At 43.3% G+C, this 288358-nt stretch overlaps 1 protein-coding gene across 2 annotated transcripts; it reads left to right on the plus strand.

Annotated features, from left to right (window-relative positions):
* The first annotated feature begins 15835 nt into the window (after positions 1-15835).
* Positions 15836-200716, plus strand: LOC119646407 (protein O-mannosyl-transferase TMTC2). Of its 2 annotated transcripts, XM_038046852.1 has the most exons (11): positions 15836-18025; positions 147638-147724; positions 168095-168647; positions 169065-169884; positions 169945-170271; positions 176512-176626; positions 178565-178650; positions 178809-179194; positions 189800-189884; positions 190225-190382; positions 199972-200716. In XM_038046852.1, the coding sequence occupies exons 1-11, from the start codon at positions 18003-18005 to the stop codon at positions 200146-200148; spliced, it is 2817 nt and encodes a 938-aa protein (XP_037902780.1). In that variant the 5' UTR covers positions 15836-18002; the 3' UTR covers positions 200149-200716. The 2 variants fall into 2 exon arrangements, with proteins under 2 accessions (XP_037902780.1, XP_037902779.1); XM_038046851.1 differs by having other exon boundaries at positions 169065-170271.
* Positions 200717-288358: the final 87642 nt, after the last annotated feature.

A 288358-nucleotide genomic window follows, 5' to 3' on the forward strand; every position in this document is an offset into this window, starting at 1 on the left:
AGAAGAATAAAGCACAAGTGGCACGAAACTTTCATCTGGTCCTCCTTCCCTGCATATATCATGGAAAATTATGTTGGTTAAAGATAAAATCATTCCCAACATATGTCAATATACTCGTTGGGCAAAAGTTCCTCATAAGACTTTATATGTCACATATACGTCTGAAGCTGTGGGAGAGCTGAATGCTCAAGGAACAATTTCTGACAGCTGGTGGTGTGCAAGACTAAGTAGTTTCCAACTAAACATCGTTACGCCATATGCGCACATTTCCCACAAAATGACATTAGTACTTGTATGTACATATAGAGAAGCTTAGGATGTTCCCTGGTGTACCTAGGATTGCGAAAAGTGTGTTACGAACGGGAAGAAGTTCGGAGAACTCTTGCTGAAGTGGATGGAATGAGCTACATGACAATAATGACTGGAAATATACTGGGAATCATTTTTTACGTTCCGTTGAACTTATATTTAGAGTTTTGAATAGCAGGATAACAGGATAAGTTGGGACGTCGGTTGTCAACTGCTGTCTGTGTCATGATGCATTTGGAAGGAGGTGGTTGAGAGTTGGGTTAGAACAAAAGCTGGAGGACTTATTGTAGTAGCATGACTCGCCACAAAGTATACATTTCTCAGGAGAGTCTTGATTTAGAAGTAAGAAAGTAATGTATCACATTAGTAACTACATATGGATATAAATAACAGTGACAAGAATATCTTTAGCTCTGGTAGAAGCTATTCTCCTTTGGTATTTTGACATATGTTCTTCATGGGAATCATGATTCTGGGGTAGGTGACCTGTACTATTACTATTACTGGATGGGATTGCAGTTATTAATTATAGATAAACACCCAGCTCACCATCAGTCGAGCCTGTTCCATTCGTCCCCGTGACGATTTCTGTGTGGCTCATTCATGATGGCAACCTCCATCTCAGACTCTCAGATGGTCTGCTCAAGTAAATTCAAAGTGAACCTGCAACCACTGGGGTTTATTTAAATAAATCCCGTCTTTTCATTGCAGTTAACGTCCTCCTGAATTCTTTTTCATTTACTACCTCCGTCATTCCATCCCTCCTTTTTTTCACAGTAGGCATCTCGGGTTCCTATTTTATTCCTTGGTAATATGGCGTTCACACCTTTTGGATTGATCGGACCGATCGATGCCGTTAACGCATACCTTCGTGAATTGTCCAAACATGAGACACATGAAGCACGGTTTAATGAAATCTGCCTTTCGAATCTGGCCCGTACTGTAGCATTCTCCCCAAGAGAGTTCTTAACTTGGTTACGAATGCCGTTAGTTTTACCCAAGCTGGATTTTTTCATACTGACATTTCCGCCTAATCCTTTTACGTCGGCGTCAGCTTTGATATTTTTCAGGATCTGCCTATGACAGATTGCCATTGCAAGAGATAACATTCGCACCTTTGTTTTCTTCTTCGCGTTTTTGTGAAAGACCTTAAGTTACAAATGCATAACTGTAAGACAAACAAATGAACATTCACATCTGTTTGTCATAAAAATAGGATAAGAAATGCATAACTGTAAGACAAACAAATGAACATTCACATCTGTTTGTCATAAAATAGGATAAGAAATGCATAGTGATAAGAAGTATCGACTCCTACCACTTATGAGTCATGTGTATGTAAATGTAAGGATCAAAGTACGAGCCTGATCTTCTATAAAATGTGTTACAAGATGGTCAGCTCGGCAGTTGTATTTGACGTATCGGAAGATACGAGAATAATAATAACGAAAAGAAAGAAATAAAATTGGCGCAGTCGGTAGGATTGCTACCCAAAAGTGAATTTATTAAAATAATTTTCACAAGTTTTAATAACAAAGTTTTAATAAAGTGAGTGTACATCAAATAAAAAAAAAAAACTTTTTATTAAATAAAAGGGCAGTGGTTCGTCCTTAAATGACTGAGTAAAGTGAACGTATATCACTTTAACTGCAACTCAGTAGCTTATACGTAATAAGTGGACATTTTACAGTTATATTAAAATTCGACACAAATACAACTCAGGACACAGATTTTCCTTAAAGTTATTTCGTGAAACTTGAAAATTTTGTGAAACAGTAGACTACTGTTTGTCAAATAGTCACCCCGTTCTACTTGAAGTAGAAATTCGAAACAGTAAACCACTGTTTATTAAATGGTTATAGTGAAAAACAGGAAATAAATGTGGACATCTGAGATCATCCAGAGGAGCAGATTAAATTTCAACACAGAGGAATACACCAACAGCACAAAAAAAGCAGGAATCAAACGAAGAAAGCGAACACAGAAACGAAATGGCTACAAATTCAAACACCACCGTGGATCTATCATCAATAAGATCAGCAATTCGAGGATTAATTGATCAACTCCCGACGGTCACTACAAGTAAGGAATATTATGAGTTTAGAGACAAGGGCGATCAAATAAGCTATTTGGCACAATTTCTTCCAACTGTGGAACAAACTCCAGTTTTAATAACAATGTTACATAAAATTAATATTTTGCGAATTCGCTACGATTCATCGTTAAGATGGGACGTAATTAAACAAAAAGCGGAAGAAGAACTAGACAATGGCAAATCGTATGATACCATGTTAGATGATATTAAATTAATAAATGTTAGAAAGACATCTGAATACTTCGATATCCTTAGAGATAAATTAAATGAAATCAAACTTATGATAGACATCAGAGAAACAACTAGGCAAGACGAAACAAAAAAACACTATGAAGCGAAAGTAATTAAAATAGCAATCCAAAAACAGGATAGCAGTATCATTGGAGTATTAAAATCAATCAAACCTAAAACCTTAGAGGATTTGATACATGAAATGAAAGAAGAGAATTATTGGGATAATGATGAAGACACGAGACAGAACTATACCGCTGAACGTAGAAACAATTTTTATAATAGACACAAGAATGAAAATTTTAGGCAAAACAATTTTAGGAATCAATACCGAAGTTCAAATTATACTCAACAACACCAGAATCATGAAAATAGACAAAATCATACACAACAAAACCATAACTGGGGTAATAATTCAGGAATATCTAGACAAAATTTTTCACAACAAAATCGGACTTGGGGACAAAATTCAAGACAGAACAGGCAAAATTCTACACAAACCAGACAGAATTGGGGACAAAACAGACAAAACTCTACACCAACTGTACAAAATTGGGGGCAAAATAGAAATTGGGGAAATCATAATACATTTCAAAACCCTTACAATCAGAGCAATAATAGCGTTCAAACCAGAAGGGAACACACTCCCATGGATACTAACATGATCAGTGAGCAAAATTTTCGGCTAAACAGCCTCAAGATTAGATTACCTTACATAGAGCTGTATCACCCATTGAGGAACATAAAAGCCATGATAGACACAGGTTCTACAATATCATTCACTAATACTAAAATAACAGACCCAAGAGGATACATTAAAGTTGACAAAAGGATAGTTAATACAATGAACGGTGGGACCGTTTTAGACACAATTATAAGTAGGGACGCATTCAAAGAATTCAATTCAAAGGAAAAATTTTCATTTTTCGTACATAATTTTTCGGATACATTTGATATATTATTGGGTTCAGACATATTAGAGAAACTTAAAACAAATATTAATTATGAAACACAAGAAATCACCTTCAATGGTAGACTTCATAAATTAATAATACCTGGTAGGGAATTATCCGAACCGTCACAATTAGAAATAGAGGAAATATGTAATTTAGTTGAGGAAAAAGTTGACAGATTTAGATTAGACCACTTGAATAAGGAAGAAAAAGACAGCTTAGGGAAAATATTAGGTAAATATAACGACCTAATGTTTAATGAGGAAACTGACAATTTGAGCTTCACTCATCATATTAAACACCATATTCGTACTAAAACAAATGAACCAATATATACACGGGTATATCGCACTACAGGAAAACATAAAGAGGTAATAGACAAAACAATTGAAGAATATCTAGAATCAGGCATAATTAGGCATTCCGAATCACCATACAATGCACCAGTTTGGGCTGTACCCAAGAAAATGGATGCAAGTGGTAAGGAAAAATGGCGAGTAGTAATAGACTACCGCAAGATTAATAATGAAACAATAGAGGATAAATATCCTATACCTAATATCGAGGATATATTGGATAAATTGGGAAGATGTCAATATTTCACGACATTGGATTTGGCGAAAGGGTTTCACCAAATCGAAATAGAAGAGAAGGATATAGAGAAAACTGCTTTCTCTACTTCTAGCGGTCACTATGAATTCTTAAGGATGCCATTTGGGTTGAAAAATGCACCTGCAACTTTTCAGCGATTAATGAATAACGTATTAAAAGAATATGTTGGTAAATTATGTTTCGTTTATCTCGACGATATAATTATATTCAGCACATCATTGGAAGAACACTTAGTTGCACTTAACAAAATATTCGAAACTCTGAGAAAAGCCAATTTGAAATTATCACTTGACAAATGTGAATTTATGAAGAGAGAAACGGAGTACCTAGGGCATATTATTACAACAGACGGCATTAAACCAAATCCGAAAAAGATTGAAGCAATTCAACAGTACCCTCTACCAAAAACTGAAAGGGAAATAAAATCGTTTTTAGGCTTAGTAGGCTATTATAGGAAGTTCATCCAGGATTTTGCAAAAATCGCAAAACCAATGACCAAATACTTGAAAAAGGGAAATAAAATAAATATTACAGATATCGAGTTTATCAGTGCATATAACAAATTTAAAACTTTATTGGTAAATGATCCGATTCTAAAATATCCAGACTTTTCAAAAGAATTCACATTAACTACTGATGCTAGTAATTACGCCATAGGAGCAGTTTTATCTCAACAAGGTCATCCAATTTGCTTTGCCAGCCGAACTCTAAATCAGCATGAAACCAACTATAGTGTAATTGAGAAAGAATTCTTGGCGATTGTATGGGCAACAAAATATTTCCGGCCATATTTATACGGAAGAAGATTCACAATAAAAAGTGATCATCGTCCGCTTCAATGGATCAATAGTCTAGACGAATCAAATAGTAAATTTGTCCGATGGAAAGTTAGACTATCCGAATTTGACTATAAAGTAGAATATCTTAAAGGGAAGGAAAATCATGTCGCAGATGCTTTATCTAGAATTAAAGAAACTAATATGCATGTAGAACAACAGGAACAACAAGATGAAAATGAAAGTTTAGCCACTCAACATAGTGCCGAGGAAGACAATAGAAACTACATAGAAATCTTAGAAAAATCTATTAATATATATGGGACACAATGGATTATAAAAAGGGGAAGAATAGGAACTCACATATTTGAAAAACTATTTAATACCAAAAAACGACATACGTGGGTAGTGAAAGATAAATTAACTGAAGAAAAAAGTAAAGAGATACTCAAGAAGATTCATAGTGAAAGTATCATAGGAGTGAAAATTGATAATATAGACGACTGGAGTATGTTTCAGAATACGTATTTAACATTTATTAATCAAGATCTGAAAGTAAAATTATTAAAATGCAATACTTTATTAGAAGATGTAAGATCAAGAGCCGAGATGCAGGAAAAAATTTTAAAAGAGCACTTGAAGAATAATCACCGCGGAATCAGTTGTGTTTACCAAACGATGAAAAGAAAGTTTTACATACCGAATTTAGAACATCTGATCACTGAAACTATAAACCAATGCGAAACTTGTAAACTGGCTAAGTATGAACGAAATCCAGTTAAACTGCCATTTAAAGAAACAGAAACATGTAATGGACCGAGAGAAATTTTTAGTATGGACATTTGGATGCCTACTACTGGTGTTAACTATGTATCATGTATTGACAGATTCAGCAAATACGCTACTCTTATTAAAATTAAAGACAGATCATGGTTATCAGCGAAGGAAGCGATGTTCCAAGTAATAAATATAATGGGGAAACCAAAAAAGCTCATTGTTGACCAAGACGCATGTCTTACAGCCGAATGCTTTAAGAATTTTTTAACTAAAGAAAAAGTAAAAGTGCATATCGTTAGTTCAAAGACAGGTTTAGCAGACATAGAACGATTTCATGGGACAATGAACGAACATATTCGAATTTTGAGAATAAAAGAAGACAAAGAGAATATCGATGAAGTTGTTGAAGCACTCAAACATTATAATCATACCCTTCATAGTACTACAGGACAAAGACCAATTGACTTACACCTACAAGACGAAAAAGAAACAAAGAATAAAGTGAACAAAAGTAAATGGGTAGAGTACAGAAATAACAAGGAAAATAGAAAAGACGTCGAAATTGACGAAAGGTATGTTAAAGATAAAAATAAAAAGCTTGGTAGAAAATATCGTAGAGTTGGTAACACTTCGAGGGAAAATGATAGGAGAATTTTAGTTCAAAATAAAAAAGAAAAACGAATATACAATAAAGGAAAATTTAGGAAAAAGACTAAAGTATAAATATTTCACTATTGCAGTATTCATAATAATTGCCTTATTAAACCAAGTAGATGTCAAAGATGACTGTATTTTAAGTATATTGAAAAATGTGAATGGAACGTGCAGTTTCGTAGAAAGCTCTAACAGACTTATAGAATCAATCAATGAAAACATGATAATAACCCAAAATTTACAAGCTACGAAAATTTATCATAACTGTAACAATAGATACAAAGAAAACATTTTAGGAAGTAAAGTAATCAAATTTTTTAATTGTACTGTAGAGATTAGTGATTTTAAGTTTGAAGGAATTCCTCATTATAAAAATTTCATGATTCACATTCAAAATAATAATATGACGACTGAAATCCAATTTGTAGAGATAGATTCGAAAAAACAAATAGTCGAACATATTAATGAAATTAAGGAAATTAAGTTACAAAACCAAATTAACTCACGACTCAATTTTTCCACAATTACGATTATAATTACAATATGCATAATAACCTTCTGCTACATGTATGTAAAATGTCAAAAGAATAAAACGAAAATTATAGTTAAGACCGGGCCTAGCGTTGAATATCAGCCCACAGCTTTTAAAAGAACTCCTACCCCAGATTCATTTAAACGAGTTGTTTTTCCACCTATGGATAATCCTATTAAAAATTCGACTTTCTAAATTTTTCGGGGACGAAAAAACTTAAGGAGGGGGGAGTTACAAATGCATAACTGTGAGAAAAACAAATGAACATTCACATCTGTTTGTCATAAAAATAGGATAAGAAATGCATAACTGTAAGACAAACAAATGAACATTCACATCTGTTTGTCATAAAATAGGATAAGAAATGCATAGTGATAAGAAGTATCGACTCCTACCACTTATGAGTCATGTGTATGTAAATGTAAGGATCAAAGTACGAGCCTGATCTTCTATAAAATGTGTTGCAAGATGGTCAGCTCGGCAGTTGTATTTGACGTATCGGAAGATACGAGAATAATAATAACGAAAAGAAAGAAATAAAATTCTTAGTCTATCCACCATTTTTATTTTTCATAGATTTGGCTTCTGGCATTCTTTTGTTTGGTAGCAGTTCGATGTCGCTACGGTTAGATATCATTTGCGTTGCCTGTGACATCGTTGGGACGGCAGGTTTCGGTTTTTGCTTGGTCCTCGTTTTTGACGGCCATAGTGGCTCTCATCATGTTTTTGATAGTTAGCTGTGCATGTTCTTCATAAACATGTACAGCTCAACTACTTTTACTTCAAACTGTATAAAGGGTAGTTCCTTTGTGTGACCTGTTCTCTGTGAGCCTTGATCGGATTACTTGTATTTTATGTAAAACAAAACCTTATTAAAATCGGTTTGCTGTTTATTTGGTTGACAGTTGAAGTGATTCACACCAAATTTGGTGGAAAGGTGGGAACTGAGTGAGTGTTCAACTCACGCATACAGTGAGTTACACCCTTTTACGTCGAATTTAAGGTTGGTTCCCATATATGCAAAAGGACTAACATGCTGACAACATTAACTCGAGAAGTTCAAGCCCAAATTTAGCGGGACCGGCTGGTCGAGAAACGGCTGATGGGCAGAAGAGATCATTTTTTATTGATATTTCGGTCATGTTAGCAGTGAGTGGCATTTCTCTTTCTTGTGCAACAAACTGAGAAGAAGGATTTTGGACTGCAGTGGATCGAAATCACGAGATTTTATTGCGAGGTTATGATTGCGGGGGCATTTTCTTTTTTGTTTTTATTTTGTATATATCTCATTTTTCCTTTAGATAACTTTACGAAGAGGTGGAAGATTGGAGGGACTCGTTGATCATTGTCTGGACGGATCGAACTTGCGAAATTGCTGTAAAAGCAGATTTTATTTCAGATCGCTAAAGAGCAGTTATGTCATCATCCTTTGTGAAGTTGAGCCTCTCGGATTTCTAGGCGTGTCACAATAAAAAGGACAACGTGAGTTTTTCGCAACGGATTTACATCAACGGGAGGATTGCTTTTCGTTTTCCGCAATTTTCCTATTTCAATCAAGAAAAATCGGAGACAGAAGAAACAACGATTGAGGCTCTGATTCGTCGTGCATTCCCCCCTCGATCGTGGTACTCGGATACGGAGATTCACGGCTCGACACGTTTTTTTTTTCAGATTTACCTCGTATTCTGCTTTATCTCGTTAGGCCGTCGCGATTTCCTTTATTCCTTTGTTTTTTAAATCCAGTGCGGACTCATGCATTGGTAAAGACACGTTGATTTTGTAAAAATGACACGTGAGGCATCAAAGCGCTCTCTCCACCGCTCTTACCATCTATTTACGGATATCTCCCTTTCAGCGTTCTTCGTCTGCGATAAGAGAGATTGGCTTCGCCTTGTATATGTTCGCAATCTCATCTGCCAAGATGTCAACCGGCATTATCCACGAGATGATGAATACTGCAGCATCTTAGACAGTCCTGAAGGCTGAGCATATCCTCAGGTCTGTCTTCCTCTAGACTGCTCTCAGATTGTTAGCGATAACCGACATCGGCGCCGCCTGCCACCAAACTGGGGTCGAATAGAGCATAATAGAGGTAACCACCCTCGCTGTAAGTAACCTAAACGTTCGGCATCATCCATGCCAGGGCCATAATTGCAGTGGATGATTTGTCGCAAACATACTGAGCTTCCTATCTATCACCACTCCCAAGTATTTGATTGTTGGCTTGGAAGTGATGATATCAGTCCCGATTCTAATACACGCGGAATTTCTCTTCCGGCGCGATGAGGACCACTTCCGTTTTTCCCAACGTAAATATCAGACCGGAGCTCTCTAGCTAACTGTTAACATCACTGATTACCTTGCCAGCAACTTCAAGATTGTTTGCGACAATAATCAGTGCTATGTTGTCAGCGGAACCCACCACCGTGGCTTCCTCTGGAAGAAGAAGATTAAGTCCATCGTTCTACATGATGTTCCACAGCACTGGCCCCAATACGGAGCTCTGCGGGACACCCGCAGAAACAACGTACCCCCGGGGCCCGTCATCGGTGCCATACCAGAGCTTCGATGGAGGTGTTCGTGGACATTGAAGGGGTGTTTGACTGTGCGCCCTTCCAAAAACTCTGTGATGCCACCAGAGAGCATGGTGTTAACGAAACTCTAATAAATGCTAACGCAGGGATTGCTATTTGCTGAAGTGGGTGTTGATCGCTACCTAACAATGGAAGCGAAGAAAGGCTGCCCTTATGGAGATATGTTATCGCCACTTCTGTGGAGTGTGCCGATCAACTCATTACCATGCGAACTGCAAAATCTGCTAATACACGTTCAAGCTTATGCAACAAGAAGCTTCTTTGGAACAAACATGTAGAGGTAGATGAAACAAGCTTTCATAGCTTATGGGGTGTGCAGGCCGACCTTTACCTAGACATAGGGACTTAGGCCTCGAGTAATAATGTGCCGATGTTCGCTTATGCATCCATAGTATGGTGAGTTAAGGTGAAACAAAAGAATTTTCACTCTAAACTAGCCACACTGCAAAAACTGTGTGCCTGGATTTCGCCGGTGCCATGAGCACGACATCCAGCGCATTTCTAAATGCATTACTCAATTTACAACCCTTGGATTTGTTTATTCAGAGCACTGCTATGGGGAAACTATGGACAGAGCATTGGAAGAGTCATTGGGAGAACTGAATCTAGTTTTCACAACGCCCTCCGATTCTTAGATTCTTAGATCCCCATACATATGTTTGGTAGAAGGTATGATATTGTCTTGAAACTAAGAGAAAGCTGGGGGGAACCAGAAGAACGCGTATCACGATATACTGACGTCTTGTACACCGATAGCTCAAAAACAGAAAATTGCTCTGGAGGAGGGGGCTTTTCCCTTGAGACAATAGACAACGGTCTTCCAGGCTAAAGTGTATATGATCCTAAGGGCGGTAACCTGGATGATCGACGAGCGGTTGAAGGGCAGGCGCATCGCAGTCTTTAGCGATAGCCAAGCTGCATTGATAACATTGAGTAGCACTTTGATCACTTCAAAAATTGCTCAGGAATATAGAAATCGATTGAACTCTGTTTCTAGATTCAATAAGGTGGAATTACTCTGGGTACCTGTTCATTGTGGTGTAGCGGGAAATGGAATCTCTGATGCCTTAGCAAAAGAGGCTTCAACTTCCCTCATGTTCGAGCCGAAACCAGCAATTGGGGTGTCAGTAGAATTGGCGGATGCTGCTATCAAAAATTGGCAACAAACTTTCCATAATGACAAGTCGCAGAGACACCAAACTTTTCCTGTCAGAACCAAAGAAATGTACTGCAAAGTCAAAAAGCAGGAAAACCTGTAGAAGTATTGTGGGCATTCTGACAGGTCATAATTCACTAGCTGGGCATATGTTAAAAATAAGAATTCTCCAAGACGATACATGTTGATCCTGTAATGAAGAAGCGGAATCCACTGACGTTAACGATTCGGGGATTCTATTCTATCGCAGATCTCCAGCAGCTTGTCTCTGGAGACTGCGGAATGGCCATGACATTCAGAGGTGACTGAAATGTGTTGATGCCCTCTTCTTCCCGTGGAAATAACCGCTGCTCCACCAGTCAAATCTGTGATCCATACGTCCGTATGGCGGCTTCTATGCGTTTCACTTATAAACGCAGTTTCCATCTCATATCCGTACGAGGTCTGTTCAACTAAATCCTGAGCAACCCTGCAATGGTTCAGGTTTATTTGAATAAACCTCATTTTCTCATTGCAGCGAGCGCCTTCCTAAATTTTGGTCATTTACCACTTGCGGCAATAATCCGGTTATCCCGTCCCTTTTTTACTTCGCACAATAGGCATTTGGGGTCCCTATTGCACTCCCTGGCAATATATGGCCTTGCTCCCAACACCTTTTGCATCGATTGGGTCGATCAATGCCGCTAGTTCATGTCTCCACCAAGTGCCTAAACCTGAGGCATTTAAAGCATCTCTTAAGTGACGTTTGTTCTCTTTTTGTCGGCAGTAACTTCTGCACTGCCTCGTCCGGTACTCGTATTGTGGCTGCTTGACTACTGTCTTAGGCTTTTCATAAACGCTCAAGATACTCCTCCGCAAGTTGTTCCAACTTGAATTGCTCCTTCAAAGCAGTACAAATTTCTCCTTTCGATGTCACTTCATCGAGATCCATTGGTAGATCTCATGCTCTTGGGCGCGCACTGCGGCATTTTCCACAAGTGAGTTTTTAACTTCAGTGCGAAAGTCATAAGTTTTGTCCACATTGCATTTTTCCAGCTCGAATATGGGTTCTAGCCCTTATTGGAGATGACAATCGCCTCTGGTCAAATTCGCAATTTTGCTTTTTCTTTCGCCTTTTTGTTGGTAACTTTATTCCATCCATTGTTGTCGTTTGACTTGGACAAGTTTCATCCTTTTATAGGCTCCTTCACTATTGGCGATCTCAGAGTTGACGAGCTTCTTTTGGATAGGTCACTTTGGTCCTAGAGTACCTCCTGCTATCGCACCACTTGAACATATGCATTGGGCATTACCACAGTTTCTGTCGTTCAACGATCTGCCTTCAGTTCATCTTTGTTTTGTCTTGTTATCGGTGTTCTCGGTAAGGTGGTACTACGCTAGAACACCTCCTTCTCCAAATCCTAATCACTTGTGTCATTATATGCCACGGTGGTCAAGTTGTCCACTGAGGCACTGCGGTCGGAGGATATCGACGTCCGGGAGCCCATTTTTTCGCTCCCTAATAACGACGGTGCTGGGATTCTGAGGCCCTACAAGGTAATTCGTCTGTCTGTCTGTCAGACGCACCTTTCTCAGAGACGGATGTAGCGATTGAGACCAAATTTAGTGGAAATTTGAGAACTGTAAACGCTCACGCATACAGTGAGTTACATAATTCTACGGATTTAAGGGGAGTTGCCATACATGCAGAAGGAGAGTGTAATTTTTTTTCCATCAAATATAGTCATATGGGGTATCAAATGAAAGGTCACCAGTAGTGTTTCTCGAAGCTGGTCTTAGTGTTGAAATTTGCTGGCTAGGTGTGCAATGCGGGGGGTATAAAATAATCATTTCTTTCAGGGACCCATTCTCAGAAACTACCCACCGAATCTGGAAAAAAATCGCTATATGGTGCCTAGGCTCCGAAATATTCTTCATACCGATATTTTTTAAAAAAAGATTATAATAGGATATAACTATCATTTCTAGAAATTGGCTGCAAACTCCTTCTTCAGTTCGCTTCTTTGCAAATTCAAGGCTTTGAATGTCGATATCACCTGAATGTGGACATTCTCACATAATATATGTCACTTTTCATCACTTTTTAGATATTCTGGGTCGGCTTCCACCTAGTAGCTTGCGTAGTGAACTGGGATGATCATTTTGACGACACTCAACATTTACGTTCGTTACAAGAAAAATCTGGCACGTGCCGAGCACCAAGCTATTGAAGAAGAAACAGGTTTGAGAGAAAATAGACGGTAACAAATGTATAGTCTTAAGTGGGATAAGCGAGACCTTACTAGGGACACGATCAGTTTCCTCCATATCTCTACTTTTATTTGATTTAGCTTTGCAACGAACGGTGCCTACGAGACATGCTCCTCACTCAAGTTATGTAGGCTTTGAGAGACTGTATGACCCCATACCGCCTTAATAAGAGCTGAGGCAGAAAAGGGGAGAAGATTGAAATTCGATCAGTTGTGAATCTACCTTGGGGTGACCACGTCCATTTTATTTCTAGCAAACCTAGCCGCCGCCCCCCCCCCCCCAAATTTAAAGAGAAAACTCCAGTTACTTATTAGCATTAGGAAGAGAAAGAAGCAATAACCTTAACCTATGTCTAAAACCACTTAAAGAAGAGAACTTTAATGGATCAAGTCTAGGAATCGGGGAATGGAAGTAGACTTCGAACTCCGCGAAGGGCACTTTGAAAAGGTCATCGTTACGTGTATTATAAGACGGAGGACGGCAGGTGATGTCATTAGCGGCGGAGCAGTCAGACCTGATGAAAGTTTAAAAATGTTCATAAATCCAGATAGGATCTACGTTGGTGAAAGTCCACACGAGAGAAATTCTTCTTAAAGGAGAAGGAACGGTTGAATTTACGTTCTACATTTCCAAGGGCAAGGCAGTCACAGTTACGGCAAGGTGACCAGATCAGGGAGCAGTACTCGAGGGTATTCCCCACGAGGGAATTGATGGGAGCTAAGGAGGGTTGGATGTAGTCAAGATCAGAGAGGGAGCGAAGTATAAAGCCTGACAATTTTGCTGCTCAATTGGTGACTTCGAGACAATAAGTGTGGAAGCAGAGCTTATTGTCAAAAGTGGATCCGAGGTCTTGAGTGTAATTTAGGTATAATAAGAAATGTCCCTTAGGAGAGTAGTAGAAGGAAATGGGTGAGGATTTAAGCGACACTTTCTGACATTTAACCATTAACCATTAGCAAAGAACCAAAGTGTTTAAGTTAGATTGAAGGGAAACACAGTCCATAGACGACGATATAGCGGTGATTGGAATAGAGCAAATAGAGACAAGTAAGGAGGAGGGCAGGTCGTTCATGAAAAATAAAAATAATAAAGGACCCACAATAGATACCTGCGGGACGCCAGAGGAGCGGCAAAGAGTGGGTGTGCGGCCATCAAAAGGGACGAGGCGGGATCGATTGGAAAGGTAATAGTAAAGCAACTAACATATGTGGTATGAGAACGCTTAGAGACGAGAGTTTTGACAGAAGTATCTTGTGATTTATAGTGTCGGGGGCTTTAGCAAAGTCGGTGTTAGCGACAAAATTGGCAAAGTCGAGCAAGTTAGAGGCAGTGGATCTACGCTTATCAAAGCCGTGCTACCCTTTCACTATGTGGTGGCCAAAGTGGGCGGACAATCAGTCGCTGACGTATCTTTCCAAGATTTTGGAACAGGAGGAGAGGAGGGAAATGAAACGGTTATTTTTCTTGGAGCCTACGATCGCTACTTTTGTGAATAGGGATGATGAGAACCTCCTTTCATAGGTGGCTTCATATTTATTGCAAAATACAATGCAGTTGAACTCTTTTTCACAGTAATCGAAACAGGATTGTGTGGAAGGACATCGCTAACACTAAAAGGCTAATTTTCAAATCGTTAGAGTCCTTTTTCTTCAGGTAGGTTCCATAATGAGGGCATTCTGCATTCTATTAAAATTTGAAGTCCTACATGTCCTATTTCAATCGTAATGGTGGAATATAGCTTTTATCGAACTCTATTGTTTGTTGTCGTCAATGAGGCCCCTATAATTTTTTGTAAGCCCTAAAGAAACTATTTAGGCTAAAATCCTTTTCGGATGGATTTTCCTAATCAGAACCCTAAAAATTCCGAGACATATTGTGACGTCTACTGCAACAAAAGACACTTATTCAACGCACAAACACAACATTATTGGGAAGTTTTCTTTTATTGAGTTATCGCAATGACAATTGCTGGTAGGATTTGGTAGTAACTTTAACAAGCACAACACTCAAAATGTTAACAGGATTAACCTGATTCCTTATCCTTTCAATAATAAAAATTGAGTCAATAAAAAAATCAAGCAAAGTAAACAGCCCCTTCAGAAGGTCAGACAGAACTATTTGAGTCGTTTCTGAAATACCCTTACATTGGCACAAGTCGCATTTGTTTCAACGAAGGATAATAACAGACTCGTGGTCAAAGCGCAAACTCCTTCCTGCTTGTCACTTCAAGGAGCATGCCCGTGACTAGTACAAAACAGGTCAGTATCTCTGAATAATGTTTTCAATAAGATATTTCGTCCTAGAATGTTCGCCGCATTCACGGCAAGAGGGTACATGCTCCTTCGTTACTGAGAACAAACCGACGTTACTCTAATTCCCAAAAGAGTTTCGACAAATTTGGGAGGATATAAACGAATGCGGGGATGAGTATTCCTGAATGGAAGAGCTAACTTTTGTGCTAGTGAAAAGGCGAGACGTTTTTCATCGTATACGTCGCAGTGGAATGGATTGCAAAGAGAGACCGAACTTGTTGAGAATCGGATGGTACCATTGAGATGTTTCTCTTAGTTCGAAAGTAGTGGGTGTAGGGGTGGCAAACGATGACAATCTTCTAGGAATAGCAGGATCAAAAGTAGGAATTCTCTTTGGAAGGTTATCGTTTTCGAAACTCTAGCTCTGAAAGTCGCGATATGCTCCCCTTTCTAGTGAGGGGTTGCAATTTCGCCACACACAAAAGGATGACTTCTATAATCCGCGACGAATAGCGAACGGACGATATATACGAAAACGAAAGGATATACATCGTTTCATGGTCGGTATCGCCGTATCGGATTCGGAGCGACACATCCCGTTTCAGAGTCGTTTTTACGTATAAAACTGCGCGTCCTTACACTACCCGACTCAGTCTTCGTGATTTCAACGTAGCGCTTCGACGTTGAGGAAGGCTTTCGCGAAAAATACAAATAAAATCGAAAAATAAAAATAAAGAAAGGATGAAAACCAAACATTTCTCCTTTCAAGTTTCAATTTAACTTGGTTAGTGTTGAAGCATTGGAAATAAGCGATTAGGAGACGATGATTTCGGGGTTTAAATTAAAGTGAGTTATTAAAGAAGCTCCCGGGGTTTGATAAGAATTCGTCAAGTGGTGGTTTCAGAGCGGATAGTACCGGGTAATGGGACATCTGTTACACATGCAAATAATGATAACGCCATTGTGAAGTTAAGATAGTAGTCAAAAAGACGAAGTATCATCAAAGGTGGCAGTGGTTTAACGTCGACCTACTTACAGCTTGCCAGCTTGGCTGAAAAACCAAGGTACAAGGGCAAACAGTTTGGAATTCAATACCTGCGGTACCACTAGAACCATTCCTTCCGTCATCAACGTCATCAGTATCATCGTTACTGCTGTCATCTGAGATGTTCATTTCCTGTATAACGTAAGCGTTTATGTTACACCCTTACGAAACTCATATTAGACCCGTGAATGTAGGACGAAATCCTCAGGGAGTTGAACCAGTTTCAGGACATGTAATAGCAAAATAATATGTATTATGTGAAAAGGACGAGACAAAATGAAAACTGGTCCCTGAATGGGAGCTATGAAAAAAGTCCGAGGATAGAAAGAGAGCGAAAGGGTCGGAAGGGGCGAGAACAAGGAGCAACAGGAGCAGAGTAAGAGAAAAGGATCTAAATGAACATTTAATATCTGCAAATTTTCACTGGGGGTAGTGGCGTGTAGTTTCTGGGGAATTTGTTGCTTGCTGTGCGGCTCATTCCCGTGTGCGACGTATCCTTTTTCGTATCAGAGACCTACATATCGACCGTACAACTCCCCCGAAGATTCGAACGTTAAGTGTAACGCGTTCGATTTAATCTAAACGTTCGACAATCTCTAGCAAGTTGGTCTCGTTCCCTCCTTTTCAAAAGTTTAAGTCTGCGAATATCGTCACCCAGACGATTTGAAGGAAACCTAACTCTGGATTGGCTTGCAGCAGTTCGTGTTAAATGCTTCGGGTAACTGAAGACGGCGGCAACGGTAGCGGTGACAAACGATTACTTGGGAAATCTTTGCGAATCCACGGGAATCCAGATGAAGTCAAGGGAGGAATCCTTGAAAATCGTGAAAGGAATCAAGTCTTAATGCTTTTATCGATAAATCAGAACACATACCGGGAGTGAACACGATGAACATGAGCTCGCTTTAAATCATAAGGAAGTCGTAACAGCAGGAACCTATAAAAGCAACACGACAGCATGAATTGAATGGCAGTGTTTCTGGTGAATAAGCTACTATGAAAATTTGGTTTTCCTTTCAAGAGGCTCACTGGCACTGGAAGGAGGCGACAGCATTTTGTACCAGTATGTTTTGAAGTTTTCATATGGATGAGGCGTATGAGCGTATAGAAAGGGCCTAGCGGCAGGATTCGGTACATTTGTAATCAAATTGAGTGTGGCAAAGATAACTGAAGCTCGTCCTGGAAAGGGAACTTCTTTGCTTTCTGAATGTCTCGCTAGATAATAGCTATTGCCTATTGCTTCCTGACACCTCCGTTACGAACGAAAAAGGACCAGAAATTATTCTTTTTTCACACCTTTGGCAGACAGGGAAGGAGTCGACTATCATTGGCACTTGTATGATTCCGATTCCGCTTCCAGACCATTAAGCATTGGCTCTGACGCAATTTTGTGATTGGTTTTCGTGAAAAGTGTCGGACATTTAAAGAAAGAAGAAAAAAAGAAAAATTAATTTTAGGATGTGAGTCGGGACGTCAATTCATCACCCAAATGGTTTAAATCGTAAAATTATACTTCACATTCGAGAATCAAATCAGGAAGAAGAATTCGTATTAAATGTAGAGGAAAAAGTAACAAATAAAAGTCAGATTGTTCAGAAGTTCTAAGTGGTGTTGAAAATAAGTGGAAATTACGGGGATCAGTGTGTGAAAAGCATAATAAAAGGCAGATAAGCGGGAGGTATCAGTGAGTGGAAATTCTGAGAGCAACCGGCAATTTGTGTAATGTTCGACGAAAGACTAAAGCAAGGATACATCAGCATCTAGCCATGGCGAACCGCAACAAGTCAAGGTTAGTTAGTGACCATTTGTCATTTGATTCAATTATTTTAATGGACCTCGATTGATGAAGATATTTTGGTAGGACGAAGTTTTTGTTAAATTAGATTGGTCAGGAAACTTTCCTGAGAGAATCTTTGAGGAAATACTGCAGAGGCGTAGGCTTCTGTGCGTATTTATGAACGTGATCGAATAAAATCTGTTGGTTAACACGTGAACGCCTACACCAAGCTCAAATTCATCGAATTTTGAAGATTCTTCATTTACACTTTCTAGTGCGACATCTCTTGGCGAAGCTTTGACTACTTAATCTCGCTTTTATAGGTAATTTTGTTTCCTTGATATGCGGCGTGGGTTGGCTTTGATTTTTTTAAAAATAAGCTGGGGGTCAACATATTTTCCCGGAGGAAATACTATTCAAAGCTTGGGCTTTTTGCGGTATACATCGAATTCCTTGGTTGAATTACAATATTGGCTTGTTTTTGTGAAATGCAAACCCAGATCAACAAAGAATGAATTCATAAAAGAATCTCTGTCTGTGCCGAGTATGATTTATATTAATATTCCTATCGTGTTGGCGTTTCCTCCAACTTTTCCCTGGTGTGGTATTTAATCCACAAATTTGTTTGCAAGAGAGTTTCTACGTCTTTTGGATACCACTTTCTGGTCGGCTATTTTTCGTGAATAAAAATATAACTCCGACTTGTGCTTTCTATGAGAAAATTGGGAGTTTGGAGTCGTGTGGACCGACTACCCGTGCGAAAGACAATTTCAATTGGATCCTTTTGGAAGCGAATCACGTGGATCTAGAAATTCAGTAAAAAGTCTTTTTACATCAAGAAATTCACCGAAATTGAATTTGGAGTTGAGTGAAAGTGGTTGGGAACAGGACTTTCAAGGAAATATGTTGAGCTGTTTCTGGAGAAAATAAGTCAGTTGAACTTTTTGGAGCAAAAGGAGCTCGTGTAAACTTAGCTGTAATAGGAGTTGGAAAATTGTCTGTAGAAATCGAAGCTATAGAAGCGTGTAGAGCTACAAGAATGTTTGATTGTTTTTTATGAGATAAACTTTGGAGTATCTCTGGCAGTTAACCTGCAGTAAACCTTTTAGGGTCAGTAAAGTTAAAGAGCGTAAAGTTTGCCTAGTGACAACTCCAGTTCCTGCAAAAAGGATTTCAAATATGTCAACTGTAAATCACACTGGTTTTTCCTGCGGTGTGGGCTATTTCAGTGTAGTGATTATCCTTGGAAGTATTTTCCATTTTGACAATGTATTTCAGTAAAGTTGGTAGAGGGGAATGCAATGTATTTTACATTATAGAAATTGTCTACTTTAAAAGGTGTCCTTACATTAGGAAAAGAAGTTCAAAGGACTACTAAATTAATCAATGCTTAAGGGCAAGATGCTCTCAGCAGCAACTAAAAATGATTCTATCCAGGAGGTCCTTATTTTTATGGCGGTGAGGATCTCCAACTTTTATTGGTCAAAATGAATCATCGAAATCCTTTGCAATCCAGTGGAAGATAGTAGTCTTTAGCCCAATATATACCAATCTCTAGTTGTGGCTGATACTTTCCTGCTAAGGGTCGTAATTTAGTAATTAGAAGTAACTTCAAAAACTATATATGTATAGCACGCTCCCAAAATTATCTGGTCTGCAATGAAAATAAGGGGATACCTTGGCCTTTATGTTAGCCATAACACGTCAGCCACATCTGCAGTTTCATTTGTACGCCCATCGATTTTCGCAAGTCTCATCAAGTTCACACCCGTTTTCAACTCCAGGTATATACATAAATTTGGGGGCCTGCCAATTTAGTGCTGTTGGTTACCTAGAATCGGCTGATTAACACCTATACATTTCCATCTTAGAGCGCTGGAAACAGCCCCCCCCCCCCACACCTCAAATGAAGTGTAAAACCGAGGATGCGTTTTACACTTTATTTGGGGGTTGCGATTCTGAACAGGTTCTCTTTTTATGATGCTTAATGCCCTCCCGTTTCCTCCTGCTCTCAATACGTATTCCCAGCAATGCCTCATATACCGGACCTTGACAGTTATCCTTTTTTCGGTTTATTTGGAAATGATCAAAAATTTTTATATGATAGAAAATGACTCGCTATAGAAATACATAACAAACCTGCTGAGTAACTGTGAACTCGAAAGGTCCATCCCATTTAAGGACAGCGATGAACAGTGCACATTTTTTACTTAGTTTTATTTAGAAGTGTAATTTATGGTCATGCATTACAGCGACCACCAAATTCGTCCGGTATAAATTACCCTGCGCAAATAGTAATACAACTGACGATCGGCCGAATTATTACATGTTTGTTCGTGGTCATACCAGATGTCCACCAAGGGGGGCTACCAATTATTGGTATACCAAAGGCATATTCAGCTTTAATATTCATATATATCTTCTCTAGCTATTTCCTTTCACACGAAAACAAGGTTATCGTACTCTTGATGGAGAAAACAAGATTATTCGACTCCTACAAAGGGGTCATTGGTAAAACATTGAATGCTCGGAAGTGACGATCGGTATTCAAATGTTTTGCGGATTATGCTGATATCAGTGCCTTTATCTTATCTTTAATCCATTGCTGTCTGAAACTTGCTTCATTCGGTTCAATATGCGTTATGGTCAGTTGGAGTTGGAGTCTAACTTCACCACAGATTGTATCATGGAACCGATGATGGAGCGATGATATAAAGAAAATTGCAGAAATCATGAAGGTGCCGAAGTTTATGGCAAGGTGAATAGCGGAACCAATTTGAATACATAGAAAGTTGCTGAAATCAGAAACTCCATTTAAACTGATATGCACTATACAACAAAAGGCTTTCCTCATTCCAATATTGCAGTCAAATATTGAAGAAAACTTGAAAAGATTCAGCTGGATTGCAGCCAGCCAGTCCTTAGAAGGTATATCTAAACTTTATCTTGGGAGCCCGGGTTAGTATATACCCTGGTAAAATTTCGATCTTCTCCTGTTCAAACTGGTCGAAACCCAAACCACCGTTTATGCTGAAAATGCGCTTGCTTTTGGTGGATGTTCTAACTTTATAAGAAAGAGAGCGTTCCATCATCTGACCTCGCTTAACACTAAAGTGACTAGGCCGTACCACTAAATTCTGATTTTAACCGAAGAGTGACGATTTTTGGGCGGGGTTTTCTTGGAGTGTGCGCATAGTCTAAAGCATAATTTGTCTGCGTTCGCCAATAGCTGGAAAGGAAAACTACTCCTTACGTCAGATACTTCACTACTGTAAGGAATTCGACTAGGCTGTTATGTTACAAATTTATGAAAGACGAGCTTCCATCAAAATATTAACACTAAAAGTAGGGAAGGAGTTACCCCAGGTTCATAACTGATAGTGGTAATGTGACAAGAAACGGAAAAGGGGCAATTGTCCTTTTCAGTCAGCATGGTGGGTCCTGGAGTGATTTAGACGCAACTCATGAAGGTCTTTTTATCGCATGAAATTCGTGAAATGCAGAATCTTCAGATGACTTATATGTCAAATACAAAGAAAATTATGTCAGAACTTTTGGACAATGAGGAATGATTTCTAGTCCCTAGTATACGATATCCCGCTGAGTCAAAGTGGAACAATAATGGAAGGAGGCGTCTGTCAAAACGGGCAGCGGGTGTTCGGGAGTCAGTCACACAAGACAAAGTTCCCCGAATTTCTTTAAGACGGCAAAAGCAGGAAGCGATCGTTACCCTTTTCTAAACCAAGTCGATACACACCTCTAACCAATTATTCCTATATAACCAGACAACCATCGTGTGGTTAGCAATAGTCAGTGGATCCTCAGCGCACTTGTTGCTCCAGGGATCACTGAATCTAAGAATGCAATGAAACAAACTATGATATTTATTCCCTTTCCGTAGGAGTATATGGGATAATATTCAACAATATCGTTCAGAGATATAGTACACTTCAATTACAACAAAGGAAGAAAATCCAAGAGTAATGAAGACATTACGTTTCTGGAAGAAGTTAAGGTTTTGCGTAAAACAAAACCTTATTAAAATCCTCTGTCTGCCTTTTTTCCCGCAGGTGGAAATCTTCCAAAGACATTGGTGCACATGTTCAAGCGTGTGGGATTTTTACCCACTAAAACCACCTCCTAACTCCTGTTCTCGTCGCTGCGGGCGGACATGGCTTTAGCCTATCCCTTTACCCATCGACTGAATCCGCCCTGCCATGTCGTTCACTTCATTCCAGATCTTCTGGCATGCAGGCATTTTTCCGGTGCTGCTATTACTCCCAATGTCTCCTTTCCTCAGCGAATCTAGGACAATGGAAGAAAAATATGTTCCGGGTCCTCTGGAATACCGTCGCAGCTGGTACAGTTGTGCGAGCTATCCAGTTTAAACCTGTAGAGGTATTGACGGTATCCGCCATGCCCCGTGAGACCATAGTTTATTTCACCATACCTTCTTTAGGTCCACATCTTGTTGCTGAGAATCAATCTGTGGGTCCATTGACCTTTTTTTGCCTGTTCCCACCCTTGCTGCCACCTGCTTAACGATTCTTCCCTTTCGGCGTTTTTCATTTATCGATCAGAGGAAGAATCGGGTCGATCATTGATACCTACCATCTCATTGGCCAAAATGTCAATCGGCATCATTCCGGCTACTGCATAGACCGCTTCGTTCTATAACCACAGCACACTCTTTGGGCAGTCTTTCTATAAACTTCACTCATCGTTTGAGCATTGCAATTGACCAAATTGGCACTGCGTAAAGCAGTATAGAGCTCACCACTCTAGCTATAAGCAGTCTATGAGTGCACCGCGGGCCCCCAACATTAGGCATCATACCTTGGCCCAAGGTATCTAATTGCTGGCTTTGAAGTGATGATATGCTTCCCCATTTTGACACGGGCAGTGGTTCCCTTGCGCCGCTTCGTGATAAGCACTCCCTCTGTTTTATCCTCCGCTTGTGCAAGACCAGCAGCTTTCGGCCAATTCCTTATGACAGTGATTGCTTGGGATGAATATAATTCCACATTCGCCAGATCTTTTGCAACAACAATCACCGCTGTTTCTTCGGTTCTGGATGTCGTTTTTTGGCTTATTTTATAATGAAAACAGACAAAATGTTATTTTTTAATGCCGAATAGTGAGTTTTTATTCCATATATCGGTATTTCGAGGATCAGTTGTCTTCCTTCTTAGTGAGTTTTATAATCACCGCTAGCAGCTGGGACGTTCAGAGCATGACGTTCTAAAAGAGGGGTCACAGAACAGAGCCCCGTGGAACACCCGCGGAGACAATGTGTTCTGTTAAGTAGCTTTCGACTAGCGCAGTTAAGTATCTAGGTACACAAACTCTCGCCAATGACCTCCTTATATAATTCCAACTGGCAGAGTTGGGTGCATTTTGCACGTCAAGTGTAATCACAGCACAATACTTGCTAGTGCCACCCCTTCTGTGCATTGCATTTTCAGCTAAGTCAGTGACCAGTTTGATGGCGTCGACCGTTGATCTGGTCGTTTGGAAGCCGAATTGTCGGTCTAATAAGCTTCCCAGACTTTCTACAGACGAGAGCAAGTTGTTATAGATTATTCGCTCCAACATTTTCCCCATAGTGTTCAATAGACATATAGGCATGTAGGAAGATGGTTCCCCACGAGACTTATCAGGTTTAGGCAACAACACCTTTGTTTTTTTCATGTATCGGGAAAGATCCCATCCGCCAAGCATGCTTCAAATAACTCTACGAATATGTCTGGCCTCGACCTTGCCTAGTCAATCCTACTCATTGCTCTCTGAGCCGCTTGTCTGTTCCGATGCCACGCTGACCGAAGATTTGACAATTCACTATTCTGTCAACAATTGGGCCTTCTACTGGGGAAAGTATAACGTCTCGCCATCGATGAGTCGCATGCCTTCGCGATACACTCCGCGATATGGAGGGCTCTTTCCGATGGTGTATCTTGCATAGTGTCCTGGTCCAACCAAGCATCTATGAATGTTTGCTCATCAATTGCTTTCGCAGACCAACCTGACGTTCTCCTCATTTTTTCTGTTTGCCTATCTGTCTGTCTGTCACACGCATTTTTCTCAGAGACGGTTGTAACAATTGACACCAAACTTGGTGAAAGGGTTTGAAAAGGACGCATGTGTCAGTCAATTACCTTCGGGATTGTAGAGATGTTAGGTTAAGGAAGGCCATACGATCAGGATATGTCAAGTGGAGAATGCTCTTTTTAAATGTTAAAAATCGAGTCAATCTTGCACAGTTTTAGTTGATTGGCAATCGCAATTATGGTAAGGGGACCATACTACAGAACCATATTCAAGAATATTACGAACAAAGGATTTAGGACTGAGGAACAGATATCCATGAATTTATAGGAGTAATGAAGGATAAAGGCAGACATTTTGGAACTATGGCTGAGCACATCGACATAATGAAAATTAAATCGGGATTTGTTTTTCGCACTCAGGTCCTTGTGAGAGGCAATCATGGTTAAGGGCTGACATTCAAGATAATAAACGTGAATAGTATAAAGAGTGACATTTCTTCACATTAAGTGGCATAAAATGTCAAGGTTTGACTGAAGGCTGCACTGATCAGTAGATGAACCGACGGCAGAAAACAATTTCAAATTGCCTGCATAAAAAAGGCTAGTATAAGTGAATGAAGAAGGAAGATTATTCACGAAAAATGAAAATAGAAATGGATCGAGGATGGACCCCCGATCAGGGGAGAGAAGGAGACGAGATGCAACTATTTAAAAAGGCACGATTTACTCTACCATCTAAGTAATATCTTAACCAGTAGAGGATACCTGCTGCAAATCCATACGATCAGAGTTTGGTGAGAAGCAAGGAGTGGTCAATGGAATCGAAAGCTTTGGATAAGTCAGTATAGATTGTATGTATATCGTTTCTTGTGTTCAGAGACTTCGCGACAAACTTGGTGAATTCCAACCAACTGGTCACAGTCAAGCGACAATGTTGAAATCCATGCTGACTGAAATGAGACGAAAGGGAGCCGTTCACGGACCTTTCAAAAATTTTGGAGAACGTGGAAAGGATGGATATAGGTCGGTAATTTCCGTTCTATGTTTTTGAATTGAAAAATGAGATTATTAGACCGAAAGCGGTGGAAAGAAGGTATGGTACTCGGGACGCCGAGGTTCAATATGGAATTTAACGCCATCGTTTCTTGATGTATCCGTAGGCCTAATTATAAAAGTGGGTTTCAGTGCTTAATGTCTTCAATGAAACTGTTACTTGCCACTTTTTTGTGATCATACATTGGCATTCTGTCCCTGATGCATTGCAGGTGATTGGTTATAATAAAGGCCTATAGATTCCATGGTGAGACCAAAAATTGCTTGTAGCAGCACTAATCAGATATTAGATATTTCCCAGTTGTAAGTAAAGTAGCGAAAAAGATTTCCTGAACGTCTCAAATACAACATTTACGGCGGTGTTGCACGCCCTATCGCCCTTTATAGTTCTAAGTGTTCGCCGACTATAAAAACAATGATATGCGACTGGCGATAATGAAGATGACAATATCGCTTTTGACCAATGGCGTAAAATAATCAGATCCAAAATAGGGACATCTGCGATGGACATTGAGTTGCACAGATCATGGATAGGCGTCTTCAGTGCAGATGACCGGGAAAAATGGCGGAAACGAAGAGCCGAACCCGTTCCCGAACGAGATAAATGCTGAAGGAGAAGAAGAAAAGTCTAATTATTACGACTAGTTACATGACACACAGCAAACGAAACATACTGACGAGAACTCATTTACCAAAATTTGTCCGAACATCAAACTGGACGAGCACAGGGCCGCCTGAAACCACGTTGACTTGATACGCTAGATGGTGATTTGAGAGCTTCTCCATATCTTCCAAATCAGGCATATGATCGAGCAAAGTGGCGCAACTAGCTCAGATGGGCCGATGTCGCTTTTGAACGGGACAAAACCTGAAGAAGAAGAGGAAGAAGTAAGATATTAGGCGATGACGACTTTACGGTTTCTTACCAGGGCAGAGGCGAATCGTGAGACGCTGCCTCACCTCTGCCCTGGGAGCAGCGTGACAAGCAGCTCGCAGACTTTAAGAGCTCACTTTATATAACATGACAACGACTTATATTGAGCGCAAATTCGCCAATTTTCTCATTGAACGTGAGCTCCCTGTACAGACTGAATGCTGCTGAGCAGTTAGCCGACACCCTGCCCCAATATAAGGCTGATGTAACAGCGTTGCAAGAGATGCAATGTTCAGGGACCGGTTTGCTGGAGAAGGGCCAATATGCCATATATTATAGTGGTCATCCAGTAACCATGTGCTCGGAGTAGGTTTCTTAATCAGCCAAAAAATGAAACTTGCTATTATAAGAGAAAGGCTATGCGCTCTGCGTTTGCGAGGCAAGTTTGGAAATATAAGCCTCATAAACATTCACTCCCCTACAGAAGAGACTGCAGAGTCGGAGGAGGATACCTTCTACGGGGCAGTTGAGCGGACCGTCGAATCCTGTTCCAACTATGATGTCATTGATGAATGTCAGAACATATACGGAGCCAATATAGACTCGGACCACTATTTCGTTGCCACAGTGCTCCGAGCTCGAATTACGACACCACCTACAATCCCCTCTGACAATCAGGTGAGAGTGAATACCGAAGACATTCACAACCCTCAGCAACATCTATAAAGGCGAAATGGATGCCGCAATAATTGCAGTTTACAGAGACCCTGGAGATGAACCATCAACAAATGATCTTCACAAAAAACCTGAAGAACATTATCATTGATACCGCCAAGTATCTAGGTTCCAACCGAAAGGAAAGTCGAAACGGCTGGTTTGAGGATGAATGAACGCTAGTTACGGAACGTAAGATTGCTGCGTACCGAGTAATGTTACATTTTCCAAGAATACAAGCACGCGCAGAGACTTATCATGAACTCCGTCGAACGGAGAAGAGATTTCACAGACGAAGGAGGAAGCCTGGGAAAACCAACAGGTCTGCGATCTCGAAAAGTACAGGAAGCAACCGCACCAGCCGCGGAAATTTTACCAACAAGTCAACAGGATGAAGCCTTATACACTTCGATGCTCATCCAGCCGAAACAAAGAGAGAAATCTGATTTCTGACAGAATGGGCATATTAGAGCGATGGGTTGAGTACTTTGATGAACTACTGAACAAACAGAACATCGGAGAGTTGGGGGTCCCGCCAACTGAAGACGAAAGACAAATACTGTCACTACCAAGTACAGGAGAAATAGTCTACGCAATTCATCGGATTAAAAACCATAAGTCGCCAGGAGCCGATGGAATCACAGCCGAATTGGTTAAATATAGAGGTGACCAATTACACCAAGTGGTTCACCAACTGATGCTCAAATTGTGGGACAGCGAATCAATGGCTGACGATTGGCAACGAGGCATTATCTGTCTCATACATAAGAAGGGGAATATCACGCAGTGCAGCAATTACAGAAGTATCACGTTCCTCAGTACCACCTATAGGATATTCTCCGCTATCTTGCTCGGTCGGATTGCCCCATACGCCCAGAACATCATTGGCCCATACCGAAGAGGCTTCATTCCAGGCAAATCAGTAATAGATCAGATTTTCTCTGTCCGGCAAGCAATGGAAAAACTGCCGGAATATGGACACTAGTTGCACCATCTTTTCATCGACTTTAAAGCCGTCTATGACAGCATAGCCAGGGTAAAACTTACACGAAATTAATAAGACTGACTAGGCTTACCTTACCAATGTGCGAGGTCAGATAAAAGCAGCAGGATCACTCTCAAGACCATTCAACATTAAGAACGGTCCACGACAAGGCGATGCCCTATCATGCGTCCTCTTTAACCTGGTCCTCGAGAAAGTGATCCGTGATGCTGATGTAAATGCAAGAGATACGATCCTCTTCAAGTCCACCCAACTACTGGCCTATGCTGACGATATCGACATCATGGGAAGAACCACCCGAGTTGTACATACTGCCTTCATCCAGATCGATCAGGCGGCGCGAAATCTTGAGGCAAGACAAAATATATGGTGGCAACGTCAACACCGAAAACCGACCAACAAATAACGTTAAACTGCACTGGTCAAACGCGAAGGTTATTTCAACTTGCAAAGACTGTTCCGCTCGAAACCTGTCACCATAGGGACAAAGCTTTTCCTGTACAAGACAATGATCTTGCCAGTCCTCATGTGTTCTTCGGAGACTTCTTAGCAAAAAGAATTGTGAACTTTTAGCCGCGTTCAAGCGAAGAATCCTCCGAAGGATTTTTGGTCTCCTACATGTGGATGAACGATTCCGTAGCTTACATAACGACGAAATCTATGGGCGATACCATTGATAAAATCGGGCTCAATAGGTTACGGTGGGCGGGTCACTTAATCCGTATGGATGAGGATGATCCAACCCGGAAAGGCTATAAGGGCGATATCTATGGTAGAAAAAGAGGACGATGCAAACCCTGCCTGAGATGGAGCGATGGCGTAGGTCGGGACGCCAGACAGCGTTTAGGGATATCGAATTGGTGGACCTCGGCGCAAAACCGGGATGTCTGGGATTCCTTATTAAGTCAGGCCTAGACCGGATACCAGTTGTTGCGCCGTTGATGATGATGGTGATGAAATTTGTCCTTAATTTCGGAGCTAAGCACTGCTGGGGATATTGATTTAAGGAGCAAATTTTTTTTTCTTAAATCGGAAAACATCAGCCATTTTACTACGAAATTTTCCTGAATTTGTTATTTTCCTTTGGAATACTTTTGTTTTTAATTCTTTCTGAAGATTGGATATAAAGCAAATTTGTGCACACCCACACAAATAAGTGAAGAATGCTTCCAAACAAAACCACAGGATAATTCTCTAATTATTTTGGAAGGAATCTTCGGAAATGCTACTCAACTTTTATCAGAAGCTTCGATTGAATTATCGCCTCTCAAACCAGCAGTCAATTGATTTTATTTGGCGTTTGATGGAAATTCAATGAAACCAATACCACGAGGTGCTTATTTTTCCACGTAATTCTCTTCATTGGCACCGGATGGGCTATTTATAAACGAGCAGAGAATGGGGTACATTTCTTAGCTATAAGAAAATCGATACCTTAACACAAATAACAGGTACCATGAGATGAGAAGAACAGACGAGGATATACGGATACGGTACGTTTCCATGAATTTTAGGAAATGATAAAATTTGTCGCAGTTTTATAATATGTAGCTCCAGATTATTAATCCTTCTTACAGGATATTAGGACACAAATGTTCCTCCGTGGTGTGATCTAATCAAACGAATTCTACGGCTTAGGTTGTCAAGGTAACATATCATCTACGATTTTGGCGTTTATTATATCCTGCAGTGTTGAGTAGCTTCCTAGCAAAGGAAGGAATTCCCTTGAACCTAATTATATATGACTTAACATTGACGTGTGGGCGAAGCAGATTACCATGCTGTTTGCCATACTTTTCCTTTGAAATTTAACTAGTACTTGTATGCGAACAGAAGCATTAATAAAATAACAAGTTCTTTATTGGAACATAGCTAATTTGCTACAATTCAAGGATAAACAAGGATTATGGCTGTCGGATCCTGCAGAATGGTACAGCCAAGGGATGTATGCATGTAGCAAGGACGTTATTTATTATACACAAGTAGCAATTCAAATTGGATGATTACTATTCAAATTGGATTATTACTTATGGAGGATCAACTGTAATAATAACAATATTTTTAGACCTTTCTATGTTGCGAGGGGGTGAATGTTACTTATTTGATATCTTAAAAACCGAACTGGAATAGAAGATGCGATTGGAAGTAATCAGCGATTCTTCCGTTACCATTTCCTAAGATGTGACCTATCAACTGCCACTTCGTTACTCTAATTTACACATCTATCGGTACCTGATATGCAAGCCGGCTCTGCTCATTGTTCCAGATGTTTTCAACTTAGAGATTTTCTGGTTCGACCGATAGTTGGATATTCTGTTACAATCCAAACACCGTAAAGGCATTGTAGCATTGCATGACTCAGTTACACGCTAACACAATGGTCAATACCAGCCATTTCCTTCGCTGCTCTCTCTTCGAAAATCTCGACAGAGCAGTCAACTATCCTAGCCTACTACCAGGCAAAGTGCAGGTGACAGACAGGCAGACGGACAGACAGACATTGAACTGATTTCAATATGGTTTTGTTTTGCAAACAAAATACACAGAAGAGGCTACACAGGAAGATTGTCAAGAGAATTGAGAGCATTGAGAGCAAGGATAATGCAGCTCAGTAGAGGAATGCATTGTGGTGGTTCCACGCGAAATAAGGGAGGTGCAAATTTCACACGCCGGTAACGTGATGAAATCCATGTCTTCACAAATTTCCTCTTCCGAAAATAGGACCCAGGAAGTGCAAGACATGTGAGGAAGGCTTCATATGAAGAGAAAATGGAACGAACGCAAGGGTTGAAGATGATCAAAGTGACCATGCCGCATAAGTACCGCCAACCCCAAGGAGCTCATCTGGAATTAAAAAAATAACTGTCAATTTACCGTACAGATTGGTCAACTTCTGCCTACAGCCGAACTGAATTATCTCCTCGACACGGGATAAATTGCCTCCATGCTCGCCAGGCTGATGAGGTGGGATCATTCTCTGGGACTTCAGTGATTCACACTTCATCCTTCTTCTTTTTTAAGGCAGGCCCAGACCGCATATAGGTTGCTGCGCCGTTGATGATGGTGATGACGATAATTGTAGATATTAGCTTTGCGACTGCAGGGAGCCCGCAAACGCCCTCTCAATTACGACACCCAAGACAAGCGTTCTTATTCGGAATCGTAAAGAGGATCTCCTTCTTCCACTCAAAGCTGGTCCTCAGAATTTACGAATGAGTGGAAGACATATCTCTGCTCACTCAGCAGCTCAGGAGCTGTTATGAATAGTTCAGCAAGTCCAGCAGCCTCGCTTTGTTGCCTGCGAATTGATGGCGGACTTAATTCCCCCGTTGTTTGAAGGGGTAGTCAGCATCCGTATATAATGCTGCCTTTCCATTTCATTCACAAAGGTTGGAACTATGCCAGATATTATACGGTTAAGAACCTTGGTGAAATCCCCTTCCCCCCCAGTAGTCTGCGTTAACGTTTCTCCTCGTAAGTTCATTCGTTAAGCGCAGCAGTTTCTACTTCCTTGACTAATACAATAAAAAATCCTTTTCGTCATGGTTGGTACTACGCTTCGCTTCCCGAGATTTTTTACGGTCGTAAAGCACAAATGCATTTTGTTGGCCCCCACTCTCCGCCCTGAATTCCCTATGCCCTTCGATCTGCCTCCATTCAACCAGATTTTATGGCGCCCTTTGGTACATGGCCTACAACCCTATTTGCACCCCAGAGGAGGACTTCTCATGGTGGCCTGGTCGTCATCAACATTATCTGGCAACCTGTTTGCGATGACTACAGTTAGTTTAGCAAAGCATTTCCACTATCTAGCGATAGCCAGGTGGAATTTCCCTACCCTCGCGAGAAAGTGCAAGTGCCCCACACAAACAAAGCCAGGCAGTGATGGTCTCACTTGTCAGCACCACTTAATTTCGTACATTGCCGTTACGGTGGCCAAGATGATGATCCCCCTTTGCATGTTCGAGGAAACCCACTTAAGCATTTAGATAACCGATCACGATAAGAATACCATTTCTAGGAAGCGTTTCGTAGACTGAATTGCATTATGTATTGAGAGCCTCCTTCCTTCCATGAAAAGCCTCCGTTGATGCATAATGCTGAACTGTTCCTCATCTAGGGCTAAAATCTTTCAGCTAGAATTTTATGTGATACACTTAACTATTACGACAAACATTAATCCGACACCCGATTGTTGCTTACTTTGAGTAGAATTACCAGAATTGCATGGCTGGGGTCCCACTATCTTACCTCGCTTAACCCCCGAGTTTCCAGGCTCTATCGCTGAAATTTCACTGAATTTGAAGCAAAGGTACATTTTGGAGAGCCGCAAAATTGTCGTCGTCAACTGGAGTCAAATTAAAGGTTCATTGGATGATATAAGTGCTCCTAGATATTTAGTGGGTCTGGTCGAGATTGTTAAGTGATAGACTCTCCCAACGGTACACAGTCGGACTACCAAATAGATATCTCGTCGTCAACAAATTACTAGTTTGGAATATTACTTCGGGCCACTTTTTCCACTCTCGGAGCATAGGAGGCCATCAGGTCAAGAAGTTATTTTCACCAACGGAAGGAAGAGAAAAGAAACAAGTTGTTAGTTCTAGGAACTCTTTGCCATCCCATCCCTCCACCCGTCGAACTCAAAACCTTGTTCGCAACAATAAGTACCCGAAACTAATGTGCAACATGACACCATCTGCAGCGCTTTTCAGCATCCTTTTGGCAATTTTGTCTGAAGAGAGAAGAGAAGAGTCTGAAATTGCTGGCGATTCGCTTCCAACCTTCCAAAAGGGGGGGGGGGGGGGGAGATTGGCGTCGTTCACCACTTCATCGCAAAACACAGTCAGAGGATTGTGCCTTCCCAAACTTGTGTAGATAAGGCAGGAAACCTACATGCCCCCTTAGAAGTTGGGTTAGGAAATAATCATCCTCATCAACCACGGATTTAAACTTCCGATGAGCCGCGGGGTCCATTTACTTTTTTGAGGGTTGCTACTCAGTTAGCGTTTTCTTCACGGCCACCGCCTCTTTTAAGTTTCCTTTCCTGCGCCTGTAGATGGCTTGAAGCTTCTTAGCAAGAAGAACAACGGATATTACTCACGCTGTAACCATCACGGCAGGTACTGAGACAATGCGATAGGCAAATGCCACTCCTAAATCTCTCCTATTCGGCGCTGGGGCATGGTACTTACAATACACTTCATTACCACGAGCATCAGCCCATATTTCAGTGAGGTAAAGCAAAACTGGCTGTGTCGCACCCCTAAGAAAACGTGTTCTGGTAGATACAGGGCCCCCATCATCCACCATTAGCTGACTTAAGGCCGAGACTCCAGCTGAAGCCTTGTTTACTAATGGTTTGATTTGCTCCAAGATGCTTATCGTCGCTTTATTCAGCAGAGCCGATGGTCCAGTCCTTCTCTCTTTCTTCTTCTTTTATGTTGGTGATTTACCATTCGTAACCGCCTTGACTTTGGACAAACGGTTTTCTGACAGCGTCGTGTGTTATATCCTTTTGTCCTTCTTTGCCTTTTCTTTTGGACCTTAGAGTCTAGTTCAGGTGCGCCTTGTTCTTTCCGCTTTCTCGTTTTACAATAAATCATCTGCGATCTGTTTGGTGGTTAGAGTGTTCTCAGCAGCAAACTCAGCTGTTTCAGCGTTTAGCACATCTTCCGCTGGTGTCCATTTGTGTATCATTTGTACTATAGACGGAATTGTGATTCAGGAATTACTTAAGTTTCATCAGTTCCTTTTTTATGCCTTGGCTGACGTTCTTCTGGAGGAAAGTTACCAATCGCATGCACTTCATCACTTCCGTGCAGTGCCTGATAAGCCTTTTCTCTTCGGCTCTAGCAAAAACAGTTGACTGCGTTCCTACTCGGCTGGTGTCCGAATCCTGCTCAGATCCGACGATTTTCTCTGGGCTTTTTGAAGAACAGGAGTGTTGCTATGCATCGGAGTTACTGTCCCCGAACTGGCAGTAACATCACTTTACAAAATTTCCAGGTTTATTTGGGCGTTTCGATGTCTCGTCGAGTGGTTCATCCCTTAATACCTATTTCGCTGGACGCCGCCGTGAGGGACGCACTCTTGTAATGCGCCCACATGCCGGCGACTATTCCTCCTTCCTTGCAACTACAAACTCGATTTTCTGAGTGGTATTGTTTTGCTCTCCATGAAAATCTAACCAGCGCATCGTGTCCAAAGGGGCAGGTCGCAATAGTCAGGAGCGAATGTACGCTCGGAGGCAAGACCCAGTTCTTTGAGGCCTGATCTTAGCTGACTACGGTACATACTAATCAATTAGGACACGATCGGTGTGACGCGGTGAACTAATACCAGCCCAATACACACTACCCGGCAAGAGTCTCGAAGGAGCTGGCTGGTCACAAATATCACCTGAGCAGAACCAGGCTCACTTTATCCTATCAACGTCGACCGACACCTATCGGCGGCTCCCAGAGCTCTCATTATTTCCCGACGCGGTTCGCTCTTGACTGAGACTTTCTCAGGGTACTACCGAGGAAAGCTAAGGTTCAGACCTAATTACTCAATCACCTTAAGGACTTTAGTTCGAGTATCATGAAAAACCCGTTAAAGATTCGCAGGCGATCGCTGAGGCAAATTTATCACTTAGAAATGACTATGGGAGGCTCCAGCAAGTGCATCACCACAATGGGGATATCAAAAGGTTCGGTACTGCCTTAGAATGTCATGTATACTGGGGTACTTGTTCTTCCCATCCCAGAAGAGGCTTTCACTATCGGGTCTGTGGATGACTTTATTAGAGTTCTTACAGTGAAACACTCATAGGATGTTGAAGTTTATGTGAAGCCAGGTATAAAAAAATTGGGCGCCATGATTGATACGAAACTGACCTTTAGGGAGGACCTGGAGTATATATGTCAAAAGGCAGTTAGTATCAAGGCGGTACTTGAAAAACAATTCCGAATATAGGCGGTTCAAAATATTGTTGGAGATCGGTTATACTTAAAGTGGTGCGATACATTCTGCTTTACAGGTCATCTATGTGGACAGAGCAGGTGAATTCGGTTTACCGACTGATGGCTCTGAAGGTTTAGAGCGGTTTTACTACTATACTGTATTAGGAAAGACGTATGAAGGGGCAAACAAAACGCAGGAATGCGGCAAGGTTAGAGTTATATAATCTCTGGCAACGCAGTTGGGACGAGCTTTCGAAGGGTCATTGGGCACATGAGTCACTCCTAACATTAGGGTATGACATGAGCGGGAAGATGAGGAGATCAACTACCATGTTACCCAGCTGCTCACGGATCACAGTGGTTGCTCCTGGAAGTATCTGCATCGCTTTGAGCTGAATGATTCAACAAAATGTCCTGAATGCTGTTGCATAGCAGCATGTGACGTCTTACTGCCCAAGATTTCCGATGGAGGGGATGAACCTGGCCGAAGCACTGGGAAGGAGCGGGAAACCCGAAAACATAGTTATGAAGATTCAGACGTCGAAGGATGTTTCCTCGGTAATCGGAAGATAACAGAATGATCTGTTGACTGAAGAAAGATGGGGGAAAGAAGAAAAGAACATAAACACGAGTCTAAAGGTAAGTAAGCGCACTCCGGGAAGTAATCAAAATGGAAGTTCCCTGGTGCTGGCGCTTGAGAGACCTGGGGTCGTTTTTAGTGAGTGTGATTCCTACGCACAGAGACGTATCTTTCTAAGGGTTTTACTCCTCTGTGTATGAACAGAAAACGGGTTGCAAGTCTACAAATCTCCATCCCTTTTACTCATCTTTTATGATAAGCAGGCAATATTTTGAGTGAATTCTTCGACTTGCTCTTTACAGGGGCGTCAGTACCTCAGCAGAGTCCGACTTGCTGTCTTAATGTGAAATACCATTAGTCCTGGTGAAGCTGGCTCATCTACTCCGAGGTGTTCCACAGCCATTCAAACTTAAGTGACCTCCTCCTCTCTTAGATAAAATCAAAATTAACATACCCAGAAATTAATGAATGCTATGAACTTATTCTCATAACAATTTCCAATGTTCATTTCAAAAGTCCCCGCCAAAGTGACATTATTTAAAAAAGTGACTAAATGTATCTTAAGTTTTCTGTGTACATACAATATTTAGCGCCGAAATTTTCACAAGTCACAAAAAAATATTAAAACCGGGAAATATCCCCATTTACCGTCCAAGTTTCTGGTATATCCTTCAAAAGGAATACAAACAAAAAAGTTCATTCCAAAAGAGAATTTCCCACCACAATCAGTCCCCTCTGTGAACTGAAGCTCCGAAGTGCACTACAAAAGAAAGTTGAGTGGTCAGTTTCTGGGTCACAGAATGCGATTACCATTATTAAACTTGAAGGCTGGAAACGTAAATGAGAGAGTGGGATTCCACCCGCTTTTCTAAGTATAGCCGTTGACGAACAAACGAGCACCACCAGGACGATAAGATGAATACACACAACCCATCTCTAGCGGTTGATTTGTGCCGTGGCCGTGGTTCGGTTGACTCTTATGCAAATCAGCAGAATAAGTTTCAGTGGAAATCTATGACTTTTGTGCTACCACATTGTCCAGGTTTAAGGTGGGTGGAAATTGTAAAAGGAAAATATGCACTAACACACAATTTTCGTTCAGGGCTCAAAAGTTAGGTTGCGTAATTGCAGTTTTAGATGAATATGGCTTTCCGAACCTCCTACAGTTGTTAGTTCGCACAGGGCTGGTATCGCCACTGATTTGTTCTTCAATGCCGCCCTATGTACCTTTAAGTGAATGGCATGACCCAAACTGTCCCGACTCCCACATTGGTATCTGCAGGAGCTTGTTATCACTAAAAGCAAAAGTTCGTGCGCCGGTCTTCAGATAGGCAGCCTTACAATATCCTCCCTCCCACCATAGTAACTCACAGGTCATGCACCCTATCCAAATTCACTCTGCTATCATATTAAGGGTTGTATCCGCCGCCAACGACCACGACGACGACAACAAAAATGACTCTAACAATAACAATAAAAAGGGAAATGTTGTACGGGAATTAAAATCATTTCGGAAGGAAACGACAATGGCAACAGCAGCTTCACACTGGAGAGCGAACTGGTGCAGTTTTTGTACAGATGATAGCAACTTAAATAGAAAACGGACGAAACAACCCACTTACATACCCAGAAGCCACCACACCGTGTCATACTCGTACAATCCGATCCACTACAACAATCACTGCCCACAATTTTAAGTCCAAGACCCTTCCTCCCTGGTCTAGGCAAAAATCAGGACTAGGTGTAGTTATGGTAACAGAAACAGGAAAAAGGAACGGTAGCAGGTTATCATTATTCGAGCATTTTGCTTCAGGTCCTGTGGTTAATTATTTTTGATGATAGTACATAGAATGGTGGTGCAGACCGTGGTGGTGCTTTAATACATAAGATTGAAACCAGAGCGCACCGAATGGGAATGAAAGGATAAGAGTCTTGGTCGCTCGAGGGTAGGGAGCCAGGGAAGGCCATGGTTTATTATTTAAGTACTTAGCGGCTTTTATAGTGCCAAATGCAGATGTACTCCGTGTAGATGAACTGACCATTTCAGTTGAATCTACTGGATTTTATGTCGGTAGGTGTATAAAGGTAGGCTTGATGGGGTGGAATCCAGCTTCAAAGTGGATATTTTAATGAAAACAAATTTTTAATCCAACCGAATTTAAGAGAATTCAAATTTGCCAACAGAAATCTTTTCAGTTTATGAGCTTCAATTCAAAGATACTTTCTGCAAGTTTTGCCAATTGCCATGAAGTGGTTCATTTCAGACTTTTCGGAAACTCTTCACGGAGAATTATTTAAAATTTAGATAAAAGTAAATATTCAAATAAATTTAAATAGACTCGATGCCTTGTGTATCTTAGGGCTTGACAAAAGTGTTAATTTCCATGCCTTAGGAATATTTATGTCATATTAGTGCTGGGAGATTAGGAGATCCATTGCAATAGACCAAGGACAAAACTTAATCTATGTAACACAATAAAGATGTTTTTTGACTAAAAAATGCGAAAACAAATTGTCAAGTCTTTATGAGCAAAGATTTTAATGCGATGGTAATGCACCCCCAGGGATCCTGAGACGTATAGACAGGTCCTTATTAGGGTGGATGCTCCCCGGAGGCCGCTGCAACTGCCATTCGAGGGCCCCTTCAGAGTTCTGAAACGAGGCGAGCACCCATTCAAGCTCGACTTTCGCGGTGGGCGCAAGTGGGTCTCGTGGTCGAGGCTGAAAGCTTTCGACGAGATTAGCCCAGTGACCCTCATTGGCGGGATTACGTGGTAGGTTTGCTCCGCTCAACCCGCGAGGTTTCTGCTGGGGGCGGAGTAGTATGGTGGTACGTCGGAGGCGCGAATCTAGGCACCAGTATGAATTCACCTCCGCCGCTGCATTTAAGGGCCGCAGTAACAGCTGATGCTCTGACATGAGACTGTGGTGAGAAATGTCAGGAATGACACTTGCAAACATTCTCATAAAAAATAGTTTAGTCCGGTCGGCTGACCCATAAAAAGTGATAACAGTAACGTGTATTAAACTAATTTGTAGTGATTTAGTTTTAAGTATATTTTTTAAATAAATAAACGTGAATTTTAGTCCCACGTCATAAATTAAACAACAAGAAGCCGTCCATATCCTGGAGATATCACTTAAACGGTCATGAAAGCAACGTCCCGAAACTGAACTTCCTGAAACTCCACTGAAGAAGAGAATATCAGGCTCTTCAGAGCACCGTGGAAAACCTTACTTTAGGAAATAAATAATAAGATATGCAACATCAATCAGCGTCGCGACTCAGAGAAAGGAAATTTAGTATTTGAAACTTCATATGGGGAAAGCGATTTCTCCAAATGGGGATATTTGGAAAATTTACTTCTTATGTTTTCCAAGAAAGATGCGGTGGAATGAAAAACCTTCTAAATTCTTGGACCGGTATTGCATAGCCCAACCGAAACCCATCCTTTCCGAAAAATCCTCAAAAATACTCTTGGAAAACTCTTTAGCTGCTAGTCCAGACGAACTTTCCTGCTAACAAGGAATTCTGCGTATCAGTACCCCGCTATGAGATTATGCAGCGCTAAGCTTTAGAGAATCTCGAATCTGTAATCAACGAGTAAAAAAATCAACTGCGATATAAGCAATTTTTCCGTATATAAATCTCCAAGTCTGCACGACTTAATCCCACATTATTAGAGCTATGTTTCGTCAGACATGTGCCGCCAACCGAAAGCCGATAAGCGCAATCATGAGTTCCTACCAATCAGTCTCACTTCTTTTGTGCTGAAGACCCCAAAGTCCGTCCAGGATATCCTCTTAAAAATGATCATGGAGAGGTCGCGCCTCTCCAAAATTCAGCACGCCTATCTCAAAGCTGGATTCACAGGGACCGTCTTCCCGAAGTAATTAACAACATACCTTAGCTAGCATTCTGGATAGAGAAGGAACGCTCAACAACGTAAACAGCAAAGCCATCAAATAGTTTCTAGTTGGGGTACGATTGACGTAATAGAACTAAGAACCTGGGTAATCCAAACAAATGCGGGAGGTAGTTATTTGATTAGGGTCGTGATCAGAGAAGCGGCCCAGGCTGATCCCACTTCTCTTGTGCTCTGATTGATAATGATTGTCAAAATTCTATGGATACTGACGGCTATTGAATATGAACAGGGTGAAGACGATGACGAATGCTGACAGGTTGATAATATTTGTGTCTGGAATGGTTTCCTTCGTTATCCGTGAGATTATGGAGGGCGGTTTGGGAAAGCTGTGCATGCAGACTGTAAGACGTAGACTCAGCGCAAATCCAAGCAAAATGGAGCTAATACCACTTAATACTAAAGTAAGGATATCCGAATTCCACTTCCGGTAGCCAAATAGTTAAAGATTATTGCTTTCCTCCTGTAGGTTCTGCCTGGGCGTGATCCTAGATCTTACTTTAAACTGAAAACTAAACATAGCACCGAAGGTAGAGAAGGCCGGTATAGCTTTTTAAGCCTAGAAGAAAAACTTCCTGAAGAAATGGGGTCTTCGAAGTTGGATGAGTATTTGCACGTAAAAAGCCAAAGTTCGTCTCATTCTAAGGTTCTATTGTGTCGATTTTTTGAGGTCAGCTTTCTGACAAGGGTAAACCGCAAGACTGGCAACGTGTTGCAGGGTTCCGACATGTCATTTTTTAGGGTTGGATCAATGATGGTCTGCTGAGTCGGACCATAATTATCAGAAAATTGGAAGATTATATCCGACTCGTAATACCTTCTAGAATATGTCAATGCAGTTCAAACAGAAGCACTGACGATACGACAGAGCTCCCGGTGGCTGAGGCATGATACGAGTTCCAAACGCGCCGTAGTTATTCTGACTGACAACTAAGCTACCATTTAGGCCTTGTACTGAGTGGCGACATCCTCTACTTTGATAGGGTAGTCGCATTGTCAAAGTTGTGGAGCGGAAGGAAGAGCACTTAGGCACTTCATTGCCAGACGGCGGACACTAGGTAAATAATTATTTGGGGATTTCAATTAAATTTCTGGTTAGAAGATAGGGGAGCTCATACCCTTCTTGAACGGTGGCTTTAAAAATCATGGTTGGCTGGATTTTGCTCCCCTATATTTTCGACGGCAATCGAGGAGTTTGTGGCATTACAACGGCGCACTACTCACCTATTGGGGCTCCACGGAGTATTCACTTTTACCTACTGTTTTCAGACTAACTCTCAGTAATCAGTGTGATGTGGTTGTGAAACTGACCGTGTTGTTCGTTCAGTTGGATAATTGGGTCGATCTCGACTAATTGTGACTAATGTGATGTGATTTCATCTAGTTTTTTGAAGAATTCTTCTAATTTGCTAAAGGCAACCGGGTTGTATGCTTCTATGCGGGCGTTAATAATACATTTTGTTGAGTCCTCGTTTGTAGATTCGTGATATAATCGTGTCCTAGAGAGTTCATGTCATTTTAGAGTTCATCATTGACCCCGAAGGTTGCTGCCAAAGTTTTGCCGAGCAGCCCTCTCTTCTTTCTCTTCATCGTAGGGATGTTGGGAAGCTCACCGATTTTGCGAATGATTTCCTCGCTTATGAACAGTAGGTGTTTGAATAGCATATCGCAATGTCTCGTTGTCATCAATCTGCCTACGTGCTCGTACATATTTCGCATCTGGTCCAACGGGACTAACATATCTTGTCGGTTCTTCATTGTTTCGTTGATAGGAAAATCGACCTCTATTCTCAAGCTTCTCTGAACCATAATAGCCTGGCCTAGTCTTTCTACGTGGTACCTCGTGTAAGGTCTCCATATCTCGTAGTCATCTATGGAAATGTTCTTCGGGCATACTGGCTGAATGCAAGAAATTTAAGTCCCATAGATCAATTGAAGCCCGTCCTTTCCTAAAAAATCGGATGGCTATTGCTAGTCTAATCGGATTTCCCTAATGATCAATGGGCTTTATTTATGAATATAAAATCGGTATATACTGGGTTTATCGCCAGTTGGTCTAGACAGTATAATGCCAGCCATGTACCAGAAATAGCAAGAAAAGCTGTTACGTCGCCTGTAGAGACTATCGGTCTCTATTTCGTTCAGATATGTGTGGCACTCATGGAGAGGTAGCCGAATTGTTTTCATCCCGAAAGCTGGTAGGGCCGGCTATTAGCCTCAGATCTACTCCAAACGTCAGCCCGCCTACCTCAAAGGCAAATCTACATAGACACAAAGGGAACTAATATTGTGAGCGGTTATCGCACTACAAGCAACCTACCTTAGCTGCCTTCCTGGATATAGAAGGAGTAGCACTAAGACCTCTAACTAGAATTCCCAGATTATTGAAAATGAGCTAGGGAAGATGTGCCTGCAATTGCAAACGAAATTTGTTATTGGAGGAAAGATATCCAAATTCAATTCGCGCCGTTAAAACGACAAAGCTTGCAACTTTATTTCAATGTAACGTATCGGGATATAGTCCTGCGTTCTAAATTATATTGAAGGCTAACATAGAATTTTGATTAAGATGGCTTGTATGGCCATCTATCTCAGGACAAAACTTCTGCTGTCTCCTTCTGAAAATGTTTCTTTAAATGTACGCGGCCGTAACTAACGCCTGATTTTATTGTCTGAATTTTTTGAGGGGGTTTTTTCAGTCATGGCTGACTGCAAGGCTGGTAATGGGTTGCAGTGTTATGATACCGTACTCTATACCAACCGATTAAAGGTGGTCTACAGAGTCGGTATTCTTGAATATGCACAGTGAAGCCGAATCCAATTTTTTGGAGCACAAGCTAGTGTACTTTAATCTGAAATACTGGCAGCAATAGACGCCTGTCAGTGACTGAGGCAAGATCCCAACTCCAAACGTAAGATAGTCATTTTGTCCGAGGAGGAGGAGGGCTTATCTCTACTGCTCCGCCAGGCTAGAGAATGTCAACACTGATAACAAGGCTCTAATACGGGTGCTTCGTTATAAAGACATGAAGAAGGATAAGCAGGCTGACAGACTAGCCTTTTGCTGGCGACTGTGGGTCGCGGCTCACTACAGTTTACAGGCGGCATTGGCCTATAGGGGACTATACCACATGCAGATAGGGAGGAGAGACCGTCAGACATTTAATTAGCGGTTTCTTCACTCTAGCAGGGGTCAGACAAAAGGTAAGCAATTCTTAGGCCACCTCCAATAGATCTCAGGTTGTAGGGCAAGGGAGCTGCTATGGTTCGATGAGCGCTACGAGCTGCCTCTGAGAACTTCAGTCGGTTAGATTCTTCTCTTCTTGTCCTTCCCAAAACAGTCATGGTCTTAGGGGTTTTGACATTGTAATAGGCCACCATAACGCTAATTCGGCTACTGAAACTCAGATCAGTTGACAACGATTTATAGTTGACGCTGGATGTTTCTTTGAACTCGTTGCCAAGGTCAAGGAGCACAGCTGCAAGGATGCTGATCCCATTCAGATTTGTATTGTGGCACAGGATAGACGCTTTTAGGGAATGGTATTGTAGTATTTAGATTAGGCCAATACTTCGTTGACAACGCTCTGTGCAGCCCAAGAGATGAGTGAGAGAGATTCTGCGTTCATATACATAAGAAGGATTAAAGCTCTTTCAAGAGGAAGATAATAACAATTGCGGAACTTGGACCAGATTACGGATCAATACTCAAAAAGGCTCTAACGAAGGAATTGAAGAGTTCCAAGCAGGGTTGGGCCGAATCAAAATCAAAATATGAGCGCAATATGATTTCCGATATTCTACCTAGGAGCACAATTGGTGGCTGATGACATTTGACCAACATTTTCAACGAACCTGAGATAGAATGTAAAGTTTGATGTAAGCATTGGATCTCAGTTGAGAATTTCAAGGCTGAGTACAGTCCTTTCACATCTGTGTTTCGAAACATGAGTTTAGCAGGCTTCCCCGTTCCCCTAGGAATTGCTTTAGGTCATTGCTAGCTTCTCTATGTCATCGTTTAATACTCTCAATTGAATTCGGGATGATTCTGTAGGTCCACTTTTCTTTTGATGAATCGCCTCATCTCTTTTGCCACTTGAAAATAGATTTAATCTATGCTAATTGAAGACGATAGGTATGGGATTGTTAGATTGCATATTTTGTGATAAAAGAGACCCTTGTTCGCCTAAATGTAGAATACATCCTCCCTCGTCGGAAAGTATTCGGTAGGCGGAGCAAATTGACCCGCTTGTGAAGACCTCGATCTCTTCGCGAGGAATTCTGTACGGCTATGCATCAGGTATTTGGTAAATGTTTGGCTAAAACTTCGATTTTTCTACTCTATTTCACAAAATTAAAAACATTCCGCACATCGAGAATTGAGAGGAGTCGTCCGGGGCTATGGAATTTGTTGTTTTCATTGTGAGATGAAAACCCTTTGGGATAACCAAGGGGTAACCCTCGTTTTCTTTGATTGTTCACTTTTATTTTCTTTTCGGTTTTCATATAAATGCGTCCCCTCATCGGACAATACATCCAGGATAAAAGTCAACAACTGGCTCACTAATTCCAACTTGAACAGCTTTCTGTTTCCGCTACACGGCTTTATACTCAAAAGGCTCCAGCAAGAAGCCTTAATGCCAAGGCTTTAGCATTCAGGTAGTCTCGGTCATATAAATGTCGCCTTCGTCTGCGAAAACGCTACAAAAGGATGCTACGAAGGACCGTAGAATTTCATCGTATATTATGCTTTTTAACAGAAAAGTAAGAATGGATTCCTTTGGAACCCCTCGCAGTGAATGCAATGTTGATATCAAGATCAGCAGTGCATAGTACTCTTCCTCGTCGTCAAAAGCTACTTTAGTTACATCAACCGCTTACCTTTCCATTATCAGGGCAGTGTTCAAAAAGGAAATGGACTCATAGAATTTTGGCTCACCTAGCAGCTTACCCAGCTTAAGGATTAGCACACGCTTGTGCTAGGGAGACCTGGGCAAATATACTTGGTGGCGTCCTTATTGCCAGCACCAGCATCCGCTCAGGGATTCTCGGAATTCGCCTTATCACAGACTTGCTTGAAACAATCTTTTTATTTTTCGCGATGGTCCATCACATCTTTTTACGCGCATGTTTATGCTCAAGGAGTTCATGCTCTGGTGTGTTCCTTCTGCGTTGAAATTCATCTGTATGTCTGTTTGTAGGACATGAAGGTGTTGGGTAAAACCCATACCTGTTTAAGAAGTGTTGAAATAGTTTGGTACTAAAAACAGACGATTTGCGGTTTCGTTTAGGACAGACGCTGCTTCACCTCTGCCCTGGGAGCAGCCAATGGTGTGTTATCAGTTAAATATAAGGGGCAAACAGCACCCAGTAACTACTTCGGCAACGCTACTCCCAAACCAGAGGTGAGGCAGCGCCTAATGAGTTCCTTCTGCCCTGGAAGAAACCGCAAGTCGTCTATTTTTGTTAATTTAGGGTCTAGCCCTGAAGAGAGAAGTCGGTGGACTAGAAACTAAGAAAGAAAATGTCTTTCCAATTGGCTCGGTCGCCCATCAAATGAATTGAGGACTCAGGACTCTCTCATATCCTTAAACAAAATTTAATTTGCGATAAAGGAAACGAAGGAACATTTTGAATGTTCGGCAATTTGGGACCAAGTGAACTGAATTTGGTCCTGAACAATCCCTACAATTATAATCCCCACCCATTCAATAAAGACCAATTATAAACACATGCACTCTATCCCAAGAGTTTTCCCATGGACAGAAACTTGCTGCATCTAAACATCGGAGGGAACAACCCCATCCCCTCTTCAGTTTAAAAGCAAAATAAATGTCTTCAGAATAGAATTAATTCACTGACTTGGATCAAATTCTTGCCCTCAAAAAACAAGTAGAACTTGAACTTTGACATAGAGAAATTCTTTCAATTTCTTTTCCGTTTTTATTATTTCTCCCTATGCCAGCATTGCAGGAAAGGACGAGACTCGTTACTCATTGAATTCGATGGGTGGCTCCTTTGCCTATTGTTATCGGCCTGAAAGTTTCCCTCCCACGGAAAATACTTTAATTTTCGATGACAACAACTCGGGAGACTGAAGTTTATCTTATAAAACATTTCATTTCAGAGTTTCCAAGAGAAAGGGGAGGGGAAAAATCGAAAGGGATGAGATTGCTTTCTTTTATGTTTCTTTTGCATAAATACGGAAAGCGCCTGTGTAAATTTGTGTATGCAACGTAGTATGCATAAAAGTTGTTCAATCGCAGGATGCTTGCCATATTAAGGAAAGGTGGTGGTGGGAATGGTGGTCGTTGATGAAGGATATGCAATGGAATTCCCAAACAACTTTCTTGTGAAGATAAATTGAAAATAAGTTCCCTTGAGGAGCTGCTGACAGAATATTAAGCTTATTGTTGGCGAAAAGATAGATTAACAATATACTCTTCCGTGGACCAGGGAAGGCTTCCAAGTTTTATTTGAAGATTATGAATCCACATAACTCCTCCAGCTCGAAGCCTTACCGATATAGTTGCAGTCCTTTACCGTCACTTCCCATAGAAGTGGGCTGGTGCGCTCGAGCTTCAGCAAAGTAGTATAAATTTTATGGCAAGTGCATGCCAGAAAGAAATTAAAAATGCTTTTCATTTCGAAGGAAATAAAATTAAGTTATGTATGCAATGTGCAGTGCTTATGCAGCCTGAATTCCATGTAAATTGTTTTAAGAGATAGCATCGAGAACGATCCTGCGAATGAGTAACGAATGGGGGTTGTGTTTGGCGTGTTACCGGGCATGTTCTCTTATCACAAGTAAGCAGTCCCACGTTCAGAATTACAAACAATGAGTTTTGATTGAAGCCGGGAAGCAAAATAACCCAGAATTCGTGCCTAGAAACCAAAACAGATAAAAGATCAGCAAGTAAATATGGGAAAATGATAGATACTACACTTGGCACCACTGTTCCCAGAGCTCAAGAGATTATACGACTCCATTGGTGTCAGGTTACTTAGTTCACTGACTTTTCCATTGGATCCATATACACATAATACATAAGAGTACATTGGAAGCCACCTCCTATGCTGCTGGTTGTAAAACTTTATTTGTGGTAGCTTAAACTAGGACAATTTAATTCCATGGTGATATTTTACTATTGTAGCATGAATAAAAGCAGCTAAAAGGACGTGTTGCTTATGCTCCTGAGTAGAGAGCACAGGAATCATGCAGCTGTGGGAGGGAGGAAAACTTTTGCGACAAGTCAGAAAACTTCATTCTTAGCAAAATTCTCCTTGGAAAGTACTCATATAAATGTTTCAGGACTTAATGTGGTTTAGTTACTTTTCAGGGAGATGGGAAGCCACTGGTGAGTTCAATGATAAATTGAATATATGTAGTATTTGGATTTTACTGAAAGCGTGTTTCAATGGCAAATCGAGCAAGTATTTCATAGAAACGAAGCTTGATTTAGTGTTAACAAGTATTTCATTACACTTTCTACAGAAAGATATTCTTTGGAAATTCAAAAGAAGCTTTATTGGTTGAAATGGTCGAGCTGGGAATCTAATTTAATTGAATTCTATTAATAGGAATTAGCGGCATTCCTATTCATTGAAAAATCTATTAGCCAGAATGAAATACCTTATCGACCCTAATAAAAAACGGTGTCAGTTGCTGCTACGGGCCCCATGAAAGACGTTTGCCGTAACTGTCGTAACTGCACATCCAGCTGATCCCAGTATATAAGAAACACAACAACAACATTAGTGAAGTGAGGGTTTAAAATAAACAATGCAGTAATGGCTTTCGCACAATAGTACATAGGAGGAGAACGCTTTTTCAAACAATTTAAAGTCGAGAGTAATGAAAAAATCAATTTGATTAAAGGATGATTCGGAAGTGGAATATAAAAACTAAAAATTTAAGTGAGACGAATTTAAAAAATTATTATACAGTAGTAAAGGAGCACGATGAGAATAATTGTTCAGTGGTATTGGAGTAGTCGAGGCAGATCCTGCCTCAGATGGAGTGATGACTACTTTTTCTGTAGTTATTTTACAATGTTCCCGAGGGGTTTTTAGGCCTGCCTTCGCGCGAAGATCTTTAAAGTATTACTGCTTGCTGGGGCGTATAGTCCTCTTAAGCCTACCTCGAGGGTTTACGTTTCCCCCCGTATCCTGGCCTTCCTCTAGATCGTTGACAGATCCTTCTTGCTCGACAGCATGCAGTCCGTAACTTTGTGAAGTCATACCTCGTATTGTGCCATCATTGCGCTTGGTGGGGCATAGTAACTGTATATGGAAATGTCTACTATTGACAAATCCAACTTTCGTAAACTCCATCACTTCTTGGGTGGCTTGATTTACACAAGTTCTTATAGCCGCCTTCCCAGTTACATTTTTGACTAGGCTTCAATGTTATTGTTGCGATATTGCTCCTTGTCATAGATGGTTTGTGAGGTCCTGCGTTGCTTCACAATGGCCGAGATAAGTTTGTATCAACCTGATTTGTTCTTTGTGTTCCGGATACTTGGCATTTGCTGCCGCAAGCAACATACCGACTTTTGATCCTCCACATTTCCTTCACATTTTTGTCCATTTCTAGTTTCCGTGTTTTTGTTTTCTTATAGTTGACATGTTTTGCTATTAGATAATAGTGTAAGCCATGTTTTAGACCACGATATCCAAGGTACTGGTGACAACGATTTTTTCAACTAGAAGGTGATCTATTTGGTCGAATGTGAACCGTTTGATAAGTCCTAATTCTGTTTGTGAAGGTCTCGATGCGGGACGCATGTGGGGCTAATAAAGTCGACCAAACGCTAACTATTGGTTTTGTCTGCCTTATGGAGGCTGTGCTCTCCTATAAGTTTTGTGTTAAAATCCAACTAATACCAATTTTATGTCGTTCGAGTTAACAGCATTGGGAAAGGTTTCTCTAAAATCCGTTCTTGATTGTTTTTTTTGTCCTCATTTGATGTATGGCAATCATGGAGAAATTGAAAAATGTTAGCTTTAGACGAATTGTTTTGATTGGTTTGAAATCTCTAATGTCGCGATTAAAAGAGTTGTGGACAATGAACGCCTTACTAAACTCCCTGCTTCACGAGTTTTTCGTACTTGTAAGGAGAATGTGCGATCGCATGTCATTTGTCGTGACTCCCGCTCAATGCATTGATATAGCTGCCGTTGTACCCCCGCATAGCGCGCAACCAGGTCTATACTCCGTCTAGAATTTCTCGAGAGGTTTGCATCTCCCCTCCATTGTTCTGCGGTATGCATTCCTGAGGTGACCCACTCGTTCACTATCTTGCGATAGTGGATTCTATCTTCACCGGTGAAATTGTCGCTCCTCCTTAATGTGTATCCTATCGACTGCCACTTCTTGCTTCACTGACTCTTACTTGTTACCTTCTGCCAATCCAGAGCCATTTGACTCGGTTAAAGAGTAAACAGATGTTATCAGGGCAGTTTAGATGTTTGAGGAAAGATATGATGGTCCGTTGAAGCCCCGCATGCCCTCTGGGCCAGGCAGCATGAAGAACGTCAAGATAAGTAACAAGAGGAAATTAAATCGATAACAAGGTGCAACCCCGGCGGACTCCACTTTTAATCTCCAATTGTTCAGAGATTTTATATTGGTGAAGCACGTTACATCGTATCTTGTTCTGGTAACGGCTTTGAGTTCTTCTAGAATACCTCTTCCGCTCAGACGACCCCTAGTGCACTCCCTTTGAATGCTGTCGAAACAAAGCTTTCTCAAAATTAAAAAGAATCTTTTATATAGCGTTTAACTAAAGCGCTCATAATTAAAATGAAAAAGAACACGAAACCTTTCTTTTTATTTTATTAATTGTTTTTATTTCATATGTATGTTTCCGTGACTACTTGTTGCCTTTCGCAGTGTTTGCGTTTTCGTTTTATTTCATTTTTCTCGAAAGCTTCAATTTCGTCTGACGAGATTGTTTTGATAAGATTACCTCAGGTTATCTTGTGAATCTGTGAATGGTCGTCAAAACATATGACAATCCTTCATCCCCTTCTAAGCCTTTGCTAACTCTTTTGTAGTTATCATACCGCAATCGGCATTGTTAGGGCCCTAAAACGAGATTGCTCATCAGCTATTACGCTCTCTTCTCCCACGTTCTCGGCGATATTAGAACTATCTAATGAAGTTTAATCGTGTCAGCTGTCGAGAAGATGTATTGCTTGTCACTTTTATAAACGATAGGCTTGTGATTAGTCTTAATAATAAGCGGACGGCCTTTACTGCACTATAAACCGCATGTAGTTCGGGGACGTAAGCGTTGTATTTGTACTGCATCTTGCATTCTTCCAAAGCTTTCGCCTATGAGTTCCATACAGTTTATATTTCTTCCTTGCACCGACAGACTCAGAAGAGACGTTTGAATAGGTGCTGCATTCCTCAGTTATTGACACTAGAATTCCTCCCAAGAATCTGCAAAGTTCCAGGACAATCGTTTCAACTTTTTTGGTAAATGTCGTGAGCTATCATTCTTCCTGGGTTGGAAGCAACATTTAAATCGACATATTCCTTTAGAAGATCCTGGTGCTCCATGTCTACTAATAGTCGTATGAGCCTCATCTGTGCGCCTTGTACTGGTAGCTATTTCGTCTCACTATCTACTAACTTTCCAGGTTGCCGTAATTTTCACATACGAATTTTCAAGCAAACGGTCTTCGGTCAAACCTCGTGAACCTAGGTTTTTATCCTGGAATGTTATTTACCTAGCATGCTGGTCCCAAGCTCAGATAAAGGAGGAGGGTTTAAGGCAACGAACTTTGCACTATTTCCTGTTGAACCCCAAATATCGCAGAAATACTAGGGACGCGGCAGGATGAGCCCTTGTCGAGAAACTGCAAGGGTTCGATACGAATTGACGGCGTCAGGACATAAGTAAATTAGTCCTAGCAAAAGAAATACGTATCTGTTCGCCAAACGTTGGAAAAACGGAAAACCTAGCGCTAGCCCTTCTGAAAAGTCGCATTGGTATTTACAAGAAACTAGCCCACACACTCAATATGGTGTTCGCATCGCCATTTCTAAGGGTTTCCGTGATGACCTTAAAGAAGTCGAGTGATTTGATGACCTGGAGATAAAATTATATCAGCTGATCTCACTATGTACTTCCTCACCGCATACGCACCACATACATACAGAATGATTCCTTCTGGCAATTTCTCGGTATAACGGCCATGCCTACCGGTAACTATATCGTCATTACGAGCGATGTTAATGGTCATGCAAAGGCAGACGATAATAGGTGCCATGGAGGATAGGGTTTGGAGCATACAAAACCGGTGGTGTATAGACGATTTTACGGACCCTCACGAACTTAATATATATCTGTACAAGGTTTATCAAATGATTGTCTCATTTTCCGGAACAATAGAACACAAATCGACAATATCCTCATAAGACGCATTTTATCACCGTCAGTAATTACAAAGCCGTATCTTACGAGACCCTAGCACGTCAATGCCGCCCTTGGATTGCTGTCTTGCGAATCAAGTCACCGAAAAAAAAGTGAGCGCACAGCAGGCCAGTGGGCTAAAGTTAAACGGAGGTGCTTTCGTGAGAGAAAAGAAGAAATGATCTCAGTTTCGCGATTACCCATCATTACGAATGTCGAAGAATCGTAGGATTAGGATGCCCAACAGTTTTCAGGGATATTGAATTGGTGGACCGCGGCGCAAAACCGGGGTGTTTGGAGTTTCTTACTAAGGCAGACCTAGACCGGATACCGGATGATTGGACTAGTCCAAAGAAATGACAGAGAATTCGATAGGTTGTGAATGCGGTGAGCATTGCAATCTTCCAATAAAAATATTTCCAGGTCCACAGCTCAGTAACGTATGGAGCGGAGAAAAAACTCATTAAATGAGCACTCATGATGTTACTTGTCAAAGTATCCCGAAAAGTTCGCTTCTTTAATCCGGGATGGTCAGTCAGATTGTCCACTATTCTTTGGTTGACATTTAATTATGTTATCAAAAATAGGGTTTATCCAGCGGTGTTAAATCTCTGCGGCGTGCCCTAATAGGAAATCGAAGAATGCTTACAACAGCATCCATTAATATCGCTGATACTTTAGTTGCCGTTTTTGACCCAGGTATGTTATACTACGCCACTGTGGCAAACTACTAATAAATTGATTACAAAAATTAGTCGAATTATTGCTCACAGGTCATCCTTATCGTATACTGGTTTTCTCTGGCTAATATTTGGGTGTGTGGTTATTACCATAGTGCTAAGACTTGTGTTTGGCAGACCTATTTTTTAATAGTTAATTGGTAGTGTCGTCAATCCTTCATAGTGACCGTTTGTATTTTCTCCGTGTAAGGTGTGGTGCCCTCATCCTTTTATTTTGAGAACAATCGCCCTAGGTTGGGGCGGGGTCTGAAATTTATGTTATTTTCTAGGAGCCCTGTGACGACCGGTCCTTTTTAGAGACCATTTTTAATACCACTGTGGTAGGGACATCGGTGAACAAGGTGACACTGTGACCTGCTCTTACTCAATCACATTCCATATCTTCTCCCGGAAATTCATGAGGTTATTAACGTTGAAATTGCGGTCTGCGACTTGGCGCCTAAGCGTTGGCGCTATGCGTTTCCAAATGTCATAAGCAGGACTCCCTATCCATCAAATAATTTAAGTAATCGGATAATTTTTTTTAAAACTAGAAATAATTCACCGCCTTGAATCTAGATGTGGAATTTAAACTAGTTCAGTATTTTTAATTGCTCGGTAATTATTCAGATTATTATCATTCATACCACAGCAGCTGAAAATGCTGTTGTATATTTTTTCAAGAAAAAGGTTCATTGTTCTGTGTTTGAGCCCATGATGAATAAAGCGTCAGTATCTACTCCCATCCGATATTTTTGAATAGAGTTCGTCGTCTTAGTTTCCTTGAATACATACATATATATCCAACTGCTTCACACTGCTTTGATGCGGCTCGATAACTTCGACCTTCCCGGTGAACCCTCCAGCCGAAATTTTGCCCGTTGATTGTGCTTCTCAAGAGAGACTGTGGTTCACCCGTCATTAGGGGTTATTGGGAGCTTCATAGCTCTTCTACTAACAACTAACCCATGTTCACCGCACAATTTCTCCATCGGATTATCAATGCCTTCCGCTGTAGTGCGCCAGACGTCAGCTGCCTTCGTTCCGAGCTCTTCTCCTATGCTCACGGGTGGCCACCGCCTAAGCAACTTTTCCTTACCAGACATGCCTATTCTACTTTTTCTGACGATGTTCGTAATTACATCAGAAGTAAAGCTGCTTTATCTTCGTCACCTCTTTCGTGCGTGGAACTGACGAAGGATAGCTCCTACGACCACGTAATTGCATCCTTCAAACTGGCGCATTTACATAACTTCGATGTTGTCCCCCAACCCTCCTTTTGGCCGCAAAAAATATTCTTTAAGCCTTACCAGGGGAATAAATTAAGAACAAATTTCCGTGCCGCCCGCCAGCATTTACAACGTGTCAAGTAGCTTAAGTCATTATTATCAAAAAATGAGAAGCCTACGTGCCAAGCTGTCGTGTTTCAATCTTTCTGCCCTGGTTTTCCAGCAACATCTCATCTGTATCACTGAAACAAGATTGGATGATAGAATTTTGACCTCTGAGCGGCTCAGGCAAGTCAACTGATGGAGGTTCCATGATCGCGGTTAAGTCCCTCTACGAGCCGAATCCATCTTTTCTTCATCTGCGATCCACTATGATTGTATCACCTTACGTGCTTTCCCCTCCAATGCCGGTCTTTTTATGATATGTTGCGTATACTTCCTTTGCCTCAGTCCCTCCTATCTTTAGGATCGATTCTTCGATAGTTTTTCAGAAGTTCTTACTGTAACTTCCCCCTCTCTTCCTTCATTGTCTGTGGTGACTTTAACATTTCTTTGCTTTCTTGGCCTATCATTCCCGGCTCGCACCAACTTGCAATTTGTTCCACTCATCCGTCTGTCCCTTTACTCACTTTCATGAATACCTGTGCTGCTGAGCCACATGACAAATCATCTAAATCGCAATCTCGATCTAATCCTCTCTAACATGCCAGAACGGCTCGTTTCTCAATCCTCTTCCATTGTTGCTCCTGATGATTACCATCCTACTCTTGAGTTCGAGATACAACTGCCACGCCTCAACTCCCACACTATGCGAAAGCCCCTCCAAGGTCAACTTTCGTAAAGGCAAATTTGAGGGTTTGAACTTAACTCTGGCGTCAATTAACTGGGTTCCCATTCTCTCACCATTAAACTAAGACCAAGCACTCCCGTCCTTTTATTCCAGTCTGTCCGACCTCCTTCTTAGTTACGATTTTCCTCCCCCAAATCTTTGAGTTCCTGCCCATTATAGCTTACCACTAACATCCATAAAAACTTCATCAGCCTGTATAAGAAGACTGTCTTCGGCTTGCCCCCGGCGTCCAAAGTGAATGCGTATGGTGGTTGAAGTGGCTTCTGGGTGGCGTCAGTCCTCACCAGAACACGGGTGCAGAATTCAAACTTCCTCGGGGTGTGGACCGCCGGCTGCACGAGGCGAGATAGCGAAAGCGGTTTTAGTTTGGGTACCGCCTCCTGTAATAATAATAATACTTGTAGCCGTGTAAGTCTCGCAAAGGGCCTACAATGTCAAGGTCTAGGGTTTTGAAGCACTTTGTTAACTTATGAAATATGTCTACTTCCTTCCTGGCACGCCTAGTGACCTTTCACATGCAATGCACTCTCTGGCCCAAGAATTCATGTCCATGTTCATGAACGACCAGAAATATTTACTGGATATAGCCGATTCATTCTCCGAATGCCGGGGTGCACAAGATCGTGTGCCTAGTGAAACTCTTCTTCTTCTTCTTCAACTCGCTTTTCGGAGATCTCTCGACAGATAGAGGAAGGTCAGTCGAAGATGGGCAACTCCTGAAACTTGTATTTGGAGTCCGACTGCAGACTCCGATGAACTGTTTCATCCCTCTGGGACAGAGCGGTTGCCGAAAAATGAATTCGACTGGAATGTTGATCTCGGAAATCGAAGGCAAGGCATCAGTGGCCAAGTTGTCTTACTGGACGGATGTTGAGTGTCCGATGTAAAACTCGCTGATGTATTCAAAGTTGCAAAATTAGTGGGCGGACGCTTTGTAAGGCTTCCGCCTTAAGGCGAAAATTGGGGGCTTATGGCCGGCAAACACGGTGAACCCTGTCTTCAAAGGAAATACGGTAGTACTTGATGCTGAGGTACATAGCTAGTAATTCGCGATCGCAGCGGCTATAATTATGTTGAGTGGAGAACAACTGTTTTGAGAAGAAGTCCAACGATTGTCAGCTTTGTTTCAGCGTCTGGTGGAGAGCAACACCTACTGCGATGTGCAACCTGCTAACGGAATTCCAAAAGTGACGCGTCTTTCAATTGTATTGGTTGTTTCAAACGCTGGGAGGTATTCTAGAGAACACAACCTCCCGCGATCCGTTGGTTTTAGAATCAGATAAGTTAAGTAAAGCCTCGTTGTGAGCAGCTTCGGGCGGGAAATGACGGTAAAATTTATCAGACCGAAGAACCTTCTAAGGTCTTTCACCATCTTTAGTAGCGGAAAGCTCACGATCGATTCCACCTTGTCGGGATTGGGTTGTAAGTCAACAGAAGTGATGGAATGGCCTAGAAATTGCACCTGATGACAATGTCATCCAAGTAGATGAAAAAAAACTCCAAGTTTTGTAATACATAGTGGATGAACCTCTAGAAGGTTTGCGCTTTACGCACACATCAAAAGTCATCGGTGTGAACTCGAGGAGTAAAAAAGGTGTGGAAATTACTGTCTTTGGAATATCTAGATCTAAGGTCGTGAAAGCACGACAGTTTGCTAAATAATGCGCAGGCTTGGATAAGTGGGATGGAGCCCCGGCCAGGAATTGTCTACTTAGGCGTCCAAAATCACTTGAAGTTCGCCATTACACTTGGGAATCAGATAAATTGCAGATGGCCAACTGCTGTTGTCTGGTCTGCATATAATCTGCTTAAGTAGTTGTTTAAACTCCTTCCACGGAACGGAGAATTTCTGGGATGAGAAAGGACGCACCTTCCAGAAGATTGTGGTGTTAGTGGTGTTGATATGTTGCAGCACATCATGCTTAATTGGCTGAGACATATTATGACCATTCGATACTAATATTTCCATATTTTTGAAGCTGTGCTATTAAAAATTATGAAAAGACTGGCTATGATAGGCTGTGGATTCTATCCGTTACCTATATATCCCTATATCTATATCCACCAGCAACCCATACTGACAAAGAAAGTCTGCGCCTAATGTGGTGCCACTGATGTTAGCTAAAATGAAGTCCCATGAGAAAGTCTTACGCCAGTCAAGACTCACGTCTACTTGTCTGTGGTCGTCAGTTTCGACGTTCCCCAGGGAATTCGATCTTTTGAGTGTGGGAGAAAAGTATATGGGCTAGTACATTTAGCGGCCTGGTCTACAAATTTACAATGATACCAGCACATGCCAGAGTTCGATGGGGATTGCTGCTACCTGAAAACCTATTTGTCGTCTCAGTACCACCTCATCGGCGGCCCCGCGTGACACCTCCGCGACCACGGGGCACGGGTGTATCTTTTGGATTTTGTCTGTGGTCGGGGCCAACACCTCTAGAGAACCACTGCCGGGACACAACAGTATGGCCTGGGTGCCATCCGCCAACCGCTGAAGCCATAGGGACTTCGGTAGCTCCTATCCAGCCGTCGTATAAGCCGTTTCCTTGTCCGCATTCTTGTCAGTGTTTCCACTCAAGAGCTTCGATGAAGTCTCCTTGTTTAATTTAATTACCTCCCAATATACTGGGTCTATCCCCCCACCAAAATTGCTAACAATTGTCACACTGTCTTTCTCTGCCATCGCCTGTAATCATTCCCAAATTAATTGTACCTTGTGCCGATGGGTCTGTTTTCAATGCCAATACCAAGTCAATTCTACCTGGAAGAGGTTACTGAAATTTCAATTTGGCCTTTGTCTTCCTCTTATTTTCCGGCAGATTTTTTTGCCATCTACCGCAAACCGGCTAATGGTAGTCGGTTTTTTTATACTTTGCCTTTCTACTTACTGAACAGATAAGTAGGCAATATCTAATGGTAGCTGACATGAGCTTTTTAGTTTAAAAGGATCACAGGAATTTATTAATTCACTAGAACGTTGCTGTCGACTAAATGTTGCAAATTATCTGAAGGCTGGAGCAGTAGTTAGGAGAGAACTATAAAAGTGACAACTCTATTTTACATTTCAATGCATGACATTGAAAAAAACGCAGCCAACTGTTTATCGGAAAAAAATCGTCAGATGCTCTTTTGGAGAGTGGCATTGATGACCCAGTATACGTGATCGTTACTAGATTTCGGTAGTTACTGATTGTATTATGATAGATAAGTTTGTATGTATGAGTAGTCGCCCAATCAGCGCAGTGTTGCGCCACTTTGATGCCATAAAATCCCAAGACCATGATTGATATGGCCGATAACCTTGGCAATATCAATCATGGTCTTGGAGCTGGGACAATTTCCTAAGCATCGACTGACCTCATCTACCGCCAGTGGCTTCGTTTGGAACAGGCATACGAACCCCGAAAGGCCATACGATCCGGCCACCCTGTTCCTATCAGAGAAAACTCCCGCGCCGATTCCGCTGACCATCCACATCCACTTCACACGGTTGTCAGTCAGAAGAGCTGAATTTTATGCCAAACACCTGAAAGCTTTCTGTGCCTCGGAAGCTGAAATTCTTCGTAAATTCAGAAATATCCCCCAAATTATTCGAAAAGCCGAGAAAAATTGGGTCCAACGTATCCTACGTCCAAGTGGATCCTCCAAGGGATCAGTTAAATGATGTTATATTTTAAAACTAATGGAGTCAATCGTTCTTCTTAGATCTTTTATTTGAAAGTGACGGGATTAGGGTCTATATGTCTATAAGCACCAGATAGGAAAGCGGAACTTCAACAGTTCAGATAGAAAAGATTGTTTGATATTTTTATATAAACTTCGTTCAAAAAATTTGGATTTTCAACAAACTTTCCAGTATTATGTCCTATATTATGTTGCTGCAAATTTGCAGGTGTTTCAAAATAAATTCAAAAATATAATCAGATAGTGTTATCAACTTTATTTAAGCAGCTTTCAGGATGGAATTTTGAAGTCTGGATTTCATCCACTCATTCACTGCTTATACGGCGATTCATAGTTGTAACATCTCCACAAAATGTTGTTTCAATGAGTGAACATGTTTCTGAACAAGTTTTGTTCAACAAGCAAGTAGACTGAGGGATCAACCCACAATAAACTGATTTTAATGACATTTCGTTCAATCGTCAAGCTTAAAAGGCACCAAAAATAATGTCAGCTAGCAGGTTGACCATCTTTATATCTATATCAACAGAGAGAGTACCTATATTAGGTGAAGAGAAAAGGAGTTATGACTTCGGCAAGTTTCAGATAACCTAATTTTTGAACGAAAGGATCATAGAAAAACCCAAAAGGGCAACAAAAAAATTATTTGTGTGTCGAAAAAAATGGGTAAAACCTGAAAAGCCCTCACAATAAACAGGAAAACTTGACCCAGTGCAAAACAAACTCGAAACGGAACTGAAAAAGTTATTGCTTCCTCACTATTTAGCTAACGAGAACAAAAATGTGGCGAAAATATTAATAAAAAGAACAGTGTCAATGGCAAACATGGTCAATGAACATGAATGCCCCAGAATCGCGGAAATTCAGCCAAGTTTTTCTTTTGAATTTCCCGAGCATGTTAGGAAACGAGGCTTTATTCGTTCCTTCGCAAACAAATAAATGAAAGCCCGCCTGACACTTAAAGATATGAGAGGCATAAAGTCAGAAACCCCCCACCTCCTCACTCATCGATTGATGCCGGAGCATTCAAAAGAATCACTTAATTACATGCTCTATTTATTTTAGTGAAAGCTTCAAATTTTCAACTTCATTTCTTCCATTAAAATATTCTTTTTATACGTTTCGGAGAAAAGAAAGTCATTTCTCCGAGTAATTTTTTGTTCTGTCCTTGCCATTGTAAGTACTACCCTCCTAGATACCTAAATTTAGTCACGAAGAAATTATCAAATTGAAAAAGTCTCCTTGGAATTTTCAGATGAAATACTTTTCATTAAAATTTCTTTGCGGAGATACTGAGAATGGACTTCGTAGAGAATATGCCTTCAAAATATATTTTTTATTTATATTTACAGAGTGTTCCGTGGGAGTGAATATTAGTTATTCAATAATAATAATGGAAGGGAGAATTAACTGTAAGATTTGTCTGAAAAGCAGGGAATATTTGTTTTTCTTTTACTACTGAATATTTCCTCATTCGTATCTAGAATCTAAAGAAACGTTTTAAAATGTCATCCCCCTCAGGGCCACGTATATAATGTAGTATATTTGGTTGGCTCGCTGCGGAATAAAAGAGTATATATGGTGACCAGGTAAAAGTGCGTCATTCGGAATGCAGAATAAAGCTCCTCCGTCTGAGCAACGAGAAAATTCATATATCTATCACTATCGTTCGATGATACGATTTCTCCAATAATTTACTGGCCGATCCTTCAAGCTGAATTGACATTATCTTATACTACCATCTATTGCCTCATATCTGGTATGAAACCTCTTCATCATCATCATCAATGGCGCAACAACCGGTATCCCGTCTAGGCCTGCCTCAATAAGGAACTCCAGACATCCCCATTTTGCACCAAGGTCCACCAACTCGATATCCCTAAAAGCTGTCTGGCGTCCTGGCCTATGACATCGCTCCATCTTAGGCAGGGTCTGCCTCGTCTTCTTTTTCTACCATAGATATTGCCCTTATAGACTTTCCGGGTGGGATTATCCTCATCCATACGGATTAAGTGACCCGCCCACCGTAACCTATTGAGCCGGATTTTATCCACAACCTGACGGTCATGGTATCGCTCATAGATTTGGTCGTTATGTAGGCTACGGAATCGTCTATCCTCATGTAGGGGGCCAAAAATTCTTCGGAGGGTTCTTCTCCCGAACGCGGCTTTTGAAAACTGAAATAGACTCTGTTGGCTGACAGCAACCGTGTGCGGATTTCATCATTGTAGCTGTTATCGGTTGTGATTTTCGACCCTAGATAGGAGAAATTGTCAACGGTCTCTAAGTTGTATTCTCCTATCCTTATTCTTCCTGTTTGACCAGTGCGGTTTGATGCTGTTGATTGGTTCGTCTTCTGTGCTGACGTTGCCACCATATATTTTGTCTTGCCTTCACTGTTGTGCAGCACAACATCTCGCGCCGCCTGCTCGATCAGGATGAAGGCAGTTTGTACGTCTCGGGTGGTTCTTCTCATGATGTCGATATCGTCAAAATAGGCCAGTAGTTTGGTGGACTTAAAGAGGATCGTGCCTCTTGCATTTATATCAGCATCACGGATCACTTTCTCGAGGGCCAGGTTAAAGAGGACGCTTCATAGAAATTCGGGAGTCCTCGTTGAAGTTCACATTTTTTGTGTCTTTTTGGTTTAATTTTTTCTCTAAATCTATTGCAGTGTTTTAGTGGTGGTTATAGAGGTTGGTTAAAACCGGTATTTTACAAGGACCTCGACAGAAAGTTTTCAGCTTGTATATAGAACTACTTCTTGTCTCATCTCCTTTTGGTAAAACCTTTGTAGCTCTTCAGCTTGTAAGTGCGGTATTCCTAATCTACAGTTGAGTAAAGACAGGTGTCTAGTGAAAGACAGGCGACAGTTCTACCTCAGGCCCGTAGTCGTTATTGACCTGTCCAGCTCAAATTCTACAAATGCTGAGTACCTTTACGCCGACAGTTCAATCACTTAAAAGGGTATGCAATCTCGTTGGCTTGAGGTTTGGTTTTGAGTTGCGAAGTGTACATGGATGAAGATGTTGGAAATAAGTGATATTTTGAAAAACTTTATATTTTCGTTACTATCGAGAATCTGTAAAAAGCGGCAAAACTCGTAGTTCCTAGTTGCAAATGGTATATAAGTTAGGAAGGACGGGGGCGGTTTACGGTAATTGACTGAACGATCGAGTTGACAGTTGTTATCAGCCATCTACGTATAGATCCACCGCGAGATTCAGAATACCTTGCTAAGCCATTGTTTTGGCTGGCTGAAATTCTGATATCAAAAGACGTGCAACAAGAATGCAAGCATGGTCTGTAAAAAGTGTAATAACTTAGTTAGCCTACCTGCAGTGCTCGTCATGCAAAAATTGCAATAACTGTAAAATTAGTAAATGGCGCCCAAAGTGGGACCCTGCATTCATTCAATTTCAGACAAATTCAGTTGCCTATTCCAATTTTGACCTTCTCCTTCAGTTTATATATTGTATTATGGTCTCCATAGCGTAGCATCCACATTTATCTGTCATCGTTCGCGGTTACCGAAAATGCGCTTCAGCTTTCCCCAAAACTTCCCGAGGTCACTACACTTCTCCTCTACGATTTTGCACTAAGTGTTCGTCGGCGACCTATTTGTCAGCCATCTTGTTTGAGTGAATTCTACTGCATTTCATAGCCAGCAATGCAATTGTGGCCCGTCCCTAACATGTGACCTATCCACTGCCACTTTTGCATTCCGATCACGCCACCGTACTCCAACGCAGATGGGTGTAGGCGAAGACTTGGAATATTCGAGTGACAGCGGTGATAACTTTCCATATGCTACTCCCTTATAGCAGTACAGAAAGAGGACTCGCACTGAAGAGTCTCAACTTGATCTTGATGTTTAGATGACTGCATTTCAAAGTTTTAGGCAAGGCAACGAAGGCGGATCTAGCGTTATTAATGCATCGGGCGACATCCAGTTTAGTGTCTACAAAAATCACGCTTCTAACATATTCAAATTGATCGATACCTTCGGTCCTCTACGCACTAATGCAGGTAGGGAGAGCATGATTTTCAGTTTGCCAGATTGATATTGCAGCAGTTTACTGGCTAGCCTTCACGTACGCTGGGGTTGATCTTGAAAACTTTTGGGTTACCTTTTATCTACATATGTGACAAGGACTTGTTTATTTCATGACTATCCTTCCATGTATAGTAGAGTGGGCCTTTACTTTTCTTCGTTGGAACATCAGAAAAATTATGTTGGTCCTTGGACTTGAAGCCGCCTAGTTGATGCCTTTCCAGAACTCTATGCATTTATTTGTTAACTTTTGGGAGTTTTTATCTAGGCACGGAAATTGGCCTATGCTGCGCATACTCTGTTCTAAATGGTTCTTTCTCATTCTATTCTCTAATGCCCTTTCAAGAAGAGAAAATATTACCACTCCCTTTTTGTTGGAATATGTTGCCATATACTCCATAATAACGAATAATTCACCTGATATTGTACATTTAGGGGGAAAAATTCAATCATAAAATGTAAACAAGTTTTGAAAGAGCTCGGACAGAATAATCCTTTGCACGGTCTTTTTTTGTTCACCTCTCAATTTTTTTTTTTCAGAAAAGCTAGCACTTTCCTGTAGATTTCCACAGGAATCGTTGGGTTTTGACTCCGAGTTATACTCGCTCCCAGCTCATTTAAAGAAGAGTTTGGCGCCATCAGTCAATGTCGATGATTCTATTTTGGGAGTTTCGATGCCAACTTGGATTTTGAGCTACATCCGGATATCTTCGGTGATTGGTTAGTTTCCTTACTTCCTACATCCTATACCTCTGATGCCCCGCTTGCGGTAACATCTAATTCTGGTGCCATCCACCCAACATGAGAGATCGCAAAACTTCTCTAGCTGGGGTTTGTCTGCAACCACTTTTGAACCTTTTGATTTCTGAGGAGATACTCCTTCGAAAGCCCCTACCATGACAAGTTAGGCAACCGGAGGGAGATATGAGCTTGTCGGTTCCTTAAGTCACCTTTGCCTTAGCCTACTGAAGATTGTAAATTAAGGTTCCCTTCGAAAACATTGAAATTTCTGGATATTCAAATCCGGTAGTGACAAATATTAATACCATTGAATATTTAATGGTATTAGCATCTGGTGATAATGCTATCGTTGCTCATCACGTGCCTTTAAAAATAAACTGAATTTAATTCGGGTATGCCTTGGGTGACTGTGTTGACTGCTCTGCATCACTAATGTTCACCGAAAAATGCATTGCCACACTTTCCTTGACCTTCTTATCATACTACTATATAGTTGAATATGGTAGCCAATTATCTCTGAAGTAGGCAACTACGTCTACATGTAATCAATGACGGTTTGCTGACATGTCTTTCAGCTTCTTTGAGGACTTCCAAGGAACCTTCTACGCTTCCTCCCCTGTTCTGCTAACTGTGTTACTAGGACCATCCAATCCGGGGTATCGATGGAAAGATCGTTCTGTTTTAAGTGTCACTTATTCATTGTTACCTCTGCCTTCCAATGAACACGTCTACCAGTACCTCCCCCGTAAGCTGATGCAGCTTCGAGTGGCCCGACGATAAGGCGGAGACAGAAGTTGACGAAGGCTGGAAATCGTTGAGTAACGTTGGTCACTACTTTCAATGTAGTATCACAGGGGGAACACTGGAGCGAAGCAACTTAGTTTGATGTTAATATTAAGATAGCTGCTTTTTTAAAATTTGGACAATACAATGAACGCGAATCAATCCTAATGCATAAAACAACTTTAAGTTGGTCAACTAAATCGGCAAAAACAAACCTTCCTAACTGCGAAAATTGATCAACTTCTTCCATTTTTTATCTATTATTGCAGACAGGAAGAAAGTGATGACAATTTTAGTCTAGGCCTGCGCTCCAAACTCATAGCCGATTGGCTTAGCTCCATGTTCAGTGTGAAAGCTAGTAGCTTAGCTGAGATGTCTGAATAAAGACGGTCCATTCATCTCGCCAGAAGAAACAATATCAACCACAAAGTTTAACCCTGTTCACTTCGCTTCGGATCCAAAATTATTTTGTGAGTTCACCTCGGTGCAGCACACGACATTTTGTATCATCATAGGTCACTCTGATAATAGCTGTTAGTTACCCTAGAATGTCCCTCCTACGTAGCCCATTGCAAGTACGTTCTCTGTATACGCTGCCCAAAGTTTTGGGATGAAGAGCCGATAAAACGTTTCTTAATGCTATCGTCAGTACAGGACAAGTGGGAGCTTCTCTGTAGATCAAACTTTAGAGATGTTCCTTAGTGTGTTCCAAGATTATGTAGCCATTATCTTTACTACAGTATTAACGACGCTGTTGGCAATTGGCGCATTCCTCCTCCATTCACCTTCTGGGAAAAGTTTCAAAACTCCAGGTTTTCTGTTTCAGGCGGGGTAACAGGTGAGTTGAGTGTACTGATGACCGAGGTGATACCACTTCTCTTTAAAGGAGCCGTTCTTATCCGAATATTACGGTGACTAGCCAATTCACTCACAAGAGGTAGAATATCTCCGATTGTTATACGTTTAAGGACAATGGTGAAGGGTTTCTTCTTTTTTTGAGATGCTCATTATTGTGACTGAGGAACCGAATGGTAACATTTTCGACCACATGCAAGTTCTATCGTGAAGTAGTGTATGATTTTGAAGTCAACTAATTGTGGCAGCTTTTGCTTTTCCGACTAGAACAGTAATACGTTTTCTTTTGTCCGGGGAACACTATGCTCCATATTTCAAGAAATGTCAGGGTATTGACCGATGGAGCCTGCACAGCCTTTTGGAATGACACAATTTTCACTGTCACCCCAGTGCGCCAGTTTCTTCTTTCTTCTCAGCAGACCATTAAAGACATGTGCCGTCGATAAATGGTGGATACAACGTGCAAGCGAAGGCAACCGATCATTAAGTGATGATCCCTTTCGTGGTCAACGTTAGTGCCTCTACACATTTAGATGCCAAATCCGAAATCTATTGGTTATCAAAGTGTACTGAATCTCAAGGGTCGTACGTTGCTGGTCAACTGAAACTAAACTGATCTCATGGCAAGTTCTATAAACGAATAATGAGTCTTTAATGATGAGGTGGTGGAAGCTGCAGAAATTTAAAAGTCCTTCACCTTGTTGTGGCCGCATTCCTCCATCACACGTCGCATTTAAAAGCCTCTGCTAAACCGTATTCATTTGTTTCAGGAGAAATTTCTTCTCCTATGCATCCAAACTCTCCGTTGGTGCGTACTACCGCACTATTGACTGGCCACAAGGGGGAAGAAGTATTCTCTAAAAGGCCACCCTGTAACACTTTATAATCTGAGAACTTCCAGCTCGTAATCCTAGAATCCTGGCTCAAGCTGGAAGATGCTTGAATTCTGGCGGTCTGCAAATTTTAACTCGTTCCCTTATACAATAGCCAAAAGTTGTAACCGATAAGTCATCCTTTTCCAAGGCGTTGATAAAGTTTCGGTAATCTGTAGGTTGCTTGTCCTCGGATTTCTATTCTCCCACTTTGACTAAACTGTCAACCCCCACCTCAAAAGCGGATCGCAACTTTAGTGGGGTAAAATTGAAACTGAGTAATATTGAATGGTATTAATAACGCCCCACCTACTCCCTGAGACGCCAGAGTGTTACAAGACCAGTACCTAGTGAATTGTCCCTCTTTCTTTTTCAAGTGGCCTTAAGCGCGTCTTTAGTGGGCTTCCGCCATGCTACCAATGAATATTAATGAACACGCTTCGAGCAGTCATGCAACCCTAAATTATGAAAACACAGAGGGCCTTGCGACTACTATCCAATGAGGCAACGCTGAAATTCTTCGGAAAACATATTTTTCCCAAGCTTTACATGCTCTCATAGGGATTGCATCTTTTTCCGGCATTTTAGACAGATATTAGAATCTTCAAAGCTCGGCTATCTAAACGAACATTATGACCATCTTTCTTAGCCTTTTTGAGTAAGTAGATTTTGAGAATTTGGAGTCTGTGAATTTTGAGTCTTTATCACATTCCAAATGGATTTGAAATTAAGGCTTATTTCACAAAATACTAACTTAATTAGATAACCTAGGCATCTACATTTTGGAGAAAACTTTTATACCCCCTTTTTATGTACAGCAAGCTCCCTCGATATCAATGTAAAATTATGCCATTCCCCACATATGTGACCTTCATAATTCCAATTCCAATATCCTATCAAATTTCATGTCGGTAGGTACAACTGAATAAATTACGTGTGATAGGCAATCAGACAACAGCCAGACAGACAATAAACCAATTTTAATAAGATTTTGTTTACTGGCGACAGATGTTATTGTGAGTTATCTTATTGTGTCTCTTTAATGTTTAAGGTTTTGTGGAAAACAAATCCATAATAAAATTCCCAGTTAGGTATCGTCGGGATGGTATGTAGTTTAGAATGGGTGAAATGGGGTGGGTGGTATGAATAATTTAATAAATAAAGGATACGAAAAAAATAGGTAAAGGAAAGGCTTTATTAGTTTGCGTGACCGTCGAGATCCACCATGGAAAATTCGTGTGGAATGTCGGCGGGCTCGCTAAGGAAGGACATTGCTAGACTGATTCAAATCATCTCTGGCAATACCATTGGCAGGGGGGAGAGATAAAGTGCAGAGAGTTTATAGGGACTATGCCATCCCCAGTGAAACACCCGTAGTTGAAATTCTGGACACACTACAGCAGAAACTTCTTATCGTATACAGTCGTTTACGACGGTATGCACCGTACGCGAGAAGCGAGAGGAGTTTTTTCAGATCACCCAACGAACCCCAACAAAACATTCAGACAGTACAGTGTTCGGTGATCGAAGTGAAAGAATATGGGGGTTGACTTTGGAGGTTACCCGCCCAGCATTCTGAGTGGATTACCGCCGAAGGCACCCTCCATGTCACTACGCATGATTTCTTCTGGATGCTAGCGAAGAGGAAGTTCGACGAACCATGACCAGCTCGAAGAAGTGTAGGGGCCCTGGTCCTATTCTGACTTAGTTTTTTTCAAAACTCTGCGTTCTTCGGTCAAATCCTTAATACGTAAGTCCACAAACGAACATTTGACCAGTGTTGAAGGCTCAATAAAGCGTGGAAACCTCAAACCTTTCGGGTCCGATATTCGTAACTCCCGCTGTCCTGCCCAGTTATCGCCTCCATTCAATAAATTCTCTGGCTCCTCAGATAACTCCCCCCAAGTATCTGGTGATATACTCTGCCGCTACTTTTCCCGTCTTTGTTCCCCCCTCTTTCCTCCTCATCCCTCCCGGTAGGGGATGTAACCCTCTCCTTGTCGAGTACCTCATTGCAAACTTGAGGACAATGTCGTGCCTGGCTACGATGGTCTTCCAAACCTCATTTTGCTTAAAACTGATCAGTCCATCTCCCTTCCTCTATCCCTTATTTTCAGCGAAAGCCTCGAAGAGAGTCACTTTCCCGGCTTGTGAAAAGAAACTCTCCTCATCTCCATTCGCAAAAGTGGCGATCGTACACTTCCCGACAATTACCGTCACATTTCCCTCCGCTCCTACGCTGACTTCACTAAACCCTTCCACACTGTAAATCATAAGATACTTCTATCCAAACTCTCGTCTCTAAGCGTACCCATACCACTTGTTTTATGGATTGTCTCTTACTTTTCCAACCGGTCCTGCTCCATCTCTTTTGACGGCTGCACTTCCCGCTCCTTCTCCCCTTCCGCTGGCGTCCCACAGGGTCCGGGTCCTTTGTTATTTTCACTGGATTCATGTTTTAATTTACGGTCCTTGGTGTATCCCAGCCTATTTTTGAGTTGGTGAATCCTACTCGATGGCACCATGTCAATGGTCAGCCCTTTTATCGTTTTTATCAGTTTTGACGAAGCCGCAGAGTATGCGATCCTTATTCTTCTTTTCTCTTCCAAGTTATTAACGGGAGAAGTCATTGTCCTTATTTCTTGCGATTAGCTTTTTCCATACGAGTCTTTCAATTATCGACGGTTGAAAACCGTTCTTCACTACAATATCGAATATATACTCCTTTTCTTTCCTAAATCTTTCAGCACTGTGGGGCACGGTGAAGAATCGGTGGATCATGGCATTGAAAGAGCCATTTTATCTGAATGAGAGTGGTTCGAATTATCTGGTATTGTTCGCTGTGTATATATAGACTTCCTGTAGATGTCAAAAGCGATTCCTTTCGCCTCTCTAATGGTCCTTAAATTAAGAAACGGGAGTGCTCCAGTGACTTCTATCTCCATTATAAATCTCAGGTTCTGATGCACCTTATTCAGGACCTCCAGTATTTTCTTCGGTTTGTCTTCCTGGACAATTGTGAAAATATCATTTACATACCCTGACCAGATCTTGGGGAGCTGGTCCTTGGAATGTAGATCATTCTCAATCTTGTCTATGAATACGTCTCTCAAAAAGGGTAAACGGGGTTGTCCACTGCCACCCTCTTGTTCCTTTGAATATCAGGTAGCTCTCCGACATGCATATCTTCGCAAGTTTCATTAGTATCCCTGTTTCTCTTTTTCGCGCCCAAGGATGTGGGATTTCTACTCAGTATCCACTCCTTCAGATAAAAAAGCGCCTCCATCACGGGGATGCTTCGAAGCAAGGCCTCCACGTCGAATGACACTAGCCGTTCATCCTGTGTCGTCAATTTCACATCTTTTAGTTTTTTGATGAGGTCCTTTTTATTCCTGACGGTTTTTCCAGCGGGTAGTCCCCCTAGTTCCTTAAACTTATTCAATAGCCACTTGGCAATATTTTGTGTGGGCGAGTTTGTGGCTGTGATAATTTTCAGAAATTTGTTGCTAGCGTTGTGGATCTTTGGTAGACCCTTTATGATTGGCAATACAGCGTTGGGTATCCGAAGTTTGGTTGGATTCTTAATAAAGTGGCGACATTGCTTTAGTGCTTTTTCTACCAGTTTAATGGAACGGGATCGCATTTCCTTTGTCCGCTTTTAAATAAAATGCAGGTTTTTCTCTTAGTTCCTTCGAGACTTTTCTCTGTCTTGGCGCTATTCGTAGTTCCTTCAGGACAGGTTTATGATACGAGGAAAGGATGCTAGCTACATTATTATGGGCAGCTTCGTTTTATTCGTTACTTTCAAATTGAATGCCTCGCTCAGTATCGATGACGATCTGTTCCTTCGGCAGACTTGTTTATTGGAATGCAAAGTTTAAGCCCATGTTTAAAACTCCCTCTTGATCCTTATTGAAGATTTGTTTGGATTTATTCACTACGAAGTCTGGAAGTATCGCTCTTCTATTCAGATTAACCTTTTGACCCGACGGTGGAAATGGTTTAGCTTTTTTCCCAAGATTACTTTCTCCCGTGCCTTTTCGTATTGGAAGGCGCTTTGAATCTTATCTACGGTATCGGTCACATCCCCTTTTCGTCCCTTAATCTCTTCCACGAGTTTAAAATGGGAATTACATACCCTCAAAGTCGTCTTAGCTAATTGCCCATGAATATGTTTGATCAAATTTTTAATCAAAGACCTTATCATCGACGAATCCTGCTTTTTCGAATTTGATAACCCTGATTGATTTAGGTGTGACTTTGTATTTCAAACATAAACAAAGGGACCAGATGTCCTCACTCAGACCTGCCATCCTTTTTTTGTGTAAAACAAAACCTTAACAAAATCAATTCACTGTCTGTCTGTCTTACTCACTTTTCTTCAATACGGCTAAATCTATCCGAACGGAATTTGATGGACAGATGGAAACTATGAAATCCCACGCATACAGCGAGTGGCATGGATTTAGGTGAAGTTTAAAGGGGGGCTTCCCATACATGTAAAGGGGGGTTTAACAATTTATTTCACCGGATATAACCGTATGGGATACCAAATGAAAGGTCCCAACTAGTACGTTCTGATTCTGATATTAGTTTTGGCGTGAATTGCAAAGCGCGCGAGCAAGGTGTCAAAATGTACATACTTAAAGTGAGGCAGGACGCATTTTCAGAAACTACCCAACCCAAAAATCCGAAAAAAAATCAGAAAAGTGCACTAAGATGAAATCTAGGCCTCGAAATATGTCCCATTCCGATATCTGCTCAAATAAACTTACTAATAGTATGTTACCAACTTTTAGAAATTTACTGAAAAACCCTCCTTAAGTTCATCCTAGGAGTACTAAACGCGCGGACAGCTTTCTCATGCCCAAACTTTAATACAGTAAGTGACAAACACGTTCTTTTGACGTATTCGTAGCCTCTGACATCTCTCTCACTTTAATTTGACATTTGTTTAGTACCATTTTGTCAATAGCGATGTTGGACGTCTCGAACGTTCGTCGTCTCCAAAGCTTGTATGGTTATGTTTGAATTTAGTTGCCAAGATTTCACAGTGGTAAATAATGGTGCAGAATCCCCGTACACAGCGTCGAACTCACCTTTGATTTGCGTAGGTGTATAAAATAAATATTTAATGACAGCTCGATACTCGATTTTATTCATTTTCGCAAAAACACTCACATCGACTCAACTCACTCAAACGATTGTCAAACAATAAGTGCACGTCAAAAATGGCTGAGATTTTGGTGAGTATCTGTCAAAAGATGTGCAACCACAGTCCCCAGCTTTTATTGACGAGTGCCGCCATCTTCACGTTGAGGACGGAGACTTTTGACACCACCTTCGTATTAGGTAAAATCCGTCATCTGCTGAGATTGTGACAACTCGGGAAGAAAATAAAGGAAAGAAAAATGTAATTTGAGCCATTCTATACTGGATCCTTTAAGCGAAATAGATGAAGCTATCTCTGTTTTGTTAGCTGGATCGTTCAAAACTTGTATCAGATAATAGAAGATTTGCATTAAAATTGAGTGTGAATTGCTTATATTTACCTCTGTGCAAAATGACTTTTGCTTTCGGTTGCTGCGGAAGAAGACGAGGCAAACCTTGCCTGAGATGGAGCGATGACGTAGGTCAGATCGCCAGACAGCTTTTAGGGATATCGAATTGGTGGACCTCGGCGCAAAACCGGGATGTCTGAAGTTCCTTAATAAGGCAGTCCTAGACCGGATACCGGTTATTGCGCCGTTGATGATGATGATGCTGCGGATGCTATAGTTCTTTTGCAGCGTTCAAAAGTGGCGTCAGCCTCCGGTGCCCAGTTTACCTTGGACCGTTTGGCTTTGCACCCTTTTAGCAGCTCAATTTTTCATTATATCCTTTATTTTGAACATGCCAGATTCATCCTAGCGGCCACACTAATTTTGCATGATATAAGCACTTAACATTTCTCATTTCTCTTCAAGGAGCGACATAGTCTTAACTAAATGGTCCGAATCAGAACTGAAGTACGTTACGTTGTCATATGAAGTACGCATATTAGTATTAATGCCGGGAAGAAGATTTTCAACCTAGAGGGATTTCTCCAGCCAGCCTAGATGAGCCGATGGTATGAGAGTCCTCCATATAAAGCCAGAGATTTTGGTTTCAAGAGTTATCCAAGCCGATTAATGGCACTAATTATTTCCTACGAACGATATGAATATGCACCAGAAGGATTTTCGCTTGGATACGGGCTGGGGACGCAAGAACATGGAAATTCCTCAAGATTTTCATTTTAATCTGCCAACCTCATACTCTCCGCCCGCACTTTTTCCAGGATCTCGGCACTACCACCATCGTCCCGAACAACAAGAACAGCAGCAACATCTATCATGCTTCTGAAATTTTTGCACACACCATTAGGTCAGAATATTAGCAAAATCATATATATATCCATTGGGTGGCTGGTTAGATGGTTGGAGGGATCGGTTCTTTTGACTGGTCCTTATCGTCGTGCTACTGATGGTTTCCCATTCAACAACGTCTTGAATGGTTGTGGAAATTTATAAAGGCAACGAAATATGAAGAGAAAAGACTCGGGGGAAAAAAGCTCCCGGCAAACATTACAATAGGGTCGTTGGCTCCTTTTACCTCCTGTTTACCGTTCGTCCGTCATCAATACGACATGATTTCTAGACGACAATGTCATTCTGAAAATCGATTTTCCTTCGCATTGAACATGTCATTTCTACTTATTATTAATTACGGGGCTTGACATGGAAGCATTCTTATGTTGAGCGCTGTTGTAGATGGACGCAATAAATATTACGTGGAGTCATCATTATTATGATCATCATCATCGCAGAGATGAGTGTGATTTCAATTATCGCCGATATATATTGTTAATACCGCATTTTAGTGGATAATTCCAGCTGTTGAGGCACCTTGAATTGGGGCTACATGAGAGCTTATATTTCCGCTAGAATTAATTGGAAATGATGTAATTTCGTATTCTTTTCGAGGGAGGAGCACCCTTTTAGATTAAGGGCTGGTTAACCAAGTATTCTTCCATTAAGTAGCATTCCAAGTCACTTAAAAGTTGCGATATTTATACCGCTCAAAGGATGAAAGTTACGGCCACGATTTTACTCTTATAAAATATACCACTTACAACATTTTCCGGCTCCCCAATTCTTACATCACTTTTCGCTGGCTTCTTGTTTGTTTATTCTCGTCAAAGAAGTTTCATCCATTCGCTGGCTGGTTTCATGTTCACTCGTAAAACATTTAAAACTCTATTTTGAAAAGTCCTGGCTTGTTTTAAAATCAAAACGAACTTTTCCACGGAAAAGTTTTTTAAGGAATACAAAGTTTTTAATTAAAATTAAGAAGTGGAGAAGAAGAAGGTTAAGCGGATTTTATTCTTTTTGCAGTAGAGTTTCCTTGGAAGAACACTCTTGTATTTAAAATTTCATTAAACTATATCGAAATGATATGCTATGCTGCCTTCTCCATTCATGCATTTTCAATATTCAATCATATAATGGGAATCAAATGTGATGCAAAGGTTATTATCTCGGGATCTCGGACCACTGTCACCGGGTTCGATTCCTCGTCACTGTCATGAAAGTTGAAAATTGGGTAAAGGGGATAGGATCGTATAATGAGTCTTCAAAATGTGTTAGTGTTCGAACAGATATATAGGAATTCTTCTGAAAGAAGTGGAACTATTTTTGCCCCAGGTGATCGGGCAGATGAGTGGTGGTCTGCGCGCTCAGAATCGTTGAAAAGAGATATTGGAATTGCTGGGAAAATCGGTCTTTAAAGAGACCAGGTCGTTTATACTATGAACTCCTGTTGAAACACCTCGTCACGGAGAATCATGAAGGGTTACTGGAGCAGCGATACGCAATTAAGTTTTGTGTAAGGCTTGGTAAAACGGGTAAAAAACTCACGACATGATTAAGGAGGCCTACTATGATGCTGCCATGAGTAGATCGATTGTTTTTGAGTGGCAAAACCTCGACTTTCGAGAAGGTAGAAAAGAGTAGATGACTATCGCTCTTGACGTCATTCGACTAACAACACTGACGAAGATGTGTTGCAAGTGTAGAATGGGAATCAGAAGCAACCCTTAAACCTAACGTTTTTGAGATTTCATGATTGCACTGGGTTGTGTGTGATGTTCATGCTCAAAAGTCCCCTGTGACTAAAAGAAAAGTTGCGCGATTTCTATTGCTGATGCAGAACCTATTGCAGTACTATACCCTCGGGTGCCTCGGTCGGTGCATGTTCTTCTAAGAACTTCTTTATCATGCAAAGTAAATTTTGCGCCGAATTTTTGGGAAGAATTTTTTTGTTCCAGAATTAAACTTCTCCTCTGGGTGCGGCTCATTCGGCTGGCGTAGCAAACAATACTTTCCGTTAGAACCCCTTTTGTCTCTTTTTCTCCCTCAAGGGTTTCCAAGAACTGACCACGTTTTGTATCGGAGTAGATCTTAAGATTGTCGACCCCTATTAAGCTGACAAGTGGCTGACCTGAATTGAATACGGAAAATTTCTAGCATTTGATACATAGCAGTTGAAGTTCATCCATAATCAAGTCATTATTTGTTTACTGTCAAAAGCTGCTGATATTGAAGTGACTAGCTACCCCACCGTTTGTTTCTTCCGTTTTCATTTCTCCATTCGGGTTTTATATTGTAGACGTTCAGTTTCTATAGCGATGGGGCACACTATAAAGGTATGTAAAACACCACCCAGGCACATCATGGGATATGGTGTGAAATAGTGTTCAAATATTAATAGATATTCCCTTTTATATCCTTTTAGCGCTGAGTGTGTTCCATTTTTAAAAGGGAACTCTAAAAAAGGTATCGATGTGTCATATTTTCACCATTCAAAACCAAAATCCACTCCAAGAGTGGGGTTCGTTAATTCTAGCTAGATCTCCTTTCTATGCAAAGTGCTCGCAATTCCACTTTCTTGATCTTCTCCACTATTCGCAGTTTACAGTTGGACAAATCAACTAAGATCAACTAAGAAGTTGACAGCATCCCAATCCATTAGCATGTAAGTATTTTCCGCGCTTGACTTTCCCGTATGTTCGCCTCATTAGGCTGCACTTTATTCTCGACCACTTGCGATATCTCGTCCTGTTTTCCATCCAGTATTTGCATGAATGATGTCGCTTCACCTAAGTGGCGGAAGGCAACCTTGGCTGTTTTACACTATTTGATGCAACTCTGAGTTCCGTCGCCAAACTGATCATCTTCTTAAAGAGTACCCAACTTCTTTTTGGTCTTTTTGGTAATACCGGCTCCAATATGCAACCTCATCAAAAATCAACCAAAGCCAGTGCGGTGTTCCAAACTTAATCTACCATCATTGTGATCCCTACTGCAAATTTCATCACCACTCAAGCGACTCTTCATATTCATGCTAACTTATTCTACTTCTTTTAACCACAATGAGAGCGGAACCCTCTCCTTAAGAAGACATTTCTTAACAACGTTGATGCCATCGCTCAGCTTTCCTTTTAGTCGCAGGGGACTTTCAACAAACTTAGAAAAGTGTCAAACTCCAAACCCTCCACAAAAGCGAATCTGTGATTAGCTTATGAGCGCCAGCGCGTGAGATTCTTATCCACTAAAACCACCCGGCTGCCCCCGAGTCCCGTGGAATCACCATAAGGTATTACATTACGGGGCGGTGTCAGTTTACTTAACACCTTACTGACTTTCGTCTATACACGGCGCTTTTCTAGTTTCCTCGGGCTTTCGCAGTTTGCTTTGGATAGATGCGACGATGAAGTTGATCCCATCCCAGTCTTCCAGACATGCTAGCATTCTTTGCGCAAGATTTTCTAGTACGGGCAACCCTCCTAGAGTCTCTCCTAGGTTCTTCCTTTCTTCCACAAATCTTGGACAGTGGAAGAATACGTGCTCTGAGCCCCCTGGGACTCCATTGCAGTTTGGACAGTCGGGTGAGGTAGTTTAAACCTGAACAAGTACTGGCCCCTTGAGAAACTATTCCTTGATGGCAAGGATGAGTCTGTCTGTCCACAGACCTTTTCCGAAGCGTTCCCAGCGCTCTTTCCTTCTATTTATAGATAAAGCAGATATAGGAAAGGTACACCTCGCATTGTATATGTTCATCATCTCATCTTCCAAGAGGTCAATGGGCACCATTCCCGGGATGACGGGATCTCAGATGCATCATCTGAGGCAGTCTTGAATGCCGAGTACACCCTTCGGGCTGTTCTTTTGTAGACTGGCCTCTGTTTTTTAACGTAAAATGTGACCTAAAATGCCTTTCTCCAAACTGAAGCTGCATAGAGCAGGATTGAACTCAATACCGTGGCCCACGTGGCATCATTCATGTCAGGGCCACACTTGCGGTAGATGCTTTGTCATAGGCATACTGCACGTGTTGCCTATAGCTGAGCTTTCCGTCTATCATCACTCCCAAGTATTTGATGGCAGACTTAGAAGTAATGATATGATTCCTAATTTGAATACGGGCATAATTTTTCTTACGGCACTTGATGATGAAAACCAGTTCCGTTTTTTCCTCCGCAAGTGTTAGACCAGAACTCTCAAGCCAACCCTTGATAGCATTGATCACTTCGCATGAGTATAACTCAGCATCTTCGAGATCCTTGGCGACTACAAACAGCGTCGGCGTAACACACTACTGTAGCTTCCTCCGAAAGAGCAGGAATAAATACGTCCTTGTACATGATGTTCCACAGCAGTTGTCTCAGTACGGAATCTTGCGGGACACCCGCAGAGACAACGTACTTCCGAGGTCCATCATCATTGTCATACCAAACCAATCTACGCCAGAGGTTCCCGAATTAGGTTCCAATTGGTCGAGTTGTATGCATTTCTCAAGTCCACGGTCACCACCACGTAATATTTTCTACTCTCCATGGATTGCATTTTCGGCCAAGCCAGTACCCATTTTGATGTCAACAATGGTTGGCTCTACGGAACCCATACTGCCGATATAAGTGACCTCCCTGAATCTCAGCAATCGGGAGTAATATATTGTAGATTACTCGGTTTAGCATTTTACCTACATTAATAGTACTAACTTCTGTGGCTTCCATGATACAGGAAATATCCTCTAGGATATGCACGCTTCAAACAACTCAGCGAACATGTCCGCCTGGATTTCATGGCAAACGTAAGGGCCCTATTCGGCACGCCATCCAAACCCGGAGCTTTGTTATCTCCTCTTCTAGCGCAGATCTCCAGCAGCTCGTCACTGTTGGCTGGTGGTATTACGGTCACATTCAGATGTTATTGAAAGCTTTCTATGCCCTCTTTTTGTAGGGATAATTTTTAACAAGAATGAAGGCCAGGTGATCTGCGGAGATGAACGGCCTCTGAATCGCCTTATCCCCCCAGGGTTTACGTCCATTTCTGCACAAAGCTCCTTAAAGCATTTCCTCTGGCTCCGTTGGAAGGCGAGCTTGAAGGTTTTGCGGGTTTCCTTATAGGCGCTCTCCTTTTGTCCTTGGTCGCAGAATCTACTGCCCTCTGAGCCACTCATCTGGCTCGGTGACAGGCTGATTGAAGACTGGCCAGTTCAGTATTCCAACAGTAGTTTGATCATCTAGTGGGGAATAAGCACGTCCTAGGCATGAACGCATCACATACTTTGGCGATGCATTGGGCCATATGGGCGGCTCTTTCCGTAGAGGCGCCTGCTTTATTAGGTTGGTCTAGCCACACCTCTATGAAGGTCAGATCATCCAGAATTTTAGCTAGACCAGCCTGATATCTTTCTCGGTTTCGGGCATGATGGTCTTCTGCCTGATGACTCGACCCATAGCCCAAAGAAGATTACCTTCTGATCGGTGTGGGTGTAGTGCTTGTTGACGCACTAGGACATGCCCCGCGTCAATGCAGGGCTGACAAAGGTCAAGTCTAGGATTGAGGTAGACTCTCCTTTCTGAAAGGTTTTTACAAAACCTTGATTGGCCAGAATTATATCCAACTATGCAAACGCGTCTAGTACCCTGTGCCCCCTTGCATTTCTCTACCTGCTACCTCACTCACGTACCCATGCACTGAATTACTTGAATTACGACCCCTTGCATCGAGAATAGGAGTGCTAACCATTTTCTCGAATTCGGACAGTGTCAGGCTTGGTGGGGCGTAACAGGTGTACTCATGTACACCGTTTATTTTCGCCCACACAAATCCGCGGGCTATCTGACTCGCAGTATATTGTATGGTTTGTCGACCACACGCTTCACCGGTCGAATCCTGTAACCCATACGCCACCGGGACGGTTCCTATAGGGATCGCTAATGATGGCCATTTCCACCTCGGATTCGTACGTAGTCTGCTCGAGTAAATCCATTTTTCATTGGCGTCAGCGCCTTCCTTAATTCCGGACATTTAGCACTTCTGGCAATATGCCGGTAATCCCGTCCCTCACTTCTTTCGCACAATAAGCATTTGGGGTCCCTATTGCACTTTTTGGCAATATGGTCTCACTCCCCACACCTTCTGCATCGATCGGACAGATCAATATAGCTGGTGCATGCCTTCGAGGAATGACCAAACGCGAGGTACCTGAAGCACCTCTTTAGAGAAATCTGGTCTTTCAGACGGCAAACAACCTATCCGATTCCCGACCACCAATAACTTCTGTGCTGCGTCCACTGGTAATCGCAAGGTGGCCGCTTGAGTATTGCCATAGGCTTTTCGTAAACTCACAATGGACTCCTTGACGAGTTCTTCCAACTTGAACTGTTCCATTAAGCCAAGGCAAATTTCTCCTTTGGATGTCATTTCAACGAGACCTGTGTAAGTGAGTTCTTAACTTGAGTTTGGAAGCTATCAGTTTTTCTCAAGCTGGATTTTTTCGGCTCGAACATGAGGTCACTCTTTTGGGCACTTCGAATCTTGCTGACATTTCTGCCTACATCTTTTAGGTCGGGGTCAGGTCGGGTCTTCGCCATTTCATTAACTATTTTGGTCCGTCCAGGATTTTCCCGATTCTATTGCCTGTGCTCGCACTTGGGGGACCTGCTTTCTCTCTTCGGTGCTTTTAGTTCCATTTTTCGGAACTATTTGTACGACCTTTTTCCTCTTAGGATCATATAAATTCCCCAGAGGATCCACATCTATTTCCCGCATTCTCTTGTTTGATGAAGGGTAATTCCTCTGGATCATGAGTCCTAACCGGATTAAATAGTCGTTCACATTTGGCATTCATTGACCTTCCTTCCGTTTTATCTTTTATGATCTTTGGCATTGGCGGAGATCTCAAAGTTGACGAACTTCTTCTGAAAGGGTCCTTTTTCTGGTTTTAGTGATAGCAGAATATAACTCTCCATTATTTTGTAAAACCCTTAAGCTGTAATACCAGTAGTTGTTGCTAGGTGACACGATAATTTGGTCAGCACAAAATAATATTTGCGAACAATCTTTAAAGAAATATAGAACCAGGCGTAATAGTAAAAACCTTAACCCTTTTCTCTTCTCGTCCTTCAGGTTCGGAGTTCGAAAATGGTAATTTAGATAATTGTCTTTGTAAGTTCCTCTTGGAACTCCAGATCCTTAGGCGAAATGCCTCTAGGCCCTTTCTTGGGGTAGGTACTAGATCATATCCCACTTTCCTATTTGTCCAATTTGGATAATGGATTTAGGAATGCCTAGATGCTTCATTTTGAATTTTACCCCGTCTACAGGTCATATAGGCTTACTCCTTCGATCAATAGTTTCCTGGTTCTGTTGAAGACACTGCTTACCTGTGCCACCTTCGAAGATCAAACGCTGCTCCCAGTGCAGAGATAATGCAGCGTCTGAAGATTTGCCTCTTGCCTGGAAAGAAACCGTAAAGCCATCTTCGCCTAATATTTTTGAAGTTTGGGTGCTTAGCGAGGGTTCGTGGAGCAAAAAAAAAAAGAGAGTAAGTTGCCCCCCCCCCTTTGATCCGATCTGACATCAAGTGGATGCGGACTTAGGACCCCGCAATTCTTAAAAGAAAACGTATTGTGTTTGTTGATATTGTAAATAGCCACACCCAAATTGACTAGGACGTGTCGAAACAGCAAAATCTGCAATATGTTACTAGTCAATAAAAGATTCAGCAAACTATTTTCCATTTCTGGTCCAACTTTCATTCACGATAAAAGTTGCATGCTTTGTGCTCTTTAATGTCTCATTCTATACGATTCCATTGCTGGTTTCATGCGGTGTTTGCCAATGCCATCCACTCTGCCTTCTTCGCGGTAATTGATGAGATGATGAAGCCATTGACAACCATTAACGGAAGCATATAGTAGAGTTAGAGCAAGTTATTCTGTATCCTGTATAATAACAACCCCTACTGTGGTATAAAATGCAGATTGCGGCATTTGTCTACAAAAATGAACTGTTTGAAAAAATTGAAGTAACTGACCACCCCAATTTTGCTTTTCCTTTGGGGAATGATCACGACCAGGCAATTGACGGTAGTAGAACAGATAAAGTTCTCTTTGGGAAGGAAGAACTAACGTGCGCTGGTCGATATAACCGTGTCATTGAACCGAAGTACTACTGGAAAGTAGGACGTAAAAACTAGCCAAAATAAACCATGCAGAAGGTCAAACCCCTTTCTCAATTCGAGTAATTAGTGTCCTACACATCCAAAGATTTCACCTTTTGCTGAGACGGCCGTGGAATACTAGGGTGGGAACGAATAAATTTATGTGCTGTCCAGAAATATTCTGACGTATGCGATCCATGCTTTAAACAACATAGCGGCATAAATGCCCTCGTTTACTAAAAGGGACAAGCACTGACCGCATATCGCGACCTTATCTGTATATCTAAACTCTTAGCTTTCACTTTTCGACTCCATACATTTTCCATATCGTCAAGGATATTTATACAATGGTCGATAGTCCCTTATCGCCCATTGTACCACTGTGTGCTCACTCGTACTTCCTTTTACTTAACTTTCAAACGAGAAGCTGACATTAAAAGTGATAAATGGTTGTATAAGTTAACGTGGTCACCACGTCACAGAAAAACGGTACATGTATGCATTATAAAATTGCTTTTTTCCATTTCTCATTCTGCGCAAAAAAAGGAGAAAACCTCGTATAAGAAAGTTGAAAAGAGAAAATGTTTATAGGGTGCGCACAGGAAAATCTAGAGGGAAAATTATGTCAACAGAAGGGAAAAGGGGGAGGGTGAGAAAACTAGGAGATTACATTGCTTAAGCTTTAAAAGTAATTAATTTAGTTTTTTCTCTTTTTCTTTGAAAATAATGAGAAGGTAACGTTTAATGGTTGTGTGGGTATTTGAGATAAAATGCAGCTGCGTCATGGAAATAGTTTAAGCGAGCATAGTCCTGATAAGGTAGACAAAAAACTGGCTAGGTCATAAGCGCAATCAGTGAGCTCCGCTATCGGGTTGGGTTATTATGTGAGTTCGCAGATTTTGATAAACAGAAGGATTGCCATAGGATGAAGTTTTAACTAACTTTCTCGGACCATTCTGCTCATTTCGTTAAAATTCAGATCTTCTTGGGAATTATAATTTAAATTGCAATCTGCAAAGTGTTATAGATGCATTTAATTGTTGATCACTTTTTTCCAGTTAATATCTTTAATTAACCCCAGCTAAAACCGCGCGGGTTCAGCGAAGCAAACTGGACTCGTGATCCTGCCATTGGGGTCATTGGGTGAATCCGACACTTCGTGGGCCCTTTTTTTAAGCGGCCGCCGGCTCAGACAAGGACACCTACTACCTGCCTTGGACATCGAGCTTGAACATGCTGCTTGTCTCTAAAGGGACCCCCATATTGTGTTGCAGCAGCTTCCGAGGAGCAGTCGCAGTTTCGAAATCGCGTCTCTGAGCAGACGCAGCATTTCAAAGTCACTTAACTCTGCTCTGATGTCCAGCACAGGGTCGGCGGGGAGGCGCAAATTCTCTCCGTGCACCATCTCCGCGGGCCTGGCCGTGAACCCCTCTCGTTGGGCGGTATGGAGGCCGAGGAGGACGAAAGACAAGCACCGCGACCACGATGGATCGTCGCGAACTATTTAGGTGCCAATTTTCCAGCATACCATCAGACAGTTGATGGTGATGATTCGTATTCCATTACCTGGTCCGTAATGATTACAGCTGGAACACCAAAGCGCGGTATCCACTCTCCACAGAGGGCCTCGGCGCATGATTGCGCCCCAATGTCAGACAGAGGTATTACTTCCGGCTACCGTGTAACCCTGTCCATGATTGTGAGGCAATACTTGAATCACTCCGAGTCTCGCAAAGGGCCAAAGATGTTGAGATGGATGGTGTGGAAGCACTTGGTTGTCCCAGGGAATATATCTACTTCCTTTTGAACGTGCTTATTGTCGTTGCACTGTCTGGACCAAGAGTTTACGTCCTTGTTCACGGATGGCCAGGAGTATTTTTCGGTGACTAACCGGTTCGTCGTACTGATACCTGGATGCGCAAGATTGTTATTGCGTGAAATTTTGATTTTGTATTTTGGAGCTTGCTTTCAGACTCTGAAACTCTGCGTCGTCTTTTTGTGCCTCGGCGATTGGTGTATAATCGACCGCGGTGGGGACTGTGACCTCTGAGATTCGAGACAAAGCGTATGCAACCACATTGTCTTTTCCAGACACGTGTTGGATATCAGAACTAAACTGGCTGATATAACTCCAGTTGTCGAAGTTGTCGAGGAGACACTTTGTCGGGCTTTTGTCGAAGCGCAAAATTAAGGTGCTTCTAGTCCGTGAAAACAGTGAGCGACCTGTCCTCAAGGGAGAAACAGAAGTATTTTACAGCGAGATACGCGGCGACCAGCTTATGGTCGTAGGCGCTGTAGTTGTGTGGGCTGGGTTGAGCTGTTTTGAAAAGGAGCTCAACGGTTGTCAGATTTGATTCATCCGTTGGTAAAAAGTGGCGCCTACCGCTGTATCTGAAGCTAGGGGTACAACTGGCTGAGAAAATGAGAGTAATGTTGCATCAACAAGCTGCTGGTTGACTATCTCAAATGCATGTAAGGAAGTCTTTAGTTTTGGGATTAGACAAGTAGGCGTTCAGGATCGCTTAGTGATGAGCAGCTTAGGGCAAGAAACGACGATAGAAGTTTGCCATGCCCAAGAACTTTCACAAATTCTTCCCCGTGATTGGTAGGGGAAACCCTCAACCTTGTCTACGTAATTTTGACTACCGTCAGGGGTTATCAAGTGGTTGAGAAAATTTGCCCGCCTTTCCATTTTCAACGTTTTGTTTAGTTTAGTTCGACTTCAAGGAGACGCTGAAAAATGCACTCGAGATGTTCTAAGAGCCCGAAAGGTGTGCAGATAGCCGTCTTCGGGAGCGACAGGGATTTGGTGATACGCCTTGGGTAGATCCATGGTTGTAAAAATACAGCAGTTCGTTAGCGAGTAGTGAGCAAAATCGTGGAGGAGTGGAATGGGATGTTGGTCTGGAACTTTTTAAGCTTTCAGACGCCTATAATCTCTTCATGGTCGCCATTCGCAGTTTGGTTTAGAGACCAAATGAAGTGGAAAGAACCAAAAGCTGTTGTCAAGTCAGCAGATACCTTGTTTCATCAAGCCTTTAAACTCTTTTTGCTTCCGGGGTGAAGGTGGACGCATGTTTGAGAAGATTGGTGAGCCGGTAGCGTTGATGTGGTTCTGCACATCATGCTTAACGAGCTTGGAGAAATTACTTTCCGTAGTGATGTTGCCGTACTTTCTGAGGAGTGCTCGCATTTGGTGGTCGGCGACGTCCTCAAAAATTATCGAAAGAGTTTCATCTTGGCAGGTAGAAATTTTCACTGACGTCTGTAACGAGGTTGCGGGGCGTATCCCTGGAGAACAAGGCTTTGTTCTCCTTTGCAATTATTGACTGTCTGATATCTCCCTTTTCATGCACGGGACAGATAATGTCTTGTTACTTGTCGTCAAGCATTGGTTCGTTGTCCCTCACCTTGAGTGTAAGTTGATGAACCACTTCGTGTAATTGGTCGCTTCCATATTTAACCAATTCGACTGTAATTCCATACGTTTTTAATCAGATGAATTGCACGGACTGTTTCTTCTATACTTAGTGGTGGTAGTATTGGTCCACCGTTTTCAGTGAGCGGGACCTTCAACTCGCCGACGTTCTGGTTGCTCAGTAGTTCACCAAAGTGCTCAACCCATCACTCCAATATACCCGTTCTGTCAGAAATCAGATGTCCCTCTTTGTCTCGGCAGGATGAACATCGAGGTGTGCAAGACTTCATTCTGCTGACTTGTTGGTAAAACTTGCAAGCCTGGTGCGGTTGGTCCCTGTACTTTTCTAGTTCACAGACCTGTTGATTCTCCCAGGCTTCTTTTTCCGTCGGTGAAGTGGTTTCCCCGCTCAACGGAGTTTATGATAAGTCTCCATACGTGCCCACGTTCTATGAGAATGCAACATTATTCGGTATGCAGCATTCTTCCGTTTCGTCGCTAGCTTACATTCATCGTCAAACCAGCCGTTCCGGCTTTTCTTGCGGCTGGGGTCAAGTATGTTTGTTTATCAATGATAACGCTCTTCAGGTGATTATGAAGATCATTTGTTGATTCTTCATTTTCAGGACATGTGTTAGCTACGGTTATTGCGGCATCCATTTCCTCCTTATATGTGTTACGAAGGGCTGTTGTCTGAATGGCTTCAGTATTCACCCTCACTTGATTGTCAAAGACATTGTACTCGGTGTTGAAATTCATCCGGAGCACTATGCCAACAAGTTAGTGATCCGAGTTTAGATTGGTCCCCCATATGTTCATCAAGGCTGGGAGGTGCGGGGTTCTATTAACACCTGGTCACCTTGGTTGAAAGTGCATTCCGTATAGACCAGGTTCTTCCAACAACAATTTTGTTTGACTCTGCTAGTTGAATAATCAGCAGTCCATTTGCATTGGTATCCTTATGTAGGCTATGAGAGTCAACGTACCGCCTAAATACGGGCTCCGTGCCTACTTGGCTGCTAAAATCCCCAAGTATGATCTTGATATCATACCTAGGGCAGCAGGGTTCGAAAATTCGTTCTACTAGCCCGTAGAAGGGTGTTCTTCTTTGACTCTGCAGTCTTCGCTATAGGGCCGTGAACGTTAATGAGACTTAACATATATTTCCAAATTTGTCTGGCAAGTGCAGAATGCAAAACCATTCGCTTATGTTTTCAAAGTCGATAACAGCAGGTTTCACATTGTGGCTGACTAAGAAACCTACTCCGGCCATATTCGCTTTTTGGATGACCGCTATAATATATGATGTAGTTGCTCTTCTCTGAGATACCAGTCCCTGCCCAATGCATCTTCTGAAATGCTGTTACATCAGGCCTATATTGTGAGCGCACGATCTATGAGAAAATGCGCAAAACGTTATTCCGTTTTTGTTGCCAAGTTGCTCGTTGTGTTGTCAATGTCTGGTGTTTCATATTAACATCTGCCTAGACCGGTGAGCGGTTGTTGCACCGTTGATCATGACATATCGAATGAGCTGATGACATCTACATGCTCTTATACTGTACCTTGGGCTTTACCTAAATAGGAAGGGGACAAAGAGACAAGCTGGGTCGGGATGAAAATAAAAGCAAGACTCTCAATCTGACAGGTTGTCGTTTAAATGTTGAGGGCATTGATGAATTTGTCTAGTTCTTGCTAGCAGAAACAATGCATTACTAGGGCTAGATTCGCCTTCGCTCTTCGGTCCAAAGTCTGGAAATGCTCTCAACAACAAGATCGAGTTGTTTATTCTCCGCCAGCCTTCTCTCTATGTTATTTAATTGAAACCACACATAGTTTCCTTTAATGTCACCCAGACGATACAAGCTTTCATTAAGACCTGTCTTCGTCATATTGTTAGGGGTACTCTGCACGTACGTGCCCGGTGCAGATCGCAAAGCCAGTCGATAGTCGGCCAATCTATAAACAGGCGACAAACCCAGTGGTGATGGAGGAGTGCTGGGTTCTTGAAAAGGCTAGATTGAGCTGAAATAAGTCTGGTTGATTGGCTCTGTTCTGTCGTTCTTGTGTCAACATATAGCTTTGTTTTGCATAGAAGATTCGATAGATTGATCCTCAGTTAGCGAAATCCTTTGTAAAATTGTAAAAAAATGGTGAGAGGGGCGTTTTCGATGGTATGGTCTTTTAATTTGTGTTGACGAAAATTCACTTACCAAGATTTGTCTGAACATCGAAGTCAACATCGAAAATTCCGGCCGAAACGACGTGAACGGCACAAAGGTAAAAACAGGAAAAGACTGAAAGACACCGATAGGAGGCAGTGAATGGACATTACATAGAAAGTGCATTTATAGAAATATAATAGTTATTGTCCAAGTTTTCCTCAATTAGCTGTAAAACCAGCAAGTACTGAAGCTCCTGGAATTTTCAATCATCAGTTTATAGTAAGGTTCACAACATCTGGTACCAGATTTTCTATCTGGCATGTATTAGACAGCGGAGGGAGAATTTCAGCAAACTTCCTAATCTCCAGGCATGTGATGGATTGGTATACAAGCGAATTAATCATCGTATGTGCTATAAGGACAACAAGCTTGTAAGCTTTAGATTCAGGAGAGCTTTATTATTAGCGAAGGAATTTTTACCGTCAATTTAGGAAATTTTTCAGGTTTTTGGAACAGCTCTCCCTTCTTGGTTGACTTCGGCCAGCTAAATTAGTCGTTATAGAACGTAAGATCTCCTTTTTAGACCCGGAGGGTGTAGCCAATGTCGCAAGAGCAAATCATATTTAAGGGAGATAGAGTTGAGGTATACAATGTACATATATACATCTGCATCTATTCGACTTTTATTTTAAACTAGGCTAAGTTCCACATTCATGTCATTCAAAATGCTGCACTGCCAACAACGATTCACGTATACATACCCAGCGTTATTCCTTGTCCCATCAAAATGCCATTCATATCCACGTTTTGAATGAAAGGACTTCGGAAGGTAATAAACCGCAAAATTTGTTTATGCATACTTCTTTCTGCCGGCCTCCTTCAGCATAAAAGCAATTTTGTCCCTCCAGTCATAAAATCCTGGCACAATAACAGTGACGACCAACGAGAACGATGTACCATCAGAATCTGGAAACTAGGAATTCGTACGTGAATCTGTTTCAGCTGAGCATGAGATTTAGTTTCGGCCACATCTAGCCTCATATCTGCATATAGTATACGCTGATATAAAAGGACATATATGTACACTGGTATATAAGTCAGTGGAATAGACTTTGGTCTTTTACCCGACAAAGAACACATTTTCTTCAAATAACTTCTACTTAGACCCATATTGCCCGAAATTCCAGTCAAGTGAACGTCATCGTCTGAAATATTCCAGTAAATTTACAAAAGGATTGCTCAATTTTTTGTCTTCATGACAGTAGTCTTCCTCATCTCCCACTTTAACCCTTGGATGGTGGAAGCAATCCTTTTTTACCCTCTAGCTGACTTTGCTCTTAGGATTCGCCAATAACAACTACGTCGAATCCATTGTAATTTAAATTTGTCTAACTTACACGGAGCTGTTTTTCCACGCCAGCCAGCCTTCAAGGCTTCATAGCTCCATTAGGAATCATCAAGAAATATTATAAGCAAAAATCCTGTTGAGTATTTTCCAGATGTTTTTTTCGTGCTGGGGTAAATTCAAGCAGGGTTAAAGCAATTTTCGTGCCTCAAACCAATTTGGTTGCCAGCTTGTGCCCAAGTTAGTGTTGTTTACATTCGTCATGACCAAGCCAATATAGCGACTGAAAGACATTGGGAGTGCCAATCTCCATTCCGGATGGTTGGATAAAACGAATATTCTAGCAGGTTTAACATTTACGACTTGACAGACGTCGGAATTTGATAGAAAAGTTGATTCCTTGTTTTTTCTTTGCCCCCTTCCCCTCATTTATATTGTCAACGGTATCAGAAAGGATTTGGAAAGGTACCAATTGGTCTAGGAAATAAAAACCAGAAAGGATTTATTTTGGTATTTATGACCAATTTGGCGAAATAATATTGGAAGGGATGTGATATAAAACTAAGGTAATTGAGATGAGGCGACGGGTCATGAAATTCCTTCGGATACTGGGAGAAGAATGTATCCGAAAAATTGCATTTTAAGAATATTGGGGTGAAGACCACCCCAGATAGCTTCAATGTAGATAGTTAACATTTACATTTAAAGTAGATAATTTATTAATTTCGGCTTAATTGTAAGTGAATAAGAAAGGATGTCCTCCGTTAATAGCAATTTTTCCTTCTTTTCAGGTAATTATGGCAATATGGAAAAAATATTTCTATGATAATTTAATCACCCCTAGTTGAACTCGTAAGTAAATCTTAAGATTATGAACTTGAAATTTATGTCCATCTTTTTTACAGTTAATATATTGTTACGTACTTGCTTTTATGTAATTCTACCGCTATCACCAATTGTTACGTTCTTAGCTATTCGTACTCGTCAGAAGTTACGTTACTTGCTTTACATAGGGTCGTATCACTGGATTGCGTAGCACTAAACAAAAACTGGTTTTATAACTTTAATATAAGCGTTTATTCAACATAAATTATACAACTGTACTGTAAAATTAATTATAGAACAATTCTTTAACTAGTACAATTCGAGGCGTATTCCTAACCGACGCGATCTGTTCTAACTCTAGAACCAGACTGACTCTATGGAAACAATTTTGCAAAACAACAATTTTTTATTTCCTAGAATGAGTCAACATAAACTTATAACTAACTTAGGGACGACCTTAACAGCTAAACTTAATCTAAGGTATCACATAAAGCTTAACCTAACTTATTACTAAAAAGGTTATGTAAAAAAATATATACAGGGTGCGGCAGCATAACTTCCTTTTTTCAAAACTCAATAAAAACTATTGTATGCATCGAAAAATATTTATTTATTTTTTATAATGTAGGTACATGTCTAAAGTTTTTATTTACATTGTTCTGAAGATCAAATCTATTAGGTGACGTCCCCCATTCCCCATACATTGTGTAAACCGATTTCTGGCGTTTGTCATGACTCTTGTTAGCATAGCAGGTGTTATGTTGGCAATTTCTTCTTAGATGTTGGTCTTCAAATCTTGTAGGGTTCTTGGACGGTTCACATAAACACGGGATTTCAAAAAACCCCATAGAAAAAAATCACAAGGGGACAGATTGGGAGAGCGTGCCGGCCATTCCAAATCGCCTCTAATTGAGATAAGGCGCTCTGGAAAGTGTTCCCTCAAAACAGCCATCGATGCTCTTGAAGTGTGTGCTGTTGCACCGTCTTGTTAGAACCAAGTGTCTCCCAAATCCCAATTTTCGAGCCGTGGGAAAAAAAAATTCTGTAGCATGTTCACATACCGATCCGAATTCACTGTCACTGTAACCTCATTTTCCTCGAAAAACCAGGGACCAATAATTCCAGCTGAGGAAATTGCATACCACACTGTGACTTTGGGTGAATGCAAAGGCTTTTGATGCAATTCTCGAGGGTTAGTGTCAGGCCAGTAGCGCATGTTTTGTTTGTTAACCAACCCACACAAATGAAAATGGGCTTCATCGCTAAAAAAAACAATAGCACCCTCGGGAACGACATCAAGAAGAAGCTCACACGCGTTCATCCGAGAATTGAAGTCATGTTCTGAAAGTTCCTGCACTATCGCCATCTTATAGGGATGAAAATGAAGATCATCACGAAGAATTCTTCTCACAGAACGATCAGATAGTCCAAGGGCAGATGCGCGTTTGCGCGCAGAACGCCGTGGCGATCGCAACATTGACGCTCTCACTGCTTCAATGTTCTCAGGTGATCTAACGGGCCGAGGGACTCCAGTTCTTCCTTTTGTGGCACTTGCAGTTTGTCTGAATGTAGTGACCCATATAACAATTGATTTGCGATCTGGAACGGGAGCCAACGGGGCTAAATTAAAGCGATTCCGAAATGCACGCTGTGTTGCAATAACCGAACATCCGCTTGAAAAGTAAACGTTCGTCACTATTCCAAGGCATGATGGCGACTGAACCATGTCGGCACAAAACTTTACAGTATCCCCTCTTGAACGAGACCACTAGCGCTCCGCTATGACATCAATTAACTGAGTGGCGCGCATTTTAAAAAAGGAAGTTATGCTGCCGCACCCTGTATAAAAACAGGGTGGGATTGGGAAGGAAAAAGGACTGGGGTACGATGGGTGGCATTCGGGAGAGGGATGGGAATTGAAAGCTGGGAGGGGTGCTAATGATGGGTAGGTTTAAAAAATTGGGAGTCGGAGAAATTGCCTGTGTAGAAGACTACTCTACCTAGGGGATCGAAAACACGGTTCTGGGACTGGAGGGCTAAGAGGATCTGGGGGAGCAAATGATTCCGAAGATAGTTATCTTCAATGATCTTTATCTCCATGGCTTTGGGGACAAGAGGATTGGGATGGGTTTGACACTTAACAAGGAAGTTGAGTGCATGACGGGCAAGGAAGGCATCGATACATGGGGTTTGGCAGGACTCGTAGAGGATCTGGTTGGAAATGTACTTGGAGCGGTCTTCGTTTTTAAAGATGTTGGCGCAGTGGCGAAAGATCCTCCGCTCCTTGAGGCAGAGTCGTTCCATTTGGGATGGGGAGCAATCAGACCAGAAAATAAAGCCGAAAATTAGGAGTGGGCGGATAAGCTGCTTATAACAAAACGGTTTAACCTTTTTTGAAGTCGGGATATTGTATTTAAGGATAGGATACAAGGACCTGAAGGCACCAGTTGCACGGCCTAGAGCCTTCGTTATATGAGGGACGTGGGAGAGGCGGGAATGCATTGTCACTCCGAGGTAAGTGACATCTTTAACGGTAGGAATGGGCTCATCGTGGATTGTAAATGACAAAAATCTAATGTCACTCCACATTTTCGGTGTCATTCTCATGTTTCCATGGAAGACGATGGTCTCACACTTTTCGTGATTTAAGGAGAGTTTCCAACGGGTGAAATAGTGGTAAAGTTCGTCTAAATAAGCATTCAGAGGCGCTTCACCACGGGAGATGTCTTTGGTGGCAGTATATAGGATTAGATCATCCGCGTATTGGAGGATCCGGTTGGGACACGGGCGGGGAGGTGGTTTGGGGATGTCTGAAAAGGGTTGGAGATAGGACTGAACCCTGAGGAATGCCGGCGGGGCAAGTATAGGACGAAGAAAGGTGCTGCTGAATGTTGACTAAGGATTTCCGCCCATCTAGAAAGCTAAGAATTAGCTTACAGAGGTGCGGATGGAAATTGAGGATTTCGGAAAGATTGTACGTGAGTCCGTATTGCCATACGGAGTCGAAAGCTTTCCTTAGGTCGAGAAGACAAGTTATGGTGGGTGTCTTCCGATTGATACCTAGAAGGATATCAGTCTTGAGGATAAGCAGAGCGTGCTCAACCGAGTGTTTCGTTCGGTTGGCGAATTGGAACTCAGGGAGAGTGTTGTTGGAAGTACAGTGCTCGTCTATGAGGTATTTGATGACCCGCTCGAAAATATTGGTGGAGGAAGATAGGATGGAGATAGGCCTGTAGCTATCAGGATTAAGTGGATTAAGGTTCTTTTTTGGGATAGGAACTATGCGAGCACTTTTCCAATCGGTGGGGGAAGTGAGCGTTGAGGAGGCAGTGGTTAATGATAGAGGACAGTGTGGTGGAAATGTTGAGAGCGCACTTTTTCAGAACTATGGAAGGGATTTTGTCGAGACCCACTGATTTTTTGTTCTTGGAGGCTGCGATTACAGCTTCCACTGAACTTGGGCTGACAAAGTGGATAGGAGAAACATCATCATGTTGATCGGGATGTATAAGGGGTTGAGCGAAAAGGTTTAGGTTAGGACTGGACTGGTAAAAAGTTGGTGCGGATTGGAGTTGTTCTATGGTTTCGCTCACAACACTTTCGACGTGTTGATCACGAATGCAGAGGGTGCAGTGGTGCGCTTGAAGGAAGTGGTCGACTATAATATTCACCTTTTCGGGAGTTGAGATATTTTGTGGGAGAATGGTGGTTTGTTGGGAGGACTTGCCTAGACGAGGACAAGTTTTTCTGAGTTCCCTGAAGGTATCAGGGTTCAGTTCTATGTTGGAGAGGCGTTTGTGGAGGTGGTTGATGTAGAGGGTTAAAATTCTATCACGGATTGACCTGTCAAGGGAAAGGATTTCGTCACCGAGCAGAGAGGATTGCGGAGAGTATCTATTTCTAAACAGCGTCCGCCTTAGGGTCCGTTTGTATTTAATATCCTCGCGGATATCGTTTGGGAGCGAGATCAGGTTGCGGTAGTTAAGGGAACGAGAAGGTATCAGCTCGTCGCATACTGCTAACTTCAGTGTATTGACGCACTGTCCAATCTATAGTATCGTTGGAAACTGTTTCATTGGTAGGGAGGAGGAGAGGTTCAAGTTTGGATTTAAGGGTGCGGTTAATGAGTTTCCAGTTCGCCTTCTGGAAGTCAGGGACTAAAGTAGGAGAGGCCCGGGTGGCTCTGTCGGGGAGTGAGATCTCTAAGACCACGGTATCGTGGTCACTGATACCGGGGATTGTTTCTAGGAAGGGATAAGTGTTGGGATTGGGTTTAGGTCAAGGTAGGAATGGTAATACCCTTTATTAAATGACGGGAGGGCAGGGCTGAAGTGGGACACGTTGATATGGGGATTAGAGGTGGCTAGGAAGTAGTGCAGGGTTTCCCTATTCTTGTTCGACCGTACATCGAACCATGACGGGTGCCTGGCATTGAGGTCTCCCCCTATAACTATGAACCAGGACTTGTTTGCTCTCGGTTGCGCGGCACAGTAGGGTAGGATAAAACGGATGTCATGGGTATCAAAGGATTTATCGGGACAATAGACAGCAGCTACGAAGACTAAGGAAGTTTGGGTTTCAAAGCAAGTAAGAGTAACCTCAATATATTTGAAGCTATTGGGCGGAGGGAAAAGTTGTTTGGCAAGGAGTTTGTCGGAAATAAGGGTGGTCGTTTCCCCACAGGTTCTCGGCCTAGAGGATTGGACTGAGGACGGTCAATTTTGAACAGGTTGAAGTTTGGGAAAATGGGCCTATGTTTATAGTGCAGCCTGGTTTCACACAGGAGCACTATGTGGAAATTATGCTCGCCAAGAAATAGCTCGAGTTCGTAGACTGACTCTGGATTCTGGACGGGTTTCCGGCCCTTTTATACCCCGCGGAACATTTCAGAAAGGCATGTAAACACTTTACTAGAAAACTACTTTGCGACAAGATCTGCTTGCCGACATTAGAGTCATTTGTTAACAATTATCGTAACAAAATATTCGCTCTACTGTTATACAATTTTGGCGTCTTGGCTAATTGTCATAACTGCGATTTGCATTGACGTCACACATAATTTTCCAAAGTGATTTTCGTCACACTGCCACCTAAACCACTGCCACCTAAACTTGTTCGTCCCGAACAAAAATCATCGGTATCTGTCTAGTGTCCCGAATCGTGGTCACTTCGTCCGCCATTTATCCACTTCGCCTAATTTAGTTAACAGCGTCATTAAATTCCTTGATTTCCCTGCGAAGTCCTTCCAATTTCGATTTTGACTTTCGTTTATCTCTCTTCTTGGTCTGTAAACTCTGGAACAATACTAGTTTGTCCCCCAAGGGGTTGCACCATATCAGCATATCCTTCGTCTTCTTATCTTCAGCCTTTTTGCAAACTCATGTCAATCACATAATCTTACGGCAACTGGTCCTGAACATGTAGCCCCGGAACTGCCGCTCGTACTTCGCTATAGTAGTAGATGTCGGTGACATCCAAATGTTCACTAGTTACATAAGGTCCCAAAATGATACCCCGTGCCGTTGCTCGTAACACAACAATCAATATATGTGCAGCCCCACGACCTTCATATTCCAAAACGTTGAACACGTATTTTCCCACGTTGAATCATCGCAGCTTGGTCTTTGGTTCTACTCTGCCAAATCAATTGTTTCATTTACTGTAATCACTTTTCCAAAGCTTTGCAATACTTGCTGGAAAGTCAGCTCTTTCTCTGCCATAACACACAAATAATAAACATTATTAGATCCCGCTACGATACTCACTCGTGTATCCTCCTTACTTTTCAATTTTCTTCTATCTATTACTTCGTTTTCTTCACGGTAATTATCCCAAAACTCTCGCTTTTTCCATGTCCATGTATCCATCCCTTCTGATTCCTCCCACTTCTTGCGACGCTTCATATAATTCTGTGTTACGTACTTTCTCCTACTCCAGTCACTCCAAAAATGCGCATAAGTGTTACGCTCCCTAGTTTTACAACTTGGCGCAAGATTCCTTGCCCTCCAGCGTATGTCTGTTGCTACCTCTATCCTTAAAGGTCTCAAGTTCTTCTCAATCGCTTCTCGCCACTTAACACTTTCCGTCTGCTGACGTGTAACTTCTCGAATAGCCATCACCTGTCCTGCCAAGGATGCTCACCCTGCTCAAAAATTTCTTCCTCCTGTTTCGTATTATACTTTCTCTCATGGCCTCCTCCTGCCATTTTACATGTACGCTCATGACCTCTCCATGGTCTACTGCTTCTCAGCAGCTTCGCTCCTCATCTTTAGTCACCTTCTGACTGATCACTTCTTGTGATTCTCGAATATCCTGATTGAACTGCGGTCAAAAGGTAGTATAGGTCCTAGGGTGAAACGTGGATTGGTACCCACGATGGAGCATAAAATCTGGGAAACGCCTGCTGAACCAACACCAACAGCTCTACTACCAAACCCTATCTCTACCCCGACGTGGTGATCGCTGGGAGTTCTTTCTTTATGAAAAACTGCCGACGGAGAAGGATGAAGGCGAGTCTTCCGCGCCTAAAAACGGGACAAAATGTACCAACTGGTCCTCCGGGTTGGGAGTTGGGTAGGGCTGGGAACCCTACACGGAAAACCGATGTTACGAAGCCACGAAAGGAGCCTCGGACAGGATGGATTTCACAACGACGAACCCGTCAACGAGAACAGATAAACGATTTTCGCATTTTCTCATGGACCGTGCTTCCCTGTACACACGGAATGCTGCTGAGCAGCTAGCCGATACCCTGCCCCAATATAAGGCTGATGTAACAGCGTTGCAAGAAATGCGATGGACAGGGACAGATTTCCTGGAGAAGAGCCGCTACACCAAATATTATAGCGGCCATCCAGAAAACCATGTGTTCGGAGTAGGTTTCTTAGTCAGCCGAAAAAACGAAACCTTCTGTTAACGGTTTTGAAAATATGAGCGAAAGGCTACGCACTCTATGTTTACGAAGTAAATTTAGAAATATAAGCCTCATTAACGTCCACGCCCTACAGAGGAGACTGCATAGCCGGAGAAGGATACCTTCTACGAGGCAGTTGAGCGGACCCTCGAAGCCTGTCCCAAGTATGATATCAAAATAACACTTGGAGATTTCACAATCAAGTAGGGACGGAGCCCGCATTTAGGCTATACATCGGCTCCGACAGCTTACATAGGGAAACCAATGATAACGGACTGCGTATTATTCAATTAGCAATATGACACGAAATGGTTGTTGGAAGTACCTGGTTTGCGCGGAAAGCGGTCCACAAACATACGTGGGCCTCTCCAGACGGGACCGCTTTCAACCAAATTGACCACGTGCTGATCGAACGCCGCCACCTCTCAGCCTTGATGAATGTCAGAACATATAGGGGGGCCAATATAGACTCGGATCACTATCTCGTTGGCATGGTGCTCCGAGCTCGCATTACGACACCACTTACAATCCCCTTAGACAATCAGGTGAGAGTGAATACTGAAGCCATTCACAACACAACTCTCCACGACACCTAAAGAGGGAAGTGGATGCCGCAGTCAACAGAGATCCTGGAAATGAAGCATCAACAAATGATCTTCACAACCACCTGAAGAACGTTATCAATAATACGGCCACAAAGATATTTGGCCCCAGCCGCAAAAAAAGTCGGAACGGCTGGTTTAACGATGAATGTAAGCTAGCTACGGAACAGAAGAATGCCGCATACCGAGTAATGTCGCATTCCCAAAGAACGCGGGCACGCGCAGAGTTTTATCACGAACTCTGTCGAGCGGAAAAGCAACTTTACAGACGGAAAAAGCAAGCCTGGCAGAACCAGCAAGTCTGTCTGCAAGTTTTACCAACAAGTCAGCACGATGAAGCCTTATACACCTCGCTGCTCATCCTGCCCAGATAAAGAAGGAAATCTGATTTGCAACAGAATGGGCATATTAAACCGATGGGTTGAGTACTTTGATGAGCTACTGATCAACCAGAAATCCGCGAGTTGGAGGTCCCGGCAACTGAAGACGACGGGCAAATACTGAAATCGCCAAGTATAGAAGAAACAGTCCGTGCAATTCATCGGCTTAAAAATCATAAGTCGCCAGGAGCGCACGGAATTACAACTGAATTAGTTAAATATGGAGGCGACCAGTTACACCAAGTGGTTCATCAATTTATGCTGAAGGAATGGGACAGCGAATCAATGCCGATTGGCAAAGAGGCATTATCTGTCCCATACATAAAAAGGGAGATATTACATAGTGCAGCAATTATAAAGCTATCACGTTGCTGAGTACCATCTATAAGATATACTTCGCTATCTTGTAGGCCAGATAACCCATATGCTCAGAACATCATTGGCCCATACCAAAAAGGCTTCACTCCAGGCAACCAGGCAAATCAGGAACAGATCAGATTTTCTCTTTGCGGCAAGCGATGGGAAAATTGTTGGAATATGGACATCAGTTGCACCATCTATTCATCGACTTTAAAGCCGCCTATGATAGCATAGTCAGGGTAAAACTGTACACGGCCATGAGAGAATTCGGTATCACGACGAAATTAATAAGACTGACTAGGCTGACCCTGGCCAATGTGCGAGACCAGATAAAAGCAGCAAGACCATTCAACATCAACAACGATCTACGACAAGGAGATGCCCGATCATCCGTCCTCTTTCACCTGGCTCTGGAGAAAGTTATCCGTGATGCTGAGGTAAATGCAAGAGGTACGATCCTCTTCAAGTCCACCCAACTACTGGCCTATGCTGACGATATCGACATCATGGGAAGAACCACCCGAGACGTACAAACTGCCTTCATCCAGATCGAGCAGGCGGTGATTGAGGCGAGATCTTCTGCTGCACATCAATGAAGGCAAGACAAAATATATGGTGACAACCTCAGCACTGAAGACGAATCAACCAACAACATCAAATCGGGCTGGTCAAACGGGAAGAATAAGGATAGGAGACTACAACTTTGAGACCGTTGATAATTTCTCCTATCTAGGATCGAAAATCACAACCGATAGCAGCTATGATTATGAAATCGGCGCACTGTTGTTGTCAGCCAACGGAGCCTATTTCAGGAGTCAAAGTTCTTCCTGTATAAGACAATCATCTTGCCAGGCCTCATATATTCCTCGGAGACTTGGGTTCTTAGCAAGAAGAATTGCGAACTCTTGGCCGCGTTCGAGAAAAGAATCCTCCGATGAATTTTTGGCCCCCTACATGAGGATAGACGATTCCGTAGTCTACATAACGACGAGATCTATGAACGATACCATGACCGTCAGGATGTGGATAAAATCCGGCTTAATAGGTCACTGTGGATGGGTCACTTAATCCGTATGAATGAGGATGATCCCACCCGGAAAGTCTATAAGGGCAATATCTATGGTAGAAAAGAAGACGAGGCGGATCCTGCCTAAGATGGAGCGATGGCGTAGATCAGGACGCCAGACAGCGTTTAGGGATATCGAATTGGTGGACCTCGGTGCAAAACCGGGATGTCTGGAGTTCCTTATTAAGTCAGGCCTAGACCAGATACCGGTTGTTGCACCGTTGATGATGATGAAGTTTCTCCACTAGCTCTATGCTATTCTTTACTGAATACTTGCTGTGATAATTTCCGAGGGTGCTGGTTTCTTTCATAAGCCACTTTGCAATTTTATAGGTTGGAGAGTTGGGGTCCGCTATGATTTCTCGTGTCTCATTACCTTGCTTATGTATTATTGACTGGATCCTCATTCTCGGTAAAGATGGGTTTGGCATCCTCAGGTCTGCAATGTTTCCTAGTGTTTTCCTACTTTTGTTAAGCGCCTTTTCTAAACTTTTTATAGAGTCGGGAAGAGGATTCTTTCTCAACTTGAAAAAAATTCCATTTTTCAGTTTTTCTCTAGGGCACTGTTGTATTCATTCTTATTCATTATTACAACCGCGTTTCCTTTGTCGGCTTTCGTATAGGAAACATCCTTTTCTCGTAATTTCTTAACTACCGGGTCATATCGGTATATTTTTTAGCTTATTGTTCTCCTGTCCAGAATATCCCCCACTCCTTTACGAATGATTTCCTTTGATGCGGAGTCTAGATGCCGAATGGTTCCTTTTACTTCGATGACAACTTCAACTTCTTCAATTCGTGGCGTTGCATCGTTTGCGAAATTAAGTCCGTTGTTGAGCCGTTCTAGCTCGCTTTTTGTAAATGTTCCCGACTGTTTGTTAATGATGAAGTTCAGTATTTGTTGAACTTCTTAATATTATGTTTTAATAAACCAAAGTGGATCAAACACATTCACTAGCAACAATATTCCGGCACAAAATAATCATCTTCCTCCTTGTTACTAGGTAGGTCCTACTAGGTCCTACTAGGTCCTTAGGTATCATCGTTAAGTACGTGTTTGTTTAGTTTTTAATGTGGAAATGATGAGACCACTTCAAAAGTCAAATATCGCCTCCGTATCCTTACGTAGTCCCTCTAACTGTAATAAGTCTCCCACGTTGAAAAAGGACACTCTAAAGCCAAGCCCCGCGCAAAATGCCCTGCATTCACGTATATACTTTTTTCAACGTCCGGAAATTAAACAGCTTTATGGCAGCTTGTCATTTAGACACTATCCTTCCTGAAGGCTCCTTTCCGTCCTCGTCTATCTAACACCTACTATACGAGGATATCCCACCGTAGCCAGAGTGGAAATACACTTGAAACGCCAATAAAAAGGAGGACGGAAAAAACGAAGAATGCAAAAAAGGATAATGGAAAATTTCCTAATAATAAATTATCAATTTAATGGAATTTTTATGGGATTAAGAAAATTATCCTCTCAGAAGGAGAGGCAGGTCCTTGAAAAGAAATCAGAGTAAGTAGAGAGTATGAGTGAAGGATATTTCTTTGAAATTAGGTGAGCTAACGTCGCGGAATAGAATGAAATTTAATTTAAATTTCCAGTAAGATTTTGAGGAAAATAAAATGTTTAGATAATTTCATTGGTTTCACGGAATACGCAATAATTTCCTGGCAAACCTCCTTCATCTTCATAAATTCAAATTTCTGACTTAATTATCTCTCTCGGCTCATTTGCAAGTCAAGGAATAGCGCGAGCTTACTTATAAGTCTTCTAAAATTCGCTAACGAACAAAATTAGTTACTTCATTAACAAAATCGGTTACCTTTTCATGTGTAAATATTTGCCTTGCTAATGAGGGCTCATGCCTATGGTTGAGGTTTCATACTCGAGTGCGCAAAGGTCACACGTGGAAAATAAGGTGTTTGGCATTGTTTGCCTGTTGCTGGTAGAATTACTCTGCACAGCTGTGGGCCTGATTTAAGAGAAATATTTTTGTCCTGATTTGGACTGAGGAAGAGAAGTGTTACCAGGAATGCGGTGCCAAAAAGCCTGAATAAATATGCATTTGAATGTCTTTGAGTAATTGAGTTCTCTAGCAGATTTGACCACATGCTGGGTAGACAGCTTTGTACAGAATAATATTTTTTAGATCCGGAACAACTCTGGCGGAATTCTAATTTAATATGAATAAAAACATTCTAAATCTTTATGAAAGAAAAAATAATCCTCACCTGGAACCATATGAAACTTGTTGATTCTATTCCTTTAGTAAAAATAAAGCTTGAGCACGGTAACAGCGCTGAATTCTAAAATCAAAAATTGAGATTTTCGAGGCCAAATCAAACCTGACTTCGTAATAGCTTCGTTTATAGAACAAATATGCATATATACCGAGTGTCTGGATACTATAAGCTTTACCAAAAACGCTTATAGAGACAAACTCATTATTCTTTTTCTTCTTCTCCCGCTTTTGCCCCATTGAGAAGTGGGATTGGCATCTTGACCAATTGCATCATTTTCCTGGGTCAAAAGCCTGACCTGAATGCAATTGCGAGCCTTACAGATCACCACCCAGCGTATCAAGCTATGATGTTTTGCCTGGCTTTAGGACCGCTTCCCATCAACTTCGATGTTTAGGCCAATCTTGGCAAGTGAATACCCGTAACTCCGAATTACATGACCATACCATCGAAGACCCCTCTCTTGAAATTTTTCCATCCATTACCCTCATTTCGGATGTGATTATTGCTTTTCACTCCACTGGCTCAACGCAATATTTTCATCACCATTACCACGAGATGACGTTCATTGTCTTGCATAGTCGGCCAGCACTCTAAACCATAGAGGGCGACAGGCCACCATAGGTGACGAAACTGTGAGAAATTTTCGATTTGAGATGTTCATTGATAAGTCGATCGCAAAAAAACGTCAGTTGTGGAACGAAACTTCATCCAGGTTGCGCTGATGCTTGAAGCAATCTCATAACGCTGTTCACTGTTGGGAGAGATATTTGAATCGTCCAGTTAGGTCATCGCCATTGACAGTGATAGTAGTTCATTAGGATCGATCGTTAAAAATTCAGATTCAATCTGAGATCATGAGGCTATCATTCCATCCATCAGGAAAACATCTCTTGTATAAAGTAATGTGTAGGGCTCTGGATGTTAGGTGTTTCATGTGATAGTGTCTATCACAACAACGCGGAAAGATTAGAGGGTGGTTCCTGATGATGAACACCGACAGAAACGCGAAGTGGTTTTGATACACCCGTTATGTTTCGAACTTTACCTTTTGGATCGTTTTAAAGCAATTTAACCGAATTTTTCTGCTTCTAGATGTTGCCGCAGAGCATACTCGATGAATTCGCGTGACACATGGTCCTTCCCTAAATACAGAAAGGTAATGTAAAGAGGGTGATGCTTCTCACGGTGTTTCTCTCAATACTGCCTTGAGGAACACCTGATGAAACTTTGACCACGTTCAAATAGTGGTTTTCACCCTTATCGCCCTATTATCGAAGCGTTTCAGCGGCAAGCCCTCAAAAATCTTTGAAATTACGAGAAGCAGTGAGATTGAATGATATACGGCGACTTCATGCAATGGCATCTTAAAGGAAAGATAATGATAACTTTGGCAATTCTGCAGTCTTACGGGAAGTATAGATGAAATAGGCATAGACGAAATCCTTCCTTAACTATCTACTAGGAAATCTTCAAAAGATTCTGGTCTGGATACGCTAGAGTGAATCATTACTCACCAAAACCACCCCGACTTTTCCCTGCTCCGTGGAACTATCAGGATCGGTCCCTTTTCCTTTATCTGCAGCGTCCGTAACCGCACCTTCTTGGTTTCTTTCGCTTTTCGCAGTTTCTTCTGGATTGCTTCGATCATGGAATTGATCAGATCTCAATCCTCCTACTAGTTGCATTTCACCTAGAATTTTCTCTAGGTTTTTTTTTCCTTTTACGGGTCTTGGGCATTGGAAGGATCCGTGCGTTGGGTCCTCCGGGACTCCATCGCGGTTTGGACACTAAGGTGACGTTCTCAACTTAAACCTGTAGAGGTGTTTACGGTATGCTCCGTGACCTGTGAGAACCTTGAAGAGGATATAATTGATCTTCCCATGCTGTCTCTCCAGCCACTGCGATCATAGGAACCAATCTGCAAGTTGAACGACCATAACTGATCATCCGACTTGTCCCATCGTTGTTGTCATCAACTTATGGCTCTAGTTTTCAGTTTTTTTCACCTGAAATAGACCGGCGTTATACAGATCGGACTTAGTTTATGTACGTTACATAAAACATGAAGCGCTGTCCCCCAAACTGGGATTGCATATAGCAAGTTGGAACTCACCGCCGTGGTTATAAGCAGTCTGTAAGCAGGATGCGTCTCCCCTACATTCGGCATCATTCCTGCTAGAGCTACACTCGTCGTCGATGCCTTGCCGCAAGTAACGTATGTATACTCTATGTGCCGCCTGTTTCTATCATCATTGCCAAATATATAATGGCCGGCTTTTAAGTGATTATGTGACTCCAATTCCCATGCGAGCAAAATTTCTCTTACAGCATTAGATGATGAGATTCGCTTCCGCCTTTTCTTCCTCAAAGGCCAGTCTAGTGGTCTCAAATCAAGGCATAACAGCACCGATTTCTTCGCTTGTGTACAACTAAATATATTGTAGATGCTTCGCGATAACAACCATTGATATGTCGTGGGCGTAACTCACCACCGTGGCTTCCTCATGAACCCGAAAATTAAATACATCATTGTTCTGTGTAATTAGCGAACTGACGGATTGGCCAGATGGAGTTCTGCTCTTAGCAGCTCTGCGACGGGTACAGTCGATATCCCGCTGGTGACTGTCAAGGGCGAAATCTACTCGCATTACTTACCAACCGCAGGCGTTAGATGGCGAACGCTTACCACCTGTACCAAGTCAGGATTTGGCCCGCTTATAACAAAACCCGATCGCGGAAGCTCCTGTGCCAGACACGTGCAAATGTGTACCGGTCGGCACGGGGCATTTTCCCATAGGGGACAATGCCGCCGGGCAGCATACCCAACAATTCGCATTGCCGAAACTGCGGAGAAGACCCTCAGTCACTTCCTCTGCAATTTCCCTCCTCTAGCTAGAGTCAAGCTGCAGACACTGGGTAAATCATTCTTTGGAGACCTCAGAGAGATTTCTAGCTACAGGTGGAAGAGCTGCCTTTGTTATATCAGAACGTCCGCCCTCACAAGTAGGTGAGAACAACAATCGCTGCCAGAGACTAGGTTCCAGTTGGCCGAATCGAATGCATTCCTTTCGTCCAGGGCCACCATCAAGCAATATTTCCTGGTACTACTCTTTCCGTTAATTGTATTTTCACACAAAACGAACAACTAAATTGATAAGATCAACACTTGATCTGACTTCAGGAAACCAATACTGCCGCTATGAGAGGTCCCCTTGGCTCGCAGTAAACGGGAGCCATCTACTGTAGGTTAACTGCTCAAGTATTTTCCTCACTGTGTCCAAAAGACACGTAAATCTATAGGAGGATGGCTTAGCTGGCGGTTTACCCGCCTTAGGAAGAAACAACAATATCTGCCACCTCCATGCGGCCGAGAATACCCCCTTGAACATGAACGTTTCGAACAACTCAGTGAACATGTCCCGTCTAGACTGCAAAGCAAACTGAAATCTCCCATTCGGTATGCCTTCTAGCCCCGGAGTTTTCCTGTCTCCTATTCGATCGCAAATTTATACCAGCTCGCCTCTGGTGGCTAGTTGGACTGCCTTTGCATTCCGATGTCGCTGGAAAATGTCAATGTCCTTCTCTTGCTGGGGGTATCACCCCTGGGCCCTTGAATTATCCCATTAAGTTTCTAAAAACCCTCTCCCAAGGGTTTCCCGACGTTTCCGAGCTCTGCTACTTAAATTATTCTTTCTTGCTTCATTGAATGTTGAGCTTGAGAGTTTTGAGGGCTTTCCTATAAGCGTCCTCTTTCTGTCTCTGGTGGATCCTATCCACTACCTCTGAGCGCTTCATCTGGTTTAGCGGTAGGCATCTCAGTTCACTATTCTACCAGTAGTTGAGTCTTCTACTTTGGAGTGAATATATCGGAGGCCTGGACGGGTTACATACTTCGGCGATGCATAACAAGACAAGTTAGACAAGTCTTTCTGTTGAGCTGTCTACTTTATTAGATTGGTATACCCACACCTCTATGAAGTTCAGTTCAGCCAAAAATTTTTCTGACTCGCTTAAAATCTTTCTGGATTTCAAGCATGCTAGTGCTTTTTCTTGTGGTTCAAATCATAGTTTAAAAAAGATTGCCTGGTGGTCGTTATGGGTGTACCCCTCGCTGACGCACGAGGACTTGCCACCCACTGGTGTAGGGCTAATAAACGCTAATTTTACGATTGAGAAGCCCCTTCTTTCAGAAAGGTGGTAGCATTAATATCGTTGATCAGAACTATATCCAACTGCGCAACCACATTTAGGAAAAAGCACCATAAAACACTTGCAGCAATAAATGCCACAGTTGCAAAGTTTTCCATCATAAAAGCACTGGGAGCGAGGGATATCGAAGCTCACTCAGAAAAGCTGCTGGTACAGAGGTTATGAGATGCTGCACTGTAAGTTTCCTCCCTCTTTTGTTTTACATGGTGGTTTTATCTTCTGGGTATCCTCCTCCTGGCCATTTCAGTCGACGCAACAGAGATGAGCAAACACTTGCCTATAAATATTCTGAACACATATTTACACATCACCAGGTGTCCCAGGATCTTCAGATACCCCGGTTTTGCGCCAAGGTCCACCAATTCGATATCCCTAAAAGCTGTCTAGCATCCCGACCTACGCAATCGCTTCATTTTAGGCAGGGTCTGCCCTGTCTTCTTCTTCTACCATAGATATTGCCCTTACAGACTTTCCGGGCTGAATCATCTTCATCCATTCGGATTAAGTGACCCGCCCACCACAACCTGCTGAGCCAGATTTTATCCACGACCAGATGGTCGTGGTATCGCTCATAGATTTCGTCGTTATGTAGGCTACGGAGCCTTCCACCCTCAGGTAGGAGACCACAAATTCTTCAGAGGATCCTTCTCTCGAACGCGGCCAAGAGTTTTTTTTTGTTAAGAACCCAAGTCTCCGAAGATCATTGTCTTGTACAGTAAGAACTTTGACCCTATAGTGAGACGGTTCGAGCGAAACAGTCTTTGTAAGATGAAATAAGCTATGTTGGCAGCCAACAACCGGACGCTAATTTCATCGTCATAGCTGTTATCGGTTGTGATTTTCGATCCTATATAGGAGAAATTTTCAAAGGTCTGAAAGTTGTAGTCTTCTTTCTTTATTCTTCCCGTTTGGCCATTTGCGATTTGATGCTGTTGGTTGGTTGGTTTTTGGTGTTGACGTAGCCACCATATATTTTATCTTGCCTTCACTGACGTGCAGCCCAAGATCTCGCCCCGTTCGCTGCCTGCTCAATCTAGAGAAGGCAGTTTTTAAGTCTCGGGTGGTTATTCCTATGATGTCGGTAGTGTTTGTCCGTCGTCTTCAGTTTGCGGGACCTCCAACTCGCCGATATTCTAGTTGCTCAGTGGTTTATCAAAATACTCAATCCATCGCTCCAATATGCCCAGGCTGTCGGAAATCAGATTTCCCTCTTTGTCTCGGCAAAATGAGGGTAGAGGTTTGTAAGACTTCATCCTGCTGCCATGTTGGTTGGTGCGGTTTCTTTCTGTACTTTGCGAGTTCGCAGACTTGTTGGTTTTCCCAGGCTTCCTTTTCCCGTCTGAGAAGTCGCTTCTCCGTTCGCTCGAGGTGGTGATAAGTCTCCGCGCATGCCCGCGTCCTTTGAGAATGCAAAGTTACTCGATATACGGCATTCTTCCGTTCCGTTGCTAGCTTACATTCATCGCCAAACCAGCCGTTTCAACTCTGTTTGCGGCTGGGATCAAGAGTGTTTGTGGCCGTATTTATGATAACGTTCTTCAGGTGATTGTCAAGATCATTTATTGATGTTTCGTCTCCACCCTCTCCGTTGACTGCGGTTATTGCGACATACATTTCCCCCGTATAGGTGTGTGAAGTGCTGCGCTCTGGATGGCTTCAGTATTCACTCTCATCTGATTGTCAGAGGGGATTCTGGGTGATGTTGTTATTCGAGCTCGGAAACATGCTAACGAGATAGTGATCTGAGTCTATATTGGCTCCCCTGTATGTTCTGACATTGATTAAGGCTGAGTGGTGGCGGCGTTCGGTCAACACGTGGTTAATTTGGTTAAAAGTGGTCCCGTCTGGGGAGGGCCACGTTTATTTGTGGACCGCTTTCCGCGCAAACCAGATACACTACTAATTGAATAATCCGCAGTCCGTTATCATTTGTATTTTGATTTGAGTTATGGGAGCCAACATATCGCCTGAATACGTACCTACCTGGCTGTTAAAATCCTAAAGTATGCTTTTGATATCATACCTGGGACAGGTTTTCAGGGTTCATCCTACTGCCTCGTAGAAGGTAGCCTTCTCCGACTCTCCAGTCTCCTCTGTAGATGCGTGAACGTTAATGGGGCTTACATTTCTAAATTTGCCTCAGAAGCGAAAAGTGCATAGCAGGAGGTTTCATTTTTTGGCTGACTAAGAAAGCTGCCCCGAACATGATTTACTGGATGTACAGTGTGGTGACTCATCTCCATGAAATCGGTCCTAGCCCAACGCATCTCCTGCAATGCTGTTACATCAGCCCTATATTGGGACATGGTATCGGCTAGCTGCTTGGCGGCTCCATCTCACGGTCTTTGAGACAATGCAAATCGGTATTCCGTTGACGTTGCCGGGTCCGTCGTTGTGTCGTCATTCCCGTCCGAGGCTTCTTTTGTGGCTTCGTAACAAGATGTTTTCCGTGTAGGGTTATCAGCCCTACCCAGCCTCCTGGAGGACCAGTTGGTGCCGTCATCCTTCTCCGTCTCCCAGCTCTATCACTTGGAGGCGGGGATACGGTTTGGTAGTAGAGCTGTTGGTGTTGGTTCATCGGCGTTTCCCAAGCTTTATGGTCCATCGTGGTATCAACCCACTTTCGCGCCGGGAATTATGCTACCCTTTGACCACCTATTTGGCTAAGAAAAAGAGTAGTCCGTGCACAACGAGAATGAAGTGGGTTGGTCCTCAAAAATTTGTAAGGCCCCAGATTAAGCAGATATCGGGTTCAGGATCACTTTAGCCTGAGTCAGAATAGTGGTCCCTGAATTCTATTTACGCAACTGTCCCTTATTATGGGTCGAGTTTGAGAAAGGAAGAACCGGAGTTTTACAGACAAGGTTTTCAGTTCGCCAACCTTTTTTTTCAACTTTCAACTAAAAACTCCTGAAGTCTCGACTCCTGAGAATTTACAGGAATAGTAACTGAACCAGATTCAAAGCCCAGTTGTAAGATAGAATGTAGTCCTTTGTTAACATCCTCTCATCATTGGCAATAATTAACGAAATTTCACCACTTTCAGCCCCCAATAATTTTCTTCCACTTTCATTAGCAATAACCCCCAAAGAGCCAAGATAAATTCTACACAAAAATACGTGACCCGAGTCGTACACGTTCACATAATTTGACTTCATAAGGAACAAATCAAAAAGTCCTTTTTCGACAAAAATTCGATTTCCACTATACTACGAGTGCTACTAACTTTCGTATTGAGGGAAAGTTTGCACATAACGCAGAATCTCTCTTGAGGAATTCCGAGTGCATTAAGGATATTTCCTAAAATATCGATCTAGTATGGTTGAGTGGAACAGGAAAACCCTGAAGAAAAGCAAGAAAAAAAAGGAACGGCTTGTAGAAAACCCCTGGAAAGTTTGAGTCACTTCACAGGAATATATAGCAATGTCATGTTGGCGAAGAAAGGAAGCAAAGGATGAGAAATTTTGAGGGAATGGAGAGAACGAATACAAGCCATTCAAGGAACACTCTTCTACTATTGGAAATCCAATAGAAAGGTTTTGAAGTTAAGGATACCATATCTATCGCTATCGTACGGATAAAATGGGCCAACAAAACTTCCACCACAGACCAGGCGAGAATATTTCTGTACAGAAGACCAACTTAACGGAGTCTTGAGGCGAAACAATCATAAACAATTTAACACTTCAGTCTTTTCAGCCCCTTGGGGCCTAGAAATTATTACAAAGTTGATAGTATGTCGTTAGAAGAGGGGGCCATGTGGTTCGAGCTCAAGAGCTCCTTTCGCAACTAGGAAGGAGTCCAGTTTTCGTTGCATTTTTATAACAATAATGTTCACTTTAAGGCTATACCCCGGAATCGGGTGATTTAGATGAATAAGATATTTGCTCCCCTTTTGCTGCAATAAATTTGAATGAGAAATGTTTTGGGATACTTGGCAGGCTCTTCTGGAAGGAAATTAGTATCAGGGATGAGGAAGCGTCTAAGAATGAACTTCGAGTTCTATTGCTCCAAGTCACTCTGTGTGACGAATTGCTCATGTTTTTGTCCGGTGCTACTAAATCAGCTAAATGTGTTCTATCTATTATGCACATGTTAATAGATACATTTTCGTTATATTTTCAGGCGCTCGTCAAGATAGTAGCAGCATTTTGTTATGAATTCATTATTGTAATTTCCTTTCAGAAAAGGTATCCTGTTCTAGTTTTTCTCAGAACTTCACAAAATATTTAAATTCTTATCAGAAGTTTGCCTTCGTTTTTCACCCAGAATTGTGTAATATTTTCTCTTCAAACGATGGGAGTTAAGGAGACTCTAAATATTCATTTTATATTGTATATCCACCGTACATTATATATATGTACGTATGTGCACACATACGTAGTTTGAACACAATTTCAACAATTTGCTATATAAATCTTTTATGGGGATAGTGTTTCTGGTAGGTATCAGGAACCGGGCTAAGTAGAGAAATGGCACAAAACTTGTTGGGGCCAATGAATTTTCCACCCCTTGCATTTCGTCTCTCCGCTCTCGACTTTTATTGTTGGAGAACCACACGTTACCATGCTACAGACACAAATTGCAACAAGGAAGAATCTGAACTAGGGAATGGATAAAGTTTATTCCTAATAACACCACATGCTTATGCGGAGTTTCAGAATACGCTCATCCCCATTCAATGCATTTGGTCGTTAGGAAAAGTTCGCTGAGTTTTGAAGAAAATTTTTTAATTAAAATTCCATTTCATGATGTGCAAATTGTAGAGAGAAATTGTGAAGATTATTTCATGTAAATTAGATAAATCTAAGAACGGAGACTTCTTTAAGTTTGACAGTTCTCACGGATGTTTTGGTTTAGTCTCGTTCTCAGCATCTAATATATGTAGTCTTCGAGGACAACCCTGTCCAAGATGATTTCCATACGCTTGTAGTTAATATCCTTACTCCTGTTCTGTGATAAAGATTCAGTTGTTGTCAGATACTTACGAGACGAGATTCATCATCATTAGCGATGGAACAACCGGTATCGGTCTAGAACTGCCTTAGGCAGGAATTGCAGACATCTTTCTTGACAGCTGTCTGGAATCCTGGCCCACGACATCGCGTCAACTAAGGCAGAATCTGCTACGCCTTCTTTTTCTACCACAGATAATGCATTCATAGAGTTTTTCGGGCTGGACCAGCTCTACCCATATGAATTAAGTAATCCCATAGTGGCAATCTATTTAATTGGGGTTTTTCTAAGGAAAAGTGCTCCTTCAATACTGAGTCCACCATTCGGATCATTTTTACAGAAATTGTCTTCCTCCGTTTCTGGTCCACGTATGCCTCTGTTCTGGGTTAGAACCCGGATTCATAAAAAAAGATAACTTGCGAATTCAGACCTAAGCTGCTCGACGCAGATCTAAATTTTGTTTAAGGATTTAAGAGAGTTCTGCCATCCACTTGATGGTGAAGCAGACCACTTGGCCTGAATTTACTTGGGACAAGTCGTGTACTGTTCTATTCTAAATTCTATTCTATAAAAGGATATAACCAAACGGTGGTGGCATCCCACCATTTTCAGTTTTCTCCCTTAGAACCCTAGTCTCCGAGGAATAAATGACATTTTCGACAGGAAGAGCTTTGACCTTACATTGATACTTTTCGAAAGGAAGGCCAGGTTGAAAGCATTGTTTATGGTCAGAGTCACCTTTTTTCTTGTGCAGCCTTTGCCCTGCCCACAAGCGGGGTCGCTTAACTTGATCGATTATGCCATCTTGCTCGGTGATACGACGCTCTCAAATCACCAACTAGCGTATCCAGTTGCTTCGGTGGGCCTTTTGATAATTTCCCATAGACTTTGATACGACACGGATGTTGGAGTTTTTTCTTTGGACCATCGGAGGCATGGTTTGTTACTGCCAGGTCCTTAAATATGTAGATTCTTTTGCTGTCATGTTAACTGCCGGTGACTGCCTGTTACATTTGGAAACGTTGCCTCAACTCGTTGGTGAAATTAGACGCATATACTTGCTCTTTATTGGAGGGTAAGTCGAAAAACCCCCCTGGGAAGCGTAATGGCTGACCATACACCATTTCTGCTGCAGTTGCGCGGAGTTTTTCCTTCCGAGCTGTGCGATTGGCTAGTAGCACGAGAAACTTCCGTCCAGCCGCAATTGTGATATCTTATTGCTGTTTTGAACTGACGATGAGAACGCTCGACCATGCCATGGTGCCGAATGGTATATATTAATTGCCTGAAGGCGTTGGTCATCTATCTCTTTCGTGAGATGTCTGCATTTTCCTTTCATCTTTCTTCTGAAGACTGCATGACCGTTTATGTCATGGTGCCGTCCACTACTGTGTATACCCCTGGTATACCATCCCCAGCAACTGCCGAAAATTCTGCTTCCTTACAGGCTAACAAATTAGGGACGATAGTCTCAAACCATTTCGTTGAGTCCTCCGTCACGCTCTTTGATCGAAAATTCACACCAGCTGGCCACTCTATTTCTTACACATCTACTTGACAATAAGGCCCTCAATAACTTCCTGCTTGTCAGAAGTGAGTATTTTCTTCTGAATTGATTTTCATAGTATAAATGTAGTCAGATGACTTTCATCAAATTCGCATAACTAACGCTGGGTCTTTTGGTTATTACTTTCGTCTCTGACCTACGCAAAATCTGCTTCTGTTGCGTTCGGATTTGGATTTCTTTGAATTCCCTTCTTATGGGCTGATATTTGGTGCTTTTCTCACCTTTGGTTCAGTTAAAAGCGTAGGCCTATCCTGAGTCTTCTTAATGGCCTCTTTTAATTCCAGTCGTTCTTCAGATATAACAGCTACTATTTATTGGTTGCACCACTAAGGACTCTTTCCTACCCGATATAATAATAATAATCGAAACGGCACACTGCAGGGTAGCCTGTAGCAGACAATGTGGTCAGCATTGCGCTCGCCTGAGATTATTACTCTGATTTGACTCAGGTACTCATTCACAGAGTCGATTGGTATCCGACGTTCAATCACCATACAAATTCGACTGCCGCCAATAAGATTTGAACCACGGCCTTCCGTATGACAGCCTTGTGCTCTAAACACTCAGCTGTCCGAACAGCTTCCAGATATGTTGAGTTCAAATGTACTTTTTCTGTTCCCATCTCTCTTATCGAAGACCTTAGTTGGTTGCGGCTTTAGCAATTGGCTAATGTTGAGCTTGATTCTACTGTCTGACTTTCTAACTTCTCGCTGCTTGGGTGTAATCACTTGGTTATCAGTATATATAATGTATCTCCGCCTGACGTCCGGACCGCTGAAGAGGGATTTATTATTCTGACTGAAAGTCAGATACCAGTCGACTAAGCAGCGAATGAGTACCTGAGTCAAACCAGACTAATGTGCCGTTACGGTCTTGAATGAATTTCTCTAGTACACTTCAAGGCACACATTCGCCCTTAGTTCTTGCAGGAACGCCGATAACTTCAATACAGATAATGTTCAAGGTACTTCATATGAAGTAAAAATTCGACGAAAGCTTTGATTATAGACCTCGATAATCACCAAAACTTGAATAAAATAGATCTACTTTCTTACTAGGTGAGGGCGGGGTGAGGTAGGTAATACCTACCCTACCCTAACTGGGTTCCGGTATCAGGTTCACCTCCGAGGAGGCCAATTAGCCCGCTTGTGCGCCGTTCTGATGCAACAAACTTCTAACACCACGACTGCTGCGGTAAGAGCAAGTTGACAGAGTGCAGGTGGATCAGATCATCAGAGCCAACCGAAACATTCATGATTGAAAACAGCTCTTCCACCCTGTAGCTAGATATCTCTCTGATGCCCTCAAAGAATAGTTCCCTTCGCATTCTTAGTCTGGTTTTAGCTAGGGTTGGGCTTTTGCAAAGGAAGGGTCTGAAGGAATTGCCCTCTTCTCCACAGTTCCGACAATGCGAATTGTAGGGTATGCCGAGTCTGCTAACTAGTGCGAATAGACGACAACGTTTATAGACGTTAGTAGGATACATATTTTGTCCGTCGAACGACTGCCAATAGCGAAGCTCCGCCTGACCTTTCCGTCAACCTGCTGCTCAACATTTCTATGGCGTGGAACCCAGAGAAGGGGACCTTGAGAGCCCTACCAGCGTAGAGGATGTCGCTGCTTAGCACAAGGTCGCTTGGCTGTCATACTATGTAACGCTTGTGGTTCAGTGGCCAGTACTTCTACTTGAAATACACTGGCGAAACGAAGAAAATCATTTAAAAACTCCCGCACCGACTCCACAGACCATCTTTGATCCATCGGTGAAGAGAATGTTATTGTGTCATAGCCTTGCATCACGGCGACGGTCTTCCACTTTGTAGTCGTTGGAAGTTCGGCTTGCGTGTGACATAGTCCGTGGAGAATATTCAGAGTTCCCGAGGTATTTCCTCTAGGATGTTACTATTGCCCTAGAGTTTCGCGTATCCGCACCGACACAGTCTGACCGCATTGCATGGTAGACCACATTTAATGGTATTATTAAAAGTATAACTGTGATCTGTAAAGAATCTTTGATCAGACACTCTCAATTTCTCCACCCTGTGAATCCCTTGCCTGTTACTAGAGTGATATCAAGGACCTCCTCCCAACCAACACAAGTGCCCCAGCTGGGAAAATGGAAGGCTGGTGTTCTGCCCCTGTTACACACCGATGGATTTCTGTTAATAATAGAATTAAAGAATGAGCCAGATCTTTCTTTGATTTCCGAGCTTCCACAAAGCATATGCCTCGCGTTAATGTCCCAACCTTTCAACGGGTTAACTTTCCTGACCGAGCTGATCGGTCGTGAGCCATGTAAGCCGAGGAGATATGCACGTTCTCCGCTCTCGCCTACTCCAATCTGATCACGATTGGGTCGTTGGAACTCAGGTCCGGTCGCGGAAAAGCGAGGATGTATGGTCTGGATCTGCCCCGATTAACCTTTCGTGTTCTGTGGAATAAATTATAATATTTTTTTGAGCCCTCTGATGTTTGGGTAGGCCCCCATTCAGGGTTTCTTTATTAGAGCGATGTCAATGTCTTCCTCTCGGAGGGAGATCAAATCTACTTCTTCCAATGCTTCGAGAAACTCTATTATACGGAGCAGAGAAGGTTGGCTGTTAACCTGGAGTTCGCCCTCCTTAATAATTACCGAGTTGTTCATGGGAATCCTGACATTTTCAAGGGGCAAGGATTGGACGCGCTTGCCCTTATCTATGCGGATCTTTGGCAACCAGATGCGAGCGGGCGGTTTCTTGGAGACCTCATCGTATGGGATGACTTTGAGCTTTACACCCTCCCAGGCATCTTAGCGATGCACGAACCGAGAAAGTCCTTAGAGAATTAGTCCATGCCTGCTATAAGGTGGAACTCACCGACCACCTGAGACGAACCGAAACAGGGGATGAGTCCCGTGTGTTTTCCTTTGCCGTCAAGGAGATACTCGATGATCATTTACGACAGCCTCGCCTCAAACATTGGTCCACACCTCCGACGCTAGTTTGCCGCTAGGCGAATTACCATCCGCCAGCGCGACACGTAATTGACTCTTGGCCTCGTTGCTGACGGGTTTCAAAGTTTATGACTAGTCGGCCGGCTATTGCTGCTTACCTATTTGTAGAAGTTGCTTGACGTTCGATCCTTTTACACTCTGCTCCGCCTACGTTGCTATCCGATCTCGTCTTGGGATCGATTCCGTTTGATGGCAGTGGGCTTCGACTTCTGCTCATCTCCCAGGCGTTCGTTGTTATATTCTTCAAAAGTCGTGAGGTCCTGTTTATCCCGTAGGTCGACAGTATCGGCCTCCTTATTCCTACTGGTACTGGCTCTTCAGAAGAACTCCCATGGACCTTTGCTTTTTAGCCGGTTTCCGGCGACCGACATTCTTGTGAGCCCTTGGTTTTCAGGGTCGACGGTTTCGGGTTAGGAGTATTATGGCAGGTACTCTTTACACTTAGCTCGACCGTAGCGTTGGCCAGGTAAGCCGGCCATCAGGGTAAGGGTGTTATATAAAACTTAAGAAACCCAAAGTATGCAGAGTTCGCATACTAAGAAGCAAGCTCCCCATTGGCCACGCAGCCCTCGCCGGATCCTTTTATATCTTGGCTTGAGGTCATGTTAGCACCTTTTCCAGTGCAGGGAGGACAATATTTCACCTGTTGCTTCGGTTCATCCCCCGACAGATCCGCTTGCCTCTAATATATGAACAGCAGGTAGGTGGATGAGCCTACTTCCGGCCTTAGCCGAGACACCCTTGGCCCGCGTGTGAGCAGTTTTCAGCACCCACCGCATAGAGGCCATGTGAACACTTGCCGAATTATCCACCCGTAACTTATAGTGTAATCAGACCAGGCCGCCTAAGTACAACTGTGGTTCCATACTATTCTGATAAAAGTCTAAATTTTAGGACACACCTTTCTGTGGTTTCAATGACAGGCGTCTGAAATGAAATCGTTCTTATAATGTGCCGAATAAAATGCCGTCCTAGGTGAATACGTTTCATTAATTCTACCTCACGTTACAACAAAAATAAGTCATAGGTAAGACAACACAAAGTGGCCTCCCACCACTTCATCATATTTCATCTCAACTAAAACAAAAACAATGGCCAACTAACAAGAACTCCAAATGGAATACACTTCAACCTTAAACGTGGCAATGGTGGTGATGTCATCAACTGTATTACGTGATTAATGGTAATAACTTGTATCTCTTGCATAATCCACCCCCGCACGTAAGTCCTTAGGATGACTTTCAAGCTCAGGAAGTCACAGACAAAATAAACAAAAGCAAGTGAAAGAAAATCTGAGGAACTCCTTCTAATTACGCCCCGGGCTCTCTGTCGACCAAGAAGGCTTTTATATCTGTCGCCTTTCTTTCACCGATTTACGCTGTCAAGAACAAAAATATTCATTTATTCTGTCAATGCCTTGAAGAGGTAGAGGACGCCTATCCTGTAGGGCAGAGAGACTAAACCTGTATGACTCGATTTCTAGGGTCAGAAAAGTTTAGAGAAACTTAACAATAATGTTTCCCAAGATGTAACTGTGAGTAACTACATAAGGTAAGGCTGTGGGGTTAGGCCGAAACTTACAAGGATATTTCAACCTCGTTGTTAGCAACTCTCCCAGTAAGTCCTATCCAAGTTCAACTGAAACCGTAAAGGTTATTCACCACTGTTCCGAGCTCATTCACATTTGCACTTGGACGGCAATTTGCACTTAAACCAGGAGAGCCTGTTTCCGCCTCCAGGACAAAACGATGTCTGACCCCAGTCGTCGACTATTAACGAACAAAAAAATTAGAGCTTATAGATGCAATTATAACTGGGGTTTCTTCCTCGAGCGCGGATAAAAAGTCATATTTAATGGAAAGCTAGCGTCCTACACACATACAGATATGACGGTATGTATAACGCAACATTCATCCCTCCCTACAATACCCACCTAATATTAATTAGAGCTACGAAGAGCAAGAACTTCCCCGGGTTCCGGGAGCGTATGCGAGCTTGAACTAATTTAGGACATCTAATGGTGAAGGGAACGTAGTCAACGTGACGTTCATGACGAAATTTTGTATATTTTTGTGTGTCTGATGAAAGTTTCAACCCCTACAATTTGGTTCGTTCGTTGATTAGTGACTGAAATCAATTATTGGTTTGTCATTAGACTGATTGATTGACTCCGAATACAAGACATTGAATAAGCTAATTAACGCGATATCGCACCACGACAGGAAACGCTGAAAGGAGAGATACTGCGTTTTCGAATAATTCGAGGGGCACACAAAAGGGTTGGGAATTTGTGCACGTTTTGATGAAAGGATTCGAGTTGTTTCAATTGGGGACACTAATTAGGGATGTTGATATTTTGATCGAATTTCCACGAATTGTGTATTTTTGTTTGCAATGCGAAGGTGATTAAGTTTACGCAATAATCGGTTTGTATCAAAGCAACAGCGCTCGGGAAACCTCACAGGCTGGTACTCTTTTTGAATGTCCCAATTTAGGTTTCCAAGGCATACAGCTATTTAATCTTTTGTTGAAAATTTTGATTTAGGGCGCAACATGAATGGGTATTCAGGAACCAACAGAATTTCATGACTGCTTTTAATAGTTGGTCCCACCAATGACGTACACTATGTATGTATGTTATAGTATGTCCTTTTATGACTGAATGCTGTCACATTGTTCCGATTTTAGTGATTTGCTGAGTCTGCGTTGGAGCAAGCTATTATTGGAATCGGGTTTTGTGGTTCATTTACCTTAATTACGTATTATTCGATTAGATTCGTTTCCGTGTAATTATCCATTTGTAAAGGATTGATATCCATTTTCAAATGTCGTGACCTCTGTCCACTCTTGTGTGGTTTAGTGGACATGTATACAACGTTTTTGGGCTTTGTAAAAAGTGAAAGCTCCGTCAATTTACTGCTGACCTGTCTATCAGCTCCTTCACCTAACGCCTTTCTGGTCCTTTTATCCACCCGTCAATCTGTCTATTCCTTCCTTCGCCATTTTCTTCCTCACTAGTTTGTATTTTCAGCCGCTAGCTTTTCCAGATCTGACAGTCGTCAAATCGAATTCCCATATGCTAAACCTTACTTCTCGCCGAACTTACGCATTACATCGGAGCAATATTTAGATATGCAGAGATCAGCGAAGCTGCTAGACAAATTATAAATAGACGCTTGGAATAGTTGGGATGACTTGTCCATATTAAATCCTGCTCGACCCCACCCCTTCGTCGAGAAGGTTGACAGAAACCCCGACCTGGTCTTTCAGGCAGGAGATTGGTCCATAAGTCTATAGCTTGACACCATAAGCAACAGTTGCTCAGGAATCCGATACAGTAGTGAAATCTTAAATGGAATTGAAATATATGAACAATGGCAATAAAGCCACTATGACAACGGATAGTAAACCTTTGGTCAACTGAGAGTTTCTCGCCTGGGCACCAATGGAGGATGAAAACGCAACAAAAAAGTCAGAAAAGAGAAAGACAATGGGCAGGTCAGACATTATGAAAAGAAGGAAGGTAATGGCCAACGCCAGGTTGATTATTCACCAAGCAGAAATATGGCCACTACTTTGAAGTGGTATACGCGAAATGACTAGGTCATCGCCAGCCGCTGCGTCAACCAAATCGACTACAGATCATGCCCGACTAGCGTGTGTCGAGGCATCAACTGATATTTTGATTATTATTTAGGGCAAATTAGCATCTTAAAAAGTCGCTGAAGACAAGATAGGCTTAACCATGAGATGGAAAATCTTAGAGAGATACGTCCGCTTCAGCTCTGCCGCACAAACGGCGGAGTTAAGGTGAATGCGTGTGGGTTGCGCACTCACTAAAAATCATCCCCGGTTTCGCCAGGTCTAGCTGCGCGGAACCAAAATTTAGGTATTATTTCATGGTGTGGGTTTACTTTTAGGCACCCACGATTCACGTTCTTTCAGCTTCCCACCTTCCTTCATCAGGTCATTCTTTATTTTTACAATTGCGGAGGAAGCGGTAAGCCAGTTTTCGTCCTGACTTCAGCATCTCCGCAACTATATTCTCCGGCCTTAGGCTCCTGCCCAGTGCATCTTTTCGACTTTTCCTCTCCATTGTAAACCTTGGGGACATCCTCCGGTGGTGTACCACTACATGCTACAATTCGGCAAATCATCCAGCCCAAAGCGATGTAAATACTGCCTGCAGCAGCCGCCATGTCCCATGAAGAACTCTGTGGCTATACCTTAATGTTGGGAATGAATCTGTGCGTGCCAGATATCATGCGACTCTGACCTTGCGACATTCCTATGTTCTGTGTGTCCCTCCATACGTCTTGCATGGTAAAGTACATTCATTTCTTTCACCTGACCTCCACCTCGGTAATTGGAGGTATCTTGCATTCGTTGACCTGGACCACCGGTTGTTTTCCACTGTTCTTGGTGGTGACGAAACAAAGTGGTAGCAACCTCTTTCAGGAGGTGCGGACAGATTATCTAAGGTGATCTCATATCTGTATCTCCCACAACTGTTTGAATTAATGCCTTTTGCTTTTGCGAATCGCTTTTTTGTGCTTGATTCGCCCTCGCAGATTGCGTGATGGTCATTGAGAGTTTAGTCATCCTTAACTAGCCAAGCAATTCTTCTGACAAAAGCGGCAATCACGTATGTCAGGTTCACAATGGAAATTAGGCGCTTTCTCCTGGAAGTGAATGAGGTCCCAACATTCGCGAGTACTACGTCTAGCTCCGTGAACGCCTCGAGCAGAACACTTTCTGCCATATTCGTTGCCCAGCTCCTCTATTCACGGCACGCATTGAAATCATCTGCAATGATTATCGGCCAACGTCCACTTGCATTCAGAACAAAAGCGTCCAGCGATTTCTGTTATTCGTCAAGTGTAGCCCTGGGTGTAGCATAGCAGCTGTATATGCGAACCTATTTCACCCTCGATCTGATGAAGCCTTGTTTCGGATGTTTCATTATTTCCTGGAAGACTTCTTCTCCGCAAGCCTATAGCGCTGCCTGGTCTGTTTGATTCTTGAGCCAAGTGCCACCAACGTGATTTGGATATGGCTCACTAATTATGACAACATCGATATTTTTCTCGCGGATGGTTTCCGAGAGTAGATCCTGCACAGGCAGTGGTTAAACTTCATTTGTATCGACCTCATCTGCGGCTTGTGTTGAGGGCTCTCCTGTACTCCAGGCACCTGGTGTTACCTGTGATGAGCCGATGATCCATTGCCTCTTTCCCTTTGCACAGTGGGCAATTTGGTTCTGCTCGGCAGTCCTTGCTGATATGGCCCTTCTTTCCGCATCTCTTGCATTGCTTCGATCTGTCATCGGCACTATAACATGTCTTCGCGATGTGACCGAAAGCAAGGCATCTAAAGCTCTTTTTCAGCGACACCTGCTCTATAAGACGGCACATATCTAAGCCAATTGTTACTCTTCTTCCTGCTATCAGTTTGAGTGCTACCTTCACTGGTAGACCGATGATGGCGGCATGTGTCCCACCGCTAACTCTCCAAGTCCAAAAAGATCGAACTCCATTTCTAAAGCGCGAACCTTCTCCTTTCTGGTGACCTCATCTATATCCTTGCAGAATTGAGAGATCTTCGGGCTGCTAGCTCTGATTTCGGGTTCTTATTCCAAGGACTTTTCTATTTGATTCAAGAATCGATCTGCCGGTCTGTCCCTTCTATGACCGTCTAGTGCGGTTAACACTACGTCCCAATTTGGAATCGCGTCTGCATAACATTTGCCAGCTTGAACCGTCCTCCTTACCTGCTCCACTTTTTCTTGGAAGTTAACTCCTTTACTGCTGCTAGGTGTACAATGCTCAAGTCTACTAAATTTCAAAACTTCAAGGAAGCTTGCGACGGTATTGATTACGCAATAGTTTCAGTTCAATAAATTCATTCAATTCGTTTTACAATTGGTGAAATAGCGATAGCCCTAGATCCGCTCCGCTTCAAGATTTCCTATTAGCACCCTTGTTTTGGAACTATGCATGATAGAAAATGCATACTTGGTTCGTTTTGCAGACGAACGATTTGAGGTTATAATTACAAACTACCCCTAAGATGGGAATCTATTCGGAAGTGAAAATTTTCTTTCCAACAAATCGTAAACTTACGGATAGTCAAAATGGACGTTTATTAAAGAACGGAGGCGGCCCTAATCACCAATTCCAAGGATGGTTTAATCAAGTTTGTTCAACACCACTCCTGCCTGGATTCAAGTAGTTGACAAAATTGTGAAGAAGAGAAGGATGAGCCAAGCAAACCGACCAACTGGGCTGAAAGTGTGCAGGAGGTATTGGTTGAGCGAAGATATGCGATCGCCAATACGATCCCTATACATATACAACGAACGAGGTTCCGTATCTCTACCAAAGAAAGAGAAATACTCCTCTGAAGTGACTGCGAGCTTTCACAAATACACGAGGAAAGAGCTCTACAAGAGATGACAACAACCGTGGTATGCTCGCTCGGCCCGTATCCTGATGCTAGAAATCCCCTATGATTTTTATTTACCATTCGAACAAGTGATCGGAAAACTTTCCATCGCGACATTAAGATCTCATTTTAATCCTGTGAGTGGGCTTAAAGAGGATGGTTCCCATCGCATTTACCTCAGCATCACGGACCACTTTTCCCAGGGCCAGGCCAAAGGGGACGCATGATAGGGCATTCCATTGTCTTCGGCTATTGTTGATGTCGAATGGTCTCGAGAGTGATCCTGCTGCTTTTATCTGGCCTCGCACATTGGTCAGGGTCAGCCTAGTCAGCCTTATAAATTTCGTCGAGATACCGCGTTCCCTCATGGCTGTGGGTAGTTTCACCCTGGCTATACCTAGGTAGCAAGATAGCGGAGAATATCTTATAGCAGCAACGTGATACCTCTACAATTGCTGCACTGCGTGATATCCCCCTTTTTATGTATGGGACAGATAATGCTTCATTGCCAGTCGCCTGGCATGGATTCGCTGCCCTACACCTTGAGCATCAGTTGATGAACCACTTGGTGTAGTTGGTCGCCTCCGACTTTCGGAATTTCATCGGCTCCTGACTATTTATGGCTTTTAAGCCGATGGATTGCATGGACTGTTTCTTCGATACTTGCTGGTGGCAGCATTTGTCCGTAGTCTTCAGTTGGCAGTACCTCCAACCCGCCGATATTTTGGTTGTTTAGCAGTTCATCAAAATGCTCCACCGATCGCTGCAATATGCCCATCCTGTCGGAAATCAAATTTCCCTCTTTGTTTCGCAAAATGATCATGGGTGTATAAGGCTCCACCTTGCTGACTTGTTATGCCTGGTGCGGTTGCTTCTTTTTTTTTTCGAGTTTGCAGACCTGTTGATTCTCCCAGGCTTCTTTTTTCCGTCTATGAAGTCGCTTCTGCGTTCGACGAAGTTCGTGATAAGTCTCTGCGCGTGCCCGCATTCATTGAGAATGCAGCATTACTCGGTAAGCAACATTGTTCCGCTCCATTGCTAGCTTACATTCATCGTCAAGCCTACCGATCCCACCTATCTTGCGGTTGAGGCCAAGTATGTTTGTGGCCGTATCAATGATAATGTTCTTCATGTGGTTTTGAAGATCATTTGTTGATGTCTCATCTGTTAGCTGCGGTTATTGCGGCATCCATTTCTCTTATAGGTGTTATAGAGGGCTGTATTGTAAATGGTTGAAAGTGGTCCCGTCTGGAGAGGCCCACGTGTGTTTCTGGACCGCGTTCGGGGCAAAGCGGGTACTTCCAACAACTATTTCATGCGATACTGCTAACTGAATAATCCGCAGTCCGTTATCATTGGTATACCTATGAGGAGCCGACATATAGCCTTTATACCGGCTCCGTCCGATTTTGATATCATTTGAGTTGAGATTTACCGGAGCTGCATCTCTTTAGGGTACGTATCGTATTCCTGGTGGCGCGCACGAGTGGTTTTCATACCGAAAGCGAGCAGACGCGGTCATGAGTCCGCAAAGGACTTTCGACCAATCAGCCTGACCTCTTCCGTGCGGAAGACCCGCTTCCTAGACATTCACTTAAGGACGATTTTGGAGAGAACGCCTTTCTCAAATTCCCAGCGTGCCTACCTCAAAGGAAAATCCACTGAAACCGCCCTCCACGAGACAATTAGCACGGTTGAGCGGTCGCTGCAGTACAAGCAGTATACCCTAGCTGCTTTCTTAGATATAGAGGGAGCTTTTAACAACGTCAGTTCCAACGCCATCAAGGAATCCTTGATCGGTATTGGATTGGAGGGGTATCTCACGCATTGGATTATATCTATGCTAAGTACCAGGATAATCCAGTCAAATGTGGGAGATAACCACTTGACCAGAACTGTGGACAGAGGCACGCCCCAGGATGGCGCCATCTCACCGGTGCGCTGGTTAATAGTTATGGACAAAATTTTATGTACATTGGACAGCAGCGTGGTGAAGGTGGTGGCGTATGCCGACTAGTTGGTGATATTAGTATCAGGGATGTTTCTGTCCATTATGATCGACTTCATGCAAGGGGCGTTGCGAAAGGTGTGCCCCTGGGTCGCAAGATGCGGACTCAGCATAAACCCAACCGAAACGCAACTGATGCTATTCACCACCAAGACAAGGGTACCTGAATTCCATTTACCGCGATTGAATGAACAAAGATTGGTTCTTTCCTCTAATGCAAAGTATCTGGGTGTAATCCTGAATCCAAAGCTAAATTCGAGATTGAACATAGAACTGAGGGTCAAGAAGGTCTGTATAACCTTCTATACCTGCAAGAGAACCTTTGCAAAGAAATGGGGTTCCCGGCCGAGGATGGTTCTCTGGATATACACCGCTGTAGTGCGTCCCATCCTAACGTAGGGCTCCATTGTATGGTGGCAGACTTTGCAGAAAAATACAATAGGACGAAGCTTAATCGGATTCAAAGAACCTTCCATAACAGCAGTCACGGTCTTAGGAGTTTGTGGCATCAAAACGGTGCACCAAAGCGCTAATGGAGCTCCTCGGAGCGACCACTGATACCCTACCCGATTCTGCAGTCTCTTCTGTAGGGGCGTGAACATTTATATGGCTTATATTTCTAAATTTGCCTCTCAAACGCAGAGTGCATAACCTTTCGCTTATATTTTCAAACCCGATAAAAGCAGGTTTCATTTTTTGTCTGACTAAGAAACCTACTCCGAGCACATGGTTTACTAGAAGGCAGCTATAATATATTGTGTAGCGACTCTTTCCCAGGAAACCGGTCCCCGTCAAACGCATCTCCTGCAACGCTGTTATATCAGCCCAATATTGGGGCAGGGTATCAGCTAGCTGCCTGGCAGCTCCATCTCTGTAGAGGGAGCGCACCTTCCATGAGAAAATGCGCAGATCATTATTCCTTCATTACTCGCCCTCATCCTTCTTCGTCTGCAGCTTTTCGTTAAGAAGGAGCTCCTAGTGGTCACCACGTGGAGGTGGAGATAGGGTTTAGTAGTATAGCTGTTGGCATTGATTCTGCAGGCGTTTTCCAGATTTTATGCTCCATCGTGGGTACCAATCCACATTTCGCGCTGGAACCTATACTACCCTTTGACCACCTGATATATACCTTCCCAAATATTTGAATGAAATCAATCAATAGTCTGCCTCGTTTGTGGGCCAGAATATGTCAAACGTCATAGATCAGGTGACCGTTTTTACCTTGACTTTTTCGTGTGATATTTTCATCAAATTATTTTCCATACCATGTAAACTAATAGACATAATTTATCCAACCACGTTTCCTACGTCACGTCAGATTGGTAAGATACTACCAGCTCGCAGGCTAATAGCTTTTCCAGTGCATTTTTTTCCGTCGGTGTGTATGGATGTATAAATAATGATGAAGTGATATTAATTGTGACGTAAAATATGTCTAACTATCTCATTAATCCACATGACTATACTTTCCGCCACTCCACTTTTCACCACAGCTTCGTCCTCGAATTACAACAATTCCATTGTTTCCATAGAAAAGTTCATAGCAAGTAAGCGCCTATCTTTTATATTTATACAAACTATGCCACCTCCAGGCAATTTAATCGTCAGGTAATTTTCTGATTAATTGTAGTTAGTAACTCGCAATGAGCAAGGATACGAATTGTACACACATTTATACATAGTGCGTGCTCAATATTTTTCACCTTTGCTGTGTGAATATCACTCTCCCAGCATGCAATCAAGGTGTGGGCCTTAATGTTGACCAGGCTTACAATTTGCGAAGGACAGTCAGAAGCGACTGAGCCAACGACGACAGAATTAATAGTATCCATCCAGGTCCCAAGGAAAAACTACTCGGACTAATTAATTCGCCGACATTGTCATTCTAGTCCATTTTACCGGGACAAGGTAAAAATTGAGCATGACTAGAGTGAAATGAAAATGCTCCGTCTGGTCGACAAAGGTGCTAAGCAGGGTGGAGTCCTGACATGAGGAGATAAAAAAGGTCATCTTCAAGGCATGAATACAGGCGGCTGTGTATTTGTTGGTCCTTTTCTCGACTAGAGTATCTTTTTTTCATACGATTTTTCACGCACACCGTGGAGGATGGGACTGGGCGAGTTGCCGCGATATGTCCTTTTTTTCTGGAAATCCTTGGTACCCTAGGGCGCTCATCTTCGAAAATATGAGACATTTCAAATATAAATCGAGGCTACAAGTGTCTACTATTGGACTTCGATCTGGACATCTCCAAGAGGGAATAATAAAAATATATTTCATAAGAGTAGGATCAATACTAAGAACTTTGTAATTTTAAAAGAGATAGATTTGAAGAGAGATAAACTGGAAAGATATAACCATAAGGACCCAGATACCATGCATCATCAACTTAAATTATTTGACTCTAGTCAGGTCGACTGTTCTCACGAAATAAACCCGACTAGATAAAGCCAAAGGACATATTTCCACGTCAAAGGATACTCATATTTTCACAGCTTACGCCAATTACATAGTCCAAACTTCACCAGATTCCTGAAAGTTCCACACAACAACCCCATTCTTTCCAATCTCGTTATTATACCGCACGAGCCTTAGAGTTAGGTTTTTCCCCATAGTCTTGTCATGGGGACTTGAAGGGATATACAACTTGTCTGGTTGTTAGTCTTACTCCTTTTTTTCTAATTAGCTAATGTTAGTGGTTGGCCCGCAAAACGCGACATGATCTCTGCATTAACTAATCAGTTTAATTTGAAAATATTATTCATTTGGCGAGCAGTGTTGTTGCTGGAAAACTCTGACTGTATGTGGTAGTTCGTCTGGTGCGTAGCAGTTCCATAGAATGCTTGGGATGACAAAGTAAAATGGTAGAGGTAAATAGATGGAATCCTCTCAGGTATTACGGGGTGTGAATAACAACGTGGAAACGTGACAAATGAATTCCCATCTGCATTATGTCATTATCACTGTCGAATAATGTACCGGCATTACCGAGAAAATATATAATGTCAATTGTAGTTCTGTGGTTAATAAGTACGGAGGTGTATTTGGAATTCGTGCCTTTTATCGGAGAACGCTATTTTACAACCACTGATGTCACATTAACTCTGCAGTTGGGGTTCATCTCAAGGCTGAATACACTTTCAGAATTAGTTTTGGTCCCACGTGATATGTGATGTGTACAAAGTTTAAATGTTGATAATGTCTATCAATTTTGAGAGCGAGTTTTAGTCTGAAATAGTTTGCTTATCATTTTTATTTCACCAAAGTCTCCTCCAAACATTAGGTTCAGTAGAACGTAACATTTACAATAAAGGATGTCTGTTGGAATTGGTTATTTCAAAACCCAAATCAAAAGTACTTTGGAAAATATCTCCCTTGTCTCTCTTGTCTGTCTTCTCTGTTGTTTATTAAATTCTAAAGGAATGGAGTTCAAGTCATCTCTTTTGTCAGAGTTAAATGAACTCCTCGACTTAAAATGCCACCAGACAATTCCAATTCTTGAAAGACTGCACAGGCTATAATGGGCCAAGACAACCCTTCTTGGTCGCAAGTCCTGCCGTTGGTTCTACTTAGTCTCCGCAATTGCCAGGAATTTGCTACAAGTCCAGCGAAGCTGGTATATGGAGACAATTTGTAACTTCCCTGCGGCTCTGTACTCCACATTAGATCGGGCCTTAACCACACCGCACTGTCTTGTTTACTCAAGGTAGCAGTGACAAAACTTAAGCCGCCATCGCCCGCAACCACGCGATAAATGCGGCTGACGTGCCGGATGCCTCCCGGCCTTCGAGCATGGTTCACACTGCCTTTTCTTTGGAGTAGGATAGGTGAATGCGTTTACGCACAGAGTGTTCGACTCCCGCAAGAACACGCTGTCGGACTACCGACTAAACACCTCCCTCTCATCAGAGAACTAGCCTAGAACCAATTGACATACTACTTTGGGCTAGCGCTCCCGCTTTCCCGGCATTAGGAGCCATCAAGTCAGGGAATTCCTTTCACTAACGGGAGGGGAGGGGAGGAAGACAGCTGTCAGTTCACAGAACCCCTTACCGTCCGATCCCTCCGCCGGTTGAATTCAATCTTCTTCGCAATAAGATGATCTGATGATCTTATGCACGACTTTTGTTTCCGAACACTACTTACCGCTTCCTTTCTTCCGTGTTCATTAAATCTTGTCGTTATCAAGCATTTAGTCTGTCTTATGTATATTTTGTTACAGTCGCTGCACGTTATTCGGTAGATCCTGCTTTTTTCTTCTGCTGCCAAAAGATCCTTGACACTTCCCAGTAAATTGCGCAAGGTGGACGATCGACTCGAACCCACGACTTCTAGTTGAAACCTTTTTACCTAATTCCTGATGTTGTTAAATAGGTAGGAATACGGGATACTTATCCGTCTGGTAGTTACCTCCTTCTGCTGCGAAAATAGTGTTGTATAGGCATGCCTATTATGTTGCTTGATTTTCCTTCCGATCGATTTCTCAATAGTTTGAGGATTATACTCACTGTGCGTTCGGTTCAACCACAGATCTAAATTGTCGATGAGCCACACAGTCCATCTGCCCTATGGCTCATTTTGCCAAGAAAGTTGCCACTCGGTAAGGGTGCGTTGACGTTCTTCACGGGCAACCACCTCTCTTAAGTTCTCGCCCTTACGGCGGTAGATAGCTTTGCGCTCCTTGGTAAGAAAAGCAACGGGGATCACTCCCGCGATCACCATCACGGCCGATTCGGAGACGGTGTGATAAGCAGACGCCACTCGCAAAGTTCCCCGCCTCTGCACTCGAGCAAGGCGTTTACGATGCACTTCCTTGTCAAGGGCATCAGCCCATACCTCCGCACCATACAGCAGAACCGACTGCGTTACTCCCATAAGGAGACGTCTCCTAGCTGATGTAGGGCTACCGACATTCGCTATTAGTCGACTCAAGGCCGCAACTTCAGCTGAAGCTTTGTTCGCTGCTGCTTTGATTTGCTCGAAGAAGCTTATCTTCGAGTTGAGCATTAAACCAAGGTATTTAACAGCTGGTTTTGACTCTATAGTCAACTCGCCGATCGATATTGGAGGCAGGATCGGGATTCTCCTTCTGGCCAAGATGACTACTTCGGTTTTTTCCAGCGTAAGGCTGAAACCGTGAGCAATCATCCATCCGCTTACTTGTCGCATCAATGTGCCTGTTCAACAGTACGTCCGGCAGCAAGTGCCGCAACGTCGTCTGCATAACCAGCCAGGCGCGACTCTTCGGGCATATCGGGTCTCAGCAGACTATCGTTGGAAGCGTTCCAGAGGCCTAGGCCCTAGGATAGCTCCCTGTGCTACTCCCGACGTGATTTCCATCCTCATTTGGCCCTCTAGCATCTCATAGAGCAGGGACCGGTCTTTCAGATAATCTCTCAATATCCGCAAGAGGTAGCTTGGCACGTGGAATGAGTTTTATAATGTGCCTAGTATATCTGTCCATCTTACAGGATTGAAGGCATTTCTGAAATCAAGCGTTATGAGGAGCACTATCCGTCGAGATCGGCGGCTGTGTGCTTCGGCTCGATGAACCGCATCTACGACCTCCATAACAGTATCCACTGTGGATCTCCCTGTTCTGAACCCAAACTGCCTTGGGGATAAGTCCGCACCAGCGCGGATTGCTTCAGCGAGTCTACTCCTGATGAGCTTCTCGAGCACTTTTTCAGCCGTGTCAAGGATACACAGCGGTCGATATGCAGACGGGTCTCCTTTACCCTTATTGATCAACGCGAGTTTGGCCACTTTCCAGCGACAAGAAAAAATGTCCCCCTTCAAGCAAGCGTTGAACACTTCAAGGAGTAATTCTGGCCGTTGGCGGAACACCAGTTTGTAAACTTCTGCCAAGATACCATCAGGGCCGGGCGCCTTCTTGTTTTTCATAGCAAGAACCGCTTCTTCGGACTCCCTCATTGTGAAAAGGGGGCAATCCTCGACGCTTTCCGCGCTATTTACACTAACCCGTACAGGGTATCTGGGGAACAATGCCCGCACAATGCGGTCCATCTGGTCGGTACTTAGTATGCAGGGCAGCCGCAGAGCCCCGATTTTCCGAGTGACAAGCTTATAGCAAGTCCCGACGGGCGCTCATTCACCTCGTTAACAAAATTCTGCCAGCCGCGAGCTTTGCTTTTATTTATAGCGCTGCGGAGTCTCCTTTTTGCTGATCCATACTGTTCCTTTACGGCACGTGCCTCCTCGTTGGCGTGCAGACGTTGTGCTAAACGGCGGAGCTTATGACGCTCCCTCTGTAGGTCGGCAATTTCTGCCGTCCATCAGTACATAGAAGGCTTGTCGCGGCTGGGTCCCCTCCGGGGCATGAGAGCCTCACACGCTGTCGTTATCAGGTTTTCACTGAATTTACGACGGTATCTACTGCGACACTAGCACCCCCGGACCGCCTTTCAGCGCGGCCCTGCCTACTACAAGAGGAGGAGACGAACCTCCCAATGTTCACCCTCGCGACATTCCAGAGGCAGGGGGAGCGTCGCGTTGGTGCTCTCCGGCAAGTAGCGTCAACCACTTCCAACACTTTGTACTGGTAATCGTTTGCCGAGAAGTCTTCTAGGACTTGCCACCCGTCCGCCGATGATGCCAGAGATTCCGACGCAAAAGTAATGTCAGGAATGCTTCCTTCACAGCCTGGGCGTCGAAACGTTGGCGCGGATCCGGTGTTTAAAACACTGCTGTATTCACACTGCCTTAGCCTCGACCTCGGAGCACACTCTAGAAGGTGTCCCTGGCCCGCGTATAGGAAGAAAGCACAGCCGGAAAGTGGTGTGGACTAAGCTTCCACTTTAATATACGGCAGCCGATTCGTGGGAGTTATCTGGTTGACTCCTCGCTGAATCCCATTTGCTTTCATCTGGTGTGGTTCAAGAGGAAATGATCCATAAAGGTTCGATTGGCGACTTCAAAGCAACATAAAATGGCTTTGACAGCTCAAGTCAAGGGTATCGAGGAGAAACGGTCTATCAGAAAAGCTTCGAGCAGTTGAGCATGATATTTTAATGTTTTCATTTTTCTACAATTAGAGTGACCTTCAGTGTCCGGCGCTAACGCTCCAGCACCATTGGACTGCGGGTGGTATGCAATAGTCCTATGCCATTTAAAGTCAAATTGCATTCCGTGGTCCGTGATGATAACGGAAAATAGGAAACTCTTTGAATTTGTATTTGGAATTTACCTTCAGTCTCTGAAGCTCTGCATCGTCTTTTTGTGCCTCGGTGATTGCCGTATAATCGACCGCGGCGGGGACTGTGACCTTCGAGATTTGAGACATAGCGTCTGGAGAAACATTGTTTTTTTCCAGCATCGTGTTGGATATCAGAAGTAAACTGGCTGATATAACTCAAGTGCCAAAGTTGGTAAGGGGACGGTTTCTCGAGTCTTTATCTAAGCCCGAGTGTAAGGGGTTTATGGTCCGTAGGCACAGTGAACGGCCTGCCCTCAAGGGAGAAACGAAACTATTTAATTTCAAAGTACGAATTGGCGATTAGTTCACGATCATATGCGTTATAGTTTTGTTCAGCGTGGTTAAGCTGCTTCGAGAAGAAGCTCAATGGTTGCCAGATTTAATTCACTAGTTGAAGAGCAGCGCCTACCACTGCATCTGAGGCATCAACGGACACAGCTAGGGGGGCATCTGGCTGAGGAAATTCCAGCATTAACAAGCTGTTGTTTGACTGCCACGAACGCATGGACGCAACCTCGCGGGAGTCCTTAGTTTAGGGCCCAGGCCAGTACACGTTCAGGATCGCTTGGTGATGAACGGCCCTGACTTAGAAACGACGATAAAAATTTAACATGTCCAAGAACCTTCGCAGATCCTTCACCGTGTTTGGTAGTGGAAAACTCTTGATCGCTTCAACTTTGTTGGGATCAGTTTGGTTGAAGTCAGGGGTTACTAAGTGGCCGAGAAAATTCACCTGCCCCTGGAGGAATCTGCATTTTTCAACGTTTAGTACAAGTCCGGCCTGAAGGGAATATTAAAAAACTGTACTCGAGATGTTCTAACTGCTCAGATTCTAAAGAAGAAGCGATCAAAACATAATCCATGTAGACGAAACAGAAATTCAAGTTTCATAAGACAGAATGCATGAACCTTTGGAAAGTCTAGACAGCGTTGCACAAGCCGACATGCCTTCACTAAATCCAAGGTCGTAAAAATACGGCAATTCGTTAGCAAGTGCGCAAAATCATGGATGAGTGGAATCGGATATCGATCTGGAACCGTCTGAGCATTCAGACCCCTACAATTTCCACATGGCCGTCATTCGTCGTTTGGTTTAGGGATCAAATAAAGTGGAGAGGATCAACAGCTATTGGATGGTCTGCAGATATCCTGTTTCACCAAATCTTCAAACTCTTCCTTCGTAACAGCAAACTTCTGAGGTGAAAGTGGACTCGTTGCCGGGGTCGTCGTTGTGCTATCAGTTCAGTCCGAGGCTCCTGTTGTGGCTTCGTAACAAATTGCTTTGTGTGTAGGGTTGTCAACCTTACCCAACTCCCAACCTGGAGGACCAGTTGGTACAATTTGTCCCCTTTTTAGGCGCGGGAGGCTCGCCTTTATCCTTCTCCGTCTGCAGCTTCTCGTAAAGAAAGAGCTCCCAGCGGTCACCACGTGGAGGTGGAGATAGGGTTTGGTAGTAGAGCTGTTGGTGTTGGTTCAGCAGGCGTTTTGCCAGGTTTTATGCTCCATCGTGGGTACCAATCCACGTTTCGCCCTGGGACCTATACTACCCTTTGAGTCAAATTGCTTGGGACAAAGCAATGAAAGGAAACTCCTCATTGACCAGAGTCCGGGTTGAAATATCACGAAAAAATAACTTCACGACATGGTTCACGAATGTATTTATTTAACTCATATCAAAGTATATAGAATCTATTCGATTAGACAAGTTAGATAAATAGGTAAATTTATTGCCATTCAGCGCATCGTTTTTTGAAATATTTTTTAGTTACAAAATAAAATATGGCGATTAAAAGTTTGAGCAAACCACATGGTTCCTACCCTAATCCCTTTTCAGTTGGGGCGTAATGTAAACTAGCAAGAAAGGCAAAATCCTTCCATATTCACATCCTTACCAATAAAATGAACCAAAATCCATCTTTCGACGTCCAGGGCACATTACTTTGAGAAAATGTTAACCGAACGCTTTAGGTAAGGATACGAGCATGATCTCTACTTACATATCTCCAAGCACACATATATGTACATGAATATCCATGTTTGGTGTCGGTATCCTTCCCCACTATATGCAAGAATATATTCTTGAAGAATTTACGATGTACTGAAAACCTTGTACGATTACCATCAGTGAAATGCTATTACAGTATCCATTAGTCCGTTCATGTGTGGATAATTCACTCAAATCTCGAGGACCATAGGAGAACGTATGGCAGGAAAGTTGAAAGGATTAAGGTATATTGCTCTCCCTGCCAAGCTTTACTCAGGCTGCCTTAAGCATTATGATAATTTGCTTCTCGGGTCGTCTTGAAGCCGCAACAAAGTGTATCTCATCTGAGATGCACTTGGAGGTTTTAACGATACAAAATGTATCGTGGGCATGTTATATTTGATCCAATGTAAATTAGATGCTGTAAGACTTGAAGCTGATGTGATTTTATCGTAGGTGCATGCATATGCAAAGGTGAAGATATGGCGAACATGCAAGCTACGGAGACAGATTATAGGGACATGAAAATTTGGATTGCGTTGAGATAATCGGAAATGCATTCGTTACTCTAAGAGGATCATGGTGACAGAAATTATGGAGATTTTTAGAATTGGAGGCGAGGAAATGGAATTGAATGCAAAATTCCTTCAATCCCGTTGACTATTTTATATTACGTTTCAAAACCAGATATTACCATCTGCATATATAGAATTTTTCGGTGGAGGTCTTTTGTATATCTTGCAAATCACTGCTCTGTAGGATGGTTTATTTTCGCACATATCACGACTATTACTTCAGTTGTAAGGGATGGTATTCCTTTGCTCATTTGCTTGTTAATTAAGTTCAGTTTCGATCGGATAATCTTCAGTGATCTTGTAGTTCCAAGATGATAGTCTCGGGTACAGCTTTTTTCTCCCGAATTTCTCTTCCTTGGTTGCTTTTGGATTTGCTTACGAGTGAAACACCCAAGAGGGATCTGGCAGACCAAGTATTCTGCTGAAATTGTGATTCCTGAGCGATATGGGTATGTAAGGTTGAATCTTTTTGGATACATATTGTATATGGTAACAGTATACCATTTCCCTGCCTAGGCAGAATGGGCGGAGTGAACAGTAAATTTGACCTTGGAATTTCAGAATGTCCTTGGGTTGCGTTTTAGCCATGTCCTCGGTTGAAAACTAGCCTGAAATGTCAAAGCTTCATTTGTTAGATAACCTGCTAAGTTAACTTTTCATGCGAAATGGGCAGAATTGACTGAGGCCTGAATTGTCGTAGTGCAGTTTTATTCGACGTTTATCTGAAGCATAAATGATCGAATCCTGGTGCGTTTCAGGAATGAGCTTTCGGTCATTAATTAGCTCCCATTTATAATTGATCCATTCTTATAGGACTGCTCCAATTTCGATACGAAAGCAGCGTTGCCTGTTCCAGCGGTTTTTCGAAAGTTTCAAAGGCTGCGGTGGATTTACAAATTTAATTGTTTGATGAATTTCCCTTGATTTTTTCCTTGAAGAATCTCTTTGAGAGGAGTGGGTAGGGATTTCCTGTAAAAATATATACCATTTGCAAGCCAAATTAACGCTCCTACAAACGAAATTAACACTCTTACAAATGAAATCAACGCCTCAACAAATAAAATTAACGTTTTAACAAATAAAATTAACGCTGAAAGAGTAGCTGCCGTCCGAAATACTGACAGACGAAATTTTAGCCCCACTCGAAGCGTGCCTGGAAAGAAATCCATCAGTTTCCATCAAGGAAGTAAGACGCCAGTTTTCTCTAAAAGGGGTTCAGTGTAAGCATGTCGGCGGCCAACAATGGAATGCTAAAACCTGGCATCATCCTGAAGCTTGCGCGCTTCAAATTAGATAGGGTTAACGCTCCGCGAACTATCGAGCTTAGAAAAGAGTATACCATCGAGTTGTCGAAAAGGTGTCAGTAAACACGACAGAAAATGATTTTCACTGATGAGTGTGGCTTTAACTTAGACCTTTGGCGTCGTCAGGCTTGATCAAAAAATAAAACTTGACCTCGAGTCCCGACAGTACGAGGCCACAATGTAGCACTCATTGCCGCGATGACCAGTGAGAAAATTATCCATCTGTCCTGCAATGGCAAAAGATGGAATAGCTTAGTCCATCTTAGCAGGAGGCATTGGTGATAATGAATAACCCAAAAATCCACAATGGCCGAGAAGCCGCTGAAGCTATACGTATCACTGGCTTTGTGATTTTATTTTCGTTTCCATACCCTCCAATGTTGAACACAACTGAACAGATTTTTTTTTTCGAAAACAAAGGGATACGCACGGAAAGACTTGACAGATTATTTACAAAAATGTAGACTCCAGGACCTGATTCAGTTGGGAATTGGAAATGTATCGTCACCAGATTGCTCCAATTTTTATATAGATATGATGATGCAACTACCACTACCAACTACCGACAGCTGGAAACGAGTTGCACTAAAACTTTTTAAAAATAAGTTGAAATAAATTTTTGAGCTTGGAAAAACTTTGTTGTTATTATTTACAGAAACGTCAATTTCATTATTGTAATCGTTAATTAGTATTTTATTTGCGTTATTCTCAATTGAAAGACCATGAATTTCACTCAACAGATCGACAACTTGCCTTAAAAAATAGTTAATTTTTTTGAAACATCGTTTTTAGAACGTTAATTTCATTTGTTAAAGCGTTAATTTCATTTGTTAAAGTGTTAATTTTATTTGTCAATGCATTAATTTCATTTGTTAAAGCGTTAATTTCATTTATTAAAGGGTTAATTTCATTTGTAAGAGCTCTGATTTAATTTGCAAATGATATGACATACTCTAGAAACCTGGTAGCTGCTTCATGTCGGTTTGATTGCGGATATAACTGGAATTTGCTGGCTTTAGTTGCCAAGGGACGGAAAATGGAGCTATCAATACGTAATCCAATCACTGACCCAGCCCGATCGTTCACTAAACGCAATACCGGGCTATAAACGTTAAACATGTTTGAACAATCGTAGCAAAGACTATGTTAAAACAACAAACTGAGAATATGAAATAGTTGGATTTACGTGAGTACCTGTCTAGTGGACTTAATCCCACGGTCTTCTTAAGATACGAATTGATTTGGTGACCACAATCACCCGCTGAGACAAGTGAAATGGTACGAGCCTATACTAAATGCGCGTTCCGTTTATTCATACTGGTGAATGCAAGTCCTACCTAAATCTCAAGTGAACTTTGGAGTTTGAGGCGCGGAGGTCACTTATTCGCTCGAACATAACCATAACTTGGATGACGCTTCCGCAAGCGGCCCAATCGCATACAACCGAGCGAAATTCAGATCCACCAGGATTTCTCCAAAAGCATGCGAATTCAGGGGCTATCTCGGTTCCTATGGTACCAGTATACCTCTGGTAAGGCTTCGTGGCCGAAGCCACTTCGAATGGGTCCCCGTGAAGACGCGGATCTGATTGCCCTGATAAGCCATGGAGCATTCACCTACTGCATCACAGCCAGGAAACCAAAGTGAATACAGCGTTTACCGGTGCTACCACAAGGAGGTTCTCCACAGCCACTTAGTTTTGGTTTGGGCGTCAGGGTTACTGCCCGTCTTCCTCACCGCCACCTTGAGCATCAATATGAAGAAGGTAAAAAAACTCGAAACAAATTAACGGAAGGGTGAAATACACCGCCCTTAATCAGAAACTGATTTAGTTGCAGGAGGTAATTCGCGTCCATTTCAAGACACACACTTAATGGGAATCAAAAACATGGCAGTGACAGGTCGTTCAACGGAGACTGTTTACAGCTGCTAAGGTTGCCATCTATTCAGACTGCAGTTTTCATAGGACCGAGCAAACAATGGGGCCATTTCAGGCAAATATTTAAGACTGTTATTCACTCGAACCACAAGCATTCCAAAATGCAATGTTTACTTGGGTACTTGTGAGGCTCCGCGAAGGAGGCGGTGTCTCATTCGCAATTGACCAGCAGGAACGATGAAGCTGCATTGACGGTATTTGGGGAATAATTTACCACCACCCAGTATTCGCATATAAAATAATCGAAATAAAAAAAATTGGGCTACAGGCTAACAGTCGAAACAATAATGATGCAAATGGCAAATCGCTGACTGGTTACTGCAATCTTCGGCTTCAAACAAAAGAATGGGATCTGATCATTATGCACATAGGAATGTGTGAATTTGATAATAAAATTCTTCGCGTCTTTGCAGAATGCATGAGAGATTTCAAAGATTTTCTATCAGTAGACAAGCTGTGTGTCACCTTAATGAAGAAGTTCCAGCTTCTCGTAACCAAAAAAACAATACCAGACTGTCCGTCAACTCCCGAAAAAAAAATCATTTCCAGAACAGACTGTCCGTCAACTCCCGAAAAAAAAAATCATTTCCAGAACATGTTCTATATGCCGACATATGTATATACCATTGTATAGGCCAATCTGAGGCACGCTGACACAAGAGTATTTCCTAACGACCATACTGCTTGACAAGACTCTAGTAATGTATTTGTCCGCCTTCCAGTTGACGGATGATAAAACGAAAGGTAACGTAGGCGAAGCTCTTAAAGAAATATTTCTACGCAAGCAACCGTTCAAACTACCCACCTAGCAATTAAGTAACTTTGAGGCAAGTAATCACTCCGGTAGAAAAGAAGGGTAGTCAAAATATCTCAGATGATTTTCGACTTTTCGTTCGGGACAAGTACCCGAAAGTAATTAGTACCACCATACTATCTCGCGGAAATCTAACCAACCAAAACTCTGCACTACTCTATGAAATGCAGCAAAACTTGATTTGCATTGAAGCCACCATTTAATTGCCACCAAACTCGTCGATTCCATTGCGAGTTTCCCATAATTATCATGCTTTACTTTTACCTTACCATCGAAGTGTAAGTCCTCTATCCTCCGCCTGAGGAAGGCTCATCTGCGTTGCCTACCATTGCACTTTTAACCACAACCTTGGTTACTGGCTGTTCTGGATAGCCTTTTGAAACTCATTCTGCAAGCCTCTTTTCCTAAACATATGTTAATCCTCAATGAGAGTCTTATAGTGGATGGAAGAGATTTCTGAAATTATCACCCGGTTGATGATGAGCAATCCCTAGGGCGAAGTTATAACAAGAATAGAGACAATTAACAGTGCTGGGGCGACAGGACCTAAGTGCAGCATGGCTGAACTATCTGCCGACGCATGTTTACAGGCTTTTGTGTTAATCAGATTCAGGGATATGGCAGGAAGGGTTTTTTTGGAAATTTCAGTCCTACTAACAACATAGAAAAAAATCTCGCGTCTCTTCTATCTGATGCATTGGGGCCGTATCAGAATTTCAAATACATAACGGGTATATCACGAGGGATTGAAATACGTGCTCGAAACTATATTAAAATAACTAACAGCTCGACGGCATGGGTGGTGCTGAAAAACTCGTGATCCAAGTGATGCAAGAGGAAAAATCCGTGGCTGATAACATCCCTATCCGATATATCCTTTACCTTGAATGCGGAGGCGCATTATTTTGACAATGAATTTTTTTTGGTTCCACGGGTTTATAGCTAACATTCGTCTCCGACAGTAAACCAGTGAAAAATAGCCTGCCCAGGCTCCCATTGGTTTCGGTGTGGCGGATTGAAATTGATGAGTTTCTCAAGTTTATTCTCCGCTAGGCTCCATAAACATTTCACATCATCTTCCAAATTCTGGGTAATATGCCTCTCCCATATGAAGTAAGTACAATATACTTAAGCCTCACTCTTATCCCAATTTGTAGAGCAGAATTTTCCTTCCCTTTCCTTTGCTAGCATACCTCAAAAGCTTGTCATTTTTGTATTTATCTGGAAACGCACAATGTAGATGAGTCATATGGTCTTCCAGGATTCGTCAATGTATTGCAAGCGAAGGTACTGACTATACTGGACGCGGGCTGACAGACGGACCAGGCGGGGCTATGCTCATGATAACCGTAGTTGGCGTCCCTCTCGCTATTGTCATTGGATGGAATTCATTCGTACTACTTAACAGTCGCTGTTTTCAGGCCCACAAGGCTCACCACCTGCACCAAGTCGAGGAGAATTTGGTCCTTCTATGACAAGACCTGGTTACGAGGGCTTTTGGGCTTGTTTCGTAAGGGGCATTGACGGTAACCGAAGTTCCGGAGTGAAGGTAGACACCCTCAGGCGCTCCTTTGCGATTGCTCAGCTTTAGCTAGAGTCAGGCTGCGGACACTAGATAAGCAATTCGTTGAGAGCATCAACGGTTGTAGAGAGAGCTGCTATCCTTCTTAAATGCTACAGACTAGCGCGTATGATCTGAGTCGGTTGGATTCTGATTCCATTGCCCTTTCCATAGCCAGTTTGGTTTTATGAGTTCAAAACGACGCACGTGCTAATTGGATTTCGTGGAGCGTGTGGCTTCTAGGAGTCTCTGGATTTCAGGATCTTTGCATCGAAGGAATTGAACAGCGCACTGGGCTGCTATCCGTATGCCATATGATTGGAAGGCACCAGATAGGGAAGACATTAAACGCATGCAGTGGAAACCGTTGTCCCAAGATGGTCGACGAGTGGGTCACATCAATAACACTTGACGTAGAAAAATAGAAGAGGAGTGCAGGCATCTCAGGAAGTCCTGGTGGGAACTGAAACGGATTTCAGAAAACGGCGAGCGATGACACGTAGGTATGGTTGACAACCTATACCCTACCAAAGGGTAAATAGCAACGATATATGCGCCAGTTCGTATTAACGTTGTTTATTCAACTAAAAGGAAACCAACTGCTATGAGTCCATCATTCCATTATGGATGAAATATTCTCTTTGGCTTTCATTGTCTCCGCCTACCTACCTTATGTATGGTCTTATGGGCGATTAAATAAACGAAGAAAAATTGACGTTATGACGCTTTTGAAGTGTCAGAGGTTTAGGCAGGTTTAGCCGTAGAGCGAAAATGCAGGCCCGGGGTCAGAACTATGCAGAAAAGCGGGGTCCAAGGTGAAAAATATAAGGATCTGGGTTGAAAATTTGCGTGTCCCCTATTATTATTTTTTCATTAAAATTTCTATTATGGGTCCGAGAGAAATCGCCCCCTTTCCACCCCCTCTCATCGACCCTGAAAACAGAACTATTCCAGTTTTCTTAAAATACCTCGATTACGCTGATTACATTTTTTTGGTTTCTCTCCGGGTCAAAGATTTTGAAAAACTGCTCTGGAGATGAGGGTAGGGGAATCATTTTTCTACAGTTACAGATTTTATTTCACTATGAAGAAAGCTTGTGTCCGGATAGCTCAGTGGTTAGAGCACTAGGCTGTCATACGGAAGGTCGCGGTTCAAATCTCACTGGTGGCAGTGGAATTTGCATCGTGATTTGACGTCGGATACCAGTCGACTCAGCTGTGAATGAGTACCTGAGTCAAATCAGGGTAATAATCTCGGGCGAGCGCAATGCTGACCACATTGCCTCCTACAGTCTACTGTAGTGTACCGTTACGGTCTTGAATGAAGTGCTCTAACACACTTCAAGGCCCTGATCCAATATGGATTGTTGCGCCAACGATTATTATTATTATTATTATGAAGAAAGCTTCGAAAAGCGTAAAAGTTGTGATATCAACTGGCACATCTCTCATTCTGCCGAAAAATATGGGACGACTGGAATGATGTGTCCATTTTTAGCGATCTTCTAACAATATATCATTACATTTCCTCTCTCTCCCGGATTTTTTTTTTAAATCAAATCATTTAACATTTATTTAGAAAGAACATCAAAAGATAAATGAATATTCTGACGTTCATCGCACGTGGGCATTCATCAAATAAATTATTGGATTAATAATAACTCCGGGGGATAAAGGTAAAAGGTTGGAAAATATTCACGAGACATAATTTGAAGGCTATTTATAAGACCGCTAAAAAAAATTAACAATTTTCATAAATGAGTAAAATATATTTGGTGTTTGAGGATCCCTAATTCAGATAAAAGGCTACGTAGGTTATCAATTTCATCCAATTATTCGGAACAGGTTACGTTTCCATTGCCTCTTCTCTGTGGGTGTGAATGCAGAACTTTCTGAATTAGGACAATAATTTGAGCTCTTCTGTTTCGATTCGAAATATCCCTGCTATTTGAAGGAAATCTTGAAAGTTAGGCAAGCTTTAAATAAGCTTCTATGGCGGCGCTAACTAACCTCTGATCCGTCTTTATAAATCTAGGATTTCACCCCACCCACACTCTTGTCTATGCACTTCAAGCGCAACACTTCTAAAGTCTCATATTTTCCACAGGATGTCCATGTTGATACACGATACTATCTTTACCAACGACCTAATTATGCCAACAGAATAATTTCCTCGTCCTCATATATCACACCCCAGCCAGCCAACTATGGCACGATGCGATATCCAACTCACATACGCTTCCACGGTCTCCAGGATATCATTACTATCGTAAATCGAAGGGAAGACACATGACCTTTGAATATATTATCTTATCCTGTGCAGCACTCGATTCCCGGGTTTCTCTTGTTCTCGTTTGCCTTTTCCACTAGGTGAAACCGGAAGGGAAAGACGAGGTTAGACGACAACTGAAATCGCAAATCAAACCAATCGACCCGTAAAACTCACCGGGGCACAATGGATGGAAAATAAAACCAACCGGGGGTGACGTCTGCTTTTGATATCGCAATTCGTCGTGAATGTATGTAGGGGTAGGTACTAAGGGTTGAAGTGTTATGCTTCCACTGTCTTTCCGCTTTTCAAGGAAACGATGTCGGTTTGGACAGATTGTACTGGAAAATATGTTGGTATGCTTTCGTTCTGTGGAATGGTTCTTGGAATCTGCTGAGTTCTGTGGGCATGGTTGAAATTAAATGTGGAAGTATCTCATCCAGAGAATGTTTTGAAGCTCTGGAAGTCGCAGCAAATGCTCGAAAATATTCTAAGCTATAAGGCATGTATTCTGTCCGTGTTCCTTCAATTGTCTCTCACTTTCTTGCTACAGACTATTGGTATCTATGTTTAGTTCCTCCCCCTGACTCCGCACAGCTACAAATACCTACTCAAATGTCGAAATCGGAATCTGGGATCGGGTTTCATATAGCATGGTACAAACGGTTTAATTTGCTGACATCTAGAAGTATATAAATTCAACCCAAATTAAATTGTGTACGTTGCATTGCCCGAGCTTCACTACGTTGTCTAGCTCTCCGGCTGACTGGCTGACATGACTATATTCCACACGAAGAGCTCGAGAGCTCGATTTGGGAGAGGGTTTCCTCAACTAATTGCTACAGCTAATTAGTCCAATTTCGCATCGTCCTCTTTAGTGACGATCGGGGTATCTACTCCAGATAATTCTTAAAAGAATCACGTTCAGCAAGCAGGCTTGCGTCAAGCTGAGAGAAAAATGACGGGTGGGAGACATCTTTGCAATGGAAGCTCTCGAAGATGAAAAGAAAAATAAGGGTGGCTGTGAAATAGCAAGGAGGTATTATCTGATGATTCTATGTGCATTAAGAAATAGCATCCTAGAAATAATGATGTGGCGATGCTGTGCCGCTTTGATTTTTAAGTCAAGGACTGTTTGGCAGTGTACAGGCTAACTTTTCATTTTTTTCTTGTCATCGCCATCAGCCTAGATTTTCGAAGAAAGTTTTAGTGAAAGGAAACTCTTATCATTGCAGAATCATTAGAGCTTGTTAAGGTTGGAACATGAAGGTGGAAGTTTGAGGCAAACTATTTTTTTATGCTGAAATAGATTGGGAAGGAGGAGGTCCATTGTATTTTTCTGTCAAGATGTAAAACTCTTTTTCATCCCTATACAGCAGGGTATATTTTGAAGGTTACTAATTAGCTACTACAAAGGTTTTCAGATGTGCTGATTTCTCTGATACTTTCCAGTCACTTGTGAAATTTGCGCATAAAACAAATGACCCAATTACAATCAACACTTCTAGAAAGTCGCCTTTCAACCCAATCATCAGATTAGAAATTTTGGGTAATTTAACCAAAATACTGACCACTGCTTTACCTCGAATACCTTGAGGTCCGTCTGGGATTAACCCCCTTCCATCTGTACATACAGATACAGGAAAGGGGGGCAATATTCAAGATGGCCGGGAGTATCAGTGAGACTGGGAGCTACTTAAATAGAAAGAATACAGGCTTTCTAGCCGGTATCCTGAATTATTCACTTCGATAAGAAATTTGAAACACTTTGGAATAACAAGGCAAACTGGGAGAACGTGGCTGTGACATACAGCGTTAACTACCAAGTGATCACTTGGTACGCTGACGGATCCCTCGCAGCAGAGAGAGCGGGTGCCGATGTCATTGGTCCTAGGAAAACGTACTTGGAGCCAATGGGCAGGTACACTAGCATATTCTAGATGTGTCTCCTTTAATTTCCAAAGGTACTACGGGGGCAAAACATTGCTAATCTGACTGATAGCCAAGCGTCGATCAAGGTACTTAGGTCCAACCAGGTGAACCCTAAACTGGTATGGGAATGCCTCGAGAGACTGAATATGCTCCGCTGGTTCAATAAGGTCTGGATAATGTGGGTTTCAGGCCATGTTGGGTAAGAAGCCAATGAGGCAACGAACGAACTAGCCAAGAAGGGAGCAGGGACGCATTTACACGGACCAGAATCCTTCTGTGGAATCGGAAACGGATTCATGGCTATGACTCTAAGAAATGAAGAGGAACGGTTGAGGGAACTATGCTGGGCGGGCAGACCAGGGATGGAGCAGTCCAGGGTGCTTACTGGGCAATACGAACCCAAACGCGCAAAGGATAGCTTAAACTTCACCAAAAAGAACTTGCGAACCATAGTGGGAATTCTCACTAGTCATTGTCGGCTAAACCATCACCTAGGGATATCGACGAACTCTGCCTGCAGGTTCTATGAGGAGTGTGATGAAACCTCTATACACCATCTGGGAGAGTGTCCGGCACTTATGCAAAGTAGGTCGAGGCATCTGGGGAAACACTTAATACCAGATCCAAAGTTGAAAGATCTGGAAGTAGTTGCTTCAGATACTGTTATTATTAGGTACACTATAATCAACAAAAGGGGCCTAATAGTTCTTTAAAGACCTGGTGCGACTTCCCCTTACCAAAATAATAGCACGTTGAATAGACCTTTCAAATAATATTCTCGATTTTTGCGTATGTATTTAAATTTGTCCAATAATTTTCATTCCAACGCGTTCTAGCCTATGAAGAAATTCAATCCTGAACAGTTTCTTTCAAAGGCAGATACATCATCATCATCATCAACGGCGCAATAACCGGTATATGGTCTAGGCCTGCCTTAATAAGGAACTCCAGGCGTCCCGGTAGCTGTCTGGTGTCCTAACCTACGCCATCGTTCCATCTCAGGCAGGGTCTGCCTCGTTTTCTTTTTCTACCATAGATATTGCCCTTATAGGCTTTCCGAGCTGGATCATCCTCATCCATACCGGTTAAGTGACCCGCCCACCGTAACCTATTGACCCGGATTTTATCCACAACTTGACGGTCATGGTATCGCTCATACATTTCGTTGTTATGTAGGCTACGGACTCGTTATGTAGGCTACGGAATCGTTATGTAGGCTACGGAATCTTCTATTCTCATGTAGGAGGCCAAAAATTCTTCGGAGGATTCTTCTCTCGAACTCGGCCAAGAGTTCGCAATTTTTCTTGCTAAGAACCCAAGTCTCTGAGGAATACATGAGGACTGGCAAGATCATAGTCTTGTACAGTAAGAGCTTTGACCCTATGGAGAGACGTGTCGAGCGAAACAGTTTTTGTAAGCTGAAATAGGCTCTGTTGGCTGCCAACAACTGTGCACGGATTCCACCCTCGTAGCTGTTATGTTATAGGAGAAATCTCAAAGTTGTAGTCTCCTATCTTCATTCTTCCCGTTTGACCAGTGCAATTTGATGTTGTGGGTTGGTTGGTTTTTTTGTGCTGACGGTACCACCATATAATTTGTTTTGCCACCTTTGATGTGCAGCCCAAGATCACGCGCCGCCTGCTTGATCTGGATGAAGGCAGTTTATACGTGTCGGGTCGTTCTTCCCATCATGTCGATATCGTCAGCGTAGGCGAGTAGTTGGATGGATTTAAAGTGGATCGTACCCCCCACATTTATCTCAGCATTACGGATCACTTTCTCTAGGGCCAAATTAAAGAGAACGCATGATAGGGCATCCCCTTGTCGTAGACCATTTTTGAGGTTGAATGGTCTCGAGACTGAATGGTCTCGAGAGTGATCCTGCTGCTTTTATCTAGCCTCGCACATTGGTAAGGGTCAACTTAGTGAGTCTTATCAATTTCGTCGGGATACCGAATTCTCTCATATCCGTGTACAGTTTTACCCTGGCAATGCTGTCATTGGCGGCTTGAAATTTGATGAAAAGGTGGTAAAACTGATTTCCATATTCCAACAGCTTTTCGATCGCTTCCCGCAGCGAGAAAAAATCAATTATACTTATATTATATACATCGTACACGGAGGTAGAAAATCTTAGAAAGATACATCCGCCCCATCTCCGTCGCCCAAACGCCGGAGCTACAGCGATTGCGTGTGGGATTCGCACCCACTAAAAACCACCCCTGTCCTCTCCAGCCCCATCCCCGCGCTACCACCATTTAGGTATTACTTCGCGGGATAGGTTTGCCCTTAGGTACTCGTTCTTCTCCTATTTGCGGCTTCCCTCCTTCTTTGTTCCTTCAGCAACTACACCTGTATTTACATGATTGCGGAGCAAACCGTGAACCACTTTTCCTCGGACCTCAGCATCTCCGCAACTAAGTTCTCCGTACTCACGCTCCTGCCCAGCATCTGGTTTATGCTCCTCCTCTCCATAGCAAATGTTGAGCAGTGAACCATCACATACTCTGGATCCTCCGGTATCCCACCGCATCTAGGACAATTCGAAAAATCATCCATCCAAAACGGTGCAAATACTGCCTGCAGCAACCACCGTGTCCTATGAGGAACTGGCTAATGTAGTAGTTGGTCTTCCAATGTTGCCGCTCAACCCACATCCTAACTTTGGGAATTAACCTGTGCGTCCACCGATCTTTCATAGACTCGTTCCATCTACGTTGCCAGAAATCATGCGACTCCGACCTTGCCGCATTTCTACGCTCTGTGCTCCATCATACTTCTTGCATGGTTCAGCACACTCATTTCTTTAGCCGGAATGTCAAGAGGGATCATGCTCCAGCTATCACCAACCTCCGGCAGTGTTTCAACCCACCAATATTCGGGAACATTTTTGCAAGTGCCGTGGTGGCACTGGCTGTCTTTTGCCATGCATATTCTAGGTGTTCCTTAAAGCTCAATTTAATGTCAATTATTACCCCTAGGTATTTGATACCCGGCTTTGGTACGACCGTATATCCACCGACCTTCACTTTCACAGTGTTATTTTTCCTGTGGTTCGTTATTAAGACCGCTTCCGTTTTCGCGTCCGCCCGACCCTTTCTAGTCAGGACTTTGCCGCTCTTACTGTTTCCGTTGCGTAGACCTCCATATCTTTTGGGTGTGTTGCTGCAACAACCACAGCTAGGTCATCAACAAAGTCGACAATCGTGGCCCTCCCCCCGTAGTCTGGGACGAAAAGAGCAAGAACCAAATTATACATGATATTCCACAACAGGAGACCAAGTACTGATCCCTGTGGCACCCAGGCTGTGACAATATACTTTTTGGGGTCCTCATCCGTCCCTTGACAGAGAGTCCTCTCTGAGAGGTAGTTTTCCAGCAAATTCGCTAAATATCCAGAGGCACCTATGTCAGCCAACGCTCCTTTAATTCTGTTCCAGTTGGCCGAGTTGAATGGGTTTTCTACATCCACCGCCAGCACAGCATAGTAGCCACCAAAAATTACTGCCCCTTTTGCCAGGTTCACTACCATGTTAATTGCGTCCACCGTAGAGTGGGTACGTCGGAAACCAAATTGACGTTCCGACAAACCATTGCTGGCTTCGACGATGGGATATGTCCGGTTTGAGCGCCACTGAAAACCAGCCGAGCATACCACCTGGCATTCTGTGAGAACTCTTTTTCGAATTCAATCCGCCCTTGATTTCTATGCAGATTGCCTGGTGATTGTCCTGAGTATAGTCCTCATTGACACGCCAAGCGAATCTGCTGGCTAAAATGCACTGACGTATGTCAGGTCCACTATAGATCTCAGGCCCCTTCCCCGGAAAGTGTATGAAACCCCAACATTCACCAATACCACGTCCGCATTAATTGTCCAGCTACCCCATTCAAGAGTCCACGCTTCAAAATTGCCTACTATTATGGTCGGCCAACATCCTCTTGCATCCAAACCCAGAGCGGCAGGCTTCTGCTTATACTCGGCGAGTGTAACGCTAGGTGGAGTATAGTAGATGCAGATGTGCACGCCTTTCACCTTCGCTCTGATGAAGCCCTCTCTGGGTCCTTTATTATTTCTTCGAAGACTTGTTCTCCACAATCCGCTTGGCTCGTTTGGTCTTTGCCTCAAATGCTACCACCGTGATTTCGATATGGCTCACCTATTATGGCCACATCGATGTTTTCCTCGCGGATGGTTTGCGAACGCAGATCCTGTGCCGCCTCGTAGTGGTTGAGGTTGATTTGTGGCGACCTTATTTGTGATTTGTGCTAAGGGGTCTCCTATATTTCAGGCACCTGCTGTTGCCTGCAATGTGCCGATGATCCACACCCTCCTTTCCTTTGCACAGTAGGCAATTTGGGTCAGCTTCGCAGTCCTTGCTGGCTATATCAACAAGAACTCTGCATCTCCTGCGTTGCGTCGACCTGTCATTTGGACTAGTGCATGTCTTCGCAATGTGACCGAAGCCAAAGCATCTAAGGTACCGCTTTAACGCCACCTGTTCCCTAAGACGACAAATAACGCAGCCAATTCTCACTCTCCCTGCTGTTAACAGTTCGAGTGCGTCCTCTGCTTGTAGGCTGATGATTTCAGTTTGTATTCCCCCGTAGGCTTTCCTCAGCGCTTTCACCGCTGGCTCTTGTAGTCCGGCAAGATTGAACTACTTCTCCAACGCGTCGCGAACCTACTTCTTCGTCGTTATTTCATCTACATCAATGCAGATTATAGTGATCTCCGATCTGCTAGCCCTTACGGGGGCTTTCTGTCCTAACATTTACATTGTCTTCTAAGTTGGTGAGTTGCCTTCACTCTCCTGAGAATGTCAACGGATGACCCTCGTTTGGAAATGATAATCACCTCCGGTCTTATCTTCCTCCGATCATTTCTTTTCCGCGGTTTCATTTTCCTCCAAGCTTCCGCATCCGCCTTTGAAGGTCTGGTCCCTTTTCCCGAGGTCGACGCTTTAATAGTTTCACTCGCAGTCAGTCGTAGTTTTCATGAGCTCCGCCTTTTTGGGAGTTGAATCCTTTTTTTCTTTTCGATGTTTGCTGGCCTGTTGAGTCGTTCAACTTTTCGCGCAGTTTCTTCCCCGGTTTCTCCCTTTTTGTATTTTGAAGAAGTGTTACTTAAGTTGCCTGGTTCAATTTTTTAATCGACGGCTTTCCCCCTCGTTCATCCTGGGCCTTGCCGTACGCCAAACGGATGCCTCTAATCATGGCCCTTATATTCTGGTGAATGTTCCTGCACTCCTTCATGAATTCACACAGCTCCTTGATCTTTTTACCCAGGGAAGTAAAGGCAGCCCTACGGCGGTAGCAATCGCGGGGGCTTATGCCCATGTGGGAGGGGATCCGCGAAGAATCGAGCTCCTTCTGAACGGGTCCGTCAATGGAGGCAGTTCCAATCCCTCCCGTACACTTGTAACATTGGATGCCACCACAACTAGATCACTGCGGTCGTTGGATATCGACGACCGATAGCCCGCTTCCCCATTCCCAAAAACCGCCGGTACTGGGTTTCCGAAGCGCTGCACCGTCACTTTATTCTCCTTCTGTTCCTCCATGTTTGGTTTCATTTCTGGGTATCCTTCCCATAGCCATTTTTTATGCACGAGTGGGCGTTTACTTTCCACCTACCCGGACTGCGCATAAGCATGCCCATACATATTCGCCGAGCATTCCCTTATCCGCACGAAGGGAAGCGCCTGATGGGAGATTTGGCAACTCCACACAGGATATATATAAGAACATGTCAACTTTCATTTTCTTAGAAAAAAATATTTATTGACGCAAAGGCAATTATTGCTGGCTTTAAATTACCAGTAATGTCGATAATAACAATAGTCGCCATAACAAACAAAAGATTGTCGGAAAATGTATTACAACTCTGTGAAATTCTGCTATTACCAGGTACTTTCACGAGAAAAAAAAACCATAGCACGTTGTATTCCCCCAAATTACATTTTCATCCAGGATAATCACAAGAGCAAGGAGAGATACTATCGTAAAGAAAGTCCCATTACAATCCATATAGCATTATAATAACACTCAGCCAAGTAATTGCCAACTCCCTGGTCTCCAGTAGTGGTTACGCTCTTGGTCGTACAGTTAATATCTACTAATTACCAAATAATCATATTTCCCGGGATTTTCATCGTGCAATAAATTCACGGTGTTCGACATCTAAATTGGTTCAATTTTCCTTATAATGCTAGTGACATGATGTAGTATTGTAGTGCATACTATCGGCGTATCTACTCAGCGCTTTTCCGAGGGACTATCGATATCGGCTAAGCTTCGGTAATATCTTGGAAAAACATCTCTCGTAAATCGACAATTTTCTTTAGTTTCGTGTTCCACACATTTTCGTCGTCTGTTAAAGTTGAAATTTATACGCTATCGGATTATTGGTTTTACTGATGCGTTGAAAGGCCATACGATTTGATTTAGGGGTATTTTTCGTTGTGCAATAGCCTACGTAAGGCGGGGTTACCGTCAGGTTATATTGACCTCCAAGCTACGGAGAACGACTCGTGGGGGCACTCACGCATATGCGTTTACGGGAAGCAATTACGAAAGGAAAGATACACACTCTTTGAGCTTTTTGTATCTGATTGTTAGTGAATTCTATGGGGAATACTATATTATCTCGGACTTTCATTATGTTCTTACAGAGCAAGATATTGCAACCTTGATTATTTAAAAAGGCATCACATAGAGCAGGACTAACCGAAGAAAAACTTCACAAGCAACTTATGCTCGGATAGCGCCCAATGTGGGCTCGTTTCCATACATTGTTTAATTGTGTTTTTTAAGTAGTCCTTGCCGACAACCCTATTAAATCATCATCAAAAAATCACTGTCTACAACTCTCAAGATACGCTAAATCACGTTACACTGTTTTACATGAATTTTTTATCAGCATTACATGTATCACGGAAAACTACCTTGGATAAAATTTTCGTCCAGAAAAAATAGTGTACTCGCTGGGAAAAATTAAGAGGGCTTATCAGCAAAGGGCCACACATGCCAGCCTAACATAACAGACAAAGGTATATTCACCGGTAACTGGACACGCAACAATGAGACAGCAACATGATATTGTATCAAGGAATATGCTTAGTGTGGGCCACGTACATGGCCACTAGGATATGGATTTAGGGAATGTATATCAAACTATTCGCCGGGTGTCATTCAGAAGGGCAGCAGGAATGCTTTCGTGGGGGACGAATCCACATGTTCGACATGTGAATGTTTTCGGTCTAGGAACTTTTCATTGTGGCTATTACTGCCGACCGGATGCGTGTGGTGGTCAGTCATAGTCCTCGATATTAAGGTCAACATTTTTGGCTGATAGTTGTGGCTTATTTGTTGGTGAATTAGTACTTCGTGGCGGAGGGACACGTTGTTTGCCTACTTGTTTGGGTTAATTGCTAAAATTAGCATTTACCTGCTTCGTTTTAAGGCGGTCGATTTAGTTCGGTGAAGGAAATTGTATGGATTCTTTCGTGTGGCCAGTGATTTCCTGTGAATATGTGCTTGAGTGTGGAGATTTTTTGCACAGGTTGTCCTTTGTGAAATATATAATTTATTATAAGGTAAGAAGAAAGTTGACTGACGAATTTTCTCTTTTATTTACAGCATGGATTACACAAGCTTGGGTTGCTGCGCGTTAGCCTTTATTCTTTATTTGAACACCCTGGATGCGGGGTTCGTCTATGATGATAGGTAAGATATCTATTCCGCTTTCTATTCTATTCAGGATTAAGTTATCTTTAAATAGATTATATCAAAATTGTAAAGTAATCGCACTTGGTCAAGCAAGATGGAAATTTACATCAAAGTGGCGGGTACACTTTCGTACCAATCCTCCAGCTCGAAAGACCAATCAATGTCCTGGCCCAGAGCTTATTTGGCTGATGAATGTTACTAGTTGCCACCAATACATGGTTTTCAATCTCAATATGTTGTTGAACCCATTTTCGCCACTGCTGCAACTGGGAGAGATGTTTGGTAGACCAATTCTTCCAGAAGTCTTGTTTTATGTGATCAGGTCGGTCCCAAATCTTTAGTATGTTTGGATTATCATCGAGCTGACTTTTACTTGCTACCGTCATTAGCAGCACTCCAATTACCAGATGTTCCGGAGTTAGCACATCTAGGAACAGGTGTAGATACAATTTCTACAGTTAGAGTTGATACCACCTCCAATGTGAGATACCTTTCATCTATGCTCCAACGCAAATTGTGTTTCAATGGCTTAACACCAGCCTCCCATAATGGTCTGAAATGTGAGGAAACTGGCAGGATCAAATTCCATTCGGTACCAGCTGTTTGAAGTTCCCCACTGTTGTCATCAGTGGTTTTACCATGCTGATCTCCCTTTGATAATATTTTGGGCGCACCGATAAAGTTGGCAACATTGTCGCTATAGATGTGAGCCACTGGTTCTCTTCCTGCTGCGGGACTTGGATGCCGATATGAATGCCTCAAGCCAACAATAGATCAATTGGGTCTGTGTAATCTACTCTAGAGTGAAATAAGTCGGGAAGCCGGAAGCTGGACGCTTCAGGTATAAACGGTTTTGTGTACTTCTAATATAAAGACATTTGAGTGTGCATTTGCCCCATTGGCACGTATCATGTAATATATGCATATATTAATTGTGATTATCCACTTTCGGGTGATATTGACATTTATAGTCTTGACTTTGTAAAGAAACGATAACTTTGACCTATTATAACTTTGTTAGTAATTGTGCGATTTTCACGAAACTACGATTATGCCCCAGCCTACATTGCTGAACTTAAGAGGGGCTTTGAGGCTAATTACTAAAAATAATAGTATCTACTATTATTAACTTTATTTGATTGGATATGAGTATGGAAGGTGTTTCGGAGCGTAGGCACCATATAGTCGCAACCTCCCTTTAAAGAAATTATCAGTTTTGACCACCCGCGCTCCCCACCTTTGCAAAAAATGCCAACAAAATCTCAAAACTAAGAGCAGTTTCGGAAAGTACTAACCGAGACCTTTCATTTGATATCCCACATGACTATGTCGGGTGAAAAAAATTGCACTCCGCTTTTGCATGTATGAGGAGCCCCCCCCCCCCCTTAAATGGAACATTAACGGATGTATCTTACTCTATGCATGACTGTTCACAGTTACCACCTTTCAACTAGATTTGGTGTCAATTGCTATAACCATCTCCGAGAAAAATAAGTGTGACAGACAGACAGACGGACAGGTTTCATACAAAACCTGAAAAATGACGACAAAGTTGTTACTCGAACTTCGGATAGCATACCTATTCATTGTTTCGCTGCCTCAGCCTTCTGTCGATGACACTTCATGCATTTGTCGATAAGGACTCTGTCACTTTTTAATCCGTTCAGGATCCAAAGTCATTGCCCAGTGTTTCCGAGCGCCAATGTGTCTGTTGATGAGCCTTGTTCATGCTAAGATCTATCAGACAGCTTTTATAAGGTAAATGTATCAGATGTTTCCTTTCGCATGACTGATTTGATGCTTGTAATCTCCCACCGACTTGCAGAGTAGAATTTGCATTGAAAAAATGGAGTCGAGCTCTTCCTTGAAGAGTTCCAACTGTGTTGCCTTCACTAATGAAATCAATGCTTCGTCGATTTCAGCGACCGATAGCGAACCAGTTTTTTGATCATTCTTTGATCTTTGTGTGTTTCGAAAGAATCATATAACATAAACGAGTATCCATTGAAATGTTCATAAACTCAAGTACCGCTCAATCAATGATATCAAATAGGACACATCTAATGATGTCAATTTTTAATTTGAAAGGCGGAACTCATAATTTTTATCAAGTTTTCTAATAAAGCAGCTTCGTATAGTTCCAATAAGGAGATTGTCAGCTTCGATTTTAGAGGAGTCTGTATCCTTCTCAATTTGTGACCGTGTTAGATTATTCTGAAGCACCTCGACTGACGAGGTCCTACTAACATCGGGTGGTTCTTCTCTTTATGGTACTGTGGAGTATCCTTTTTATTCATCTGTACTCTGTCATCCTGCTATCTACCTACTTCTAATCATTTAAATTTGTTTCAATCGGCGAGGATTGTGACACTTCTAGCGGAGCTTGTCAATTTCTGTCGTCTACCAACAAATAGAAGGTTTGCAACGTTCCGGTGCTCTTCTGGGCATGGGAACTACGCTGGCTGTCGTGGATAGGTTCTTAACTTAATTGAAGCAGTAGTCTCAAGCGGAGATCCATCTGATCCGAGAGGTTCGTCGAATCTTCACGTGTTTTTTTTCTTTGCGGCGTTCCACGCACTGAAAGACCGAACATGATATATTTATGATTGCTTACCGAGACGTCTTCTAGAATTCACCACCTAGCCACCAACGACATAAGCGATTGCGACGCGAAAATTACACCGAGAATGCTTTCTCATAGCCAGCGTGCTGGAACGTTGGCATGCATCTGGTATTTAAAAGAACGAGCCTCGTTCTAGACGTCATTTTGAGAATCGCTTCCCTCTGAAGTCTGGACTTATCCAGTATGCCCCATCCGGGCCCTCCATATCCATAGAAAATCCGGCTTCCTCTCATTCGGTGGCGGGTAAACACTGAAAGATATAACCTCTATACACCCAACCCAGACAAGCCATCTCCTCATCCTCAGACAAGAACCCTAAGGCAGTTGTCGTCCTACGTAGCAACGGTACTTGATAAGTTGTTGTGCCATGAAGCTAGGTCCTTGTTCTTATACAGTTTACAGATGAGCACTATATCAGCTTTTATCTTCGCAGCAATTCTATTGTGAAGACCGGACACCGCCCCGAACCCGCAGTATGTGCAACGCTCTCATCAGACTCTCCATGGTTCCTGACAAGAACTCAACTCTACCTTTCGTTGCAATCTTCGGCATTGTGACCTACCTGGCGGCATCTGCCGCATGCTGCCCTCCTTGCAGGTCCCCGGCAGGTTGTAATTCGACGCGAACCTCCACCTTCGGTTTTTCGAATGGAAGACACTTCTGCTCCATTTCACTCAACTTTCCCAACGGAAGACACTCCTGCTCAACTCTCTTCGAAAAGGTCTTGGTTTTCTTCGGCTTAATGTCGATTGTCGAAGTAATTCTCCAACGCCTTCCCAGAGAGAGGGTTCGTGTTCACTTTGACTTAAGTGCACGCTTTTCTAACATCGGATCCCAGTCGACTCAACTATGAATGAGCACCTGAGTCAAATCAAGGTAATAATCTCGGACGAGCGCAATGTTGACCATATTGCCTCTTATAGGGTACTATAATCCTGTAATGTACCGTTACGGTCTTGAATAAAGTGCTCTAACACACTTCAAGGCACTGATCCAATTGGATTGTTGCGCTAACGATTGTTATTATTATTTTCAAATGGCGCTACGTATTGTGTTACCTTGTCCTTCTTTCCTTCCTCTTTTGAACCCTGAAAACTAACTGAAAGAGTTCGGCGCGTGCGGTGGTCTCGGCGAGGACGTGGATGCCTCTATTTTTAACTTATCTTCTGTTGGTTTCCATGCCCGCCTGTAAAAGAAGGAGTTCCCTAGCTCCATTTGTCCATTTATCACAGATATACTGACATTTTTCTTGAAGACTGTTCCAGACTGTATGCGCTACATATCTACTGTTCATTTCTTGATAAAAATATCCTCTTGCACCAGGAACACCGAGATCCTTTGGGAATAGAAGCGCTACAAGATATCTTTATTAGGTTCATAACTGAATTTACGCGTTTTCCCTTCGACGAATTTTCCGATGTTCACCTTCGAGGCGTCGCATTCACAGGAACAGTGCCGAGAGGTGACGTCAACTATTGCGGGTATAATCTATTGATGGTCGCTTGCAGAGAAGTCTTCCAGAACTCGTCACCCATTCACTAGTGATTCCGGTGCGATGGTTACGTTGGAAATGCTGCCACTGATGAACGAGCATTTGCTCCTCCGTACCCAAAGCAGCATTCTTCACACCTTCAAGCCTTCATCGTCTCTTTCGGTATAAGATAGACGCTGAAAAACCTTAGCCCAAACACCGAATGCAGACAAAGACATCCCCTCGATGTTGGGCAAGAACCCTAAGACGGGTGCCCTCCCATATGGCGGCGGGACAAAACCTACTCTGGAGAAGGGTATATTTGTGTGCGAAACACGTTTCTACATTAAAAAAAAACACAATAAATCTGTAGTAAAACCGGGAACAAGTTTTACTTAAAATGAACTGTCTAGAACAAAGGAACTGCTTTTATAGAACCTACGATAAGTTGGGATGCTATGAAGCTGAGTCCTTGCTCTGGTACTGTTCACTCACGGGCACTCTATTAGCCTTCATCTCGGCAACGAACTATACAAGCAATTCATTAGCGGTTCCACCCCGGGGTATATTGATCTGTAGGACGCGGATCATGTTAACCACCACGATCCCTCGAGAGAACGCATCTCTACATTTCGTTGCAATTTTCGTTGCTTTGTGACCTACTCGACCGCATCTGCGTCATGTTGCTTTTCTCTCAGGCCTTCGCCAGGTTACAAACGTGTGCCTTTTATCAAAGTATCTGTAACACTTGATAGAAGTTGCCCCAATTCGCATCCTACCAACCAATTTTGATTTTCCGCTTGCATTGCGGCAGCTTCCACTATAGAAAGTTAAGTTTTGAGAATTCGCAGAGATGACTGGTTACCTTTGAACATTTTGATGGCCTTTTCTACTCCGGTCTTTTCTAAAAAGCAGTCAGCATTTCGAATTTTCAGAGAGCACGTGAGTTCTAGATTAGAAATAAGAACCTTCTCTCTCAGTAGCCTCTTGACCGCCTCATAGAACATTCCTTTGTTTCTGGTCTTCGGACCTAATTCAACGAGGACCGCCATCTTTCGTTTTGCGAATAGAGAATATTTGGCTGTTATTTGTAGTCTAGCCTAAAATTGATAGACAAATAGGTTCCTCCAAACTACAATTTTTAGTTTTCAATGTAGATATATATTTCGGGAGCAACTTACTCCCTTCATCATTACAAAGCTACTCTAGGACTACTAGATATACATACAGTTTTCTTTTTACTTGGCTTTTGACATCCAAGTGTCTCGCCGGGTATTTGAGAACTGACAGCATCCCCTGTTGGGTGCTGCGCCCAAATGCTGCCAACTATTTCTCCATCCCTACTTTCTCCCCACTTTTGTGTTGCTTTTTCCTAATGGAAGTTGTAGGAAGTCTGGAACGGGTATACTCTTAGAAACTAAGCCACTACTCCACTTGTCTGAGACCTCATCTATGCGTATCTGATTCCAGAACTCACAAATGAATCCGCACCGCTCGAGACAACGCGCTCTCGAACTAATACCGGTTGATTGCACAGTTCCCGATATGGATCAAGAAGGAGGTGCTTCTCGATATATGCCACAATTACCACCTTGGCAGATGTGGGCTCACATGGCCCCATCAACGTCCCCAAAGGGTTGTCAACAGCTTCGGGGAGTCCGTGAGTGAAGACACGGATCGATCATTAGCAGCTCGTTCTTCACCGAGAAACTGGTTTGGCGCCAGCTAGAAGGTCAGAATTACTTGCTCGAGCTTCTGGGCTCCTTGGGCTTTCTCTATCTTATAACCGCTTAATACGTGCATTCAGATATAATTAAATCATCTACTTACGTATATTTGATGACATTTCATGGCATTGAAACTTACGGAAGTGCTAGGTGTACAATAGCAGGGAGTATAGATGTACCCCATCCAACAACCAATATCAAACCGAAACTTGCAACTAAACATGGTAATCTGTGGAGGGACCTTCGAACTTACAACTAGCCAAGTCAATATAGCCAAAATGAAGTTGTAAAAATACCTCACTAAGTAGTCTTCCTTATGACTAACAATAATTTGTGTTTCGTATCACATTTCCCATTCTAAAAAAATTCGTCAAAGTAAAGGAAAATTCCTTTCCTGTAATATAGACGAAATACTTGACAAAAATAGCGACTCCTTGACAGTAATGGCTGTTTCTACGTTCAATAGAATCATGTCGACCTTGGCAATTCACGTTTTGAATTCATTTGCACGTAAATATAGCATTGACTCATTAATGGTTTAATCACCTCCAAGTTCGGATGTACACCGGAGAATTCAACAAGGACACTATAAGTTCGCTCTCTATTTGGAAGCTTGATATGTCATGAAAGTTTTCCGATGAAGTAGTTGGGCTGAAAATTAAAAGAGGAATCGAACGTTCCTTCGCACTTTTTCAGTTGAAGAGTGAAGTGCTGACGAAAATTAGCCTCGCAAAATTAGTGTCTCCATTGACATTTGTCTGGCAATGTCATTTTTTTTAAACTTCAAATCTTTCCACAAACAACACTTTACCATCGGTCAAACCGAAGTTTTGAATTTTATATCTTTCTTTATTGTCCTTAATCCCTAAATTGTGGAAACTGATATCGAACACTTCATGCCTACTACCATATATTGTTAACTCAGCTCTGATTATGAGCTTAACGAATTCCATTTTATGGGCAGCGTGGTCAGATTTGGTCCCGATCCGATAAGTGACATATGCAACCATGGGTGCATGATTTCCCCAAAATCAGAAATTGCCTCACATCTACCCTGGAAGCATTGTAACCAAATATGATGCTGGTTGTAAACTTGGGACAACAGAGGAGGGAAGTATATTCAGGACAAAGCCATCTCAATTGTCTGCTCTGCCTAAAATGAAGAGTCGGTGGAATTGATCTGGTCCATTATGAAGTGGATGCGGGCTCAAGATACCCTAAATCTTTAAATAAAGAAGGTAGTGCACCTGTAACACCTCAAGAAACAGTTTTCGATTGGGTTTTTGGATGTGCAAACGATACTTGAGGATGATATCAAAGGATCCCAGAATGCTCTCTTTGTGTGAGAGCAGATCAACGAGCGTAGGAAACTCAAAACTTTTTTTGACACTATGGTCAAATGTGACGCGCTTAAGCTCCGGTGTCATGGGGAAACTTGAGAAATGCACTGTAACGTACGCAATGACAAAAAATTATTTGTTATTGTGCTGGTCAGGAAAGCACAAATTATAATAATTTCTCTAATGTCTACTGCATACCGGAAAAGGTTAACATTGGTCGCAAGTATTTCGATTGCTGGCGGAATCTTTCCGAAGAGTGGAAGGAGATTGAAGATAAGATAACATTTGATTCCTTTAAAGGGCATTCCTCTTTAAAACAAAAAATCGAAATGAACTCGTTTGCCAGCTGCCGTCGCAAAGATAACAGTTGAAGTTATCGTGGAACGCATTAATCAACACTTTAAAGCGCATTAATCAACGCTTTGACACCACGCTGGTTGCACTAACCAACTACCTGCATTGGCTACTTTGCATTGATTTCCTGAAGGCTTTCAACTGAGTTAAAAGGGAGTTAATCAGGAATATGCTGGACGGACATTCCAGATATTCCGTCTGTATTGTTACGGCTTTCGGGAGAAACACAGTCACCATGTATGCTTCTGCACATGTTGACAGTTCTGCTCCTTCTCAGCCCTGTATGTGAAGTGGTCGAAAAGCATATCCCGAAGTTTGGCAGTCCATCTCTTGTACATCTGCCTGACGACAAGGTCTTCGACATTTTCAGGGTCTTCACGAATGAATATTTGCTCTGGAAACATTTCAGTATAGTCAGTCGAATGCCTTTGACCACTCTAGCGTAGCTAATAGCGGGTTCCTGATTCCTGCCTTCACCCCTGACCTGCCCGGGTTTTTCCCCTCTTGGGTTCAGGTTTGGATTTTTTGGGAGGATTCCCTTCATGCGGGCTATTCTCCGCTGTTCCCCGCTTTCTTGGCTTCCATCCAAATGGCTTTGGTCTATCCTGAGCTTCCTTAAGGGTATCTTTCGGTTTCAGACCTCCCTGAGATAACGCAGGCATCATTTGGCATCTGCGCCACTCAAACCCGTCTCCTTCCTGACTTCTGATATATTTATCTCCGACGTGCTTTCGCTGGTCTATGGTTTTTGAGCAGTGGTCTTTGTTTGTTGGTTATTGTTCTCGCAGTATACCAATGTTGACCTTGGATCTAATGCTTGACGTCCCAACTTCTCGCTTCTTGGGTATAATCACCTGGCTATCAGTATTTAGGAGATCTGCCTCCGCCTGGTTAAACAGTTTGTGTACGGTACGGAGTCCCGCTTGTTTGGTTGTAGTTTTCTTTATTTTTGTAATGTTTGAATTTAATTTGATACCCATGAGTTTGGGAGTAGAAGGTCCGCTGTGTCATAGCCCCCCATAGCACGGTAAGGTCATGCTTACTCACTGAGGCTCCCAAGTACCAGTGAGGCTCTATTCGAATGTAGTCAGTTACCCCCGACTACAAACTATCCAATGGGCACGATTCATATAACACCTTGGATTGAGGCAGGTGTTTTTCGACTCGCCAGTCTAATGCCGTAGCGTTTTGTTAATGGTATGGTCACCTCGTACAGGGTGTGGCTACCGCCACTCACTAACGGGCTTCGTGAACGGAAGGCTTGGCCCCTGGAAAGCCACATATTAACCTAGAGGAGAGACAGCTCACTCTTAGAGAGAGATAGGTTCGTCGCAGGGAGCTATATTCCCCGCCTATCTATCCCACAGTGCACTGCTTGAACCCCCAGGTTAAGTGAAGTCAGGCCGCATGTAAAGGAGTTGCCAGCTCCTTCCTGTAAAAGTAAACGGGAAACAAGTCGATTTCGCGGTGATATTGCACTGCAATGTCGATCACACCCGTGTTTCCGATATCTTGAGGCAGGTTCATCCTTTCCATGGCAGAATTGGAGTGATGCATTCGAAATTTGGACATAATAGACCGTATTCGCATTGGACGTTTTCCAGATCGGTCTTCATCCACGGCAATATTCCTGGGGCAAATGCCAGTGAACGGGTAGCAAATATGCGAAGTGCTCATATTTAATTTTTCCCCGAGAGATGTGATTTCAGCACCAACTTCACACATTACAGGAATTCGGACAGCAGAACATCCTTTAAATCATCAACTCGAGCTTGGGTTCCCTGCAGGTATTCCTAGGTACTTGTAGCAGTCCACCTGGGTCATAGCTTGGATGTGGAGGTCACCGATGCTATGTCGGCATGCGGCTCGTGATGATCTCTAGTATCATTCAGTAGCGATGAGAGGTTGTTCAGTGCTATACAAAACCAAAGCGGACTCAACAAACCCTGGAAAATGCTCTTCCGTATACGAATAGGCTCTGAGGTGTTGGTACCCCCAAATTAATTCACTGATAAGATAGTAGCCCACCCTTCCATAACTGTAGCTAGAAACTTCCGGTTCGTATCAATGCGGTACATATGTATGGTAGAGCATCGATTAGCTAGGTGTGCGGGACGCTGTCAAAGGCCTTGGCGTATCGATATAGGCCTATAACGACTGAGTTGCTGTCTGCAGCCCCTTGATCCGACTCGCAGTATTCCTGTTTCCCGTACAGAATATTATCGGTCTTGAGGTGCGCATTGATCCTTTCACTAATAATGAACGTTTCGATTCTCTAGAGGGTTGGCATGCTAGTAATCGGTGTGTACGGTTCTGCACCGTGTCCTTATTAGGAATAAGGTCGGTAATCGTCGCAGTGAGGATGGATGGAAATTCCTCAGGCCGACTACTGGTCTGATTTATGCTATGTGCCAACTGACCGTGTATGCTAGTTAACTTTTTGTAACAGAAATTCAGCACCCGATCCAGACCAAGAATCCTCCAGTTTTTCGAGTTGTTTATGGCTCGCCGGACCTCCTTTTCAGTAACATCCGCAAAATTTATGCATGGTGGCATGGCGGGTGTCTTCAGCGGTAATCCACTTACTATGCTGTATGGATACCTCGAAAGTCCACCCCAATATTGTTTCACTTTCATTACAGAAAGCTGCAGTATCTGGACGCTCTGTTAGGATTCTTTGAGTGATCTAAAAAAAAAAACTCCGCTGATTCCTCGCACACGTTGCATTCTGGCCACATCTGGAGTCACTTTCCCATACCGTCAGCATATGATAAAAAGTTTCTGCTTTAAAATGCCCAGACTTTCGACTATGAGTGTTTCACTGGGGGTTCCGGTAAAACCTCTGCACTGTATTCTTCCGTCCAAGTGATTGTAGTGGAAGTAGCGACATGTCAGCGATAGTGCTGGAGATGCAAAGTGCCTGGAAATACCTAATCTGCTCAAAGGATCCATTTCCGTAAACTCAACACAAAATTCTTTCGAAACCTCAGCAGAGAATTCTGTCAAACGGTGAAGAAAAGTGCTTTGGCGAATACTGAAACTGTTGCCTGCAGTGCGGCGTGGTGTTCTTTATACCGCTGCCTCAGTCGCTATCAACTCGTGGTCATCAGTTTCCGCTATAAGCTCATGTCGAACACGCTCCTTGATGATAGCCAGGATTGTATCGCTGCGAGGAATAAAGCGGCATTTGTCGGCAATCCGCTGCACAGTCACGTGGGCGTTTTGTTGGAAGCATTTGGCGAATCTCTGGTATAACACAGGGCGGTAAGATGCTGAATTTACCTCTGCCGTTATTCCCTAGTAAGGGCGCTTCATTCACTGCATACGCAAAGCTTTTTTTCTGTGGAAATCTTCAAAAGACACTGGCCTGGGCACGTCAGCGTGTGGGATTCTTACCCACTAAAACCACCACCGACTCTCCTCCCCCCCAAGCACCGTGAAACCACCGTACGGTATTACATCACGGGGCCGAGTCAACTCATTTTAGCTTGGTCCCCTTTCGTCTCTACGCGGCGTACGTAATCGCGCTTTTTTAGTCTTCTCTGCCTTTCACAATTTGCTCTGGATAGATATGACCATTGAGTTGATCGCATCCCAGTCTGCCTGTCACGTTAACATTCTCCCCACCAGATTCCTTGGTACGAGCACCTCTCCTAGAGTCTCCTCTAGGTTCTTCCTTTCCTCCATAAACCTTGGACAGTGGAGGAATACATGCTCTGGACTCTCTGGAACTCCATCGCAATTTGGACAATCGGGCCAGGTATCAAGTTTAAACCTGAACAGGTACTGGCTTACGCAATGCTGCTGAAATAGTCGCCATAGATTGTGGTAAAACAGCTGCAGACGGAGTTACGTTCCTGGTGATTGTGGCCCCTAGAAGTCGAACCGATTATTATGTATTCACTCTTCATGTGTTTCTTCATATGATGTATATATGGAACAATATGGAACATGCAGTATGGAACGTGACATTTTTAGCAACCGGTGATTATTATATGGAATATTGTCCAGAGAGTTACCTTCTTCAAAATGTGAAACTAAAAAGGACCACTTACTCCAAAGCGTAGTTTGTCTCTAGGCCGGCAATCTGAGCCATCTTTTTCCTTCATACTTTAAACACGCCCATGCAATCTATCCCAATTCTAAAGTCAACTATCCTTCTCTACACTTTCCAACTGATAGCGATAAATCTAGAAAATACTTTCCAAAATTTCACATTGAGGGTAGCATGATAAACTCAAAACTCCTAACACAAATATCGTCTGCTCAATTTCCAATCCAACGACTCGTAACTTTGTACTTAAAGATAATATTCCTAATTCCTTCTAATTACAAAACCATTGTCGAACCCGCAACTCAACTTTGCACCCTAGCGCTAAATTCGAAAAGTAAAATCCCAGATACTCCTGATACCTTCTTGCCTCCCCGTTTGCTTCTTTAATCCTTTCAAGTACTTCCTAATAGCAAAGCTTTTTACGGCACGGAAGCCAAGCAGTCGAAGCAGTATCTAATCCATCCATTAATATGAGGTTTTGTGAAAACTTTTTCAATGCCTTTTTTTCGCTTCATTGCGTTCACCTTGCAAGCGACGACCGTCTTAAGACATCTTAATGTGAAAGACGTTGAAAAGAAGGTCCCTTTATCCCTTTCCTCATGTTTGGTGCTCGTTTATATTTATACACTTTGTTGTAACCCCGCCGCCCTCCTTTTCCCACGTTGTTATTTTATTTTTGTCGCCACAGTTATCACTCATTCGCTTCGTACGTATCTTACTTGCTGGGAAAGTCGAAGCTAAAAATGTTTTTCAATCTTTTTCGCTTTTTCGGTACAAATTTATAACAGGTTAACGTATTTGAGGAAGGGAAAATCGAGAAACGGAAGAAAAGGAAGAATTTAACGGAAGGAGAACGAGGCGAGGGACGTTTCGGTGTCTTCGTTTCACCCTCGTCGACATGTGAGTGAACACCATTGACATCTGAGATCCTTTCAAGGAATAACAATGTGCTTTCCCACACACTCGTTCGCTCGCATGAGCGCAGAAGAAGAGGATGTATTTTACTTCGCTTTTGTAGACATTAAAATCCTATGACAGGAGTCGTGTATTGATTTTACATTTTCGCCCTTTCTAGCGAACATCATGAGTTCCATACCAACGAGCTCATCTTCCCGGTTGAAAGTCTCATTTTCCTTCCGTCCCGGCTTTCTCCTCATTGGATTTTATCCTGGAGCGTGGTTAGGGTTACCAAAGGTTTGTTGGCAATCATTTCTTGGTATCGAATATCCTTTGTGCTTTAAGATGTACCTTGCATTGTATCACATGCTGCCCATTGTAATCCGATTGCTAGTGCTGCGAACATAACACTTAAACGCTAGAAGCCGAATATTGGCAGATTAAACTTTCCAAATGTATCTGGCGCTAATGGGATCATATCTATGTACTCAAAACCAAAGGTAACATATGGGCAATGACCATTTAACCTGTGCTGAAACTTTAACCAAAGATCAGTGTTAAATCTGAAATGCAGGAGCACCCTAACACCAGCCTTAAGCGGTACAAATCTGGTAACCCAAACTTCTTTAAATTCACCTGTGCAGACAGGTTGAACTCATTTTTTCCACGCTCTCCTTGATGCTTCATACGTGAAAATTCACTGAGAAAACCCGATGAGAATGGTTTTGTTGTGATTAAAATTCCAAAAGCACGCAGCGTTTGATTCAAGGGATGTCGCGGGGTGCACGTTTAGGGGTATGTCTACGACTGTTGAACGATGCCTCGTAAGTGTGATAACAATGCAGGACATCGAAAGAGATCAAGCTGGGTGTCATACGTTACGTTTGGCTTGAATGTTGATAGATGCCTTCAGGTGATTGGAAAAAAGGAAGAACCAAAAAAGGTCACAGAACAACATTGAGATAGGTGTTGAAGTTTAGCACAGACATTTTCCAAGATTTTTACGAGATAGAAGGTACATACAAGCACACCTCAGAGATTGTTCCGTGTAAAGCGAGAAGACGTTATTTATGAGGAAGGATGTTTGGTAAACACGTGGATTATTTATATGCTCATGTATTTTAATAGACTATGATTACAAGAGGAAAGTATTCAAATCTACCACCCTTCGTGTTTTCGAAATCAGTTCCATTTCTCGGTATTTACTCTGTAAGCAAATTCAGATCAGTCAGAGATTAGAGCCCGTAAATTCAAATTTATTTGGAAAGGGGGTTCGTTTTATGCCTAACGCTACTTTGCATAACACCCATTTCACGACCGTTTTTGCCAGGGACGACTGTCAATGAAAACTCAAAAGGCTTGGGAAAGTCCATGAATAACAAAATTTTGTGGACGTTGCAAATACTTGCAATTTGGACCCATTTTCAACATCTGTACAAAAGCTCAAAGTGGTATTGTTGTTTGACGTTATTTGAATCTGCTATAGTGCAGATGTTCTAAACTGTGGAAGACCAGATAAAAGTAAACAGGAAGAAGCTTCGTACGGTAGAACCCTATAGGCCGGTTTAAAAAGGAATTGGAAAGAGACCCAACTTCCAAATGAAAGTCAAGAAAACTTTAAAATCCCAAGAAGTGGGTATGACGAAAATTAATGCAGGCAGAGGTAATGCTATCTCAATTTCATTATATCAGTTGACAATTCCAAAAAATATACTGCCAATTCCTAGGAGTTCAATATGAAAAAATCATCCAGAATATAAGTAAAAGTAAAGTTTCCCAAACCCAGAGAGATTTCTTCAAACTCCATGATTCCGTGAGAAAACAAACAGATATCATCGGTGCAGTCGAATTTTTTGAATAAAAGCAGGCATAATCCATTGAACCTCTTAAAGTTTATCTGTCAGCATCAAAATCACCGAAAAATTGCTACTAGTGTCTTCGGAATGGCCCTCCTACGTAAAGATTTTAAGATACCCCAAAATTCCAGCTCGAACTATCGAAAGCTTTCTCGAAATCAATAAAGTGTAGGTGGAATAAGACTTCATTCTCTGCACACAATAACCCTGATGGTGATAAGGTGGTTGACACAGGTGAATCTAGAGCGGACACCAACCTGCTCTCTGTCTAACTAGCTTTTAAGGTTTTCCTCGATACTTTCTGGGATTGCTTTGGCTACTTTCTTTTCGACGGCATGCAAGCACTTAGTTGGCTGCTACATTCGAGGTGGGTGGGGCATCTTAAACATCAACTCCCTCCCCACTAGTCTCGGATTCTTAATATGGAATCAAAGTGGGAGTGCAGGTAGCACTTCTACAGAAACTGCAAGGGACATCCTTCAGAGACTGTCAATCTTAGTTCCGCTTAATTTTGACAAGAGATTTAAATTTCAATTGGAAGAGCCATTTCATCCACAAAAAGTGAAATTTCACCCCATGTTATTCATGGCGCCACCTAGGAAGACATCATCATCAACGGCGCAACAATCGGTATCCTGTCTAAGCCTGCCTTAATAAGGAACTCCAGACATCACGGTTTTGCGCCGAGGTCCACCAATTCGATATCCCTAAAAGCTGTCTGGCGTCCTGTCCTACGCCATCGTTCCATCTCAGGCAGGGTCTGCCTCGTCTTCTTTGTCTACCATAGATGTTTCCTTTGTGGACTTTCCGGGCTGGATCATCCTCATTCATACGGATGTGACCCGCCCACCCCTACCTGTTGAGCCGGATTTTATCCACAACTAGACGGTCGTGGTATCGCTCATAGATTTCGTTGTTATGTAGGCTACGGCCAAAAATTCTTCGGAGGATTCTTCTCTCGAACGCGGCCAAGATTTCGCAATTTTCCTTGTAAGAAAACACGTCCCCGAGGAATACATAAGGACTGGCAAGATCATTATCTTGTTCAGTAAGCGCTTTGACACTAGGGTGTGACGTTTCAAGCGAAACACTTTTTGTAAGCTGAAATAGGTTCTGTTGGCAGTCAACAACCGTGCGCGAATTTCATCATCGTAGCTATTAGATGGGAGAAATTATCAACGGTCTCAAAGTTGTTGTCTCCTATCTTTATTCTCCCGTTTGGCCAGTGCGGTTTGATGTTGTTGGTTGATTGCTTTTTGGTAGTGACGTTGGCACCATGTACTTTGTCTTGCCTTCATTGATGTGCAGCCTAAGATCCCGCGCCACCTCCTCGATCTGGATGAAGGCATCGTTCTTCCCATGGCGTCGATATCGTCAGCATAGCCCTGTAGTTGGGTGAACTTAAATAAGATCGTACCCCTCGCATTTACCTCAGCATCACGAATCACTTTCTCGAGAGGAAGGTTAAAGAGGACACATCACATAGGTCATCCCCTTGTCGTAGACCGTTGTTGATGTCGAATGGTCTTGAGAATGATCCTCCTAATTTTATCTGGCCTCGCACATTGGTCAGGGTCAACCTAGCCAGTCTTATCAATTTCGTTGGGATATCGAATTCTCTCATGGCCGTGTACAGTTTTACCCTGGCTATGCTATCATAAGTGGCTTTAAAGTCGATGAAGAGATGGTGCAACTGATGTCCATATTCCAAAAGTTTTTTCATTGCTTGCCGCACCGAGAAAATATGATCTGTTGGTGATTTGCTGTAGTGAAGCGTCTTTGGTATGGGCCAATGATGTTCTGGGCCTATGGGGCTATCCGGCCTAGCAAGATAGCGGAGAATATATTATCGATGATTCTCAGCAACGTGATACCTCTATAATTACTGCACTGTGTGATATTTCCCTTTTAAGTATGAGACAGATAATGCCTCTTTGCCAGTCGTCAGGCATTGATTCGCTGTCCCATACATTAAGCACGAGTTGATGAACCACTTGGTGTAACTGGTCGCCTCCATATTTAACCAACCAATGATCTTTAAGCCGATGAATTGCACGGACTGTTTCTCCTATACTTGGTGGTGGCAGTATTTGTCCATCGTCTTCAGTTGGCGGGACCTCTAACTCGCCGATATTCTGGTTGTTCAGTAGCTCATCAAAGTACTCAACCCATCGCTCTAATATACCCATTCTGTTGGAAATCAGATTTCCCTCTTTGTCTCGGCAGGATGAGCATCGAGGTGCATCCTGCTGACTTGTTGGTAAAACTTGCGCGCCTGGTGCGGTTGCTCCCTGTGCTTTTCGAGTTTACACTTGTTGGTTCTGCCACGCTTCCTTTTCCCGTCTGTGAAGTCGCTTCTCCGCACGACGGAGTTCGTGATAAGTCTCTGCGCGTGCTCGCGTTCTTTGAAAATACAACATTAATCAGTATGTGGCAGCTTACGGTAGTTTACATTCTAATGATGAGCCGTTCTAACGTTTTTTTGCGGCTGGGGCCAAGTATCTTTTTGGCCGTATCAATGATAATGCCCTTCAGGTGGTTGTGAAGATAATTTGTTGATGCTTCATCTCCAGGATCTCTGCTGACTGCGGTTATTGCGCATCCATTTCCCTGTTATAGGTTTTGCGGAGGGCTGTGTTCTCACTGGCTTCAGTGTTCACTCTCCCCTGATTGTCAGAGGGGATTGTAGGTAGTGCCGTAATTCGAAGCAAATAGTGATCCGAGTCTATATTGCCCCCTATATGTTCTGACATTCATCAAGGCTGAAAGGTGGCAGCGTTCAATCAGCACGTGGTCAATTTGGTTGAAAGTGCTCCCGTCTGGAGAGGCCCACGTATGTTTGTGGAACGCCTTCTGCGCAAACCAGATACTTCCAACAACCATTCCGTGCGACACTGCTAACTGAGTAATCTGCAGTCCGTTATCATTGGTATCCCTGTGTAAGCTATGGGAGCCGCCTTACTGCCTGAATACGGGCTGCGTCCCTACTTGACTGTTAAAATCTCCAAGTAGGATCCTACTTGGACAGGCTTCGAGGGTCCGCTCAACTGCCTCGAAGAAGGTATCCCTCTCCGATTCTGCAGTCTCTTCTGTAGGGGCGTGAACCTTTATGAGGCTTATATTTCTAAATTTGCCTTGCAAACGCAGAGGCAGAGCCTTTCGTTTATATTTTCAAAGACGATAACAGCAGGTTACATTTCTTGGCTCACTAAGAAACCTACTCCGAGCACTTGGTTTACTGGATGGCCGCTATAATATATGGTGTCATGGCTCTTCTCCTGGAAACCGGTCCCTGTCCATCGCATTTCTGACAACGCTGTTACATCAGCCCTATATTGGGACAGGGTATCGGTTAGCTGCTCAGCAGTATTCGGTCTGTACAGGGAGCGCACGTTCCATGCGCAAATCGTCAACCTGTTGTCGTTACCGGGTTCGTCGTTGTAAAATCCATCCTGTCCGAGATTTATTTCGTGGCTTCGTAACATCAGTCTTCCGTGCAGGATTGTCAGCCCTGCCCAACCCCCAACTTGGAGGACTAGTTGGCACATTTTGTCCCGTTTTTGGGCGTGGGAGACTCGCCTTCATCCTTCTCCGTATGCAGCTTTTCCTTAAGAGAGAGCTCCCAGCGGTCACCACGTGGAGGTAGAGATAAGGTTTGGTAGTAGAGCTGTTGGTGTTGATTCAGCAGGCGTTTCCCAGGTTTTATGCTCTATCGTGGGTACCAATTCACGTTTCGCTCTGGGACCTATACTACGCTTTGACCGCTGTCGTAGAAGGAATATCGCTGTTTAATCTCCGGCAGCTTTCTAGAGAAAGGAACTATTGAAACCTAAAAACGTTTAGTGAGATCATTGTTGGTCAAGCGCTACACAACTGGGATATTGAATGCGTCCGGGTGAAGGGCCAATGATGGCGTCGGTAACAAGAATGTGGAAGTGACGATCGTAAAGGGGCTCTGCGGAATGCAAAGGCACTAACAATTGAGCATTTGAAAAAACGTTTAAACTTGAGCAGCTCCAAGATGTCTTGTATTTTCAGCGCTAGTGGTCAAAACATCCCCACTACTTTGATAACTATCAAAAACGACTACTTAATTGGGCTGCATGCATGAAATATCTCATGCAGCTGCTGAAGATGTTGTAGAGGATGCCCGTGACTTTGAAAACGAGAGAATGTTGTCCTAATTTATGCAGACGAATGACAGTTTCCTGAGGAAATCATTGAGCGTGCGTTGTGTCATTTGGGCTACATTTCGGAGTCCGAGCGGTATGCCCCGAAAGGTGTGGCGACTACAGTCATATATCTTGCGACCGGAATATGATAAAATGTTCACTGGAGATCGATGATTGTGAACACCGAGTGGTTGGTGTGTTAAAGATTTCTTCAACTTTTGGTAGCGGGAACGGTCGCTAGTGGTGCGTTTGGTTACCACGTTAAGAGGGTTGGCCTATTGACTTGACGATGATTGGATGACATCTCGTGACGTCAAACTCCTTCTTTACTGGGATAAGATGTTGACCTACAAAAGGACGTGAAAAGGCTCGCCTGAGAATCTGGCGATAAAATGCTCGTAGGGTGTGTCTGATTGAGTGAAGTTTGCTCAAAAAATATTATTTTGGTCATCGCTAATAAAAGACTCCCGAAGAGGTTGATGAAGCCCCAAGTCCAAATCGAATGTTGAGGGCCGAAGGCGGTGATAGACGTACCATTTGTTGCTTGCAACAGAGACTATGCTTTCGAGAGACTGGACGATGAGCCGCTTTGGGATGATTGAAAGGGCGAAATCCAAGTCCAGCAGTAAATGTTAGATCCGCCCGATACAGGGGGTTTTTCGAACGGTCGCAGCGGGTGGTGGTTTCCAAATACAATGCTACCGGCCTCAGTTTTCTAACCATCCAGTGGAGGTGGGTTGAGCCATGACCTCACTGAAGTCGGTGGTATCGCAAGACGGGCAGTTGCCAACTGTACAATGGCAAGACGCACGCATCGGCTAAAAGATGGTGTTGTCAATCTTGAGGCCCATCAATAAATATCAGGGATAGCAGCGAGCTCGTCCTGTATCTAATTGTTGATACGCACAAGCGTGGCGTAAGTGCTGCCGCAGCAGATCCAGCCATTTAACTTGCAAGACATCGTCATAACTATTGAACTGACAAGTGGTTGAATGTGATGCAGCTGCGATATGGTAAGGTTATATTTGGTGTCATCGTGTCGCTCGTGACCTTTTAAACTTGAAATTGTACCTCGGCTTAAATGACCAGAGTTTCGAACACAAACTTCAGAAAACTGGTAATATGCATTGACTAACCAGGTTGACCTCCGGGTCTGGCTGAAACTGCTTTAGTTGCAAAAGTTCTTAATGGTTGGACTGAGGCTGATGATAGGAGGTAGAACCTTCTGTTTCCACGGGAGTTGAGGGGGGAAAAGAGGCTCGGTTTTATTGCTTCTACTGCTGGATGGACGGTGATGGTGGTGGCGACCGCGCACTAGCCTCTGACTGTTGGTGTGTTTGAACCTTACGAAGTTTGATATTCCGTTGAGTAGCAATGTAAGACAGGAACACATGATGGCAGCTGGATGGGTCCCAGTTCTCGACACCCCGTCCCCCCTCCTCAAAATCGGTTCTGAGCAGCTATCAGTTAGTGACAGGACCATTAGATTCACCAATGAAAAGTAAATAGAATATGAAGCCAACTAAAACTTCCGCAGAAGAATATTTCGGAAAATAACAATTTTCACTGAATTATCTGTTTCGCCCCACTGCGAATATTTACTTTTGCGATATTGATATCTGCATAGAGGGGGGTTTGTGAGGGACTAATTTTTCTACCTGATGATACCATAAGTTGGTTTAAGGACTAAACTTAGAGGAGAAATATCTTATTCTATCTGGCTTCCTTTTTTCAAATTCGGCCTCTGTTTAGCTTCCCAGCCCATAGGCATTATAAAGGATTAGTAATTAAAAATTATCTGAATTCCTGATTTTCTCTTTTATCTAACGTTTATGCATACTTTAATCTTGTCAATTTTCTACTTTCTTTCCAGACGAGCCATCATGGGCAACACGGACGTGTCGAGTACAACACCCTGGACCCAGGCATTCCAGAACGACTACTGGGGCACACCACTTGCCGACTCCGGTTCGCATGGTTCCTATCGTCCACTGTGTGTCCTTAGCTTTAAAGTTAACTACATTTTCGGCGGATACACACCATGGGGATACCACTTAATTAACAATCTTATGCATTGTCTTGCAACCGGTCTGGTTGTGAAGTTAGCACGGCACCTGTTGTCCTCGGTGTGGGGTATTCTGGCCACAGGCGCTCTATTTGCAGCTCATCCAATACACACGGAGGCAGTAGCCGGAATTGTTGGAAGAGCGGATTTGGCTGCCTGTATCTTCTATCTGTTAACGTATCTAACGTTCATTAAGCATATTGCCTGGCGAGAGAGGAACGACAGTAGACAATGGTTGGGCTTAAGTCTGAGCATCGTACTTTCATTTTGTGCTGTCCTTTTTAAGGAAACTGCGGTTACAGCACTCGTTGTTTGTGCCATATTTGATATCGTAAGAGGATTATGCGGTTTCTCTGATAAGGTTTGTATTGAATTCCTTACAGCGGCTGAAAGTAGCTTTAGTGCTCTGCTCTTGTCGGGTGTTGCCAGTGACTTGCTTGCGAAAGAACTTGAGCATTCGACGAATTTCAAGAGGATATGTTAATTTCCTGAATGACGATAAGAGGAACACAATTGCGTATTACTTAAAATTCATATTCCTACCGACCTACGACCTATCTATCGGTATCACTTAGTATCTGTGAAAGTTCCCATCTATTCTGTCTTGCCCGCACAGCAAGTCTGGCAAGACTTTACCCCATCCTGTAACGAATATATTTGTGAACAAAGTAACAACAGAGCAACACAAACTTTTAATCCTCCTTATTGGATCCAATAGCAGTCTCAATACCTAAGCCTCTTTCCTTTTATCCTATTCTCGTTTTCTCTCTTCTTACAGAATCGATATCGGACGCTTGGCATCATTGGCGCGGCACTAATAACCATTGTTTATATACGTTTATCAGTACCTGGACCCCGGGAAGCCTTCTCCTTGGCCGATAATCCTGTGGCCAAATCGAATTCGTTATGGACACGATTCCTTACGTTTCTTTACTTACCCGTTTTCAACTTTAAGCTTCTCATCTATCCATCTGTCCTGAGCTTCGATTGGGGGATGGATGCTATTCCTCGCATAACTTCCATTTATGATTCAAGGAATTTTTTAACATTAGTTTTTTACGGTGGCATCTCGTGGACTTTATGGCGATGTGTGAAAGTGTTGCTATGGCATCGTGAGGAGTTTCCCAGAGCAGCGCAACAGAGAAAGTCCAGGACAAAACGAAAGCAAATAATTGCGGGCGTGACGCAGGACCATGTTATGTTGCCGGCATCATATAGTGTGGCAGCAGCATACAATGTCATATCGGGCCTGGGAGGGACGTCGTCATCTGCTTCGACTGTAGTGATTACTGCTCCGGTTCTTCCTGCAAAGAATGACTGCGTCTGCAGAATATGTAAACAAGAAGTGACAATAAGACACACAAGCACATGTCGAGCAATTAATAACAACAACGTGCCAGGACCGTACACGGACTGCGGTTGCCACCTTGAGAAATGGCGCTGGTCTCGCTCCAATTCTCCCGAACTTGTTCGACACCCCAATCACGCCAAATTTGCAACGTTCACCGCACGCGGGGAAATAGCAATTTCCAAGCTTGACCGATACATGAATGAGGTGCATTTAGGGGAGAACGAGCGGATACCCGTGGCAAATAGTTGTAATTATAGTGTAAATATAGGAGACAAGGGTTGCAGTAACCTTCTGAGTAATCTTCCAGCGAGGACCACAAATAGCGTTGTCCTTATTATGTCAATAGCTTTTCTTACGCTTCCATTTCTACCAGCAACGAATTTATTTTTTTACGTTGGTTTCGTTGTGGCCGAGCGCCTTCTCTACTTGCCCAGCGTGGGCTATTGCCTGTTAGTAGGATTTGGCATTGCAAAAATTATGGAGCCGCTTAGATGTAGTAGGAAACGGTTAGCAGCTGTGTTATGTATGAGCCTAATTTTAAGTATGTTAAGTGTGAAGACTTGGAGGAGAAATTACGACTGGCGGGATGAGGAAAGCTTGTTCCGGAGTGCAATTAATGTGAATCCACCAAAAGGTGAGTACTGAAATACTGTATATGTATTTGCTTGACACTGTAACATATTTGGACAGCAGAATTTATATTTATTCTTTCCCAGTTTGGCTATTGTCAGGATATCACATATTATGACCTTCTTTTCACTTTGACTTAAACACTAGTCAAGACCACCGACCATCTCATAACGAGTCTAATTATACAATTTTGTTTAAGAATCGAGGGATTCCTAAGTCCGCCATCCACCTATTGACGGACCGGACCAGTTGGAAAAGAACATGCGTGCATAGTTGTGGTCCACGGAATCCTCATCCCTGGGCAAGCACTCAAGTTGCCAAATTTATGACTTGAGGTTTCGGTATAAGGGAGCAAATACCACCTTGTAAACACTTCGGTCACGCTGCTCCCAGGGCAAGGGTGAGGCTGCATCTGATGAGTTGCATCTGCCCTGGACGAAACCGCATACATACAGTCTAATTATATTTTTTAAATTTTGACTCTTTGGTGGAGCATTCTTGTACACTTTAATGACTTAAACCATATGCCAAAGTGACTTCGCGAAAAATGAAAAACTCTCTCTAATTAAAAATGCCTCATAACAGGAAGCAGACACAGAGGGGTCAGTGTATCATTGGCTGGGCCTAAAATGTTAGAAGCGATTACGCTATCTAACGATACCTAAATGCCCACGACGAGAATGACATCCAATTTAGCTGACAATATTTCTGACAGCTGTCAACAAAAATAATTCAGAAAGTATTCCTTTCTATCTAGCCATCAGGTCTCTAAAATATTAGAATTGGGGACACTATTTTAGGCGCCTCACAAGCAATAAGGACTTTGTAACAAACGGTAAAATAAAAAGAAAGGTCTAGTAACAATACATATATCGTTTAATAAAAAAAAGTTAAAACCCTCTTCATCTTCTTCTTTTTCTTCAGCCTTTGTCCTGTTCACAAGCGGGGTCGGCTCGTCGAATCGGTTTCGCCATTTGGCTCTATGCCTGATCTGGGTGCAATCTCGAGGCTCTTAAATCCCCCATCCAGCGTATCAAGCCACCGTTGTTTAGGCCTGCCTTTTGGTCGTTTACCATCGACTTCGATGTTCAGACCAATCTTTGCAAGTGAATTCTCGTTAGCACGACTTGTGTGGCCATACCATCGAAGACGCCTCTCTCGCAACTTTTCCACGATCGGTGCAACCCCATAACGATCGCGGATATTCTCATTTCGGATGTGATCAAAACGTGTCACGCCACTAGTCCAACGTAACATCTTCATCTCCATTACCGCAAGACGCCATTCATTGTCGTTTATAGTCAGCCAACACTCAAAGCCATAGAGAGCGACAGGACGGGTCAGTTCTAAGCAGATTACTGCCGCTGACAGTGATTGTGCCTGTTTCATGGGGATCGGTCGTCAAAAATTCAGTTTTGTTTAGATTCAATCGGAGACCGTGTTGCATGAGGCGATCATTCCATTTTTGGACAAGTTGCTCGAGATTATTTTTGCTATTAGATGATAGGAAAACATCATCTGCATAAAGCAGTCTATAGGGTGCTGGACGTTGGATGTCCCGTGTGACACCGTATCACCACTTTTCTTTGTTCTTGTTATAGACAAGAACAAAGAAAAGTGATGAGAAGGCGCTTCCTTGATGAACACCAACCTCTGCGGTTTTGATATACCCGGCATACTTCGAACGTTACTTTTCGGATCGTGGTAGAGCAATTGAACCCAGCGAACGAGTTCTTCTGGCACTAAGTGTTGTCGAAGACCATACCAGATGAGCTCGTGTGGCACACGGTCAAACGCTTTCTCTAGATCCAGAAATGCAATGTAGAGAGGACGATGCTTATCACGGTGTTTCTCCATGAGTAACCGCGCAGCGTGTATTGCGTCAGTAGTTCCGCAGTTCTTGACAACTGCAAATTGTCAAGAATACGTTCAAAAATCTTCATGGTGTGGGAAAATGCCTGGATCGGACGGTAATTTGAACATTCTGCTGGACTGCTTTTCTTTTTCCATATTGGAACAGTGGTACTTTCTTGCCAGTCAGATGGTGTTCTACTTTTCTTAATACCCCGACTAAAGAATTCACTGAGCCACAGTGTTGGGTCCCAGCTCTTCGCTTTCCAGAGCTCAAATGCAATGTCGTCAGATCCTCCTCGACTTCAGTTGCGCTGACAGGTGGAACTGGTCCAAATATCGGCAATGATTGTGGAAGTGGAGGATAAGCAAATCTTTCTGTTGAAATCTGTTCGAAGTATTCTGGTCATGTATCCGTCACGGCTCGACGGTTGGTAAGCGAAGTACCGTTCTTGTCATTAACAGAAGTGTTCGATATCCATGCTATTAGCAGAGTATGCTGGCCCCAAGCCCAGGTAAAAGAGGAGGGTTCGAGGCAATGTATAATACTTTGTAATATCTTCAGTAAAACAAAAATAAAATAGTAATATCAGGGAAAGAGATAAGTAGAGTATAGTTGGAGTTACTCCATTATGCTAAATCCTACCTGAACTCTCTTCGTGACAGGTCCGGCGATAGGCCGACCGAGAAAATGCATACAATGTCGTTAGAAACAAGACGATCGGCCCACCTCAGTCGACACAGTAGAACGGGCCCCGATCCTGTCGAGAAATGGGCAAGGGCTCTTGACGCATGGACGGCGTCAGAACGTAAGCAAGTTAGTCCGAACAAAACGAACAAAACAAACACGTGTCTGCACGCTATATGTTGGCACCTTAACTGGAAAGACCGAAGAACTCGCAAGACCCCTTCGGAAAAGGCGCATTATTATTGGCGCTCAGCAAGAAAACCGATGGCCTGATGCCAAAAACCGCGACATTGAACGCGAACGCGGTGAAAATAGATGTACAGTTCTCTGTTTTGGTAGCATACACACTCAATATGGTGTCAGCATTGCCATCTCAGAGGGTTTCCGTGATACCATTAAAGAAGTCGAACGATTTGATGATCGGACGATGAAGCTCACCATTATATCAGTTGATCGCACTATTCATTCCTTCACCGCGTACGCACCACAGACAGGACGACCTGATGCCCAGAAAGACGCCTTCTGGCAACTTCTGGATGAAAAGGCTTGTCATGTGCCTGCTGACGACTATATCATCATTACTGGCGACCTTAGTGGTCATGTGGGTAAAAAGGCAAACCCCAGGGTGGTGGTGACGTGGGGAAAAGGGATTCGGAGCACGCAATGAAGGTGGCGAGCGTATAATCGATTTTGCGGACACCCATGACCTTGTACTTTAAACGAACGATTGTCTCATCTTGCTAGATTTTATACTGGGAACAGTAAAACGCAAATCGACTATATTCTTATAAGACGCCAACATTTTACCGCCGTAACTGACTGCAAAGACCATTCTACCTCAACATCGGCCGTTGATTGCCATCCTGCAAATTAAGCCACCGATAAAACAGCGTGAGAAACGCACTGGCGCGCCGCATATTAACTGATGGCGATTTCGTAAGAAGAAACCCATTATTCGATTACCAAGCATTACGAATGTGAGAGAATCGTGGAACCAAAAAAAGACACGATCCATAAAGCGGCCTCTACAACCCTGGGGGCCACCAAGCCTGATAAGCCGTACATCAGCCGAGATATTTGGCTTTGGAATGACTAACATCGATCACATCGCCAGCAGTAATACATTCAGACAATGTCTTTTGGATGTCCGAAAAAAGAGGCCCTGACATCGATCTCCAACGAAATCATTTTACCTCAAGACAGGTTGCCTTCATTTGCGTACTACTTCCTTACTACTCACAAGGTAGAGAATTTCAATCCCTGAGACCTACGATGTCTGCCTAGTCAGTCAATTAATACACTCATTGGTCTGCCATAAAAAGTGCCCTTTTCACTGACACTGACGTTGACTGAAGGGACGCTATAACATCTCGAAATTTGGATCAATGAGCTTGAAGAACTTAGGGCTCCTATAAGCGTTGCGAGTGGGGCATAGCGTTGACCTTTAGTCTTTCAGTAGATCACATGTCTTCCAATATTCTGGTCAAGAGCGTTAGTTGACTCCTCATTCACGATGAAGTGAAACTGAATGGTATAAAACCAAACGAAATTTCACCATTTGTGAATGTAATGGCTGGCAAGTGGTGTGGTATTCCAAAAGAGAACAATCTCGATCTCCCCGCGGAACTGTTCTTTACGACTGCTGCAACTTCTGCAGAGTTACTACTTCCACTCATTCGTAAATCCTGGGACGAGGGAAACAAAGGGATTGCCAAGATTCTGGATATGACGATCAGAGGCACATTTGCATGCAAAGAAAGTACCTAAAATGATCTTGCAAAGCAAAAAGTAGCCACTTTCGAGCCCCGGTCCTGACCAGATTAACACCCCTGAACTCATTTTGGGACAGTGTACAGATTTTGGATCCTCGTTTCTTCAACTGCTTTTGAAAAATCTTTCGACTGCCTGAACAGGGAGATAGGGCAGGTATTTCAGAGAATATAATACCTAATATTGGAGCCAGATATTATTCCACCGAATGCCATGTGTTGCATTGAGGAAAAATGTCAGAGAAATTTGAAATCAGAGTTCAGCTAGGCTGAATTCTGTCGCGGAAATTATTCCTTTTTGTTATCGGAGACGCTCTTTATACTGTCTATGCTGAGACTTGGGAGAGTTGTGGGCTCCGGACATCTTTTTTTAAACACTTCAATTAGGCTGACGATATTTGCTTGCTCTCTTATCAAATCATGGACCTTAGCCAAATTGCTATGAATTTGGGAAAGGAGTGAAGCAGAATGTGGTTGAAGACATCAACACTAATATCAAACCGCCTACAACACAATGTTCTCTGCGCGTTATCATATGGGGGCACTACATGGAAAATAATAGCCATTATTACTCGAAGGCTCTAACCCTCCGTTAACACATATTTACCCCATATTATCGATGCCCTCTGCCGATGTAATCTCGAACAAAGAGTGGAGCCACCGTGCGGACCAAGAACTTGTACCAAGTATCCCAGAGTGGTGACCTAGAAATGCATGGTGTAGTACAGTAGAGAAAGAGTGCAAGCTTTTCGAAATGACCTGGAGAGAACTGAAGCAGGTTCAGACTAACTTTAAAGGGTGGTACTCAGGTGTAATGCCCATGGGCACCCGATTTTTCGCCCCGGCAAATACTTCTACGTTCTGCGCAATGCTCTGCGGTGTGGCTTCTATATATACCGCGATTTCTAAAAGATTATTTGCAATTACCCTTTCTAACTTCTCATGTGAACCGTTTTCCAAGCTAACATTCTCCGAATGGAACTTAGCAGATCGGACCACCCGATCAATAATTATATTCTCTTCTGTCACTTCTGTGTCATTTTTAAAGATTTTATGTAAAAGAAAACCTTATTAAAATCGGTTTACTGTGTGTATGTCTATCTGTCTGTCACACGCATTTTTCTCGGAGACGGTTGTAGCAATGCACCAAGTTTAATAGAAAGGTGGGAGCTGTGAACGCTCACGCATACAGTGAGTTACAGCATTCTAGGTCAAATTTAAGAGGAGGTCCCCATACATGCAAAAGGGGTGTAAATTTCTTTTTTCAGTTATGTGCGGTATCAAATGAAAGGTGTCGGTTAGTACTTTCCGAAGCTGTGACATTTATTCAAAAGGCGGGGAGTGAAGGGGTTAAAAGTGATCATCTCTTAAAGGGGCCATTTTCAGAAAATTTTCAACCGAAAAATTTGAAAAAAATCATGCCTAGGCTCCGAAATACCCTCCATCCCCCTAATAATAGTATATTACTATAGTTTTCAGTAATTGGCTGCAGAACCCCCCTTAAGTTCATCCTAGCACCATGAAATTGCAGCAACGTAGGCTACGATGTAGAACATAATCCAACCAGGTTTGGTGGAAATCACACTATTACTAACAAACTTATGATAGGTCCAATTTGTCAATTCTTTGCGAATTCAAGACTGAGTGTCAATATCACTTGAAAGTGGATACCCTCACATATGATATGCATATATTACGTGCTACATACTAATGGGGCAAATGCACACTCAAATGTCTTTATAAAAGAAATACACGAAACCTTTCATACCTGAAGCGTCCAGCTTCCCGTTTCCCGACTTGTTCAATTTTTGAGTGGTCTTTTATTATTGCTACTTCCATTTCAGTTACTTTAAAATCCTTTAGACGACTCTGTTGTCCAAATAATATATTTTACACATAAAATCAATTAATGCTCCATATTTCTTCTCTTCCACAGCACTTGGTAATTTGGGAAGTGTCCTTAGCTCACAAGGCAGATATAACGAGGCCAAAGTTGCCCTATTAGAAGCTCTCAAATATCGGCCCAATATGGCTGATGTACATTTCAATTTGTAAGTATCAGCGCTGAAACCTTACGACGGACTTTTTTTAATTAATTGCTTATAGACGGTTTGACGAACGACATGATGCAATAACAACGCCACGAGCATCCTTTGCAACAGATACGTATTGATTGCCATAGTGATACCAATTGCCAGGGTGAAGGTATTCATTAAGGAGGATTAAGTGTGTGACATTTTCCAATTTCCAGTTGCCTTTGGGGTGTACGCTCGTAATCCGTACCCTTGTCATAATTCTGTAAACAAGCACTTTCCATATGGTGCCAGATGGATTCAGTGTTTTTGGGGCTGACAGTAAGGATTTCTTCATAATCACAGAACAGGAGATTTAAGTGGCATGATGGCTCGAGTGTTCAGTTGGTTTGGATTTTCTGTAGAACAAGTGCCGTTCCTAGTCAAGCTGGAAGCTTTTCAAAGAATGGACATTTACATTGCAGATGTTAAATATGTCAAAAAGCAGCTCAATGGATTTCAATGTGTTTTTATTATCATACTTTGAGGATACCTTCCAGCAGTATTGAATCTGAAAGCATTTCTTAATAAGCACGACACGCTTTCAGAAAAATTCATGCCAGATTTTCAACATCATCCGAAATCATTATCCTAAATATGAACTTAATCCTTCACAGAAGTACCCGACCCATTTCTTCCAGATTTAATGTGCAATATTAATGTATTCTGGCACCGTTTGAACCGTTTTTACCTTATTCGACAGATCCTGGCAAAAAAAAATCTTGTAATATGCATGAGAGACTAGATAACCATAAAACGGAAAAACCATGAAAAACAAGCTGCCGAATCCGAGAACGTGCACAATACAATTTGCCTCAAGTCATATCCAGGATAAATGATGGTTGGCAAACGGGACGGGTGGGTGGAAAGATTTTTCCACCTGACTGCATTTCTCTGTGTCCTTTTATCGTGTAAGTCCAATAAGAGATCGGCCAATGCAATACAAATTTGTGGACAAGGTCTGGAATATTTTCCATCGGTCTGGACAAGAGCTTTTAGTTAAATGATGGCGTTACTTCCGACATATCATACGGAAGGACTAAGGAGCTCCGAAAAATTATTCCATCGCTTCCTTTGTTCTGTTTCATTAGATATCCTGCCTAAAGAAAAAATTCCTCAAAACAAAATCTGAGCCAGGAAGTTTCGCCGTTATCTCCGCTTATCTTCTTCTCTACCAACAATAGCCCCACAGAAACATCCTTTCCACAAAACCCTTGACATTTCCATCAAACTATTCATTTCGTTTGTATCGAATAGTTCAGATCCTTTTCGACCTGGTAAAAGGCAAAGGATATTATGGTTTCGACTTCACCGACTTTCCTCCATCGAACTTAAAAAAAGATTGCCGAAAAGACTCTCAAAGGTATTCAACTGACTCGTTGCAAATTCATCGACCTGAATAACTTTGGACGAGGTTTTTCCTTGTTGTGTTAAAAGGAAATTGGGCCAGATGAATGCTGTATACGTAGACACAGTACGCTGTACGGCTAGCTACCCGGAAAACCTAATACTACGTGAATGGTCTTTTATCCTTTTATAATCCTTTACCTGTGTGCATTAAAGCTTTCCGTTAGCCCTACTATGGAGCTCAGCGAAAGCGGCGAAAGGGGGATGGGGGCACTGGTAAATGAAATCGCTCATTTTGCTCCTCATCATCCCTACTTCCAAGGGCTCTGCCGAAAGGCCATTTCACAAAATGAACAAAGATTTTCACTGGTCATGCGGTAGCCAACTGGAACTTAGTCCTTTTTGATATAAAACCTGGGAAACAGACGGACGAAAGAAAAAAGAAATCACAAAACTGGACTGAGCTGGACCGGAACAATAGGATATGACTTTGCTAATTTTAATTTGAATTCAAATTTAAATTCCAATCCCTAACCCAGTTTTCCCTTCGTTGTCTTTTTGCAATGTCAGAGGAATTCTTCATCAAAATCAACTGAATTTCAAAAATGCTGTGGAAAATTTCCAGCGGGCTATCCAGTATCGGCCGAACTTAGCATGTAAGTAATTCATGGATTGAAGTAGAACAAAATAAAACCAGGCAATTAGTGCAAAATGGAAAGGGCTTGGAAATATTTTCTAGTTTTTCCTTGATTTAGATGAATCATTTAATAGTTCTGTGACCATTGCTAACGACAAGTTTTTATTGCATTTACAGTAGCCTACCTAAATTTGGGAACATCGTTAATAGCACTAGGTCACTGCCAGGAGGCAGCATCAATTCTAAAAGAGGGCACAAAAGTTGATGGTACCGGCGTTCGGGACCGGGGAGCTCATGAAAATGCCCGAATATCATTATATCTCCAGTTAGGTAGTTTGTATGCTGAACAGGGCAAATTGCAGAGGGCATTAGCTGTGTACAGGGAAGCATTGCATTCACTTCCAGCCAATTATCAACGTGAAGTGCTTCTGCATCGAATAGGAGATATATTTGGGAAGTTGCAACAATGGAACGAAGCTGAGAAGTACCATCGAGCTGCACTTGATATACAGCCAGATCATATTCCTGCACATCTATCATATGGAATTACGTTGGCCAAAAATGTAAGTATTGAAGAACAAGTAGGATAAGTAGGATTCATTTAAAAGAAGCATTACGAAAAAAATCTTACCGAGGGACTGTTTCCCACAAAAAAGATAATTTAAGTTAAAAAGAAAAACTACCAGAGAGTGGGCGGTTGCTATAAGGGAAACTTAATTGCAAAGCAAGTCAGAATGTACGAAGCTGGGCGCTTCTAGTGCAAAGGTTCATCTTGTGGCAGAAATTTCCTGTGCACGATTTTCCAGTCTACCCCCCGGATGAAGTTAAGGGGATGGGGGGAGGGGTTCCGGTAAATTTAAAAAATATGGTAATGTGCTATTATCAGCTTTATTCGAGGAGATATAGGAATTTTTCGGTTGGGTTGGTCCTGAGAACAAGAGCTGTTCCACTTTCCGAGGGCCACATTTTGAGCCCTACTCCTCTATGTTTCACCGACTATCAGAAATAAGATCATTTTCGGAAAATACTGATCGAGCCCTTTCATTTGATATACCACATGACCATATTCTCCAAATAAAATTACACCTCCCTTCCGCATTCATGAGGAGCCCTCCCCCTTAGAACCAGCGCAAAATGATGTGACTCGTTCCCACCGAACTACGTGAAAATAGCTTCAGCTCTTTCCAAGTAACTCGGGTGGCAAACGGACGGAAAATGTGATGAGTTCTATCAAGCTGTATGTATGCAGCCCCAGTTTGAGGAATAGCGCTGTGTTCCTTATCCAACGCATATAAGCTGAATAAGGTCTACCGAGGAATAGCCCTAGAGGTATGTTCTGCCTTCAGAACCTTCCCAAATGGCGAAACGGATCACGACGAGTCGCCCCCCTTGTGAATGCGACAAAGGCTGAAGAATAAAAAGGAGGACCTTGCGTTGTTCGGTATCTCAGGAAAGATGCCAATTAATACCTTGACAGACGAAATGGCGAATATATATAGCATCAAGTCTATCTCTCCTTTGTCAGAGACGGAAAAAACCGAGAGGCAGGAATCTATAACTAGATGCTAACTGCGTATTCTTTCAATGCCCGAGTTTCGTTGAAGAAATAAGAAATCTAGAGGAGAATTTAGGTGAAATCCGCAGAGTGCTAGCATGTCAGGAGGATTGGGTTTGCAGCATTGTAAAGCGGCGACTGCACTTATCAGTCGTCGGATCAATAGCTGCAAGACATTTATATACCTCATACAAGAACCGTGGGTTGTTGGTGGGGCAGTCAGGGGCCTAAACTTCCAACATGCTGACCTATTGTATGCCAATGGAAGCGATCGACCCCGCACCTGCATGGTAGTCTCCAAAGACTTCCAGGCTAACCTGGTTAACGACCTATGTGATGGCGACACCACATCGGCTAAGCTAATCGTAAAAAGTCAACAGGGAGATAAAGAGATACTATGGTGCTCTGCATATTTCCCCTACGACGCAGAAGACGTTCCCAGTGGAACATTCATCAGAGCTATCCAATATGCCAAAAGTAGAGGCATGGGGGTAATAGCAGGATGTGATATCAACGCTCACCACATATGCTGGGGAAGTTCGAAGATCAATGCAAGAGGATCGAGACTACTGGAGTATCTAGTAGGAACCGATTTGCAGATCCTAAATGTGGGTAATGAACCCACTTTCTTTAACGTGGTCAGGCGAGAGGTCATCGACATCACGGTGGCATCTCCTGACATCGCGGCTCTGATCGGAGAGTGAAGAGTATCAAACGATATCACACTCTCGGATCACAGACGCATTGATTTCGTTATGGGCATGGATCCACCTCCACCCACTCCATTTCGGAATCCAAGGAAGACAGATTGGGTAATGTATCGAACAGAATTGAGCGCCCGAATCACGATCCCTGGGAAGCGCATCAAATCCATTACTGGAATTGAGAAGACAACCCAGATGGTCACAACTAGAATGAGAGAAGCTTTCGAAGAAAGCTCTCCACTCAAGATGCCAAAGAAGGGTAAAACACCATGGTGGAACTCGGATTTGGCAAAACAGAGGAGAACAACAAGGATGCTCCTCAATCGTGCTCTGAAGGGTGAATCAAGCACTAGCTGGAATCGCTATAAAGAGGCACAGAAGGCTTTAAAGAAGAGCATAAGATCGGCCAAACGATCATCTTGGACACGCATTTGCGAAGAGATTAACTCTCTTGAGGCAACCTCAAAGCTGAAGCGGATTCTGGTCAAAGAACGTAGCCAGAAACTGGGTTATTTACGTTTACAGAATGGGAAGTACACAGAAAGCGATGAAGAAACGGCAAATCATTTGCTTGAAGTACACTTCCCAGGCAGCATCCAAAATCTAATCTCGGGGCCAACAGGTGCATACAGCCCTCAACCGAGAGACTGGAATCTGGCATGCAAAGTAGTATCACTGGAGCGAGTGAAATTGGCATTCAACTCGTTCCATAGATACAAGTCAGCAGGTCCGGGTGGCATCATCCCTGCGCTAGTAATAGAAGGAATGGATGCCATGGGTCTACATATTCGGAATATATATCGCGCATGCCTAGCACACGCTTATATTCCAATTAAATGGCGGGATGTGAAGGTGTTGTTCATTCCCAAACCAGGAAAATCCACTTACACAGACGCAAAAAGCTTTCGACCAATCAGCCTAACGTCCTTTCTGCTAAAAGGACTAGAAAGACTAGTAGATCGGTTCATAATGGATACACACATTCCTAAGTGGCCACTTCACCATAGGCAACACGCCTACCAGAAGGGCAATTCCACGGAGACAGCACTCCATGAACTTACGGCAAAAATTGAAAAGGCGATGTCCGAAAAAGAATACGCCTTAGGCGCATTCATGGACATCGAAGGTGCCTTCAATTATGCCTCATTCGCGGCAATTTGTGATGCGGCAAGACAGCATGGAATCGAACCGCTGCTAATCAGTTGGATCCTTCACATGCTAGAGTGGAGAAAAATCCACATATCGGTCGGCCAGAAGTCTATTGAAGCAGGATGTCTCAGGGGCTGTCCACAGGGAGGGATTCTCTCTCCACTGTTATGGCTCTTAGTGATGGATACCCTGCTGTGGCTCCTGGAGGACAAATAAGTCTTCGCGCAAGCATTTGCGGACGACCCAGCCGTAATAATTACCGGCAAGTTTGCGGACACCGTATATGACCGCTTGAATGCAACTCTGCATGTAATCCACAGCTGGTGCCTCCGCAATGGACTCACGGTTAACGCTAGGAAGACTGGACTAGTTATGTTCACTAGGAACGTCAGGTGGGGTAACTATACGCTACCCACCTTAGCAGGGGCGGAAATCCAGCTGGCACAAACAGTCAAGTACTTAGGAGTACATTTCGACTCCAAGTTAACGTGGAAGCATCATATCCAGGAACAATATCAGAAATCCTGCAGATTGCTCCTGGTGCTGTAGGAATGCGATAGGTAAGACCTAGGGACTTTCACCTAAACGGATATACTGGATGTATACATCCATAATAAAACCCATTTTCATGTATGCATGCATCGTCTGGTGGCCGAAACTGAACTTTGCTAACAGCAGGAAGCTGCTAATGCAGATTCAGAGACTTGGTTGCCTAAGTATTACTGGGGCAATGAGTACTATGCCGACTGCGGCACTTGAAGCTATCCTAAATTTACCCCCCATTAACTTCACCGAAAGAGAAGAATGGTCGACAAGTGGCCATGAGTCTTTTCAGATTACAGACCTAATAATCTTCATCGTCATGGAGGATGGATCGGGTGCAAGAGTGTTCTCGGAGAATCCGATTATAGAACAGGCCCGACCTCTCGGAAAAATGACGACCATATTCCAGGCGGAGATATATGCCATTTCATTGGCAGCAGAAGAATGTCTGCGACAAAAATGGAGGGGTCGCACCATTCGAATCTGTTCCGACAGTCGGGCGGCATTATCGGCACTAAATGGCAACAACATATCAAGCAAGTTGGTGTGGAGTTGTCGTCAGGTGCTGCTGAAACTTGGCCGACTGAACGAAACATTCCTGATGTGGGTGCCGGGGCAATCTAACATCGCCGGCAATGAGGAGGCTGACAGACTAGCTCGCCGAGGGTCTGGATCCACAATGGTGGGGCCAGAATCAGCTCTTGGAATCCGACCATCTACTGTCAAGTCTACTCTGAAGGGTGAAATTGCAAGGATTCACGCAACTGAGTGGAAAAATTTGGACTCTTGCCGGCAAGCGAAAAGCCTTGTGAAGGAGCCTAGGGCCACTAGAGCGGCATTTTTGTTGTCTCTTAAGAAGTCGGACATGAAAACCCTAGTAGGGCTTTTAACGGGACACTGCCCCTTAAACTACCATATGGAAAAGATTGGGGTAGTGGTTTCGGCTGTGTGCAATCAATGTGAGGAGGAGGAGGAGACGGCCCTGCACTTTTTATGCAGCTGCCCGGCATCCTCAGATCTCAGACGAAGACACCTTGGCAAGGTTTTCTTCAATGAAGAATCTGCACACTCTCTGCCTCTGGAGAATGTTCTCAGATTCGCTAAAGCCTGCGAATACCGTAGGCGGGAAGCCATTGAATAGGCAACTACGGGGATAGTACAATGGGCTCAATAATGGCCTGAGTGCTCGGAGCTGCGGCTCCCCCGAGTTAACTAAACTAAACTAACTAACAGGAGGATTGGGATACAATCAACCTTATGATCCCAAGGTTCCATCGTAAACTACGAAAAGCGGAAGAAATCAAGTAGGTACGGTTACAGACGCCACGGATTAAAGAAAGGAGATCTTGCTAAAGTGAGCTAACTCCGCCCCGTGTTAAAACACTAGTGCACTGGCCTGGTCTACGCCTCTGGGTGCTGCCACAAGGTAAAGGGGAGTCGCGGCGGGTTTCAGTCGGTAAAAATCCCACACACACTGCCGTGCCCAGGTCAGAGTCTTTCGAATATTTCCTTCATCAAAACACTAAACAGATAGGCGGAAAATGAAAAGAATCTAGTCAGGTTTTATTTCACCTAAAATCTTAAAAATTGGACCTTAGTATCCGATCTAGGCCTGCCTTAATAAGGAACTCCAGACATCCCGGTTTTGTGCCGAGATCGACCAATTCGATATCCCTAAAAGTTGTCTGGCGTCCTGACCTACGCCATTGCTCCATCTTTGGCTGGGGAGGGTCTGCCTCGTCTTCTTTTTCTACCATAGATATTGCCCTTATAGACTTTCCGGGTGGGATCATCCTCATCCATACGGATTAAGTGACCCGCCCACCGTAACCTATTGAGCCGGATTTTATCCACAACCGGACGGTCATGGTATTGCTCATAGATTTCGTCATTGTGTAGGCTACGGAATCGTCCATCTTCATGTAGGTGGCCAAAAATTCTTCGGAGGATTCTTCTCTCGAACGCGGCCAAGAGTTCGCATTTTTCTTGCTAAGAACCCAAGTTTCCGAGGAATACATGAGGACTGGCAAGATCATAGTCTTGTACAGTAAGAGCTTTGACACTATGGTGGGACGTTTCGAGCGGAACAGTCAACTAAAAACATGTCTACGATTGTAAGCCCGAGAAACGTAGATACATGTAGTTGACAGTTCTAGGAAATGGTCCGATGATTCACAGACCAGCATCAGCATCAACAGCACAACAATCGTTATCCGTTAAAAACTGTCTGGCGTCCTGACCTATGCCATCGCTCCAATCCAGGCAGAGTCTGCCTCGTTTTCTTTTTTTGCCAGCTACCATGCTGGAAATAAACGTTACGTAACTGACTTTTCTTTGACCTCCCGTTGAGTAGAAGTTGACGAGAATTATACTCTATGAATTTCTGTGAAATCCATGCAGAGTTTATGGTACTTTACTCCAAGTGGAATTAGCGATCAGATTTCACTCACTTACATCCGAAGTAGCGCTACAACAATTGTTCACGTTGACGACGAACTGAACTCAGCACACAAGGGGGGATAGGGAATTACACAAGTTGCAAAGGCTGGCTTGCAGGTGTAGCAGTGGGGCAATGAGGACATGGCCAACGGGATCCCTGGAGGTCCTTCTGGGATTAACCCCTCTTTATCTGCCCATATAGGTGCAAGCAAAGAGGGAAATTTTCAGGATGGCCGCTAGTATCAATGAGGCGGCGAGCTGCCTAAATCGAAGGAAGATTGATATTCTTTCTAGGCGAATTACTGATACCAAAGGATAATATGACAACGAGGGTCCATTTCGATAAGAAATTTGAAACGCGTTGGAGTAACAAGGCAAACTGGGAGAGCGTGGCTGTGACATACGGCTTAAACCACCAACTGATTACTTGGTACACTGACGGACCCCGCATTACAGAGGAAGCGGCTGCCGGTGTCATTGGTCCAAGCAAAATGTACTTTGAGCTAATGGGCAGGTACACTACCATATTCCAGGTGGAAATATACGCCATAGACAAATGTGCCTCCTTTAATTTCAAAAGGAACTATGGGGGGCAAAACATTGCTAATCTGACTGATAGCCAAGCGTCAATCAAGGTACTTAGGTCCAACCAGGTGAACTCTAAACTGGTATGGCAATGCCTCGAGAGACCGAATATGCTCGGCTGGTTCAATAAGGTCTGGATACTCTGGGTTCCAGGCCATGTTGGGTAAGAAGACAATGAGGCAACGAACCAACTAGCCAAGAAGGGAGCAGGGACGCATTTACACGGACCAGAATCTTTCTGTGGAATCGGAAACGGATTCATGACTATGACTCTAAGAAATGAAGAGGAACGGTTGAGGGAACTATACTGGGCGGGCAGACCAGGGATAGAGCAGTCCAGGGTGCTTACTGGGGAATACGAACCCAAACGCACAAAGGATTGTTTGAACCTCACCAAAAAGAACCTCCGAATCATAGTGGGAATTCTCATTGGTCACTGTCGGCTAAACTATCACCTAGTGAAGCTAGGGATATCTACGGACACTGCTTGCCTGTATGACGAAACCTCTATACACGTCCTGGGACAGTGTCCGGCACTTGTGCAAAGTAGGTTGAGGCATCTGGGAGAACACTTAATACCAGATGCAAAGCTGAAAGATCTGAAAGTAGGAAACATACTTAAGTTCCTGATGGTTATAGGCCTGCTTGAGATGCTATAGTTACAATAGTTACACTATAACCACAATGGTTATTTAAGGACGCGATGCGACTTTCCCTTAATAGAATAATAATCCTATCCTTTTGATGGCGGACCGAACTAATTTTGAGGAGCATGGAGAAGATTGAGCGCTAGCACCGCGTTCCATTTACCCCATGTTGGAATCTCGTCATCGAGGTTTCTGTTTGTCTTTGTTCCGTTTTGCTTGTGCAGCACTAAGTGTGCTATAATCAAATTAAAAGGTAGCCTAATTGAAAACTGGAACGGTGTGGATGCACTACACCCTATAAAAAATTGACTACCATTTTGTAGTGCACAGACCAGATTGACATTGACATTGATCAGCATACTGCACAGAAGAGGCGATAGTACACTTACTTGAGGGCAGCCCTTCGTCGCGTCCATTGTTTGGTAGCGAGCAACACCCTCTTTAGCACACAACAATCTCTCCGTTAGCATAGCGTAGATCCACTTTATTAGAGTATCGTCAACATCATGCTCTCTGGCGGTATCACAGAGCTTTTAGAAGGGCGCACAGTCAAACACGAACACCCCCATCGCATACTGATCCTTCTGAGTTGCATCTTCAATCTTTGAAACCAAAGAATGGACAGGAGACTCACAGGACTTTCCACGTTGGTAAGTATGTTGGTTTTCATTTAGTGGGTGCGACCTTAGCGTCTTCTCGCGAATGTGACGTTCAATCAGTCTTTCCAGACATTTCAGCGAAAATGATGTTAGGCTGATTTGTCTGAAGTTCTTTGGATTAGAATAGTCATCTTTCCCAGGTTTTGGTATGAAGGCTACCTTCATCTTCTGCCAAGAGAAAGGCACGTAGCCCAGAGCAAAATTATTTCTTAGAAGTTACTCTAAGTTCTCTATACCCCCCTTTAGCATGGCTGGGTAGATGCCATCCATGCCAGATGTTTTGAAGTGTTCAAATGACAGTATAGCAGCTGTCGACTTTTCATTGGTTACAACCGCTCTCGGAGTGTCCTAATTCCCCTTGCAACAGCTTCCTGTTGAAAGATTTGCAGAAACCGCCAGTTCACTTCTTCCTACTTCTGAGGCCTGTTCTCCCAGGTGGTGTGCTTCCAAGAGAAACTTTACAGACTCGACTATGGAGTTCGTGAAAGTACCATCGGGTTTTTTAAGAGAATCCAACTTGGCCGACTCATCCTTATTGAGGACTCTGCACAGGCTGGAAGTCTCCCTTTCACCTTCCAGTTCCTCAAAATATGTTCTAAAAGAGTCTCGTTTCGAACGTTTTACGAGCCACTTATATTCACTCTGTGAGCGCTGGAAGTTTAGCCAGTCTTCATTTTTATTGCTTTTGCAAACACGATTTAGAAGTCGTCTGGCTAATTTCCTGAGTCTCTGCAATTCTCTGTTCCACAATAGAACCGTTTTACTACCTTAGCCTCAGGAAGTAGGACAAGCCTATTCAAAGCACTCTAAAACTGTGCAATTAAGAGTTTTCAATTGTTCTCCTATCGCCAAAGGAGTCCTTAGTTGCCTAGAGAGCTCAACTTTGTCGCCAAGAAGTTCATTGAACTTCGTCCACTTTGTTTTCCTAAGGTTGCGTCTTTGCATTACAGGCTAGTCGCTTGCAATAGTCAGGCTAAATTCTAAGTAACGGTGATCTGAGAATGAGACTTCATCTAGCACTCTCCAGTTTCTAATCAACTCTAACAACTTTGAAGTGCAGAGTTCGTGGTCATCAGACCACCTGAAATGATAAAATCAAACAGCTTCTCTGCCCCAACAAATATGCTGAGCGTTCGATGCACAACCTATTAAAAGTTCAAGACCACTTGATTCTGGATACACTACCAGATTCCTTAGTTCTTGCGTAGGCGGAGGGCACACAGCATCATAGGGTTAGCAAGCAGAGGCAACTATGACATTTCCACTCTTACCATTAACCTGGTATTGTAAGTTAACCGGAACAAAGCCCTGGGAACAGAATTGTCACAGTAGGGTTACCTCTAACAATTTTGACATCAGAACGCAGGCCCTCGATCTCGAGGATTTTTCAGCGAGGAAAATCCTAGTCTCCTAGACTGATCTAATACCATAGATTTTGTTAAAACGAACCCACGGCTCTTATACCAGAAATATGTAACGACAGTCCTGCAGCTTTGCCAGCGTTTCCGGAAGAAGATTTGGCATGCTGCCGGTTAATTTGACTAACTCTTATATTTGTAGCCATAAGTGCAGTTTAAGATGAAAACCGCCGCTACCGGCGGCCGAGGTTACCAGCTTTTCCTCACCTTCCGTCGAAAGTTCCGCTTTCTTGCTTCCCATTTCTCTGAACATCGCGACACTTGGTGGTGTAGCAACGTCAATGTACTCATTCCCAAGAAACTTTGCCTTCTTTCGCAGTGCCTTCGGTTGTCGTCGGCTAGAAGCCCTCCCAGGTTCACGGTGTCGGGGCTGCATGGAACTGGTTCTACATATCGGAATTTGACTAGTTCCGTCCACATGACCAGCTTCTCTTCCATTCGTTTTTCCAGGTAGAGGCGGAGGAGAAGGCTCTGATATGCGAGCCTGTAGTTCCTTCTCCTTTGCGGCTCAAGTTTCCTTCTGCTGAGCCTTCCTCTCCCGTATTTCAGAAGAGTTAGGCAACAGTGTCACCGACAGGCCGACCGTAGTCTTAACACATTTCCAGTTCCTCTCATTAAGGGAGTTCCTCTACTATCCTTTTTCGCTGACCGCGTGGAGAGCCTGTCTTCCACAAATTTCTCCGTGGGGGAACATGAATTAGGTGAGGCCTCCAAAATCCATGCCTCGGCCACGACCTGATTTTTCAAAGTGACAGGTGGATTCGAAGTCTGTGACTTCTTACCACTTGGAGAGTTACAATCCTTTGTTTCCATCTCCATGTCTACCACACTATCACAAGCTCGCCCACCACGACAGGGTTGTGTCCGAGGGGGAGCATGAAGATATTAGTTCAGACTTCCCGAAGATCCATTGGAACTGTTCACTGAATTACACCAGCTATGCTCATCCTTATACTGTTTTCCTGTCCCATTTTCTAAGCTAGATTTATTTCCCTGAAAATTTTGACCGACCTGACCACCGTTTCGGACGTTCTGCTAATTGAAATGTCTGTTGGAATGGTCTACATTTGCTTAGTTTGATATTTATAGGAAACAGTAAAGAAAATTTCGGTCTCTGGGTCAGATCTGGAGTAATCAAGGGTAATGTAGAACTAAAAATTTTGTATAGCTTCCAATAAGATTCTCCGAAATACTCACTAAAACTCATTTTCATTTTACTATTTACATAATTCGGGGCCAATTCTTCTGTTTTTAGGGAGATGAGAGATTTTGTCGCTTGATTGAAAGACAAATAAAAATGGATCTTTCGTTCCTATAAAATGTAGACTACTTCTGGAATTGTAAAGAAAATACAAAGTTGAAAAACAAAACTTTGAGAAATATCCATTACCGCAATGATGGCGACAAATTTACGATATAAAATTAGATATTGTCCTCCAGGACTTAAATTGATTTTATTTCGGTTACAGAGCAGTAGAGCATCAGAAGCGGAACTATGGTTCAAGCGTGCCCTGAAATTGGCTCCAGCGGATTCCAGTGTCCATCATCACTACGGTAAGTAGCTTCGAAATCCTGATTTCATTTTCATGTTTTTTTTTTCTCAATTTCCCTTTGTCCTACTTCTCCGTAAGACCATTATTTCACCACATTTTCCTTTCCCATGCACTATTATCCATGCAATCCTTTTACGCCATAGAGTGTACGTCCCAGCCAAACCCCATCGATTCCACCTTCTCCAACAATATCGACACACACTCCACATAGTGCACCTACGCTCTTTGTATATTGTACGTACATCATCATGAGTGGGTTGAAATAATACAGTACACACTCATGGAAAAAAATAGATGAAAAACGAAAATGATGAAAAAAAATTTAATTAAAAATTTTCCAGCTGAATTCCTGACAACGCTCGGGAGGCATGACGAAGCCTGCACTTATCGAGTACGTGCCGCTGAATTATCCCCAAAGGATTATTCGTTAGTGGTGTCAGCTGCAACGGCATTAAGGCTGCTGGATCGGAAAATTGATGCGGAAAAGTGGTATCGCAAAGTGAGTATTGATTATGCAACGCATAAAAAGTGAAACATTCTAAAAGTTTGTCATGTAAAGGTAAATGCTGAATTCGAATTTGATTGCACCATTTCACCGTAATTGCATTCATTCCGACTCCCTCTAGGCGCCTCCATGAGTCGTTAAACGAAACTTTAAGGAAATCCTTTGGCTTTAAGCTCTGGCGAGGTCCAAACCAATTGATTTTTCTAATCTTCAGTGGATCCTGTACTCTACATTTCAGGGGCCCCTTAATTATGTTTCCTATTTTGTTGAAGCCATCGAGCGAACTGCACAAGGACGGCGGCACCGACGTTCCCAAAATGTTTTAAAACTAATAAATCAGCCCAAAATGTTGATTTATTACACTTAAAAACGTGTATTTGGGATTAGCTCTCGGATTTTCTTTTGAAAGTCTCATTTTCCCCATGTCAAGATCGTCTTCTGGGTCGTAGTCCTTGCCGTCGCTCCGCGTTGCCGCCTGACTCCTTCTTGCTCCTTACCAATGGGTATGAGCTTCTTAATGTTGTTTTGGTGCATGCTATTTTCAAAAAGGAAACAGTTTTGATAAATGACTTAACTAACGATACGTACATTGCTAAGCTCGCCTCCTGTAGCCATATATTGTGCCATATACGTAGGTGGAAAATGAATGTTCAAGTAAATTTCAAGGAAGGAGGTGATTCTTAATGATAGCCATATTATGATGAAGTGGAGGCGCGTTTAGTTAACAGAGTGCGCAATAAATGGACTCATGTGCTAATGTACTGATTCTGCGAATAAAGGAAGAGTAGACAAAAGAACTTTGAAGCGCGTGTATCTTTCACGCGATAAAGGCAAAGATTGATCGCCACATTCACAATCCCATCACATGCACAATCTAACCAACGACTAAACAGGACCTAGTTTTCCGTAGAAAGCTACATTGAGTTGTAGACTTATCCAGCCACATACAATATAAGAACCTTCAATATTCAGCCATCTAGGTTCACACTAATTGTTCAGAGAATGCTTAATGATTGGTATCTTTTTTTGCTCTCCATTACGTTGATTAATATACATATAATAATTGCTCGCTTGTGGAGTAAGAACTCCAATTGGGAACTTAATCTCTCAGCGGACAAATTAGGTGTAATAAACAGAAATACATTATTTTTGTAATAAATTGATTTGAGTTAATTATGGACTGTTATGTTCGACAAATTGTTGCCATTTTGAGAACAATTGTCTGATGTCTCTCTCATAGAAGCAATCGTCCCTATTGGCAAAAACTGGGACAGTCGATTTTCATAACCCTCAGTGCGGCAAACTTTTCATCAAGAAAATGATTTGACATGGACAGAAATAGATGATAGTCACTTGAAGCTAGGTCCGAAATACTAAAAACCCCCACTGAATTACTGTCAATGTGTGTCCTGGTGTTGTCCCGAAGGATCACAATTCCTCTTCTATTGACTGAACTGGGTAACTTCTGGGCGATTGCTCCTTTCAGATGGTTCCATTGTTGACAGTACAGGCCCGAGTTAAAAGTTTCACCGTATGGGAGTAGCTCATGGAAGCTGATTCCCTGCCAATCCCAGTAAAACCTTCCTGCCCGTTAATCCTGGTGCGGTCACCATTTGCACTGGCTCACAGTGATGCGATCACGACCATTGTGGCTTGACGTTTGTGGTAACTGATCTAGTTTTCATTAGAATGGGTCAATTTTCTTCCGATTGAGCAACAATTCGCAGTAAAAATTCCGTCCATGGGGCTTTTGACCTTAACTTCTCCAACCGATTGTTTGTGCAATGTTTAGCTCCTGCACTATCGAAGCAATACCTATATGATAAATCTTCAAAGATCACAGGTCGAGATTACGCCCCTACTCCTCATTGTATATGTTCAGAAGTTCATTTAAGGGGCAGATTGCACTTAAAGCTTCCTGAAATGCAACCAGCGCAACATTTTCCGGCACTAGTAATCGACCTAGGTCCTCCAGGTTGGGGGTTGGGTAGGGCTGACAACGCTATATGGAAAACCGATGTTACGAAGCGACGGGCGGAGCCTCAGACAGGATGGACTTTACAACGGCGAACCCGGCAACGACAACGGAGTATCGATTTGTGCATTTTCTCATGGAATGTTCTCTCCCTGTACAGACCGATACTCTGTCCCAATAAAAGGCTGAAGTAACGTCGTTACAAGGGTTGCGCTGGGCAGGGACCGGTTTCCCGGAGAAGAGCCACTACACCAAACACAATAGTGGTCATCCAATAAACCATGTGCTCGGAGTAGGTTACTTAGTCAGTCAAAAAATGAAACCTGTTGTTATCAGCTTTGAAAACATAAGCGAACAACTATCCACTCTGCACTTGCGAGGCAAATTTAGAAATATAAGTCTCGTTAATGTTCACGCCCTTACAGAGGAGGCTATAGAGTCTTCCTCAGCACCAATAAGAGGGAAATGGATGCCGCAGTAACCGCAGTCAACAGAGATCCTGGAGATGAAGCATCAACAAATTATCTTGACAATCACCTGAAGAACGTTATCATGGATACGGCCACAAACATACTTGGCCCCAGCCGTAAAAGGAGTCGGAACGGCTGGTTTGACGATGAATGTAGGCTAGCAACGGAACGGAAGAATGCCGGATATCGAGTAATGTTGCATTCTCAAAGAACGCGGGACGCGCAGAGACTTATCACGAACTCCGTCGAGCGGAGAAGCGACTTCACAGACGAAAAAAGGAAGGCGGGGAGAACCAACAAGTCTGTGAACTAGAAAAGTACAGGGAGCAACCATACCAGGCGCACAAGTTTTACCAACAAGTCAGCAGGATGAAGCCTTATACACCTCGATGCTCATCCTGCAGAGACAAAGAGGGAAATCTGATTTCCGACAGAATGGGCATATTGGTGCGATGGGTTGAGTATATTGATGAACTACTGAACAACCAGAACATCGGCGAGTTGGAGGTCCCGCCAACAGAATACGACGGACAAATACTGCCACCACCATGTATAGAAAAAAGAATCCGTGCAATCTATCGGCTTAGAAATCATAAGTCGCCAGTAGCCGATGGAATTACAGTTGAGTTGGTTAAATATGGAGGCGACCAATTACACCAAGTGGTTCATCAACTTGTGCTGAAGGTGTGGGACAGTGAGATATTGCCTAACAGCTAGCAACGAGGCATTATTTGCCCCATACAAAACAAGGGGGATACCACGCAGTGTAACAATTATAGAGGTATCACGTTGCTGAGTACCATCTATAAGATTTTCTTCGCTATCTTGCTAGCCCAGATAGCCCTATACGTCAGAAGATCATCATCACAGCCTATACTGAACAGATTTTCAGATTTTCTCTGTTCGATAAGCGATGGAAAAACTGCTGGAATATAGCCATCAGTTGCACCATCATTTGATCGACTTTAAAGTACCTATGATTGTATAGGTAGGGTAAAACTGTTCACAGCTATGGGAAAATTCGGTATCCCGACGAAGTTGATAAGACTTACTAGGTTGACCCTCACCAATGTGCGAGGCCAAATAAAAGCAACTGGATCCCTCTTGAGTCCATTCAACATCAACAAGGGTCCAAGACAAGGGGATGCCTCATCATACGTCCTCTTTAGCCTGGCCCTGGAGAAAGTGATTTGCAATGCAAATGCAAATGCCAGAGGTACTATCCTTTTCAAGTCCTTCAAACTAGATCATGGGAAGAACAACCCGAGATATACAGTCTACCATCATCCATATTGGGCAGGCGGCTCGAGATCTTGGGCTGCACATCAACGAAAGTAAGACGAAGTACATCATGCCAACGTCAGCGCCGGAAACGAGAAGAACGAACAACATCGGATCACATTGGTCAAACGAAGACAATGAAGATAGGAGACTACAACTTTAGGGCCGTTGAAAATTTCTCTAATCTAGGGCAAAAATCACAACCGATAATAGCTATGACGATGAAATCCGCGCACGGTAGTTGTTGAAACTGTTTCGGTTGTTGAAACTGTTTCGCTCAAAACGTGTCACCATAGGGTCAAAGCTCTTACTGTACAAGACTATGATCTTGCCAGTCCTCATGTATTCCTCGAAGATTTGGTGTCTTAGCACAAAGAATTGCGAACTCTTGGCCGCGTTCGAGAGAAGAATCCTCCGAAGTACTTTTGGCCCTCTACATGAGGATCAACGATTCCGTAACCTACATAGCGACGAAATCTATGACCGATACCACGACCGTTGCGGTGAGCGGTCACTTAATCCGTATGAAAGAGGATGATCCAGCTCGAAAAGTTTATAAGGGCAACATCTGTGGTAAAAAGAGAGGGCGAGGCAGACCCTGCCTTAGATGGAGCGATGACATAGGTTAGGACGCCAGACAGTTTTTAGGGATATCGAATTAGTGGACCTCGGGTTTCTGCAGTTCTTTATTAAGGCAGGGTTAGACCGGATATCGGTTGTTGCGCCGCTGATGATGATGATTTGCTAGATTGACTGTACTAACTGGAACTATTTTATGATTCTTTGAGAAGTCCTTCCTTTAATCTACAGGCATTTAATGATGAACAAGAAAAAATATTGCGCGATTATTTGGTTAAAGCTTCAAATATGTTCTGCTTTTCAATACGCGCGCAAATTGAAAAAAAAAATTGGAGCCATCAAGAAAGTGCCTGATATCTGGTTTGCTGAGACTCGCTGCTTGGATTTATGAAACACCACTCTGTTTTGAGTTTGCAGCGCCCTGTGCAAACTTCAATAGGTCATGCCGCAGCTTTCAATAAGCCAGTCGTAAGCCCGTCCTTTGACACTTACGAAAAAATGTGCAAATCACATAAATATGGATGAGATGGAACTGTCCACTGTCCACAAAACGAAATTGTTGTAACGCCTAAAGGTCCCAGATCTGTTGGAGCAATAAGTTCTGGTGAACGTGGTACGAATGTGACAATGGTACTCGTGAGGTCTGTTGCAGGCGATCGAATCCCGACATTCTTCATTTAACCACGAGCAAAATTCCTTTACAAGTTTTTACTACATGGCACTGCGAATGCAAGAGGAGTAGCAAATGGGTAGGGATGGCAGACTGACGACACGTTCTTCGAATGGCTGCAATACTTCAAATATTACACGGTCTGATCTAGCGCTGAAAAAACTTTGCTCATCATGGATAATCACAAATCTCACTTGACAATTGCTGGATTAGACTTTTGTAAGGATAATAACATTGGAGTGTTAACTCTACCTCCGCACACCAGCCATCGAATCCTGCATTTCGATAGAGGAATGTTTAGGCCTCTGAAAACCTATTTTGACCATTCGTGCAAGTTGCGGATGTTGAACCACCCTGGTGTTCCCATTACTATCGACCTCCTAGCTGAACTGGTCGCTGAACCGTTGTTTAAAGCTGCTTCTAGCAAGAATATTCTTTCAGATCAAGTGACATTTGGGCCATTTAACCGTGACATTTTTTCGGAAGTTGATTCCTTACCGGCATTCATAGCTGATCGACCGTGCGAGGGCGAAGCTGATTAAAAGGGTGTCCCATCGAATACCCAACAGGAAGCTGCTCCATCAAATGCCCGTCAAGAGGCTGGCCCATTGAATGCCCACCGAGAAGCTGGTCCTTTGAATGTCTACCAGCAGGCTGGTTCATCTAATGCCCACTAGGAGGCTGATCCATCATATGCCGATCAAGAGCCCGGTCGATCAAACAAAATCAGACGCCGAAAATTAGCAGCTGAAAAAAGAGAAGAAAGAAAGACAGCAAAGCAACAGAAAATGATAGAAAAAGAGAAGTAAAAGGAATGAAAAATACGCCAAAGCACAAACGTGGTCGTCCTAGAGCTAACCAGGAACGCTCTGACGGCGACAAGACATATACAAGTGCAAATTGCTGGAAAATAACTTTTTCGAACAGTTTCTTTCCTTTGTGTATCATTTGCTACTTTGTTATTTTTGTACCTGAATACCGACAATGGATATCCTTTATTTTTTGTACTTTTATTTTTTTTTATTATTTGGTGAATTCATACTCTTGAAATAAAAGTTGAAACGTTAATTTTCTAAACTTTATCCCGAATATAGTGACCTATCGTGCCCCCAGTCAGTCTAATTCCTATTGTGATCTGCTCCAGAGTGAGAAGATAACGTTGGCTTAGTACAGAGCCCAGCAAGATAGCTGCAAGGACAACCTACCTTTGGGCCTACCATCAGTCGGAGAATCTGGCACAAGATGTTGTGAGCCTGTGTGCCCACCTGGCTAGTCTACCGTGAAGATCTGTGCCTTGAACGAAGAATAGTCCCTCCCCCTGCCAAAAATGTCTGTTCAGTAATGGTGTAGTTTCGCCATGCTCGAATATCAAGGAACTTCATCTCCTCTCTCTGACTTTTGCATCAGGACCATATTGACTGGCAAAAAACAGACCCATTGCAATTCCTCGATGACTTCCAAAGTCAGTATTTGATCAATTCCTGTATAAAGGAGTTTCTCGATGGCGGGAGGCACTGAAAAGTGTTTCTGCTTACTATTCACTGTTGGTTTACTATTCCCGATATTGATGGTACCGTAAGACTTATAAATTGAAAGCCGTCTATTCGAAAAATGGGAAGCTGCTAATGGCAATATCGCATCTTGTTCGCTGATGTGTCATCAAATGCAGTTGGTTTATATTCGCTCAAAAATATGAATTAAAGTGTACATATTAGGGTCTTGAAACTCGATGGAGCACTTCCAGCACTACACTACCTCTCGAATAAAATCGAGAAATGTTCTTTTCCTTGGGGGAAATATGCAACGGTTTTCCAGGCTAAAGTATATGCGATTCTAAGGGTGGCAACCTGGGTGATTTACGAGCCGTTGAAGGGTAGGTACATCATAATCTGCAGCGATAGCCAGGCTCCATTGAGGGCGTTAAGTAGTCCGTTAATCACCTCGAAAATAGTTGACGAATGTAGAAGATTCAATACGGTGGAACTACTCTGGGTACCTGGTCACTGGGGTATAGAAGAAAATGATATCTCGGGCGCCTTAGTGAAAAAGAGTTCAATCTCTCCGTTGCCAGGACTTGAACAAGCCATCTTCAAAAACTGGAAACGAGCTTTTCATAATGACAGGTGGCAGAGCCTAAATGCTACTAGATACACCAAGCTTTTCTTGTGAGAACTTAACAGCCATACTGCAAAGTTTATCTTGTCAAAAAGCAAGAAAACTGGTGCGGGTATTGTGGATATTCTGACTGATCATAATTTACTACTTGCACATATGTTCAGAATAGGAATTATACAAGATGATACAGATCCCTCCTTTAATGAGGAAGAGGAATCCATAGTGCAGTTTCTATGTGAATGCCCCGCCTATAGACGCATCAGACATCAGATTTTTGGTGTTAACGTGCTCCAGTTGCAACGGTTAGCATCAAACGTAAGAAGGGGAGTCGAGTACTCGTACAATGAGCCACTAAGATCTGAGTATTCAGAGGCCCCATAACACACACTCCACACACGGTAAGAGACAATGTGGTCAGCATTGTGCCCGCTCGTGATTAATACTCTAATTTGACTCAGATACTCATTCACAACTGAATACACTGAGATTCGTCATCCAGTTTCAGTTCTAAAAAATAGTATGATAATTGCTAAACGCCTTTCATACTCTGTCTATTAATGCAGATAGGAGAAGTGCAATGACCAGTAAGAATGGAAACTTTGATTTGGTTGGTATTTTCATCTTCAAACGTACCCTGCTCACCTTTTTCTCCAAGTCCAGAACCATTTAAGCAGCATCCATGGCTCGGCGAAAGAGCAAATAGATATCATCGACATACCTAAAGTGGAGAAGGTCACTGATAACAAGAATATACCTAAATTTATAAGAAATGTGACGTTGATGGAGCACGCGACTTGTAGCTCGGATTATAGCTATTAATTTGTCCAGGATGCTCTTTGCATCATTGTGAGTTGGGAGCCGACAGTTAGCATCCTGAGCGGATTTTTTAACGATTCGCCACTATCTGTAGTTAGTTCTTCCATGATGAGGTGTACGGTTCTAAAATCGATGATATCTACGGCAACTTCTGCTTTCGCCACTAATGCATCACCAGATTTTGCATGGCATTGGAGCTTGAGCGCTTCCCAGTAATCAATAGACACTTCACTGTCTCTATTCCCCAGTCAGCCACGGCTTGTGATGATAATCCCTTTCGAGGCCGATGTCAGCGTTCTCTTATTACACACATCAAGAATACTCAGTCTACTACTGATTACAATGTTGCTAATCTGATTGCTTGCACGCTGCCAGTTGGTTGTAACCCAGCTTACCTTATGGGATGCTCCGGGGTTGAATAATGAGCCGTTGGAAACTGCTGTCGCTGTGAGTAGTCAAGAAAAGGATAGAGCAAAAGTGTTACTCGGTATTAGGAATGGTTAGATTTTCAATATCTCGTAGTAACAATATCTGGAATCACGGGTGTACATCAATTAACAAAATATGTCTCGAATAAGACCAAGGCTAAACAAGAGAAGGAAGATCGATTCGGTGAGGAAGCCCTCTGTTCTTCTCAGAAGCTCGTCCACTGCTCACCAGTCCAGTTCGTTTCCTCTTTATTCTCATGAAAATCTCTGTGCATCGTCCGGTGCTTTCCAAGTATTTTTATAATCGTTTGAGCAACAATCCAATTAAATCAGGGCCTTGAAATGTGTTAGAAGACTTGATTCAAGACCGTAACGATAGACTACAATACACTGTAGGAGGCAATGTCGTCGACTGGTATCCGAGATCCAGTCACCACACCAAATCCGTCTACTACCAGTAAGTTTTGAACCACGACCTTCCGCTACGACAGCCCAGCGTTCTAACCACTTGACCCATCCGGAAGTATTTTGCTTAACCAAAAACCTTTCAATATGAACCATCGAAGCAGCTTTTATGGGAAGTGTTACTATACCTTTTCAATAGAAAGTAGGTGAAGGCACACCATCGGTTAGGGCATGCCGAGAGTAGTTCCCATGGTTTGATATTGGAGATGGCAACGTGAAAGGTAAAGAACGTCCTGGACAGCCGAAAAAGTTCCAAAATGAAAAATTTGATGCATAATTTGGGGGTAACTCCAGCCAACCTCGAAAAGAACTTATAGTGGCGCTGTAAGTTATTCGCAGAACCATTTCTAAGCGCTGGCGTCGACTAGGAGGTAAGGAAATTGTATACCTCATGAACTGAACCCTAGAGATGAAGAAAGGCGGGTACTTCCTTTTGAACTTCGGATCAAACGGCAAAACCGGAAAGGTTTTTCGGAGACTAGTCAAAACAAGCACTGAAATAGGGAGTCCTGCTCCTCCAGCAGTATTCAGAAAATATTGTCACTTCAGACGATCAAAGAGTAACGTCAAAGGACTAAGAGGACTAAGTCTTTTCCCAACGTGCCATACTCAGATGTTAGAAAAATGGGGAAGGTATTAGAGATAGACAATACTTTGAATGGTTTTAAAAAAGGATGTGGTTTTTTAGATGCGCACTAATAGCATTTGAATTCTTCCTTTCTTCGTTAAAAAATGTGTGTATTGCCTTCAAAATATTCAAAATGTGTCATCCATTTTATTCCAGGCTGTTCAACTTCGCCCGGATGATGCCCGTGCCCACACCAACCTAGGAGCCATCCTACATCTGCTCGGACGAACTCAAAAAGCGGCTTCTAGTTATAAGCAAGCTTTAAGACTGCAACCTGGTGATCCTACGACATTAGCAAACCTTGCTAAGCTAGGAATAGGTGAAATGAAGTAGAAATTGTTTATATTCTGTACACATGCATATATCATTCGAAGATGGTATTACAAAAATCTTAAAAACATACCAAGCATAGGCAAGAGATGAAGTTTAAAACTAATAAAAAAAACAGAGAAAAGAAAATGATTTATATTTATATTCATCCCCTAAAATTAAATAAAATTAAATATGAAAGTATGTGTCTCTAAAATTCTGTATTATATTAGAGTTTTGTATCATATATATTATGAAAAAGGACAATTTGTTTTATATAATACATTGAATACCTATGTACCATGCATGCAAGAATAAGAACAGTAAAATAATGACCAGATTGTTATGTAAAATAAAGTAAGACACTCAAATGTATATCTAAAACTAAACTAAATGCGATAATGTATTATATTATGAAATTTACATTATCTAGGAATGAAAAACAGGCGAAAATTATGATAAACAGAAAATCAACTAAAGAATGAACAATAAATTTAACTTAGTGTATAACTGTATTTTGTAAATATTGGAAATAACATATATAGTTTAATTTGAAATATAAAAGATGAAAATAAATTATATGAAAATTAAAGGTGCGTTTTCTGTGTAATAGTGATAGGACCAATTTAAATTCGGGAGACTCTGTGGGAAAGGTGGAAGTATTATAAATGATTGACCAAAAGACACACATCTACGTTCCCAATACGTAGAGCAGATAGATTATTACGGGGAAAACATAAAGTATAAACAGCGAACTAAACTGCGGGCTGGAGTCCTCTCTCACCAAAACAATACACCAGATGTAATATACGTGATCCTGGCTAGCAAAGAGCAAACAAACAGGAGGCAAAGGGTACTTCTGTGAAGGTACACTTTAGGGTGGTGGACCTGGACGACTAATAACTTCTGCCTCCATCTGCCTTGGTTGTGGTCATTATTAGTTGTTGGCGGCAATTACGAAAAAAATTCCCTTTCACAACGTTAAAATGGTACATTTAGTTGTTCCCAGCAACAGCAATAGCACAACAAGAAGAACGTCAATAAATCAAAATTTTAATTTAATTTTTGAGGAAGTGAAGGAATAGGAAGCCTTCTAGCCATAATACAAATATTCTACAAGAAAATTAGGAAAAGGAGAGCTCTTTGAATCTTGCATAGGAAGAGAATCAAAGTCATCTTATATCTTATACTTATGAACTTAAAGTTGGTTTAAGCGGAAGGAAGGTAACCAAAAGCAGTTACAGCAAATGAATAAACCAGGAACGATGATTCGGAAAATTTCGGACAGTCGTACCGTAATGATCGCGGCTTGGCGACGGTAGCGGGATTATATTCGTTTTTTTCGGGATTAGCTTGAACAAATAATGCACTCTATAGTGTGCAGTTACCTTAAATTTCGCCGAATATTACACATTATTGAATGCATTCAGACGAATTCATCGTGACAGAAGGGAACGACCTGTCGCATTCATCAACGCTACTGCGCATGTTGCTGGCAACAACTCTATAAGTTCAAGGCCTGGTTTAGCGAGGCCGGCTGATCGAGGGACGGCTGATGGGTAGGGGAGAACAAAAGAACATTGGAGAACATGAGTTTTTGGCGACGGAGTCACGTCGAACTGAAGGAGTGCTTTTATTTGGAGAAATAAAATAAGGGCGCAGCGACTCATCTTGGCGATGATGTTGTGCGCCACGTCGACCACGCCCCTACCCCCGACATCACGAGTCAGGTTCATTCGCTCCACGGCAGAGTTTGGATGATGCATTCGGAATTTGGACATAGTTGTCCGTATCCACCGCTGGATGTTTTTCAGATCGGTCTTCGTCCACGACAATAATCCAAATGCATAAGCCAGTGAAGGGATAGCGAATATATTCAACGCACTTATTTTATTCTTCACCAAGAGATGCGATTTCAGTACTAGCTTTACACGTAGCAGGAATTTGGACAGCAGAACATCCTTGAGATCACCAACTCGACCACGGATTCCTTGCAGAATTCCTAGATACTTGTAGAAGTCTGTCTCGGTCACAGCTTCGATGTGGAGGTCACCAATGTTATGTCCGGCATGCGGCTCATGGTGACCTTTGCGAATGGCTTGGATTCGACACTTGTCTAATTCAAACTCCTTCCGAATATCACGGCTGAACAACAGGCTTCTAACATGGTCGTCAATACCAGCATACAACTTGATGTCATCTAAGTACATCAAGTGTGTCAATTCGCACGCCATATTTAATTGGAAAACCATGCCCTCTAGCATCATTCAGTAGCCATGAAAAGGGGTTCAGTGCCATGCAAAACCAAAGGGGACTCAAGGAATCCACCTAGAAGATGCTCTACCGTATACGGATGGACTCTGAGGTATTATCACCCTCAGATGTACGCGCTGATAAGGTGATATGCCACCCTTCGATGACTGTTTCCAAAAACTTTATTAGTTTCGGATCAATGCGATACAAATGTGAGACGATTAGCCAGGTATGCGGGATTATACCAAGTCTTGGCATAATCGATATAGCAACTTAAGTGGTTTCTTTGGCCTCTAGTTATTTGTCCTACAACTACCGAGTCGATAGTAAGTTGCTCTTTGCAACCCCTTGACCTAACTCGGTAGCCCTTCTGCTGCTCCTATTGTATGGCGACCGACTGTGTACGCTGGTAAATTTATTATACCAGAAATTCTGCACCCAATCCAGACGTCGGCCCCCCCAGTTCTTCGAGCTGTTAATGGCTCGTCGAGCTTCCTCTTCGGTAACATACGCAAAATGCATGCCAGGCATATTCGCATGGCAAGTGCCTTCGCTGGTGATCCACTCAGCATGCTGGGCAGGTAATCCCAAAGTTCACTACAGTATTCTTCGCTGGTGATCCACTCAGCATGCTGGGCAGGTAATCCCAAAGTTCACTACAGTATTCTTTCGCTTCCGTTACCGAAAACGTATGTTGCATCCTGGACATGTCTGGAGTGACTTTCGCCGTACCGTCGTAACCGACTGCATATGACAAAAAGATTCTGCTTTAGTGTGTCCAGAATTTCAACTACGGATGTTTCACTGGGAATGGCATAGTTCCGTTAAATCCTCTGCACTTTATTCTTCACCCGTCTGCTGGCATTGCCAAAGCTGAGTTGAGTCAACCTAGTGAGTCCCGCCGAGGTTCCAGATGAATTTTTCATGGTGAATCTCTTCGGTCACTCAAACCAATAAAACGAAAACGAATCTTCTGACCGTGCAATCTGACAGCCGTAACTGCACCACAATACACAAGTGACTGTAGTTGCAGCAGTGACACATCAGCACTTAGTCGAGATGTATCATTAATTTGAGATATAATTCCGGGAGCTGCTGGAGATGCATCGAGTCTGGGAATACCTGGTCTATACAAAGGATCCCTTTCCGACAATTCTATACACGCTCTTTAGAATTCGTCCCGAACCTCAGCGGAAACCTCAACTTGACGGTGGAGAAGAGTGCTTCGGCGAGTACTGAAGCTGTTGCCTGTAGTGCTGCGTCGTGTTGTTGATGTCTCCACCTCTTCCCCCATTGACTCTTGGTCACCAGTTTCCGCGATAACCTCAAGTCGAACACGCTCCCTGATGATGCCCAGGGTTGTGTCGCTCCTAGTAATAAAGCGGTACTGGTCTGCGACTCGCTATACAGTCACGCCGACCCAGTCACCAAGTTAAACGACTCCCACGGGTTATCCTCAAATTTCTTCTTATTCTCATTTTTGGTGGTGCATTTGATTCTTAAATGCAAGATGTGGTGATAGGTTCCTCAGTGAGTAATCTGCAAGATTGCAAAGTTCCTGCACTTTCTTCACCTACCCCGTGAGACGCTGCTGTGGCATACAGCCGTTCAGACTGAAGCTATCCATCCCTCCTCCTTTCGTAACCGGGCTTGGGACCGGCTATGGTGGAGTTTTATACTTTATTATGTTGGTTTTATTATTCATTAGTTATTTTTTTTATTTATTTATTTTTGTTTTTTTTTGTTTTAACTTTTCAGGTTTTAGCCGCATTTTGGTTGTGTTGTGCGATTATTTTCAAAATTCGGTGCGCAGTTACGCACCGGAAGAGACACGCACGTTCGGTGTAATGACACGTTAGGGATCGTAGCGCTGAAAGGACCACCCAACGTGTGATGACGGTGTTGAGAAGTTATCCACCGTCGTGCGAATGTTTCTCAACACTTTCGAATGCTGGCACTGGATATACGCTTACGCCCATGCGCACGTGTCGTCCTGGCTGGATGGCCAGATGAAGCGCGAATGAGGACGGCCACACGTTGGCAATCGACAACAACTTCAACGTACAGAGGAAGGAGATGGCTACTGATTTGACTCAGAGACTCATTCATAACTGAGTCCTTGTTGTTATTGTAGCAAAGTATTCAGAGAATCTAGAAGTGGGAAGTGGAGAAGGTCTATCCTGACCGTGGCTGAGAAGACAAGGAAAGTGAGCTTGATCCAGGGCTCCAGCAAGAAAAACACGCTAAAAGTGGAGATCGGAGAAAGCTAGATTGCCATCAAACATGATTGCAGAGAAATGATAATTGACGCCAAACTTAGCCTTAATCAATGGATGCCCAAAAGCAGCAGGCGCGAAGGCAGCAATTGCAAGAACAGTGTTGAATTTTTGAGGGCTCAAACAGTGTTGAAAATTGCTTAAATATAAGCGAAGTACAAAATGCGTCGCCTGCGTGGTCGAGGAGCTTGCAAACTATCATAATAAAGACGGAAGCGAGTGAACTGGGTAGTTGGGTTTACCACGTCATATTAGCCATTTTCTCACGTGAAACGGCGGCTTCTACGGTTCGTTCTAGACAGGATAGGTTTAGGTGTAGTAGCATACCAGGAGATCCAGTTGCTGAAAGGTTAAGGAGAAGAAAACCCGAAAGAGCGAAAAGCCCTCAAGGCTAAAAACAAACGCACCCTACGAACTAACCAGGATCGTATTTGAATTAAGGTTAAAGTGAATATTCCAGTAACGACTGAACTGAATATAATGAACGTTATGTTATGAATCCCAACCAACAATAATGTGTTCATCGTGATTTCCGCCCAGGGAAACAGCCAAATCAAGGACAACATAGGACATTTAAAAAATATGATATTCGCAGGAAAACAGTATTTATAAAATAGTTTCTATTCTATCTATTCTATTACAGCGGAGTTGGATATTTAAATTTTTAGAGCATGGACGCCCGAACCATAAAAGAAGAAATCAAGGTCAGTTTCAAGAACACCAGAACGTATTGAAAAAAAACATTAACCTAAATATTCGTTTTGAGAATGATGGGGTCCTAAGTCCGCATCAACTTAATGCTGGACCGGACCAAATGGGGAGCAACTTACTCCCTCTTTCCTGGTCCACGGACCCCTCGCTTAGGGCTTGCACCCAAACTTTTAAAAAAAGTCAAGCGACGACGGCTTTACGGTTTCTTACCACCGTAAAGCCGTCGTCGCTTGACTTTTATTAACCTAAACTTTTGTATCTTAGTAAGAGCAAAAAGCGTCCTGAAAACATTTCACTCTGATCAAAATACTTCCTTATATTTACTGGGGAGTTCCAAATCAGAACTAGGAAGTGGTCATCGAAATCAAGCAATTACCAGAGAATTCACGTTTTAAAAGATATTCCTAAGATGAGTAGGAGCCCTTGGGCTTCATTTAACATATGAGGCTGGATGAGGAATGAGGTTGATGATGCAATTCGTTAGGCATTTCTCTCCCTCTTACTCAGGTAAGAGGCTCTCGAGTTTTCAAGTCACACCTTTAAGGTTATTACATACTACTCCATATCGCTTTGAAGCATATCACGATTTTTCTAGTTTAATTTACATTTTAAAGTGCGGTCTCAGCGTACCGAATTACGGCAATGTCTGCAGAAGACGTGTGAAGAACTGTCGCGTGTCCAAAGGACCTCTTTCACACATTCTGGCTAGCGCAGAGGCGTCCAAGCTCGTGTCGATGAGACATTTAAAAATCACCATCATCAACGGCGCAACAACTGGTATCCGGTCTAGGCCTGCCTTAATAAGGAACCCCAGACATCTCGGTTTTGCGCCGAGGTCCACCAACTCGATATCTCTAAAAGGTGTTTGGGGTCCTGACCTACGCCATCGCTCCACCTCAGGCAGGGTCGGCCCCGTCTTCTTTTTCTATCATAGATATTGCCCTTATAGACTTTCCGGGCTAGATCATCCTCATCCATACGAATTAAGTGACCCGCCCATCGTAACCTATTGGAATCGTCCATCCTCATGTAGGTGACCAAAAATTCTTCGGAGGATTCTTCTCTCGAACGCGGCCAAGAGTTCGCAATTCTTCTTGCTAAGAACCCGGTCCCGTCTGGAGAGGCCCATGTATGTTTGGGGACCGCTTTCCGCGCACTTACACTCCCCCTTTAGCATGTATGGGGACCCCCTTAGATACGACGGATGTATATAGATCACTGTATGCGTGAGCGTTTACGGTTCTCACCTCCACCAAATTTGATGTCAATCGCTATCGGACATACAGGCAGAGAGACAGACAGACAGACAGGCAGACAGTAAACCGATTTTAATAGGGTTTTGTTTTACACAAAACCTTAAAAAGGAAGGTGTTCAATTTTTCTTTTGTTTCCGTTGCAAGTACAATTCCTCGACCTTCTGCCATTTCTTAAGTTTCCGAAAGTGGATCTCCGCCTGCCACCGGGCCTCCTCGCTTTCGGCGTACTCTTGAACCAGGAAGAGTGCCTGCCATTCCAGTCACCTTGTGGCCTTTTGTGCTACTCTTGGCCTCATTAACTAAATTTTTGGGAAGCAAAAACGATGGGGAGCTTGTTGTAAATTAAGTCGCGCAATATATGTAATGGCGGAAAATTCTCAACTTAGACGACCCCTGCACGTCTGAATCTCGTCGTTCGTTGAACTCTTTTATCCCCAACTTGGCACTTACCTCTTTAGAATTATTATTTCATTGTGTAAAATGTCAAACCGAAGCTGCTCATTTCACCCTTTAAAGCTTATCAGCTTCCTTGAGTAAACCATCTACTTAATAAGCGCTTCTTCATGGGTTCTTCATTAATAAACACCTTCTACATTTCTTATCTATTTGTTTGTCACTTGAATCAGTCTCCAAATGACTGCCACTTCTCTCGTCATCACCATCATCATCGACGGCACCTCGTGTTCCATATTATGCTATACATACGTCTACCTTAAACTGAGCAGAAAGAAAAAGAGCCCTTAGTCCTTCAGTCCTTTGCTTATGTGGAATGTCTAGTCGCAGTTCATATACTGAGTAATACATCCTCGACATTTTTCCCTACACATGATAGATAGGCTACTCTTCAAGATACCGCTCAAACTCCCCTTTCCTTGCCTGGCCGCGTCCCCACTGCCAAAGATATGAGATAGTAGACATTGTCAAGGACTCTTTCGACATCTCATATGGATTGGTACTTGAGTTGGAGTTTGTTGGGTTTCTACAAAGGATATTTTGCCTACATGCGAATGATATGAAGGAGGGTTCGTTGGTTACCCGGATTTTGTTGTCAGTAGACAGGCACTGTGGTCAGAGTATAGAGTTTTGATGAACTCTATCGAGACCACTTGAGAGTCTTTAAAAAGGATTCGAAGGCACGATATGATGTCATACTTCTGAATGATACAAGTGTTTTATCTATTTCATCCATGGGACTAGCCTCGAGGCAAAATTTATTGAGAATTTCATTTGATTTATTTAATGCTTCGTGGGCGAGTATGTGATCCTTTGGAATGAAATTGAAAATGTTATCGGAGCTTTCTGATGGTGTAACATGGAGAGGAATTCAATATGTTTCGTGATTGATCTTTACTTGGAGAACAGCTCGAGGATACTTTTGCATTAGTTCGCTCAACTTTACTTTTTAAATTCAGGAGTTTTGAGTTATTTAATTGCCTGAATACTTTGCCGCATTTACACCATTTATTGCCAATTTGGGGCTAAATTTCCACTGGTCCAAAGTGATATTTCACGACAATATTGTCCCCATCTACTTAAATCACTTCCAATGTAAAACAAGGATTCAGCACGCACAATATCAAATCCACATTTACTTTCCACTCGACAAATTTTCCTCGACCCCGGAGCTAACGAAACGCCAGAACCGATTGCTTCCTTAATTCATCATGAACGGAGCAGAAGCAGCAGGAATTATACAGACATTATCCTTTCGTGGTTAAACATGCTGCATACGAAGAAATCATAGTGGAGGAAAGCGCATTATCATCTGTTTTTGCCACACAAATAGGTCGAGGGAAGGAGCTTATATTCCGAAAAAACTTGTTGAATGATTTCCAAACAGTTCTCGACACGATTTCCTTTTTACACACACATTCGGGTACTTAGAGGCGGATGCACAATCAGAGGAAAGAAGTCAGAGTCCTGCACGAAAATTGCATGGAGCTGATCTTTGGCCAAGTACCAAGAAATGAGCTGTTGCTTATTTTGTAATAGCCATTTTGGTGTTTTTTATTTGAAAAAGGAAGAGCACTAGGAAATTCGATTCAGCACCGAATGTAGAGGGCCATTTTTCAACGTATAAATTTTGGCTTTTTGTTTTATTGTCATCTGTGGAGTGTGAAGGGATGTCCTTTTCAAATAGTAAAGAAGTGATATGATTTATAGGTTGGATGAAGAATTATATCGAGAAATTTACTTGTTGGAAAAGTTTTGTGTTATGATAACTTTTGGCTACAATTGCTGCTTACACAAGCAGATGGAACACCCAGTAAGTAGCCTTACTTTATAACACTACTTCCAAGTGTTCCAACCTGACATCAGCTGTTAAGTATTCTCCCATGTTCCTCAATCTGCTTTATATAAGTGCCGGGCACTGTATCAGAACATGTGTGAAGGGACCAAGGGGTCCGTGGTCCCAACTGTTCCTGTCCGCCATCCAGTATTGTATTGTTGGATGGTGGAAATTGCAGTGCTACGAAAGGGGTGTCACATACTCCGCCGGTTAACACAACATCTAAACGACCGGGAAGAGGTATGTATCATAATGACAGAGTACAGATTAGCGTAAAGGAGATCCCGCATCGCAATAAAACAGAAGCAAAACTCGCTACTAGCAGGATCGACAAAGTGAATGGCTACCCAAGGGGACTTGGTTACAAACTGGTAATCCGAAAAATTGGAATTGGAATCCCTGATCACCTAAGGCGGAGCAGATGCATCGTATTGTACGAGCACTATTCCCTGCGCACCCCGGACAAGATGACAACGTCTGCCCGGAGAGCGCCGAGGACTGCGCACTTTTCTCTATAAAAAGTTGGAACAGGCGGTCCTCTCTATAAAAAGCAAGAAGGTGCCAGAACCCACTAGACTATTCTTTCCACGTCACACTAGACAATTCTTTCCAAACTATGCTTTACGGAGGGACTATTCGAAGAACCGCTGCTTGCTGCATGAAACGCTAGAGGGTCAAAGAAGGATAGTGGTCACATTGGGGGTAGCGAAGGGATCCATTCTAGAGCCGGACCTCCGGAACACTTCCTATGGTAGTTTACCTAAACTCGACATGTCAGAAGAGTCGCGCCTGCTTGTTTATACAGATGATATCGAGACGCTTGTTGCTGGAGGCACTGTCTTACAGGCGAAAAGTAGACTGGGCACATTGATGCGACGGATGAGCGGATTGATGACTGCTCATGGCTTTAACCTTGCACTGGAAAAAACCGAAATAGTCATCCTGACTGAAAAGGAATTCCGACCCTGCGTTCCTTATCGTTAGGCGAGTTGATAATCGAGTCAAAACCAACGGTAAAGTACCTTGGACTGACTCAAAGATTAACTTTTTTGAGTAAATAAAAGCAGCAACGAACAAGCCTGCAGCTGCAGTTTCGGTATTAAGTAAGCTAATGGCAAATATTGGGGTTCCTACGTTTAGCAGACGACGTCTCCTGATTAGTTTAACGCAGTCTGTTCTGTTCTACGGAGGTATGGGCTGACACCCTTGACAAGGAAGTATATCGTAAGCATCTCTCGCAAGTTCAGAGACCGGAAGCTTTGCGGGTAGCGTCTGCGTACCGCACTGTCTTTGAACCGGCCATGATGGTGATCGCGGAAGTGATCCCCGTTGCCCTTCTTGCTAAGGAGCGTCAAGCCATATACATAAAAACGACAACGCTCCGTAGATGACTGGCAACTCTTTTGGCAAAATGAAACTAGAGGCAGATGGACTGCGGGGCTCATTGGCAACATAGGTGCGCAGCTGAATTGGAGGCAGGGAAGACTGCATATTGCTTACCCAGTTCTTTAGTGGGCATGGCAGTTTTCATTCTTACCTGCACAAGATTGAAAAGGCACGATCCCCGGATTGCGTGTTCCGCAATTGAGTTGTAGACGATATCCCTTTACACTTTTTTTCCTGTGGAAGGTGGACTGGGATTCGTCAGCAGTTGTATTTAAACACTCCCTCTCCAAACAAAATTATCGAAGAGATGCTGAGAAGCGTTGGCAGGTGGAGCCGTTTTGCCCATTACATTCGGGTCCTTTCGTTGCAATGAAGATAGAGCTCGACCGGCTGAGGAGCTGGATGGAAGTGGGTTCCTTGAACCGACAGTTCGCTTTCTCCTCTCCCTTTCCATTTGGTGAAAGGAATTCTTTGATTTGAAGACTCCGCGAGGCGGGAGTCCTCGGGGCAAGCCCGAAGTAATGTGATAAATAGTTCCAGGCTAGCTCTCTGAGGATGGGGAGGTGTTTAGTCGGTAGTCTGACGACCAATGGTTGCTAGAGTCTAACACTCTGTGCGTGAATGCATTCACCTAGCCCACCTCAAAAAAAAAACCGCCATCAACAGTGTTGCGGACTTAGGACTCCCTCAATTAATAAGCATCTGTAGAGGTTTCATCACCCTCCGCTAGTGTGCTCATTTACCCTGTTGCTCAAACGTCTTGTTCAAACTCCTTATTAAAAGAAAACCTCGTTGTCATGCCGAAAGAATATCAAATTTAAAATCGATGGATTCCGATACTTAGTTCGAAAGAGAGCAGGTCTGATTTCGGAAAAGCAAACATTTTCTAGCTACGATGTCGCGAACGTGAGGTATCGAAAAAATCCGAGGCTGACCAAAATTCAAGAAAATTGCAAATTTCCTTGACGAAATGGTAAAAAATGTAACGTGGAATTTAAATATTGAGTTCAACCAATTCTACTTTTGTAAACTTGTTTTGAGGCTGTCAAGGAGCCGCCGAAAGATGGATGGCGATGCTCATTTATGTACATCAGTCAATGAAAGATCGTTGTACATTTTCCCACCCCCTAATTCCTTCTCTCTTCCCCCCGGGAACCATCTCAAAGTATTTAGTCGCAGGATGAACATGGCTCTAGCCTCTCCATTCGCCCATCGATTGCATTTACAACTACGCCTTTCTCGCATCGTCTGCCTCCTTCAACCCGCACTAAATCCGCCCTACCATGTTGTTCACTACATTCCAGTTTTCCTGGCGCGCAACCATTTTCCCAATTATATATTTCAGTGCTATTGTTCCTCCCGATATCTCCTTTAAACTCTTCCTTTCCTCTACGAATCTAGGACAATGATAGAAAACATGTCCCGGGCCCTCCGGAATACCATCGCAGCTGGGGCAGTTAGATGAACTGTCAAGTTTAAACCTATAGAGGTATTACGATAACCGCCATGCCCGTCAGAAACTTCATGAGATCATAGTTTACCTTACCATGCCTTCTCTGCGTCCACACCTTGATGTTGGGAATCAATCTGTTGGTCCATCGACCCTTTTTCCTTCGTTCCCACCATCGCTGCCGCCTGTTAACGATTCGTCACTTTTGGCGTTTTTGACGTGCCCATTAGAGGAAAAATCGGGTCCATTATGTCATCTCATCGGCCAAAATGTCAATCGGCATCATTACGGCTACTGCATAGGCCGCTTCGTCCGAGTTGGTTCTATAAAAACAGACCACTCTTAAGGTGGTTTTTCTATAAACCGTGCTCATTATTTGAGCATTGCATGCATTGTATGCAATGCTGCTGACAACATTGGCGCTGTGTAGACCAGTACAGAGCTCACCGCTCCAACGATAAGCAGCCCACGAGTGCATGGCGTGCTCCAATATTTGGCATCATCCTTGCCAGGGCTATGCTAACATTGGACGCATTGGTGCAAATATGTTGTAAGTGCTTCTTAAAATTCAGCTTAGCATAAGGGATTTAATTGTTGACTTTGAAATGATGATATGCTTCGCCATTCTGATGCGGGCAGTGGTTTCCTTACGCCGCTTCGTGATAAGCGTGGTAACACCCGCGGAGACAATGTATTCTTTGGTTCCATTGTCTGTGTTGTACCCAAGCCTTCTATCTGTTAAATAGCTGTCGACTAATGCAATTAAGTAACTGGGTACACCAATCGCCGTTAATGACCTTTCCAACTGGCTGAGTTGAATGCATTTTGCACATCAAGAGTGAGTGTTCCGCTTCCCATCGTAGTTTAATGGAGTCGAAATTTTTAAAATCGGGAGCAATCTGTTGTAAATTATTCGCTCCTACTTTTCCCCAATTGTGTCCAATAGACATATAGGTCTGTAGGAAAATGGTACACCAGGAGGCTTACCAGATTTAGGCAACAACAGAAACCACTGTCTTTTCCATGTCTCAAGAAGGTCCTTTCAAAAAAGTATGCTTCAAACAACTCTACGAATATGTCTGCCCTCGACTTAACGGCCAGCTTAAGGGATTTATTTGGTATGCCGTGGAGCCCGGGCGCTATGTTGCCTCCCAGCCTATCGCAAATCTCCTTCTTGTTGTTACTGGATGTATTACAGTCACATTTAAAGGTGTCTGTAGACTGTAACCCTTTGTGCTCTCCTGAGGGAACAAACCCTAAACGATTTTCAGTAAGAGAACGGAACATGCTTGACTTCTACACCTCCCCATCACAACTTTATAGGCGCTCCCCATGGATCTATATTCGCCTCTGAGCAGAGTTCCTTGAATCAGTCCTTCTTGCTTTGCCGTACAGCCAGCTTCAGGTTTCTTCGAGCTTCCTTGTAAGGTTGCTGCAGCCGCTCATCTAGCCTGATGACACGCCGATCGAAAATCAGACAATTTACTATTCCACCAGTAGTTTAGCCTTCTACTGCGGAAAGCATAACGTCTCGACATCAATGAGTCACATGCCTTTGCGATACACTCCGTGATATGCAGGGTTCTTTCCGAGGGTGTACCTGGTATAACGTCATTTTCCAACCACATATCCATGAATGTTTGCTTGTCAATTTCTTTCGCAGACAAACCTGATGTTCTCCTCATTCATGGACAAGCAGATTTCCAACCGCTTGACTTATTTTTCAGGTCAAAGACTATTGCCTGGTAATCACTGTGGGTGTAGGGTTTACTGATGTTCTAGTCGCGAGCTAGTGAAAGACTAACAAAAGTTAGATCCTTAATCTAACCGGACCCCCCTTTCCGGTAAGTATTAACCTGACGGTCGTTAGCCAAGACGATATCTAACTGCGCGAAAACCTCCAAGAGACAACCCCCTCTTGCATTCGTCAGTGAACTTCCCCATTCTGTGGCCCATGCATTGAAATCACTGGCGATGACTTTTGGTTTCAGTCCTCTAGCAGCCAAGACCAATCTGTCCAACCTGTCTTCGAATTCAGCCGACGTCAGGCTTGGAGGAACATAGTAATTGTAGATGTATGGGCAAAAACAGACGGCATATTTTCACCCATGCGAACACACTTGTGGACCGCCTGATACATTCCTGTATGGCTTGGTCTCCGCATGCCCACAAGGCCCTGTGGGATACACTAGCCATATATTATCGTTAAGGTTTCTATAGTGCTTGCCTATTACAGGCACTTGGATCTCTGATTCGTGGGTGGTCCGCGAGAGCAGGTCTAGAGCGTCCCTACAACGTTTTCAAGTCCGGACACTTACCGCTTCCGGCAACAAGCCTGGGGCCTGGACAGTGCCCGCCTTTTGATCAGACAACATGCATTTGGGATCCTTGTTACATTACCGAGCAAAGTGACCCGTTTCTCTGCAACGTCTGCATCCATCAGACTGATTAACCGCACTTGTACACACTCTCGCCAGATGTCCGTACAAGAGACACTTAAAGCAACTTTTCAATTTGCTCTTTAAAGCGATAGAGTACCGCTCTGGCATCGAGCAGCTTGCGCGCTGCTGGTAGCCGGATGGTCCCTGCCTGTGTACCTTCATACGCCTTTCTAAGGCTTAAGATGAATGTCTGCTGCAAGTCGTGCAGGTCGAACTGCTCCATTAAAGCAATGCAGATTTCCACCTCGGAACTGACTTCAACTAGGTCCTTGCATAGTATAGGGATCTCGTGCTTTTGTATTTTTTTTTGGCTTTGCTCTTTTTAGGTCTTATCTACCTTTAATAGCTACTAAAAATAATTGCGATTATACGGTTCTTTTTTGCTTATTCAATAATTACTTAAATTACTTTTAAATTTTGTTTTAAATTATCTAACCAATTACTGAGGAGAGTCTTATTAATTCTGAGGGGCACGGTAGGCCTTTTTGTTTTTTGGGAACCTGCTGATTGCCTGGATATCCGTCTTACTTTTCCCGAATCCTTTTTTTCCTCTGTCCATTCACGAGTATACGGTTGGGTGTCACCGCCTTAAGGCTCTCTTTCGAATCTTACCATGGTTTGTTATATAGAACCCGGAGAGTTCTACCAAATGCTTGATTGCTCGGTGCACGTTGTGTTTATCTTTGATGAATTCCGACAACCCAACAATTTTTGCTCCAAGCAAAATGAAGGCTGACTCTTCCAGGTCGGACTTCTATTCCGCAGCCTCCATTCTTCTTCCTGCGAATTTTCTGGCATTAACGGGATTCCTTTGGCCCAGGTGGTTTTCCGCCTTAGATATTGAAGGAGATCTCATAATCGTTGGGCTTCTCCTAAACAAATCCGGCGCTCGATCTTGAGAAGCCTCCCATAACCCTTTACGCTCGCACGCGGTTGGTGCCACTGCGGTTCTTGATGACCCCCGTTCTCCCTGGGGAACATCCTTCTGCGCTTTTGTTATGGGTGTTCTAGGGAGCGATGTGTTGGGTTTAAACACTTCCTTGTCTAAGCTGTTTGTAGGATTAGACGCCACGACAGCCAAGCTATTTACCACCGAAGCACTACAGTCGAAGGATATCCACAACCGGGGGTCTGCTTACCCACTCCCAAAGATCGCCGGTACTGAAGTTCCAGGCTCCTACCCCGTAAGTTTATACACTTTCTCTTTATCCATATTGAACCACCTACCTGACCTGCGCATAAACCTGCCCATGCACGCACAATTTCGAATGCGTACAAGTACATATGCATACGCATCCGCGCGAGCGTTTCCTTATCCGCACGAAGTGACGTCCTTAATGGGAGATCTGCAACTCCTCATTGGCGCGCCGATTCACTTGGGTCGCCGTTTTGTTTCAAGTGTTTCGTTGGTAACGAAGTAGAGTGGCAACAATTTCTTTTAGAAATCGTCATCTGGGGTGGTCTTCACAGCCTCTTCGTTACCGCTTTGTGAGCCTCACCCCAAGAGTTTATATGAGCACATTTTCGAAATAGAAATGCTTGCAAGACGTGTCACATCCTGGTTCGCCCCAACAGAGCTAAGTTTCGTGCCAAAACAACATCAAAAAGACGACTAATGAAAACATGATTTCTGAATAATGACCCGACCTTAAGGAAACGCGCAATTACCGGTATTGAGTTTGACATGGAGACTTTGAAAACGAATCGAAGCTGAAAAAGAAGAATCCGACGAGAGAGCTAAAGAGCATCCTTTTGGCGGGTTGCAGCGGTGCATGAAAGAGTTGGTGAAACGATGACAAACATGTGTTGCTTCAGATGGATGTTATTTTCAAGGTCACATCGATATCTTTCTCGCGGATTGATTGAAAGATTAAGTCCTTCACCGCATTCTACCAGCAGTTAATGATGACGGTTCGAGCCCCATTGTAGGCTGATTCTTTAAGTTGAATAACGCCGAACTTCCGTCTTCCTGACCTAACGATTTTCCATTTTGGCTCAAATGTTTGTCCTTTGTTTTATCTTTGGGTTTCCTGAGTCCCAACATAAGGTCTCCTTTTTGCAACGGTGCGGCTAACATTAACTCCCAAATTCGTGGGTTCCGAGTTTGCCTTCACTGCCGACTCCTGCGGAGATGATAATAATCTTTGGTCGTATTCTTCTACATCCATCTTGTGGGATCCACTTTCTCTCCGGATCCGCGGCTACGTGAGTTTCCCCGGCAGATTTGACCGTCTTCCTCACTTACTTCACTTTCTTAATTTAGCAGCTTGCTGATCGATTGATTAATTCAACAGTTCGCGCAGCCTCTTCCCCGATTTCTCTTCTTTTGTGTTTTGAGTGGGAATCACTTGCGTTATCTGGTTCACTTTTCGGTTCCATAGCCCATAATTTCTCCACCAGTGCAAGCGGGAATGATGCCAATGTACGCTGGTGCATAGTTTTATTATGATTTCAGCTAGTTGTCAATGCGGTCTATTTCAGCTTTTCCCTGGTAATTACTAGTAGAGTCACATTTACTTTTACTCATCATCATCATCACCAACGGCGCAACAACCGGTATCCGGTCCAGGGCTGCCTTAATAAGGAACTCCAGACATCCCGGTTTTGCGCCGAGGTCCACCAATTCGATATGCCTAAAAGCTGTCTGGCGTCCTGACCTACGCCATCGCTCCATCTTAGGCAGGGTCTGCCTCGTCTTCTTTTTCTTTTTCAACCATAGATATTGCCCTTATAGACTTTCCGGGTGGGATCATTCTCATCCATACGGATTAAGTGATCCGCCCACCGTAACCTATTGAGCCGGATAGATCCTCATGTAGGGGGCCAAAAATACTTCGGAGGATTCTTCTCTCGAACGCGGCCAAGAGTTCGCAATTTTTCTTGCTAAGAAGTTTCCGAGGAATACATGAGGACTGTCAAGATCATAGTCTTGTACTGTAAGAGCTTTGACCCTGTGGTGAGAAGTTTCGAGCGGAACAGTCTTTGTAAGCTGAAATAGGTTCTGTTGGCTGACAACAACCGTGCGCGGATTTCATCATCGTAGTTGTTATCGGTTGTGACTCTCGACCCTAGATAGGAGAAATTGTCAACGGTCTCAAAGTTGTATTCTCCAATCCTTATTCTTCTTCGTGTTTGCGTTTGACCAGTGCGGTTTGATGTTGTTGGTTGATTCGTCTTCGGTGCTGACGTTGCCACCATATATTTTGTCTTGCCTTCATTGATGTGCAGCCCAAGATCTCGCGCCGCCTGCTCGATCTGGATGAAGGCAGTTTGTACGTCTCGGGTGGGTCTTCCCATGATGTCGATATCGTCAGCATAGGCCAGTAGTTGGGTGGACTTAAAGAGGATCGTACCTCTTGCATTTACCTCGGCATCGCGGATCACTTTCTCGAGGGCCAGGTTAAAGAGGACGCATGATAGCGCATCCCCTTGTCGTAGACCGTTGTTGATGTCGAATGGTCTTGAGAGTGATCCTGCTGCTTTTATCTGGCCTCGAACATTGGTCAGGGTTAGCCTACTCAGTTTTATTAATTTCGTCGGGATACCGAATTCTCTCATGGCCGTGTACAGTTTTACCTTGGCTATGCTATCATAGGCGGCTTTAAAGTTGATGAACAGATGGTGCAACTGTTGTCCATATTCCAACAGTTTTTCCATCGCCTGCCGCAGAGAGAAAATCTGATCTGTTGCTGATTTGCCTGGAGTGAAGCCTCTTTGGTATGGGCCAATGATGTTCTGAGCGTATCGGGCTATCCGACCTAGCAAGATAGTGGAGAATATCTTATAGATGGTACTCAGCAACGTCATACCTCTATAATTGCTGCACTGTGTGATATCTCCCTTTTTATATATGAGACAGATAATGCCTCGTTGCCAATCGTCAGGCATTGATTCGCTGTCCCATACCTTGAGCACAAGTTGATGAACCACTTGGAGTAACTGGTCGCCTCCATATTTAACCAATTGGGCTGTAATTCCATCGGCTCCTAGCGACTTATGATATTTTTTAGCCGATGAATTGCACGGACTGTTTCTCTTAAACTTGGTGGTGGCAGTATTTGTCGGTCGTCTTCAGTTGGCGGGACCTCCAACTCGCCGATGTTCTGGTTGTTCAGTAGCTCATCAAAGTACTCAACCCATCGCTCTAATATGCCCATTCTGTCGGAAATCAGATTTCCCTCTTTGTCTCGGCAGGATGAGCACCGAGGTGTATAAGGCTTCATCCTGCTGACTTGTCGGTAAAACTTCTGCGCCTGGTGCGGTTGCTCCCTGTACTTTTCTAGTTCACAGACTTGTTGGTTCTCCCAGGCTTCCTTTTTCCGTCTGTGAAATCGCTTCTCCGCTCCACGGAGTTCGTAATAAGTCTCTGCGCGTGCCCGCGTTCTTTGAGAATGCAACATTACTCGGTATGCGGCATTCTTCCGTTCCGTTGCCAGCTTACATTCATCGTCAAACCAGCCGTTCCGACTCCTTTACGGCTGGGGCCAAGTATGTTTGTGACCGTATCCATGATAACGTTCTTCAGATGATTGTGAAGATCATTTGTTGATGCTTCATCTCCAGGTCCTCTGTTCACTGGGGTTATTGCAGCATCCATTTCCCTCTTATAGGTGTCGCGGAGGGTTGTGTTGTGGATGGCTTCAGTGTTCACTCTCACCTGATCGTCAGAGGGGATTCTAGGTGGTATTGTTATTCGGGCTCGGAGTACCATGCCAACGAGATAGTGATCCGAGTCTATATTGGCCCCCCTGTATGTTCTGACATTCATCAAGGCTGAGAGGTGGCGGCGTTCGATCAACACGTGGTTAATTTGGTTGAAAGTGGTCCCGTCAGGAGAGGTATGTTTGTGGACCGCTTTCCGCGCAAACCAGGTACTTCCAACAACCATTTCGTGTGACCCTGCTAATTGAATAGTCTGCAATCCGTTATCATTTGTTTTTTCGTGTAAGCTATTGGAGCCAACGTATCGCCTGAATATTAGCTCCTTCCTTACTTGGCTGTTAAAATCCCCAAGTATGATTTTGATATCATATCTGGGACAGGCTTCGAGGGTTCGTTCTACTGCCTCGTAGAAGGTATCCTTCTCCGACCCTGCAGTCTCCTCTGTAGGTGTGTGAACGTTTATGAAGCTTATATTTCTAAACTTGCCTCGCAAGCGCAGAGTGCATTGCCGTTCGCTTATGTTTTCAAAGCCGATAACAGCAGGTTTCATTTTTTGGCTAACTAAGAAACCTACTCCGAGCACATGGTTTACTGGATGACCGCTATAATATATGATGTAGTGGCTCTTCTCCAGGAAACCGGTCCCTGTCCATCGCATCTCTTGCAACGGTGTTATATCAGCCCTATATTGGGACAGGGTATCGGCTAGCTGCTCATCAGCTTCATCTCTGTACAGGGAGCGCACGTTCCATGAGAAAATGCGCAAATCGTTGTTCCGTTGTCGTTCCCGGGTCCGTCGTTTTAAAATCCGTCCTATCCGAGGCTCCTGTTGTGGCTTCGTAACAAGTTGTTTTCCGTGTAGGGTTGTCAGCCCTACCCAACCCCCAACCTGGGGGACCAGTTGGTACAATTTGTCCCGTTTTTAGGCGCGGGAGACTCGCCTTCATACTTCTCCGTCTGCAGCTTTTCGTCAAGGAAAAGCTCCCAGCGGTCACCACGTGGAGGTGGAGATAGGGTTTGGTAGTAGAGCTGTTGGTGTTGGTTCAGCAGGCATTTCCCAGGTTTTATGCTCCATCGTGGGTGCCAATCCACGTTTCGCCCCGGGACCTATACTACCCTTTGACCACAACTACTTTTACTGTCAATTAAAATTTTGAAAGCTGGCTCTGAATATGACCATTCTGAAAAGAGTTTTATTGGCTGCCAATGTCACATTTTTATTATTTTTCCTCACAGTCCAATATATACAAAGCATTCACGTCAAAATTAGTTCACTATTATTCCAGATTTCGCATACCATTGCCAAAAGTTCTTTCAAATATCATTATCCTTCTCTCAACCTAATACAATTTGAAATTTTCCCTGAACATTCTTCTTTTTTGTTGAACGTTACAAATTAAAGATATTAAATCATCATCAATTCTCTCGAAAAGAAGGGAAAATACTCCGAAAAGCTTAGCATTTACCTTAACCAGTTCAGTTCGTATTCATTCTGTACGTTTCCTCTTTTGTTAAAAAAGACACTAACAAATTCAATTTTAATCCTTTTCGGATCCTTTTTCCTTTCTTCGTGAAAGTTTTTTTTTTCTTTCCGTTCTTTTCTTTTTGACTGAAGGAGAAAACTCAACTGAATGAAAACTTTCTCCACCTTCATCTTCATGAAAAATAAAACACATAAAACGTACGCATTTTTCTTTCTTTTTTGTGTTCTTTTAATACGCATACAAGTGGTTTGAGGGTTGGAAATACACCCTACACTGAGCCTAGGTTGAAGCAGTTTTGTATATATATGGATCTGGCCGTTTGTATATATTCATCCTTTGTGGAAGGATATTTTTAAAGATGCTCTGCGACGTGTAGGGGTGGCAGTCTGCTAGGTGGCCTTGAAGCAACATCTGAGAGAAACCACGAAGTGAAGTATTTTATGTATCTGTAGAATGTGATTTAGGCTTAGAAATGTTGCTCCTTGTGAGTCATCTCCTTTCCTATCTCTCTTCACTACCCCCTGGCACTAGTACCTCACCCATTGTTAGTGGAGCAAGTGAAGGTTAAATGTTTTAAATGGGTGGAAATTCTATCTTAGGATGGATAACATCCCCAAAGTCATATGCAAATCCGAAGGAGTTTAGACATCAACCGACACATGGGATACAAAATGGTAGAAGAGACTTTAATATTTGCAATATCCTTGGAGATAAGGAATAAGCAAATTTCAGGAAGAAGTTATAGGACGGGAGTGGATGTTGGTACACGCATATATTTAGTGGGAAGTCGTTCATCTTTAATTTCCCAGTAGGAATCAGTGGATTTTGTTGGAGGTACTGAGGGGGATTGACTAGACCCTATTTTGTAAGAACACCGAATGCTAATTTTGAAGGGCTTTGTTGTTCAAGAGGAAACTTGACGTGCGTGAGGAAAAAGAACATAAATTATTTGATTTCAAGGTAAGGAAAGGTCAGTTAATCAGCAAGAAATGTATGCATGTAATTGAAGGTCCTGTCAACATAATCAAGCACGTGACCAGAAAAAGTTTTCTTACCTTTGCTTGAAATGCAAATTTCTTGGATGCATATGCATTTATAATGCAACAGGCACTGCAATGCAAAGGACCCCAGATTGAGTGCATTAAGGTTGAGGGAAATATTCTTTTAAAATCCAACACTGGGAACTTTCATAAGAATCGATATCTACGTCACAAACTTCTGTACAAGATTTGCTGTTTTTCCCACTAGAATCCTGAACTGTCCTAAGGACTTCTGTGACTTGGAACAGCTCAGGGAAATGTATTCTTTACAGGCCAATGAAGAAATGAAATATTAGTCTCATTTTCTATGTTTTCTTCCGATTTCCTTTATTTTTTCCATTTTTTTTTCTCGCTGCTCTGAAATAAAAAACACAAAGTCTATGGAAAATTTAGGTCAAAGGTTACTTACTTACTTCACTGATGGATGCCTCTCTTGCCCGGGACTATTTCAATTTTCCGCGTAAATTCACTGTAAAATACTTCTTGCTCGGAAAATGTGTATGTTTGTATGTTCCTTTGAGCTTATATGCGAAGGCAAGCGAAAAAGGTCACAACGGGCCTTTGGATCTCTTGTTTTGTATTTTTGGTTTACCGCATTTTCACCAACATGAGGCTTTTGATACGTTGTGCAACCAACATGATTAATCGAATATAAAATATGAAACCCTCGAGCGAGTGTGTAATATTCATAGCATGTAGTTGGTAAACACATTCGAGTTCCCAACGATTCCGCGTCGAGTTAAAAATCAGAGGTTTTAATTAATTCATTAATATGCATATGACAGGAAAAAGGTTGGTAATAAACTCATTAAAATTTAACGACTGGTTCCATTTCAGATACAGCATTTGGTACGGAAGGAAGGCTGCATAGACCATTCGAGCTTCAGTTCAGAGCCAAGTGTTCTAAAATGCTGCAATCATCCCTTGCGAATGCACGTCACCTCCTTGCAGGGAATTTCATCAGAAACTCAATATGCATGTCTTCCCTCGACTTTGAAATTTAGTTCGATCTCCCCAGCTTCCGGCATGCAATTACTCACTTGCACAACTATCAGATGTTGCCCGTTCCTGGAAGACTTTAATATCATTTTGTTGACATGGCGAACGTATATGTTTTTCTTATTTCTCCTAGGAAATATCCTGTAATATGTTCTGCACAGTAAAAACGAAGGGACCAGGACGCGCCGTTGACGTAGCTTGCCTTTCTGCCTTTTATCATGCCGCGTGAATGTTGTGAATCTTCATAGTCTACAAGAATTTTTGAGATTCTTTTGCAAACGAGCGAAAAAAGGATTTCTTCCATACACAAATCACCCAGCTCCGAGCAAGGCTGATGGAATGAATGTCGTGGAAGATTCTAGAGAAACACAGAATCCTGTGAACTTTCACGTACACTCACACGTACGTGTTTGGCTGCTACTTTTAGTGATGCAAATATCCGTCTAATATGATCCTAGACATGGCTCACTGGAACACAACAAATTTAGGCAAACATGTTAGAAATTCTTGCTCAAAAGTTATTTGATTAAATGTTCTTCCTGGCAAAGTGGATTCTGTGTAAACAGGAGGAAGACTTTCACAATACACAGAACTTACGGCAATTTAGCTGGCAAGCTGGAAAATTTCTACATTGCTGTACGGGGGTGGCTTCTTATTTGTTTTATTAAAATGAAAAGCATACGCGCAAGTCGGTACGGAGGAAAGGAGCCTATTTTTCCGGAATGAGGTCATGGAAATCATTGGTTGATCGTGTGTGAAATAGTATCTACGAATGGAATGGATACATTCATATTTTGTGAATAAAGAAAGGAAAAACAAAATCATAACCGGTAAATTTTTAGAACTGCAAAGTCAGACTTACATTTAAAACCCCTAATGCGATATTACCCGATATTAAGGTTTCCGCTTAAAACTGAATTTTCAACTCGTTTCGCGGAGGTACTGGGGAGTTCACTAAGAGGAAAAGGATAGGTTCCCGAGGAAAAGTCATGACAGTCACTCATCCTTCAAAAGTTATGGCACCTCAAAACATTTTATTATGTCATCATGGTAAATTTTGAGTGCTCAACCCTACCTCTGTTCGAAGGGTTAGAAGTGGTATGCACTGGAAAAAGTAGGACTCTTCCTTTCGAGCCTTCTGGAAAAGTTACCGCAAACTCGCCCCCTTCAAAAATAATGGCGCCTCTAAGTCGGATTATTTTATGGAAAAAGAGACTGGGTTTGATTTTGAACCCAACCTCGGAGGGGATAGAAAGGGGACGGAGAGAAGCCTGTCTATGCTCTCGGGTACAGGAGGAGCTTGTGGTGTTTACTACTGCACTAACTGTGTCTAAAAACACATGAAGATGGAAACAAAGAACTGTAACTCTCCATGTGGTATGAAGCCGCAGACTTCTAATCCAACCGCGACTTCGAGAAATCAGGTCGTGGCCGAGGCACAGATTTTGGAGGCCTCACCAAGTTCATGTTTTCTCACAGAGAAATATGTGGAAGATAGGCTCTCCACTTCAGTGGCAAACCTACACCCAGCGTTTACGGCGCGGCCAGCCAGAAAGGGTAGTAAAGCAACCCCCTTAAGGAGAGGAACTGGAAACCTGACTACTGCCGGTGACACTGTTGCCTAACTCTTCTAAAATACGGAAGAGGAAGGCTCGGCAGAAAGAAACTTTAACCACAAAGGAGAAGGGACTACAAGCTTGCCTGTAAGAACCTTCTCCTTCACGTGTATCCAGAAAAACGGAAGAAAGGGAAGTTGATAGTGTGGACGCAACTGGTTTAATGCCGGTATGTGAAAACAGGTCCATGCAGCCCGGACACCGTGAACCTGGGAGGGCTCCCAACCGACGACAACGGAAGGCACTGCGAAAGAAGGCGAAGTTTCTTGGGAATGAGAACATGGGCGTTCCTACACCTCCAAGTGTGCTGATATCCAGAAAAATTCGGCGCAAAAAAGCGGAACTTTCGGCAGAAGGTGGAGACAACCAGTGAGATCCACACTGAATACAGCAGACTTTCCAGTTAATGGCGGTTTTCATATTAGACTGCACTTATGGCTACAAACATAAGAGTTAGTCAAATTAACTTGTCGCATCCCAGGTTTCTTCCTATCTACTGGCGGCGTTTTACCAGAATCTGTGGTATAAGATCAGTCAAGGGGAGTAGGATCTTCTTCGATGAAGGATCCGCGAGATCGAGGGCCTGCATTCTGATGTTAAAACTCTTAGAGGGAACCATGCTGAATCAATTCTGGTCACAGGACCTTATTGTGGCCAACTTAAAATACCAGGTTAATGGTAAGAAGAGAAACGTCATAGTTGCCTCTGCTTACTCACCCTACGATTATTTGCGTCCTCCGCCGACGCAAGAACTAATGGATCTGGTAGTGGGTGCAGAATAAAGTGGCCAGCATATTTGTTGGGGCAGTAGCAAATGCAATCCTAGAGGAGAGAAGCTGTTTGATTTTATCACTTCAGCTGGTGTGATGACCGCGAACACCCCAACATTCGTGGGGCACTTCAAAGTTGTTAGAGTTGAATATGCTGTACCTGCACCATTTCTTCATCGACAAGATGCATTGACAAGATAAAATTATACACGGCCACGAGAGAATTCAGTATCCCGACGAAATTAATAAGACTGACTAGGTTGACCCTGACAAATGTGTGAGGCCAGATAAAAGCATCAGGACCACTCTCGAGACCATTCGACATCAACAACGGTCTACGACCATGGGGTGCCCTATTATGCATCCTCTTTAACCTGGCCCTGGAGAAAGTGATCCGGGATGTTGAGGTAAATGCAAGAGGTACGATCCTCTTTAAGTCCACCCAATTAATGGCCTATGCCAACGATATCGGCATCATGGAAACCACCCGAGACGTACAAACTACCTTCATCCAGATCGAGCAGGCGGCGCGTGATCTTGGGCTGCACATCAATGAAGGCAAAACAAAGTATATGGTGGTACCGTCAGCACCAAAAACCAACCAACCCACAATATCAAATTGCACTGGTCAAACGGGAAGAATGAAGATAGGAGACAAAGTTGATAATTTCTCCTATATAGGGTCTAAAATCACAACCTATGAGAGCTACAATGGTGAAATCCGCGCACGGTTGTTGGCTGCCAACAGGCCTATTTCAGCTTACAAAAACTGTTCCGCTCGAAACGTCTCGCCATAGGATCAAAACTCCTACTGTACAAGACTATGATCTTGCCAGTGCTCATGTATTCCTCGGAGACGGGTTCTTAGTGAGAAAAATTGTGAACTCTTGGTCGCATTCCAGAGAAAAATCCTCCAAAAAATTGTTGGCCCCCTACATGAGGATGGACGTTTCCCTGGCCTACATAACGACGAAATCTATGAGCGGTACCATGACCGTCCGGGTGTGGATAAAATCCGGCTCAATAGGTTATGGTGGGCGGGTCAACTAATCGGTATGGATAAGGATGATCCAGCCCGGAAAGTCTATAAGGGCAATATCAATGGTAGGAAAAGAAGACGAGGCAGACCTTGCCTGAGATGGAACGATGGTGTAGGTCAGGACGCCAGACAGCTTTTAGAGATATTGAAAATTGGTGGACTGCAGCGCAAAACCGGTGTGTCTGGAATTCCTTATTAAGGCAGGCGTAGACCGGTTGTTGCGCCGTTGATAATGATGATGATGATGATGAAGGGAGCTGAAATGCATTTTCGGAGTTCCGCATCTTTAACTCAGACAGACCTCCTGTTACACATAGGACGCTAACCGGGACACTTTTGACACATTGCTTCAAGCCAAGTCTATTCATTCCAGGAGTGATCACTTCCCTTCTCTTTTTGGCCTTAGAAACGTCTTCAGTGTAACGTCGCACTGTGTTCCAGGTGTCGTTGCTTTGCAGCATGGCCTCATTTATGCAAACACTTGAAACGTCTCCACCAACAGGCGATGACAATGGCGCTCCCACCTTTTCTAGAGACAAAGGTACTGCAGACATCATCCACCACATCATTGCCGTAAATACGCCAGACAACATTAATTTTCTCCTTGTGTGCATGTAAGATTGCAAATACCCATCTCAACGGAGCAGCTGGGTTAGATTATAGCCTACTTCACCGTGTTTTCGATTAAACCATATCCCGACGCCTTTGGCAAGATTCACGGTCCACCCTCCCCTTGATCCACTTTCCCCGGATTGCTGCCATGTATCGAGAGTGGTGACTCCCTCCACAAAAGTGAAGGCTTCCTTATTTCCTTTTCCTTTTCTGAGCTATATAGACCTCCGCTATGCGGCATACAAATTGATCGTAATGACATCCGCTGCCATAATTACGGCTGGTTCCTCGCCGTTGCACTTACGCTAGGTACTTCTCTTTTACTCCTCAATAGGGAGGAATTTGGGAATATTCTCCTTGATCAAAACGACGTTTTCTCTGGAGCTAAGGAGAACCGATTTTGAGACATTCGTATACTGGCCCTCCGCATCACCATTTTCATTATGCGCTGAGCTTTCTTTGATGGAATTGGGGCGATCAGAGCCGCAGCATCATCAGCCCATCTGACCAAATGCGGTTCATCAGGCATCTCGAGTCATCATATGAAGCGTTCCAAAGATCTGGCCGCAGAGCAGATCCTTTTTTTGGGGAGTAGGGTAGGTGAATACGGTTACGCACAGAGTGTTGGATTTCCGCAACAGTACGCTGTCGGACTACCAACTATACACCTCCCGCTCATCAAGGAACTAGCGTGGAGTCTTTTGACACATTACTTCGGCTAGCCCTCCCGCTGTCTCGGCTTTGGAAGCCTTCAAGTCAGGGAATCCCTTTCACAAACGAAAGAGGAGGGAAGAAAGAGAATGCGCATCACGACTCTAGCTGCCGACGCTCTTCAGTATATCCCTGGCAACGCTTTATGCTCCTTGGCGATTGCCATTAGCACCGGATTGCCATCAGCACCGGTTCTGAGACAGTGCAATAAGCAGAAGCCAGTCACAAAGCTCCCCGTCTCTGCACTTTAGGGAGGCGCTTACGATGCACGTCCCTGTGAAGGGCATCAGCCTATACCTCCGCGCCATAGAGCAGAATCGACTGCATCGGTCCCATAAGGAGATGTCTCCTAGTAGATATAGGGCCCCCAAGATTCGCTACTAGCCGACTCAAAGCCGAGACTCCAGCTGCAACCCTGTTCTCTGCTGCTTTGATTTGCTCGAAGACGCTCATCTTTGTGTGGAGCATTAAACCAAGGTATTTAACCGCTGGTTTTGACTCTATAGTCAACTCACCAATCGATATGGAATGCAGGGTCGGGATTTTCTTTGTGCTCAAGATGACTACTTCAAATTTTTTTTAGCGCAAGGCTGAAACCGTGAGCAGTCATTTACCCGCTTACCCGTCGCATCAATATGCCTAGTCTACTTTGCACCTGTTCAACAGTGCATCCGGCAAGAAGTACCGCAACGTCGTCTGCATAACCGACCAGGCGCGATTCTTCGGGTAAATCGAGTCTCAGCAAACTATCGTAGGAAGCGTTCCGGGGGCCCGGCCCTAGGATGGATTCCTTTACTACCCCCGACATGATTTCCTTGCCCCTCTGGCCCTCTAGTGTCTCATAGGACAAGGAGCGGTCTTTCAGATAATCTCTCAATATCTGCAAGAGGTAGCTTGGACTGTGAAATGAATTTTCTAATGTACCTAGTATATCTGTCCATCTTACGGAATTGAAGGCATTTCTGACATCAAGCGTTATGAGGAGCACTATCCGTCGAGATCGGCAGCTGCGTGCATCGGCCTTGGGGATAAGTCCCTGGCAGCGCGTATCGCTTTAGCGAGTTTACTCCTGATGAGCTTCTCGAGCACTTTCTCACAGCAGTCGGTATGCAGACGCCAGCTCCGGGTCTCCTTTTCCCTTGCTGATCAGAGTAACTCCGGCCACCTTCCAGCAACAAGGAAGAATGCCCTTCTTCAAGGAAGTTTTAAATGTCCCAAACAGCAAGTCTGACCGCTGGCAGAAAACCAGTTTGTAAGCTTCCGCCGGGATGCCTTCAGGACCTGACGCCTTCTTGTTTTCCATAGTAAGAACCACTTCTCTGACCTCTCTCATTATGAAAAGGGGCCAATCCCTGGCGTTTTCTGCGCTATTGTTATCAACCTATACTGGGTGTCTGAGGAACAACGACCGTACAATGCGGCCCATTTGATCGGTATTTAGTATGCAGGGCTTCCGTAGAACCTCGATTTTTCGGGTAACAAGCTTGTAGCCAAGTACCCACGAGTCCTCATTCACCCCGTTGACCAGGTTCTGCCAGCCACGAGTTTTGCTTTTATTTATCGTGGTGCTTCCTTTTTGCTGTTCTATATTGTGCTTTTATGGCGCATGCCCCCTCGTTGGAGTGTGAACGTTGTGCCAAACGGCGGAGCTTATGAAACTTACTCTGTACGTCGGCAATTTCTGCCGTCCACCATAAGTAGCGTCAACCACTTCGAACGCGATCATCGAGAAGTCTTGCAGGACTCGCCACCCGTTCACCGATGATGCTAGAGATTCCGACGCAAAACTTATGTCAAAAATGCTTCCTTCACAACCTGGGCGCTGAAATGTTGGCGTGGATCCGATGTTTAAAACTACGAGCCCGGTTCTTGCCGCCATTTCCAAAATCCGTTTCCCTCTACAGTCCGGTGAATGTTAATTTGTAAAATGCGGATCATGTCATTCGGGTCGTAGCCCTTTCCAGTTCCACCCTGAAGATTGGCCACCGTCCCGAATCCACAGTGTGTGCGACGATCTCTCCAGACGCGCCACGATGCCTGCAGAGATCTCGCTTTCGTTGCAGGTCTTCTCTTGGTGACCTACCTGACCGCATCTCGAGTATCCAGTATCCATAATCCAGACACCTGTAGTACTTAGTGTGAACTATCCGCATTCGTACCCTGCTTACTACCCATCCAATTTAGGACATCAGCAGAGCCGACCGTCTAGTCCTTCTTCGTTTCCTCGTCTTTTCTGCTACTGGCTTCCTTGTCTTTGGAGAGACGGGTCTCTGGCGACGTAGTCAGCTGTTTCCGTTTATCCCTCCTCGCCTTCTTTTTCTGGGTCATCGAAACTACCTTGATAAAGTCTCCTTCAGACACGTCTTCCTCTTTCCGTTTTTTCCCAGTTCGCTTTCAACCTCAATCTATTTCTAATCTCCAAAATGAATAAGAAATCACTGAATATCGAATGTCATTTTTCACGATCAATTTTCAATTCTTCTCCTACGTCTGTTGGAAAATCGGAAATCTTAATCTCCGTGAAAAGTTGACTATTTTGCATTTAAACAGAAATAGCGAGAATTGTAGTCTCACCATTGATATTCAACCATCCCCATATACACATTTCACCTGTCACATTGCATCTATTCTTTCCAAGTAGCGCACAATAGACCGAGACCATTCTATAGATTCAATACATTCTAGGATTTGGCCTGTCTTCCGCACACACGGGAAAGGAAAATGGATAAATCACGGAGTCTCTTGCGGGGCACATAACTTGAATTTCGTGTTAATGGAATATGCATATATCGACATATAAATTCTCAAGTAATGTGGCAGTTCAATTCCAATAGGGCTCATATTTATAAAGTGTCACATCCCTAAACGTGGTATCAGCTATCACACGACATCCCAACAAAGCGGATGAGGGCCAACAAAGCGGGGTGGCAGAGCCTGACATGAACTCAGCACCGCACGCTTTCCATAGGTTAGTGGAAATAAATTCCAGTACTAAAGCCAGGACGCGAGCCTTCTCGGGATCCCCTCCCCCCGCAAACATTTCTGCACCGTATTGGCACTTCATTTATTCGTTTGCCAGATAAATTCAAAGGGCATACATCCCTCGAGCGATATAAACTTTAGACTCATAGATACCAACTTGTGTATGTGGAGAGTGGGTAAGTCACTCCGTGTTTTGCCTAAAGCCTCACTAAAAATTAAAATATATCATTCACTCAATGCGAACACGAACGGGCTGCGAAAACAAGATGGCATGGAAGCAGCAGGAAGGGTTAAAAGAGTGCCAAAAGATATTTATCAGCATTTCACGTACGTAAAATGTTCTCCGAGGGAAAAAGTTTTTATTTGTATTTCATGTTATTTCGCGTTATTTGCAGATGATTTTATTTTCGGGAAAATTTGTTTGGTGTCCATCAATGATTTTGATTTATAGCCCTTCAAAGGATTCATTCGATCATCCCTCCGTTTGCTGGCGGGCTTTCATTCTGACGGATTGTAGTCAAGTTGGTGAGGATTTTTTTTAGAAAAGGTCTGAATGGTGTTGCTGTAACGCGGTATTTAGGCTATTTGGAGGATACAAGCGGTCAATATTTAACGGGGGTTGATGGAAAATTCATGCATGCGTCCAGTGGGAATTTGAAATTTATTCAATTTGAAATGTATTTGGACATTTGAAACGGTTCGTAATTATGCATGTAAATGGACTAGATAAACGAATCTAGACGCGCAATTTAGACTAGCCAGGATATAACCGTGTGTACGACCAACATAGACTATGCAGGTGAAGTTGAACTGACTTTCTATTACACTGTCGCCCCACGCGTTCATGTCAAAGTAAGCTTGAGAGTTCTGACAGAAAGGACTACCGTCGTTTCAACCCCCTTCCTGTCACTTTCAAGTGCTTTCATTGCATCATCTAAAATTTTCAATACTGTTCTGATTAATTTTCCACATGACATAACAAGTTGTTGCGTAAACTCCGTAACGTCCGAATTATCCCCAATCCATGCGAAAAATTACAGTATAACAAAGGAAATGAAGTTTGACTGAGCCGACTGGGTTGTCAGCAGGCGGTGTACAATGTGTATACGCTACACATGTCCAGATAAGTATATGGATTTAGGGCCACTGTACCTGTGCTTGTACTTCAAGAGCCGGCAGTATATTGTTCGTGTATTTTCAGTTCAGAGCCATGAAAGAGAGAATCACAAATCCATAGACCATTAACTAGTGGATTCTATAGTCTCTCTCCTAATTTACGTTGTCATGCAACTGAGATTTAAATTGATGAGCTACATCCTGTGATGTTATGCATATCCGCACTTCTGTATGCCGGGACAATCATCTCCAGTCAAGGCTATATGTATTCCCTGTGTATGTCCACTACGTATCCTGTCACTATGTGTAATAGAATTCATTGTATCCAGGATGATAGCGACGGTCCAGAGGGAAATTTATTCAGTTTTGTTTCCATCTAATTTCTCGGCAATGGGAACTTGAAGAGACAAAGGAGTCGCTAAGCATTGTTACCGTTGGATGATCAATGAAGTTGGAAGTTTCCCATCTAATGAACAATTAAGCGTGTTTTTTAGGCCAAGCAATCAACAGTATTGCTTTCAGGAAAAGTCGATTGACTAACTAAGTTGCATACGAGCGAACTACAAAATAGAACTCCAAGGATTCTTAACTTAAAAGTTAATGAGCATATTCGTCAGTCATAATCTCCTCCCTTGGGGCGCACTTTTTTGTTCCCAAAAATACTAGCTGTCATGCTGCAACACATGAAATAACACCCTGAAAGTTTGATGGACAAGAAACAGGCTGGTTTCCGATCTCTACCATTCTGTAGCAACCACGTTAACACCCTTCAGATCATTATTGAGAATTCGATTCGAGATTACTTTGGACAGGATCAAGGTGGAGCATAACTGAAATGCTCTACACAAGAGAGGCATCCTAGGAAAGCTAATAGCTACTATTATAGTGAGATATAGCGGCTCAAATGTCAAGGGATTTCAAGACCAAAACCTAGTGAGGTCTTTCATATTGCTTTTTTGGAGGTCATGTAGGACTCCAAAGGATTATGTCGTCTTTCTCTAAACATTTTCACAGCGCGGATAACATCTATTTGCTCTCTCATTGAAAAACAGGGTTTGGGAAAACAGCTTTCCCAATGAAAAAGGAATCAAGCGGGGTTGGACATGAGATGAACCGCCAACAAAACAAAGGTTTCCAGTTTGACAGTTTGACCTCGACCTTAGAATGACCGACCAATGGACCACCCTGGACCTACATGGCGCAAAAAACAGCGGATAATTTTGGGGTGAGATGCCAGGAACCGACAACAATGGCGTGTGGTTTACTTTTTTTTGTGAAAAGGTTAGGTGAACGCTTTTCGGACAAAATGTTTGATTTCCGCAACATTACGCCTCTCAACTAAAGATTTCTCCCTCATCGGAGAATAAGCCTAGAATCATGTGACATATTACTCCCCGCTTGCCCCTCGCTCTACGCTCTTAGAGGGCCTGCAAGTCAAGGAATTCCTTCCGCCAATTTCATTCGACCGATAACAGCTACGATGATGAAATCCGCGCACGGTTGTTGTCAGCCAGCAGAGCCTACTTCAGCTTACAAAAACTGTTTAGGATATGCGGGATCCTAAGTCCACATCCACATGATGGTGGATCGGACTAAATGAAGAGCAACTTATTCCCTCGTTTTATATTCCATGGATCCCTGGTTGGGATGATAAAAGAGAGCGTTTTTCCACCTGTTGGCACTTTCGGTCACGCTACTACCAGGGCAGAGGTGAGGCAGCATCTGATGAGTTGCCTCTGCCCTGGACGAAACCGTCAGTCATTTTTTGGTTTTTTTTAATTACAAAAACTGTTTCCGCTCGAAACGTCTCACCATGGGGTCAAAGCTCTTACTGTACAAGACAATGATCTTGCCAGTCCTCATGTATTCCTCGGAAACTTGGGTTTTAGCAAGAAAAATTGCGAATTCTTGGCCGCGTTCGAGAGAAAAACCCTCCGAAGAATTTTTGGCACTCTACATGAAGGTGGACGATTGCGTAGCCTACATAACCACGAAATCTATGAACGATACCATGACCGTCAAGTTGTGGATAAAATCCGGCTCAATAGATTACGGTGGGCGGGTCACTTAATCCGTATGGGTGAGGATGATCTAGCCCGGAAAGTCTATAAGGGCAATATCTATGGTATAAAAAGAAGACGAGGCAAACTCTGCCTGAGATGGAACAATGGCGTAGGTCAGGACGCCAGACAGCTGTTAAGGATATCGATTTGGTGGACCTCGGCGCAAAACCGGGATGTCAGGAGTTCCTTATTAAGGCAGACCTAGACCGGATACCGATTGTTGCGCCGTTGATGACTGAACTGGCTGTCATAACTAGAAAAGTTGCTTGTCAGCTACTTTTTCATATCTCAATTAACAGAATATTTTGACATCCACGACGACAATCCACGTTTCGCCCTGGGACCAACACTACCCTTCGAACACATGCATTGAGGCAACATCTCCGAGGGTTCTAGAGAGCAAAGTGGAATACGGAAGGATGACATCTTGCCAGCGATACTGATTGCTCCTCGCCATCAATGACGGCTTTCATACCTTGCCTTGAAATCGTATATGCCTTCAATGGATAATGTCGTCTTTTTCAAACATTTCGCTGATAACATCTGTCAGCAGGATGAAGCCTTATACATCTCGATGCTCATTCTGCTGACTAGTTGATAAAACTTCCGCGCCTGGTGCGGTTGCTCCTTGTACTTTTCGAGGTCACAAATCTGTTGGTTTTCCCAGGCTTCTTTTTTGCGTCTGTGAAATCGCTTTTCTGCTGGACGAAATTCGTGATAAGTCTCCGCGCGTGTCCGCGTTCTTACATTCATCGTCGAACCAGCCCTTCCGACTTTTGTTACGTTTAGGGCCAAGTATGTTTGTGGCCGCATCAATGACAACGTCCTTCAGGCAATTGTGAAGATCATTTATTGAAACTTCACATCCAGGGCATCTGTTAACTACGGTTATTGCGGCATCCATTTCCCTCTGTGTTGTGTATGGCTTCAGTCTCACCTGATTGTCAAAAGGGATTGTAGGTGGCTTTGTAATTCGAGCCCGGAGCACTATGCCAACGGGATTGTGATCCGAGTCTGTATTCGCCCCCTATATGTTATGACATTTATCAAGGCTGAGAGGTGGCGGTATTCAATTAGCACGTGATCAATTTGGTTGAAAATGGTTCCATCTGGAGAGGCGCACATATGTTTGTGGACTGCTTTCCGCGCGAACCAGGCACTTCCAATAACCATTTCGTGTGATGCTGCTGTCCGTTATCATTAGTATCCTTATGTAAGCTATGGGAGCCAACGTATCGCCTGAATACGGGCTCCGTCCCTACTTGACTGTTAAAATCTTCAAGTATGATTTTGATATCATACTTGGGATAGGCTTCCAGGGTCCGCTCCAATGCCTCGTAGTAGGTATCCTTCTCGGACTCTGCAGTCTCCGTGTGAACGTTGATGAGGCTTATATTTCTAAATTTGACTCGCAAAGGCAGAGTACATAGCCTTTCGCGTTTTTGGCTGACTAGTAAATCTACTCCGAGCACATGGTTTACTGGATGGCCGCTATAATATATGGTGAAGTGGCTCTTCTCCAAGAAATCGGTCCCTGTTCAGCGCATCTCTTGCAGCGCTGTTATGTCAAACTTGTATTGGGACAGGGGATGGGCTAGCTACTGAGCAGCATTAGGTCTGTACAGGGAGCGGACGTTCCATGAGAAAATTCGGAATTGTCGTTTTAAAGTGTATTCTGTCCGGGACTCCTTCTGTGGCTTCGTAGCTTCGGCTTTCACTATAGGGTTGTCGCGGGAGACTCACTTTCATCCTTCGCCTTCAGTAGTTTTCCATTGAGGAAATACTCGGAGCTATCATCACGTGGACTATACAGACTATTCCATTTAACATCCTATGTGACCTATGCGCCACTAAAATTATAAAAGAAGGCAAGTAGATGGTTTGGAGTTCTGGTGTTGTCTTCCATAATGAAAAGAAAGTTGTCAGTGTAACATTCATAAGAGCTATCGAATATACCTAAAGTAAAAGCATAGGGATAATACCAGGATGTGGTGTTTCCAAATTACCACACCGCTAGTGATCCCAGTGAGGAGCAGTTGACATTGAAAGTGTGCTATTGCTGGTGGTGAAGCAGAAGACGAAGACCGTGGGCGATGAGATCCGAGTTCGCACTGAGACTCATCTGAAGTGACTTCGACCACGAAGCCTCATCAGATATTATTCGTCTTTGATACCATGAAAACCGGGATAGCTCTCCCGGAAACCTTCCAAGATATCAGTCTAACTTGCCGTCTACTCGAACAATTAGATGAGCTATTGGATTAATTCATAAAGGACACCCGGACAAAGCCTACGACCGAGAAAAATGATGTAAACGATCATGTCGGGCCAAATAGAAACAGTATATGAACGTATGATTCCAATAAGCCTACTGACAGCAACAGAAGGCGCCCCAAAAGCAGATACAACCGTACTTACCGCTGATCACCTTCACCGCCAAACAATCAACAGAGAAAGCAAGACTCACCTAAGGGAGATTTCATTCAGGTAGACTCGAGGACCAAAAAAATGCACGCGCCACGCCGTGGAAAAGCCGTCTGCGTAAAGTAAAAGCGAATAAAATTGGTGAAGTATCAAATGAAAAGGCTCTGAAACGAAGGAGGACTAGGCCGACGGGAGGCGACACCATTGCAGAAATTCCCCAGCGTTGTCCGTTATAAGATCAATATCATAAGATAGTGAAGCAGTCTTCCATACATAAAACGAAGGGTAGCGGAATTCGCGTCGAATTAAGCCCAAAATCAAGCAACACGAGTACGCTCTTTAAGGCGGCCGAGGGGCTACTGGAAGAGAAGTCTCTAGTTTCTAATCTAGAGCCGAGGCGCCCTCTAGAAATTCGAGATTGCATAAATGCAATCAATACTGCGATAGGTATCACCTCTGCAAATTCTAAAGCCCGGAAACCGGCAGTTATGGAGGTTGCTTGACAATACGCGAGGAAATTTCTTAACAGCATAAACATCAGAATCGTTTGGGTAGTTCGCAATGTACATGTTCGGGTAGCTTGCAACAAGTACAACAGGGACTTAGACCATTGGCATACATCTACAGCCTGCCGGGAATCTGAGAGAAGGGCAGCATTCTGCGGAAGACGTTCCCTGCCGCTTCTGGTGATCTCTGGTCGTTGTCTGGTTTCCAGGGCGGAACCGGGAAAGGCCATTGGAGTGAAACCGCTCATGACTTGCCGGTGCGAAGGTAGAAGCTAATATAGTGCTAATCAGCGAAAAGTACCGGGAAAAGGGTCCACCATTATGGCATCTCCATTTATCGGGGACTCCTACCATCTGGATTGGGAACGGCATCCGACTTTGGTTTTTTGCCCAAAGGCAAGGAGACGACTTTGTCTATCCTTTTCAGCGAATGTAACGATGCTGGACTTTCATTGGAGGCTTGATGCTCTAGTTCCTAGTTGAGGGTGACTTCAACGAGAGGCCACTTGAATGGAGTATGCCTCACCCAAACTACAGAGTAGAATAGATCCCGGAAATGAAGGTAAGAACGGAATTGACAGTTTTAAACGTCAGATCCACGCCAACATTCCGGGGTCTAGGCTGTGAAGGAAATGGAACCTTCACATCAGAATCACTGCCGTTGTCGGCGTCGAATTCTGGGAGACTTCTCGACGAACGACCATCCATAAATCGTATTTGAAGTGATTGAACTTCGAAATATTCGCCAGATGCAAACAGAGCCGCTTAGACAGGCAGTTCGGGGGTGATTGCACTGCATTTAATACTGTGGTAAATTCAATTGTGAACCTGTTACCGACAAACTGATCCGCTTCTCTGGTCTCGATAGCATTCAGCCGAAACAAGCCCTTTATGTATGGGTCGACGGCGAGAATTACCGACCTAATTTGCGGAAAGAGTGTAATAAGGTCCGCCATCTGGCGCAGGTTTGAAGCTCCCAAGCGGAGACAAGAGACTCCGCAGGGCGGTAAGCAAAAGTAAACTTCCCTGCTGGTATGACCTAGCTGATGAGGTGAATGGGGATCCGCGAGGACTCAGTTGTAAACTTTTTATTCAGAAAATGGGGGCTCTGTTCACTTAATGCTGGAAGGCGAAGTTTGCGCTGATCAGTAAAGGGACCCTGAGTTTTTGTCTGCAAGCCGCCTGCTATGTATGCTTGAAAAGAGTTCAAAAAGCTCAGGAGTAGACCCGAGAAGGTAGATCCTGACTGAATCTTATCCTTCAGCTTTATTACAGAGAGATCCACGGTGAATGTTGTCATCGAAGTCGTGCATGTGATTCATCGAACTGAGGCAATATAGTCGCCGATCACGATGAGCTGCATCCTCATAACACTAGAAAATTCATTTCGCGTGTCGAACAATTTCCTACGAATATTTGAGGATTATCTGATAGGCAGCTTCCTGCTCTTTGGCCTAACGCTTCTACAGAAACGTTCTTCTTTGGTTTCCTCTTGGTCGGGTAGACTTTTCAATCAAATCTGTACCTGAACTAATCCTTCAGTAGCTTCTAGCTAAAGACAATATATGGTAACCAGGTGTGCAATTGGCTCTTATAGAGAAAGAAGGGGAATGAATTCTTAACCAAAAAGCAAGATACCAAGGAACTACAGGAGACAGAACATTGCCATTCTGAACCATAGCCAGGTAGGCATCAAGCCACTTAAATACAACAGGATAAGCATCAAATTGGTATAAGGGTGCATAATCCAAATACCCTCCGGTATGTGCGGTAAAGTTTGAATACTGTGGATCCCTGACCATAGCGTCATGGAAGACAACGAAACAGCAAAGTAGGAAGGAAAGGACCAGAAACACCACTCAATAGACTTGATTCTGTTTAACGTTGTCTGTCAGGCTGTCAGCCAAACGCACTCATAAACAACTGCACCGTTTAACACAAAATTTGGTGAAAAGATAGGAATTATGAACGCCCACACATCCAATAAGGTACATATTTCTACGTTGAGTTTAAGGAGGAGGTCTCATACATGCAAAAGGGGGTGTGTATTTTTTTTCACCGAATATAGTCGTGTTGGGTAACAAATGAAAGGTTTCGATTAGTACTTTTCGAAGCCAGTCTTAGTTTTGACATTTTTTAGAAAGGCGGGGAGTACGAGGGTTGGAAGTGATGATTTCTCCAATGGACCCATTCCCAGAAACTACTCAACTGAAAAATCTGAAACAAAGCTGCCTCTACACGGTGTCCAGGCTTCAGAATACTAACCATATCGATATTTGCTCAAATTAAGTTAATAATAGTACATTACGATGTTTTTCAAAAAACTGACTAGAAATCCTTACCCTTAAATTTGCAGTGATGCCGAAGGAAGCCCGAGGAGAAGAGAGCAAAGATATACCCTAGGGTTACCTACCACATATAATGAACTCTCACAGTATTAAGCTGGCATAGGTTCCTCAACTTTATAAGGTACCAAATATTGGAATGACCGAGTCTACCTCGTCTATATTAAATAATCTTTATGTGTCCTAATGTGCAGTTAAATTTAAGTAATGCGGAGATATTGCTACAAAACTAAGACCACATACATGTATCTCCGCCACCAAACATGGTGATTTTGCGCTCCCATATGTCTTTAAATAGCGTAACGTTTGGAATGCAGATAATCAGCAATGATGCAATTGGTTTTTCAATCGGTAAATAGCTTTCCCTCACTCTCTTTTCCACCAATTCCACCAGACGACATTATTTAGTTCAACTCACCCCCACTTTGGATTCAGCAAATAATTCAAAGCCAAGTCTAATCTATTGCCTGCAATTATTGCACTCAATAAGTGTCTGTGCAATAACGTCTTTGAATTTGCTCAGGCAACTTCCTTTAGCAGTTGAAGACATTCAATTGGTATCACAGAATGCACAAGATATGTAGGTTATTCTAATGGAAGTGCCATTGTCTCTGAACATTTCCAATTACATGTGCCATTATAGTAAAATGTCCATAAGCTTTCCTTCCCTTTGGCGTTTGCATGTGTGTAACGTAAAGAGCATTGTGACGATGATGCTAATGGCGATGACTTAGATAATTTCAGGACGCCGGCCTTTGTTTAGGGCCTTCCGTTCGTGCGGTTTAATTATCAACAAATAGTTGTATTGTTGTATCGCCCGGTGCTCTAACCATCCAACCATCGATGCATTCATGATAACTACTAATAGTGAACTGCTGGAGTTATTAGTGGGCATTTAGAGAGGGAATTTCAGCTGGTTTGATGTAGAGCCCCATTATGTAGTCTAAATAGCTCAACTGATGTACATATCCAAAGCTCGGTCAAAAGATAGATTGGAATTATATCTATTGGATTGAGCATTAGCTTCGGCTATGTTGATCAGCAGTGATCAGAGTCGAGAATTTGAAGGATGCCTTTGGTGGATGTAAGTACATTATGGTATACTCTTGGGGTTTGTACAGAATGCATTTCTAAGAGAAAATTCGAAAATCCAACTTCTAAATAATATTCATTGCTAATATGCATTGAGACTGTACTTTTAGATGAAGTTCAGGATATATGTTTAGTACTCTGTACAATGAGATCTGAATATTAGGGGTTGAAAAAGCAAAAAGGGCAGTTTTTGTTTTTTCAGTACTAAGGAAAACTGCTGTATCACTACCTGGTATCTGAGTTTGTTAATATCAGCCTCTGGATTTCCTGACTGCATTCAACTTTGTGCCTTTTTCTCTGATGTAGCAATATCACTATTACGGCATTGAGAAGACCTGACCGCTTATATGAAAGGCAGGTAAATTCCAATCGAATAGTTATCTCCTCATTAATGGACAGTACCTGAGGGTGGACAACGAGCTACATTTCGGATTGAGGAACGTTAGAGTTAAAGCTTAAAGCCATCACTATTCCGTCACCAGACCCTCTCGACTCAGTCAAAAAGGAATTAGCGGCCATCCGTGCGCCTCTGATCAATTTTGGAAGAAATCGTGACCATAGACATGATTGGTCTTTGCCTTGTGGCTCTACACTTGTCTCAAAGAAGATTGCCTGGTGATCGCTGTAAGTGTAGCGTTCGCTGACGCACTAGAACATACCACGCGCCAGTGCAAGGCTGGCAAAGGTCAGGTCAACAACCGAACCTGCCCCCCCCCCCCTTCTGAAAAGTGTTTACAGCACCTTCGCTAACCAAAACTATGTCCATCAGCGCAAAAGCATCTAATGCACTGCGCCCCCGACATGGTCTAGGAGCCAAGCGTTGAAATCATCAGCAGTCTCCTTCGGACTTCGTCTTCCCTATGCGTCGAGATTATCAAGCATTTTCTCGAATTCAGACAGTTTCAAACTTGGTGAGGCACACCACTTATTTTCGCCCATACAAAGTCACTGGCTGCCTGACTTGCAGCATCTTGTATGGCCTATCGACCGCAAGCCCATATCGTCGCTCCATCAGTCGAACCTGTCACCCATATGCCACCGTGACGGTTTCTGTACGCTTTACTTATGATGGCGATTTCTATCTCAGATTCGCACGTGGTCTACTCAAGTAAATCCTGAGCAACCCAGAAATAATTGGGGTTTATTTTAATAAACCTCGTTTTCCCATTGCAGTGAGCGCCTTCCTAAATTCCGAACATTTAGCACTTCCGGCAATATGCCGGCTATCCTGTCCCTCTTTAACTTCGCACAATAGGAATTTGGGGACCTTATTGCACTCCCTGGTAATACGACCTTTCTCCCCACACCTTCTGCATCGATCGGGTTGATGAATGCTGCTGGTGCATACCTTCGCGAACTGCTCAAACATGAAGCATTTAATAATAATAATCGTTGGCGCAACAATCCATATTGGATCAGGGCCTTGAAGAGTGTTAGAGCACTTCATTCAAGACCTTAACGGTACACTACAGTATATTGTAGGAGGCAATGTGGTCAGCATTGCGCTCGCCCGAGATTATTACTCTGGTTTGACTTAGCTACTCATTCACAGCTAAGTGCACTGGTATCGACGTTAAATCACGATACAAATCCCACTACCACCAGTGAGATTTGAACCGCGACCTTCCATACGATAGCCTTGTGGTCTAACCACTCAGCTGTCCGGACACATTTAAAGGACCTCTATATTGAAGTTTGTTCGCTTTATCACCAGACAACCCGTTCAATCCGAACTTTTCCGGCCGCCAACATCTGCGCTGCCACCACTGGTACTTGTATTGCAGCCATTTGAATACCGATTTTCGTAAACCCACAACAGACTCCTCGGTAAGTCTTCCAACTTGAATTCCTCCTTCAGAGCAGTGCAAATTTCTCCTTCGATATCACATACTGTAAATCTGATGCTTTTGGGCACGTACTGTGGCATTCTCCCCAAGTGAGTTTTTGACTTGAGTACGAAAGTCATCAGTTTTGCCTACATTGGATCTTTTCAGTTCGAACATGAGATCCCCTTTCTGGGTTCTTCGGGGTCTGTTCACATTTCCGCTCTGATCTTTTAGATCGGGATCAGCTTTGACCTTTCTGAGTAACTCTGCGTAGGATAGATTGCCCTTACTGGAGATAACAATCGCAACTGGACGAGTTCGCCCATTTGCTTTTCGTTTCGCTTTTTTGCTGGTAACTTTAGTCAATTCATCGTTTTCGTTCTTCTTGGGTTTCCCAACGCTGGTTGACTTTCTTATTTTCACTGTATTCTTACCTCCTTCTGAACTATTCGTCCTGATTTTCAGAATTGCCTGACCGTATTTTTTTCTCATAAGTGCCTGTTGACTATTTAGAGGATCCCCTCTTCTTCGCATACTCTCGTTTATTTCGCCACTTGGGTCGCTTGTAACACTGTTGGGACAACAGGGTTCGGCGTATCCTTAGTATTCTTTTCCTATATCTGCGATCTATTATACAGGACTCTAATAGGCCGCACCATATTCTTTATGGGTTGGTGCACGTTGATAAACTCGGATAGCACAAATATTTTTCCCCAAGCTGGTTCCTTCGGATCGGGACTCTGCTCTCTATGAGCCACGACAGGGTGACACCTTTTATACGGTCCTTCACTTTTGGCATTTATTGACATTGTTTGTACCTTATACTTTACTATCTTTGACATTGGTGGAGATCCCATAGTTGACGAGCTTTTTTTGAACGGATCCTCTTCTTGACCCTGGAGTACCTTCTGCTGTCGCGCATCTTGAACGCTTGCGGTGGGCGCTATCACGGTTTTTGTCTTCCATCGATCCGCCTTCAGTTCATCTTTGTTTGGTCTTGTTACCGGTGTTCTCGGTAAGGTCGTGCTTCGCTTGAACACCTCCTTCGCGACGTCTAAATACTTGTAGCATTATATGCAAAGGTGGCCAAGTTGTCCACCACCGACGAACTGCGGTCGTTTGCTCACTCCCAAAAGCCGCTGGTACTGGGGTTCCGAACTCCTGCACCGTAAGTTTCCTCCTTCTTTCGTCTTCCATGGTGGTTTTATGCTCTGGATATCTTTCTCATAGCCATTTTGGTCCACGCACTAGAGATGAGCAAACACTAGCCCATATACACTCACATATGAACACATCAATAAGTATATTCCTATCCGCCAACTGGGGTCGCGCCTGCTGGGAGATCTGGCAACTCCTCACAGAGACGTCTGTCTGCCTGTCTGTCCATCACACGCATTTTTCTCGGAAACAGTTACTGCGATTCACACAAAATTTGATGGGAAGGTGGGAACTTTGATCGCTCACGCATACAGTGAGTTACATAATTCTATATTGAATTTAGGGGGGTCCCATACATGGGGGTGTAAATTTATTTTCACCAAGTATAATCATGTGGGTTATCAAATGGAAGGTCTTGATTAGTGCTTTCCGAAACCGGTATCAGCTTTGACATTTGTAGGAAATGTGAGAGTGCGGGGGGTCGAAAGTGATCATTTCTTTAACGGACCCATTCTCAAAAACTACCCAACCGAAATATCTGAAAAAATCCACTGTATGATGCCCAGGCTGTCAATCGATGTCTTCATAAAAGAAATACACACACCTGAAGTTTCCGCTTCCCAGCTTGTTTATTGTTAAGAGTGCCTCTAGCTCCAAAATTATACATACAGTCAAGGTCAGACATTGCGAAGTTCGGTAATTGAAATTACTTCACATTTCATCCACGAAACCTCTTTAAGATTAGGTAGTCTTCCGTTTCTAGAATATTTTACGTTCATAATGTTCAAACAGTCACCTCTGCAGTCGAAGCTAAACAAAGCCATAATGATCCTTCACAGAAAACATTATCCTTCTTTCATTTCAAGGGAAAGCAATCAAAGAGCAAGTGAATAACATTTTGCCAGGAAGCAATTTACGAAAATTTTACAAACAGATTTCAGTTCACGTCGATAACAACCCTCTTCCAAAACTTTGGCAATTAACTGGCTTTCATAACTAGAAAAGTTGCAGTGTCAGCTACTTTTTCGTATCTCAATTAACAGAATATTTTGACATCTCTTAGTGAACAATAGCAATTAGACGGCATCGATATCCGGGGGGAGTAAGGGGGCGGAAGGAATAACTTCCAGTCGGTGTGCACTAACGAAATTCAATCAAACTTTATCGGCAAAAGTTGCAAGGCTGCATGTCTGTATTTAGTGCGAGTCTCTCCTCCCTTTCCTCGTTCCCGGAACTTCACAAAATTAGTCATCTCACCGTTCCAGGTTGGAAGTTCCTGGAGCCTACTCGGAGTAGCGGGTGGATGCAGCAAAGGTACTACCTACCACTTGTTTGCCTCTGTTCGAAGTGGCGTTTTGAATACCGTGAGCACAAAACGTCTGCAAACTTTCTGGTGATTCACTCTGAAAACCTCAGAAACTTTTATTTGCAAAAATTTCTAGCTAACACACTCTCTCTATTTTCCTGCTCATACCCCTTGTGCTGAACGCGACCGCTCGCCTTGCTGCTTTCACTGTAAACCTTCCGCTTGACGCGCTCCTTCCACCACTTCCGCCCCCTGGCAGCCTCCCTCTGCCTTTCGCATTGCAATAACGCTCGAGTTTCTATTGTTGAACAAGTGCATGGAGTGGTTTAAGGAAATGCAGTGAAAAAAAAATCGCTCTACGCTCAGCGTACCGACTTTCTAGTCCCGGGTGGCTTTGGTGTTTTTCTAGAAACGGAATTTCACATTTTCTCTCATGGTTTTGTTACGAGGTGTATGTTTTCCTTTCCGTCCTACTTCAAAGTCACACTCTAGCGCTCACAACAATACGTTATCCGGGCACAGTTTGAAAAATTTCTCTCCGGGGGGAGCTGATGATTTTCCATATTGTGTGCGAGATGAGGGAACTACTTCCTGTTCTCGCTTGAATTCAATACGCTCTGGATTTCTGCTCAGATTTACAAGTTTGCAGACTTGCAAAGGATGTCCAAACAATATTCGTTTTAATGAAAATTTGCTATGGATTTCGGAAATATGGGTAATAGCACTTATTGTGGAAACTGTGTGGATTCACTGATAAATGGGTTACAGGGGAGTAGTTTTTATGAAAGTGTCAGATAGACAATGGGAGGTATAGGATGCATGTAAACCCAAAGGGTTATGGCACTCAAGTGCATTTTCTGCAATAATTTGTTGTGGAGACAGGACAGCGTGCATTCTGAGAATTATCGCCATACCTAGAGCAAGTGCTAGGTGTCAACTGCATTGACAGCTGTCATTTGGAAACCATGATTTGAGGCTAGTTCCCAAAAAATGTTTGGAACTCTATCTCGAAACCCCTTCCATCTTCATACATATGTATATCATCCACAGAAAGATTCTGCAACTTTTTAAATGTTTCCTCTTATCTAAAATCGGCGCACTTTAGTACGCATCCCTGCCCATTCATTTGAATTAAGAATGTTGAAAATTCATTTAAAAATTCTTGACAATTTAGGAATTTCACTGTACTGTAAAGAAATGCTACCAATAAACTGCAAACCTGCCACTGGAATCTAGTTTTCTCTGGTTCACACACGAAAGGACATTCTCGTTGAAATATTGTTCTGGCTGAATGACAAAAGTACTCTGCATTTGTGTCCGTTCCGTGCATATTTTCTGGTAGCAATATAAATATCAACCAGCAGATATTCGAATCAGTTTTAGATACGTGTCTGCATATGTATAGATTCGGAATCATGGTATCAAGGGTTTTTGTGAATATGTTACATGGAGTTAACCAGCAAATGTTCTACTATATCTATATGCGCTTGGACCAATTTTATGTCATCAATGAGCACTGTCTCCTTCTTCGCTGGATCTGCATCCACAGTCAATCGTGGCTACAAATGAATAGTCCACAGTTCGACGGTAACATGTATGCTGTCATTGCGAATGAAGTGTGTTGAAAATTACAATATTGGTTTAAGCATGGAGACAGCCGATCTTTCTTTGTCTGAAAGTTACAGATGATTCTGGGCTAATGAGTGGCATGCTCGGTTTAGAAAATTCCTTGCGTATAGCTTACTGATATACCCACCACGGCCTCTCAGTAAAATTACAGCTGAAACCTTAAGCAAAGAAAAACACGGTCAAGCGGTCACATCAACAGAAACCACAGAGAAAGCAAGGTTAGAACTTGACAATATGCATTTAACGAGAGTTTTTTTGACCGACCAAACCTTATTACCCAACATCGAAATTTGTCCGTTTCATTAAGGGACGTATCAACGTTAACGGTACGCAATCGGACAATCAATTAAACACCTCTGCCTTGGCCAGAGAGCCAGCCTGGAATCGTTTGACGCATTACTTTGGAATAGCCCTCGCGCTCTCCCAGCTTAGGCGCTTTAAACTTAGATAATTTCACCAATTTCCACCAACATGAGGGGACATGAGGAAGGATTTGTTAGCTCAAGGAACCCTTTGCCATGCGATCCTCTCCTCGGTCGAACCTAATCTTCTTCGAAAAACTGGTATTTCAAACCAATGAACGACCAAGCGTGGACTGAAGACTGCCAAAGCTTAAAAGTTCCTTTTACGTTGCAGTTGTTAATATGATAATCACTATATTATCTCCCACCAGATGTTGGTTGGTAAGGGAAGTACTTACATTGAAAACTTTTTCATAGTGGGTTGCCAAAAAACGGCAAGAAATATGGCGCCCCTGAAAAATCTTAAGAAAGTGACAGTAACTGCGAAGTTTCTTGCCCTGTGTTTGCCAGTTATAAAGTCAAAATTTCCGGATTAGAGAGTAAAACTAGTTGAACTGAAACTTCAGAAACGTCCGCACTATCCGTGCTGTCTTTCAGAGCGAAAGAAACCATCTGAGCGGGAAGAGCAGTCAATCGGATAGTTACAGAGTTTAAAAAGGGTGCAGAGACCAAGAAAGATTCGGCGTTGTTACATGGAAGGGTAATTGAGAATGCAAAACCAAGAAGGATAGCCCAGACCGAGAAGTTTTATTTAAAAAAGTACAAAATGTGGGAATTTGTGTAATATTGCCACAAGAGCGCTTCAGTTACAGTTGTCAAAAAGGGACCAAATTATTGAGCATGTTTCAAGGATGTTTCACACAAGTATTGTCCGCGTAAAGTAAAGGGATGACAATAGAGAGAAAATCATTAATACAAAGTAGAAGTTGCAAGGGTCGTAGTTTAAAGCCCTGAGATCTCCAAAGGAACGGGGGAAGGAAAGAGGGAATCCAAAGATCGATGATTCGAAAAACCATACCGCTCCTTTCTAACGAGTGAACCAATCGTTGGTGTATCTCTAGAGGATTTTGGAGCAAGAGGAGAGATGTGAAATAGGACTGTTGTTCACAGTTAAAGTAAGGTCTCCACTTTTGAGAATAGGGATAATAATAATAATAAGGGACATCGCACGGTATCGTGAAATAACTATATTGTTACAGTATACCTATAAATTATAGCACATCGTTTAAGCCTCTTACCTCTATGCTCCCTACTTGGTATCTGGCGGGCACTTATCACGGACTCCGTCGAGCCAAGAAGCGAGTTTACAGACGAAAAAGGAAGCCTGGGGGAACCAACAGGTTTCTGAAGTCGAAAAGTACGGGGAGCAACCGTACCAGGCGAGGAAGTTTTATCAACAAATCAGCAGAATGAAGTCTTATACAATTAGTTGCCCGTCCTGTGGAGACAAGGAGGAAAATATGATTTCCGACACAATGGGCATATTGGAGCGATGGTTTGAGTACTTTGATGAACTCCTCAACAACTAAAATATCAGCGAGTTCAAGGTTCCACTAGTTGAAGACGACGGACAAATGTTGTCACAAGAAGCATGGAAGAAGCGGTCCATGCAATTATAAGTTGCCAGCAGCCGATGTGATTACAGCCAAATACACCAAGCGGTGGTAAAAAGGGAGATATCACACAGTGCAGCAATTATAGAGGGAACACGTTGCTAGGGTAAAAGTGAATCCGTTTGTTACCATCGTTGTCGTTGACTAACTACCGACTTCTCCTAAATCTCTTGTGCGAAAAGAAAGTGCGCCTCTTTTTCATCCTCCTCTCCCGTAGGATTTTTGAAGCATTTCGAGCGTTTCTGACCCGTTTTTACCCAGTTTCACGCAAAATTTGAAGCGAGCGTGCAGTAGGTACAACGGCTATGGGCATGACGCTGCCCCAGTAACTGCCTGCAGGTGACTGGCACCGGTCTGGTTTCGAAACTTAGGTCCATTGATTCCAAAATTACGGAAAAGGGTAATCACGTGTTGCCGGAGGAGGCTGAAGGAGCAGCTCATATCCCGGTTGTCAGTGAATGAGGAAGCGAAGGTGAATCACTTTCTAAACGAGCTGACGCTGGGCGATCGTACTTTCAGCCAGATACTTCGAGATATCAAGCAGCTGAATAGAGATAAGGCCGACTCAGAGATATTCAAGTCCCTATGGTTACAGCGGCTCACGGAGAGCACCTGCGCAATCTGGGGCCTGCGCGAACTCGGGGTGGCTGGAGGTGTTGTCCACCACTATAAAGTCTACCATACCGCGGTCGCGGAAGTCTCTAGAGGTGCGCGTCGGGAAGTATAAGACCTGAAAGCAATAGTGACGGCACTTGCGGACGCAGTGTTCAAGTTTACGGCGACTGTAGGTACTTTGCCTTCGGGACATACCGCGCAGTCATAGTCGAGGTTTGCTTCCCGAAAAGGGCGTTCGGATACTAGCCCGCCGGGACCCTCATCGGCCACGACAAGACGTAAATTCGGAGCTCAAGCGGCTCAATGTATGACCGGATGTAATTTCAATGCAATGAAAAACTAGGCTCACTGGGTGCCGGCGACAGTTACCCGAGGCGCAGTACCACGTCGCCTTACAATATTCGACCCTCTGAGCAGGTATTGTTTTCTGGTCGACAAGGGCGCTGAGGTAGCGGTTCTCCCTATACCCGGTCCAAACACGTTGATACCACAGAACTTGTGACTGGCAGTCGCGAACTCCTCTCCCATCCGCACTTACCGCTACAGGCACATAAGTGTCAGATTGCGCCGAACGTATTCGTGGCGATTCGTTTTGCCAAGCGTTAACACCCCCATTTTAGGCGCAGACTTTGTGTATCACTATAGGCTGTTGGTGAACCTGCATTACAAAGCCTAATAGACCCCGCAAACTCTTTCAAGTCGTCGGGAACCACCTGCGCAAACGACACCCTTCCATTGTTTTCGAGGACATTTCCCACCATCGGATTCACGCACCCCTTAGAATATATCTCAACATCACCACTGAAAGTAGTTTCCCAGCCGGTTAAGCACTATATGCAGCACCACAGCAACACTACCAGCTCCCCTATCTTTTCAAAGGAAAATCTTTTGCTATTGCAAAATAAGAATTCAATGATCTCATGAAACATGGTATTTGCGGACCTTCTATCTGGTCATCTCTACTCTATTTGGTCACTAAGCCAAACGGCGAATGGAGGCCTTGAGGAGATCTCAGGCATCTGAATGATCAGACAATTCCACTTATCCATGATCTCGCGCATTCATCCAAAAACTGCCCTTATTTTCACGACCTAGGATCTACCCAAGGCGTGTTACCACCTTGTTGTTCCCGAAGACATACCGAAAACGGCTATCTGGACACCTTTCGGACACTTCGAATTCACCAAGATGACTTTTCGCTTGTGCAATGCTATGCAGACATTTCAGGGGTTCATCTACTCTATTTTACAAAACTTAAACTTATGTCTTGTTTCCACGAATGATGTTCTGGTCGCCATTTTGCTTTTTTTTGGACCATCCCCAGTGCAATTTTCATCGTTAACTTGAGGTTGGGTTCGTTCTAAACGTTGAAAAATGCAAATTCCTACAGAAGCCAGTGAAATTTCTTGACCACATGATCACCCCTAACGGAATTTAATCAGATGCAGACAAGGTTGAAGCGATAAAAAAACTTTCCCTTGCCAAACACGGTGAAGAATCTGCGAAGGTGTTTGGGTATGTTAAACTTTTATCGTCGTTTCTTGCCAAAGGCCGCTAATCAACAAGCGATCCTCAGCGGTTGCTTGTTTGGGCCCAAAACTAAAGACTCCCGCAAGGTTGCGGGTCTACTGAGGTGTGAGGAGAAACTTAAACTTCTGTTTCGTTTACATGAGGCCATCTGCGCTCTTGAAACAGTCATCAACAACTTGATGATGCAACACTACTGGAATTTTCTCAGCCAGCTGCACCCCTAGCTGTGTTTGTCGATGCATCACATACAGCGGTAAACGCCGCTCTTCACCAATGGATGAATCAAATCTGGCAACCGTTGAGCTTCTTTTCAAGACAGCTAAACCCAGCTCAACACAATTACAGTGCCTACAATCGTGAACTACTCGCCGCGTACCACGCTATAAAGAACTTCCGTTTTTCCTTTGAGGACAGGCCGTTCAACGTGTTCACGGATTACAAGCCCCTTGCTTTCACGTTTAGACAAAAGCACGACAAAGCGTGTCCTCGTCAACTTCGGCAACTGAGCCATATTAGCCAGTTAAGTTCTGATGCCCAACATGTGTCTGGAAAAGACAATGTTGTTGCAGACGCTTTATCTCGAATCTCAGAGGTAACAGTCCCTCGCCGCGGTCGATTATACGACGATTGCCCAAACTCAGAGCTTCAGAGCCTGAAGACAAATTCAAAATACAAATTCAAGGAATTTCATATTTTCGGTTTAAACTTTTATTTACTCTGCGAAACCTCGCATAACGGATCCGGACGATTCATTCCGGCCGATCTTCACCGAGAAGTATTGCACGCAATATATGATGTTGCGCACCCCGGCATCTAGACTGCGAATCGGTTAGTCACTGATAAATACTTCTGACCGTCTATGGACAAGGACGTAAACTCTTGGGCCAGACAGTGCGTCTCGTGCCAGAACTGCAAGGTCAAAAAACACGTATGAAGGGGAGTAGGCGTATTCCTTTGGTCAACCAACGCTTCCACACCATCCATCCCGATATCATCCGCTTTTTGCAAGACTCGAACGAAATCAAGTCTTGCCTTACAATCATCGACAGGTTTACGCGGTGGCCTGAAACAATACCTCTGTCTGACCTTACGGCATAATTATGCGCCAAGGCCCTCTGTCGAGGGTGGATTTCGCCCTTTGGTGTTACAGCCGTAATCATCACGGACTAGAGAATGCAATTCGAGTCTACTCTTTCCGCGGAATTAGGCAAGCTCCTTGGTTTCATAAGACCACTGCATACCATCCATAGTCCAATGGGATGCTGGATCGTTGACAACCTGACACTAAAGGCAGCCTTAATGGCTCGCGACGATCCGTCGTGGTGTCCTTGCCTTTCGTCTTCCTCGGCCTTTGCACAGCCCACCGAAAGGAGTTCGCGGCCAGCCTTGCGGAGATGGTATGCGGGGAATATCCGCGACTCCCCGCCGACCCTGCACGGGATATCAGAGCAGGGTTAAGCGACTCAGGAATGCGCCTGCTAGGAACTGCGGGCAACTCCATTTTCTCGAAACACGACGCAGGAGCTCAACACCCCCAGGGATCTCCGGACTTCCTCATTAGGGTGAACGCTCTTCGGAGGCCACTGCAACTACCATGCAAGGGCCTCTTTAAGGTCCTGCAGCCATGGGAGCACTCCTTCAAGTTCGGCGTCCGGTGTGGGCTCAAATAGGTTTCTTTGTCGAGACTGAAGGCCTTCGCCGGGTGGAGAGACGCGCAAAAAAAAAGCATCTGCGAAGCATCAGATTCGCCCGGGAACCCTATTGGAGGGACCATGTCCCGGGTTCCTCCGCTGAACTCAGTTTAAAATGTTTTTACTGGGTACATCCGCACTGTTAGGAGTTATACAGTTACTTCAGTTTTATTTCCCAGCTAAATGCGAACTTACATGAAAGGACTGTATTCCACAGAAACATACCTCCAGGAAAGCTACCTTACACCCTTATATTTCCCATTTTCGACATAAGCTTTTAAAAGCCAAAACCAAGAACTAACCACGGAAACTTTATATTAATCGTTTTGTCTCTTGATATTTTTAGATGTTTGAGTACGGTCGGAAATAGATTCCGACCTAATTTTTCTGTAGCTGCAACACGAACGATTCATTTATTAACATCTGAATTAAATTCTTAGCGAAATTGCCAGTTGAACTCGCTTTGTGCGGTCATGTAGTCAGCAATTATGGTCTCCGTACGTTTCGCAGCGAACAGAACGGAAAAAGTAACGAGCACCTTTCCACTCGCCAACTCCACTTCATGTTCTGTCGAATGAATTTACGAACACAACGAAAAGGATACTCTAATTTCCAGGGTATGACTCCGCCAGAACCTTCATAAATTCCTTGTTTAATTCGTGAAAACGAAAATTAGTTTCCGCACTAAAATGTGGATATATGCCAATTGAGAAGAACAGAACAAGACGAGAAATTTGTTTTGTTTGTGTTTTTGAATGTTTGCGGGTAAACTGCAGAGTTTAATTTCAAGCTGGGGTCGTATCTAAAGTTACATAAATTGAATGAGCCCTCGTTAAAATTAAGTTTTTCTTCTAGGGTTTCATGATTACGTTTCAAATAGAGAAAAAATAAATATCTGGATGTATCAAGCTTTTAGTGAGATGTTTGGAGACGTTATTAAAAATTACGACCAGTGCCATGACAGTTTATCTCGTAAGGCAAACGATTTCTCTGAGACAGGTTATTATTAGCTTTCCTTACCGGGGGCCTAGTCTGATTATGCTTCAGGTTAGTGTTTCATTAGTCCTTACACAACCTCCACGTGGTGGCCGCTGGGAACCATTTTCGGACGGCCCAAGAGTGTGTAGGGCCGGGCTGGGTGTAGGCTCATCCAACTGGCGAGGACGTGCTTGTCTGCTAGTCATGTGCTAGGGGCAAGGGCTCGGGGGATCGTCCTCCCTCCATTGGAGAAGGTGCTAATAGGACCCCAAGCCAAGGTGGAACAGCATACGCAGGGGACTGCGTGGCTAATGGGGAGCTTAGAATGTGAACTTCGAACACCTTAGCCACCTCCAGTTTCAAATAAGACCCTTAACCTAGTGGCTGGGCTAGCGAGGATGGACATTCTTCCCGGACTAGAAGCCGACAATAGAAGAAGAGATGGTGATGCCAAGTTCGACATTTCAGGACGAGCTGCTGGCATCCAGCTCAGAGATAGTAGCCGTCGAGAGCAGAAAACTCGGTGCCAGCCGTAGCCCCGCTGTGCTTGAAACCAACCGTAGGGACTTCCCGGAGCGGGGCGGCAGACGGACTAATGGTTTCCACCGCCGTCAAGTTGGGTGTAGTGAGTACCAGACATAGTACTCCTAACCCGAAACCCTCGACGTTTCTCAAAAGTAAAGACCAACAAAAACTTAGGTCACCGGAAATCGGCTAAGAAGCTAAGGTCCACTGGTGTCCTGTTCAAGGGCCAGTACCAGAAAGCCATGCCAAGATTGCTAAGAATAAGGAGACCGGTACTGTCGACTAGTGGGATGAAAATTACCTCGCTAAATATGAGGTGATTGTTGATACAACTGGAAACGCGTGATAGACGAGCAGAAGGCGAAGCCTACCACTCTCAAACGCGATCTATTTTAAGACAATGTCGAAGAAAATCATAAGCAGAACAGAGTGGACAAGAGTTCGGACGTTAAGTAACATCTGGAAGGAAGGAAGCAGCAAGAACCAGCCAACGAGTCACGAACTGCGCAACCCTTCACCGACGCAGCCAGGAGTCACTTACTTGTAGTGCTGTTAGTTGTTAATTCCGCTAACGGCAAACTAGCGCCAGAGGTGTGGACCGGTGTTGAGGCTAGGCTGTCGAAGAGCATCTTCTGGACACCAAAGGCAAACACACCGGGTCCATTCTCTACTTTGATTCCTCTCAGGTGATCCGTGGGTTCCAATTTAAAGCTTGCAAGGATCAATTCTTCAGGGACTTTTTCGATTTGTACGTCGCTAAGATCAGCGACGACTAGAAGAGCGTAAAACTTAAAGTCATCCCTTACGACGAGATTCCCAGGAGACTAATCGCTCGCATCTGGTTGCCAAAGATCCGCATCGATGAGGATAATTTCGTCCAATTACTGTACATTCAAAACTCCGCTATTCTCACGGACAACTAGGTTGTTATCAAGGAAAAGGAACGCCAGACAAACAGCCAACTTTTTCTGCTTCCTATAAATGGAGAGTGCATGGAGGCCCTGGACAAGGTCGACTATAAAGCGCGGTTCGGAGCCAGGAACGCGAAGGTGAAAATGTTTCACTCGGCAAAACCGGACGACGACTTAGATCTAATCGACGCCGAAGGAAATAAGGATCGACAGTCCGACGGGGACTAGCGAACCTTCCACGCAAGCAGACCATGTTGAGGGTAACGCAGATAAATCTGCAGTACTCCAAGCGCACCTAGGCCAATCTGCTTGTCTTCCTCCTAGAGGAAGACATCGACATCATCAACATAATACAGGGGCGACTGAACCATCAACGGGTTCCAAAGCAAATATTTTAATTTATTCCACAGCACAGGTGACGCTGATCAGAACAGAACTAGAGTATATACCCTCGCGAAGAAGAGCATGAACGCTCTTTCGCGTCCGGACCTGAGTTCCAGCGACCCAGTCACGGTCAAATTGAAGCAGGCGGAGGCAGAGAACGTTTATATTTCCTCGGCTTACATGGCTCACGGCCGATCACCGCCCCCAGAAGGGCTGCAGCATTTAACGAGCACCATATCAACAAAGAAGGTTAACCTGCTGGTAGGCTGGGACGCCAATACAAGGGATACACTTTGGGGCAGCTCAGAAATCAACGAAAGTGGTGATTTTATTATTACTACAAACCTGTCAGTGTGTAAAAGAGCAATACACCATCCTTTCATTTCCCCAGCTCGGAGAACTGTGACGGTTGGGAGGAAGTCCTTGATATCACCTTAATAACCGATAATGGGATTCTGCAGAGTGTCTGACCAGAGACCCTTCTCGGATCACAGTTGGATACTTTTCAGTCTAGATCTCGCCGCAGAGGTCTCCAAAGCCTTCAGAGACCCCAGGAGATGCGACAGGAGTAAGTTTGGTTAAGTAATTAAGAACGAACTTTCCGGTGCCCAAATTTTCAAAATGGGCACAACAGACGAACTGGAGTCAAAGGTTGGGGCTCTGGAAAAGGCATTCGATACCGTCTTTAAACTCTCGTGCCCTCCTAAATACAGCACGAAAACACTGCCACTGTAGTGGAATGAAGATCTTTCCAGCCTCAGGAAACTGACCGGGGAAATTTTCAACATCTACTACAAGCATAAATATTAGCAGCTATACAAGGACTGCCTGAAGAAATACAAGTCGGGCATTAAGACCGCCAAGAGGCACTCTTGGTAGGACTACTGTCGGAACATCGAAAGGGCCAGCAAATCCGCGAGACTCAGTGAAATTCTGCCCAAGAAACATAAGAGCCCATTCTTTCTTAAAAAGTCGGAAGGCTCCCGGACGGAATCATCTGGTAAAAACTTGGAGCTGCTGGCTCAGATGCACTTTTCCAAGAGCGAGGAGGACTCTGAGTCAGAGCCTTACTTGGGATGTTTCCCTCCATTATGAGAGACATCATGGAGGGAGCGTCGCAAAAGGTGTGCCTGTGGGCCACAAGATACAGACTCGGCATAAACGCAACCAAAACGGAACTGATGCTACTCACCACCAATACAAGAGTACTTGAATTCCACCTACCACGGCTGAATGAACAAAGATTGGTTCTTTCCTCCAATGTAAAGTATCTGAGTGTAATTTTGGATCCAAAACGAAATTGAAAATTGACCATAGAGCTGGGGGTTAACAAGACCTATATAGCCTTTTATGCCTGCAAGAAAACCTTTGAAAAGAAATGGAGTTTCCGGGCGAGGATGGTTGTGTTATGTCCAATTCTGACGTACGACTCTATTGTATGGTGGCAGGCTTTGAGCAAAAGGTACAGTAGGATTCAAATAACCGCGTGCGCAAGGATTATCAGGGCTCTGCAGTCCTGCTCGGCAGACGCTCTCAATATATATATATATATATATAAACGTGAGTCCGGATGCTGGACAGCGAAGCTCTATGGCCACAGTGACATCCTAGATGAAGTACATCAGGAAATCTGATCATTTCTCGCGGAGTATGTCACAGGCAAGCTGAAATTCACGAGAAATTTAGCCGTGCACTTTCCAACCAGGGCTGAGTGGAAGGCCGGCGGCGTGTTCCAAGGTTATGACACAGTATTCTTCACCGCTGGATCAAAGATTGTCTTTGGAGTCGCTGCGGAAGTTTTCTGGAATACACACATTGTATCCGAGTCATATCATCTCCCAGGTTTCGGGCTCTGCTCTTGGCATTCCTCCGGCGGTTACAGTTGGTGTCTCGCTGGCGATTGTCAAGGGCGGAATCTACTCGGACTTTTACGCCCAGTGCCTTAGATCGCGAAGGCTTACCACTTGTGCCAAGTCAAAGAGGATTTGGCCCGCTTATAACATAGCCCGATCAGAGAGCTCCTGTGCCAGATGGGTGCAAATGCATTCAAAATTACGACGGTCTGAACCTAGTGCATAAACTCGGCATACCCTACAATTGGGATTGCCCACGCTTCTTCTGCGGTTGTTCAGCTCTAGCTGGAGGTAGGCTACGGACACCATTCTTTGGGGACCTCTGAGAGATTTCTAGCTGTAAGAGCTGCTTTCTATCGTGGATGCTACGGGCTGGCTCTGAAGATCTGAGCCGGCTGGACTCTACCTTCCTACTCTCATTACAGGAGTCACAGTGTTAGGTGTTTATGACACACATCGCTAATTGGCTCCTCGGAGCGGCCGCTGACACCTACCATCCCTTCCTTGCTATTATCGGTTTTATTTAGCTAAAAATCTTGCATAAAAATATCTCTCCAATTATGCTTTTATATTGGAAGCACGCGCACAAATTACGCACGGACCCTTCCGTTGAACGGCGGAAATAATCTAACGTTGGAGAGTATACATTTTCAAAAAAGATATTCTTAACCTTAATTAAATTCTCGCTGCATATCAAGTTTCGAATTTCAACCCAATTTTGTCGGCTACCCTAAACAAATGTTGAACAAGAGAAATAAAACTCAATAAAATTGTTATCCTTACAGTTGACTGCCACCAGGCGCGGTCCCTAACTCCCGATCCTATTCTATCTCCAGCAGATGGAGTGCAAAGTAAGAACTTAATTGGAAGATAACTGTAATTGGATTTTTTCTTATTTCTTGCACCAAGAGTAGGGTCACGGGGACGTGACTTGAAACTTGAAAAGTCAGAAATTCACTATTTGTTCTTGACGGAAATAAAAATAATATGGAGAAAACAATCCTTGAGGGCGGTCGAAACACGAACACCGAAACAAACCAACAAAAAAATGTATAAGCGTTGAGATGACACAGGAAGGAAGCTCAATTCTCTGGAAGGCAGAAGAAAATGACAATGACAAGGACCACGACTGGAAGACAATAACAGAAACAAGGACAACTAGGCCAAAAAAATGAAGGTTCGATGAGTCCGCGTTTCTCGGTTTGTCTTGATTGCTCAATTTGAATTCGAAATGAGTTTTGTCCCGATGTATTTTCATCTTGTTTTGCTGGGGGTGAGTATCCTTTGATGTGAATGAAGCGAAAAGCCTTTATTTCCTCTATTGGGACATTCCTTGGACGTTCTGTTATTAGGAATCGCCTGCAATCATCGTTATCTGTGTAGAGCATTATTTTAATACCTTTGATTTCGGTATATAATTTCCGGTGGAGCTAATATTGGTAGTATCAAAGGGTGTGGATAGATCGGTTGGACTTAAATAGCATAAAGTGTCGAAAAGTTCATTTTGTTATTCGGAGAAAATGCTCCTCCTCTTGATATGGTGCCTACTATTCAAATTCTGGTTTCCGTCATAGATACTTGTGTTTGCGTTTGTGCTTGTCCCGCTGCTGGTGGTTTAGATTCGATAGCATTCAGTATGACAGTGCTGAACGTGCAGCGAGCACAAGGCCAGTGAAAAAACGTTCCTCCTTCTGGACTACACCGCTGGCGTGAACGGTCGCATGTAAACAAAGAAAACGTTATTAAATTATGCAGGAGCCGCTGAAAACTTCAACTGAAATTTCGTGGAATTCCCGATCCGTTAACGATGTGCTGAGGTCCGTTTTCACCCGCAAAACAGTGTCTATGCACAAATACTCTCGTAAATAGACAATCAAACCAAAGAACAACGACTCAAATGGGTAAAGTTGTGACCCGGACGTGACCCCGAGAAAGGAAGTAGACATTCCCTAGGTCGACCTAGCGCTTCCACACCGTCCACCTCGACATCATTGGCGCTTTGCGAAACTCGCACAAATACAACTATTGCCACACAATCATCGACAGGTTTACGCAGTGGCCTGAAGCAATACCTCTGTCTGACGTGACGATACAATTATATGCCGAGGTCCTCTGTCGAGAGTCGATTCCGCGCTATGGTGTATCAGCCGTAATCATCACGGAGCAGGAAATGCAGTTTGAGTCTATTCTTTCAAACGTCACAGGACTACTGCATAGGATCCGCACTACAAAAGGATGCTGTAACGTTGACATCGGACAATAAAGGTCGCCTCAATGGTTCACGACGATCCGTCATGGTCACAATCCTTGCCTTTCGTCCTCCTCGGCTTGCGCACAGCTCACTGAAAGGAGTTTACGGTGGGTGCCGCGGAAACAGTGTACGGGGAGAATCTGAGACTCCCCACTGACCCTGTGCTAGATATCAGAGCAGGGTTAAGTGACTCCAGCATGCATCCCCTATTTAGGGACGCATTTTTGAAACTGCAGCCAACTCCACATTCACGGTACCAGAGGTCGACACCCCTAGGGATCTCGAGACATTTTCGCAAGTCCTCATTAGGGTGGACGCTTTTCGGAAGGCCCCTTTAGCGTGCTGGAGCGACAAGAGCACTCCTCCAAACTCGACGTTGGGGGTGGGCCCAAATGGGTCCTCTTGTCGAGGCTGAAAGCTTTTGCTGAACCGAGGGATACTCTAAAAAAGCGTCTGCGAAGCGTCAGGTTCGCCCGGTAACTCCATTTGCGGTTTCTCCGGGCGGTGATGTGCCGACATGTCGGAGACAAGAACCACGACTGCATTGCAATAGTGAATTCGCCTCCCCCGATGCACTGTACTGAAGCCCCTGCACTGCATGGTTATCGCCGCGGCTGGTGGCTTGGAACAAGGTCGGCGAGAAAACGTTCCTCCGTCTGGACTACACCGCTGGTGTGAACGGCCGCATGTAAACAAAGAAAATGTTGTTAAATTGTGCAGCAACCGGTGAAAATTTCAACTGAAATTTGGTGAAATCCGCGATCGGTTAACGATGTGCTAACGTTCGTTTTCACCCGCAACACAGTTTCTGTGCACAAAAATTCTCCTAAATTGCCAGTCAAAACAGGGAACAAAGGCTAACTTAGCTAAAGTGTTTAACTAGCTTCTGAAAAATGTAGATCGTCTCCCTTAATTAACATGGCTGGAAGTGTCCTGGTGCTGTCAAGGAAAGAGCGAAGTCGGACGATTTTATGACCGTTTGATGAAGTTCCCTATTATCTCAGATGATTACATGATTCGTTTCTGTATAGCATGAACACCACAGATAGGTCGACCAGATGCCGAAAAAGACGCATTCTGGCAACTTCTCAACATGAAGATTTATAACGTTATGACATGATCATTGTACGCGACTTTAATGGGCAGGTGCCGTGGGGGTACAGCCTTTGGCAAATAAAATGATGTTAACAGGCGACCATCCATATCTTGGTACAAGTCGGCATAGGGAATTGTTTGTACTTGCCTCGAGTAGGTACTAGCACCGAAATAGTCGGTTTATCTGGCCTGGGCTCACTCCCGGGCTCCAGGAGGCATAATGCTTTCCTTTGCTTTCCCACAGGCAACCCAAAAAGCCTTTCCGACTTCCAGTACGGATGGTGCGCAATTATCCTGCTAGCAGTTGCCACGAGACGATGTAAGTCCCGGAAGCAGTGGATGTCCACTGTTGCTGGAACACCAGATGGAGGGCAACCACTCTTGAGGAGTACCGTCTTCAGGCACGCCCCCAGGAACGGGCGTATGCACTGCGGGTCTGTCCTAGAGGAGACAGGAAGGTTACGAAGCGACTGGAATGGCAGGCACTCTTTCTGATGCAAGAGTACGCCAGTAGCGAGGAAACCCAGCAGTAGGCGGAAATCAACCTGAAGACATTGAAGGAGAAGCAAAGGGTCAAAGAAGATCCCCCTTCACAATTAGACTGTTTTCATTTATGAAAATGTTGTTAACAGATCGAGCAGGCGGCGCGAGATGTTAGGCTGCACATTAATGAGGCCAAGACGAAGTACATGGTGCCAACGTCCGTCAGCGCCACAAACAAGGAACGAACAACATCGTATCGCACTGGTCAAACGAGAACAATAAAACAAGGGGACTGCAACATTGAGACCGTTGAAAATTTATCCTACCTAGAGTCGAAAATCACAACTGATAATAGTTATGACGATGAAATTCGCACACGGTTGTTGGTTTCCAACAGAGTCTATTTCAGCTTACAGAAACTGTTTCGTTGGAAACATCTCAACATAGGGTCAAAGCTCTTACTCTATTAGATAATGATCTTGACAATCCTTAAGCATTCCGCGGAGGAGACACATTCTGCCTCAGATGGAGCGATGGCAAAGGTCAGAACGCCTGACAGCTTTTAGGGATATCGCATTGGTGGACCTATGCGCAAAACCGAGGTGTCTGGAATTTCTTACTATCGCAAGCCTTGATAATGGATCCACCTCTGGCCACTCCAGTTTGGGACCTGCGGAAGACAGGTTGGGCGACGTAGTTGAACTGAGTGCCCGAGTTACGACCACTGGGTCCTTCATTAGATTTATTTCTGGAATTGAAAAAATAGCCCACAACTGGCATGAGAGAAGCTTTCGAAGAGCTGTTCGCTCGTGATCCCAAGCAAGAGTAAAACATCATGGTGGAACTCGGATTGGGCAAAATAGAGGAGAACGACAAGGGTTCTCCTCAATCTTGCTCTGAAGTCGGATTCAGCTGCTGACTAGAATGGGTGTAAATAGACACAGAAAACTCTAAAGAAAAGCATTAGATAAAATTAGGTAGGCAGGTGCATACAGCCCTCAACCGAGATCCTGGAATCTGATATGCAGAATAGTATCCCCTGTGCGAGTAAAATGGACATTTAACTCGTCTCATAGATACTAATCTGCTGGTCCTTGGTCTACATATTTGGAATACGCCTACCAGAAAGGCAAATCCGCGGAGGCAGAACTCACGGTAAAAATTGGAAAGACGATATCTGAAAAATAATACGGTTTAGGCGCATTCATGGACATCGAAGACGGCTTCGGGTCAATTTTTGACTCAGCAAGACAGGATGAAATCGATCCGCTGTTAGTCAATTGGATCCCTCAAATGCTGGAGTGGAGAAAAATCCACATGTTGGTCGGTTGAAAGTCTATTGATACAGGATGCCTTAGGGGCTGCCCAGAGGGAGGGGTTTTCTCCCCTCTGTTATGGCTCTGGGTAATGGATCACTTGCTATGGCTCCTGTTGGACAAAAAGTCTTCGCCCAAGCGTTTACTCACGGTGAACACTAGAAAGACTGGACTAGCTATGTTCGCTAGCAACGCCAGCTGGGGTAGTTATAAGCCACCCACCTTTGCAGAGGCGGAAGTCTAGCTGGCACAAACAGTCAAGTATTTACGAGTGCATTTCGGCTCCAAGTTAACGTGGAAGCACCATATCCAGGAATAATATCTGAAGTCCTGCAGATTGCTCGGGTGTTGGAGGACTATGATTGGTAGGACCTGGGGACTTTCGCCGCAAGAGACTCATTGGATGTATGCACCCACAATGAAACCCATTTTGATGTATGCATGCTTCGTCTGTTAGCCGAGACTGAACTTCGCCAACAGCAGAAAGCCAATAGAAATATTACTCGCGGGATGAGTACTACGCTGATTGTGATACTCGAAGCTATCATAAATCTACTCGGCATTCATTTGAAGGTGAAACGGAAAGCAGCCAACGACGCATATAAATTCGATTGGAGTAAGGAAAGGTGCCTTCCATTGGGTCATGCGTCCATCTGGAAATTCTTGGAAAAATATCCGATAGCCAATCATATGGTTTTGACATTCGTCTTTGAAAAAATGTCTTTGGAAAGACATCATCATCACCAACGGCGCAACAACCGATATCCGGTGTAGGCCTGCCTTAATAAAAAACTCCAGACATCCCCGTTTTGCGCCGAGCTCCACCAATTCGATATCCCTAAAAGCTGTCTGGTGTCCTGACCTACGCCATCATTCCATCTCAGGCAGGGGCTGCCTTGTCTTTTTTCTCTACCATAGATATTGCCCTTATAGACTTTCCGGGTGGGATCATCCCTATCCATACGGATTAAGTGATCTGCCCACCATAACTTATTGAGCCGGATTTTATCCACAACTTGATGGTCATGGTAACGTAAATAGATTTCGTCATTATGTAGGCTATGGAATCGTCCATCCTCATGTAGGGGGCCAAAAATTTTTCGGAGGATTCGTCTCTCGAACGTGGCCAAGAGTTCGCAATTCTTCTTGCTAAGAACCCAAGTCTGCGAGGAATACATGAGGACTGGCAAGATCATTGTCTTGTACAATAAGAATTTTGACCCTATGACGTTTCGAGCGGAACATCGTAGGTGTTATTAGTTGTAATTTTCGACCCTAAATAGGAGAAATTATCAACGGCCTCGAAATTATAGTCTCCTATCTTTATTCTTGCCGTTTGACCAGTCCGATTTGATGTTGCTGGTTGGTTGGTTTTTGGTGCTGACGTTACCACCACGTATTTTATCTTGCTTTCATTGATGTACAGCCCAAGATTTCGCGCCGCCTGCTCGATCTGGATGAAGGCAGTTTGTACGTCTCGGGTGGTTCTTCCCATGATGTCGATATCGTCAGCATAGGCCAGTAGTTGGGTGGACTTAAAGAGGATCGTACCTCTTGCATTTACCTCAGCACCACAGATCACTTTCTCGAGGGCCAGGTTAAAGAGGACGCATGATAGGGCATCCCCTTGTTGTAGACCGTTGTTGATGTCGAATGGTCTTGAAAGTGATCCTGCTGCTTTTATTTGACCTCACACATTGGTCAGGGTCAGCCTAGTCAGTCTTATTAATTTCGTCGGGATACGGAATTTTCTCATTGCCGTGTACGGTTTTACCCTGGCTATGCTAACATAGGCGGCTTTAAAGTCGATGAACAGATGGTGCAACTGTTGTTCATATTCCAACAGTTTTTCCATCGCTTGCCGCACAGAGAAAATCTGATCTGTTGCTGATTTGCCTGGAGTGAAGCCTCTTTGGTATGGGTCAATGATGTTCTTCAGATAATGCCTCGTTGCTAATCGTCAGGCATTGATTCGCTGTTCCATTCCTTGAGCACAAGTTGATGAACCACTTGGTGTAACTGGTCGCCTCCATGTTTAACCAATTCGGCTGTAATTCTATCGACTCCTGGCGACTTATGATTTTTTTGCCGATGAATTGCACGGATTGTTTCTCCTAAACTTGGTGGCGGCAGTATTTGCCCATCGTCTTCAGTTGACGAGACCTCCAACTCGCCGATTTTCTGGTTTTTCAGTAGTTCATCAAAGTACTCAACCGATCGCTTCAATATGCCCATTCTGTAGGAAATCAGATTTCCCTCTTTGTGCCGACAGGATGATGTTGATGTGAATGCAGTAAGTAAATGAACTGACGTGACCGTTAAATGATGTTTGAGGGATTTCCAGGCTGACATTAGTGTCGCATGTATTAGAGCCATCTTTCACCTATGTCATTACGATCTGCAACATTGTATTTTTCTATTACATCTTTGAGCAAATTGATGGAAGGCCTACCCTAGCGTGCAAATCACTCTGTTTCGTAGAAGATATGAAGTTATCTTGGAATGAAGAGAAAACTCGGAAGAACCTGAGGAATGCGTGACACGCATTCCTCAGGATATACTGACGTTTTCTACACCGATGGCTCAAAAACAGAACAGGGTTCTAGAGCAGGAGTCTACCTCTCGAATAAACTAAAGAATTGGGCTTTTCCTTGAGCCAATATTCGGTCTTTCGGGCTGAAGTGTATGCAACCTGGGTGATTGACGATCGGTCGAAATGCAGGTTGGTTCCAATCTGTAGCATCGAGAGGGTTGAGCTGTCCTTGGACTATATTCCTAGTTGAATACAGTGGAACTACTCTGAGTACTTATCGCCTGTGGTGTAGCGGAAAATGAAAACTGGTACGCCTTAGCAAATCTGGCATCTAAATCAACAATTGGATTGTCAGAAGGTTTATACTGCTGTCAAAAACTGGGAACCAGTTTCCCATTATGGCAAGTGGCAGAGCCTTAATGCTGCAAATTTTACTTGTAGAAGTATTGTGGGTATTCTTACTGTCCATAATTCAGTAGCTGGACATATGTTCAGAATAGGTTTTCTCCACGATGATAAGTGCCCAGCCTGTGATGAGGAAGCTGGGTGTACGACTAAGAACCCATCAAACATTAGGCTTATTGTGCTGATGTGCTCCAACTGCAGCGGGTAGCATCACATTAACTAACGCAAATCCTACGATACATAAATTTATCCGGGATATTCTAGCAGATGAGGGAATCGAGTATATTAAACCACTACGATCTGAGTGCATAGACAGGATTTGCCTTTGCCCCACCACATACACAGACACGTACTCTCCTCGGGAAGCTGGTATTCTTATTCTGGCGTAATAAACCAAGGAGTTACTAGATTAGACTGATTGAAAAGTCATCAAATAGTCTATCATTGTGGCTTAGACCTCAAAGTTGAGTTTCTGAATTTACAGTAAGAGTTATCACTTCAAAGAATCTAGCCTTTTCCTTTAAAGTGAGTATTTATCAGTTATTATTTTACTTTGATCCTTTTCTTGGTATTCGTATCATGAGACAAAACTTTCTTCAGTTTGCATTGCTGTGCTACCATCAGAGCAATGTGCTTATGTAAAAGAATCTGGGGAGCTCTTGATGTTTTCTGGTTTTCCTAAATTTGAATGTTCAAATTTAACATGGACATTCAATTGGCGATGAAAACTGCGGCATCCCAAAAATTACCAAAACCACTTCTGAATGACCCCGGATTTCAGACTATTTGAAAGATTTTCCTCTGGTCCCCATGGATACACCCCTCGTGAAATAGTATTTTACTGACGGCTCTGATTATCATCAGGGAAATCTGGAGTGGTCTACTAAGGGTAGCCCTGGAGACCCCTAACAATTATCCATAAACAACGAGCTACTTTCCGATGCTGATTTTCAAAGTGCCACATCGTAATTTTATTACTGCATTTCCACTACTGCCTGGCAGCGTATACTACTCGCATTGTGGCACACGAATCTCAGTTAGGCCATAACAAGACAAAGTTAGAAATCATGTTAAGTATGTTGTCTTAAAAACGACTTCTTCGCTGAGCCTCGAAATGATGAAGATGCCACGATAACGGCAAGGATGAGGACATAGAAGAACGTGATGGTGGATGCGAATGTTAGCAACGTTAAGAGGCGGCAGAAAGAACGATGAGAACCATGACGACGATGAGAGCCGCTGTACGTACCAACAAGGATATACAAATGAAAGCGTGCTACGTGCTGGAGTGTTCATAATACAGGGTCCCTCGGGTAATTTTTGTTTGCGTACAAAGTGCTTATTTCGCCGCAGTAATGTATTCTAAAAGCTTTTTGTGGTATTGTCTCAAAGAGCCAACATTTTTCTTCGCTTTCTTTTGTTTGAAACGAGACCAAGAGCGGTGTTATTACGTACGAGTCGGCATTATATAACGTAACGTATATAAAAGAATGAAAGGAAACGTGCAACGAGTGGAACAGCATTTCATTGTGACCGCAGTATTTGAAAGGCAAACTGGCGCAAAGTGAAACAGGAGCTGGAGAACCTTTGTTGTTAACCCTTTCGGATGGTCCATTGTGAATTGACTCTACACCTGAAGTAGCTGGCACTTAAATACTAGAACCACATTTTCATGAATAGCTTCTCAACTATTGCCTTTGCGAATAAAATAGCAGAATACCTCTTGGTTCATGTCTATTTCAAATGTCATAGAGAGACCTGCCCTATGCTTTGCCTTTCACTTTGAGAACCACTCAGCAACTCCTGTGAAAGTCGTGATACGAACTGTGCGTCTGGCGAAAATGTAATTCCAAATACGCGAATAAATCAAAACCCTTAACAGAGACATGTCAGTTGGACTAAATTCGAACTTGGAAATTCAGAAACATCCTTGCAACATTCCACAAGTCCCATTTAGAAATAATAAAAAGGATTTCATTTTGGACCTGGTTAGAAATCCCATCCGATGCAATCCTATCTTTGGATTAACTTCGATGCATATTTTACGTTTATTTTCGACCAGGATCTTCGTTGCAACAATTTGGTACGTGTTTTTGCTTCCTGTTGGATATCATTTCCGAGTTCCCCGAATGAATTCACATGGTTAAGCTCAGCTTGCCTAGCTCTAAGGATTCAATCGTTTGATGGGAAAGTATCACTCTACAGCACGTCCTTGAGGACATTCCCCAAGAGCTTCAATTCCAACTCCTTCGATGCCATCAGCTTTCTGCCTCCTAATGAGCTGGATACTTGGTCACGTTTCAATAATTCAAAAGAGATGAGAATCGGGTTCAGAAATCTCATCTGGAGAATACTCGTAACATCCTTCTGCACTTCACCCGCTACAACCACTTCCAAGTTACACCTTTCCAAGCAACCCAACCAGATCACATCCTTCTATTTGCTAAGTGCGCGATGGACTGCTTCCTCCGCCATGAAAATAACTAGAAAAAATTTGCTTCGTCTTGCGACGAATACACGGACAATCTCACATATTATAAATTTCCAGCAATATTTCTATACAATTTAAATCCGGCGGAAAAACGAGGCAATTTATTCATACGAATCTCGACATTGCCTTTCCGGCGAATAAGGCCCATGACGGGAAGAAGGCAACGGGAGTGCAAAAAAAAGGATCAGAGTTTTTTTTTTCGGGGATTGAGAGTAAACAAGATGCGAATTTCCCTCATGAGTAATTCTTCGTTATAGTGGCTCCTTGGGGAAATCTACCTATTTTTCAGTGGGAAAAATGTGCCTGTTAAAGAGTTCATATTTTTATAAAGTTAAATTAAACGCCGTCATTGTGTTGTGCCGTTTTTCCGTGCATGGATCCTTGTCGTTGGACTACAACCATTCAGGGCTGTTTTCCGGCCGTTTCGCTGAGCTTATATATTACATTTTGCCATAAGGGATTTTATGGAAAATAAGTAGGAAAAGTAGGAAAAAAATATGTGGTCCTACTTTTCAGCAATGACATCGTCACGATTTTTAATGGTGGTTGGAATTACGCTTGGAGTTGATTTGTATTGCGTCGCTCATGGGTGTCCTTTCTGCCCTTTGGACAATTAATTGAGAATGTCGTTGAAATTCAAGTCATCCATCCGACAATGTAGTTATAATTCAGCAAACATATTTCTTGCCTATCAGGCTCGACCTACCTGGGGCATATGATGGGTTGACTTTCTAGCAGTACAATATTCTGTCGGCTAGGATAGATAGGAAGAAAGTGATGACCTTTAAAATTAGGTTGATGTAGACTGCGAGTTAGGATGTTATGATGATAGAATATTTACTTGACATGCAGTGCGGGCTTCAAATTTTCCTTTATTGATTGGTTGTTACAATCAAATGGGGACAAATGCTGTCAACATCATAAGGATCATAAATATGCAGCAGCCGACTTTTTCGGGTAGAAAGGTCTCTAGTCTCAATCAGGCTACCAACAGACTGAAATACCCCCCCCCCCTCGTTTGCGTAGGGGACACTAAACCGAAACCGTTTGACACATTACTTCATGTCAGGCTTATTCAGTGTGGGAGGAGTACACACCCCGTGGTTCCGTTATCCAGCGGTCCCTCCTATCCATCTTTCTCTCTTTCATATTAAGAATGAATAAAACGTACCGCTCTACTTCGGTTGTACTCGGTCTGCAACATGGCCTCAATGATGATGTCATGAGATACTTGCACCCTACTGCCCAAAGGGGATAGCGATTGTGCTCCACCTTTGCAAAAAAGAAAGGCGTGGTAGTATCATCCACCACATCTTTTTAGTATATGCAGTCGCACCCCCTTAGTTTATCTAGTTAAATAGCCACACATCTTTGATGAGATAAGTCCAACTACCCCTCGAGTCTTCTTCTCAGAATTGCGGCCAAGCACTACGAGTACGGACTCTTGCTTCACAACCAACAGCTTCCTCATATCCACCACCTTTTCTTGGCTAAACTATACTAATTGTAGCTGAATAGATTAAGTAATTTTAAACATTTATTAATTAAAACATAATTACAAAATGTTATTTACTTTTTAATTCAAAAATTCAATTTAACATTTTTTTTCTGACAACTAATTCTCGACTGACACATGAGTTTCGCTTCGTAGTTTTGTTTTGTTTTTATTTTTGTTTTTAAAATCATTTTTATTTTTAAGAAATAGGTAACAATAGTATATAGATTGGAAAAATGAACAATAAAAAAACAATCTTTTAAAATAACAAAAATAACTTAAATCTAATGGCCACTGTGGGCTCTCAAAATTTTTGAATAACGATTTACAGACAGAGAAGAGAAACAGTAAGAAATGAAAATCTAATTTTACAATAAGTTGTCGGGAAATGATCAAAAACCCGACAGAATTCACTTGGCCTTAGTGGCAAATAAAGAAATATAAAAGTAATAATAAAAGTAATAAAAAATACTTTTAACTTAAATTATTGATCTTAAAACTATCATAATTATATATTTTATATTACACATTTTTTTCTTTTTTTTACAATAACATCCATACAAAAAAAGACAAAGAATAATAACGTATGTATTTATAAGTTACAACTGGAGACAAAATCAGCACCCGTTCAATGTGTACATATTTACAAAGCCCCACCAAGAAACAAATGGCAGAACTGAGCACGGCCACCGCTAACCGGCATCCCGCAGCCACCAGTACCAAGATTTCTCTTTTTCATCCCGCTTAATGTCAATTGCTCTCGCTCTGGAGTATCTCCAGTCGAATCCCGGAGCCCCCACTGTCAAGTTCGGGGGGTATTCTATCCTTTTGTCCGTGGCCCGTCTATGTATATGATACATAACCGGATCACCGGCAGAATCAAGAATTAGACCATTCCTGTCAAGATACACGAACGCTTCGGGAGGAATGAAGCCTGTCGTGAGAGTTTTCTCGAAATACCCATCATTTGGGTAGAACGGCTGCGAAACCCAAGGGTTCTCACCATGCGAAGCTGATCGTACTATACGAGTATGATTCCGAATCAATCTGACGATAACTGTGTCATTAGTTATATAGTGCTCATAGTTTGACGAAGCAGTCCTATTAAGCCCCGTGCAAGCACGCAGACATTTCCTTTCAAAGATCCTTATTTTCTCCATTTGGCTAGCACTCAAATTAAACCAGATAGCACACCCGTAGGTGAGCACCGGTCTAACCAAAGTAAGATAGCAAATAATCTTAACCTTCCGGCTAAGATGTGGAGCATAAAAGAGTCTTCGGAGAGACATGAATGCCTTGCGGGCGGTCTCTAGCGCGACTTTAACGTGCTCGTTAAATTGGAGACGCTCGTCAAGACGCACACCCAGGTATCTAACGCACTTCTTATGAGGAATGCGCTCAGAACTATCCTCGTTCGCGACAATGTGGAAATCTCTCCAATTCCTTTTGAAGTTCCTACTGGCATTCGCCAAGGAATTCCGAAACAGAATCGTTTCACAATTTTGCGCATTGATTTTCATCCGCCAACTGTTCGTGAAGAACTTAATATCATTGAACATCTTCTGAAGTTCAACTTGCACCTCAGTTACCTTCTTGTGCGCCGTGTAGGCTATCAGATCGTCAGCAAAGGCAACCAACGACCTTTTAGGAGATTTATTAAAATCGAAAGAATTGAACAATTCGCCGGCAAATACCGCAAAAAGTGTAGGCGCAGTCACTGTCCCTTGCTGTAATCCATTCAGAACATGAAATTCTTTGCTAGTAGTGAGATTTCCGTCCGTAATGACAAAGCACTTGCCATACAGCATACTACACATCATCGCTACGAGGTGACTGGGAAACTCATTCTTCAGGAGCCTGAAAATCAGTCCATCCAACCAGATGGTATCAAAGGCTTTCTCCATGTCTATAAGGCAAGCGCCTACGCACTCACCATTGTTAATCCGCCAGCAAATATTAGACGTTACCTTCGTTATTGCATGTATTGTCGAATGTTCAGATCGAAATCCGAATTGCGCGTTCGGCAATCATTCCTTCTTCTTTATATGCCCGTTCAAGGCTTTCAATACCAAAACCTCAAACACCTTGCTGATGTTAGGCAGCAAACTGATTGGGCGGTAGCTTTGAGGGCTGGATGAATCCTTCCCTCTCTTTAAAATCGGGAATACTCGGGCTTTCTTCCATTGTCCTGAAAAGAAGGAATTGTTCAATAAATTATTGAACAAAATGCAATAATTACGAATGGCAATGTCTGGTAAATGCCTGAGGACCACGTTGGGAATGCCATCCATACCGGATGATCTCTTATTGTTTACTCTTCTGAATATGGAAGTTAACTCAACACATGAGACAAAGTAATCAAGCAGATTATCACTCGGTATGAGATCAGCCTGCAACGCAGAGCTAAATTGGAGAACTGTGGTGCCGTTCAGGCTATATTTGAAATTGTGGACATCTCGTTCTACAATTTCCGAAAGTCGTGTTGGCTCTAAGTCCGTTCTGGGCCGATGCACCGATTCAAAGTGCTCCCCTATAAGTTCAAGTTTCAGAGCATCATCCATCACAATGTAATTGTCTTGCGCATCAGCAGTTACACTATTCGTGTCTATACCAGAGTTAATAAGGTGTTGTATCTCGCTACCACCGGCTTTAATTCTCGGCACAGTTATTCGTGACTTTTTCCGGAATAACGTATTTATCTTAGTAAACATGGAATCTGGATCGCTTGGTGAAATACCCTTTAACTTCTCCCGCCACTGGGAGTTCACTTCATTTACGTAATGTTGACGGATAAGATCCCGCGCGATCTTTAGAAGTGATTTGAACTCAACCAATATGGGATGATGATAGTCCCCATATCTCCGATAAATTTTGTTGACGCGAGTGAGCAGAAGGCTTTTCACTTTTTTCAACCGTTTTATGGCTGCAGTTTCATATCCTTCCATATTATTGCGAGGTTTAATTTTAGGGACGACTTGTTCAATTGTTTCCAGCGTCAAGTTCTCCAGCTTGAGAAGATACTGAAGTATTTCCTCGTTGCTCAAGTTCCTGTCACCTGGTGCAATTGTACTATCGTTTTCCCCATCAAGAGGTGGGCATTCCTCTCGATATCCCGGAATGAACCTCTCTTGGAATTTCTTCCAATTTGTTTGTTTAAAGTTCAGCCTGTGGACGCCACTGTCCATCGGCAGAAGGCGAACTCTTCGTCCATCAAACAGAACTTCAATAAGAATAGCGTTATGGTCGCTATCGTAAGGAAGAGTCTGTAGTTTCCGTTGAGGATTCCTAAAATTAAAGTTCAAGCGCGCGTCAGCAATGCACAAGTCCAGATAGGAATTTGCCCTGGGCCAGGTTGGACTCTCTGACCCATATAATTCGCATTTATACTCTATCTGATATTGCTCTATCCAAGATTTGAGGAATACCGCTCTGGGATTGTTTGTGGCGTTTAGCCACGAGGTATGCTTAGCATTCAAGTCGCCAGCTATAATATAGTAATTATGCAGCCTATTCAGTTCCAGTATCGTAAACAGAGAATGGAATTCCTCCTTGAACTTGGCTCGGTTGTTTCCCACTGCGTAGACTGACAGAATGTATAAATTCCCTCCTCTAGGCAGTGAAAAAAGAATACTTGAGACTTCGATACACTCAAAGGTTTCAAATTCAGGCCTATTAATATGCCTGAAACGATATTGGCGACCCACAAGTATTCCGGTACCACCTCCCCCATCACAATTTCGTCTATCGTTCCTCACGAATTCAAAATCCTTGAATGTTATCGAATGCCTCAGATTGAGGTGGGTTTCTGAAATCAAGACTATGTCAGGCTGTTGTCTGGCAGCGAAATCAAGAAGCTCCGCTCTTCGATGGATTCCTACGATGGAATTCACATTAATCGCGATGATCCGGAGACCATCCAGTGGTACCGCTGTGACTGCAGACCTAGCAGCGGACATGCTGTTTGTGTAAATATTCTGTTATGCTATTTATTTTTGTATGTGTACGTGTAGCGTATGCTGCATGTTTTCACACATGGTTAGTATTTTATTGAGGGTAGTGTTCATCCCGCCACTTGCATCTTGTTGGGGCTTCTTAGCTCCCCCTTGTCGAACTACTTCTGCAAATGGGATCCCCGAGACGATTGGTGCCGAAGGGACGGTACTGTCCAACGCCGCTGACACCTTCGTTCTTTGGGCCGATCTCGGTGCCTGCTGCCTTGTGACCTTAATATTGCGGTATGCAGGACATCCACGGTACGAAGCCGGATGCCCTCCGCTTCCGCAATTAACAAAGAAAGTTTTTTCCTTGCCATCTGCTTCAGTCAGCGAACATTCAGCCGAGTGACCATAGCGCTGGCATCTTCGACACTGGACTATTTCGCCCCTTAGCAGGCACTCAAAACGAATGGCCTGGTAATTAAGCGACCTGATGCCGATCAGATCGCTTCCCCGGCTCTCCGGGCTTATCTGCACGAGGAAGTGCGGCAGGATTCGTTTTTCCAAAACGGACCTCCTCGTACTAAACCGTGACACTGAGAGGAGCTTAACCTCAGTTCCCGTCTCCCGGAACATTTTGAGCACCTCATCGGGCTCTTCCTCCGCATCCAAGCCTTTCAGAAGGAAGGTTTGCACCTTTTCTTCCTTTGGAGTGTAGGTGAAGTGAGGAGCCTTCACTCGCTCGAGGACCTCCCGTGCTTTTTTGTAATCTGCAATTTTATTGCATTTGACTTGGGCTCTCTCGGCCCCCGTCTTTTTAATAACAAAATTTGAGAGCCCCGCGCTCCTATTAAGTAGAGTGGCTAAATCTCTACCACCTAATTTATAAACATTAATGGGGGCACCCTTTCCCCCTTTTCTTTATTTCGGGTGCTAATTGTATCCCCAGTCGGACCATTTTTTAAATTTTCACTCGTACTTGCATTATTTTTAACATTATTTAACATTTTTTCTTGAGTTTTGTTTTTTTTCTTTAATTTTTTGGAAACATAGACCAAAAACTCACCCAATTTTCCATCTTCACTACTGCAACTTACCTGGTTAGCATCCTCTTCTGGGACATTTCCATCGCCACCGTTGTCGCCGACTCTCGTATCGTTTGCTTTACTGCTCTCTATGTCCTCCATACGGACAGATTCGCTGTCGAGAACTTGTTCGCCCTCAAGGCAGCCCGGTTCCTCCATGATTGCAAAAGTAGTCGAAGATAGCTTAACCTTTTTTCTGGCTACCTTTGGAGACGGCGGGCCCGCCTCCCCAGCCATTAGCTGCTCTGTAAGTTTTTCATTTTTTTTTATCAATGTTGTCATTTGCTTTTTGAAATCTTCGGGTGTCTTCGCCAGCTCGCCATTTCTTCTTTCAAGATTGGCTATCCTCACTTTGGCTATTTTCAAGTCTGGATCCTCCTCGTTGCGGACTCCACGACCGATCCGAGTGCCCCTAGGCCTTATGGTGGCGGGCCGGTCTGGTCCGCCACCCGCCGGCGGCTCGCCGCTCATTCCCTCCAAGCCAAAAAAACGAACTTTTTCTCAAAACTTTTTAAGGAAAAGTAACTTAGATAATAACTCAAAAGTAAATTAGTTTCAATTAAGTTTTAAATTATATATTATTAATTAAGTAATATAAATATCTTTATATTCTTGATAAAAGTTAATTTAATTTCAATTTTAAATTATTTTTCTCGCTTCGTAGTGAATCATATTATTTTGGTGTGGAACTCGGACGAACCCTCGTTAATCAGCTCGCGCCTCCACACTACCTCACCCCAGCTGATACTGGGTTCCAGCTAGCCTGCCAACTTTAGTAGCGCAAATCAAATCTCACTCGCCGTGTACCCCTTTTTCGCCGCAGGTCCATGGGGATGTTAGTCCTTGTCGTAGAATGACGGGCTGGTGGAGGTGATTTTAATTTTCTCACAGTATTTCGGAGCAAACGCAAAAACCCAGTGGTGGAAAGGGCTTACCTGGTATCTAACACAGGATCGCTGAGGAGTCTCAAATTCTCCTCGTATACCAACACGGCGAAGCTCGCGGCAAACTCTTGACGATGGGCTGTATGTAGGCCAAGTAAAACGAAAGGCAGGACTTGCAACCAAGAAGAATCATCGTGTGCCATCATAGCGGCCTTCAGTGTTCTATGCCAGTGTTCCAGCATCCCATTGGAATGCAGTGATACGTAGTCGTCCCGTGGCATTTGGGACCCAGGAGTTTGCTCAACTCTGAGAACAAGGTAGACTGGAACTGCACTCCTTGGTCAGTAATGACTTCGGTCGGAACTCCAAAGTGTGGGATTCATTCACGACAAAGTGCCTCGGCCGACGATTGTGCGAAAATGTCGGCCTTTGACACCAAGTATCGTATCAACTCTAAATTTAGCAATATCCCAGTTCATTTGCACATAGAGAAACCAAATTAGGATTCTTTTGGTGAAAAGAGCAACGAGATCCCTGAAGGGGTCGTCGAAATTATACAGACCGGAGGCCACTAGGAGCAAGGAAAGAGGTGGAGCTGCTGGCTATTGAGGAGAAGAAGTTAAACTATATATTGCGGTTCAAAGTGGACAGCAAATTATAAGCAATTGCTATATAAAAAAAGTGAATAATGATGAAAGAGAAATCGGAAAAGAACTTCAATCATTAATAATAACTCAGGGAAATCCCCACCATGGGAAAGTTTTGCCTGGAGTAATTCCATGGGCGATTTCCAAGGATGACGTTGGAGTAACTATCATTACCATCATCTACGGCACAACAACCGGTATCCGGTCCTAATAAGGAACTCCAGACATCCCGGTTTTGCACCGAGGTCCACCAATTTGATATCTCTAAAAACTGTCTGGCATCCTGACCTACGCCATTACTGCATCTGAGGCAAGGTCTGCTTCGTCTTCTTTTTCTACCATAAATATTGCTATTATAGACTTCCCGGGTTGGATCATCCTTATCCATACGGATTAAATGACCAGCCCATTGCTACCTATTGAGCGGAATTTTATCAAGAACCAGATAGTCGTTGTTATATACGTTGCGGAATCGTCCATTCGAATGTAGGGTTGCAAAAATTCTTCGATGGAATAACACTGACCCGAAAGCCCAATATGCACTAGAGGTAGGTTCGTAGTCTACAATGAAGTATACAGGTAACTTGGGACATCTCGTGTGAAAAACCATTCATAAATCCAAACTGAAATATATACATGTCCTTCAGCACCCTTGCCTGAAGTCTTTGCTCGTATTCAACTTCTATTGAAAGTCGGTGGAGAAACTTGGGAAGCAACCGCAGCGTCGGATTATTTCCCAGGAGACGACATTCCGAGTCACTCCGGAGTCATTAGAATGGTGAAGTTCTACGGGAGGAGGGCGCTGCCACTTCTTCATTATTGGGAAGCGAGCGTCTTTAGATTCAGGTAAGCAGACACCATACGGATAGCTGGGTGCCTTCTCGAATTCATCCTTAGTGATGCAAAGTATAGAATATACGTCAACATCCATGAAAGACAATTTGAATCCCCACTTAAGGGTGGTAAAAGGCGATCTAGCTTTGGAACATATAACAGGGGCATAGAGGCAGTAAAAAGTGATTTTCATTGGGAAGCCAACGTTCTAACGTATAATCCTTTACATCCATGCCAGTATACTTACCGAGCGGAAAAGTCAAATGAAACTGTTATATATCAGTTAATGATCTTACTACGTGACGTAACCACTAATATGGAGTACAGTTGTAGACGAGGTTTATATAACAAAACATATCTAGTAAAACTACAAGAGCAGCGCAACAACCGGTATCCGGTTAATAATAAGAAACTCCAAATATCCCAGTTTTGGGCCAAGGCCACCAATTCGATATCCCAAATAGCTGTCTGGCGTGCTGGATTAGACCATTGCTCCATCAGAGCCAATCTCTGCCACGTATTCTTTTTCTACCATAGATATACAGACTTCCCGGGTTCTTCTCAGGTGACATCAGCAATCCCTAACGAGTCGCTTACGATACAGGAATTGGCGCCCCTGAGGTACCTGAGCAAGTAGTTCTGACCCCCTAGTTGGCAATATATCCGCGTCCTAGGTAATAGCCTCAAGAAAATTTCTGTCGACCACTCTTGTATTAGGATCCCTTTGAGACCTTAGTCGGGTAGTGTGCATTAAACCGGTATTAGTAGAACCCGTTGCCCCGAGTGAGCGCTGATCCGTCCGTGAGTTCCGGGACGAGCTAAGCGTAGTTCATACCTCAGGGAACTGGGGTAGGGGTTTTGACCCTGAGGGATCACCCGTTCTTGACTATTGCGGCCCGCTCTCTTGCACCAGATGTTTTGGCCAAAACTTCAATGGAGAATAAAAATGGCATAAATGAAGGGACAGTGGGAATCGAGTAAAAGTTAGTTGCCTTTATATGCAAGACGACGTTACCCGCCGCAACGCCGAGTGATGGACGTATCAAAGGCTAAAATTCCCGGCGAGGTATCGAGACGCGCAAATAAAGAAAAAGATTCAGCAAGTGCGACACCCAAGACGGAGACGGTAACCCAGACAGTACTGTTATCGTGAAGGAGGCATAATGCAAACAGCTGAAACTGACCAAATGGCTACGAACATAACCCCAGTGGGAGCCTAATCGACTGTTCTTTTGAAAGCTGAAGAAGAAAGGATTATTAAAAAATGCGCTACAGTTGTAAAGTGCTTACGATCTGCAAAGTTCCTGCCAAAAAACGTCAGCAAAGGCGTGCAAAGCGGGCTAATGAAGGTGGAGGAGCTTCTGGAGCATATTTCTTACAACAGGCGGGCATGGCGAGGAACAGAAGATGTGCAAGAAGTCGAATCAATCGCATCTGAAGGAGATTTTATCCAAGTGCTCTCCTAGGCTCAAAAGAAGAAAGCGAAAAGGGGCAAGAAGCAATCAAATGCCGTGCTACCAGAAAAACCTTTGTCCAAAATGGACGGACGGACACGAGTGGTGGAGCACCAAAACAAAAAGTGTAAGACGAAGGAGGGCTAGAACGCCCTCTCTGCTTATTAAGCCGACGGAAGCCAAAACCCTGCAAATAGCGGGGTACAATTGTCTTCCATTCGGAAAACAAATGGTGGTGGAGTTCTCGTCGAATTAGGCCGGAGGTCAACAGATAAAGGTACGTTCAGTGAAGCAGTCAAGGGGCTATTACGAGAGAAAGGTTTAGTTTCTAACCTAGATCCTACGTACTCTCTGGAAATCCGAGGTTTTGACTATCTTCTATGCAGGAGGACGCAATCATGGACATGGTGAGGCGGATCCTGGTCAGGGTTAACTTCAATACCAGAATATTTGAATAAGATATGCTCACCTAGACTCCACAAGAAAACGAATTCTTGAAATGCGATGAGAACTGGCCTCGAAGTTTTAACTACCGGATCCACTCAACGTTCCGGTGCTCAAGTTGCAAGGGGAGCGTTCCCGACGTGGACGAGTGGGGAGTTCTAAAAGACTCGGCAAGCGACCATCAATACCTCAAAGTGGTTGGCGTAACGTTACTGTATGCGTCATCATCATCATCAATGGCGCAACAACCGGTATCCGCTCTAGGCCTGCCTTAATAACAAACTCCAGACATCCCGGTTTTGCGCCGAGGTCCAACAATTCCATATCCCTAAAAGCTGTCTGGAGTCTTGACCTACGCCATCACTCCATCTGAGGCGGGGTCTGCCTCGTCTTCTTTTTCTACCATAGATATTGCCCTTATAGACTTTCCGGGTGGGGTCATCCTCATCCATACAGATTAAGTGACTCGCCCACCGTAACCTATTGAGCCGGATTTTGTCCACAACTTGACGGTCATGGTATTGCTCATAGATTTCGTAGTTATGTAGGGTACGGAATCGACATCCTCATGTAAGGGGCAAAAATTCTTCGGAGGATTCGTCTCTCGAATGCGGCCAAGAGGTCGTATGCGTGGACGTCGCAAAGATAAACACCGGGAGATTTGTTGGAATTCTTGGAGCGGGCCCACTTGAGGGCACTCTTAGAGGTGGTAGCGCTACAGCTAACACTGTCGAAAACTCAGTTATGAACCTGGTAACGACGGCCTGTGCCGCTTCCTTGTCCGGGAGAGAATTGGAACATGGCAAGCCTTCAATATATTGGTGGATGGCGTATTAGCAAGAAGGTACATACCCCGATGGTATCCCAGCGGGGATATAAAAGCTGGTGCTATAACAACGCATGCAAAGCTTTCATCTAAGTGGAAGGTGGCCAGACTTACGCTGATCAGCAATGGGAGAGAGGATCCTGCCCTGCCATCCACATTCCGATCACTCTGAATGATTCCACTGCCGAAAAAGTGCTCGAAAAGTTCATCAGACTGCCTCAGCGAGGAGGCGATGCTCTCATACAAGTCATGAATGCGGTTCATCGAACCGAGGCCTCAAAATTGTAGTTTCCTATTTATTGTTTTCATTTGACCAGTGCCATTTGATATTGATGCTTCTTTGTATTTTTTTTTGGCACTGACATTGCTACCATGTAACATACTTTGTCCTACCTTCATTATTGTGCATCCCAAGATCTCGCACTACCTACTCGCTCTGGATGTGATGAAGTCAATTTAAACATCTTTGTTTGTTCATCCCATAATGCCAGTAGTTTGGGTAGAATTGAAGAGGATGGTGCCTCTCCCATTTATTTCAGCATCGCGCATCACTTTTGGCAGGACCAGGTTAAAAAGGATGCATAATAGGGAATCCCTTATCTTAGATCTTTGTTGATGTCAAATAGTTTCGAGAGTGATTTTGCTGCTTTTATATGCCCTCGCACATGAGGCAGAGTCAACCTAGTCGGGACACCGAATTCTCTCATGGCCGTTTACAGTTTTACTCTGGCTATGCTGATGACTATATTCCAATAGTTTTTTCGCACTAAGAAAATCTGATCTGTTGCTGATTTGCCTAGAGTGAGGCTCCTTTGGTATGGGCTGGGTGTTCTCGGCGTATGGGGCTACCCGCCCTAGTAATAGTGGAATATCTCACAGATAGTACTCAGCAACCTGATACCTCTATGATTGCCGCAATATGTGATATTTCCCTTTTTATGTTTGGCACAGATAACCCCTCTTCCCCAGTCAATAAGCATTGATTCGCTCTACCACGCATTGGGCATTAGTTGATGAGCCGCTTGGTGTAATTGGTCGCCTCCATATTGAATCAGTTCGGCTGTTATTTCATCAGTTCCTAATTACTTAGATGGTCCTTACCGGGAAAAATGGGGGTCAACATCGAATATGACTGACTGCCCCCTCTCCCTCTGCAGAAGCTCCTCTATAAAACGCAAGTCAAGTATATGGGAAAATAATAAGATTCTTAGCAGAAGAAAACGCCAAAGACTGTCTGTTAACTACAGGGACAATGGGGACATGTTCAATGTCACTGTCAAAAGTCTTTTTAAGATCCACGATGCCAATCCACGCCCTGGTGCCCGCGAAGAGAGCAAGCTTTAAAATGTGGAGGTATTTGAGAGGCGGAGAGGTGCCTAAAACGAATGAAGAGTCATATTCTCCTTAGGTGCTATTCATGACAGTGAAGATTCATTTCGATAATTGCATAGTAGTGACTGCCTAAACGAGCAGTCGACGACTTCCTCCCAGCAGGCGTAGTAAGCTCAAGAGTTATTCGCCCAGAAAAAAATACTTAAATATCCGATATTATTATTATTCTGTTAAGGAAAAGTCGCACCGCGTCCTTGAAGAACTATTGTGCCCCTTTTACTGGTTATAGTATACTTATTGATCATAGTATCTCAAGCAGGCCTGTAACCGTTAGGAACTTTAGTATGTTCCCTACTTCCAGACCTTTTAGCTTTGCATCTGGTGTTAAGTGTTCTTCCAGATGTCTCGACCTACTTTGCACAAGTACCGGACACTGTCCCAGGACGTGCATAGAGGTTTCGTCCTCCTCCTCACAAAACTTGCAGGCAGTGTCCGTAGATATCCCTAGCTTCCCTAGGTGATAGTTCAGCCGACAATGGCCAGTGAGAATTCCCACTATGATTCGGAGGTTCTTTTTGGTGAGGTTTAAGCAATCCTTTGTACGCATGGGATCGTATCCCCCAATGAGCACCCTGGACTGCTCCATTACTGGTAGGCCCGCCCAATATAGTTCCCTCAACCGTTTCTCTTCGTTTCTTAGATTCATAGCCATGAAACCGTTTCCGATTCCACAGCAGGGTTCTGGCCCGTGTAAAGGTATCCCTGCTCCCTTCTTGGCTAGTTCGTCCGCTGCCTCGTTGCCTTCCAGCCCAGCATGGCCTGGAACCCAAAGTATCCAGACCTTGTTGGACGAGCCGAGTGTATTCAGTCTCTCAAGGCATTCCCATACCAGTTTAGAGTTCACCTGGTTGGACCTAAGTGCCTTGATAGCTGCTTGGCTATCGGTGAGAATAGCTATGTTCTGACCCCTGCAGTTCCTTTACAGATTAAAGGAGGCACATTTGTCTATGGCGTAAATTTCCGGCTGGAATATGCTAGTGTATCTGCCCATTGGCTCAAAGTACATTTTCCTTGGACCAATGGCACCGGCACTCACTCCCTCTGCTGTGAGGGATCCGTCAGTGTACCAAGTAATCAGTTGCTGGTTTAAGCCGTATGTCGCAGCCACGCTCTCCCAGTTTGCCTTGTTACTCGAACGTATTTCAAACTTCTTATAGAAGTGAAACCTCGTTGTCATGTTGTCCCTCGGTATCAGTAATTCGGGATACCGCCTAGAAAGGATCAATCGTCCTTCGATTTAGGCAGCTCCCCGCCTCATTCATACAACCGGCCATCCTGAATATTAACCTCCTTGTCTGCATCTGTATCGTCCTTCGATTTAGGCAGCTCCCCGCCTCACTCATACTACCGGCCATCCTGAATATTGATCTCCTTGCCTGCATCTGTATTTGCAGATGGAGAGGGTTTAATCCCAGAAGGACCTCCAGGGATGCCGTTGGGCATGTCCTCATTGCCCCATTGATACACACGCAAGCCAGCGTTTGGAGCTTATGTAATTCCCTGGCTTGTGTGCTGAGTTGGCTTCCTTCTGCCCAGATTACCGCTCCATAGGTAATCATTGGCCTTACTATTGCAGTATATATCCAAAGTAGTATCTTCGGGCTGCAACCCCATTTTTTTTCTGCTATGGATCTGCAAGTCATCAAAGCCCTCGTGGCTTTCCGACAAGTGTTTCCGACATGTGTCTTCCAGAGTAATTTTTGGTCTAGCGTGATTCCCAAATATTTGACCTCTGTTTCTCGTTTCACCTCCATATCATGTAATGTTATGGCTTTCAGGTGATCCAGCTTACGCCTCCTAGTGAATGGTACTATGGTGGTTTTGGTTGGGTTGATCCGCAGTCCCACCTTCCTGCACCAGGCAATATCCGATAACAGTCCGATATATTTCGGTGGGAAACATATGCCATAGATAGGTGTGCCAATTGTAACCCACAAATGAAGCATAGGCAGTAGAAAAGGCGATACTAACGGGAAGCTAGCCAACGCTCACTGAACTATAGGTTAGTATGCGAATGCTTCGATCAATTGAGTGACTTGCAGAATAAGGTTAGAGTCATAAGTTAGTCGTTGAAATGGCAGCGAAAGGAGCAGGAACCCTGTTCTATGGACCACACAACTTCTGCGAAATCTCGAAGGGATTCCTGCTCGTAACGTTCAGGAAGGAGGAGGAACAGTTGGTGGAACTGTACTGGGTGAACTTATCATCCTGATAAGTTCAAACAGTCCATGGGAATACTATAAGTAACTACAGGCTAAACTTTTATTGGCGGAAGCTGAAGATATCTGAGGACATTGCTTGCACATTCTACTTATTATTACCTCATTGAACTAGTAAGCAAAGAGCGCTTATCGATAGCTGTTTCAATGAAAACGCATGGGTGTCAGTAACCTGAAGCTGCCAAAATTGACCACTTTCTTGGGTTGTTTGATAGATGGACCGAGTGTTGGCTCGAATATCCTGCAAGTGTTGCATGCCAAACAGAAAAGTATTTTGCTTCTAGGTAACATGTTCGCTCCTTTTCCTCTGACATTTGCTAATAATTGGATAATATTATACAATGTCTCACCGCCTCCTTTACCTCCCCGAACTTCCATCAAAACTCCATTTAACACCAATGCTAATCTGGATTCCCATAGTGTGGCTCATGAGTGAACTCTATTTGACTACGATTTCAACCCCCATTGTCTAGAAGTCAGCATTGTCTCTGACCCGTCACTGTGTGGTTCATTTCTACCGAACTTTTTTGAGCTAGTTCTGACTCATCTCCATTTGCTTCGATGTTAAGTTATTGTATCCTTTTCAAGATTATCCTGCTCAGAGGATTAGCACTGTCTTGTTTGATGTCAAGCGTCCGGATTTAATTTTTTTCGGCTTTCCCATCTTCCTAACGACAACTGGCGCTACTACTGTTACATTACTTACCACCGTGCTCATCCCTTATTCCCAAAAGTACCATAAATTGTTCAGACTCATACATATTTTCCTGCTAATGTGTTCCACTCGTTCTCCGCTAGTTCGTACTCATACTTTTGACCACAATTCTTCCGCACATTCAGAGTAGTTTCCACTTCCTTCATCTGTTTCACCTTTATATGTGTTTTTTCTATGGTTGCGAGCTTAAATGTTATTAAATATTATTTATAGCTGGCGCGGAATAAGTTTTTATTATGTTCACCGAGGGAAGAATAATTCAAAAGTGTAATTTCCTGTCAACGAAAGATAAGACATTATTAATTCTCTGGCTTTGCTGGAACCAAGCGAGCAAAATGAGCCTTTTATTTGCTTTTATTGTCCTGGCCTGAGTATTATGCGAAAACATCTGTTAATAGGGAAATAGGTGAAAATGGTTGTCTAGGTTGGGTTAACCCTGAAGCAGCGGTTCGTGGAACATCAGTTAATTTGAATAATTTCTCACCTGCATAGAAGTCTCCGGATATTTTCCGCAGAAACATATTAGGATAGGAAAAAGATAATGTAAGCTACTGGAAATTGTCAGAAGTTGGCTTTCACGTACAGTACTTAGCTTGCTAATTAGGTGTTCCGCCATTGCTCCTGGCAAAGAGTCTCAATTTTTTAGTACTCATAAACTGGCTTTACCACTTTTTCATTGACTCCCTGAAATCTTCTCTTCTCAAATCACTGCTGCAACATTTTTTCTCACTTTCTGCTCGTTGAGACTGTTGGGTTAAAACCTCCCCTGTGTAACCACTTGGGCTTCTTATCGTATATTGTATAGACTTTTCGACAAGCAAAAAATTAGTTAAGTCCCTCTTTGAGGGTTTTATTCCTATCTACATCGCGAAAACCATTCACGTAGTTAGGACGGTCTCCAAATACCACGAGAAGGTAAAAATTCGTGAGCTGCTATGGAGATAAGGAGCACACAATAAATTGAATTAAGTATGGACTCATAAAAACAGAGAGGGATTATGAAATCTTATGATGGTAATTTCATTTAGTGTAGAATGAGAGGGAGAGAATCTGCGTAAACGATTTCTACGAAGGGATTTGGTACCTGTGGCCAATTGGCTGCAAGAAAAAATATACAAAAGTGAAGTCTCTCATCAAGAAAATTAAGCTTTGAAAGGAAAGATTTGACTGAAGGGAGATAGGAGGAGCAGGAATTTTCGTCAAATAGAAGGGGTATCAAGTCGCATAGAGGAATTATTCTGCGAATTTGAGGTGAAACTTGTTCAGCGAAGGCAGGGTATTAGTACTCATTCTACTATTCATTCTACCCTTTCAACTGTATCTTGGGAATACCACAATCCACTTCAAATAAGGTTTCCATGCAAACGATACTTCCACCACTGAATCTGTCAAGAAGACTGATAATACGATTATATGGTATTCCATTAGGTTGCTCAACAATATAAGGAGGTACTTTGGAATTTTCCGACATGGAATCGTTTGGGGATTTATGTTTCTGGAAAGCACCGGAATCATTCGTTCCTTCCGTATTTATCAATATTTCTCCTGCATTTTCAGTTGGAGGATGGTACTTCACATAGCATCTCCATCAGGATCTGCTTTTGCACTATCACGGGGCTTCTCTCCAATATGTGCCACTCCTTTTCAGTCTTTTTACCACAACTTCTCCCAATGTCGTACCTCACCTTCCACTACACAGTTAGAAATTTAGCACCGGCCCAGATTATACCTAATCCAACGCCACTTGTACCTTCTGATTTATACGACCCTTAGGGTTTCTTTTCAGTCCTTTCATAGCTGCCCGATTCATCATACGCTTTGGCGAAAATATCCTGCATATAATCCTTGACTAGTTCTTGACGAATATTAGCAGTTTGTTAATGATGATTTGCTCAACAAACTCATTACCTTACTATCCTGTAATGGCTAGTCATCGTGGGAGTAATTGCCATTGCCTTACTTGCTAAAGAGCGTAAAGCCATCGATAAACGCAAGGGTGAAGACCCAAGGGAAGTGTTTGCTCGTGAGAAATGACAACATACACTAAACGAGTGGCAACTCGCTTGGAAAAATAAGACAAAAAGCAGATGGACTGCATGGCTCAATGAAAACTTAGGTGTGTGGCGGCACATCGGAGACATGAACCACGACTGCATTGCCATGGTGAATGCGCTGTACTGCTGCCGCCGCACAACACTGTCGCCGCCCCGGCTGGCGGGTTGCCATCAGGCCGACTTCTAAATTGGAACCCCGGTGCCGAAAATTAAAGAAAAATTGTGGAATTGTGCACGAAACCGAGGAAAAGTTCAACTGAAAATTTCGTGTAATCCCCGACTCGTTAACGATGTGCTAACTTCTGTTTGCAAGCGCAACACAGTGTCTATGCACGATAAACGGTCAACTGACAAGTCAGCACCCGTGTTGACCAGAAAGCAACGCCTTACAATATTTGACACTGCGCAGGCGTTTCTTTTTGGTCGACACGGGCATTGATATGTCAGTTCTCCCCGTGCCCCGTCCAAACACGTTGATACCGCAGAACTTGCGAATGGCTGCCGCGAACTCTCCCATCGGCACTTGCGGCTACAGGCAGGTGAACATGAGTCTTGGACTGCGCCCAACGTTTTCGTGGCAATTGGTTTTGGCGGACATTTTAGGCGCAGATTTTTTTGTCAACATGCGTTATTAGTAGACAAGCAGAACAAAGACCCCACAAAAAAAAAATTTCCACCTGCGCAAAAGACACTCTTTCCATTGTTTTCTAGCGCATTGTTGATAATCGCATTCGCGCACTCTGAAAGTAGTTTCTCCCAGCCGATTAAGCAGGATGTGCAGCACCACATCAACGTTACTGGCTCCGCGATTTTCTCAAATGTGCGTCCTCTATTACCCCAGAAGCTAGCTGTTGCAAGGAAAGAGTTTGACGATCTTATGAAACAGGATATTTCCAGACCTTCCAATAGTTGTTGGTCATCTCCACTTCATTTGGTCACTAAGCCAAATGGTGGCCTTACGAAGATTATGGGCGTTTGAATGCTCAGACATTTCCCAACTGGTACTCTTTTCTACTTATCCATGGCTTTGCGCATTCACTGACAAAATGCCGTGTTTCCATGACCTTGGATTTGGCCAAGCTTATCACCCTCTGTTCTCCCTGTTGGTTCCGAAGACATTCCGAAGATGGCTATCTGCACTCTCCGAGTTCGCCAGGATGACTTTTGGCTTGTGCTGCGCTGCGCAAACATCTCAGAGATTCATCCACTCGGTCGTACGAAATTTAAACTACTGTTTCGCCTACTTGGATGAGGTTTTGGTCACCTCTTCTTCTGAATCTAACCATTTGCACAATCCCGAGTGCATTTTTCCACCTCTCCTCGTTGTGAACTTTGAAAAATGCAAATTCCTACAGAAGCAATTGAAATTTCTCGGCCACATGATTACCCCTTACAGAATTGAACCATACTCATATAAGGTTGCAGCGATAAAAAACTTTCCCCTGCCAACCACGGTGAAAGATCTGTGAAGGTTCTTAGGCATGTTAAACCTATATCCTCGTCAAAACCAAAGACTCCCGCGAGGTTGCGTGGTCTAATCAGGCTGTCCAGGCGTTTGAAACGATCAAACAACAGCTTGTTGATGCTGCTCTACTGCTTTTTCCTCGGCCAGATGCACCCCTAGCTGCGTTCCACGTTGTCCCACACACAGAAAGAGGCAACGCTCTTCACCGCAGAAGCTAGCTGTTGCATGGAGAGTGTTTGATGATCTTATGAAACAGGGTATTTGCAGACCTTCCAATAGCTGTTGGTCATCTTCACTTTATTTGGCCGCTAAATCAAACGGCGACCTTGCAGAGATAATACGCGTCTGAATAATCAGACAGTTCCCGACCGGTACCCGAGTGAACCAAACCTGGTAACCGTTGAGCGTCCTTTGGAAACAATTCAACCCAACTCAACGAAACTACAGCGCTTATGATCGTAAACTACTCGCCGCGTACCTCGCCATTAAATACTTCAGTTTCTCCCTTGAGGGCAGGTCATTCACCATATTTACAGACCACAAGCCCCTTACTTTCGCGCTTAAACAAAAGCCCGACAAAGCCTCTCCTCGCCAACTTCGACAATTGAGCTTCATAAGCCAGTTTACTTTTGATACCCAACAGATATCTGGAAAGGACAACGTCGTTGCAGTCACTTCGTCTTATATCTCGGAGGTCACAGTCTCTGCCGCGATCTATTATACGGCAATCACTGGGGCGTAGAAAGACGACCCAGAGCTTTAGAGCCTGAAGGCGAACTCCAAATACAAATTCAAGGAGTTTCCTATCTTCGGCTCAAACTTTTATTTACTCTGCGGGCCTCAGATAAGAAACCAAGGCCATTCAATCCGGCTGATTTTCGTAACGAAGTACACGATCTTGCGCACGCAGACGTCAGAACAACAAACCAGTTAGTCACTGGAAAATACTTCAGGCCGTCCATGAACAAGAACTTAAACGCTTGGGCCAGACAGTGCAACACATACCTGAAGTGCAAAATCAACAAGCACGTACGAAAGGTAGTAGACGTATTCCTTATGTCGACCAAGCCCTTCCACAGCATCCATCTGGACATCATTGGCCCTTTGCGAAACTCGCATGGATACAAGTATTGCTTCACAATCCTCGATAATTTTACGCGGTGGCCTGAACCAATACCTTTGACTAACATTACAGCACAATCATGTGCCGAGGCCCTCTGTCAAGAATGGATTCCGCGCTTTCATCACGAACGAGGGAATGCAGTTTTAGTCTACTCTTTTCTCGGAATTAGGCAAGCTCCTTGATTTCAAAAGTCACAGGACTACTGCATACCATCCATAGTCTAATGGGATGCAGGATCGGAAAGTAAAGGCCGCGACGATCTGTCGTGGTCACAGTTCTTGTATTTCGTCCTTCTGGGCCTCCGCCCAACTCAACGAGAGGAGTTTACGATCAGCGCGACGACGGTAATTAAAACCCATGAAAGAACACCCCGAAACATGATGTACAGAGGGCAGACCACAGTAATCTGTGGAGCAGTGTATGGAGTTCCCATCTCGGCTGTACCTGGTATTTCTCTTCTCTTCCTGAAAAGGTTGGCAGTATATGGAATGATCTATACAGGGGAAGCATTTCGGGGAAAAATAATAGCATGTATTTGAGGAATTCGAAATTGAAAGCGAAGTTCAAAAGGTACATTCTGATACCGATATTATTCCTTCTTGTTGACGGTGCTATGTTGCCATGTCCTGGACTGGAAGAACTTCAAGGAGCCATTTCATCTTTGTTCAAATTCCAGACTACCTTGGTAGCATCGAATTATAGACCTTGACCAAATGACTTCGGATTTGGATAAACACCGGCATGACCAACGTTCTTTGTTTGACATCTGACATTCATAATCGAAATGAAGAAGGTTAATCAGTTGCTAAGCCTACCTACCTAAGGACGATCATGGAGACGACGACATCTCCAAATCTAAGTATGCCTACCTCAAATGCATATCTGCAGAAACCGCCCTTCACGAGGTAATTGGCACGGTTGAACGGTCGCTACTCTACAAACTATGTACCCTAGCTGTCTTTCTGGATGGTGAGAAAACATTCAATAACGTTAGTACCAAAGCCATCAAAGACGTGCAAACCAGAATGGGACTGGAGGGGTGTCTTATGTATTTGATAGTATTCCTGCTAAGAGTAATGCCATCTCTCTGGTGCTCTGGTTAATAGTGATGGCTGAAATTCTTTTGATGTTGGACGGGACCTGGGGAAGGTAGTGATGTATGTTGACCACTTGCTGATATTGGTACCGGGGATGTTTTCCTCCCCTATTTAGTATCACCTTGTTTACAGAGCATCGACGCATC

The sequence above is a fragment of the Hermetia illucens genome, chromosome 1 (assembly GCF_905115235.1).
Source record: "Hermetia illucens chromosome 1, iHerIll2.2.curated.20191125, whole genome shotgun sequence".
NCBI classification, from domain to species: Eukaryota; Metazoa; Arthropoda; class Insecta; order Diptera; family Stratiomyidae; genus Hermetia; species Hermetia illucens.

What these genes read in the sequence shown, in the direction of transcription:
- LOC119646407 (XM_038046851.1), top strand. Translation starts at nt 18,003, where the DNA reads ATGGCGAACCGCAACAAGTCAAG. An exon ending in GAATTACGTTGGCCAAAAAT is followed by an intron (nt 179,195 to 189,799) that starts GTAAGTATTGAA and finishes TTTCGGTTACAG; the next exon opens with AGCAGTAGAGCATCAGAAGC. An exon ending in CAGTGTCCATCATCACTACG is followed by an intron (nt 189,885 to 190,224) that starts GTAAGTAGCTTC and finishes AAAATTTTCCAG; the next exon opens with CTGAATTCCTGACAACGCTC.